Raw genomic sequence first — 225,465 nt, 5'->3', positions numbered from 1 at the left:
TTGGCACCGGGGTTCGTGCTCTGCGCTGCTGCCTGTGTCCCAGAGCTTGAGAGACATGGGCAGGGAGGGCTGAGACCACCGATACGAAAAAATCTCCCCAACAGCCCCCATGTTCTTGTGTATATACATATGCATTGCTGTACACATTCACAGTAGTGTTTATTGAGCGTCAACTATGTATCAGATACTGTACATTATTAATCCTAATGTGTATTTTTAAAAATCATCACCTTCCCAGGCAGGGATTATCATGCCCATGGTACTATTGAGGAAGGAGTTAACTGTAAGGAAATAGAAGCAGGATTGGAACTGTCTGTCTAGCTTCAGATGGAGCTTTCCCCATGGCTCAGAGACCCCAAAGGAGGGAGCAGGACATATAGAAGGAACACTGGTTGGCTATTTATTGGTATATTATTCACACATCATATACTTAACCCGTATAAAGTGCTCATTCAATGGCTTTTAGTATATTTACAGAGTTGTGCAACATCACCATAATCGATTTGAGAATATTTTAACCACTCCAAAAAGAAACTCCATTTGAGCTATCGCCTGAATCCTCTCAACTCCTCCAGCCCTACCCAACCACTAATCTTTGTCTCTACAGATTTACAGATTCTGGGCATTTAGTATAAATGGCATGTTTATGTGGTCTTTTGTGATTAGCTTCTTTCACTTAGCATAATGTCTTCAGGGTTTATCCATATTTTGCCTGTATCTACGTCATTTCTTTTTATGGCTGAATAATACTGCATTGTGTAGTATACCACATTTTGTTTACCCATTCATCAAAAAGTTGTTTCTAATTTTTGGCTATTATAAATAATGCTACTATGAATGTTCATGTACAAGTTTTTTGTGCAGACATATATTTTCATCTCTTTCATATATATACATATATATATATGTTAACTATCTTAAGCCATGTGAAGAATTGCCTGTTTTCCACAGTGGCTGCCCCATTTTACACTCCCACCAAAAATCGTATGAGGATTCATTCAGATTTCTCCACATCTTTGTTATTATCTGATTATAGCCATCTTAGTGGGTGTGAAGTAGTATCTTGTGGTTTTGATTTGCATATCATACCTAATGATATTGAGCATCTTGGCTTATTGACCATTTGTATATCTTTGGAGAAATGTCTATCCAAGTCCTTTGCCAATTTTTTTTTTAGATTTTATTTATTTGATAGAGAGAGAACATACAAGTAGGGGGAGTAGCAGAGGGAGAGGGAGAAGCAGGCTCTCTGCTGAGCCGGGAGCCTGATGCGGGGCTTGATCCCAGGAGCTGAAGGCAGACTCTCCACCGACTGAGCCACCCAGGCACCCCACCTTTGCCAATTTTTAATTAGGTTATGTGTCTTTTTATAAGAGTTCTGGTATTTATCAATATATTGTTGTAGGAAACATCTGCTATTTTTGTCTGCCACGATTCCTGTTTCTTAGAACTGACCCCTACTCCTTTTGGTCCTCCTGGGGCTGCCAATCATAGAATCCTTCCCACAGTGATTGCTTCAAGGATGAGTAAGTGGATTCAATTAGAACCAAGCAGAATCCTCCTCTGGGCATTTATCTATAAACTAAGAAACTCTTCTATTCTGAGGACCTAAAGATGTGCCCCAGATAGCCTATATCAGCCAAAGGAAGAGTTAAGGAAGGCCAAGAGTTTAAAGAAGCGAAGTCAGAAGGTGGAGAAGGAGAGAAGTCATGTGAATTAGAATATTGTGGCTAAGGCCATCTATCCCCCCCCTCCACTTGCCATTATGTAAGCCAGTGATTGTTTTTATTTTAAGCTAGTTTGATTTGGATTTTTTTTTTTTTTTAGTTTGAGAGAGAGTGAGCATGAGCATGGAGGGGGGTGGGGGGCAAGGGGGTACGGGGCGCATGGGGCGGCAGGTGCGGGGGAAGCAGACTCCCCTCTGAGCGGACAGCCAACTGGATCCCAGCACCCTGAGATCATAGCCTGGCTTAACCAACTGAGCCACCCAGGTGCCCCATGAGTTGGAGTCTTGCAACCTAATGACTTGGTCCAAACCTCTCAACAGGGGGAGCTCTCTCTCCAGAGAATGAGGTCACACTTCAGGTGAAAGAATTCTAACCTACATTTGGGGATTTAGCAACATTGGCTTCAGGAGTGGAGACCACAAATGGTTCCTGAGCAGCAGTGGGTAGGGGCAGGACCAGAATACGCATGTCAGAGAAAGGTGGTTCTTGACACTGTAAGGTGTGGTACTGGGAACAGCAGCTTGAGGGGTGTGGATTCCAAAGATTAGTGGGGAAAGGGTTAGTGGTGAGCACCAGCAGCAGTCACAACATGGCACTCAGTTGAGTCTTATTATCAGCAAGCAGCCTCTCCTTGGAATAAGGCTGAAGGGGTCCATAGTAGCCGCTGCAGAACAAAAAGTATTTTGAGCTGAAGGCAACTGAGAATAGGCATTTTTCCCCCTGAACTCCGCTGTCTGCCTAAATGCAGAGCCTCCCCAAAGAACTCAATTGTCATAGAAATTGTGTCTCTAAAAAAATACTCCTTTGCAACCTATTACCTCAATTGAGCATAAATCTCTCTTGATGAATTACCAAAGCTGCTTGTGATCTTATTCTAAGCCAATTGATTTTACAGTTGTTTACATTTACATTTGAGCCACAGTTGGCAGGGAAGAATACCTCAATTCGAAATTTAAATGACAATCACAAAGTGCTTGACCTTTCTTTCCTTCAGGCTCTGTGGGGCAGGGATTCCCACCAGATTCAAAGAAAGGCCACAGCCAAGCATGTGGCATTTCTAGTGAGAAGGGGTAGAGGCAGAAGCTTAGTCCTCACCCATAACCCTTTAGACATTGCGAGGCTTCAGGAAAATAACTAGCCAGCTCTTTTCCACAAAAGGGTTGGGGACTCCTCACTGAAAATACAAAGAAGAGGGGCGCCTGGGTGGCTCAGTAGGTTAAGCATCTGCTTTCGGCTCAGGTCATGATTCCGGAGTCCCGGGATCGGGATCAAGCCCCACATTGGACTCCCAGCTCAGCGGGGAGTCTGCTTTTCTCCCTGCCCTTCACCCCACTTGTGCTCTCTGGCTCTCGTTCTTGCTCTCTCTCAAATAAATAAATGAAATCTTAAAAAAAGAAAGAAAGAAAGATAATACAAAGAAGAGAAAATCTTTTGCTTGGTACTTACCGTTCCTGGATTCTCTGCTTCCACTGATTGTGTGTTCAGGCAGAAAATGGCTTTCCTGAAGCCAGGGGACCACGTGGGGGTTTCTCTCTGCCAAAGAAAGTAGTAGTGGAAGGACAGAAAGGGAATGATGTGACTGGGAAAGACAGCTGGAGGGCTCTTAGTCATAAAGGCAGTTGGTAGAATAATAACCATTTAGTGAGGAATAAGATCACCATTCAGAGGCCTGACATTAATTACAAGGAATGTTAACAACTGAGGCGAAAAACATGAATCTAGCATCCCCTTTCATTGAAGAAACAATGCTTTTCAAGGTTGAATAACTGTTAATATGTATTTGCATAATGACTTTCTTTTTATTCTCTAAATTGCCCCCAACTAATTGCTTTAGAATACCTGTACTATTTCTTGTGAGTGAACAAAGAGAGTAAGAAAGTCCAGTGGTAAAAAAATATAGTCAGAAAATGTTCTGTGATGTGAGGAACAGATTTGGGAGAAGCGGCCATTTAAAAAAAATTTTTTTTTTTTTAAAGATCCATTTATTCACCTGACACACACAAAGTCCAAGCAGGGGGACTGGGAGAGGGAGAAGCAGGCTCCCCGCTGAGCAAGGAGCGGAACGCGGGGCTCGATCCCAGGACCCCGGGATCACGACCCGGGCCGAAGGCAGACGCCCCAGAAGCGGCCATTTTTGTTGGAGGGAACTTGGGCATTTTCTGATTCCCATGACATGAGATTGGCATCATCCTAAGATTCTGCAACCAGATATTCTTCTATCTGCTTAAGTTACCTTAGCTCCTCTATAAGACACATTCACTCATGTAAGGGGAGTAGATCCTGGAAATGGTATAAAATGACTGAAGGCTAGGTGTGTGGGATCAGATCATGAAATACTCTCTGACACAAGATTCTGCCTTCATCTTGGATGAAAACATCTTTTCCCTCTCTTCCCCCCTCCATACTCCACAATAAAGGCTCCTGCCCGTATTTCCCCCCTGCTCGCTCTGGCTCCCAGTCTGCGCTGGTGCTTTCTTGTGTGGCCCCTATGGGGTGGCTTGCCCCACCTCTCAGGAACTGTGTGCAACATTGTCTTCCACTCCCACTTGTCTCCTGCTCTGTTAGCCTTCACCATACACGAATAACAATAAAACCTACATTTTAAAAGTACTGACTTGTTCTGTTGCTCAAACAGTTCTCGCTTTGGCCATGGGAACAGTTCTCTCTTTCGGGTTGTGTCTCCCGGGTCCCTTTCCAACAGGTTCCTTGTCTTCTTGTTTTCTGAGCACTCCCTTACCTTCTGGCACTACAAGATACTCCTGACTCATGGATTCCCTGCCCAGTGTCTAGAATGAGCCATTTCTCCAAGGAGCCCTGGTTTTGTTTTGTTTTTTTTAAACCGGAGAATGGTATTGTGATTGGGTTTTGTAAATAAAGTTTTATTGGAACATGGTCGTGCTTATTCATCTTCACACAGCCTGTGGCTGCTTTTACCTACAATAGCAGAGTTGAGTGGTTGCCGGAGGCTTGTATGGGCTGCAGAGCCCGAAATCTTTACTATCTGGTCGTTTACAGAAAGTTGCTGACCCCTTTTCTAGATGAAGGTGGTTGCTGTACTTATTTTTAGAAATACATGTAGAGGTTTTATGGAAGTCCAAAACATAGGATCTGATACTAGGAATCAACACTACATTTTCTCTCATGGTTTTTTGGCTTTTATTGTGCACTTCTCCATTGCTTTCCTTTCTATCAGGTGGTTCTCACTGCCTCTCTCTGTAGACTGCTAAATTGTCGGAAGAACCTTCACCTTCTAGCTAGGTTAGAAGGCAGGAGATATGTAATAAAGAAGAATCTATTTAGAGCTGGCACCATCCCCTAGGATGGTAAAGAGAGCCATATACACCTCTGGTCATGTGAGCTAGACCCAGGGAAAAGAAACTGGTTTTTTTTTCTTCCTCAGAGAGCCTGAGTGGCTCAGTTGGTTAAGCGTCTGCTTTCAGCTCAGGTCATGATCCCAGGGTCCTGGGGATCAAGCCCTCAGGGAGCCTGTGTCTCCCTCTCCCTCTGCCTGCCACTCCCCCCCCTTGCTTGTGTGCATGCTCTCTCTCTGTCAAATAAGTAAAATAAAAAGAAGCTATTCTTCTCAACACAATTACTCTTGCAACTTGCCAAAGAAGTACGATTTTCAGGAAGAATATCCTTCCCTTGTCTGTGATTAGACATTGTAGCTGAGAAAAAACTACTCTCCTTAGAGAGGTGTGCCTGGCTTGTTAGGTACATTTCTAAGGACGTCAAGTACATCAAACACTGGGGATGATCCTTACCCTCCCAGAAGTCAGCTGTGAGTAAGCAAAGTGCAACCTCTCACGTGCTCAAGTTTGCAAGTCCGCACAAAAGCCCGAGGGGAGGAATGTCCTCCGACAGGGAGGGCAGGGGTTTTCTGAGGGAGTGGGAAGGGCATGGGGGCACCTAATCTGGGGCTTCAAAGAGAGGCTATATTAGCTGGAGAGGGTTTGAAGAAGGACGGAGAGAGGAGACATATACATCAGATGCCCTCTTTTTGAAGACCTGGTCTGGAAGGCTCTCCCTGGTATGAAGGAGGATAAAGAATAAAGTCCAATACAGTTACAGCCTGACTCCTTGGTGTTGGTAGCCTATCCCTCACTCCTAGGACACTGTGTGTCTGGTCAGGGAAGATGGGGCAGCTAAGATTCCCAGGAAGGAACTATAAGTGCTCTCCAATGGCTTAGTGGGGCTCCAGCAGAGAGAGGACGAAAGACCCACCAGCAGCATGGGGCAGATGCTCCCAGTATCAGAGACAGCTGGACTGCCTTCCCCCTTAGGGCAGAAAAAGACAGATCTACACTGCTTTGCTCCCTGTTAAAAAGAAAACCACATGCGGTGACTGGGTGGCTCAGTCTGTTAAGTGTCTGCTTTTGGCTCAGATCACGATCTTGGGGTCCTGGGATCGAGCCCCGCATCGGGCTCCCAGCTCAACAAGGAGTCTGCTTCTCCCTCTGCCTCTGCTCCTTCCCCCACCCACCCTCATCTCTGTTCTCAATTTCTTTCTCATAAATAAATAAATAAATAGATAAATAGATGCTTAAAAGAAGAAGAAGAAGGGGCGCCTGGGTGGCTCAGTGGGTTATTTTAACTTTTTAGTATAAATATGTCTCATACACTGCCTGGGACATACTTATAAAAAAATGGTTGTTGTTATGGTTAATCTGAAATTCAGATTTAACTGTTCTTTATTCTATCTGGCAAACCTATGCCTGGCCTCCAGTCTACTTCATAAAATTTCACATCAGCCCCTAGAGTTATAAGAAACTTTTCTCTGCCTCTCCTGAGAGAGAGAAAGCAAAAGCCAGAGGGAGAAGGAAAGGTGAGAGGATTGGCCCAGTTCTCCCTTTTTGGGAAAAGCCCCGCACACCAGCTCATGCTAGGCCATTGGTCAGCATGCAGACAGCCCTGTCCTTTCTCTATTTCTGTTCTAACCTGTTGTGGCCATGGTGATGGGCTGCTGGGGGGTGTAAGGTTACACACAGTTTGTTTATGTAGATAGCAGGCAGTTAGGAATGTAATTATGGGGGCGCCTGGGTTGTTCAGTCGGTTAAGCATCTGCCTTCAGCTCAGGTCGTGATCCCAGGGTCCTGGGATGGAGTCCCCCATCAGGCTTCCTGTTCAGAAGGGATCCTGCTTCTCCCTCTCTCTCTGCCCCTTCCCCCACTCGTGCTCTCTCTCTCTCTCTCTGTCACTCACTCTCTCAAATAAATAAAATCTTAAAAATTAAAAAAAAAAAGGAATGTAGGGGCACCTGGGTGGCTCAGTTGGTTGGGCGACTGCCTTTGGCTCAGGTCATGATCCTGGAGTCCCAGGATCGGGTCCTGCATTGGGCTCCCTGCTCGGTGGGGAGTCTGCTTCTCCCTCTGACCCTCCCCCTTCCCGTGCTCTCTCTCTCTCTCTCATTCTCTCTCTCAAATAAATAAAATCTTTAAAAAATAAATAAACAAACAAATAAATAAATAAATAAATAAATAAATAAATAAATAAAAGAAGGAATGTAGTTATGTCTAGTGCATGTAAGTCTGAGATAGGCACCTCACTCCGGTCCTGCTCCTTGGCACCTTTTCTACCTCAGGCTGGAAGAGGCTCCTTTTCTAGTACCCCTTACCTCAACTCAGTGCTGGTCCTTCTCCTCCCTTAGTTTTGAGACTCTCGGATACTCAGGTATTTTGGCCCACTTCACTACTACTGACACCCACTCCTTGCTCTTATTAGGTCTATCTTCTTGCTTGCTCTCTTTGCTGCACAAAATTTGGTCACCATTCCTCTGTTCATCCAGATCATGTAAGATTCAACTAAAGTGCTTTAGTCCTGTGAAGTCTTTCCCACTCCAATCTGTACTGCTCTATCCAAACTCTCTAAGGTGTCCTGTATACTTTACCACCTCAAAAGTTTAATCGGCCTGTTTCTTTTGTGTGTGTGTTTGTGTGTGTTTCACTGAAGTATAATTGACATACAATATCCTATTAGTTTCAGGTGTACATCACAGTGATTTGATATTTTTATACATCCCCATGATTTTTTTTTAAGATTTATTCATTCATTTGAAAGGGGAGGGGCAGAGGAAGAGGGAGAGAGAGAGAGAATCCCAAGCAGACTCCCTGCTGGGTGCAGAGCCTGATGCTGGGCTGGATCCCAGGACCCTGAGACCACGACCTGAGCAGGAACTAAGAGCCAGGCGTCTAACCGACTGAGCCACCCAGGCAAAACCCTCATGATTTTTTTTTTAATTGCAAAGCAAAATCATAGCACTAAACATTTTTTAATCACACATAATGGCAACAATGCAAATGACTTAAAAAAATTGAGTAGCTTTCCAAATTTTATAATATTCACATATAGTTCATATGGCTGCTGGCTTTTGTGATCTGAGAAGTAAGGCCCCCTCTCATCTAGCTCCAGAGCAACAACCCAAGAGGGTGATTAATCCAGCTTGGAATACATGCCCACCACAGAGTGTCCCATTCCTTGGAACCAATGACTGAGGCTAGAGGAATGAGCTACTATGTTTGGCCAGATGTAGGTCACCCTGTGGCCACATGATTAGATACTGTGAATGACAGCTCCACCGAAATCCAAATCAGAGTTGGCAAGTGGACCAGAGAAGAATAATCTCCCAAAGAAAGGCAGTCAGCAATGGGCAGGCAAAAACAACAGCTGTCTGCAACAACCAAGATTCTCCTGAATTTTGGTAGAATGACCCAATCCCCTCAAATTTGGTCATCCTTTAGGGAACTGAAAACAAAGGTTTTGAAACTATTAAATTGAGGACTGAACTCTCATTACCAGGTAATGGTAAATGTTAGGCAAGACTCTAATTTGAATGACACTGATTTTACTTAATTATATCTTCTTTCATTTGAGTGTCCGAATGAACATTATAATAATCAGGTGGTATGAGGGCGCCTGGGTGGCTCAGTTGTTAAGCATCTGCCTTCGGCTCGGGTCATGGTCCCAGGGTCCTGGGATCGAGTCCCATATCGGGCTCTCTGCTCCGCAGGAAGCCTGCTTCTCCCTCTCCCACTCCCCCTTGCTTGTGTTCCCTCTCTCGCTGTGTCTCTCTCTGTCAAATAAATAAATAAAATCTTTAAAAAAAAAAAAATAATCAGGTGGTATGAAATGGCTAAGAGGGAATTATTGTTCTTCTTTTATTTTTCTTTATTTTTTTATTTTTTAAGATTTTATTTATTTATTTGCCAGGGAGAGAGCACGCACAAGCAGGGACAGCGGCAGGCAGAGGGAGAAGCAGGCTCCCCTCTGAGCGAGGAGCCCGATGCGGGACTCAATCCCAGGACCCTGGGTTCATGACCTGAGCCGAAGGCAGGCACTTAACCGACTGAGCCACCCAGGCATCCCTATTGTTCTTCTTTTAAAGAGGGGTGCACCGAGGCTTGAAAGGATGGAAAAAATATATAAAAAGCCTGTTTAAGGCAGAACCTGGCTCAGTCGGTTAAGCGTCTGCCTCAGAGTCTTGCATCAGGCTCCCTGCTCAGCAGGGAGTCTGCTTCCCCCTCTGCCCCTTCTCCCCATTCGTGCTCCCTCTTCCTCTCTCTCTCAAAAATAAACAAATATAATCTTAAAAAAAAAAAAAAAAGCCTGTCGGATGACATTCACTGGCCCATTGCCTGGAGTAGGTAAAGACTTTTTAGCCTTGTAACCTCCCCTCTCCACAAGGGAGGCTTCTAAAGCCCAAACTTTCGGTGGATTTTTTTTTTTAATTGGGAGATTATTTTAGCATATACAGTTTTATTTGTTTTATTTTCCCAGTGTTTTAAATGAAAAGCCTTCACATCCTTTCAGGAATAAGGCAGAAGGAATGTTGTTTAAACGGAATGAATACACCCACATAAGAAGGAATCAAAATTCTGCTTCCAAATCTAGATGGTAGGCCTCCCTGCCAACACTGTTTTGCTTTCTCACCAGCCATAAGTCTCCACTCATGTTTGTGTTTTTAAAGGTGCCTATTCTCATATTATGTAATTGCTGTTAGAGTATTACTACCCACATAAGAGGGAGATGAAATAAGATATTCTTTTTTGATTTCCTTTTGCCAGAAAGTTTCTGACTCATGGAGCAGTTAAAAAAAAAAAAAGTAGTCTTCTGAGCCTTATATCCAACTTCAGTGTTTCCCTGTAATGTATTCTTTGAAAAATTATTCACATTTTTTTAAAGATTTTTTATTTTATTTATTTATTTTTTTAAAGATTTTATTTATTTATTTGACAGAGAGAGACACAGTGAGAGAGGCAACACAAGCCGGGAGAGTGGGAGAGGGAGAAGCAGGCTCGCCGAGCGGGGAGCCTGATGCGGGGCTTGATCCCAGGACCCTGGGATCATGACCTGAGCCGAAGGCAGACACTTAACAATCAGCCACCCAGGTGCCCCAAATTATTCACATTTTTAATAGATAATATTTTAGTTAAAAAAAAAAGTGTTCAATGAAAAGTCTCATTCTCACCCCTTCCACTGTCCCCAGACCCAATAGTAACCACTTTTATCAGATGTATATTATGTGTACAGCTTTTTCATATAAATGTGAATATGAATGTGTATTTTTCTTTTACCCCATTTAAAACAAAAACAGTATTATACTAAATGTTGCTTTTTTTTTTTTTAACTTAACGCTGTATCTTAAAAATCTCTCATATTAGGGGAGCCTGGGTGACTCAGTTAAGTGGTGGCCTTTTGCTCAGGTCATGATCTCAGAGTTCTGGGATCCAGCCCTGCATCAGGCTCTGTGTTCAGCAGGGAGTCTGCTTCTCCCACCCCTTCTCCTTCTGCCCCTCTCCCTGCTCATGCTCTCCCTCAGATAAATAAAAAAATCTCAAAGAAAAAGATCTCTCATTATCATAGAGCTTTCATAAATAGAGAGCTTCTTCATTCTTTTTTACAGCTTCATAGTCTTCCACCAAGTGGCTATACCATATTTATTTAAGCAGTGCTCATTAATTAACATGTGGATTGCTTTTAATCTCAAACTCTTACAAACAATGCTGCAATTGTTAATCTTTTTTTTTTTTTTAAGATTTTATTTATTTATTTGACACAGAGAGAGAGGGAACACAAGCAGGGGGAATGGGAGAGGGAGAAGCAGGCTTCCCGCCGAGCAGGGAGCCCGATGTGGGGCTAGATCCCAGGACTCTGGGATCATGACCTGAGCCGAAGGCAGACCCCCAATGACTGAGCCACCCAGGAGCCCCTGCAATTGTTAATCTTATATGTAAGTCATTTGTTACAAGTACATATATTTCTGTAGGGTAAATCTCCAAAATGGGATTGCAAAGTTAAATGGTTAACACATTTGTCATTCTTACAGTGTTTTCTTAAAGCAGTACTACCCTTCTTCTCTTGGTGAATTTGTTCTTTCTCCGATACTCATTTTAAACATTAGCTACTCTGTGAAGACTTTCTGACCCCTTTCATGAAGACAGACATTCATTTCCAGCTTGGTGCTTTCACTGCCCATGTTTGTACCTCCGTTATAGTCCTTAGCCCTTTGTCCTGAGATTATTTATTGTTACAGCAGTTACCTTCACTGGTCTATGATGGTGAAAAACAGGAATGCTATAGATAAATATAGATATCTATACCTGTATTTTTTAAGTAGGCTCCACACCCAGCGTGGAGCCCAAGGTGGGGCTTAAACTCAAGAACCTCAGATCAAGACCTGAGCTGAGATCAAGAGTGGGAGGCTCAATCGACTGAGTCACTCAGGTGCCCCAGTATTTTTGTAACCCCAGAACCATGGACAGTGCCTTGTGTGCAATAGATGCTCCATACAGAGGGATGGATGGATGGATGGGTGGGTGGGTGGATGAATAAATGAATATGACCAAAGAAATTGCTATTACTAAAGTAAGTTCCCAAAAATTATGATCCTATGGAGAAGCTGGGGCAAATATCAGTGTGAAATACTAGTGTGTATTTTTATGCTTTAAGATTTGGCCTGGCTGGGACAGTTGACTGAAGGAGAAGTCCTGGGCTCACAGCGGAACACACTGCATTCAGATAAATAGTCAATAGCTGAGATGTGTACTGGTTAAAGCTCATATGGAGGCAAGCATCAGAAACTGATCTTCTATCACTTAAACAGAAATTAGATTCATTGTGCAAGCTCCCAAGAGAAGGCAAAGCTAAAAGGCCAAGTCTCAGGAAGGGTAGTCACATGTTTGGTCCTTCAGAAACAGGAAGAGCTTGTGGGCTTTTCTCCCAAACATTGCCAGGGTGACTCAGCTCCTACCATATTCTGTCTCTAAGTTCTCAGAGTTTGCAGGCAAGAACCTGTTAGGTTACCGCTCCCTTTCCTTGGATCATTTAGACGTAGCTTAAGGACAAGATGATGGCATGGTAACATAGACATGGCCTTTTGGGTAACCATGATGTTTTAGGCAGCCATTATAATTTTTGGCTGCAAGAGCAGCCAAGGTGACAAGGTAGTGGGCTTTCTATCAGATGTGTACAGCAAAATGATAAAGAGGCCAGGGACAAGTAGAAATCAGGTCAGTAGGGCCAGGAATCCAATAGGAGTACACACAGAAGTCCAGCCATCAAGACTTGGGCAGTAGGTCAGAATTAGACTGGCAGCCAAATATGGAGTTGGAGTCATCTGAGCACTTCTGGCCCCAGGTCAAGAGTGGTTCTGGGAACTAGAAGAGGATTGAGTTTGCCCTTGGGATATGAATGGGAAGCCAGTAAGAAGGATGTACAGACTGGAAACCAGGCTGGGCCTGGCATGCACCATTGCTCCATGCAGATCTCAGAACAGTTACCTAGGCATTTCTCTTCATTCATCAGCCAACTGACACTATGAAGGACAAGCCCAGCCTATCTTGATCCCAACAAAGTGTACCAACAACTTATGTATTTCATTGTCTCTCAACTATGGGGGCTTGTTGGGATTTTTTGTTCATGTTATTTGGCTTTGAATCCAACTTGCGTGCTAGTGTGACTAAGAAAAGGGAGGATACTAGTGTTCATTTGTGCCCCCTGTGTCCCAGACATAGTGACAGTGATCTCATATGCATTATTACATTTAAAAATATCCTCAAAATAGCCACTTGAGGGAAGAATTAGTCCTCTTTTTATAGATGAATTAACTTAGGCCAAGGAAGACAAGTTGTCTTTGTTTGAGCTGACATAACAAAATACCACAGAGGGGCGCCTGGGTGGCTCAGTCGCTTAAGCATCTGACTTCGGCTCACATCACGATCTCAGGGTCCTGGGATCGAGTCCCACATTGGGCTTTCTGCTCAGCGGGGAGTCTGCTTCTCCCTCTCCCTCTGTGCTCTCCCTCTCTCTCTCAAATAAATAAATGAAACTCTTTAAAAATATCACAGAATGGGTGACTTTTAAACCATAAGCATTTATTTCTCACAGCTCTAGAGGCTAGGAAGTCCAAGATCACGGCACCAGATTAGGTATCTAGTGAGGGTCCACTTCCTAGATAGTCATCTTTTCACTGTTAACTTCACGTGGCGGGAAAACTTTCCCTCTGAGGTCTCTTTCATAAGGTCACTAATCCCATTCATAAAGGCTTTGCTGCAACACCTAGTCCTTCCCAGGGCTCCCCCACCTAATACCATCACTTTGGGGGGCAGTTTCCAACATATGGGGGGTACGCAAACATTCAGACTATAGCAGAGGGCATAGTAACTTGAACAAAGTGTTCTCAGACCCAACGCTCATTTTTCCCTCTTCATAGCAACTTCTAGATTCTCTTAGGTCTCATCACATGCTCCTGGAGGCCTGTATTGATATGGACTATAAGGCCGCCATGATGTCATGGACTACAGAATGCACTTGGAGTCAGGAAACCTCAACTCTGAGCTCAGCTGTGTTATTAATTAAGTGGTGGCTTAGTTTACTCACCTATAAAGTGAGGAGATTGAATTAGCTTACGATGGAGGCCCTTTCATTGTTCTAAGAATGCCATCCCTCTGATTTCATAGCCTTTGAGGCCATTGCAAATCACTTTTGCTTTAGAGAACTTCAATTAGCTCTGTAGCTATGGTTTCACAAGATGATGCCACATTTTGTTGGCCTCTTTAAAGATTATGGTATTATTCTTGACCTTCTTTATTCCTTTGCTAATTTTTTTCACATGATGTATGATTCAATGGAGCAGAACTGAATACCAATCAGTATGGTCTGGCATTCTCAGGAAACTTTGAACTTAACCTACACAGTTGTTCCTTGAAAGGGAGGTGTATGCAAAATGACCTCCAAAGGCCAAAGGAGTTGGAAGACTGAAGAAAAGGGCTGACAAGAAATGGTTTATGTAGGGCACTTACATACAAAAGCAGGTCTTGGGCAGCTACAAGATGAGTAGTAGATCTCCAAAACCCTATCTCCTGTAAGAACTGCTATCTCCAGAGCGGATCAAGGATGCTATGCCCCGAAGGTGTACTTAAGGGTGTGGTTAAACAAAAAGAAAGAATGTGGAGGGCAGGACCTGTGCTCCAGAAGGTTCCAGGTCACAGAGCCATTGCCAATTTGTGTAACATGGGTGTTAGTCTGGTTCACGCGACAATTTCTCAGACATAAGGTATGTTGCTTTCTTTACTTTTTAGGATTGGCCCATAAAAGTTACTTTAAATCTTTCTCCCCTATTTTTAGTAGTGAATATCATTCTTCAAATTGAAATTCTTATTTAGAATTCCAAAATGTAAACCAAATGTAACTGGGTGTGAAAAAAGTTAACTACATCAACAGCAGAGAAAAGAAATCCTATTGGGAAAAAAGTGGTTTTTGTATTGGGAAAGACTTCTATGGGTAGAAAGTGTGGTTTAAACTTCTGTGCACTAGAAAAAGAACAGAAAATTTGGAGGTGGAGGGATTGATGAAAGAGAGTGGCGTAAGGGCTCAGTAACAGAGTCGTAGGCTGGGGCTCAAGGCCCCTGAAATTGACTGAAGGAATTTTTTAAGAGTGGAGTGTATCTAATATTCAGTTTTATAGTGTTAGTTTTCTGTGATGAAATCTGTATTCTAAGTGCCTGACATTAAGCTTTCTGATCATAATGTAAGTGCCTGACTTTATGCTTTTGACTGCTGAGGCATCCATTCCAAAGACGTCACTCTAGAATAAACATATTTCCAGCTTTGTCACAGCTATGAGCAAAACAACTAGGGAAGAAACTCTGTTGGCCCCACCCATGAAGTTTCCTATGAGAAAACCCTGGGTAGGGGCGCCTGGGTGGCTCAGACAGTTAAGCATCTGCTTTCAGCTCAGGTCATGATCCTGGGGTCCTGGGATCGAGAGCCTGCTTCTCCCTCTCCCTCTGTCTGCCGCTCTGCTTACTTGTGCTGTCTCTTTCTATCTCTGTCAAATAAATAAATAAAATCTTTAAAAATAAAGATAAGTAAATAAATAAAAAGAAAGCCCTGGGTAACCCAGATAACTGACCACTCAAGGGATCCAGCTTCTCCCTTCCTGCACCCTACTTTTTGCTCTTATGTTTCATTTATTTTTTATTTTTTTTAAAGATTTTATTTATTTATTTGACAAAGACATATGAGAGAGGGAACACAAGCAGGGGGAGTGGGAGAGGGAGAAGCAGGCTTCCCGCGGAGCAGGGAGCCCGATGTGGGGCTGGATCCCAGGACCCTGGCATCATGACCTGAGCTGAAGGCACACGCTTAATGACGGAGCCACCCAGGCGCCCCAGCTCTTATGTTTTAAATTCACCAATAGAGTGAATCTCAAAACTGTGGGCACCTCACCTTCCACCTTAATAAAGGCAGAGCCCCAGATCTTTGCTTGCCCCCCCACCCCCGTCTTGCTACCTGTGACCTCACTGTGGCCTTCAGACACACCATGTACCCTCTCAGATTTGTAATACATCTTGTTTCTCAAAGTTTCCTGATGGTTTTTTGCTTAGACGCATCTTGCAATCACAATAAGAACCACCAGGGCCAGTCCAGCCACAATATTGGCTCTGATAGGGAAATATCTGCTGGGGGTCACCACAAGTAGTATGGGCAATGGTGAATTCCCACGCATTCCTAGCAGATAGTGTCACTATCAACAGGGTGAGGCCAATAGAACAAAATCTTAAACAACTCTACAACTTCCCAACACACACACACCCTTGTATGAGTGGGGCTTTTGTCTGGTAGGTAGATGGGGGTAAAAAATAAGGAATAGAACTAAGTTCCACGTAAACTAAATTAATTTACTGGGAGCAGAAACAATCATTTATCAAGTGCTTCTAAGTCCCAGGCACTATATTTGGTAGATTTAGTCTTCTAGACAACCCTAGGAACTAGGTACTTTTGTTACCCAACGATCGATCATAGCCACTAACTCAGGAAACGAACGGGTTATTCCTGACGCACTGCTGTGGCCAACTGCTCCATCCAGGGGAAGTCCAAGGGGGCTGGACAAATCAAAAGCATAGCTCCTGGCTGAGTTTGCTGACACCATTGCCAAACAAACTTGGATAAACTCATTGCAAGAGAAGCCAATAACTCAAGAGATGAAGGTTTGGAAAGAGAAAGGGAGAGATTGATATTGGGTGCTGACAGCCAGGGGAGGTGGCAGGCTCAAGCCTTAACAACTGACCTCTCTGCTGGCAAGATGGACACCTAGAGTCCTTACAGGAAGCTATTTAGGGGTGTGTGTGCAAGAGAGCAAGCAGAGAGCAAGTGATCACAGGTGGGGGTTGGTATGTGTTTAGCACATGATGGGCAGGGAAAGGGGTGTGGAAAGGGGTGTGGTCTTCTAGGTATTCTGTTGCTATCAGGGCTTTTCTGGCCTGGGAGTTGGAATATTCCAGTCATTATAAAACATCTTCCTCAATGTCTCAAGAAAGTATGGTAAGAAATAACTGCTGGTGTCTATAGTTGAACAAGAGGGCTTGTTGACACTATTATTAATCTCTGTTTTAGAGATATTAAAAGTAAAGTCTAGGGGCACCCTCATGGCTCAGTGGGTTAAGCGACTGACTGACTCTTGAGTTTGGCTCGGGTCATGATCTCAGGGTCATGAGATCAAGCCCTGTGTCAGCCGCTGCACTCACCAGGGAGTCTGCTTGAGATTCTCTTCCTCTCCCTTTGCCCCGCCCACCCACAAGCTCACGTGTGCGCTCTCTCAAATATATAAGTCTTTAAAAACAACAACGACAACAACAACAACAAAAACTAAAGTCTAGAGAAAATTCATATCTTACACAAAGTTACCCAGGGAGCTAGTAGTGAAGGTAGGAGTTGAATTCAGATTTGCCTGATTCTACAGCCCATTTCTTACTCAGCCACTGTCCTATATGGCTGCTCATGTTGAATAGGAGTCTAATCACTGGGGTGACAACTTGGAACTAGGAGCAAGCTGTGCTTTCTCTTCTTTGTCTTCCTCCTGAATTTGTTTTAGTTTTGCTATTAAAAGATGTTATATTTAATAAACAAACAAACAAATAAACAAACCCCTAAATGTAAATGTAGCATTAACTTCTGCTGGTAATAATATGCAGTATTTATGTGTTATTACATAATTTACAGTCTGGAGGAGTAACTGGTTCTTTTTTTTTTTTTTTTTTAATTTTATTTATTTATTTGACAGAGAGAGAGGCAGCGAGAGAGGGAACACAAGCAAGGGGAGTGTGAGAGGGAGAAGCAGGCTTCCTGCGGAGCAGGGAGCCCGATGCGGGGCTCGATCCCAGGACCCTGGGATCATGACCTGAGCCGAAGGCAGACGCTTAACGACTGAGCCACCCAGGCGCCCCGGAGTAACTGGTTCTATACTTTCCCTTCCACCATAAACAATTCTAAGGTTGGGGGCGCCTGGTTGGCTCAGTCGGTTAAGCGGCTGCCTTTGGCTCAGGTCATGATCCCAGGGTCCTGGGATCGAGACCCGCATTGGGCTCCCTGCTCAACAGGAAGACTGCTTCTCCCTCTCCCACTCCCTCTGCTTGTGTTCCCTCTCTCACTGTGTCTCTCTCTGTCAAATAAATAAATAAAATCTTTTGAAAAAAAATAGGAAAAACTGAGAGCTTTTCCTCTATGGTCAGGAACAAGACAGGGATGTACATGGTCACCACTTTTATTCAACATAGAACTGGAAGTCCTAGCCACAGCAATCAGGCAAAAAAATGAAATAAAAGGCATCCAAATCAGCAAGGAAAAAACCAAACTTTCACTACTTGCAGATGAAATGATACCTTACGTAGAAAACCTGAAAGACTCCACCAAAAAACTACTAGAACTGATAAATGAATTCAGTTAAGTCATAGGATACAAAATCAACGTTCAGAAATCTGTTGCCTTTCTATACACTAATAATGAAGCAGCATAAAGAGAAATCGAGAAAAAAATCCCATGTACAATTGCACCAAAAATGATATGATACCTAGAAATAAACCTAACCAGGGGCGCCTGGGTGGCTCAGTCGTTAAACGTCTGCCTTCGGCTCAGGTCATGATCCTGGGGTCCTGGGATCGAGCCCCGCATCGGGTTCCCTGCTCCGCAGGAAGCCTGCTTCTCCCTCTCCCACTCCCCCTGCTTGTGTTCCTGCTCTCACTGTGTCTCTCTCTGTCAAATAAATAAAATCTTTAAAAAAAAAAAAAAAAGAAATAAACCTAACCAAAGAGGTGAAAGACTTGTACTCTGAAAACTTTAAAACACTGATGAAAGAAATTGAAGATGACACACACAAAGAAATGGAAAGACATTCCATGCTCTTGGATTGGAAGAATAAATATTGTTAAAATGTCTGTACTACCCAAAGCAATCTACACATTTAATGCAATCCCCATCAAAACACCACCAGCATTTTTCAGAGTTAAACAAACAATCCTAAAATTTGTATGGAACCACAAAAGACCCTGACTAGCCAAAGCAATCTTGAAAAAGAAAAGCAAAGCTGGAGGCATCACAGTATCACAATTCTGGACTTCAAGTTATATTACAAAGCTGTAGTAATCAAAACAGTATGGGACCAGCACAGAAATAGACACATAAATCAATAGAACAGAATAGAAAACCCAGAAATGAACCCTCAATAATATGGTCAATTAATCTTCAACAAAGCAGAAAGAATATCAAACAGGAAAAAGAATGTCTCTTCAATAAATGCTGTTGGGAAAACAGGACAGCAACATGCAAAAAAATGAAACTCTACCACTTTCTTACACCATTCACAAAAATAAATTCAAAATGGATGAAAGACAATAAAAATGCTAGAAGACAACACAGGCAGTAACCTCTTTGATTTCGGTCATTCTTTCTAGCTATGTCTCCTGAGGCAAGGGAAAGAAAAGCAAAAATAAGCTATTGGGACTTCATCAAAATAAAAAGCTTCCACAAGGTGAAGGAAACAATCAACAAAGCTAAAAGGCAACCTATGAAATGGGAGAAGATATTTGCAAATGACATATCTGATAAAGGGTTAGTATTTAAAATCTATAAAGAATGTATAAAACTCAACACCCAGATACTAAATAATCCGATTAAAAAATGGGCAGAAGACATGAACAGATATTTTTCCAAAGAAGACATCCAGATGGCCAACAGACACATGAAAAGATGCTCAACATCACCCATCATCAAGGAAATGCAAATCAGTGCTACAGTGAAATAGCACCTCACACCTGTCAGAATGGCTAAACTCAACAACACAAGAAATAACAGGTGTTGGCGAGGATGTGGAGAAAGGGGAACCGTTCTGCACTGTTGGTAGGAATGCAAACTGGTGCAGCCACTCTGGAAAACAGTATGGAGTTTCTTCAAAAAGTTAAAAATAGAACTTCCCTATGGTCCAGCAATTGCACTACTAGGTAGAATACAAAATATACAAAAGAATACAAAAACACTAACTCAAAGACATACACGCACCCTGATGTTTATAGCAGCATTATCTACAATAGCCATATTATGGAAACAGCCCCAAGTGTCCATTGACTGATGAATGGATAAAAAGGAGGTCGTATGTATATATATAATGGAATATTACTCAGCCATCAAAATGAATGAAATCTTGCCATTTGCAATGACGTGGATAGAGCTAGAGAGTATTATGCTAATCGAAATAAGTCAGTCAGAGAAAGACAAATACCATATGATTTTACTCATATGTGTAATTTAAGAAACAAAGCAAATGAGGAATGGAAAAAAAGAAAAGAAAGAGACAAACCAAGAAACAGACTCTTAACTATAGAGAACAAACTGAGGGTTACTGGAGGGAGGTGGGGGAGATGGGTGAAATAGGTGATGGGGATTAAGGAGGGCCCTTGCTGTGATGAGCACCAGCAGTTGTATGTAAGTGTTGAATCACTGTATTATACACCTGAAACTAATATTACACTGTATATTAACTAACTAGAGTTTAAATAAAAACTTTAAAAAAATCATAGAAGATTTGAACAGTGCTATCAACCAACTTGTCAATTAGCCTATTAGTCAATGACTTAATTGATATTTAGAGAACAATAACCCAACAACTACAAAGTACACATTCAAATGTACATGGAATGTTCACCAAGATAGACTTTATGTTGAGCCATAAGATATGTCTCCATAACAGATTGTTTTATGAGGCCAACTAAACCCTGGGAACAAAGCCTGACCAGATCATTATAAGAAGCCAAACCTACAGACCAATATCTCTCATGAAGAAAACAAAAACCTCAACTAAATATGAGGAAATTGAATCAAGAAACATACATAAGAGGAAAATACATCATTACCATGTGAAGCTTACGTAGAAATGGAAGGTTGGTTGGTTGAACATTCAAAAATCAATCAATATAATTTATTGCATTGACAGAATAAAGGGGAAAAAGTTATAGCATCTCAATTCATACAGAAAAAGCATATCACAGAATTCAACATCGATTTATGACAAGTTTCAGGTAGCTACAAAAAGAAGGGAATTCCCTTCATCTGATAAAGAACATTTACAAACAATTATCGCTGACTTTAACTTCATAGTAAAAGACTGAATGCTTTCCCCTTAAGGTTATGAACAAGGCAAGGATGCTGCTATGGAATGAATGCTTCTATTGAAACTCTACTCTCCAATGTGATGGTATTAAGCGGCGAGGTCTTTGGGAGGTAATTAGGATTAGATGAAGCCCTGAGGGTGGAGCCCTCATGTATGGGGCTAGTGTCCTTATAAAGAATCATGAGACCTTGCTTCCTCTTTTTCACCATGTGAGATACAAGAAGTCAGCCATCTGCAACCCAAAAGCGGGTTCTCACCAGAACTCAGCCGTGCTGAAACCATGATCTCAGACTTCCAGCCCCCAGAACTGTGAGAAATACATTTCTATTGCTGATAAGCAATTCAGTTTATGGTATTTTGGTATAGCAGCCCAAACTGACTAAGGCAGATGTCCACTCCTACCACCTTTTTTTTTCCTTATTATTTATTTATTTGAGTGTGCGCGTGCATGCACACACACACGCGCACACGTGCAGGAAGGGGGAGAGGGAGAGAATCTCAAGCAGACTTGCACTGAGCACAGACGCTGACAGGGGGCTCTAGCTCATGACCCTGAGTCATGACCTGAGCCAAAATCAAGAATCAGGCACTTAACTGAACCATCCAGGCGCCCACTCCTACCACTTCTATTCAATATTGTATTAGATGTCTTATCTAGTTTAATAAAGCAAGAAAAAGGAATATAAGGTGTAAAGACTGGAAAATAAGTAGTAAAAGTGCCACAAAGAACATGATTGTCTACATAGGAATTTCTAAGGAATCTTAGAAATAAATGAGTTGGCGAGATTGTAGGACACAAGATGAATAATAAAAAATAAACTATATTTCCACATATAGCAAAGAATAATTGGAAGTTAAAATTAAAAATCAATGATTTAAAGTATCATCAAAAAATATGAATTACTTACGGATGAATTTAATAAAATTAGACCTAAACACTGAAAACTACAAAACATTGCTAAGAGAAATTAAAGAAGACACATTTAGGAGATGTATACCTATTCAGAGATTGGCAGATTCAGTATTCTTAAAATGTTAATCCCACTTCCCCTCAAATTATCTGTAGATTGAATGAAATCCCTATGAAAATCCCAGCAGCTTTTTTGTAGAAAATAATTTTGTTCTCAAATATATGTGCAAATGCAAAAGACTTATGATAGCCAAAATAATCTTGAGAATGAAGGACAAAGTTGGAGGACTTGTACTTTCTGATTTTAAGTCCCAACAATACACCTGCAGTAATTAAGACAGTGTAATATTTGTATAATGATAGCAGTTGAATAGACTATCAAGTTCAGAAATAGACCCACACATATATGGTCATTGATCTTTAACGAAAGTGCCAAGGTCCAGTGCAGGAAAGGATAGTCTTAAAGGTGCTAGATGAACTTGAAAATATATACATATAAAAAAAGAACTTGACCTTTACACCATTCATAAAAAATTAACCTGAAATGCATCATAAATATAAACATTTTAAAATTATAAAATTCCTAGGTGAAAACAAGGGAGAAAATCTTTGCAGTGTTGGGTTAGGCAATGTTTTCTTAGGTAGAACACAAAAGCATGAACCCTAAAAAGAAAAGTTAATAAGCTGGATTTCATCAAAATGAAAAGCTTTTGCTCTTCCAAAGACACTGTTAAGAAAATTACGACAAGTCTCACAGAGAAAATATTTACGAAATGCACGTCTTATAAAAAAAACTTGTATATGGGTGTGCCTGGGTGGCTCAGTCGTTAAGCATCTGCCTTCGGCTCAGGTCATGATCCCGGGGTCCTGGGATTGAGCCCCGCATCAGGTTCCTTGCTCGGCAGCGAGTCTGCTTCTCCCTCTCCCACTCCCCCTGCTTGTGTTCCCTCTCTTGCTGTGTCTCTCTCTGTCAAATAAATAAATAAAATCTTAAAAAAAAAAAAAAACTTGTATATATATTTTACAATTCAACAATAAGTTAAGCAGTGCAATTAAAATGGGAAGAAATATTAGAACAGACATCTCGCTACTAAAAAAACTGGCAAATAAGTACATGGAAAGATGCTCAACATCATTATTCACTAGGGAAACACAAATTAAAACCATGATAAGATAACGCTACAGACCACTAGAATGATAAATTTCAATGAGTGATAATACTAATTTTTGGCATGTATATGAAGTGACTGCTACTCTGAAAAACAGTTGGACATTGAAAAAATAAAGTTAAAATACGCTTACCATGCATCCCAACAATCTCAATACTAAATATTTACCCAAGAGCTGTGAAACATTTGTCCACTCGAAGACTTATACCCAGATGTTCACAAGAGCTTTATTCAAAATAGCCCCAAACTAGAAATAATCCAAATGTCCACCAACTGATGAATGGATAAACAAATTGTGATAAAAAATATCACAGGGTGCCTGGATGGCTCAGTTGGTTAAGCAGCTTACTCTTTTTTTTTTTTTTAAGATTTTATTTATTTATTTGACAGAGAGAGAGAGAGATCACAAGTAGGCAGACAGGCAGCAGAGGGAGAGGGAGAAGCAGGCTCCCAGCTGAGCATGGAGCCTGATGCGGGGCTCGACCCCAGGATGCTGGGATCATGACCTGAGCCGATGGCAGACACTTAACTGACTGAGCCACCCAAGTATCCCAAGCATCTTATTCTTGATTTCGGCTCTGTCATGATCTTGGGGTCCTGGGATCAAGCCCTGTGTCAGACTCCCTGCTCAGCGGGGGTCTGCTTGTCTCCCTCTCCAATAAATAAATAAATCTTTAATTAAAAAAAATCACAAAACCCAGTTCCATTTCATGTAATGGGATATTACTCGTCAATAAGATGGAACAGACTGCCAATACAAGCAAAGACATTGATGGATCTCAACAGCATTATGCTGGTAAAAGAATTCCTATTTCTAAACCACTGTTGAAGAAAACAGATCAGTTGTTGCCTGGGCTTGGGGTGGGTGGGGTGGGAGTGACCGCAAACTGGCACGAGGGTGATGGAATGTTCTTTATCTTTTTTGGGGTCATGATTACAAGACTGTCTACGTTTGTCAAAACTTACCAAACTATACACTTAAAATGGGTGAGTTTTCTTGTATGTAAATTACATCTCAGTAAAACTAATTCGTAGGTTAAAAATACTGCCTTTACAGAAAGAAGTAGTCCTATTTCCTTTTTTTTTTAAAGTAGGCTCCATGCCTAATGTGCAGCTTGAACCCATGACCCTGAGATCAAGAGTCGCATGCTGAGCCAGCCAGTTAGCCCTATTTACTTATTTACTTACTATATCAAATAAAGCACTACACATTTTCTTAAAAAATAAAAAAGAAAGAAAGGAAGGAAGCAAGCAAGCTTCAATTTGTGTTTAATAATGCTCAGAGTGAAACTCTGTAAGGCTTACTAAAGAGACAGACTTAAAAAGAGACTGTTTAGATAGAGGGTTCTACGGGCCAACCGGCTGGTTTAACCACTATCACAATCGGTGTGTTATTATTCATACCCGGCAGTCAAGGTAAGGCTGCTTTTTGAAGTTAAGATATTGGAAGAGGGTTGCCAGTGATGAGTCACTCCACACTGGGAACAGTCCCGGGGAGCATTATTCTAAGTGGAACACAGGCTGGCCCTGGCGTGTTTCCTTAGCCGAGCGAAGAAGCCCAGATTCAGGTCCGCTAAAGCTCTGATCAGGAAAGAAGACCGTTTGTGATGAAAACCAATCTCTTTGCAAAGCCGAATTTTCCATTTCAGAATTTTCCAGAATGAAATAACTCTAGAATATGTTGTTCACACCCCTTGGGAGATACCCTTTAAAAATTATGTCTTCATGCATGAAAGAACTCTTACTCAGGGGAGAAGAAGAGCCGTTGTTCCTTAAAGGACTCCAAATAAAACATCCAGTGAGCTGAAAGCATGAGCCAGCTAATTAAGGAGGGCACATGGGATTTGGTTTCTTGAACCAGCTTGACGTAAAGCAATTCCCAGCGGAAACCTCAGATCTCAGAGCCAAGGTCAGCCGCTTGCAGTGTCCAAGCTAAATATACTGATGCCAACTTCAAGGATGAGAAAGAGGGGTAAAGGGCAAAACACATGATAACAAATAAAGAAGTACGTTTGCTGTTTCTAGAGACAACTTGGTACAGAAAGACCTTTTCAAGGCTTGAGTGAGTCACTTGACCACTCTGGGTCTCTCTCCCTCCTCTCAGTCATTCTCTTTGGTTAGATATTATCTGCTTCCATGAGCTATTATGGGGTGTAAAGAGAACGCACGTAGGGCATCTTAGCACAATGCCTGGCTCAGAGTAGCTCAATGAATAGTAAATATTATATGTAACAGGATGTGTGAGTATTTTCTGTGGTTCTCTACATAGGAGAGTGGTAGCTTCGCTAGGATTAATTCCTAGAGGGTTAGGAAAGAGTAAGCAACTTGTCATCAGCGGACGTGGAGGTGAGGCATCCCCGTGATGGGGGTGGATTGGTTATTTTGTTTGTTTACCTAGCTCCTTCATTGTCCCCAGGAGGCAGTCCCCTGGAGAACTCTAGTACTTGAGCTCTGTTGCTGGCTAGCTCCAGATGGGTTTGGCCAATGTGAAGCCCTGGCAGGAAATCAGAGACCAAGAGGGGGAAGTTCTAGGTGTTTCTTCCCTGCTGCCTCCCTGCACTGGTACTGTGCTATTGGCAGTGTGGGAATCCTTCCAGGACTACTCCACATAACCTCAGCTCTCTCGGGGCTCCAGTGCCGTTCCCTTGTCCTCTCACGCCTGGAGTGGTCACAGCTTGCCACCGTGACCTTATGCCTTCTGTGGCCCAGAGCCCAGCACACACCTCTCTCAGCAGGTCGTTTCTTAGAGTCTATTTGAACCATCTGGGGCAAATGCTATTTTCTGGAGTACCTTGACTTAATCAGAGGTGTCACAGAACTCCTAAAAGCACTCACTAGAGAAAGAGAAATACGTAATTGTCCAGCAGTTCCAAAGACTGCCAACTGGTTAAGCATAATGGTGCAAGGAATAATTTCCCTGCTCCCTAATAATTTTTCTGGAGACATTAGGGACACAGATAGTAAGATAGAGGTGGAATAGTAAAAGTAATAAAATATGTAAAAAATAAATAGTTTTTAAAAAATTGACCAGGGTACCTTGTATTATCTGAGAATAATTAGAAAAGCCACAGAACCCGCTTTAAGGGGAAGAGGAAAAATAGCCCCAACAAATATATTTACAAGGAGAGTAGAAGGTAGATTTACTTTCTTCTCCTGTACCGGGGCATGCTACTCAATAGAATGCTTACTTAGCTTCAGTGGTATCAGCATTAGTCACGGCTCTAGAAAGGCTTGTTCGCCTGGCGTAGGTCATGGAGGTGGAGCCCAGCTGAGATTTCAGCTGCACAACTGCTTAACTCCGGCCTTGTTACCAAATCATTAACCTTGTCACACCGGGATGGCAATGAACCTGTTCGTTTCCTTGTCTGGAAGATTCCAGTCGGATTATGACCAGACAGGTCTTTCCCTTCCCATTTCTTTGCCCTATATCTTTTAGAAGTGCCACACCGCGGACTTGCAGGTGTATAATATTTATACATTTGTGTGGTGCCATAGAACAAATCACCACAACTTCATTAGTTTAATTTTGGTCTGTACACTCTGGTAAGAAAGAAAAAAAGAAAGAAGAAAGAAAGAAAGAAAGAAAGAAAGAAAGAAAGAAAGAAAGAAAGAAAGAAAAGAAAGAAAGAAAAGAAAGAAAGAAAGAAAAGAAAGAAAGAAAGAAAAGAAAGAGAAAGAAAGAAAGAAAAAAAGAAACAAAAAGAAAGAAGGAAAGAAAGAAAGAAAGAAAGAAAGAAAGAAAGAAAGAAAGAAAGAAAGAAAGAAAGAAAAAGAGAGAAAGAAAGAAAGAAAGAAAGAAGATGAGTGTTATTCCTGCTTAGGTGGCTTGCAGAAATCAGTGATGGATTTGTGGGAAGGACATGGACCACAGGAGCATGACCTCGGGAAGGACTGGTGTCAGCCAAATCTAACTTCAAGTGGTGCCAGTATTTTATGCCACTTTCCAGGGGATGATACCTAGCTTTTGAGGCTCTGGAATTCAATTGTGAGGGCATCCAGATGTGTTTGGGTCTGGGAGCCTGACTCTGACCAAATCCATATATAAAAACCTAACATGCCTGTTTGTTAATTAACCAGTACATCTATAATTACCATGACCAAATAGTTGTGTTGCTAACCAACTCATTTTTGTCCTATTTGCAAAATCCACGTGGGAAGCCAGATTCCAGTCGGATTACTAGGGCGAGCACAGAATTAGCACAAGGGAAAGCAGTTGGATGACATGAATGGCTGATGTCATGTAGGTATGATAAAGAGCAGGAATCTGGCTGCATCAGGTTGTCTTGGTCCACGGGCTAGGGACTCGTTCTTACTGAGTGCAACACTTCCCCCTTCATTTTAGGCTTCTTCTCCTTTGCTTTTTTTTTTTTTATTACGTAAACTCTATGCCCAACGTGGGGCTCGAACTCATGACTCTGAGATCAAGAATCATACACTTTAAGGACTGAGCCAGTCAGGTGCCCCTGAGTCTCAGGCTTCCGGGCCAAGATGTATCTCTAAATGATTTGTGTCCTCTGCACCTCATATCAAAGGTTATTGTGGTTGGGTTTTTTTTTTCCCCCAGAGGTTATTGTTTTTTAATGGTCACACGTTGGACCTAATTCCAGCTCTAAAATCTGAAACTCTAAAAGCCCACTCGGACCACAAACCCCATCCTTCTAGCTCTTGCTCTTTCTACAACCCCTAACCCTCCCGCTCAGAGGAACTCTGAAATACCTTCATCCCTCTATCTACCTGTTCACATTTCCTTTCTTATCTCATCTGTCGCCTGATGGACTATCACTTTTGCGACTCTCTCACCAGGCAGCTCCCGGCTGGCGTCCTACTGTTCTTCCCCAGGAACCAAACCAGCACTGACCTCTTTGCTTCCTCACCTGGGCAGCAGAAGGAAAAACCAATCAGTAAGCAGATCAGAACCACTTTCAATTTATAATCTTCAATGATAACTTTACCCATCTTTTAACATATATATATATATATACACACACACATATATATATATTTTAACCTGGTGATGGTCAGCTCCCCTTCTATTTAGCAGTTAAAAAATTTCATCATTCTCCGCAAGGCCTCTAACTGACCCTTATAAAAAATAATAAAAGGAAACCTTGTTTAAATCGGAGTCAGGAGCCAGCAGGGGGAGCTCTCCCGCTCCACCACTCTTGGTGAGTTTGCAGACCCAACAGGAAGAGGGGTAGCCTGCAAATGGAAGCTACCTTACTGCTGCTTTACCATCCCAGCAGGACGAAGAAAGTCCCCCTCCTACTCCACCAACAGCCCAGCCAACCGGAGACCATCACACCTCAGCTAAGGAAAAGCCACCATACTTTGAACTCCCAGTTTACTCCTATGGACTTGTTTATAACAGCCTTCCCAGCGCCGCCCCCCTCCCCCCCCTTTCCTCTATAACATTGCCTTTGCTCTCTGGACTTACCTCTGAACAAGCTTGCTTGTCCAAGATTGCAGTTATCTGCTATTCCAAATAAACCTATTATTTAGTTTTTCTTTTTAATTTTTTTTTTTTTTTTAAAGTAGGTTCCACACCCAGTATGGTGTCCAACGCGGGGCTTGAACTCACAACCCTGAGATGAAGACCTGAACTGAGATCAAGACTCAGACACTTAACCAACTAAGACCCAGGTGCCCCCCGCCCCCGAAACCTATTTTTGCTGGCAAAATAACTGGCAGTTTTATTTTCAAGGTTAACATCCCAAGCTCCGCCTCCCTCAGTTATTCTTGCTTATCTAACAGCCATCTAATAGACACCCCGTGCGCTACCCAACACACAGTTAACTACAACCACATACTTTTTTTCCCTCATTTTTTTCCTCCTCTTTCAGAGGAGCAGTTGACTCTGCCTAACCCTAGCAACCTTCTTCTGCTAGCTCCTTCCCCTTAGCCTAAAATGTGCTCAGTTCCATTTTATCTTAAAAAATAAAGCCAAATCCCTTCATTAATTCTCCTTGTTTTCTACAGATGAACCCCTCTGTCCTTCCATTCACAGTTAAGCTCCTTAGTAGTCGACACTGATTATGTCTTCACCTTACTACCATCTGTCTCTTACCTCTAGCATTCCAGTGAAACAATTCTGGAAAATGTTATCAGTGGCTTTCTAGTTGGAAAGTTCAGTGGACTCTAATTTGAACTCAGTGCAGAAGTTACCATTGTTGGCCATCCTTCCATTAGGAAGCTTTTGCTATCCTTTGACTGAGCATCATAGGACCCCCTTCTGCTGAACAATCTCTCTCATTTCTATGAGTCTTGGAGGGAGGCAGAAGCTACATCCCACGTGGGGGAGCTAAAAACAGAGTCATCACCAGCCTCTTTTGTAGATAGGGCACCTCCCGTGACCCAGGCTTGGTCATTCTGATACATCTGCCCCAGACAATGAATCCATAGCTGAATCCATCCTTTGGTACAAAGAATATGGGGCATTGGACTTCCCTCTGAGAAGGGAGAACATGGCCACAGTCTTCAGTTTCTTCTTGTTCAGGCAATACAAGCAGTGTAGTCCTCTAAGACTACGACTGTGGTGGCCTCACCCAACCAATTCCGTGGTGTAATTTGTGGTTATGATTTTTTTTTTAAGATTTATTTATTTATTTAGATTTTATTTACTTTAGAGAGAGAGAGCACAAGTGGAAAGGGCAGAGGGAGAGGGAGAGCGAATCTCAAGCAGACTTAGCCGGGATTGCGGAGCCCCAATTGGGGCCCAATCCCATGACCCCGAGATCACGACCTGAGCTGAAACCAAGAGCCAGCCACTCAACCAAGTGATCCACCCAGGCACCCAAGATTTATTTATTTTATTTTATTAAGATTTTATTTATTTGTCAGAGAGAGAGAGAGCACAAGCAGAGGGAAAAGCGGGCTCCCCGCCGAGCAAGGAGCCCAATGTGGGACTTGATCACAGGACCTTGGGATCATGACCTGAGCCAAAAGCAGATGCTTAACCAACTGAGTCACCCAGGCATCCTTATTTATTTATTTTAGAGACACAGAGAGAGACAGAGATCATGTGAGCCAGGCGGGGCGGGGGGAAGAAGAGGGAGAGAGAACTTCGAGCAGACTCCCAGCCCAGTACGGGGCTTGATCCCACAACCCTGAGATTGTGACCTGAGTTGAAATCAAGAGTCAGAGGCTCAACAGACTGGGTCACCCAGGCACCCTTGTGGTTATGATTCTGATTGCATAGCCTCTGGGACCTTCAGGTAATTCAGAGAGCTATCCAGTAGCCTTACATGTTTTCCCCTTTTATGTTTAAATCAACCAGAGTTGGTTTCTGTGATTTGCAACTAAGAACTCTGACCAATACAACTTCATTTTTGAAATACCAGCTTTGTCCACCTTTGATGGGTGAATTCTCCACTCTCATTTCCTTCTTCCTCCAACCAGCAACCATTTTAATGTATTAACATGTATCTTTGTTGTTTATTTTTTAAAGATTTATTTATTTTTTTATTTGACAGAGAGAGACACAGCAAGAGAGGGAACACAAGCAGGGGGAGTGGGAGAGGGAGAAGCAGGCTTCCCGCCAAGCAGGGAGCCTGATGTGGGACTCGATCCCAGGACCCTGGGAACATGACCTGAGCCGAAGGTAGATGCTTAATGACTGAGCCACCCAGGCACCCTATTTATTTATTTTTAAAGTAAGTTCCATGCCCAGTGTGGGACTTGAACTCACGACCCTGAGATCAAGAGTCGCATGCTCTCCTGATTGAGCTCGCCAGGTGCCCTTAACATGTATCTTTGAACTTGAATGTATTCTCATATAATATGTGGTGTTTTTGTGTGCATATTTTTCAGTTCACATAAATGCTCTTTTACCAGAAACATTTTTCTTCTTTTAAAAAATTTTATTTATTTATTTATTTATTTATTTGAGAGGGAAAGAGAGAGAGAGGGAGAGCATAGAGGGAGAAGTAGATTCCCTCCTGAGCAGAGAGCCCTTATGTGGGGCTCGATCCCAGGACCCTGAGATCATAACCTGAGCTGAAGGCAGACGTTTAACTGACTGAGCCACCCAGGTGCCCCACCTTTTTCTTTTCTACCTTTATAAAAACTCAGCCCGTCCCAGGGTCCTGGGATCGAGCCCTGCATCAGGCTCCCTGCTTGGTGGGGAATCTGCTTCTCCCTCTCCCACTCCCCCTGCTTGTGTTCCCTCTCTTGCTGTCTCTCTCTCTGTCAAATAAATAAATTAAAAAAAAAATCTTTAAGAACTCAGCCCTAAGTTTTAAAAATCTGTGTTGTTGTTTATCTAGCATGTTGCCTTTAATTGCTGCATAGAGTGGTTTCCACTTCAGATCTAGGGTTTAAAATTTCTCTCTACCACATAAGCATTGTAATGAACATCTCTGTCCACATGGCCTCATGTCACCTTTGTGAGAATGTCTCTGGTGTAGTTTACCAGGAGTGGGATTGCTGGGACATAGGGAATATATTTATTAAATTTGATTAAGTACTACCATGTTACCTCCCAGAATGATCATAGGAGTCACCAGTGTAGGGGAGGGAAAAGTTTTCCTTCACCCTCTCAGGACTCCTGGCTGGGTCTGAAAAATAAATTGACAAAGACAAACGAACAGGAGAAAAGCATACACATTTTATTGGATTTTTACATGTACATGGGAGTCTTCACAGGGGAATGAAGATCCAAAGCAGTGACTAGAGCAGGAAGCTTTTATACCTGTTAGACAAATGAACAATTAATTTGTGAAGAATGGACAAGACAAAGGGGTTGGGGCTAGGAGGAGTAAGTCATGAAGAAATAACTGGAAGATAAGGGTTAGTTGCACAAGGTTTGTTTGTCCATATTTGTCAGCCCCAAATTCCCTGTCTCTGGTGATAAGAACGTCTTCCTTCTCCCGGTAGAGAGAAGGCAGCTTTCACATGGGAATTTCATTGATCTGTTTCAAGGGAGAAAGGTTCCCAATCTTCTCTATCCTGGCCCCCCAGTACTTTGTAATGTATACCTGCAATATTTGGGCACCATATTGGATTCACAGGCCCCTGGGCTTAGTGCATGGTTCCCATAATGCCTTTCCCTGAGTAACACGTCCTCTGCGCCTATACACCCTGGGAATGCCTTCTTGCCCTTTGAGCTCCAGATCAGATAACACCTCTCTCCATAAGCACAACTTCTTTAATTACCCCCAGGCAGAATAGGTCATCTCCTTTGTGGTTTCCACACCAATTTATTCTCATTCTAATAGCCCTGACCTTAAGATGTTATAATTTTTCTCTTAACATGTTTATTCTGTGTTGAAGGGAGGCTGCCTCATCAATAGGTTTATCCGGATCCTCATTAATTAGCACAGAGTCCAGCGCACAGTGGGTACTTGTGTTAGGGTGCTCCAGAGAAACAGAACCAATAAGAGAACTACATAGCTAACTAGATAGATAGCTGATAGACTTACTTTAAGGGATCGACTCAGATGATTGTGAGGACTGGCAGGTCTGAAATTCGTAGGCTGGAAATTCGGGTAACAGCGCTATTGCAGTCCTGAGTTTGAAATCCGCAGGGCAGGCCAGCAGGCTAGAAACTCAGGCAGTGTCCCTAGGTTGCAGTCTTGAGACAGAAACTGCTTCTTCAGGGAAATTCAGTCTTAGCTCTTAAGGCTCTCAAACTGATTGGATGAGGATTTATCAAGCTAATCTGCTTCACATAAAGCCAACTGATTATAAACATTAATCATATCCATAAATACCTTCACAGCAACATCTAGACAAGCCTCTGACCGTTGGGCACAGAGCCTTGCCAAGCTGACACATAAGGTTAACCATAAATGTAACCATCACAGTGCTCAATAAAGGTTGCAGAAATGAGTAGATGTCTAGTAAGTACTCCAGAAATTCAGAGAAGAGAATAATGGGCTTTAGCAGAGATTTCCAAACTTATGACCATCTTAACAAGTAGTAGAATAATCACATTTTGTTAATCGAGCAGGTAACCATGAGAACCCCAGAAAGAGAGAATTTGTGAATCAGACAAATCTAGGTACAGGAACGCATGCAGGATATCCATCCAATTACTTTTATTGTATGTGGCAAACAAGAATGCTTTGAGTAGTTCTTTGTTCATACTGAAACTGGCTAATTCAGAAGTGTAATTTTCAGGGTTTGATGAAGCTGGGAGGCCAGCAGGGCCCAGGAAGGAGCAGGACCGTGGGCCAGTGGGTTGGGGTTAAAGCGGTGGGAACAGCCACCTCTGTACAGAGCCTCCCTTTATAAAATGGTGTTTCCCAGGCTGGACTCTTACCTTCAAGTGACACAGGAGCAAGAGTGGAAAGATTCAGGGCTTTTTCAGGAAAAAAGTTTCCTTCTCTATAGAATAGACATTACTAATAATGACAAATATTAGATTGAGCCACATGAAATTATAACTACTCAACCATTTTTGGTTTACAGGAACGGCAATTTCTTTCATATGATTCAGCCAAATCAGTTGATATTAAGTGAGAAGTGGACGGGATGTAGGTAGTTATAGGTTATCAGTCACTGCTGGCTATCACCTTTCCCATCAGGTTTAGGCTTGGGCAGGAGGCTGAGGCTCTCCTGACCAGGAGGAGCCAAAGGCAGCCGTGGGGCTTTTAACTCAGCCCCGCCCCGCACTGGAAGGCACAGAAGCAGCTCCAGCTCTGGGATCCTGTTGGTAGAGCTGCCTCTTGGTTTTTTTTCCCCCAACCAATATCCTGGTTCAGTACACTGAGTATAAAGAATCTTAGAGGCTTGAAAAAACTGGGAGAGCATGGATAAATGAAATGGGGAGCTCATGGATAAAAGTCCTTATTTGCTCAGTAGTCCTCCCTAATCTGCTGTTGCTGAAGTAGAAGCAAAATTGACTGATTTTCCTACCATCATACCACTGTCTACACACATAGATGGAGAAATGCGAGGGATTGAAGTTATCAGGTCCGACAGTAGGAGGAAAAAATGAGAAGCAAAAGGGTGGGGAATTACCCTATTTAATCAGCTCCTCGATTATTCACATTGAAATTAAATTACTACTAATTGAATACATGGGTGAACATCTCATCTCATTCTTCTAACACCTCTCTTGGTGTTACCATCCCTTCTTTACAGAGGAGGAAGCTGAAGGGAGGAGAGCTAGACATTTCTCTAAAATGATCTCAAATAAAGTCAAGCATGACTTCCCACCGCTGTTTAAGAAAGCTGTGCAGGGTGGAGAGAGCTGGCTTTCAGCATGTTTCTTCTTTGGACTTAAAAAATTCTCTTGTGGGGTCTCCTGGTGGGCTCAGTCTGTGGAGTGTGAGAATCTTGATCTCAGGGCTGTAAATTCGAGCCCCGCATTGGGTTGTAGAGATTACTTAGAAATAAAATTTTTTTTCCCCAAAGATTTCATTTATTTATTTGAGAGAGAGAGAGAGAACACACACAACCAGGGGAAGAGGCAGAGGGAGAGGGAGAAGCAGACTCCCTGCTGAGCAGGGAGCCCCACACTGGGCTCGATCCCAGGACCCCAAGATCATGACCTGAGCTGAAGGCAGATGCTTAACCCACTGAGCCACCCAGGTGCTCCTAAAAATAAAATCTTTTTTTTTTTTTTAAAGATTTTATTTATTTATTTATTTGAGAGAGAGAGAGAGAAACAGCATGAGAGGGGATAGGGTCAGAGGGAGAAGCAGGCTCCCCGCCCAGCCGGGAGCCCGATGTGGGACTCGATCCCAGGACTCCCGGGTCACGACCTGAGCCGAAGGCAGTCGCCTAACCAACTGAGCCACCCAGGCGTCCCTAAAAATAAAATCTTAAAAAAAAAAATCTCTTGTAATAAAAAATGCCTGCCTAGGCCGTCTTAGAAAAGTCTTACAAAGGGGCGCCTGGGTGGCTCAGTCGTTAAGCGTCTGCCTTCGGCTCAGGTCATGATCCCAGGGTCCTGGGATCGAGCCCCGTATCGGGCTCCCTGCTCAGCAGGAAGCCTGCTTCTCTCTCTCCCACTCCCCCTGTTTGTGTTCCCTCTCTCGCTGTGTCTCTGTCAAATACATAAATAAAATCTTAAAAAAAAAAAAAGAAAAGTCTTACAAACTGTTCCATGTTGTCGAATGCTCAGTTTCTCCAGGATACTGTGTAAGAGCTACTTCAGAGACTGACTTTCTTACTGTAGTCACCACCTGTTTCTTCCAGTCTTAGACTTTTGAATTGTCTGATTTAGATTATTTAGATTATGTTCACAGTGTCTAAAACATTCGTTTTAACAAGTACGCAAAATGGGGGAAGGCAACTCTTTGGTGCTAAGGAGGTTAGAATCCAATGATCATGTTAGCGGTGTTGATAAGTTCCAGCAGCCGCACATCCGTTTTTCCATCCGGGAAGGAAATAATAGAAATGTTTAATAGTTTGAATTAGGTTTTTATAAGATAAATCTGAAAGGAAGACAGATTTTCCTGTGTTTAAAAAAAACAAAAAAGCCAAAAAAACCCCTGCACCTTATTCTTTTTATAGCACACACGTGGTCTCATTATGGAAACCTGAAATTACAGGAAAGTATAAGGAAGAAATAACAATTCACAATCCTTCCTCCATGAGAGAGCCACTGTGAATTTTAGTGTATGTTTCCCTTTAACCTGGAAAAGAGGTTTTTTTTTCAGATGTAAAAAGTCCTGCTGCAAAATAATTAGATGGTGAAGTGATTGCCCAAAACTCAAGACAGAAAGGTGAACAAACAGGCTAGGAAATTTTTTAATGCTTTCTGCCCTTGCTCTGACAGAATCATTTCTTAGTAACAGAAGACAATGTGGACTTTGAGATTGTCTCAAAATGCTTTCGGGCTCTCACAGATATAACCTTTCCACTAGAGTTACTACATTAACTAGCGATATTGGGCCAATGTCAACTTAGTCTGATCTTTTCAAATCAGGCTTTCTTCTGAATACTATAGTTCAGGTCCTGGTATTTGGAATTTCAGAGAGTTTTGATTTAAGTGCAACTGATTTCCATAAATGCTTCTCCTGGTGCAGACATTCTGGGAAAGAGAAAAGCAAATCAAAGATGACTTTACTTTGTAATTGAAGGGAGGCGTTCGGAAGTTGAAGAGAGGGGCGTAAGACCAGAGGATGGTGTGGTGCATGCACTCCTGCCTGGCTTTCTGCGGTGGGCTAAGCCGGGGGCAGGAAGAGCTGATTTGTTAGAGACTCCAGGGTCATGAGGCACGGTCTTCAGGGCCTAAGGCAGAGGATGGCACAGGGTGGGGGCAGAGGCCACGAGAAGGTTAGATTTGGGAGATAATGCATTTGGGGTTGGTTTCCGAGATCTCCCAAAGCTGCCACTTGCAGTGGCCGTGGGGGAGGTCCTCCGTGTGACCTAACACTCGGGGCTGTCCACAGGGGAAGACAGAAGAGAGGAAGGACCTGGAGCCAGCAGGTTGCTGCATGTGAGGCTTTCTTTTGAGGAGTCCCAGAAAATCAGAGAGGAGGGAGACGGAGGATTTTGCAAGGAAGGCTAGAGATCCGGCTGAGGAAAGAGTACACAGTCGGTAAGCAGGTATGCTCTGCATTTGGCTGCTGATACAAAGATCTGCAACAACAGAGCCGTCGACAATGTAGGCTAGAGTGCTGCATGGTGTCCTCCACGTCCTGGCTCCTTTCCAACTTCCTGCCCTACGTTCTGAACAAGAAGCACAAGGTTTTCATAGTTCCACGATGCAGCTGATTCCACTACATCGACTTTGAGGTAGGAAAGTGGAGGAAAGGTGTGTTAGTTTGCTAGGGCTACCCTAACAAAGTACCACAGACTTGGTTGCTTAAACAACAGACATTTAATTTTTGATTTATTTAATTTTTAAAGGTTTAATTTTTTGGGAGGGGGTAGAGGGAGAAGGAGAGTCAGAAGCAGATTTCGAGCTGAGCAGAAAGCCTGGGGGGGGGGGGGGGCTTGATCCCATGACCCCGAGATCATGACCTGAGCCAAAACCAAGAGTCAGACGCTTAACTGACTTTGCCACCTAGGCACCCCCCAAAATTTATTTTATCACAGCTGGAGGCCAGAAGTCAGAGATCAGGGTATGGGCAGGGTTAGTTTCTTCTGAGGCCTCTTTCCTTGGCTTATAGTTGACTGGCTTCTCCCTGTGTCCTCACATGGTCTTCCTTTTTTTTTTTTTTTTAAAGATTTTATTTATTTATTTGACAGAGAGAGAGAGAGATCACAAGTAGGCAGACAGGCAGGCAGAGGGAGAGGGAGAAGCAGGCTCCCTGCTGAGCACAGAGCCCGATGTGGGGCTCGATCCCAGGACCCTGCGATCATGACCTGAGCTGAAGGCAGATGCTTAACCATCTGAGCCACCCAGGCGTCCCTACGGTCTTCCCTTTTCATCCGTGTTTGTGTCCTAATGTCCTCTTCTTATAAAAACACCAGTCATATTGGATTAGGGGCCACCCTAATAATCCTTGGTTTAACTTAATTACCACTTTAAGACCCTATGCCCAAATACAGTCACTTTTAGGAACTAGGACTTTGACATATGAATGCGGGGATGGGGGTGGGGGGAGCCAAACACAACCCATAGCAAAGGGGGAAAAAAAAGGGTATGTCATGTCTCACCTGATCAGCCTTCTTTAATGGGCTTTCCCTGAAGCCCCAATCCACAATCCCTCACACCTCATTGGTCATCCTTGGTGAAGAAATGTAGTTTTCTATGGCTTGACCCGCTGCTGCCCTTACTAAACTTGGGTGTGGTTGGTGAAGAAGAAGGGGAAATGGGCATGTGAAGGACAAGCCAGACAAGAATACTGAAGTAAATGTGTCTTTATTCGTAGCTACAAACTAGGATGGTTTATGTCTTTGAAGAAGGTACATCTTTTGTGTGTGTGTGTGTGTGTGTGATTTTTAAAAAGATTTTATTTACTTATTTGAGAGAGAGAGAGCAAGAGAGAGAGAGCACGAGTGGGGGGTGAGGTGTGCAGAGGGGGAGAGGGAGAGGGAGCAGGAAGCCCGATGCGGGACTCAATCCCAGGCCCCTGGGATCATGACCTGAGCCAAAGGCAGACACTTAACCGACTGAGCCACCCAGGCGCCCACCCCTCCTTTTTTTTTTACTCCAAAGGGTTTATTGAGACAAGTTTCACATCCAAGTCCAGGGCAGAGAGGATGGGGGCTTATAAATAGGAATCTGGAAGTGGACCTGAGGACTCAGGGCGGAACCCAGAAAAGAGAGTGAAATAAATAGAGGAGGAGAGTGGAGGGCCAGGAGAGGAGACACAGACTATCAGACAGTGATAATGACATGGTGGGGGGCAGGGCTCCATTAACATCCCATTTATTTATACAGATATACAGAGAGTTGTGGGGGACCCCCTCTAACCTCCATGTCTCATGGTATTTAAAATAGCTATACCCTTTGACCTAGTACTTTTCTACTTAATTATTAATGTATTCTAAGAAAATAACTAGATCGGTTATTATCAAAAAGACAAAAAATCACAAGTATTGGTGAGGATGTAGAGAAAAGGGATCCCCCATACACTGTTGGTGGGAATGTAAATTGGTGCAGCCGCCATGGAAAACAGTATGGAGGTTCCTCAAAAAGTTAAAATAGAAATACAGTAAGATCTAGCAATTCTACTTCTGGGTTTTTATACAAAGAAAAGAAAAACACCAACTTGAAGAGATGTATACACCCTTATGTTCATTGCAGCATTATTTATAATACCAAGATATGGAAGCAACCTAAGTGCCATCAATAGATGAACCAATAAAGATGTGTGAAATATTACAATGGAATATTACCCAGCCATAAAAAAGAGTAAAATCTTGCCATTTGCCACAACATGGATGGGCCTAGAGGGTATGAAGCTAAGTGAAATGGGTCAGACAGAGAAAGACAAATACCATATGATTTCACTTACATGTGGAATCTAAAAAACAAAACAAATGAATAAACAAACAAAAAAACCCAAACAGACTCATAGATACAGGAAATGAACTATTGATTACCAGAGGGAAGAGAGTTAGGGGTGGACAAAATAGATGGAGGGGATTAAGAGGTACAAACTTCCAGTTATAACATGAATAAGTCATGGGGATGCAGTGTACAGCATAGGGAATATAGTCAATACTATTGTAATAACTTTGTATGGTGATAGATGGTGAATAGATTTATTGTGGGGGTCACTTTGCAATGTATAAAAATATCGAGTTACTATGATGGACACCTGAAACTAATAGGATATTGTATGTCAAATATACTTCAATAAAGACAAAAGAAAACAACTAGACAAGAGCAAAAGACATTCATGGAAATATTACTTATTGTAGTGAAAAACGGGAGATCACCTAAGTAATTATCAATAGAAGATTGGTGATATAAATGATGTTGTATCCACTGAAAAGCTATAGGTTTATATTTATTAACCCAGAAAGAGGGCCGTGATAAGCAGGCTACAAAACAGAATCCATGCTATTATTCCATTTAAAAAACAATGCATGTGAGCGTGTATACTTTGAGAGTATGCTTAGAAAAAAGGCTTGAAAGCCTAGAACAACAAAACATGAACAGTAATAAATTATTCATGGTAGAATTACAGAGCCAAGTTTCCATATTGTCTGCATTAAAAAATTAAAATATTTTACTTTATAATTAGAAAAAAAAAATTATTTCCTCTTTGTCAAAGGAAACAAGACTCTCGTCTACCATTCCCCACCCATCATCAAGTGGGGATTTGAAACCAGAAACCAGAAAATAATTATTTGGGCATCTTATTTATGCAAAAAAAAAGTAGTGTCATTCATATTAATGTTGCTAGTCCAGGTAGTTTAGCCTTTATAAGTATGAAATGTGTAACAATGAAAGAAAAAAATTGGAGAGGGTTGCAAGTTTTCATGGTGTGCAACAAAGATATGTGGAAAATAATGCAATGGTTCAGTGAGAGCTCACCTCAGAAAATGCTAGCAAAAAGAGACTCCCTGAAAGTAATTACTACAAATAGCTGGGCCAGGGAAACTCAACTCATTCCATAATGGGTCACAGAAAGGGAATTGGCATGACACCAAAACCAAGATACTAAAATTATGAAAGGCAAAAAATAGCAGCAAAACTAACCAGAGAAGATGCAACAAAAGATAATGTTGAAAATAGTCAAACATTTTGCTATGAATTTTTTTAAAATACAAGAAATCGCCTCTCTAAAAGAAGACCTAAAGCAGAAATATAAGAACTTATGAAGGAGCTGGAGGAGGAAAAGGAGGATGTGGCCAGAAAGCAGAGGAAAAGAAATTTGGGCTAGGGTTTATTCTAGAAATTTCAATATTGGAATATTTTAATATATTTCATTATATTAATTTGTGGAGAAATTTATATAATTATCTTCGTAGGTGCTGACAATATGTTTGACCAAATTAAAAAACTATGCTCAATAACAATATTGAATAAATAGATATTTCCTTAACATGGCAAAATGGATTGATCTCAGCTGAAAACCCAACATCATGCTCCATGGCAGAACTTAGAAACATTTCTAATAAAGTCAGGAACAAGATAAGGATGTGCATTATCACTACTGTTATGGAACAGGGTGCCAGAGAATTTAGCTAGTGCAGTTAGACAAGAGAAATAAATTAGAGATGTGAAAACTGGAAAAGAAAAAGTAAAACTATCACTGATTGTGGATGTTATGATTGTAAACATGGGAAACCCAGGATAATTGAAAAAGAAACTACCCAATAAAATAAGTTAGGTAAAAGCTTAGTAGCTTTACATATATATATATGTATATACGCTTAACTGACTGAGCCACCCAGGCGCCCCAGGGAGAGACAATCTTAAGCAGGCTCCACACCCAGCATGGAGTCTGATCTGGGCCCAATCTCGCAACCCTGAGTTCATGACTTGAGCTGAAATCAAGAGTCCAACCCTTCACCACCCGAGTGCCCTCAGGGATATAATATTTAAATGTGAAAAATAGGGGCGCCTGGGTGGCTCGTTAAGCGTCTGCCTTCAACTCAGGTCGTGATCCCAGGGTCCTGGGATCGAGCCCCGCATTGGGCTCCCTGCTCTGTGGGAAGCCTGCTTCTCCCTCTCCCACTCCCTCTGCTTGTGTTCCCCCTCTCCCTGTGTCTCTCTCTGTCAAATAAATAAATAAAATCTTTAAAAAAATAATAAATGTGAAAAATAAAACCATGAAAGTTCTAGAAGAAAACAGAAGGGAATCCTTTGAAACCTTGGTGTGAGAAAGGCCTTTTGACCTATGACTTGAAATCCAGAAGATTTCAAGAAAAGTTTCATAAATTGATTACATAAAGGCAAAGTTTACATGAAAATAAAAGCAAAAGCAAAAAAAAAAGTACATAAAATGAAAAGACAGACAACTGGGGAATAACATTTGCAACCTATATTGTAGATAATGGACTGGTGTCCCTAGTACATAAAGACCTGCTAGAAATCGAGAAGATGAAGACTAGTAACACAACAGAAGAAGGAGCAAAGAATGTGAACATCTTTCAGACTGGCAGAACACCCAGGGTCTGGTAACGTGTTCTATGGTGCAACTGTGTGGGAATGGCATTGTGATACAGCCTGGTGGGAGTTGTAAACTGGTACAGTGCCTACGGCGGGATTTGGTAACATCTACCAAAATGACCGACACATAGAGCCACCTACAGCCTTTGACCCAGCATTTCGACTTCTAGAAATTTATGCTACAGATATTCTTACCCATGGGAAAAAAGATGTTTGCACAAGGTTCATTATTGCAGCATTATTTGCTAAAGCAAAGAGTAGAAAACAGCCCAGGGGCACCTGGGTGGCTGTCATTAAGCGTCTGCCTTCGGCTCAGGTCGTGATCCCAGGGTCCTGGGATTGAGCCCCGCATCGGGCTCCCTGCTCTGTGGGAAGCCTGCTTCTCCCTCTCCCACTCCCCCTGCTTGTATTCCCTCTCTTGCTGTGTCTCTCTCTGTCAAATAAATAAATAAAATCTTAAAAATAAAAAAAAGAAAAGAAAACAGCCCAAAGTCTATCAGTGACAGATTGGCTAACCATACATACACACGTAGACACACACATAAAATAAGATGACATGTGAAAGTCATCAGGACGTTGTCTATGTGTTGATGTGCAAAGAGCCTTAAATTATTTTTCATATATTGTTTCATATATATTCAATATATTGTTTCATAAATATATTTAATATATTGTTTCATATATTATTTTTCATATATTTTTTCATATATTGTATATGAAAAAAGGTGGAGGATACCTTTTTGAGAAAAAAAGAAAAATAAGATCCATATTTATATTTGTATATGCATAAAGAGATTCTGGAGAGATACAAAGGAGATTAAGAAAAGTAATGACCTATGGACGGGAGGAACCTGGGCAGATGGGGATATGGGAAGGAGACTATGTGCCTTTTTATTTTACTTTGTAGTTTTTGAACCATGTGACTGTATAATCTATGCAGAAACAGAAATTTAGAAATGTCCATAGTTCAGAGAAATAGAACAAGTAAATTTCCTGTCACTGAATTTGAAGAATGAAAGGATAGATTGGCTGGCCACCTCTAAGAACTGCATTCGGTGACAATAAATATCCAAGCTTTTGGCATTCTGTAGAAACCATGTATGACACCTGATGTGATATAAAACTCCAGGATGTAATCTGACTTTGGCAATTGCTTTCCTTATAAAAAAAAATTATTTTTTTAAAAAGATTTTATTTATTTGTTTATTTGAGAGAGAGAGAGAGACTGAATGGGGGAGGAGCAGAGGAGGAGGGACAAGCAGATTCCACACTGAGTGCGGAGCCTGATGCGGGGCTCGATTCCACAACCCTGAGATCATGACCTGAGCCGAAATCAAGAGTCAGATGCTTAACGGACTGAGGCACCCAGGCACCCTCAAAAAAAAAAAAAAAAAATTAGTGTTTTTTGTGGAAGATGAGAGAATTTGTTGCTACTATGTATGAAAGTATGATATTGGCACAAAGATAGACAATTTGGCCAATAGAATGGAAAGTGAGCCTAGAAACAGATCTATTTTCATGAAAACCTGATGTGTCAGAGTTACTGTTATAGATCATTGAACTGTTCCATAAATGGTGCTCGAATAATTTGTTACGTATGTGGGAAAAATTAGATCCTCACTTCACACCACAAGCAGGTAAATTATAGAAGGATTGAAGATTTAATTGTTAAGTGCAAAGCTTTAGAAAATTTAGAAGTTAGCAGTGCCTGGGTGGTTCAAACGGTTAAGCATCTGCCCTCAGCTCAAGTCATGATCTCCAGGTCCTGGGACTGAGCCCCATATCTGGCTCCCTGCTTCTCCCTCTTCCTCTGCCTCTCTCCCCTGCTCGTTCTCTCTCTCAAATGAATAAATAAAATCTTTTTTTTAAAAAAAGAAAATTTAGAAGTTAATATAGGAGAATATATTAATGTCCATCAGGGTAGGAAAGGATTTCTTAGATGAGACACAATAAGCATAAAACATATAGGGAAAGACATTTTTGTTTGTTTGTTTAAGATTTTATTTATTTGTCAGAGACAGAGAGAAAGAGACAGCACAAGCAGGGGGAGCAGCAGAGGGAGAAGCAGGCTCCCCACCGAGCAAGGAGCCCGATGCGGGACTCGATCCCAGGACCCCTGTACCATGACCCGAGCTGAAGGCAGACACCCAACCAAATGAGCCACCCAGACGTCCCAGGGAAAGACTTCTGAAAGAACATTTTGAATATTTTTTAAAAGTTTTAATTTAAATTCCAGCTGGTTGGGGTGCCTGGTGGCTCAGTCCGTTAGGCATCTGCCTTCAGCTGCGGTCAGGATCCCAGAGTCCTGGGATCGAGTCCCACATTGGGCTCCCTGCTCAGTGGGGAGCCTGCTTCTCCCTCTCCCTCTGCTACTCTGCCTACTTGTGCTCTCTCTCTGTCAAATAAATAAATAAAATCTTAGAAAAAATTTAAAAAAAGGGGCGCCTGCGTGGCTCAGATGGTTAAGCATTTGCCTTCGGCTCAGGTCATGATCCCAGGGTCCTGGGATCGAGCCCCACATCAGGGTCCTGGGATTGAGCCCCACATCGGGCTCCTGGCTCAGCAAGGAGCCTGCTTCTCCCTCTCCCTCTGCCTCTCTCCCTGCTCATGCTTTCTCTCTCTCTTTCTCAGTATCTCTGTGTCTCAAATGAATAAATAAAATCTTAAAAAAAAAATTAAAAAAAAATTCCAGTTAGTTAATATATAGTGTAATATTTGTATATTTGTTTCAGGTGTACATATAGTGATTCAACACTTCTCTACAACATCCGGTGCTCATCAGGACAAGTACACTCCTTAATCCTGATCACCTATTTTACCCCTGACCCTCCCCTCTGGTAACGATCAGTTTTGAACGTTTTTTTGTTTTGTTTTGTTTTGTTTAAAGATTTTACTTATTTGACGAGAGAGAGAGTACAAGCAGGGGTAGTGGCAGGCAGAGGGAGAGGGAGAAGCAGGCTCCCGGAGCCCGATGTGGGGCTCGATCAAGGGACCCTGGGATCATGACCTGAGCCGAAGGCAGACGCTTAGATGTCTGAGCCACCCAGGCGCCCCAGTTTTGAATGTTTTGAATATTAAAGTGAAAACTTCTGGACAAAAAAGACCTCAAATATGAATGAAAAGATGTCACAAATAGAACAAAGATATTTACAACTCACACACAATTGAGAAAGTGATAATATCCAGAATACGTATTGAACTTCTAGAAATCAATTTAAAAAGGAAAAGAAATCCTATATAAAAATGGGCAAAGCATGTAAATAGGTGATTCCTAAAAGAGGAAGCAAGAGAAGCAAATGAATGTATGCAAAGATGACCAGCCTCAGTTGTAAACAGAAAAGTGCAAATTAAAACAAAACAAAACACACACACACACACAAAAACAACTGATACTGTTTCAGAGGCAACATTTTTAAAGAGGCAAAATTAGACAAAATTTTTATTTTTATTTATTTATTTATATTTTTTTAAAAGATTTTATTTATTTATTTGACAGAGAGACACAGCGAGAGAGGGAACACAAGCAGGGGGAGAGGGGGAGGGAGAAGCAGGCTTCCCGCCGAGCAGGGAGCCCGATGCGGGGCTCGACCCCAGGACCCCGGGATTATGACCTGAGCCAAAGGCAGACGCTTAACGACTGAGCCACCCAGGCGCCCCAGACAAAGTTTTTCAAGGTTGGTAACTTGCATTGGAACATTAAGTACTCTCACACAGTGCTCAGGCACATGTAAGTTTGTATGACCATTTTGGAGGGTAATTTGGCAATGTCTAGTGGAGTTGAAACTATTCATATCCCTCAACCCAAAAAAATCCATTTCTAGGTATGTGTCATCGAAAAAACTCTCCTTTCTGTGCTCAAGGAGACATGTGCATAAAAGTGCATTAAAGGGTTCCTTGTTAATCACAAAAACCTGGAAAGAATCTGTATACTCATTAACAGGAGAATGGATAAATCATAATACATTCATATAAAAGAATACTGAACAGTGATGAAATGAATGGCCTATAGCTACGTGTATCAACATGGATAAATATTTTTTTTAAAGATTTATTTATTTACTTGAGAGAGAGGGAGGGAAAGCAAGTGTGCAAATGCCAGCGCCGCAGGAGGGTCAGGGGGAAAGGGAGAGAGAGAATCTCCAGCAGACTCCCCACTGAGTGCTGAGCCCAACAAGGTGTTCGATCTCACAATCCTGAGATCATGACATGAGCCAAAATCAAGAGTCAGACACTTATCTGACTGAGCCATCCAGGCGCCCCAACGTGGCTAAATCTCAAAGCAATGTTATGAAAATCATGTACATGTGGCCCATGATACCATTTATATAAAGTTTAAAAGTTACAAAATAATACCAAATATTGTTTATGGATACATAAACTATAATAAATATAAACAAACAAACAAATAGTAAAAGAATACGAACCTGCCTCAGAAGTGCCTGGGTACAAACATCAAATTTATAATAGTAGTTACATTTTTAGTGGGAGTACCCAGGGGGCCTTAAAAATATCTGTAATATGTCATTTCTTAACAATATTTGAAGTACATATAGTATAAAGTAAAGATTTGATAAATCTGGGAGTTAGATCCACATATATGTTACATTATTCCCCACATTTTTTCTGTATGTTAGGAAGCCTCATAAATGGTAAGTACTTTTTTTTTTAAAGATTTTATTTATTTATTTGAGAGAGAGAGAATGAGAGAGAACACATGAGAGGGGATAGGGTCAGAGGGCAAAGCAGACTCTCTGCCGAGCAGGGAGCCCGATGCGGGACTCAATCCAGGGACTCCAGGATCATGACCTGAGCCGAAGGCAGTTGCTTAACCAACTGAGCCACCCAGGCGCCCAATGGTAAGTACATTTTTAAAAACTTTATAAAATGTCTTCCTTCTAACCCACTGTCCATGGAAATAATCGTTCCTTCCTTTTTTACCAATTGGGAGCCTCCCGAGCATAAGAACTGCTTGAACAGCAGTTCTTCCCACTGATTAATGTCTCATGAGTTGAACTCTTTTTTGTCCAAGGGGCTCCATACACTGTTTGCTTTGGTTGTATTAAATCACATGGGTGACTCTAGAAAGCATCCAATTTAGACCTGCTCCCCCCCCAACCCCACAATGCCCGATGCAGACCACTAGGGCCCCTTTATTTAAAACACTTGGAAAAACAAATACCACATTGATTGCCTTTGGTTTTGCAAAAATGACAGATGGTTAAAATCACTTTATTTATTTTTGAAATTTTTATTTAAATTCTAGTTCGTTAACTTACAGTGTAATAGTGGTTTCAGGAGTAGAATTCAGTGATTCATCACTTACATACAATGCCCAGTGCTCATCCTAACTAGCGCCCTCCTTAAAACCCATCACCCATTTCCCTCATCTCCCACCCGCCTCCCTCTGTCAACCCTGAGTTTGTTTTCTATTTTTAAGAGTCTCTATGGTTTATTTCCCTCTCTCTTTTATTCCCCCTCCCATATGTTCATCTGTTTTGTTTCTTAAATTCCATATGAGTGAAATCATATGGTATTTGTCTTTCTCCATCTGACTTATTTCATTTAGCATAATATATTTTAGTTCCGTCCACGTCGTTGCAAATGGCAAGTAAAGTGTCTTTTAAATGGTGGCACCATTGACCAATTTTTTTCCTTCCTAGTTAACAGCTATTCTGTAAGCGGGCCATTTCAACTCTGGCTGCCCTTGGATAGTTACCAAAAAAAGCCAAATCTAGTTCCAACCCAGAACAATTGAATCAGAATCTCTGAGATGGAGTCAGTTTTGGCCCTTTTTCTGTCCCCATAACAAACTCCTCCTTCTTGCTCTTCTCTTTCTTCTCATGGAGCTTAAGAAATAAAAGTTAAGGGGCGCCTGGGTGGCTCAGTCATTAAGCGTCTGCCTTCGGCTCAGGTCATGATCCCAGGGTCCTGGGATCGAGCCCCGCGTCGGGCTCCCTGCTCCGCGGGAAGCCTGCTTCTCCCTCTCCCACTCCCCCTGCTTGTGTTCCCTCTCTCGCTGTGTCTCTCTCTGTCAAATAAATAAAATCTTAAAAAAAAAAGTTAAAAAAAAAAGAAATAAAAGTTAATAATGCATCTGAAGTTCATTGTGTGGCTCCCTACTCCTACAGAGGTAACCACTATCCTGATTTCTTTTTTAACTTAGTAGATTTATATAAACCTTTTGATTTATGAGACTTGTTCTCCTTCTTGCCACCCTCCAACCACACTTATTAATGCTGCCAACCAAAGAACAGCTGTAAAGTTATTTCTTGTTTTGAGCAATGTCCATAAACAAATGATCATTGTAATCAGGAACTGTTGCTTCTACTACAACTTACTTACAAACTGATTTGCTATATGCAAATTCAACCCAGGCTAGAGTTGTTATTTTGTCCTTCATGGCTATTTTCGTCCCATAATACTATGTAGTAGGAATGAAATTGAATGAAGATATTTTGAAAGTAAAAAAAGGCTATTGAGAATTGTTGACATAGTCTGAAGTTTCCCAATTTAAGTTGTATCTCTGAAGAAATAATCTTCTAACATGGTTTATAAAAGCCAAGAAGGTGTGGTCACAGTGCGAGTGGGGCACTCCCTGGTTGCTCTGGGTTGTGCTAGAGCCTATGGTGAATGGACATGCATAATTGATATGAGTAATTGAGTTCCATGAGTAATTGATATTTGAATGAAGGAATACACAGTTCTGTGGGAAAGTAACTGCAAGACGCTTGACATTTTAACAGAAGACAATTAAGAATAAAAGCAAAAGTTTGTAGCCAACGTAAATGATTGAAAGAAAATAGGGAACTTCTTTTTAAAAGGGTGATGGGAAAGATGTCTATGACATTGTAGAAAGCCATTCTCTAAGGTTCAGGGTATTCAAATAGATGATTAATTATGAGAGTGAAAGGAATCAGAGTATGCCACCCCCAAGTATGCCATCTTTGCATATTTATTTTGAGCTGAAGACAGCTGAGAATCAATAGATGCAGAGAGAAGCTGTCTCAGAGCTTCCTTTGTCTGAGAACAGAAACTTCTGAGAAATGAGGATTGCCATAAATCCCCTCTCCTGGGGATGTTTTATGGCCATAAGAAGATAGAAAGTGGGCACTTAGATGGACCTGCACACACAAATCTTATTAAAATAACTCTTATCGTGGGGCACCTGGGTGGCTCAGTTGTTAAGTGTCTGCCTTCGGCTCAGGTCATGATCCCAGGGTCCTGGAATCAAGCCTCGCATCAGGCTCCCTGCTCAGCCAGGAGCCTACTTCTCCCTCTCCCACTCCTGCTGCTTGTGTTCCCTCTCTCGCTGTCTCTCTGTGTCAAATAAATAAAAAAATCTTAAAAAAATAAAATAAAATAACCCTTATCTTCCATTAGTTTCCCTGTATATTTACCTTTTCACAATTTACTGTCCCTAGAAGCAGTCATTTTTTTTGGTCTCTCTTTTTCAAAAATTTATTGCCCTTTGTTAAAATGGTATATAACTGGGGCGCCTGGGTGGCTCAGTCGTTAAGCATCTGCCTTCGGCTCAGGTCACGATCCCAGGGTCCTGGGATCGAGCCCCGCGTCGGGCTCTCTGCTCCGCGGGAAGCCTGCTTCTCCCTCTCCCACTCCCCCTGCTTGTGTTCCCTCTCTCGCTGTGTCTCTCTGTCAAATAAATAAATAAAATCTTAAAAAAAAAAAATGGTATATAACTATCTAGGGCTTTTTGCGGTTTTCATTGCATTCCATAAGACCCATCCCCACATGCATACATAATAAATCTTTTTCTTCTATTAACCTATTTTTTTCAGTCTAATTTGCAGGGCACCGTTTACTGAACCTAAAAGGAAGACGGAAAAGTTTTTTTTTCCTCCCCTACAAGAGTGAACACTAAATAATTATAATTTAAAATGAACCATAACAGCTAAATTTAAAGAAACTTTTTTTTTTTGGAAAAAAAACTTTGAGTGGGAAAATATTTCTCTGAAGATTTGGCCACTCACTTGAGGGATGAACAGAGTAGCCAAGAATATCGTTCTCTTATTCAATTAAATTTATTTATTTATTTATTTGAGCGAGAGAACACATGAGTAGGAGGAGGGGCAGAAGGGAGAGGAAGAGGCTATTAAGGGAGCCTCCTGCTGAGCAGGGAGCCCAACATGCGGCTCAATCCCAGGACCCTGGGATCATGACCTGAGCTGAAGGCAGACGCTTAACCGATTGAGCCACCCAGGCACCCTTCCTTCTCTTATTTTAAAGGAAGGTGGAAAAAAAGGGACTTTTGTTGTTGGTGCTGCTTTTTTTAATAGGAGGCAGTAAGCTTGGGCTTTCTGCCATGACCTGGAAAAAAATATAATGATGTCTGTGGCAGAACACTGTTCCAAATCCCCAAGTTGTCAAAATCATAGGCACAAACCTATGTTGAAGAGCTTCTGTGACAATTGAGAATTCATCCCCGTAGCACAAGTGATCCATCAGAACAGACCATCTTGTGTAATCAACCCACTGTTTTCATGTGTGAGTGATGTAATGTACCATGACATTACCGATAATGCAAAAAAAAAAAAAAAAAAAAAGCACTGTGGCATCCTGGGCTCATACTGTGGCTTCTCCGAAACTTTTTGGGCCCTTCCAGGATTTTCTAAAATCGGCTATGAGTGACTTTTGGCTTTATCCAAAATGAATAATCCTGAGGTTATGAAATAAAAGACAGAATCTGAAGAGAGTTACCTTGAAAAGAAATTATTATTAAAAGGGTAAGTGGACCAGTGATAACATTATGAGAAATGGTTCATTGTCTCCTAAAACAAACAATTTGGCTAATATTCACGGGACATTTATTGGTGTCTACTGTACACCACAAATCGCAAAGTTCTCGAAAAGGCAGACACTCATTTGGATGTCTCTTAACCACTAGTATGCGGCGAAACTGGTCTTGGGACTGATAGCTGTTCTGACGTGTGAGCCAGGACTAGATTCCTAACACATTGCCAGCACACTCACTGCTGAACCTTTATCCCCAGCGTGTTTTTTTTTTTAAAGATTTTATTTATTTATTTGACAGAGAGAGACACAGGAAGAGAGGGAACACAAGCAGGGGGAGTGGGAGAGGGAGAAGCAGGCTTCCCGCGGAGCAGGGAGCCCGACGCGGGGCTCGATCCCAGGACCCAGACGCCTAATGACTAAGCCACCCAGGCGCCCCTATCCCCAGTGTTTTTTGACAAACATTTCTGTCTATGCCAGCCAGCAGTGTATCTCTATCCCTGCCTCACCGGTTGACCTATTAGCAAGAAGTACAGTTACCTCAAGGGTATTTTTCTTTTCTTCACTTTACTTATCTGCATTTCCAGATTTTTCTATCATGCAAGACATTGCTTTTGTAATAAGAAACAAGGTCATTTTAATTTTAAAAACCTAATGAGAGAAGAGCAATGTTTAATCCGCTTGACAGTGATTTATAGGCATGAAAACAGCCTTGTGCCCCGTAGAAGAGCTGTGAAAGGCTCATCACTGAGCAGAGCACATGGTGTTTGTATCTGGGTTTACTTGTTTCCATAGTAGCAGCCAGGGCATCTGAGAACAGGTGGGTTGACTTCTCTGTTGAATATGCACCCATTCTCTTGTAAATTAAATTCTTGCCCTATTTGGCTCTATGGGACCAATGACAGGGAGAATTTGAACCAAATAAAGACTACCCAAAGAGCAAAATAATCAAAGCAAAAATACCCAAAAGTTTGTTTAAAAATCCCTCTGTAAATAATTACATATTCTACCCTCACATTTGTCTAAGTGAAAAGAGATACAAAATGTTATCATGGGTATTTCCCCAGAAGAGATGGTCTTATGGCTTCTTGTTCTTTATGTGTTTATGTAAGTAAGAAATGATCTACTAACACCTAGTGAGTTTTCTCTTGGTAAAATTTAAATGACACCTCAACACTTTTAGTAAGTTAATAGAACACTGGTTCACACTCAGCTTTTAGGGGTGTTCATGAGAGAAGGAAGCATGTGGAATTGGTTAAAGTAAATCTATTTAACTGGAATATGTTTATCTTTTGATTCTCTGCCTTTAGTGCTCATACCCCCAGGGCAACATAAACGTTTTTTTTCTTCATTCACTCAGCAACTAACCGGGAGCTTCCTAAATGCAAGATTACATGCCTGTTGAGTATAATAATGGAGTAAGCACTATATTCATTGTGCTTATAAATTTAAAGCAGGTCAGAAGGAATTTGACTCTGACTCGGTTTCCCAAATGGGTGACTAGCCAATTTAGGACTTTTCCTAATAAAATTAATCATGAACCTGTAACTTCATTTGTTAAAGGGTGTGAAACAATGTCAGCTTTTCGGGGACAACTCTACAATTTACCTTTCCTTTCTTCCTTCTATAGAAAAAGTGTCCTTTTATCTCCCTGTTCAAACCCAATCCCTGTACTTCTGGTCTCTTCATGGTAACCAGTTCAATGAGTTTTCATTGATATCCATCACACTTAATGTAATACATGCTATGTATTATATGCACTGGCTGGCGGGGGGGTTCAAAGACAAAGGCACACTCCGGCCCCAGCAGCTCGCACAGGTTTGGCAGGTGTGATGACAAATGTAAACTGGAAGTCAATGGAAGGAGTAGTCAGTTGGGAAGAAGGGATGTCGGGAAGGGTTCCTAGAAGAACACCGGGCTGCTGTAGATCAGGTTTTCGTATCTGATTTTTGTACTGATTTCAGGAGGGAGATATGAAACACTTCAAAATTAACACCCCTAAAACTGAACTCATTAACTTCCTCCCCAGATCCGTCCTCCTGTGTTTCCCCTCTGGGGACCCATCATCTCTTGTCACCTCCACACACCTAATCATCTGAGACAGAAACCTGGGCACCACCCTAGGTTCCCCTTTTTCCTCTTCCCTGACCTTCAGGAGCTGGAACCAGCCTGCTGGGATCACCCCGCGAGGGTGGCACTTTGGGCAGGCAGTGGATCTCCGCCCGTTCTCCTATGACGACAGAGCAAGGTGGAGAAAGAGATTCTGTCTAGAGAAGTCCAGTTTGCAGCTAGAAAAACAGGATTGAGCACTGAGGCGGAAGCCCAAGACAATAACGAAAACGGCAAACAAGGATCGGGGTTGGTGACTGGGTGGTTTGAAATCAAGGTAGTCTAGGAGGGAACAGTAGGCTGAGAAGAGTGGATCAGAAGTGAGATTTTTTAATGAGGGGGGTGGCACTCCGCTTTCCTTTCAAGTCGGGGTAAACCATATTACCGAGAGGTACAACAGCCTAAACGGAATCTCCATATCCTTAGTTATGATATTTAGAAGAAGCTCTGCACTGGTGATTGATCTATGAACACAAAAAGGTTGTCAGAATTGAGAATCATTAAAAAAAAAAAAAGACAAGCAGATTTTAAATACTTATTTAAGTTAAAACACTGATTTCTCAAATTTGTAATAGAGGTCCAAAACCTCCCCTTCGGATTTGAGTTTGCCATTGGAATTCCCATCCACTGTCTTGCTTGAACCATCCCCTTAATTTCTACCATTACAAAGTTCTATTAGACAGTGCTGGCTGTCATCCGAACTCCAAAATGTCACGCAAAGGCCCGGACCTTCTGTCAGTCTTTCATGCTCACCACAGGAGAGCTCATACCAATAGTACCGCTCACAGAAGTAACCCCCAGCAGCGGTTCATATGTCACTGCATTGCTACATGCTAGTCCCTCAGTGGAAAGCCATCTTCATCAAAGAGGGCCTGGTGATTTCTTCCCACTCAATCTTTTTTTTTTTTTTTAAGATTTTATTTATTTATTTGACAGAGAGAGAGAGCACACAAGAAGGGGGGGGAGCAGGAGAGGGAGAAGCAGACTTCCTGCTGAGCAGGGAGCTTAAAGTGGGGCTCGATCCCAGAACCCTGGGATCATAACAGGAGCCGAAGGCAGACGCTTAACTGACTGAGCCACCCAGGCGCCCCTTCCTACTCAATCCTTTATGATCAAACACAGTTGACAACCGTCCTTGTCTTTCCTGATTCTCCCTGGCATAAGATAGTTGCTCTGTTCTCTTTGTCCCGACAGCAGTGGGTACATATTCTATAAAAGCACTCTCCACATTCTCTCTTCTTTGATAGACTGGGTTCATGAAGCTGGGAACCACATATTACCCATCTTCATATTGCTAGTAGTGAACCCAACTCCTGGTACATAGTAAGTTCTTGATCAAATTTTATTGAGTAAATACTGTCTTACAACAGCTTTCTTTATTTTTTTTTAAAGATTTTATTTATTTATCTGAGAGAAAGCGAGAGAGAGAGTGTGGGCGTGTGCTGGTGGGGGAGGGGCAAAGGGAGAGGGAGAAGCAGACTCTCCGCTGAGCAGGGAGCCCAATGTGGGGCTTGATCCCAGGACCCTGGGATCATGACCTCAGCCAAAGGCAGATGCTTAACCGATTGAGCCACCCAGGCGCCCCCTTCCAGGTGATTCTTTTTGTGTCCAGGATGGCAAAGCACTGAGTTATATCCTGTTCACACCTTGTCATTATCCAGCTCAGATATGAGTTTTTTCTTAGTTAATTCCATCCAGAACATGATGGTGGAACATATCAACTGGCTCTTATTCCCAGAAAAGTTAGCTGCTTCACTGGTTTTTGTTTGCACAAGTAGCGGCAGTCAGAGAAAATGACAAAGGTGAGCATCTGTAGGCTTGGTATCTTTGATGATAGAAGAGTTACGGTCAAATTTGGGAAGAATTCTAGACTATCAGATTGACCATTGATAATAGATGTCCTACTACTTGCTCACCACTGCCTCAGACTCCAGGGAAAGCAGAAGCGTAGAGATGTGGTCTTTGCGCTCCAGGGAGAGAAGTGAAGGGGAGTGGACAGGTGGTGAAAAGGGTACTCCTGTGTTCCAGGCAGGACGCGAGGCACTTCCTATATGTCATCCTTGTCAGCCTCATGACAACCTGGCCAGTTAGATGAGGCTGTCATTGCTTTACATATATGAAAACTGACCCTCTTATTCTTTCTTCCACAAAATAGGCATATTGATTGTTTTTACCTCTTTTCTTGAAGATTAAATGAGTTAATACATTTTAAGCTTTTAGCATCACTGGAACATACTAAGCCCTCAATAAATGTGAGCAATTATTGTTATAGCTCGAGTTCCCCAAACTAGCAAGTGGCAAGAGAGATAAGACTAAACCCTAAGGCCATCTAATTCCGGAACTCATGTGCAGCCCAAGTGGGGATTTAAGAATAATGCCATGAAACTGCAGTATGAGGCTGTAGTAGATGCAGCACAGAACGAAGTGTCAAAGGCAGGGGGAGGAAAGAGCACGAGATCTGTGCATTTGTCCTCAGTGAAGGAAGCCATTGAGTGTGGGGCACGGGATGCGGGAGTAAAAGGTCTGGATTTTTGGGTGGTGGCTGCCGCTGGACTTTGGCTTTTAGTCCATGGAGAGCAAGGCAGCTTGGGCCGCACCCCAGCACCCTGCACCCCAGTGCCGAGGCCCACATGCAAGCCATCAAGTGTGTGGTGGTGGGAGCTATAGGTAAAACTTGCCTTGATCAACGACATAACCAATGCATTTTCTGCAGAATACATACCCACTGTCTTTGACAACGGTTCTGCCAATGTTATGGTAGGTGGAAAACCGGCAAATCTGGGCTTGTGGATATAGCTGGACAAGAAGATGATGACAGATTATGCCCCCATCCTATCCACAAACAGACGTAGTCTTTTTTTTTTTTTTTTTAAGATTTTATTTATTTATTTGAGAGCGTGAGAGAGAGAGCACAAGTCAGGGGAAGAGGGAGAGGGACACAAGCAGACTCCCCGCTGAGCAGGGAGCCTGACTGCAGGGCTCAATCCTAGGACCCTGGGATCATGACCTGAGCCGAAGGCAGACGCTTAACAGACTGAGCCACCCACGCGCCCTGACTGTGTTTAATTAATTTTTTTTAAATTCTCCTTTTTCTACAAATTATTTGAATTCGTTTATAAGGTATGTGCTCATAATGCAGGGGGGCACTTTGCACAGTTCCTGGTCAAGGTGAATCTCAATGAACCACAGCTAAATGGATGAATGGATCAACTCTAGGTCTCTTCAAACATCAGTGTTTGAAGCGGGTTTGTAGAAACATTGTATGGCCGACTGATGTGTTCTCTAGAACACAGGTATCTGTGTTACTGATTAAGGACAGCTGAAGGGAGTGCGGAGTGGTGAGGGGGAAGGACTTTCCAGGAGAAGGGGACAATTTGGGCAGAAGTTCCTAGGTTGGACGTGGTGGGTCTGAGTGGGTGAGGAGACTCAGCTGAGAGGTGTGAGCACCAGGAAGTGAGGTGAGATTACAGAGGCCCTTGAAGACTGAGTGGAGAAATGTAAATTTGGTGTTAGAGAGGGAAGTGTTGACGCTCCACTTGCTGACTTCCTGGCTATGGCCCCGACTCACATATTCACGAGAACTTCTTGTACTTCCAAAGCAATTTAAAGGACATATGTGCAGGAGGGGGGAAGAGGAGAGCCCAGGATGCGGGCCATGTTTGTTTTCTTCTGGGGAAGAGAGTAAAGTGTTCAGTGCAGTGTTCCCCTCTGACACAGTGTGTGCCTCTAAAGGGTATGATGAAAATTGTTAGTCATACCTTCCTTCTGTGAATTCATATTGTTGACAAGCCTTATGTCCTACCCCCAAGCTCCCCCCAAATCATGGGAACCCATGACTCTCTAATGGATGCCAGATCCAGGTGCCTGCCCTCAGGCAAAAAACAACTGAGCAATTGTAGGTTATTTTAAGCCAGCTACTGGGAAGAATTTCACTGTTCCACCAGGGAACTCGTTGCAACTTGTGACAAACTTCCACATTGGCCTGATTGTCCTTACCTTTATTTTATTTTTGGGGTGTAGGGGGTGAAGGCAGAGGGAGAGGGAGAGAGACTCTTTTTTGTTGTTTTTTTTTTAATTAAAGATTTCATTTATTGGGCTATTCGAGTCCCTCATCGGGCTCCCTGCTCGGTGGGGAGTCTGCTTCTCCCTCTGTGCCCCCCCCCCCCGGATCGTGCCCTCTCTCTCTCTCTCCCAAAAATAAATACATAAAATCTTTAAAAATCTTTATTTGACAGAGAGAGAGAGAAAGCACAAGCAGGGGGAGCGGCAGGCACGTGGGGCTCGAGCCCAGGACCCTGGGATCATGACCCAAGCCGAAGACAGACGCTTAACTGACTGAGCCACCCGGGTGCCCCGGGAGAGAGAATCTTTTTTTTTTTTTTGATTTTATTTACTTATTTATTTATTAGAGAGAGAGAGAGCACACATACCTGAGAGAGAGAGAGAGAGAGAGAGAGCAGGAGCAGGGGCAGAGGGAGAGGGAGAAGCAAACTTCCGGCTGAGCAGGGACCCCGATGTGGGGCTTGATCCCAGGATCCTGGGATCATGACCTGAGCCGGAGGCAGAGGCTTCACCGACTGAACCACCCAGGCGCCCCCCGGTAGAGAGAATCTTAAGCAAGCTCCCGGTCCAGCGCATAGCCTTGATCTCAAAACCCTGAGATCATGACCTGAGCTGAAATCAGGAGTTGACTGACTGAGCCACCCAGGTGCCCTGTCCTTACCTTCAAAATGGCATCCTTTGATTATAGTTTGTATTGCTCCAACTCCAGCTATTTCAAATTATTTATATAGTCTGTAGCCACATTAAGCACACATTTAGGGGAGGGTCCCCTGGGCTTTCCACCTCCCCCTTTTACCTCTTGGATTCTCATTAGTGTTCAAGAGCCTCGAGGTCAGGGACTGAGCTTCACTCTCCTTTCACCTCCCATGGCACCTGGCCACGATGCTGGCCACCATACTTGGCCTGGACTGTGTATGTAGGATGGGTCAGTGCTTCCCCTGGAAGTCTCACGGGGGGCTCAATTTCATTCAACACAGACAGAACATACTGCTTTGCCATTTATAATAAGCCTCTCTCTTTTTTTTAAATTTTATTTTTAAGTAATCTCTACCCGCAGTGTGGGGCTGGAACTCACAACTCCGATACCAAGAGTGGAGCACTCCACTCACTGAGCCAGCCATCGCTACCCCCCACCCCCGCCTTGCCCCAACTCTGTTTAGAGAGGGAGACTAAATGTGAGTTAGCAGCCAAATGCCTCATCCTGCAGGGTAATTGTTGTGCTTTTTCTTCTTTGTGAGAGATTGCTCAGAGCAATGCTTTTCCCAAACCATTCCGAATTCTACTCACAAAGCTGTATGGAAATCTAAGAACTGCAAAACGAATGAATGAGTGTGTAAGCTTGTGTGAGTCCTATGTATGTGTGTGTAGCAACCTATGTTCCCTGGCCAAGAGTTTGCGACTGTGCTGGTATTATGTGAGTGTGTAGGTCAGAGGGATGATCAAAACACCTCATTGAAAATATTCCTCTAGGGGTGCCTGGGTGGCTCAGTCGTTAAGCGTCTGCCTTCGGCTCAGGTCATGATCCCAGGGTCCTGGGATCGAGCCCCGCATCGGGCTCCCTGCTCAGCGGGAAGCCTGCTTCTCCCTCTCCCACTCCCCCTGTGTGTGTTCCCTCTCTCACTGTGTCTCTCTGTCAAATAAATAAATAAAACCTTTGAAAAAAAAATATTCTTCTAGCCATACTATGTTCATTCCAAGCCTTAATTAATGAGATAAATTGGAGTGTCACTAAACATTGTAAATAATATTCAGGGATTTATTATTTTTTTCTCTAAAGCCAGGTCGATTTATTTCTCATATCTTCAGGAAGAGTTCTTCTTGACAAGAAAACACAATGTGTCCCTTATTATGTTACCTTTGGTCAGTTTTTGTTATTCTAGTACAGGCAGTCTCTGCTTTTGTACATAACATGCACTTGGAAATGTGTTTGTAAGTTGAGTACCTGAAAGTCAAGTGAGAGACTCACATGCAATGAAGAGCATTCCACTCCCAGAGACCTACAATATATCAGGTGTATTCAGGGCCTTCTTTCCTTGCAAACAGGCAGGTGGGCACCTTGCCCTGGGGTGAGGGTAAGGGAAGCTGGAAGGTGAAAGGGGGTGCTGGGCTCAGTCAAGGAGTGCTAGATGGACAGCTCCAGGGTTCCAGATGGCAGGCACTGTGGGGTCTGTCATCCTTTTAGGTAAGGTAGGGACAGCAGTGTGACCATGATAAGACCTGGAAGAGGGGAGTCTATGCTGACCTGAATGGTGACACCATGAGTGAAGTCACACATCTTTCTCTGACACTTTGCCTATGACTGATGCTCTACAGTGACAGTAGCTTATAGGTGATGTCATCATTTGAGAACTTGAAATCGTCATCGGCCCGCTGAAGTAGGAAGACTACATCCAGGCAGATGTTTTAGCAGTATGAGTATATTAAAATCAAAGACAATCGGGGTGCCTGGGTGGCTCAGTCGGTTAAGCGTCTGTCTTCGGCTCAGGGGTCCTGGGATCGAGCCCCGCATCAGGCTTCCTGGGAGCCTGCTTCTCCCTCTCCCTCTGCCCCTCCCCCTGCTCGTGCTCGCTCTCTCTCTCTCGTTCACTCTTGCTCTCAAATAAATAAATAAAATCTTAAAAAAAAAATAAAATCGAAGACAATCGAAGGCTTCCATCTTAGTCTCTTTGGGCTGCTACAACCAAATACCACTATTAACTATTATTGGCCCTGTATGATCTCCCAGGAGTGTTCCTTCTAGTCACGGATGTGCTGATGATTAATTAGCTGAGGACTCAAGGGGGATCTTCTGCAGATTTCCAGATTTCTCTCTCTCTGCCACTCTCCCCTCTCCAGTGCTCTGCCCTGTGAACTCCTGCTACCTTCGCCTCCCTGGGATTTCACTCCTTTCCTCCAATCAGGGAGACTTGGGCTTTAACTAATTTCTGCCAGCCTAAGCTGCAGCCTGGAAACTCTTCCTGGGTAGTAGGGGTGGACAGTGATAGGACTTTATTTGGTTTGTTTCCTATCTCTCAGGGACTGCTATCCTGCACTGTTTGATGTACAATATCTGAAAAACACAGCTTCCACCCACAATTATTACACACATTATTTTCTACTCAGGCAGATGGATAGGCCTGAGCCTTGTTACTGTATCTTGTTGAGAAGTGGAAGTCACTTTGTTATTATCTTTGAGGTTGGTATAGATAACGGGACTGTTCCGCTGGAGCTGCAATGCGTGTGTATTTCCGTGTTTGTCGATGAATGTGTGTGACGAGGGGAAGTGATGGGGAAGGTCACAGGGGTTTCCTGTAAAAATGCATCTTCAAATGAATTTTTAAAGAGTGGTTTTCTTTTAAGATAAGAAAATAATATATGTCTAAGTAAATAATGTAAATACAGCACAGATAATATAAAGTGCAAGTTAAGTCTCTTGCCTGACTCATAATTCTATCATTCAGTTCCATCTTAAAAATAAGCCTCAGAATGAGTCACAGCTAAGAGTTTTTGGTATATTCCTACAAAGTTGTTTCTGAATGGCAATGGAGTGTTATGTTCTTGTGAAATAGAATTCAAGCATAGTATAGTATTTTTGACACAAATGATCATAAAAGATATGATTAAAAATTTTAATATTCTATCATTTCTTTAAGAACTAATATATTTAAAATATAATTTTAAGTTTTATCTTTTGAAATTTGTTTTGATTACAGATTTTAAGGAAAGGTGAATAAAGCTAGAGCATTTTCCAGGAGTGCTCTGTTAATATATTGATAAACTAAGATCTTTTTGGGGCGCCTGGGTGGCTTAGTTGTTAAGCATTTGCCCTCGGTTCAGGTCATGATCCCAGGGTCCTGGGATCGAGCCCCACATTGGGCTCCCTGCTCAGCGGGAAGCCTGCTTCTCCCTCTCCCTCTCCCCCTGCTTGTGTTCCCTCTCTTGCTATGTCTCTCTCTGTCAAATAAATAAAATCTTAAAAAAAACCCACTAAGATCTTTTTATTAATATATTAAAATAGTAAAATAGTAATAGGTGCGCATTTTACAATTTTTTAAAAGATTTTATTTTTAAGTAATGTATTTTTTTTTTAAGATTTTTTATTTATTTATTTGAGAGAGAGAGAATGAGAGAGCAAGCACATGAGAGGGGGGAGGGTCAGAGGGAGAAGCAGACTCCCTGCCGAGCAGGGAGCCCGATGAGGGACTCGATCCAGGGACTCCAGGATCATGACCTGAGCCGAAGGCAGTCGCTTAACCAACTGAGCCACCCAGGCGCCCAAGTAATGTATTTTTTTAATTTTTAATTTTTTTAAGATTTTATTTATTCATTTGACAGAGAGAGAGACAGTGAGAAAGGAAACACGAGCAGGGGGAGTGGGAGAGGGGGAAGCAGCCTTCCCACTGAGCAGGGAGCCCGATGCGGGGCTTGATCCAGGCCCCTGGGATCATGACCTGAGCTGAGGGCAGACGCTTAACACCTGAGCCACCCAAGCGCCCCTGATTTTTAATTTTTAAAAATTTTTAAGTAATTTCTACACCCAACGTGTGGCTTGATTTCATGACTCCAGGATCAAGCACTGCATGCTCTACCGACTGAGCCAGTGAGGCACCCCTCATTTTACAATTTTTGAAAAAGAACAGAGAACTATAAAGAAGAAAATAAGAATGATTTTCAATCCTATTACCCAGAGATGACTTGACCACTATAGTGATTTAATAATTCCTTTATTCATTAAATTAGTAGAAAACATCCTCACCTCTGAGAAAATTATAAGACACAGCACACAAGGATTATTTTGGCTGTCTGCAATATGTACCTAATAAGCATTTGCTCTTGTTTCTGTCTCTCTCTCCCCCTCATTGTCTTAAATGAATTACTGTTCTTTTTTTTTAAAGATTTTATTTATTTATTTGACAGAGAGAGACACAGCGAGAGAGGGAACACAAGCAGGAGGAGTGTGAGAGGGAGAAGCAGGCTTCCCGCTGAGCAGGGAGCCCGACGCGGGGCTCGATTCCAGGACCCTGGGAGCATGACCTGAGCCGAAGGCAGACACTTAATGACTGAGCCACCCAGGCGCCCCTGAATTACTGTTCTGATAAGGTACATGGGATGTTTGGTAAACATATGTTGACAAATGAATTAAGTAGGACAGTTGATTTCATTTATTAAGTATATTTGTTGAACAAAACAATTATAGTCCCTGCCTTCATGCTACGTTTACAGTCTCAGGAGTGACTAACATTAATCAAATAATTATATAAATAAATGTATACCTATAAACTGTGACAAATGCTCCAAAGGAAAAAGGGCACGACGGAGGTATAACAGGGACCTGATCAAGCTAGAGGGGCCGAGAGGGTTTTTCTGGAAAAGTGGCTTTGTCAGTTTAAGAGTCATAGTGACAAAGAATGGGGGAAGGAGTTTGTGGGTATAATGTATGCAAAGGCCCCAAGGCAGATGAATCTGGGAGAATAGGGAAGGCTCATGTGCTGAAGAACAGAGAGTGGGTTGGAATAGGTTTACAAATTAAAGAGAGACCAGAGTAGAGAGGCCACATTCAGGATGTGGGGTTTTAACCTAAGAAGTGGTGTGAAGCGGGGCACCTGAGTGGCTCAGTGAGTCATGAGATCAAGCCCCGCAAACAGCTCTGCTTGGGACTCTCCCTTTCTCTTCCTCTGCCCCCCCAACCCCCCTTCTCTCTCTCTCTCTCTCTCTCAAGTAAGTAAATAAATCTTAAAAAAAAAAAAAGAAGAAGTGGCATGAAGCCCTTGAAGGATTTTAAGAAAAGAGGCATTAAAATTAGATTTACGTTATGAGCATATCTTTGACTGCTTTGCAGAAAATGCTTGGAAGGAAGCAAAAATTAAAACAAGGAGACTGTTGAAGTAGAACAAGCAAGAGAGAACAGGGACTTTAACTGGCAGAGTAGTGGTTGAAATGGAGGTAAAAGTCATGGTAATGGGACAATGTGTGAAAGGGCAAGGGAAGCGTTAAGGATGGCATCTTAGCTTTTGGATTTCAAAGGTGGGGGCCAACAATGTATAAAAGGAATTATGCACCATAGCAAAATGGGATCTATTCCAGGCATGCAAAGCTGGTTCTATATTCAAAATCCATCAATGTAATCTACCATATCAATGAGCTAAAGAGAAAAAAATCATATGATCATATCAGCTGATATAAGAAAAGTATTTGATAACATCGAAAATCTATTCAGGGTGAAAAGTCTCAGCAAGTTAGTCATGAAGGGGAATTACCTCAACCTGATAAAAAGCATCTACAAAAAGCCTACAGCTAAGATCATATTTCATGGTGAAAGGCTGAACGCTTTCCCTCTAAGATTGGGAACAAATCAATATGTCAGCTTTCACCACTCTTATTCCACATAGTACTGGAAGTTCTGGCCACTGCTATAAGCAAGAAAAACAAATAAAAGGCATACAGGATAGAAAAGAAGAAATAAGCCTATTTCTATTTGCAGAAGACGTGATTGTCTATGTAGAAAATTCCAGGGACACCTGGGTGGCTTAGTCCATTAAGCTTTTGCCTTTGGCTCAGGTCATGATCCTGGGGTCCTGGGATCAAGTCCCATGTCGGGTTCCTTGCTCAGCAGGGAGCCTGCTTCTCCTTCTACCTGCCGCTCCCCCTGCTTGTCCTCTCTCTCTCTCTCTGACAAATGGATAAATAAAATCTTAAAAAAAAAAAAAAAATTCCAAGGATTCTACAAAAGACTCCTAGAACTAATAAATGAGTTCAACTAGGTCACAGGATACAAGATCAACACACAACACTCAGAGCATTTCTATATACTAAGAATGAAAATGCAGAAACCAAAATTAAAAATGCAAAACCATTTACAATTGCTCTAAAGAAAATGAAATACTTAGGTATACACTTACCAAAACATGTACAAGTTCTGTATGCTGAAAATTATAAAATATTGATTAAAAAAATGGAGAGACATACTGTGTTATGGATTGGAAGTGTCAACATGGTAAAGATGTCAATTCTTCTCAGATTGATCTATAGGGTTAATGCAATTCCTATCAAAATCCTAGCAAGCTTTTTGTCAGTAGAGATGAGGTTATCCCCAAAGTTGTGGAAAAGTATAGGCCCCCAAATAGGTAAAACATTCTTTTTTTTTTTTTTAAGATTTTATTTATTTATTTGACTGAGAGAGAGACACAGCGAGAGAGGGAACACAAGCAGGGGGAGTGGGAGAGGGACAAGCAGGCTTCCTGCTGAGCAGGGAGCCCGATGTGGGGCTTGATCCCAGGACCCTGGGACAATGACCTGAGCCGAAGGCAGACGCTTAACGACTGAGCCACCCAGGCGCCCCTAGGTAAATCATTCTTGACAAAAAGATTATGGAGGAGGATTCATTCTTCTTAAGGCTTACTGTATATCTGCAGTAATCAACACATTGTGGTTTTGGTGCAAACATAGACATACAAGTCAACACAACAAGACACAGAACCCAGAAACAGACCCACACAAATGATATTTGAGAAGGTGCAAAAGCAGGCGACTGGGTGGCTCAGTAAGTTCAGCATCTGCCTTCAGCTCAGGTTATGATCCCTGGGTCCTGGAATCGAGTCCCGCATTGAGTTCCCTGCTCAGTGGGGAGTCTGCTTCTTCCTCTACCTCTCCCCCCTGCTCGATCTTTCTCTCTCTCTCAAATAAATAAATAAAATTTAAAAGAAAAGGTGCAAAAGCAATTCAATGGAGGAAGGATAGCCTTTTCAAAAATGGGTTTGAAGCTATGGGACATCCAGAGCCAAAAAATGAAACTCTATCGAAACAAAAGTTGGTCTAATACAAAAATTAATTTAAAATGGGTCACGAACTTAAATGTAAAACTACAAAACTCTGGGAAAAAAATAGGAAAAAAGTTCATGATCTAAGACTAGACAGTTTTCTTAGATGATCCATGAAAGCAAAAACTGATCAATACAAATTTATCAACATGAAAAATTCTGTTTTGTGAACACCCATGTGAAGAGGGTGAAAAGACAGGCTATAGTATGGGAAAAACTATATACAAACTACATATCCAACGGAAGTCAGTATCTAGGATACTCTTAGAACCCAAGAGTAAAGATACAAACAACCCAATTAGGAAATGGGCAAAGGCATGAACAGACATTTCACCAAATACGATATATAGAGAGGGCAAATAGACCTATGAAAAGATGTTTAACATCACTAGCATTTGGAGGATGCAAGTAAACAGTACGGTGAGTGATGATTAGTGTTAAATAGCAAAAATTCAACTGAATACATTTTAGGGATCTAAATTAATTGATATACGAATCAGGCAATATCTCAACTCACAAATAAAAGGGACCTCCAAAGGGCTACAGAAAAGGACAGGTTTTTTAAAGGTAGAGACGGAGTGGAGAAAAGGAAATTACTAGCAAAGAAGCCATTGTTTTAGGCAAGGTCGCCCTTCTTTTTTTTTTTTTTTAAAGATTTTATTTATTTATTTGACTGAGAGAGAGACACAGCGAGAGAGGGAACACAAGCAGGGGGAGTGGGAGAGGGAGAAACAGGCTTCCCGCGGAGCAGGGAGCCCAATGCGGGGTTCGATCCCAGGACCCTGGGATCATGACCTGAGCTGAAGGCAGACGCTTAACGACTGAGCCACCCAGGTGCCCCACAAGGTTGCCCTTCTAAAGGGCCTCTCAGTATATTTCCTAGTGCTAACCAGGAAATTCCCAGGTTGACTGGTTAAAGGTTACATTCCTGGGGGGCTGAAACTGTAGTTAGGGTAGATGTTAAGTCTTGGTTTATTGACTTGGGTGGGGCCTTAACCTAAGGGACAACATTTTGGGCCTGTGGTTTTCTTTTTAAGGGTACATAGCTGTCAGAATGGCTGAAATAAAACATGGTAACACCACTCAAATCCTGGTGAGGGTTTGAAAAAACTGGGTCATGTATACATTACCTGTGGTAATGCAAAATGCCACAGCTGCTGTTTCTTATAAAACTACCATATGACCCAGTTTGCACTTGCGGGCCTGTAACCCAGAGAAATGATAACTTATGTTCATACAAAAACCTGTACATGAATGGTCATAGCAGCCTTATTTGTAATAGCCAAAACTGGAGGTCCTTCACCAGATGAATGGTTAAACAAACTGCAGTTCACATATTCCCTGGAATACTACTTAGCAACAATAGAAAAATCGATTCGTACATGCAAGAACTTGGATGAGTCATGAGAACATTATCCTGAGTGAAAAAAGCCAATCCTCCAAAATTACATACTGTATAATCCCATTCATCTAATATTTTTGAAATGACAAAATTTTAGAAATGGAGGACAGATCATTGGTTGTCTGGGGTTAGGGAAGAGGGTTGTGGGTGAGGGGGCATAGCAGGAAGGCAGGTGTAATTATCAAAGGGCAACACGAGGGATCTCTGTGGTGTGGGGACTGACTGCTCACAGCTGACTGTGGTGGTTGACCCACAAAACTACACATGTGACAACATTGTAGAGAACAAAATACATAGACATATGTGAGGACAAATGAAATTAGGAACATCTGAATAGGATCAGTGAATTCTACCAATGCCAATATCCTGGATGTGGCTCTATACTCTAGTGTTGTAAAACATTACCATTGAGGGAAACTGAGTAAAGTGCACACAGAATCTCTCAAAAAAAAAAAAAAAAAAAAAGGAGGGGGGTACGCCTGGGTGGCTCAGTCGGTTAAGCATCTGCCTTTGGCTCAGGTCATGATCCCAGGGTCTTGGGATCGAGCCTCGTATCCACCTCCCTGCTCAGTGGAGAGTCTGCTTCTCCCTCTCCCTCTGCCCCTCCCCCCACACTCATGTTCTCTCTCCTACACTCTGCTCTCTCTCACAAATAAATAAATAATCTTTAAAAAAAAAAAAAAGAGTGGATAGTGGGAGCATTACTGAAAAGAGCCATGGTCTGAGGCTATCAGAATGGTCTGAGTATATCAGACTAAACTCTAAAATTCTTATCACAGCATTTTGCACTTTAGGGTATGACCCGAACTTACATTTTTAGGCTGTCTTCCATGGCAAATTTAGGCAATCCCAGCATCTCAGCCCTTCTGAACTCCTTGCCATTTCCCAAAATGCTTAGAGCATTCCAGCATAATATGGGAAGGTGTATGGCTCAGGGCATTGGCCCCCCAACCTGACTATGTGTCAGAGTCTTACCCAGCCCAGTGTAGGGATCAGGATATTTGCTCAGGTCATGTAGTCGTCCATGAACTTCAAGTTCTCACCCTAAGTGTAGTAGCTTACCAAAGTATTTTTCACAACAAAGAATGTTCTCTCCTATCTGGTGCTAGTGATTAAGATAAAGAATATCACCCTTTTGCCTTCTTTAACTAGCTTTTCTCCTGCCTGGCATTTCCTGCCCCCAGCTCTGCCCCTACCTCTTCTACTTCTCTTAAAGCTACTTCCTTACTAGATTTCTTGTCCATTCAGCTGGATGGAATTGCTTCCTTCTTTGAAATCCCAGTGCCCTTTTGTCAGTAGGTTACACTCCCTGTGCAGTATCTTGGTTATTCATATACCAGTTTTATGTTTCCACTAGATTACTACGAACAATCTGGGGGCAGAGTTCATCATCCTTTAGTCCTTCACACTGCTGGGTGCTGTTGAGCCAGACATTGATAAAATGCACTCCAAGTCCTTGAGGTGCTCACAACCTGGTAAGAGTGATGGTTTTACCCATAAAGCCCCTTGTCTAGCTTCCATAAACTGTGAGGAGCCAAAGATCAGTGTCCCACTTCAATTTCTCCTGAGGCCCCAGTCACAGGAAGGGGTAGATTGAATCTGGGAGGCTTGTTTCTCTCCACACATTACTTTGTGTCTGTTACTGTTTCACTCAAGTTGCTGAAGCCAGAAACTCTCCAGAGGAACAGCCCACTTGGGAGAAGAGGTGTGGAACGTAAAATGGTTGATGTGGGAGTTTCATCCCATCTTCCAAGTGAGCCAGCCTCCAAGGCTTTGATACATGAAGCAAAAAGAAACAAACAAAAAAATGTAAACATGCACAATTATGGGCACACACACACACCTCAAGGACAGGACAGGAAAGAAAACCATATACAGTGTTGCACTTTCTTTTTCCTTTTAGATTTTGCATTTACTAACATGAATCATGTAAAAGTAATCCAAAGTCACAAAGTTTTGATTAACTTAAGAAGCCTACCACACACAGGCATGGCGGGTAAGGGGAGAGGTACATAGCTGAAAAGTCCTGTTTGAAACTTACAGTGCACTCAGAAGAAAGGTGGTCCTTTCATGGTAAGGCATATAGGTTTTATTGTTTTTTTTTAAGATTTATTTATTTTAGAGCAGGGAGAGGGGCAAAGGGAGAGGGTGAAAGGGAATCCTCAAGCAGACTCCCGGCTGAGTGTGGAGCTAGAAGCAGGGCTCTATCTCATGACCCTGAAATCATGACCTGAGCCAAAATCAAGAGGCAGATGCCTAACCAACTGAGCCACCCAGGCGCCCCGGGCATATAGGTCTTTATCTCATTATCAGTACCTTCTTCATAAAGTTCCTTAACTGGCTACATATTTCTAGAAAATTGCTGTATGGATTATATTAATGTCCATAGTGAGCATGTTATTTTTTTCCTCTTCTGTGTCAATTCACCCTTCTTTTGATAGCACTTCCTTGATTTCTCTGGGGGAAACTCCACTCCCCTGTTTTAGTCCATAAATATCTCCATTTCTCCACCCCCTGCCAGAATGAGGGCTCAGTAGACCATGTAGAGCAGCCAATCAGAATATTGTATTCCTCTGGTCACCATCACTGGTTCTGGGTATGTGGCGGGTATGTGACTCAATCTAGTCCAATTAGGGTGAATGCTAAGACTTGACAGACTATTGAGAAAATAATTCTTTATGGGGATGTTACTAAGAAAGAACAGTCTAATACTAGAACTCTTCGCAAAAAGGGGACACTTTGCCAGGATACATTGTTAACACACACACACACACACACACACACACACACACACACACACACACCCCAAAACAAAAACAAAAACAGAGCTGAGCTAGAAAGAGTAAGACTAAGTCCTTGAAACTAGCTTGAGCCTCTGTATCTAGCACATGCAGTGCTTACTCCATTCTTGGACTTTCAACTCATGTAGGTTAATAAATTTCCTATTTTGTTTAAGCTAGCCTCATTTTTTATCACTTTCAAGTAAATATATACAGAAATAATAACTTCAAAAAATAAATCGAAACTGTAGACATTCTTTTCCCATAAATAATTAGAACTTTTGGTGTCTGGTGGTCCATCATAAGGTTTTTCTTTCTTTTCTTTTCTTCTTCTTCTTCTTTTTTTTTTTTTGTAAGATTTTATTTATGGGGCCTCTGGGTGGCTCAGTCGGTTAAGTGTCTACCTTCTGCTCACGTCATGACCCCTTACTTCTACCTCTCCAACCAGCTTGTGCTCTCTCTTGCTATCTCTGTCTCTCTCTCAAAGAAATAGATAAAATCTTTTATTTGAAAGAGGGAGAGAGAAAGCATGGGGCGGGGAGGGGCAGAGGGAGAGGGAGAAGCAAACTCTCTGCTGAACAGGGAGCCTGATGTGGGGCTCCATCCCAGGTCCCTGGGATCACAACCTGAGCCAAAGGCAGATGCTTAACTGACTGAGCTACCCAGGTGCCCCTCATCATCAGGTTTGAGCAGTGGGAAATGTGGTGTCTTATATCAGTCAGGATACAGAGAGCTAGGTTGTTGGTAGATATTAATAACCCCTGAGTCCCCCAAATCTGAGTTGCTCACACTATGTGTCCATTGCAAAGTGGTGCAGGGCTCTGTCTGTGGTTACTCAGATGGACACATCAAAAGCTCATATCTAATTTTCTATATTTTGGCCCACTTGCTAGAGCTAGTCACATGGCCCCATTAACTGGAAGGTGACCAAGAAGCGGTCTCCCACATACCCCAAAGTAGACAAGATCTAGATATAATTTGTACTAGTAATTCTAGCACATGACCAGCCTTGTATTTTTTTAGATCATAACTTTGATAAGAGTTATTATAATATATATTATATATTATATATAATCTATATACTAGATATTATATACAATAATATATTATATATAATCTATGTACTAGATATTTTATGTAGATTATTTTTATACTCCTTAGAACATCTGCATGACTTATAATTGCTTTCATTTTCTATATGAAGAAATTGAAGTTTAGTTGTATTATGTGACTTGCTAAGAGTCACAAAGCAAGGGAGCTGAGATTCTTTTTGAACCCAGGTTGGAATCTGGCTGCTTACCCTGTGCCAAACTACCTCTGATGTGAAGGGTCCACTGATGAGCCAAGGAATTGGACCAAGCGAGATCAGCTAAAAATTCAAGATAGAAATGGCAAGATGCTACTACCCAGATTCTAGGTGGGTGGAGAGAAGAGGCATTACAAAGGTGAAATGACAGGACTTGGTGATTGATTAAATGTGGGATTGTGGGGAGGCGCCTGGGTGGCTCAGTCAGGTAAGCATCTGACTCTTGATTTCCACTCAGGTCATAATCTCAGTGTTGTGAGATCAAGCCCCGCAATCAGGCTCCACGCTGGGCATGGAGCCTGCTTAAGATCCTCCCTCTCCCTCTGCCAGTTCCCCACACTCTCTCCTTCTTTTAAAAAAAAAAAATGTGGGATTGTGGGGCAGTAATGGGTCAACAGCGACTCTTAAATGTTGCAGCAGTTTGACTGGGAGGCGTTTGACATGCCCTGAGAAGGTGGGAGGAGACGTCAAGCTGGCTGACAAAGCACAGGTTTGGAACTGGGGTGGAGGTCCCGCTGGAGATGCTGACTTGGGAATTCTACACTTAGATGACAGTTTACATGTGCAGTGGATAAGAACCTCCAGAGAGAAGACAGCATGGGATGAGAAAAGTGTCACGACAACTTTTGGGGTGGGGCCGGGGGAAAGTATGGGATCCTATAGTTCCCAGGGAAGAAAGAGAATGAGGAGTAAGGTATCATAAGGAGCAGAGTGCATCTACCAGGAGGTCTCAGCCCCTGTCTACATGGCAATATGGACATCATCAATAACAAATTCCCTCTTATGAGAGATGTTCATCTCTTCTGGTTAGAGCATGTTCTAACGAGAATTTTACCATTAGACATACTTTTTTTTTTCACAACCTGGATATTAATGAGCTCTGGTGTTCAGTTTTAATCTTTTGGGCTTTAAGAGTGGACATTCAACTAAAAAGATTAAAAACCATTTGGAAGCAGTGAATCTAAAACATAAATGAAAGAGAATATGCCATCTTTAGCATCACAGGAAAGATAAAACCGGGAGGAAGACAGCAATTAAGATAGTTTCAAAATGGGATTGAGGTGGTGCTTTGTAAACTCCAAAATTCTCAACGAGGCTGAAATCCTAGTTCCTCTTCCATTTTTTACCCTTTTCTTTGTTGGGTTTTCTTCAACGTTAACTGCTCTAGGAAGCCTTCCCCAGCTATAGCAAAACCAGTCCTCCTCAAGCTCCTTTGGTACTTTGAACTTACTTTTGGAGAATTTACAAGGTGTGTGTGCCCAGAGGCAGATTAACTGTTAATACCATGAAGCTAATGAGATTAAACTTCTGGATTCCTCACTTACTCAGGCTGCTGTGGGTGCTGGGAGTTGTTGGGAGTTGTAAGGTATTTCCAAGTGTGGAGGGAAGCCAGTTGCAACCAGGAACAATTTCTATGAAAGCATTTCTGATTAATTGCCCAAAGAGATGTCAGAAGACAGGGATCTGAATCTCCGTGCCTCTAGCACTTACAATTATTTACTTTCTCATTCTAAATACTCATACCTAATTTCATATTTCTAGTTTTGTACCCCCAATTCCTCTTTTGCTAAATCTTCAAACATTTCGGGCCCACAAAACATGGGTCTGCCCTGTATCATTTTTTATCATTCGTCAATAGTGAGTGAATTGTCCTGATTCAAGCCCCTTCTTGCACCTACAGCTTCAGCATGGTGCCTTGTTCAAGGTAAGCTACAATAGATGTTTGTTGAATGAAGAAATGTGGCAGAATAAATCATGAGTTAAGAAAGTCCCAGAATTTGGGAGACACAGTGTGGTCATGATTCCTAAGAAACATAACAGGGTATTAATGCACATGAATAGTCTGTGGTGGGGAAGAGGAGATCAGAAGAGGAAAAATTCTCAGGACTTTCAGTTTCATCTGGGGAAGTCAGGCCTAGTAGATGTAGCAGTTTTCTTTTCTAAGATTTTATTTATTTATTTATTTGTCAGAGAGAGAGAGAGAGCAAAAGCAGGGGGAGCGGCAGGCCAAGGGAGAAGCAGGCTCCCCGCTGAGCAAGGAGCCCGATGCGGGGCTCGATCCCGGGACCCTGGGATCATGACCTGAGCCGAAGGCAGACGCTTAACCGACTGAGCCACCCAGGCATCCTGGCAGTTTTCTTTTCTGTTTTTTTTTTTTTTTTTAAAGATTTCATTTATTTATTTGATAGAGACACAGCGAGAGAGGGAACACAATCAGGGGGAGTGGGAGAGAGAGAAGCAGGCCCCCCGCTGAGCAAGGAGCCCGATGTGGGGCTCGATCCCAGGACCCTGGGACCATGACCTGAGCCGAAGGCAGACGCTTAACGACTGAGCCACCCAGGCGCCCCTTCTTTTCTGTTTTAAATCTCAGTTGTTTCATATAGCAGATGCTTCAAAAATAATTCCTATGTACCTTCCCTCCACTGGCTGCAGAATGCTACACTAAGCATTCATAAAAAGGAGATTATAGTAGAGCTAGGCTCTCTAGTATAAAATTTTACACTCTTCATTCAAGATCAGGTTAGAGAGCTTTGCTTTAAGAATTTTATTTTTTTTATTTATTTTTATTTTTTTTGCTTTAAGAATTTTATGTGATAGGAGCTTAGATCAAGTTTTCTAGTTAAGGCAGCAGGACAAAGATTAAGATATTTTTAATTCTATTTTATATAAAGATATCTGAAAGATGGTGTCTATCAATTTTATGGGAGACAAAAAGCAGATAAAATTTCACTAAAACTGATTTTCTGCTCCAAAAGAATCCTTTAGTTTTAGTTTCTGTAACTGAGCATCTTCTCTCTTGTCTTCCAATTGAGCTTTGTTTTTATTTAGATTTTATTTTTTAAATTTTTAATTTTTTGCTGTTTTTATGTAGATTTTTAAAACTGACTAGTAAAATAAAGTGAGAACCACCCAGAAACATACATTTGAGTTGATTGTAGGTTAAACGCATTTCAGGTCTAGGTATACTTGGGTTAGAGACAAAACCTTATCAAAGAAAACAGAATAAAAATAAGACAAGAAAAAATTCTCCTACATTTACCTTCTTCACTGTTTCATCAACTTTTCACTGTCCATATTCAATTAATTGATAAAAGCATATCTCTGAGTGAATCCTTGTTGGCTTTGGCATGAAAAGTAGTCTATTAACTTGGAGTCTGTTTACTCAAAAAGCATATGATAATGTTACTTTTATTTTAGTTTAGGTGAAGAAAAGGAGGGAAAAAAGCCACTGAGGGTGGAAGTTTGGGAAAGTGAGGAGGAGGAGGAAAGATGAATCCTCTCTTCTCTGCCTTGAGAAAAATAAGAAGATCCCTAGAGCCTAAAATGGAGAAAACACTGCTTCTACCAAGTTCTGAGTGGGGACTAGTCTCCCAGATCCTGGATATAATATAGGACGACACTGATGCAGCATAGCCCAGTAAGGAGAGTGCAGTGGCCAAGGACTCTGGCACTGTTTCATTTCCAATCTTATCAGTAGGTGAGTGATTTGGGGCAAGCTGCCTCTTAAATTTGTTAGCATTCATCTCCAAGCAACAGAAAAATCCAAAGACTGCTTTAAACAAGACAGAGATTTTTTTCTTTAAGGTAAATCCAGACATAGGCAGTAGAGAGCTGATATGGTAGCATGGTCATCGGAAACCTAGGTTGTCTCTATTCTGCTAGTCCAACATCCTTAGTGTGCAAACTCACAGTACAAGAGAGTTGCTTGAGTTCCAGCGATTACGTCTATATTCCAGCAACTTGCAAGGAGGAAGGGGCAAAAGGTAAAGGCCAACTACCTTTTAAGGAATTTTTCAGAAGTACCCATACAATGCTAATGTGTACATATTATTGGATATATCTTAATATTAACATTGTCACAGTTGGAGAAAATGTGTCTGAGAAATGTAAATCTCTATTTTAGGTACTTATGCACAGCTAAAAACTGGACTTTCTCTTGCTAAGGAGGAAGGGGAGAATAGCTATAGGGGTCGTGACCACAGTCTCTACCACATGTCTTTAAGCTTCAGTTTCCTTATTTGTCAAGTGGGCATCAAAACAGAATCCACCACATACAGTATATCAGACAATGTAAGTGAAGTGCCTGGCACATTGTGCATGCTCACCAAATGTTAGCAGTTCATTGTGGAATATAAATATATAATCAAAACTGCAGATTGCCCCCCAGTATTAATTCCCAACTTCATCCTTTTATACAACCCTCTGAGTTTTGCCCAGCTAGAGACTACATCTCTCATTTTCTCTTGTATGTGACTCAATTATGGCTAATGAGAAGTGAGAACTGATGTGGACAGTTGTAGGGCATATACTTAGAAGGTTACTGTTTGCTCTCCACCTCTTCTGTTCCCATCCTGCAGGCTGAAATGTGTTTGATAGTGCCAGTCCGGCTTTGACTGTGGACTAGAGGGAAGAACAGAATAGAAGGAAGCTGGGTCCCTAAGTGACCTTGAGGATGTGTGTCTCTCGCACTTGCTGGACCACCTTCTAACCTTGACCTTTTGTCAGAAAGTAGCAAACCTTCTATACTATTTAATCTGCTGTAATTTTGCACTCTGCTAACGCTGTGGATGGGGCGCCTGGGTGGCTCTGTCAGTGAAGCATCTGACTCTTGGTTTCGGCTCAGCTCATGATCTCAGGGTCCTAAGATCGAGCCCTGTGTCGGAATCCGCGTGGAGTCTCGTTGTCTACCACCAAAAACAATGCCCATTATCATGCCACGGTGCAGGTGCCACCGCACCTGGTGTTGCTAATGCTAGTGACAGTGGATAGATACCGACCACCTCCACTAGGACTGTTGCTACAGCTGATTCTGGAAATGGCTTGTAGCAGCTCCCACGATCACTGCCCCTCTCCAAGATGGGTTCTGAAGGTTGCTGCTGGTTCATGTACAAGTTTCTAATTGAACGCCAGGGTTGTACACTTGTAATTGATAGCATCTTCGCTCCAGAGGTGGTTGGGAAAGCAAGTCACTGGCATTTTAGCTTTTTTAAGTAGGAGGTAAACTTTGCCTGATAGGTGGGGGTTCTCTGAACCCAGTCAGAGTTTTACATGCTGGCTAGCTAAAAACAATGACAGGTGTCTCCTCTAGTGGTTCATGCTTCCACCTGGTGATCTCCAAACAGCAGAACTTCATTATAGGATTAAAGATCAATCTTTGTATGCCCTTAAGTTTGTCATTCAGAGAAATGGTGATGGTGAGAAAAGGATATTTATTAAGTACAAGCTATAGCGACTCAGGGAGCTGTTGGGGGTTTAGCAGTGAATAAGGAATGAGCTCTGTCTTCTAAAACTCAGATTCCGGTACCTGAGGCAAAACTTACATAGGTGAGTTTAAAAATTTTTTGTATTGTAGTTTCAAATGGTGAAAATAGCTCTACAGTCAATCTGCATTGTTTGTGGATTTGGTATTTTTTTCCCCCAAGATTCTATTCATTTATTTCGGGGGGGGAGGGGGAGGGGAAAAGGGAGAGGGAGAGAATCTAAAATCTGGACAAAGAATGTTGAACTTTTTAGAAAAAGCCTACACAGGATTTTGTTGTTTCTTCCTAATACATTAACAAACCTAATAATAAGGAGGAAAGAAAAACTTTTAAAACAGGATCGCTCCAGTTTGTCTGCAGTTATGGGATTTAAAATATTCCTGTTCTATTGAGGTAAAAGCTGCAAACTTTGGTAAAGTTAGGAAAAAAAAATCAACAAATCATTCCAAAAAAAAAAAACCAAAACCAAAAAAAGAAAAAAAATAACAAAAAACAAAAACACAACCAAACCCTAAGTTACAGCTTTCTTGGTACATATACAGTAACTACAAAAAAATTTCATTAAAAAAAGTACTTAAATTCCCCTCTTATAATTCTCAGTTGGTGAGCTGACAATTCAATTGAAAGGATCCACAGAAATGATATCACCCCCAAACACTCACCCAGTATCAGGAAGAACTGGCTAACCCCAGTTTTAGAAATGAGCTGAGCAGGGAGCCTCGTGGGACTCGATTCCAGGACTCCGGGATCACGACCTGAGCCGAAGGCAGACGCCCAACCAACTGAGCCACCCAGGAGCCCTGTGGATTTGGTATTTTGATTCACCTACAGACTAAAATTTATTTCTAACCCCTAAACCAATACTCATGGTGCTTTTGAGGTCTCTCCTATGCTCTTTTGAACAAGCAGTACTATTCTGTTGCTTCCCTTATTGATGAACGAAATAGATTTTGAGCATGTGTTCATGGTATTTTGTATTAGAGTCAGGTTTTTAACTTTCTGACATTCTAAAATTAGAATTTTAGAATTTTAATGTTATGTGTTCTAAAGCATGACGTGCAAAGCGGTGGAACGTTTGAGTCATCCAATGCTCACGTTCCCAGGCGGCATCAGACAAGGCAATGCTCTGCCTTCTTGTTTCGTTCTCCTGTTGGAAACCCCTAGCCTTTTTGTAGTCCATTTAGTGCTGTGTATTTTTGTATTTTTGTGCTTTTTATTGCCGAATTTACTGCTTAAAATGGTCCCCAAACATCGTGCTGAAGTGCTGTCTAATTCCTAAGTGCAAGAAGACTGTTGTGCCTCCCAGAGAAAATACACGTGTGGATAAGCTTTGTTTAAGCATACATCATAGTGTTATTGGTCGTGAATCAAAACAATGAGCCAACAATGTATATTAAATAAATACATGTCTTTGGACAGAAACACATATAAAACACTGTTATGTATGCATCAGTTGACAAAAATGTGTGGCCAAAGCTTGCAGGAAAGGAACCCTGTATTTCTCCTAGGAGCCATGGTTCAGCATTTGCTAATTTGCTGTTTGTCAACTTTATCGAATCCAACTACCATGAATAATGGGGATGAATTGTGTTATCATTTTTTTCTAATTTTAAGACATACAAGTTCATTGTAAAATAATGTAAACAATAGAGGAATGCATGAAAAAGAAAGTAAAAAACACTGCGTCCTGCCACAGAGAAAACATGAATGTTACCATTTTGATAAAAAATGATTTCAAATATTTCTTTTTACATATACATATACATATACATGCATCATTTTATATAAATGTCATGATATGATTGTGATTCTCTAATTTCTTCATTCAACATGTAAATTATAATTTTAGAGTTTTCAGAAAGTTAAAAACAGGACTCATATATACATATGGAGAGCATGTGCTAAAAAAAATGTATCTAATTCATTAAAAAGAGAACCAGTAGGAGAGTAACACTGGTTCAGAGGCCAGTAAGAGAAACATATGTTTCTATAGCCATTGAAAGAAAGAATATAAAATGAGGTTGGTAAGTGGAAGCAACACTGCTTAAGGTACCACAGGATAGTAAAACCTTAACCTTTGGGGAAACCTTTTCTTTCTGGACAGAACTTGTTTGCAACAAGCTAATATTTAACTTTACAGAGTCTGGGGACAAATCATTAGTCAAATAAGTTGAATAAAGTCAAATAAAACTTACACAAAGCCTAATGCTTCTTTGGTAGTATTAAGAGACAATGCTGTAGTAAATACATTAAGTGAGAAAAATTATAATGCATTAAATATCGACCCCAACTGCCCTAAATTTCTTAAAATGTAATCAAAACACAATTAAACAAACAATTTTGTTAGGATGGAAAATGCTCCATCTCACGAAACAATCTAGTTGTAAACGATAATTGTTTAGCAGAAGGTCATGTCTCTGGATCAGCAACATCTTTGGGGCACAACCCTGTTGTTGACACTCAGTAGATGTTCCAAAAGCATCTAAATGAGATTCTGATATTCTACCAATTGTATTTGGAGTAGACTTTTTCCTGAAAAATACTTGGGGGATGTCAATATAATTGTTTTCTTATGTAAATGTTGAATGAAAATGTATTGAGAAATATGTGTGTTCTGATAAGTTTGGTTATTTATTTATTTTTAAAGATTTTATTTATTTATTTGAAAGAGAGAGTGTGAGTGAGAGAGAGAGCATGAGCAGGGGGAGAGGCAGAGGCAGAGGGAGAAGGAGGCTCCTCTGCTGAGCGGGCAGCCCGGCAAGAGTCTCCATCCCAGGACCCTGGAATCATGACCTGAGCTGAAGGCAGATGCTTAATTGACTGAGCCAGTCAGGCGCCCCTGATAAGCTTGGTTATTTAAAACTAAGAGATAGTCTACCAGAAAAGCAGTGGAGACATTTTGGCAGGGTATCTCTAGTGTATTCTGAAAATTCTTCTGTCCACCCCTCTGTTCTCTAACAGTTTCTCTCCCCAGAGGCAAACAGTGTTTTTTGTTTTTGTTTTGTTTTGTTTTTTTTAAGATTTTATTTATTTATTTGAGGGGGAGAGTAGGAGGGGTGGAGAGAGAGCACAAGCAGGGGGAGGGGCAGAGGGGCAGAAGGAGAAGCAGACTTCCCGCTGAGCAGGGAGCCTGATGCGGGGCTCAATTCCAGGACCCTGGGATCATGACCTGAGCTGAAGGCAGACGCTTAACCCGCTTAACCGGCTGAGCCACCCAGGAGCCCCCAGAGGCAAACAGTGTTACCTGTTTCTTCTGTATCCTTCTAGATTATTGTCTGCATATATGACTAATATGTATCTAGAAGATGCTGAACGTGATACTTCTTGTTGCCTTTCGGTTTGGGAAGCCCCAAAGGCCTATAAAACAGTGTGTGCCAAAGGCACAACACTTACAGGCAAGGCAGAGACTAGACCAACTCTGCAGCACATGCAAAGGGAGCAAGTTCCCAAATCTGCTCTGGGACCTTAGATTATTACCCACTTCAAGGTGATGCAAGAGAAGGCTAGGAATTCATTACCAGTCACTGGAGTAATAAGAGTAAAGCTGATTGGAGGAGAGGGTTGTTGTTTCCTGTGCAGTTCTCCCTCTACCCCACTCTGGCAGAAGAAAATAGGCAGCTGGGGACTGTGCCTTTTCTTCTATGCCAGCAAAGGAGTTTTCAATAGGACCACTCAGAAAACGTGGTAGGCATCCTTTGGAGCTTGGGGCATAAGCATTGGTATCTGCCTATGCTGGGGGAGGTCTAGGTGAAGCCTGGCTGGGGACTGAGCCGAAGGAAGGGCTTCACTGGGGGCAAGCTGGGCTTCTTCTTCTTCTTCTTCTTTTTTTTTTTTTTGAAGATTTTATATATTTATTTGACAGAGAGAGAGATCGCACAAGCGGGGGGAGGGGCAGAAGGAGAGGGAGAAGCAGGCTCCCCACTGACCAGGGAGCCGGACATGGGCTCGATTCCAGGACCCTGGGATCATGACTTGAGCCAAAGGCAGACATTTAACTGACTGAGCCACCCCAGCACCCCAAGCTGGGCATCTTCTGACCTTAGGGACAAGTGTGTATTTCTCAGACACCATTAGATGAGGCCTTCATGATAGAGCTGATGGTAGGTTGTCGTTAATGAGACCCTCAGACATTTTCCAAGAACACTGGAAGAGGTGAAGAGCCCCCCTCACCCCGACTGCATCCCCGAAAGAAGCATCTTTTGTCGGAAGCATTGGGGATGAGGAAAATTAAAACCCATACCTTCAGAAGTTTCCACAGAATCTGCAAAGGCCCCCTGTGAGAGAAAGGATCAACATTTGCAATCTCTCACACAAAGAGGGCACCTGACTAGTCAAGTAAGAATTTTTGTGCCCTTTATTCCTGTTATTCCAACCCTGGAGGGTCCCCCAATTTTAAATTTTTACTATTTTTATTTTTAATGGAAATGCATTTAAAATCTAATATTAAATTTTTACTATTTTTATTTTTAATGGAAATGCATTTAAAATCTAATATCATATAAATTGAAGGTGTACAACATATTAGTTTGATACATGTATATATTATCATATGATTGCCATTGTAGCAGTCAATAATTCACATTATATAATTATCATTCTTTTAGTGGTTGGAATAATTAAGTTCTAGTCTCTTAGCAAATTTGATGATTGTCATATAATATTGTTGTTTATATTCACTATACTGTGCATTAGATCTCTAGGACTTGCTTACCAGTTTGTACCCTCCAATATCTATCCAATGAGGGTCCCAAAACTGTAGCTAGTGACAGAGGTAGGGAGGAAGAGTGAGAAAGAGAAAAGAAACAAGCTGTTTTCTCCTTCCCCGCTGCAAAAGCTGGATACAGGGTGGGAGGAAGTTTTAAACTGAATGACATTTGGAGTTTTATGTTATTAGGCTGGACTGTACTCTAGCATATCTCTAAGTGATGTTACAAGCTATGGCACCTGCCTGATTCCACGCAGGAGCAGAAAATAACATAACCAGAAAGAAGGAGCAATGGGAGAAAGAATTAAATTGCTTCCTGCTTGTCTGTATCTTACTTTTCCTACTTGTCTTATATATGGGTCAGGACTGTGGATCTGAGAGCCTCACCCTGCTGGCCAGTGCCAGACTCAGGGGGGCAGGAAGTAGACACGGGGGCCCCAGGGAGCAGGGGAGGAAAGGCTATTGTTCTTTCCTGCTCTATTTGAGGGGCAGGCATCCAAATTCTTAGTTTTCCACTGGGGAATGGGTCTGCGCATCAGGTAACACAGGAGACTCAGAATAGAAGAAAACAACAACAACAGAATAGGAGAGGACAAAGAGCTCTGGCATCTGCAGAGAGTGGAAGAGAGAGGGTTTGGTGAAAACAGTGTCAGGAAAGAAAGCCTGGACCTCTGAAGTTCCTTCGTGCTGATATTGGTGCCCCTGCCTGTCCTGGCATCCGGCTCACATCTGTGGATCCTTTTTTTTTAGAGGGAGAGCAAGCACAGAGGGAGAGGGAGGAGCAGACTCCCTGCTGAGCAGGGAGCCCGATGTGGGGCTCGATCCCAGGACGCTGGGATCATGACCTGAGCTGGAGGCAGACGCTTAACTGACTGAGCCAGCCAGGCGCCCGTTGTTGTTCCTTTCTGTCTGTCTCTGGACCCAGAAGACAGCTGATCTCTGGCATCTGAGAGGTAGCACAGTGCAGCAAAGAGAGCCCTCTAGCCATCCGTATAGTACTCCGTGCCGCATCACTTGGCACAGTCTCTCTGGAGGGCAGTTTAGCCATAGCTAATAGAAGCCTTGCAATGTTTATACCTGTGTAAGAGTTAGGATGAGGGTCAACGTCACGTAACACCAAAACCCACAGTAGTTAGGACTTACACAAGATGTAAGTTTATTTCTCTTTTGTGTAAAATTCCAAGAGAATGTGGTCTAGAGCTGGTCCTTGCCTCAGCTCCAAGAAGGATTCAAGTTCTTTCCAGCAAAGCCATGAACCAGCATGAGACAAGCCACGTTCCAGGCAGCAGGATGGAGTGTAGCCAATGAAGGATGTTTCCAAGAAGAAAAAGGGGGAGAGTCACAGAACACCTGTGCCTAAGGAAGGGTCCTGAAAGCTGCCACATAACTGTCTTGCTCATACCTCATTGAGGAGACCTCAAGCACAGGGCCGTGCCCAGCTGTAAGGGACACTGGAAAAAACAATGGATTCCAGATGACTAAATATCTGACTAAAAATTTTGGCAGAAGAGTGAAAGAATATTGGGGAACAATTAACACTGTTCCGTGACTCACTTATTTCACTGACTAATATGTCTTGGATGCGATTCTGTATCAGTACTTAGAGTGCTTCCTTATTCTTATGTATTTTCTCTTTTAAGACTCAATAACACTTCATTATTTGGAAGTATCATGAAGTATGTACTAATCTCTGTTGATGGGTAGTTAGATCTCAAACTTATATTATTACAAATACTGTTGCAGCGAGTAACCTTGAACATAGGTAGTTTTTATTTTTTTTAAGATTTTATTTATTTATTTGACAGAGAAAGACACAGCAAGAGAGGGAACACAAGCAGGGGGAGAGGGAGAGGGAGAAGCAGGCTTCCCGCTGAGCAGGGAGCCCGATGCGGGACTCGATCCCAGGACGCTGGGATCATGACCTGAGCCGAAGGCAGATGTTTAACGACTGAGCCACCCAGGTGCCCCTGAACATAGGTAGTTCTGCATATATGTGAGTGTAACTGTAAGATAAATTCCCAGATGTGGGGTTGTTGGGATTTTGTAATTTTGGTAAATTATTGCCAACTTCTCCTCCCTAGAGTTGTAACCACGAGAGTCCCACTATCAGTAAAAACCCTTTCCAACACAGCATTTTATCAAACTTTTTGATCTTTGCCTATCTGATAGTTAATAAGCAATTTAAAAATTTTAAAGCAGTGTTACAATTCATTTTTTTCATATATCTTTGTGCTCTTGTCTGCTTGTCTCTAAAAGATAAGATCCTAGAGAGGAATTATTGAGTCCAAAGTTATACACAATTTTAAACTCTTGATCTTTGTGGCCAAACTTTTTAAGGAGGATGTGCTAATTTTGCCATTTGCAACCTACAATGCTTGAAAAGAGAAGAAGATAGTTTTTAGAATCAAGCATGCCAGAGTTTGAATTGGATTCTTTTAGATCCTCTGAAGAGGATTGAATTATGATTATTTAATGAAGTATAGTTGATACATAGGATTATACTTGTTTCAGGTGTACAACATAGCGATTCGACATTTATAGACATTATGAAGTGATCTCTACGGTCCCTTATTATTTTTTAATAGGTTAATTTGGTTGAACACAAGCATAAACACTCTTTCCTCATTGGTGAGTGGCTGCTGAAATTTCCTTTTTGTTCTTTTAAGCTTAGCTGGGTTGCTTGGAGTTGGCCTCACTTATGCATGGCTTGGGGGTCAGCCAGAGATTTGGGCAAGAGTTTATGCCCCCAGAACTTGGAGCTTTCCCCACTACCTCTTCCCTTCCCTGGGTATCTCTTCTCAACTTCCAGCTGCTCTGGTTGCCCCGTACTCTGTCCTTGCGTTCTTTGAATCAATTCAACTGCACAGACTGTCCTTTGGCTAATGCCTTAAGAAACAAGAAAGTCACAGAGTAAGTTAGTAAATTCTCTCTCTAGTGTGAGACCCCAACTGTCTTCAGAATTTACCTTCTTTGGGTCTCTCTTCAGGCAGGTTTTTTTGGGTCAAGAGTTGTTAGCTACAGGGGCGCCTGGGTGGCTCAGTCGGTTAAGCATCTGTCTTCAGCTCAGGTCATGATCTCAGGACCCTGGGATCGAGCCCCGCATCAGGCTTCCCACTCAGTGGGTGTCTGCTTCTCCCTCTGTCCATTCCCCCATTAGTGCTTGCACTCTCTCTCTCTCTGAAATAAATAAAATCTTAAAAAAAAAACCTTTTAGTAAAGGGCCCATCCCCACTCAGTAGTGACTTTGGGCAAGTCATCTGAGAGCCTCAGCGTTCTCATGTGTAATGGGAGCCCTGCCTACCTCACAGGGCTGTCATGAAAGTGCTTAGGAGACAAGAGAACAGTCCAGACATGCAGAAATAATACTGTGCTGACTCTCACCCTAGGTGCACTGTTGAGTGGGTCAGAGGCTCCCCGGTTGCACCCGAGGACCGTCACCCTGGAGCCTACTTTATTTTCTTATAATTTCTTTCTTTTTCCCTTCCTTCCTTCCTTCCTTCCTTCCTTCCTTCCTTCCTTCCTTCCTTCCTTCCTTCCTTCCTTCCTTCCTCTCTCTTTTTATTTATTTATTCATCTACTTGAAGTATAATTGACATATAATATCCCATTAGTTTCAGGTGTACATCATAGTGATTCGATATTTTTTAGACATTATGAAGTGATCCCCAGTGTAAGCCTAGTTACCATCTGTCTCCATACAAAGTTATTACAATATTATTGACTATATGAGCCTAACTTTCAATATTTAACTATGTTTCCAGATAAAGCTATCCATTGGGAAACCAATGGGGATTCCAAGTCAGCTGGAAACATCAAAAATAAGAGACAATATATAGGTACTACAAAGTATATCAAATAGCATAAATGATTTCACCTTACAAGGCTTTTTTTTTTCCTCTCAAGCACAATGGCTAGTTTGTGGGAGAAATTACTTGAGATACCTGGGAATTTGGGAATATGGAAAATTATCTACTTGGCTACTTCCATTCACCACCCACATGCCATCATAACTGTAAGTGAAGGAGTGCTTCTTTCTTTCTTTCTTTCCTTTTTTTTTTTTAAAGATTTTATTTATTTATTTGACAGAGAAAGAGAGAGAGAGTGAGAGAGCACAAGCAGGGGGAGGGGCAGATGGAGAAGCAGACTCCGGTAGGGCTCAATCCCAGAACTCCAGGATCATGACCTGAGCCAAAGGCAGATGCTTAACCAACTGAGCCACCCTACCCCAAGTGCTTCTTTCTTTTATTTTTTTAGAGAGAGAGAGAGTATACATGTGAGGGGGGTGGGGGGAGGGACAGAGGGAGAGGGAGAGAGAGAAGAATCCTAAGCAGACTCCCCGCTAAGTGCTGAGCCCAACGCCGGGTTGGATCTCATGACCCTGAGATCATGACTTGAGTTGAAATCAAGAGTTGGACGCTTAACCAACTGAGACATCCAGTTGCCCCTAGAAAGGCTTTTTTCAGTCCAACAATAAGCATCCCAGCATTTATATACTTTAACCCCTTATTCTATATTTGACATGTCCCCAAAGACATGAAAGAATTGAAGTGGATTGTTCAAAGGTCACAAATCCAGGTCTCAAGGAGCTAGGAGATGAGACTTTACTACTGGTGGTCTGATAATCTGCCTGGAAGTCAGGCTCACTTGGAACACTGAGGACCTACCTTTTTTTCGCATTGGTCAACCAGACAAAAATAAAAGTGTATGAAAATGAAGTGAAAGTAGTTTTATTGAATCACATGGAAAATAAAGATATATTCTTACCACTTAGATTTTATTGTTGTTGTTGGAAGAATATCAAGGAGAAAACTGTCACAGCCCTTCATTGAAATGGAATGTTCATGTCAGATCTTGTATGTTAGCAGCACAATAGCCCTTTTCTCGTTTCTCATCCTGAACTCTTGGTGAGCTCTATCTGGCAGGTAGGCTGCTTTTGCCCGGAGGACTCAAGGTGCTTGCCGTAATTCAGACTAGTGGTTCTCAAGGCATGGTTCTTGAATTAGCAGCCCCAGCAGCAGCCAACAGCCATAGCAGCAAACAAGTGGGCCTCATCCCGTGCCTACCTAATCGGAAACTGGGGGTTGGGCCAGTAACTGTGTTTTAACAAGCCTTCTAGATGATTCTGATGCATGCTCAAGTTTGAGAATCACTGCTTTTGAGACACTTGAGCTAATTATTACAGTGGTAAGTCAAAACTGATTTCAGAATATAGATGTTATGACCTGTAAGTCTGACGGAGAAGGTTTGTCTCTGTGACGCCTCTTATAGGTGAGCTTAGGAACTGACTTTTTTTTTTTTAAAAAAGATTATTTATTTATTTATTTGAGAGAGAGAGAGAGAGAGAGCATTAGAGGGGGGAGGGTCAGAGGGAGAAGCAGACTCCCTGCCGAGCAGGGAGCCCGATGTGGGACTCAATCCTGGGACTCCAGGATCCTGACCTGAGCTGAAGGCAGTCGCTTAACCAACTGAGCCACCCAGGCACCCAGGAACTGCTTTGATATAAACCCAAAGTGCCCAACCAGAAGTGTTGCAGATACTGGGCCTAAAAGAGGCTATGAGAATAGAATTGATGATGGTTAAAGACAATTATGGGTTTACTAAACCTATGCATGAAATACAATGGGAAGATCACTGAAAAAAGATGCTAGTATCCTTCAGAATGTGGAAAATATTTGGACTTGTAAGACAATATAAGACTCTAGCAATGTGAAGGGAAACTTGCCAGGGGCGCCTGGGGGGCTCAGTCAGTTAAGCATCTGCCTTGGGCTGGGGTTGTGATCCCAGGGTCCTGGGAATGAGCCCCGCATCGGGCTCCCTGCTCAGCAGGAAGTCTGCTTCTCCCTCCCCCACTGTTGCTCCCCTGCTTCTGCTCTCTCTCTCTCTCTCAAATAAATAAATAAAATCTTCAAACAACCACCACAACAAAAACATGCCAGAAAGAAGGCCCAATATTGCCCAGAGAAAGAGGACTTGCGGGAGGTATCCTCAGGAGAGAAGGTATTACAGGACTACTAAACGGCTCCAAGTCACCTCCTCCAATCCAACGCCTATCAGAAGCTATACATGCTTTAGCTGGGTGAGTGGGAAGGTATACGGGAACCCAGAACATCTAATAACACCTTGAATTAGATATGTATACCAAGTCTGTTTGCATATCACGGAAAATTCAGTATAATGGTGGGTTAAACAAGATAATAATTGATTTGTCATTCATGTGATATAAATGTAGGATTGGTAGTTAAGTACTTGTGAGGCAGCTGTGCTGTTATCAGGACTCCAGGTTCCTTTGTCTCTTTGATCCACTATACTAGTTCATGGTTTCCATTCTCAAGGTATTAATTCATGGTCCAATGGGATGGCAGGAGCTCCAGCCATCACATCTCCTCTAGGCTGTGAGAAGGAGGAGAGGCAGAAGGGAGAAGGACACATGCCTCTGTTGAGTCATTTCCCTTTAAGCAGCTTTCCTGGAAGTTAAATATAATATATTAAATATAATATATTTTCTTGGCTAGAATTTAATAATATCAGCCATTCCTAGTTGTAAGGAAGTCCTTGAAAATATAGTCCTTTAGCTGGGTACCGGGCTGCTTTATATAAAATCAGGTTCTGCTGTGCTTGGGCGGCTCAGGGGTTTTGTGTCTGCCTTTGGCTCAGGTCATGATCCCAGGGTCCTGGGATTGAGCCCCATGTGGAGACCCATGGGGAGCCCCACACTGAGCCCCACATCGGGATCCCTGCTCAGTGGGACGCCTGCTTCTCCCTCTCCCTCTGCAGCTCCCCATGCTTATGCTCTCTCTCTCTGTCAAATAAATAAAATCTTTAAAAAAAAAATCAGGTTCTCTTACTGATGGAACAAAGGGACACTGAACAGCAGGTGGCAATGAGCAGTCTCTGTCACAGATTCCATAGTTATTCTTGGTTTTAAATCTTCAACACTACTCTAGGCCTCATATTGCCAATTAGTCTTTATTTTGCTTTTCTCTTCTCTGGGTCTCACTTTCCTCATCTGAAAAAATGAGATTAATGTAATTTAAAGACATATAGGGGAAATAAATAGGAAGGTGACTGGAAAGATTTTATATATATATATAATTTATAAATATATATTTACATACAAATATGTATTTATAACAAAGAACTGATAAACTGGGCAAAATGAATGTTTACCCAGCTCCAAATGCCTAGAATAGGGATATTCTTAAGGGAGGATTTCAGCCTCCACCAAATGATGAGGTTTTTCCCCTAGCATTTAAGCTTCTCCCAGAGACATGAATTAATCCCTTTTAGGTCATTGAGGGAACTCTAAGTGCTTAGCTCTTGTATAATTTTGAAAAAAATGAGTTGGCATTAAAGACAGTTATCATGCCTTGCACATTATCCTAAGAAAAACAGTATGTACTTTTTGGACTTCATGTAACTTGCCATCTTTAATCTCCCTCATTATTATTGGTTTGCTCCTTTTTTTTTTTTTTTTTTTTTTTTACAGATTTTATTTATTTATTTGACAGAGAGAGACACAGCGAGAGAGGGAACACAAGCAGGGGGAGTGGGAGAGGGAGAAGCAGGCTTCCCGCGGAGCAGGGAGCCCGATGCGGGGCTCCATCCCAGGACCCTGGGATCATGACCTGAGCCGAAGGCAGACGCTTAATGACTGAGCCTCCCAGGCGCCCCAAGGGCACTGGGGTTTTATTAGAAACACAAAACACAGCGTTTTTTCCCTGATGGAGTTCACATTATAGTGTGTGTGAGGGGGTGTTGTTGTTGAGGGAGATAGCCCATGAACATGTAAACAAATGAACAAGATAGTTCAGATAGGAAAAAGTGCTATGAAGGCAGTAGGAGGACATGGAAGCATGTAAGTGGGAGGGAAAGGCTATGTTAGAGGGGAAAGTTCTTGAGGAGCTAAGATACGAATGTGAGACAAAGCCATTGACAAATGCATAATTTACAATGAGCACTTATTTCATGGATACAAGCATCTAAAAATTTTTGTTTCTAAATGGAAAACCATTCTCTCTCCCACTACGCAAATGATGAAGATGCAACTTTTATTTAAATGGAGTATCAACAAAAAGCCCTAGTCAGCTAAGGGTAACAGTTTCAGGAATACTAAAGATAAGAGGGTGAGTAGTATTAGAATTATTTTGAAATCCAAACAGATCCCAGTAGATGCGCTTTCAAAATTAAAGAAAAAATGAGGCACTCACTCTTGCTTAATTCCTATGTTAGTTACTTTGGGGAAATGAAATATTTGAGTAATTTCACTTCACTGTTAAGAGTACCTTGTCATGGGGCGCCTGGGTGGCTCAGTCGTTAAGCGTCTGCCTTCGGCTCAGGTCATGATCCCAGGGCCCTGGGATCGAGCCCCACATCGAGCCCCACATCGGGCTCCCCGCTCCGCGGGAGGCCTGCTTCTCCCTCTCCCACTCACCCTGCTTGTGTTCCCTCTCTCGCTGTGTCTCTCTCTGTCAAATAAATAAATAAAATCTTAAAAAAAAAAAAAAAAAGAGTACCTTATCAGCAAACTGGCAATGAATTCTGTTGCAAAAATGAATCCATTCTAATTGTTTTGTTTTTTTTTAAAGATTTTATTTATTTATTTGACAGAGAGAGACAGCGAGAGAGGGAACACAAGCAAGGGGAGTGGGAGAGGGAGAAGCAGGCTTCCTGCAGAGCAGGGAGCCAGATGCGGGGTTCGATGCGGGGCTCGATGCGGGGCTCGATGCGGGGCTCGATACGGGGCTCGATGCGGGGCTCGATACGGGGCTCGATGCGGGGCTCGATGCGGGGCTCGATACGGGGCTCGATGCGGGGCTTGATCCCAGGACCCTGGGATCACGACCTGAGCCGAAGGCAGACGCTTAACGACTGAGCCACCCAGGCGCCCCCTAATTGTTTTTTGAAAAAAGCTGTTTTATATTTGTGATTCATGATCTTGCAAAATCATACGTGTGCAGAGAAAGTCAGCATCTGCCAGGAGCAAAGCAAATTTGATTAGATGTTCCAGTGGCTAGAACATATATATTCAGTGTTTACAATTGGCTTCCTTAGAAATAGGAGTGTTGCTTACCTAGTGACATGAATTTAAGACATACAGAGCTTCAGATTTGATCCCTGATAAAAAAAACAAAAAAACAAAAAAAAAACCCTGCAGGACTTTATCTATAAGAAGAGATTCCTGAAAAATTAGACTTGATTCTCATTATAACATCATTATGCCACTAATTAGAGCCAATTCTTTTGTATCTCTTCAAAATTTGATATGAAATTTGTAAGACAATAACAAAGCATACATAAGAGGAAGAAGCCACCAATACGATGGTTTCACATCAAAAAGATGTGATATTAATTTAGGAAACAATGAACTTTAAAAAGCGGAATCATCTGTGAGTAATACAGAGTAGAATCTGGACCCAGGCAGGAAATCTAGCCTCAGAAAGTGAATCATAAACAGAAAAGGGAGTGGAGGGGAGGAGGAATGGAAATTTTCAGGGGTATTGGAATTAAAAGACCTTTAGTTCCCTTCTAGCCCCATTTATTTGCTTCTAAGAGCATCCAAAGAATGTGTTAACCAGTGAAAAAAAGGCCTTATTGAGATATTATGTAGATAACCAAAAAATTCACCCATAAGCATACAGTTCAATGATTTGTAGAAAATTCACAGAGTTATGTAACCATCACCCTATTTTTTCATGTTGTTTATGGGATAGGAACCACTTTATTTTTCTTTTATAAAGTTACATAATGATTTGTTAAAATCTTAGAGCAAGTTTCAAGGATGCAAAGAGGACTCATTGAAAATGTGTGTAATAGACATGTGTAGGCAGTTGGTTTACTGAAACAAGGAGAAAGAGAGGCAGAGTGGCTGGAGGCCAGACAGGACAATGGTTATCAGCCACCCCCTATAGTCAGTCTGCTGGAGTTCAGATTCAGGCATCCTTATTTGCTTTATAGCTGTCTGACCCCAAACAAGTTACTTGAACTCTCTGAGCCTCAGTTTACTGATAATAGTACCTATTTCATGGGATTATGAAGGATAAATGAGATAATATGTATGTGGTGCTCAGCATAGTCCTGACATATAGTAAGTACTCAATAAATATTAGCTATTTTTATAATTATCACTGGATGGCCATTAAATAGCCTTTCATGAGCTAGACACAAAGACCACATGCTCTCTGATTCAATTTATGTGAAATTCTAGAGAAGGCAAAACGATGGTGATAGAAAGTAGATCAGTGGTTGACAGAGGCAAGGGAGTGGGGGTAGGAAATTGATAGCAGAGGGGCACAGGGAGCTTTTTAGGGTGCTCTATATTATGATTGGGATGGTGTTTTTTAAACATTTGTCATGGAATTACACACTTAAACTTGGTGAATTTTATTGTGTGTAAAATAAAGTGGACAAAAAATACCCCAACCCTAAAAAACATAGCTTTTAACTTCCTAGTTAGATAGTTTAATTATTTTACATGTTAGAAGCACGAATAAATTTCTAGCGGAACCTGAGCGGCTCAGTCAGATAAAGGGGAGGGGGGGGACTCTGGATTTCAGCTTAGGTCGACATCGAGCCCCGCCCCCATCCCGCTGGGGGTGGAGCCTGCTTAAGATTCTCTGTCTCCCTTTCCCTCTGCCCCTCTCCCTCTCTCTCAAAAAAATTTTTAAAAAATTAAAAAAAAGAATAAATTTCTAAACTCAGTCCCTATTATGTGCAAGACACTGTTCTAGGTGCTGGGGATGCAGCCTTGAAGAGGACAGCATCTCTACCTTCATAGAGCTTACAGTTCAAGCACGAATTAGATACATATGTTTGGGGTTACACGAGGGGTCAGTGTGGGATGCTATGGGGACATAACCGTGACAGGGGAATGGGAGGAGGGGTAGAGGAGCTCCAAGTTGTATAAATATCTGTCCCGTGGATTTTCTTTAATTTTTCAAACATACACAGAAGCAAACACAGCGTACCTCTATCCGCCATGGTGTTTGGGAACGTGGCGTGACAGAGGTTTCTGGGTGACGGGTGATCCTGAGTGACCCAGGGTTGCCCTCTGGTCCCACTATCTGTGAGACGGGGTGTCCACCTGGCGAGGGAAGCGGACTGGCATTGGCCCAAGGACCAGGTAGATGCTTCCATCCGCCTCAGGGGTAGCGTGGTCTTGACCTTGATCTCAACCCGGCGTTCTCTCGGCTGCAGGCTAGCACTAGCCCTCAGCACAGCGCAGGAAGCGGATTCCCTCAAGTACTCTCCCAGAAGGTGGGCCAAACTACCGAAGTCCCAGTCTGCGAGATGACCCCGCCCGCGAGATGACCACGCCCACGATATGGCCCCGCCCACTGGTGGCCCCGCCCACACGGGAGTCCGAGGCTGATGCCGGCTCGGGGCGGAGACGCGTTGAGGGAACCTGGTTGGCTCTTCAGTTTGGGCCGCGTGGGGGGCGGGGCGAGGCCTGAGGGGGTGGGGCTTGCAGTCCTCCGGGCCGCTTGGCGCCCGCTGGGGAAATGGATGCTCTGCAGGTCCGCGGGCGCCGGGGGCGGGGAAAGTACTCGCTCGGCTGCGCGCTGGCCCCGCCCGGGACCCGGCCGGAGCGCGGGGCCGCCCCCTTCCTCCTTCGCTGGCGCTGGGCTGAGCCCCGAGCCGAGAAACGGAGTCGGCCCTGAGCTCCCTGTTTGGTTTTTGGGTGGCGGCAGCCTGAGGAGGAACATGGCGCTCGTAGGCAACGGAGCAGAGCTGGAGGCGGACGAGGTACTGGCTCGTGGGGGTGCGGGCATTGCCCCTGGAGTCCCGGAGGGATGAGCGAGCCCGGCAGGGACGGGCAAGGTCCCGCCCCCTGGTCCCCAGTCCGTGACTAGGCAACCTCCCGTCCGGAGGAAGGGGCAGGGGCTGCGGGTGGGGGCACCCGGCCTGGGAGGTCTGTCCGGACGCGAGCGTGGAGGGCGCTCGGAGCGGAGGCGCTGTGGAGGTTCTGGGCGCCGGCACCGTGGGGTCGTGGTGATAGAGGACACCACGTCGGGTCTGCGGGTGGATGGGTGCCAGCGCGCGGGAGCGCGGGACTCTGAGCTTCTTCAGGAGCGCTTGGGCTTTTTGAGGTCTGACCCTGAAGTCCCGACACTGGCCTTCTGGGGTTTGTGGAATATCATTTCTATGGAAGTTTCCAAGTGGCAGAACCGACAGGCTTACAGTTGGTGACAGGAGGGGGCTAGCCGGGGTGTGGGTGGGGGAGAAGGAGCCCGAGGCGTGTCTGCACGAGGGGGCAGGGTAGGGGCTGCCGAGGGGGCTGGAGGGCTAGAGGACCAGAGCAGCAGCCCAGGAATTGGTGCTTTCTCCTCCATCCATAGGGCACAGGCCTTTCCCATGCAGGTCCGCAGTGTCGGTGGTGGACTGGGGCGGGGGAAGGCGCTTCGAGAACTGACTCCGGCTTCCCGACTTCTCGACTGTATTTAAGTAATTAGTCACTTCTTCCTGCGGCCGGCGCGCGGGGGTCTGAGCACCCTAGGGCGCGCGCGCTGTACCTGTTGATTTATTGACTGTTCTTTCCAGCACTTAGGAGCTCCGGAGAGACGCTCCCTCTTGCGCTGGAAGTTGAGGCCGGCGGCAGGAGCGGCCAGCGGCAGGAGCAGCTCCCGCAGCACCCACAGTTGCTGCTGCTGCCATTTTACCTGACTTGAATTTTACAAGTCGCTGCCGGAGGAGGTTTAATTTCAAATGATGCAATAGTGGAAGATCTGGAGGAGGCGGGTTAAGATTCCTGTCCATCTCTTTAATGTTGGGAAACTCCTGACAACGAATACTGTGTTTTCAGTGTAGCCCTTAAAATCAAAGCGAAACAAAAACCAAACTACAGCTTCTTTACACGATTGACAGGCAAGAGGGCAAGCCAGGCTGTTTAAAACCTTCCTTACAGCCAGTCCCTTGCAGTGAGGACCCCCAAGACCACAAGCCAATGAACTAGAGCTTGCTAAGTTGCATCTTTTTATTGTTGAAACTTTTACACTACACGTAAAGGCGGATGATGAAATAGCGTATTTGTTGCGATTTTCATCCATGACAACCTTTCTTTATTTATAGCTTTAGATTGTCTTTTGGTATGACCTGGAGGCTTCTGTTTTTTTCTTTCCACCTGTCTTAGTTCTTTTCTGTAATCGAGGTAGTAAACCTTTCATCGTGCTTTGACTATACATACATTCCCTTCCTCAAAAGTTTTTATGGCTGTCTGTTGTATATTAAGTTAAGTATTCATATGTCTGACATCCAAGGCCCTCTACGGTATGATCTAAATATGATGTTCCAGCCCATCCCCAACTGCTTCCCTATGTATAATCAGTTAGTTTAATCCATGTTATACTGGTATTATAAATGAGGAAACAAGACTGGCAGTACCTAGTAAATGTGGATTGAAATTTTTGAATCCCTAGTCTGCTTGTCTAAAAAGATTTGGTACTCTTAGGGCTATATAATTGTCATGTCAGGGCATTGTTGAGAGAGAAACGGGATGCTATTAATAATTAACACTTGGACAAAAGGTGTAAACTGGGACTGTCCTGAGCATACTGAGACCTATAGCCACCATAGCCATACCCACTGTCTATAAGATGAACTGAAGTGTTGAGATGCATTAGCTAGGGAGGAGGACTCTAGGTCTGTGGAGGAAGTTAGGTTTTGAACAGCAGAGAGCTTGGCACACAGATTCTTGGTAAATACACATTTGTTGAATGAATGAATAAAAGCATAAATGATGTCACTTAATGACTTCTCAGTGTTTGCTCTATCTTTCATTTATTAAATTCAATAACTGCTAGGTTCCTGTTGCATGTAAGGTACTACATTGGTCCTAGGAGATGAGCAAAATACAAACAGAATTTTTTGCTCATGCCAAATTCTCTTTTGTCCCTCCATGGTACACCATTCCTATTGGTAGAAATTTTGCAAACATTTATTGAACATTTGCTCTGTGCTCAAACTTGGTAGGTGCCTTAGAAGGAGAAGACACAGTTTTAGCTCTCTAGGATTCTCTGGCTAGGTAGGGAGATAGGACATGTGTATAAGAACTCTGGAATAGGGGTGCCTGGGTGGCTCAGTCATTAAGCATCTGCCTTCAGCTCAGGTCATGATCCCAGGGTCCTGGGATCGAGCCCCACATCGGGCTCCCTGCTAGCCGGGAAGACTGCTTCTCCCTCTCCTCCCCCTGCTTGTGTTCCTGCTCTCGCTATCTCTGTCTCTGTCAAATATATAAAATCTTAAAAAAAAAAAAAAAAAGAACTCTGGAATAGAGCTCAAGGCAGGGTAAGCAAGTAGGAAGTACTGCATTGTGGACTGGGTACACTTGACTTCCTTGTAGAAAGTCCCTAATCCTGCAGTGGGCTGAAGTGCTATACCATGAGTGAATGAGACCCTGTTTGTCAGTTCTACTGGGCGTGTGAGGCTAAAATGGCTTATTTCAGCTGGGGAACTTTTTAAACACTTAATATACATTTGGTAGTCTGTGTGGCCATTATTTTATATTCTAGGGAAGTAAAAGGGACACAGCTGTGTAGTTGGAAAAGTAGTAGGCTAGGGATTAGATGAACTGGGCTCTTTGTCACTAATTTGTCCAGTAACCATTTATTCATTATGTGTGCAAACATCTGCCTGCAGATACAGCAATGAACCAGACTGATCAGGTGTCTGTCTTTAACTAGTGATTTCATTGAGCAAGTCTCTCATTCTCTTAGGGTTCTTTTAAGTTTCCTCATATGAAGAAGGAGAGGCTGGATGAGCCCTTAAGTGTTCTTCCAGTTCTAGAAGTCTAGAACCCTCCTCTTTGGGGGAGGCTCTGTTTTGGGAGAAGAGCTAATAATATGGTAATTTTCTTTCGAAGTTTCTAAGGAGATGATTGTAGTAGAGATGCTGTCATGACAGCTGGTGGATGGGGTGCTTTCCTGGGTGAACTGGTGTTTGTTGTTGTTGTTTCATTTTTGTTTTTTTCCTGTTTAGTTTCTAGGAGGATAAATGTGGGAACGTAGAGGTTAGGGCTTATGACCTCAAGGGTGGCAAAAGTTGTTTCTGGAGGGAGGCAGAAGCATCTTAGATATTGCAATGGTTTTGTAGCCCTTCAGAGCTTGGTCAAGAATATCTTATTAACATTAAAATTTCTCTCTTTGAGTTTTCTTGGGTATTATGTAAGCAATGTTGACATCAAGTTCTTGGGAGATATACAGGATGTATGCAAGGTCAATGCTATAAGCCTGTGGCAAATAGGTGGCTAGGATCGGAAGACTTTCTATCAGTTACTTGATCTTGAAGTCATCTCTTTCTGGGTGACCTCCTCATATGTGCAGGCTGCCCATTGGCTGCCTTGTGGATGTTGCTTCTGTTTGGCCCTGAGTGTTTTTGTGCATGACTTGGTATTTGAGAATTAAATAGGAATAGTTTATATTTTATTATTTAATCCTACTAAAGTTATTCAGTCCACCAATAGTTGTCAAGTACTGAAAAGAGAAGATATTGGTAGTATCTGAATGAATATCTAGCAGCTACTTAAGTTAAAAATTGTTTTCTCATATGAAACAAAATTAAGTTCACTAAAATTAACTTTTTTTTGGAGTTTATTTTTATTTATTTATCTAAGTAATTTCTACACCCTATGAGGGGTGTGAACTCACAACCCTGAGATCAAGGGTTGTGATGCTCTTCCAACTGAGCCAGCCAGGCACCCCAAAAAATAACTTAAAAAAATACAATTTTTTGGGGTGCTTGGGTGGCTCAGTCGTTAAGCATTTGCCTTCGGTTCAGGTCATGATCTCAGGGTCCTGGGATCGAGCCCTGCATTGGGCCCCCTGCTCCGCGGGAAGCCTGCTTCTCCCTCCCCCACTCCCTCTGCTTGTATTCCCTCTCTCGCTATCTCTCTCTCTGTCAAATAAATAAATAAAAAAAATCTTAAAAAAAAGAAAAAATTTTTTAAAGTAGGCTCCATGCCCGGCGTGGAGCCTGACGTGGGGAGCTGAGATCAAGAGTTGGACACTTAACTGAATGAGCCGCCTAGGCATCCCTAAAAAATAACTTTTTTTTTTAAAGATTTTATTTATTTGACAGAGAGAGACACAGCGAGAGAGGGAACACAAGCAGGGGGAGTGGGAGAGGGAGAAGCAGGCTTCCCGCCGAGCAGGGAGCCCGATGTGGGGCTCGATCCCAGGACCCTGGGATCATGACCTGAGTCGAAGGCAGACACTTAACGACTGAGCCACCCAGGCACCCCTAAAAAATAATTTTTAAGAAGATAATTTTTCAATTGTTTTACTTTTGCTGGAGAAATTGCAGTGTTGAATGTTTTTTAAAAATTTGGTTACATTGCTATTATTATGTAGAAATTGGAAATTTGCATGTGTAATATGGTATATTACATTAAAAGCTACTCAGCAAATAGTTATAAAGTTAAATATTAATAGCTTTAAAATTTTTATTTTTTATTTTTTTTAAAGATTTTATTTATTTATTTATTTTATTTTATTTTTTTAAGATTTTATTTATTTATTCATAAGAGACAGAGAGAGAGAGAGGCAGAGGGAGAAGCAGGCTCCCCGCTGAGCAGGGAGCCCGATGTGGGGCTCCATTCCAGGACCCTGGGATCATGACCTGAGCCGAAGGCAGATGCTTAACGACTGAGCCACCCAGGCGCCCAGCTTTAAAATTTTTAATTTGACTTAAAATATTTATTCAGTTATTCCAAATTCATTATTGAATAAAAAGAAGAAACTTTATACTTGTTCTTTTAATGTATAAAGCACACATATATATATATCTCTCAGTGCTTTTAAAATTTCATGGTGGCTGTGGTTAGGAAAAAATGTCTAATAGGGCTCCTTAAGAGGGCAATAATGAAAAAAGTTGAGAAACACTGAGTTGGAGAAAGAAATAGCTCATTTGGCAGATCCTTTCATGGTCTGCCTTTTTGGCCCAGGATTTTTATTTTTATTTTTTTTATTTTTATTTTTTTTAAAGATTTTATTTATTTATTTGAGAGAGAGAATGGGAGAGCGAGAGAGAGCACATGAGAGGGGGGAGGGTCAGAGGGAGAAGCAGACTTCCTGCTGAGCAGGGAGCCCGATGCGGGACTCGATCCGGAGACTCCAGGATCATGACCTGAGCCGAAGGCAGTCGCTTAACCAACTGAGCCACCCAGGCGCCCTTGGCCCAGGATTTTTAAAATTTTTTAATTTAAACTTTTATTTATTTTTTGGCTCAGGATTCTTTTTAGATCTAATTTTTTTTTAAAGATTTTATTTATTTGAGAGAGAGAGAGAGTGCAAGCGTGTGCGAGCGAGCACACACAAGCAGGGATGGGGTGGTGGGCGGGGGGCAGAGGGAGAGGAAAAGGGACAAGCAGATGCCCTGCTGAGCGTGGAGCCTGACTTGGGCTCAGTCCCAGGACCCTGAGATCATGACCTGAGCTGAAATCAAGAGTCAGACCTTTAACCGACTGAGCCATCCAGGAGCCCCAGATCTAATTCTAATTTAGAAAATTTATCCATTGGAATTTTAGATGAAGTTTAGATAAGATTGATTGCTATAATTTTTAAAATTTTTTTTAGAAGATTTTATTTATTTATTTGACAGAGAGAGAGTGAGTGAGAGAGAGAGCAAGAACAAGCAAGCACAAGGAGGGGGAGCAGCAGAGGGAGAGGGAGAAGCAGGCTTCCCGCGGAGCAGGGAGCCCGATGCGGGGCTCAATCCCAGGACCCTGGGATCATGAGCTGAGTCGAAGGCAGACACTTAACCGACTGAGCCACTCAGGTGCCCTGCTTGCTACAATTTTTTTAAGAATCAGATTTGTTCTTTCATTGCACCAGTGTTCACTGAGCACCTGAGAGGTGCTACCAGTCCATAGATGCTGGAAGTACACACTAAGTGCACACTAAGATAAGACCGCATTACTGCCCTTGAGGAACATACACTCTAGCAAAAGACACAGTTACACAAGTAACTAGTCTATCTTTGGGTCAAGGTAGAAAGCCATGTGATTTATCATCCATAGCACGGCAGTATGAGAGTAAATGGATGCTTTCCGTAATTACCCTAGGACAACAGGTGCAACACAGGGATGCCACCCTAGTTTAGGGGCTGGCAGGGCCTTTAAGGAGGAGATGATATTTGAATGGGGTCTTGAATGGTGAGCAAGCTTGTGCTGGGCAGAGCAAGTGGGATAAGGCGCAGGCTTGGTGGAAGTTGAGATGGGTGCGGATGAGAGCACACCTGGGTTCAGCAGGGCACACACTCAGCACGTGGGAGGGAGAGCTGGTGAGGGCTGAGACTGCAAAGTCCAGCTTGGATCATGTGGTGCAGCATCCGGAACATCATGCTAAGGAGTTTTTAGGAGTTAAATCTCCTAAAAAATGGGAGTCTGGGAGGTTTTTTAGCTAGGCAAGTGGGGTAAGGTTATTTATTTTAGGAAAATAAATGTGGTGAAGTTGATGCAGCCAGATTGTGGAGGTGGCAGCTGGAAGGGCGAGTGGCTGTTGCAACAGTTAATGTGGGCGGAGGTGAGAACTGAAGTGGAGCAGAGACCACAGGCTTCCAGAGAAGAGGCCAGATGTCAGGGAGAACCTGGAGGAGGAACGGGCTTGGCGACCTTTTCCCCAGTTTGAGGGTCAGTGGATGGGGAGAGGTGGGGAGCTGCTCAGTGATAATCCTGGGTTCCTTGTGTGGCTGGGCGGTCATGCTGTTAACACAGGAGGAGTGGGTGTAGAGGATGGGGGAGGACCTCACATAGAATATGCTCACCTTTGTGGCTCGCTGTGACTTTCCTTACCAAGGGGAGCATGAACCCTTTGTAAGGGCATGAGTTTGGGCCAGGTTAAGAAAGCGTGTTTGTAAATTGGTTCTGCAGGTTAGTGGGAGGAAAAAATAGCATCAGTTTATACCCTCAACCTCTCATTCCTGCTCAGGTTAACCAACAGGCAATTTTCCTGAAAGGTTCATTCTTGAGTCTCCTGAGACGCCATCTATACTTGGAATGCCACCTTCTCAGGGAAACTTGCCTTCATTTTCTCTTCTCCTTTACTTGGATACCCCTTTCCTTCCTTTCAAGTCCAGTAGCAGAGGTATGCTCTCTCTCGAGGCAGGTCTCAGATCTTCCTGGCATTAGCTGTTTGCCTTCTTACCTTGGTTCTGTGCCCAAGGGTCCTGTTACTGATTATCCACAGTGCGAATCTGATACTGTGAATTCTGTGAGGCTCACGGTTTCCACCTAACCATCTGTTGACATCTAGTCAACAACAGTGGCCTTCTCAGGTGGGTCTCCTGAAGTCACTATGTGCTCACTTTCCAGAAGATGTATACATGGACTGCCCGGGTGCTTGTGAGGCTTCCTGGGGAGAGCTTGCTGCTGGTCCCCGCCTGTGGCAGAACTCTCTTCTTCCACTCACATGCTTAGTGGGTATTGGTCATACACCCTCGCCGGTTGGCTGTATTGGTTGGGTCATCACACCTCTCTAAAGGGACTCCTCAAGTGTGGAATGCCTGGCAGTTCATAATGCCGTTACGCAACTTACACTCTTTATTTAAAGACTTTGGGTATGTAGTAAGTTCTTCTTTGCCGAGATCTGAGGACATGTCCCCTTAGTACTGCTGATATTATGCTGACATGTATATAGGGCCTACATATTTTTAAATATTTTAATGAAATAATACCAAATATATGTATTTGTTGGGTCTGATTGCAGCTAGTTTATAAGAATTATTCAGTCTAATGTGTTGGATATTATTGCATTAGGTGCTGTAGGGGCAAACACAGCTCCAGCTCTAAGTTATGACCTAGTGGGGAACGGGAGCAGGTGTAGACAAATAGACATAATACTCTGGGCTGAGAACCATAAAGGAGGGATACCAGGGTGCTTTGGGAACACAGAGGAGGGCACCTCATCCGAAGGAGGGGATTGGGTGTCAGGGATGGTTTCCTGGAGGAGGCCACTTCTTAGAAAATCTGGATCTTACAGGATGAATAGGGGTCGGCTGCATAGGAGAGAGTTGGGAACCAGGGGAACTCTTGAAGTGTGTCCCAGGGAGAAGCAACGGCAGGCATAATATAGAGAGGTGAGGGAGAGTTGGTGGTGTTCTGGGTGGCAGGGAACGAGTCTGGAAGGGTAGGAAGGGCCGTCTGAGTCTTCCATGCCAAATTGTGGAGCCCATTGTGTGCACTTAAGGGTTTAATCGAGGAGCGGTATGGAGAGATCAGCAGGTGGTTGGGGGGGTGCTCTCGCTGGCAGTGCATGAAGGCTGGTGAGAGGGAGACGGGACCTGAGGTGGGGAGGCAGGTAGTTTTCTGGGGTTTTGTTTTGTTTGTCCAGTGCCTGTTAGAGCCCACTGAAGGCCGACTGTATGCCAGGGTAACTAAGCAGCGGGATAACACGATGGGTAAGATACGGAGCAGGTACCTGGAGATACAGACACACGCACACAACTCTGACCTGAAATGGGGGAGAGTCTAGACAGGGTGTAAGCGCCCTGGCACTCCTAGGAAGAGGTGAGGACTTTTCACAGGGCAGTCATCAGGACATCATGGGGATGCTATGCCCCATACCCGCAAGTCAGCTGAGTTGGCTTCCTGACCAGATCTTTGTGTGACTTGGAGCTACCCAGCTGGGTGACTTAGAGCAAGTCCCTTAAGCCTTTTGGGCTTAGGTTTCCTCATAGGTAATGGGAAAGAGTTGACATTGACCATCTTTTTCTGAAGTTCTTTGGAACTTTGACATCTGTGATCTAGACGGTGGCTGTTGATCTGGATGGTGAGGGGTGGATTTCAGTAGGCAGCAGTGGAACGGATCACACCTTCATTCCTTCAAGCAGAGGGAGCAGCAGAGGAAACATGCTCGGGCATGGATGAAGCATGACGGAGGTGCTGCAGCAGAGGGTGAGTGGGAGCTGTGGGCCGAGGCAGGGGAGCCGTACTGTGTGTTGTAGCAGGTTCTGATAGACCTTCAGTGCTCAGCTAAGGAGCTTGGGTTTGGTTTTTTTCTCATTTCTTTTTTGACAGTGGGGAGACACATGTATCCTTCCATATTTGGGGAAGGTCTTTCCTTCTATTTTCTTCCCTCCCTTCTTCCCTCCCTCCCTTCCTTCTTTCTCTCTCTCTCCGCCTTCCGGTAAAGGAAGCAATGATGATTCTGCAGTTCTATCTTAGTTTCCCTTTCTCTTTTCCCAACTCATTCTTGAAATTTTAAACTAATGACTGTCAACTGCAGTGCAGTGGTTAAAGAGGCAGCCAAGTCAGACGTGCCTGAGTAATTCCATAGGCTTATGTTTCGTCACATAGATTCTTACAAAGTTCTGAGATGCAGAACCACATGACCCACCACTCTGGTGCACTCAGCAGGACCAGTCCAGGTTTCTCGGGGAGTCCCCTTAGTCCTTTTCTCCCTCTCTGCTTCCTTAGACTGCTCTGTTCCAGAGTTCTGGGGGTCCTGGTCTGTTTTCAACTCATGAGCCACAGTTCCTTCCATTCAGAACTAAAGGAAACAAACCTCAGATTCTCACATCACTTTTCAGGCCAAATGGGGTGTGATCTTTTCGAAAGGAAGTGGGCAAGACAGATGACCGAGTGGGAGATTCCTGAAGAGAGAGGGGTGGGGCCTGACTCCAAAACCTCTCCCAGAAGCACTCATGTGTCATCATCTGTGCGGAATCATCAATGGGGTGCTCATTGCCCAAGAGCAGCTACTCCCTATGCAGAGTAGTATTGAGCTTCTGAAGAGGGCCAGCTTCCCATTTGCTGTGTGACTGGGCATGCTGTTTAACCTGTCTGATGCTCTTCATTTATAAAATGGGGATAATGATACCTACCCTATAAGGTTGCTGATGAGGTTGAAATAAGAGTCTACTTGACAAAGCACTTGGCATATAGAATTACTCCAAAAATGGTAGTTCTCTTTTTCCATATGCTTTTACCTTAAGACCTTGCTGCCACTGTTCATTATTTATGGGTTTAATGAAGAATCTACCCAAATGTGTGTTCAAATATAGTTCTACCTTATTTTTGCAGCCAACTGAGAAGGAAATTCTGTGTAAGCCCATGTCCGAGAAACAGGAAGTGACTGGCCCAGGGTCACTCAACTCACTCAGGCACAGAATTGGCATTAGAAGCCAAGTGCTCTAACTCTACATTCAGTACCCTTCCCACTAGGTCAGAGAGTGGCAGACTTTGTCAGAAGGACAAATGCACTCTGCCCCCTTCCTGCCTGTTTTTGTAAATAAAGTTTTTTTGTTTTGTTTTGTTTTGTTTGTTTTTTTTTTAGAGGGAGAGAGTTTAAGAGAGAGAGAGAGAGAGAACGTGGAGGGGCAGAGGAAGAGGGAGAGAGAATCCTCAAGCAGACTCCCCACCGAGCACAGAGCCTGACTCAAGGCTCGATCCCACATCCCTGAGATCATGACCTGAGCCCAAATCAAGAGTCGGACACTTAACCAACTAAGCCACCCACGTGCCCCACAAATAAAGTTTTATTGGGACACAGCCATGCCTGATTGTTTAGGTGTTGCCTGTGACTGCTTTCACACTATAATCACAGAGTTGAATAGTTGGGACGCGGACTATATGGCCCAGATGGCCTAAATATAATTATCAGTTCTTTATGGAAAACGTTTGCTGACCCTTGTACTAGGTGATTTCAGGGGCTATGTGTAAGTTTATAATGTGTTGTAAGCCTTATGAATTAAATTTGCTTATTTCCTTAATACTCATATAGGCATCAAAAACTAGGAAAAAATATAAATCTGTTTGACGCATCCCATGAGGTGGTATGGTACAAGTTCTGGAGTTAGATGGACATGGGTTTGAAGCCCTGCTCCTCCATGTACAGCCTTGGATAAATTAAGCTTCAGTTTCATCTGTAAAATGAAGAGAATATAACCTACTTCCGTGGGTTGTTGTGGGGGTTAAAGCCCTATAAAGTGCTTAGCTTATGGGGTGCAAAGGTTGGCTCTTAGCTCTATTGTGGTGGAGACCGCGCATGCAGATGCTTGACATTGTTTTCCGAGCAGGGTAAGGAACTGGCTGTGTGAAGGTCGGCCCCTCCGGGCTCCAGCGCAACTCCCATCCAGCAGGTGGATCCCTTTAGGATAGAAGCAGTTAGCTCTCAGGTCAATCCCAAGACTCCAGCCGGGTCAATTCTGTGAGTTTATAGTCTTCACACTCTCCTGAGGAGGGATCAGAAACCACTTACCACAAAGGAGAGTGGTCAACAGGGGCTCGGTGCAGAACAGTGTTAATATTTGTCAGGGAGGCATTTGGCAGTCTCAGTTATATTTTGAAAATGGCATTTCCCCATCGACACATAAATGTTATGTAACCTTTGGTTCTTCCAAACATTTTGCTGTGCAGGATGGTCCCCCCTTTAACACTGGAGAATGTTGTAACAGTCTTTGCAGGCTTCTCATGTAGCACCTCGATGTTAGCAGGAGACTGTGACTTGTGTTCCGTTACTTAGTGTAAGAAGTTAAAAGGTAAAGGAGGTGACAGTGTGTGTGCGAGCACTCTTGGCCCTGGAGGGGGTTCTAGGGTTCTTGCTCAACCCCACGGCAATGTGCCATGCCAGACTGCTCTTCCTAAAATTCAAGTCCTGTTTAAAATCTGTTCACAGCTTCTCATTGCCTTTGAGGTATTATGCAGACACCTTAGCATGGTAATATAAGACCTTCCCTAGAACCTAGCTCACGGTTCTCACACTTTAGTGTGCATAGGTCCCCAGGTTAAGGGAGCGAGTGACTTGTTAAGATGCACATTCCGAGGCCCCCCCAGGCCCCCGAACCAGTCCTATTCAGTAGGTCTGGGGTGGCTCCCAGAAGCTTGCATTCCTAACGAGACTGACAGTGCTGAAGTGCTTGTAGCATCCCATGTACTCCCCAGCTCCCAAAAGGTCAGTCCCCGCTTTTAAGATGCTGTCCCTCACCTGGCCAGTTCCTCTTCACTGGTTAAGACCTGTGGGCACCTCTCCTCCTCCAACCTTTCTAGATATTCCCTCCTTCCCTCCCCTCCAGGTGCTCAATAACTATGTAGCATTCTTGGCTGCCAGGGATGGGACAGAACCGTCCCCTTGTTCCTAAGGGAAAGGGTGGTTCTTCTTTCCAGCGGAGAACAGAAAAGGAACTCCCTTCAGGGGTTTCTAACAAAGTGGTATTTTTATCTTAACCAGGAAGGAGAATTTGCCTCCACAGTCTATTGGCCTGATTTCAGTACACTTGAAAAACAAAACAGCTTTATTGAGGTGTAAATACATACCATAAAACTGACTCCTTTTAAGTGTACAATTCAGTGATTGTTACTAGATTTATAGAATTATGCACAAATCATCACAATTGAGTTTTTTTGAAATTGAGGTATAATTAACATAAACCTTTATATTCATTTTAGGTATACAACATAATGATTTGATAATTTGTATGTATTGTAGAATGATTGCCACAATGAGCCTAGTTAACATCTGTCACCATACATTAGTGACATTTTTTTCCTTGCGTTGAGAACCTTTAAGATCTACTCTCTTAGCAACTTTCAAATATGCAATATATTATTATTAGCCATAGTCACCATGGTGTACCTCACATCCCCAGGACTTATTTATTTTTTAACTGGAAGTTTGTACCTTTTGACTCCCTTCATCCATTTTGCCCCCCAATCCAATTTAAGAATATTTCTATCACCCCATAAAGATTCCTCGTACCCATTTGCTCTTATCTCAATACACTTTTAACATTTAAAATAATTGAACAATTTAAAATCACCAGAAGTAGATAAAATTTCTCAGGCAGAAATAAAAATGAGATGCCAGTATATAGGATAAGGATAATGCAAAAGTGTTAGGCATCAAAAAACAGGACTGGAGAACAGGATGCATTTTTTAAAAAAGATTTTATTTATTTATTTGAGGGAGAGAGAACAAGCTGGGGAGAGGGGCAGAAGCAGAGGGAGAAGCAGACTCCCCGCTGAGCAGGGAGCCCAACATGGGGCTCAGGGCTCCATCTCAGGGTTCTGGGATCATGACCTGGGCCAAAGGCAGATGCTTAACCAACTGAGCCACCCAGGCGCCCCTAACAGGGCACATTTTGGTCAGCACTTGACGTGGCTCTTACACTGTGACATCATCAGAAGAGAGGTTCGAGGGCTGCATGAATTACCCCTGTCCAAATGAAGAATTTGTGCTGTTTGCAGGAAAGCAGATGTGTAGTGTACATGGATAAAGTTTTTTCCCTATTTTCTAGTTCATTCCCCAAGGCAGATGCTATTTATGCAATACGTTTAACTCCTGCTAGAGGAATAAACAAGCAATTGCATTTCTAAGCCATTAAGCAGTTGAATAAAAGGGACTGTCCCCATAGCTGAAGTCTCAAGTGGGACAGAGAGTCAAATGAAATCAGCCTCTTTTTAGGTGTCCCTGAATTTCAGATTTGTGTGTCTCTTCTTAGGAAGGCATGTGAGAGGGTGCCTGGGTGGCTCAGTCGGTTAAGTGTCTGCCTTTGGCTCAGGTCATGATCCCAGGGTCCTGGATAGAGTCCCGCATCGGCTCCCTGCTCAGTGGGGAGTCTGCTTCTCCCTCTGTTACCCACCCACCCCCGCCGGCTCGGGCCCTCTCTCTCTTTCAAAAATAAATAAATAAAATCTTAAAAAAAAAAAAAAAGGAATGCATGTGAGAGAGAGGGGAAAGAATACAGGTGGGCTTGCAGGTTAGCAGACATCACCCGAGAGAGTTCTGCCAGTGACTGGCAGCGTGACCTTGGGCAAGTGACTTAATCTGATTCTCTGTGAGCTTCAGTTTCTCATCAGCAAATGGGGATTCTAATGCCCACCTCACAGAGGTGCTGGGTGGGGCCTTGGAGAAGTGGCTCAAGCCGGGTAACCAAGGGCAAGGCACTTGGAGCCATAGTTTCCTGCTCCCACAGTGGGGCTGAGCGAAATAACACATGCTGTCTGGTTGGGGTAGATAGGGAATGTTCACAAAATGAGGATGACTATAATTTATTCGTACACTTAATGCTCTTAGAAGCTTGAGCTGTTCACATTTCTAACAGTTTGCTAATTTAGTAATAATAGCATGTATGTGTGTGTGTGTGAGTGTGTGTGTGTGTGTGTGTGTGTGTGTGTGTGGTATTCCTTCCAACTTTTCCAAATGGAAAACATTGAGATCCATGGAATTCTTTTTCATCATACTTAAAGCACATCTACTCTAATTTCATAAATAGTTGAGATGACTTTACTAAGACACGAGGCTCCATAAATCAAAATAATCTAATTATATTTGGCATTTAAAAAAGTAAAGCTACTATCTTAGAAAGAATCATTTTCTTCTTCTAAAGGCTTACCTGTTTTTTACCTCCCTTTGTAGTTTGCAGAGGAGGAGGTTACATTTGAATTTAAGTAAGGGTCCCCCCTTTAGATATACACAAGCCCAGTCTCACTTGGGGTCTGCATGCCTGGGGAAGCAGTTTTCATGGGACAGGCCATTAGGCTCCCCTCAGGGACATGTGACATGCTTAAATGAACTCCTGTCCCTTTATTAAAGACCACAAAGCGTTCCATTTCAATTGTGGCAATGTGGAGACAGTTGTCCTTTCTGTAATTATTTCAAGAGCAAACACAAGGCTTTGGGGGAACAATTTAAAACGGCATTGTCCAACCAAACCAGCCCTCCCTCTGCCTCATCCACGATTCCCCATCTCTGTTCCCCTCACTTTCCCCTTCTTTTACTTCCACATTTCTGTCATCAGTTAGTCCTGTCAAATCTAGCTCCAGAACATGGCTCCTTACTGCAGGCTGGCTCCTTCTCTCTATCCACACCACCGTCTTCTCGTGCCCTCCCTTCTTGGACAGCATCCTAACTGGTCTGCCTGCTCCCTCTGCCTTCTGCAGCCCACTCCACTCTGCAGCCCTCATACTCATTCACAGACATTAATACGTGTTACCAACCTGCTTAAAACTTCCGTGGCTTTCTAGAATGTTTAGAATACAGTGCATGCTCCTTCCTGTGGTTTGTGTGGTCAGGCTTTTGCCTTCCTCTGGCTCACCTGCTGTTCTACCCACCCTAGCTTCCAGTAGATCTCCTGAACATGCCCCGTTCTTTCCCACCATGGTGCTCTTGCATGTTTCTCCAGCCTGGCAGGCTTCAACCAGCCCTTCACATGACCGGCTCCTTCTTACTTTCCATCCTCACTTTAAAGATCACGTTCCAAGTGCGGCTTTCCTGAGGTTCTGTCTTCAAAGCAGCCTTTTTCTTTCTCTATTACGCATCCTGAGTATTTCCTATTTGATATGATCACAGTCTGTATTATCTTGTTTATTTTCTTCTGTGTCATCTGTCTCCATCAGGTTTCAGCACCGGAAGCAGAAACTGCTGTGGGTCATTTAAGTAACATGAGTTTAAGAAGGGAAGTTTGTGTTTATAAACTGCGCAGAGGGGCTGAAGAAGCAGCTCTAGGCTGAGCCTCCAGGAATGACCTTCAGTCCCATCCAGAGCTGACTCACTAGGGGAGGTGCTCATACTCCTTGGCTGACGATTCTAGAGCTAAATGTTCATGGCACTTTGAAGTAGCTGTCATTCAGGGATCAAGAAGCCAGAATCCAGAAGCTTTGATTGCCACTGCTTTTTATACACAGGAAGCTGGAAAATGGACGCTGGAGCATTGCTTTTGAAACTATGTCAGCTTCTAGGATGCCTGGATAGCTCAGTTGGTTGAGTGTCCGACTCTTGATCTCAGGGTCGTGAGTTCAAGCCCTGCAATGGGCTGTGCACTGGATGTGGAGCCTACTAAAAAAAAAGGTGTATAAACTACCTCAGCTTCCTCACTTGTGTTTGACAGCAGAAAAGGTCAGAAAGGGGCGGGAAAATGCCCTCAGCCTTCTGGCTCCTGTACAGGTGTATCTTAGTTAGTACAGCTTAATTTTCACCCAGAGTCGCTTCCCTTCCTCTGTAGCTGCAAATCTACAAGGCTCTCAGCAGCTCCTGTCTGTAAAGTGTATTGAGGTTCCTCGAATGTCTGTTATGACCCAGGCAAAACTCTGTTACGATTGGTTTCTTCTGTTGTCTCTAACTGCTTCTCAGCCTCTTAATTTTTCTTTTTTTTAAAGATTTAAAAAAAATTTATTTATTCATTTGAGACAGAGAGAGAGAGAGAGAGAGCATGAGCAGGGGGAGAGGCAGAGGGAGAGGGAGAAGCAGGCTCTCTGCTGAGTCAGGAGCCGGATGAGGGACTCGATCCCAGGACCCTGGGATCATGACCTGAGCCGAAGGCAGACGCTTAACCATCTGAGCCACCCAGGCGCCCCGTCAGCCTGTTAATTTTGGCAGTTTTTTGGTTCTAGATTGGCTGCACATTTTTGCCAGTTTTCACTATAGATAGCTCTCTCTTAATTAAAAAATGATTTAAAGAGACCTTTAGAGTTTAGAGGTGTATTATTCTGATGTAAATGCCGAGGTTCTTTAGCTTCCCCTCCACGTATTTGGAGTAATGAGTAAACAGCTAAGAATTGGTAATGAAACAGCTTCAGGTGGCAGCAAATTAGGCAGACCTTTAATATTCTCATTGTAATAAAGTCCATTTTGTAATGTACATTGGTGTGTAAGTCAGTGGCTATATACCTCAGTTGTCATTAGGAGAATCAGAAAAATAACTGAATATTATGGCTAAAATTTAGATGTGCCCTAACCTTGTAAGATTCCTTAGCAAAACAGAATTCTTATTATAAGCAAGTTCTAAGTATTAGAATATGCTTGGAGGGGATAAAGAGTGAGAAGCTTAAAAGTTGCCTAGGCCAAATTTGGGACAATTTGAGCACAAAAATAATTAGGGGCAGTGATGTGTACAGTTCATTTTAAATAATAGGACTCCATGAGCCCATATTAATGATAACTAACTAGATAGATAAATGGGGGATATGGGAGGGCTTTCACTTTCAGTAAAAGGAGGGAGTGCTGGAGTTGGAAAATCAATCTGTAGCCATCATAGTAAAGATTGAGTCAGGCAGCTGTCACCATAGGTGCTGAATCTAGGGGTAAATAGATTTTACGTGGTAAAAAGACTACGTAGATATTCTCTAGGATATTTTGGTCTTTTTTTTTTTTTTAAGATTTATTTTAGAGAGAGAGAGCCAGCGCAAGCATGAGTGGGGGGAGGGACAGAGAGAGAGAGAGAATATCAGGCAGTCTCCTCCCCTGAGCCCAGAGCCCAATCCAGGGCTCAATCTCACAATCCTGAGAGATCATGACTTGAGCTGAAAACCAAGAGTTGAATGCTCAACCGACTGAGCCACCCAGGAGCCCCTATTTACATGGTCTTACACTGTCTCACCACAAACTCATTAATTGCAAGACAAAATAGTAACTGTGCGGTGGAGAAATCAAACACCTTGGCTGGGTGATCAAAATTAGTATCACCAGTGATGGCAGATGAACGAACATCTGTGCCTCTGGATATAAATGACCTGACAAGGACACAGTGTCCCTTCTGCAGTAGCCTAACCTGGATCTAATTGTGGGGAAACATCAGAGAAACTTTATCCTTTTATTTTTATTGTTTAAAAAAGATTTTATTTATTCGTTTGACACAGAGAGAGCACAAACAGGGGGAGCGGCAGAGGGAGAGGGGAGCCCGATGTGGGGCTCAATCCCAGGACCCTGGGATCTTGACCTGAGCAGACCCTTAACTGACTGAGCCACCCAGGGGCCCCTCAGAGAAACTTTAAATAAGGAAGATTCTATTTACAAAAAAAAAAAAAAAAGGAGAGGAGAGCTGTACTCCAAAAATAGCAATGTCATAGAAGACAAAGACTATGAGAATGTTCCAGATTAAAGGGGGTGAACGAGACATGACTGTTGGATAGACCCTGTACTGTAGGGGAAACATGCCAAAAAGGAAAATTGTTGGGTCAGTTGACAAAATTGGAATATGGACAGTAGTTTCAGGTAGTTAAATTTATTGAAGTGGGTAACTGTGTGGTGGTTACATAAGGATTATCCTTATTTTTAGGAGATACACCCTAAAGTATTTACAGGCAATGGGCCACAATATATGTAATTTACTCTCAAATGGTTCAGAAAAAACAGTAGCTAAGCTGCTAGGTAGAAAGGGAGAAGGGAGGTGGGAGGAGAGGGGAGGGAGAGTAGATTATAAAGCAAACAGGGCAAAGTGTAAATAATAGAGGAATCTGGATAAATGGCACACAGGTGTTCTTTTTACTATTCATATTCTGGTAACTTCTTTAAGTTTAAAATTATTTCTAAATAAAGAGTTTAAAAAAAAGTTATCTAGGGACTGAAAGTGCTGTTTATTTATCCTGGACATGGAGGCAATGGGTTATGAAACAAATTCAGCTAAAATGTCATATTACTTTACTGTGCAGGAGTTTTTTTCTAGGTATGTTGAAACTGCTTATCTTGAAGTAATACTTTAACCTTTTTCATATTGTTCTAATTGTTCATTCTTTTTTACATTATACAAATAATGCATAAAAGCATTCTTGTTACAAAAATCTAAATGATGCGGAAGTCAAAACGTGATCTTTCCTTTACCATTCCCTCCCTTCTCCTTCTCAGAAGAAATCAGCATTAGGGTTTTTATAAGTATATACTATACACCTTTCCTGGGATTAGGCTTTTCATTTAATATATCTTAGCGATATTTCCACTGTTTGCTTTATTCTTTATGTAATGACTGAAGGGAATTGGGTAATGTAACTGTACCATTATTTATTTACTATTTCTGTATACAAGATCATTTAGGTAGTTTCTAATTTTTTCCCGATATAATATGTTCCATAATAGATGGACCCTTGTGCATGTGTATAGATACTGTAATAGCATAGAATCCTAGAAGTAGTATTGCTGTGTTAATGTATATGTATTTAATTTTTAAAATAGATACTGTAAGGCTGACTTCTAAATAGACTGTAGCAAAGATATATGTTCACTTTCCAGCATCTCTGCCAAGTGTTGATATTATCAATCTTGTACATTTTTGTCAGTCATATGGACAAAATGCTACTACTTTTTAGGTGCATTTTTTTTTTCTTTTTTTTTTAAGTAGACTCCACACCCAGGATGGAGCCCAACGTGGGGCTTGAACTTAGGACCCTGAGCTCAAGATCTGAGCTGAGATCAAGAGTCGGGCACTTAGCCAGTCAACTGAGCCACCCAGGGGCCCCTTTTAGGTGCATATTTCCAAGTTTATTGGCTATTGGATTTCTTCTTCAGTGAACTGTATTTTCACACCCTTTATTGAGCTTTTTGGTTGTTTGTCTCTTTCTTATTGTCCTGTAAGAGTTCTTTATTTATTATGGATAGTAATTTTTTGTCTGGTAAATGTGCCTTAAATATTTTCTCCTAGCCATATGCTTGTTTTGGAAGTTTAAAAATTTCGGGTAGCCAAATCTTTCACTCTCTTCATTATGGTTTCTGGGTTTTTGTCTTAGAAAGATTGTTCCTATTTCCAGATTATAAAAAAATATTCTCGGGGCACCTGGGTGGCTCAGTCGTTAAGCGTCTGCCTCTGGCTCAGGTCATGATCCCAGGGTCCTGCGATCGAGCCCCGCATCGGGCTCCCTGCTTAGTGGGAGGCCTGCTTCTCCCTCTCCCACTCCCCCTGCTTGTGTTTCTTCTCTCCCTGTCTCTCTCTCTGTCAAATAAATAAAATTTTTAAAAAGAATATATTCTCCATACATTTATCTCTCGTGTGTGTGTGCGTGTGTGTATACTTAATCTATATCAAAATTTGTGTATGGGTTTAATTTTATTTTTGTCCCAACAGAAAACCAATAAACTTGGCATCATTTATTAAGTAATTTTTTCTTCTTTCTCCAATTGAAAAATGTAACTGAATCATAAAATAAATTCCTATATGTACAGGAATTTGTGTTTGTATTCTTTATTCTCTCTCTCTCTCTATATATATAATGTGGCACAGCAACATATATATATATATTCCTGTGCCAATTCCACAGCTTTAATTTGTCCAGGAAAATCCCGTTTTCCTTTAGAACTACTTATCAGGTTTCTTGGCATGATGGATAGGAGCCCAGTCTATGGAGTCAGGCCTGTGTATAAACTATTTATTAGCTCTGAGATGATAATTACACTTCTTTTAGAGCAATGCTATCTGGTTTATATGAGACAATATATTAAAAAGCAAAGCATAATGCTTGGTGTATAAACATGCTAAATATTTTATATATTCTCATGGTGACAGAGATTTGATGTGTTCAATAACAGTTTTGTACCTTATTAATCAGAATAGCCCAGGGGCGCCTGGGTGGCTCAGTCAGTTAAGCATCTGCCTTTGGCTCGGGTCATGATCCCCAGGGTCCTGGGATCGAGTCCTGCATCGGGCTCGCTGCTCAGCGGGGAGTCTGCTTCTCCCTCTCCCTCTGTCTCTAGCTTGTTCTCTCTCAAATAAATAAATAAAACCTTAAAAAAAAAAGAATAGCTATTACATTGACTTAAGTAACTGGTGTGTACATATATATACACATACGGATGAACAAAATTTCTATCTACAGTGATGCTTGAGGTGTAACCAAATGCATTTGTTCATTCCTGGATCCACTCATTTGTTTCTTTATTCTTTCATGTAGTAGTGTTGGTGCAGCTGCCATGTGTAGGCATTGTGCTTTCTTGGTGCTCTGGGTATGCCTCCTGGAACTCAGACACAGAACAAAATAACCATGTACCTAAGTCTGCAAGTGACATACATGGTGGGAGGAGAATTTGTATCTCCATAGCTCTGGTTGGGTTTGGTGAGGGTCATTTTGTCAAATGGCACAGTTTGTTGAATTTACAAAATTTGTCAGAAGCAGTTTTAAAGGTTTTTTTTTTAAGGATTTATTCATTTATTAATTTGCGAGAGAGTGAGCAAGAGAAGAGAGCACGAGGTGGGGGGGAAGAGGCAGAGGGAGAAGCAGATTGCCCGTGAGCAGGGAGCCCACGGGGTGGGGGTGGTTAGGAGGGTGGAGGGGCGGGTTTGGCACGGAGCTCGATCCCAGGACCCAGAGATCATGACCTGAGCCGAAGGCAGATGCTTAATCGACTGAGCCACCCAGGTGCCCAGTGTTAAAGGTTTTTTTTTTTTTTTTTAAAGATTTATTTATTTATTTATTTGACAGAGAGAGACACAGTGAGAGAGGGAACACAAGCAGGGGGAGTGGGAGAGGGAGAAACAGGCTTCCCGCTGAGCAGGGAGCCCAATGCGGGGCTTGATCCCAGGACCCTGGGATCATGACCCGAGCTGAAGGCAGATGCTTAACGACTGAGCCACCGAGGCGCCCCAGTGTTAAAGGTTTTAATGACAGTGAATAAAATCACAGATTCTGAAGTTGAACTTTGAATTCAAATCCCAGATCTGTCACTTAGATGCTTTGTGGCCTTGGGCAAGTTATTTAACCTCTCTGTGTCCATGTTCATCATTTGTAAAGTGGAGGTTAATACTAAGCCACTTCAGAGGGTTGTTCAGAAGAACAAATGAGTTAATACATGTAAAAGCGTTTAGAACAGTGCCTGGCACGTATGGAGTGTTGCAGAACTGACACCATTATCATACCCTTCTTACGATATCAGCATCCAGATTTTTAACACTTCATATGAAAATTTTTTATATTAGCTTTTTTCCAAATTCTTTTAAAAACCATCTTTATGGAGGTATAATTTGCATGCACTAAAATGCATCCATATTAAATGTACAAGTTAAATTTCATAATTGTGTATACCCATTTAACCACCGCTATAATTGAGATCTTGAACATTTGCCTCAGCCCCAAATGCATCTGCTCCATGGTACCCCTTTGCAGGTATTTCACATTCTTTTTTAATGCATTAGTTTTTTTTTTTTTTTAAAGATTTTATTTATTTGACAGAGAGAGACACAGCGAGAGAGGGAACACAAGCAGGGGGAGTGGGAGAGGGAGAAACAGGCTTCCCGCTGAGCAGGGAGCCCATGCGGGGCTCGATCCCAGGACCCTGGGATCATGACCTGAGCCGAAGGCAGATGCTTAACGACTGAGCCACCCAGGCGCCCCTTTAATGCATTAGTTTTACCAGATTTTTAGTTTTTGTCTTTTACATGTTTAGAATTTTAAATTCTTAAAATTTTTTTTGATGTATAACATATTCAATACTAATTATATGATCTACTCTACTAATTCCTTCTGGCAGCCTCTCCTTTCTGCTGGTTTTGAGTAAGTTTCCATATTTAATTGCTTCCTATTAAAGATTTTATTTATTTGAGAGAGAGAGCATGTGAGAGAGAGAGAGAGCGCACGAGCAGGAGGGAGGGGTGGAGGGAGAGGGAGAAGCAGACTTCCCACTGAGCAGGGAGCCCAATGCAGGACTTGATCCCAGGACCCTGGGATCATGACCTGAACTGAAGGTAGATGTTTAACCGACTGAGCACCCCAGGCACCCTTCAGTTGCTTCTTGTTAGAAACCAACATGTCAGCATTTCACTTATGATGGGATTGATACAGTTAATATCTTATAATATAAAGTTTATTTCTCTACATTATTCAAATGTGTAGGTAGGCATTTAGCTTCTTGCTAAAAATTTCTTTCTTTTTTTAAAAGATTTTATTTATTTATTTGTCAGATAGAGAGAGAGAGAGAGAGCAAGAGAGCACAAGCAGGGGGAGCGGCAGGCAGAGGGAGAAGCAGGCTCCCCACTGAGCAAGGAGTCCCATGCGGGACTCAGACCTAGGATGCTGGGATCATGACCTGAGCTGAAGGCAGATGCTTAACCGACTGAGCCACCCAGGCCCTGAAGGAGAATTTAGTCTTGAGAGAAATGAATAAGTTGGAGTCTTAGCCTTTTCTCCCTTAGAATGCCCCCAAAGCACAGATTACAGTTTTCAGCATCTCTGCTTTGCTAGTGCCTATAATTTTCATGAGGGTAGATACCCTGGGAGGCAAAGTACTGTCTGAGTGGTCCAATATTTGGACACATAACTTTTCTCTGCAGTATTAACAACAAAAGTAATAATTTAATGAGAGGTGACATTATTGAGTACTTATAGACCAGATACCAAGCTAAACCTTTCATACATCTTGTGTAATTCTTCAACCCCACAAGTTTGGTACTGTTGCTGTTCCCATTTTACAATGATGAATATGAATCTTAGAGACTCTTAAGTAACTTCCGCAAGGACACGCATAGTTAATAAATGATGGAGATGATGGTGGGACTCTACAGCCCCTGTTCTGAGCATTATTTCCCTCTTGAATTTAAAGCTTGAAGGCTGTGGGCTTTTGGTAAATAATCCCTATATTTTATAGATTTGTTCACATCTATTTCTTACTCTATCCTCAAAACATCCAGGGGAATAGGGAAGGAAATTTGATGTTTTATCCATTTGTGTAAGTATAAGCGAACTTTTTTGGTAAAAGGCCAGATAGTATTTTCAGCTTGGTAGATCATTTGGTCTCACTTGCAGCCACTAAACTGTGTAGTTGTAAAAGGAAAGCAGCCATAGACAATATGTAAATGATTGAGTGTGGTAGTGTTCCCATAAAACTTTATTTACAAAAATAGGCAACAGGGTGGATTTGGTGCCTGGGTTTGCTGTGGTGGACTGATCTCTTTGGGAACACCAGGACATATCAACCAGAGGGAGGTAGAACCAGGATTCTTAGTGCCAAGTGTGCCCTATCCACTCCCCAACTGTCCAAGCGGTAGTTGCCTTTAGGAGGGCAAGTCCCAACAATAATAGGGCAAGAACTAATGTTTTGTACTCAGTATTTGTTCTACGTGCTTTTCAGTATGTCCTTTAATCCATGGACAACCTACTGAGATGGGAAACTGAGGCACAGAGAAGGACAGTAGCTCCCCCAAGGTCACAGAGCTAGTGACTGGTGAAACTGGGATTGGAACCCACTTGAGCTCAAGTCTTCCTTCCTTATCTCTCTGAACTTTGGGTTTTCTCAATCTGAGGTCTCCTTTGAAGCTGTATTCTTCAGGAACTGCCTCTTCTGAGCACTCATATTAAGTGACAAAAATCGGTGGTCTATTTTTAAGGCATTTACTTTGGAGCGAGCTACCAAAGGGAATGCTAACTCTGCCATTTTTCTGTAATGGCTGGAAAATTTGAGGGTCCGGCAAGATGATGCAAGAGGTTTCATTTTGCTCATCCTTAGGCTGCACAGGAGACTTTCAGCTGTAGGAACACTTTATCTATTTATTTATTAAAAGATTTTATTTATTTATTTGACACAGAGAGAGGCAGCGAGAGAGGGAACACAAGCAGGGGGGCAGCAGAGGGAGAGAGAGAAGCAGGCTCCCTGCTGAGCAGAGAGCCCGATGCGGGACTCGATCCCAGGACCCTGGGATCATGACCTGAGCCGAAGGCAGATGCTTAATGACTGAGCCACCCAGGCGCCCCTGTAAGAACACTTTAATGATAACAGAAAAAATTGTTCATTAGTATTTGCTGTGCTAACACGGTGTTAGGTGCATTAAATACGTTATCTTGGTTAAACCTCACAATGCTATAAATTAAGTGGTATTAAAACAGCTGCACAGGTGGAGAAACTGAGGCACAGCTATGGGATACTGGATATTTTAATTAAATCTCTGAGTCTTGGTTTCTAATTTGGAAATAATAATAGAGTCACTATGAAGATTAAATGAGTTAATACATGTTAAGGATTGGCACTCAGTGGTGTTACCTGTTACTATTATTATGAGAACATAGTAGTAGTAGTAATAGTAGAGGTGAAAAGCTCACTTTTTATGATTGTGAATTAGAAAAAAGCATCCAAGAGTCCAGTATAGTGTCTGGATGTTGTTAAATGGACTTTGTAATTATTTATTCATAGGAAGAGGCTATAAGCTGTGTTTCTTTTTATTTTAAAATACCTCTACTAGTGATTTCAAAATTTCAAAAGTTTCAAAATTAAATTGTTTAAAATGTTAAAACTCAGCCTATTGGTTCTGTTTGTTGCTGTTTGTTTGTTTTGTGTAAAATTATTCCCTTGCAAAAATGGCACATCCTAGATATTGTTCTGTTTACAATAGATTAAGTAGGGTTGGCACCAGAGGACTGGAGTGCCTGACATGTTAAGTGGTTGGCGAGGTTCATTTTACCACCATAAAAATAGTAGCTGAGGACTATATGCAGGTGAGTAAAATAATTTAGTCATTTATGTTAAACAAATTCAGTAATACACAATTGTAAAAAACATTTTGCATATGTCCTCTTTTTTAAAAAAAGAGTTTACTTATTTTAGAGAGAGAGCACGCATGCATGTGCACACCGGTGAGGGGTGTGGCGGGGGGTTGGAGGGGCAGAGGAAGAGGGAGAGGGAGAATCTCAAGCAGACTCCCTGCTGAGTGCGGAGCCTGAGGTGGGGCTTGATCTCACCAGCCTGAGATCATGAGCTGAAATCAAGAGTCGTATGCTCAGCCCACTGAGCCACCCAGGCACCCCTGCATATGTACTCTTAATTACACACCAGACATCGCTATGCACATATTACATTTGTTATGTACCTATTCCTCTGTGAGATTATATCCAAAGCCATGTGTACTCTATTATATAATGGTAATTTACAGGATTTGTTCATTGTTAACCTTGACTATACACAATTTTCCTTTTAAATGCTTACCCTAGAGCTTAACCCCTGCCATAGCCACAACTCAGCTTCATATTTATAATGAAATGCAGAAAGAGAAATTCTTTCCCCCCTTTGTAAAGTTAACAGTTTCTCTTTTCTTTCTTTCTTTCTTTCTTTCTTTTTTTTTTTTGTACCACGCTCATCTATGTCTTAGGAACTAAAGCAACGCCATGCAAGTCAGCGGTTGTGAGAGTGACATCTGGTGGTTTCTTTTTAATTCTCGTGGTTTCTCTGTGCTTCAGTAGAAGTTCTCGGCAATTCCAGAGAATCATTGTGTGAGCTGCTTTGCTTGATACTTAACACACTAAGTAGCTTCTTCTTTTTTTTTTTTAAGATTTTATTTATTTGTTTGACAGAGAGAGAGAGCGAGAGAGCACAAGCAGGGGGAGCGGCAGGCAGAGGGAGAGGGAGAGGGAGAAGCAGTCTTCCCGCGGAGCAGGGAGCCTGACACGGGCCGATCCCAGGACCCTGGGATCATAACCTGAGCCTAAGGCAGGCGCTTAACTGACTGAGCCATCCAGGTGACCCCACACTAGGTAGCTTTTGAGGATCAAGTTAGTACCACTGATTTGGCTCAAACTCTGAAAAGCCCAGCATTCCTTCTAGATGCAGTCCTTCTGAATGCCAGCCTTCCCTGAGGGATTTTATTTTAGCATGTATAATGGACAAACAGCTGCTTTACTGGGGGGGATTTCTGTTTAGTTCGGAGAACTTAGGATTTTGAGTAAGGGATGATACCTGTGCCATCCTCTCTGCCTTACTCATGAGGAGGCTTGAACCCTGAGAGGTTGGGTGTGTTGGCCAAAGTTACATTGTTGGTCAAGGTCACTTTGCTCCCCTGTGAGCTGAGGTCCTGGGCTCTGTGCCCGTAAGTTATGTTTATCATGCTGGGTAATGCACTGACATTAAAGGATGTGAGGTGAAGGCATTTTAAGATGGGAGAATTAAAGGCAGTTAACATTTTTGAGCACCTATTTGCTATAAATATTCCCCCATTCAGTTTTTTTGTCTCTCTTCCAAAAGAGGATGCAGAATCTTTAGTGTGAAAGAGTTATCGAGGAAATCCAGTGAGGGATCCCAGGTCTGTCATATTTATGAGTCCACTGATTCATCCCATTTCTGAGCGCTTAGTATCCTATGGCATTGTATTTATTGATTCTGTTTTGAGTCAGACCTGTTGACATGCATTATCTCACTAGCATCCTTGCAACAATCCAGGGAGGTGGTTGGAATCCCCATTCTATAGGTGGGGAAGTGGAGCATTATAAGGGTGAGAACCCTCCAGAGTCAGGGGTAGAGCTGAGATTCCGACCCAGGCAGGTCTAAATATAACTTCCAGGCCTAAACCATTTTAATGCTTGAGTGAATCATTGAATAAAACCTCACTTGCCAACATGTAATGGTTGCTTAGTAAATATGTGCTCAATTTATTTTTGTGTTCAAAGTAATCCTTTCTATATCCCCAATTTTCACTATCAGATCTGTGATTTTTGGTAAATGTGAAACTTAAAACAGAACTTGTGGGGTAATATTAGAGTACTTTCCTGGCATGAGAGGAACTAGAGAACTATATTAATGCTGTACTTGGAGAGTGTGTGAAATTATTTTCAATCTCAAGTGATGAGCGTTTAAAATAAAAACTTTTTTTTAAAGATTTTATTTATTTACTTGTCAGAGAGAGAGAGAGAGCGCACAAGCAGGGGGAAGTGGCAGGCAGAGAGAGAAGCAGGCTCCCCGCTGAGCAAGGAGCCCGATATGGGGCTCGATCTCAGCACCCTGGGATCATGACCTGAGCAGAAGGCAGCTGCTTAACTGACTTAGCCACCTTCTAAGGCACAATTTTTTTTTCTTCTGGCAGCTGACTTACTATTTGTATTATTAGAATTTAAAAAAACTCTATTTTTTAAAAAAAGTTTATTTATTGGGGCGCCTGGGTGGCTCAGTCGTTAAGCGTCTGCCTTCGGCTCAGGTCATGATCCCAGGGTCCTGGGATCGAGCCCCACATCAGGCTCCCTGCTCGGCGGGAAGCCTGCTTCTCCCTCTCTCTCTCCCCCTGCTTGTGTTCCCTCTCTCTCGCTCTTTCTCTGTCAAATAAATAAGATCTTTAATAAACAAAAACAAACAAACAAAAAAGTTTATTTATTTAAGTAATCTCTACACCCAGCATGGGGCTCAAACTTAAGACCCTGAGATCAAGACTTGCATGCTCTTCCAACTGAGCCAGCCAGGTGCCCCTAAAAAACTCTATTTTTGAATAATGTTTGAAAACCTCCAGTTTTTTACTTTGTGTATCCCCTCAAAATCAGGTTTTACAAGCCTTCTGGGCAGATTCAGAAGGTGGACTATCATGTTTTTTTCTTTTTTATCTGCTACGTTTGAGAATTATGTTCATAGTCTGATCTTTTTAAACCTTGGGAGGGTCACATTTTGTTCACTACAAAGGCCAAGTGGGAACTCGGAATGTGAGTGTGTCTAGTGTATGGGCCCCAGTTCCTTTCCTTCCCTTTGATTAAGAGCCCTGTGGGTCAGTTAAGTTTTCACAGACAACTTGCTTTGATGTTAATCCTCTAATAGGAGTGTGAGTGGTGTTTGCACCCTTCCTACCCAGTAATGGGGATGCTGAAGCTGGGCTCTATATTTGGCTTCAGTGGGTTTCAGGGCCTCCCTCAAACAATATGAAATATAAAAAAAATGTAGCGTTGCATGTAAGACAGCTGGTGGTAACCCTTCGGATGCAGGTGGGGAGTTTATATGCTCCACAAGGCCATGGGCTCCTTCTTGAGCTTGATAAAAAGATTATAGAGAAATGGATGGCAGGTGTGAGCATAATGACTCCGGAGAGGTGAGCTCCGGGTGCATATATTTTTTAAAAAGTTCTTTGCCCAGTCTTTCTTCTGAAAGTCACTTCATGAGGGGCACCTGGGTGGCTCAGTTGGTTAAGTGACTGCCTTCGGCTCAGGTCATGATCCTGGAGTCCCGGGATCGAGTCCCGCATCGGGCTCCCTGCTCGGCGGGGAGTCTGCTTCTCCCTCTGACCCTCCCCCCTCTCATGCTCTCTCTCTCTGTCTCAATCTCTCTCTCAAATAAATAAAATCTTAAAAAAAAAATAAAAGTCACTTCATGGACATACAATAAAGATGTCTTTTAAATGAATTAACCCTGGTTTAGAAAAATCAATACTTTGTTGACGTTATAGTGGGGAATGATGTCACTTAAGTTTATATATTTCTCTCTTAACTAGCAATGTGCCCCTTCTTCTTATGTGTGAAAAGATTTACATCTAATATCTGAAAGATCCTCCTGGTATGTCACTGTGATAAACTATAACAGCTGATGTCAGTCTGGTTTCCCATTTTGAACATCTTTTTTAAAATTAAGTTACATTTTATTTTAATTCCATTACAGTTAACATACAGTGTTATATTAGGTGCACAATATAGGTGTACAATATAGTGGTTCAGCAACCATTTTGAACGTCTTGGTTCACCAGGGGTGAATGTCATGCAGAGGAATGTTTGCAGTCCTTAGGACCCCAACACCCATAGCTGTTAATCGCCACCCTAGTCCCCGGAGAGGTTTGGGCATCCTCTTCATGCCTCATGTCCTGGGAATGGTCCAGACGTGCCCCAGAGCCAGGGGTAGAATCTGTGACTTGTCAGGGTTCTTGGCAGCACTAGGGTTCTTTTAGTCCATGGTACCAAACATACAGCTTCATTGGTCAATAGAATGGAATGTTGGGTGAAAGCTCCAGGGAGGAGGGTCTGGGACTATGGGGTGGGGGTCTTGCACTGAGGAGGAAGGTGTCTACAGAGCCCCATCAAACCTTGTCATCCTAAAGAACAACAGTTCAATGAGAACATGGTAGCATCAGCTCCCAGACCCAGGAAGTCATCCATATGAGAGAGGGAAAAATGGAGGCGGAGGCAGAGGAGGAGGAGGAAGTAGAGGAGGAGGTAAGGGAGAAAGGAAGAGGCCTAGGGAAGTGATTCAGCCTTTTGGATTTGTGGTAGCTAGCTTTAATTTTCATCATGTTTCTTCCTACTTTTTTTTGGAGTAATATTTGCCACATAGTCCTTTTCATATTGCAAAATAAAATTCAGATGGAGAGGCTTGAAAAGTTGTAAATCCATTGGGTCTCTTTGGAAGTTAATACAGAGTATTCATTCATTCATTCATTCATTCATGAGAGAGTGTGCTTGTGCCTGTGTGGGGGGTGGAGGAGGGGCAGAGGGAGAGGGAGAGAGAGAATCCCAAGCAGTCTCCACGCTCAGTGCGGAGCCAAGGTGGGCCTCGATCTCATGACCCTGAGATCATGACCTGAGCTGCAATCAAGAGTCGGACACTTAACCAACTGAGCCACCCAGGTTCCTCAATACAGAGTATTTAAATTACTACTGGTAATAGCATATTTGTCATTTTTATTCTTTGCCGTGCCCCACTAGGGATTAACAGAATGTAAACCTTTTCATCAGTGGTATCTTAAGATTCTTAGATATTTGTTAAGAACTTAGGGTCACTTAAATGCACCTGCATGCATTTGTGCCACTCAGAATATGACAGATGTAACAAATTAAGATGAAAATTGCTTAAAAAGCCATATAGTTGATGCAGCACCCCCATCCCCCTTCCTCACTTCTGTGTCTCTTCCCATAACCAGGTCCTCTATCCATCTGGGGGCGGGGGGAGGTTTCAAGCTCCCCACCCAGCAGGAGCAGGCCCTGGAGTGCCAGCCTTGCATCCAGAAGGTCCTCCAGGGACTCTTTCACATACAGGGTTAGCCCATTTGCTAAATTGCAAAATAAAACCGCTCAAGGTAAGGACCTTTCCTCTTAAGACAAGGGTACTCAGCCAGCCAGTCAGCAATGATTATTTACTGCGTCTGTGAAGTGCAAAATACTATGCTGGGTTATAAAGTGGGTTCAAAAGGTGTACGATGGCCCTTGACTCCAGCCACGGAGTCAAGATAGGCTCTGGAAGAAGGTACCATTTTGAGGCAATGCATGATTAGGAGCCAGGTGTGGCTCAAATAAGCATTTGTTACACTATGCCCAAGGGTAGTCGCTCCTCAGGGTTGGCCCAGCGTGGGAATGGGGGAGGCAAATGCAGCAGCCTTCCAGGAAGAAACTAAACACAGGGGCTTTCCTATGAGCATGTCATATTTGTCAGCGGCATGGTCTTTCCTCTCTTACTGTCTTTCAACTGGAAGGACTCTGGATGCTTCTCTGATCGTATGTGTTTCAATTGGAGTTCACATGTTGAGCCTACCCAGGCCTGGGACATTTAAGGGAAACAGCTTGCGGTGATCACTGGGCAAATAAAAACCAGCAGTGGAGAAGCACTGGGAAGTTGGTGGTGAGTGGAGAAGCAAAGAGGCCATAGGTAGAGAAATCTAGTTATGCTCTGTGGACGATATATGCGGGTGTACGTAGTGCTGGGTGGGAGGCTGTTGACTAGCAGTCGGATCTAATGCCAGACCTAAGGGTCTTGATGGGAATCCACAGAGGAAGGGAGCTCCTGAGGCAGCGGCAGCAGAGGGATAGAATTTGAGCTGGGTGTCGAAACCTAGAGAAACAGAAGGAAAAGGAAGCCATTGGCCCCTGAGTATAAGCTGTGGGAGGTCTGAACAGAGGTCTCTGACTTCTGGTGTTTCTTCCCCCGGCAGAGTCCACATCAATTTTCACACAGATCTGGGAAACCATCGTATTTGCGGGTACCTAGGGAGAGAGTGTGTTGTTGCTGTTAATGTATAATTTCCACAAATTACAAATATAATTCCCATAAAGATACAAAATGAACATGTCAAAGTTTTATTTGACCCATCAGTGGAGGAAACCAGTGAGATGGTAAACTGATTCAAAGAGTATTTGAGGAACTGGGTATTTATAGGCTTAAAAAACAAGGATAGATTAAGATTGCTAGGTCATACGTACAACTGGGTAATGCCCTACAGGGTAATAAAACTGTAGTCTTTAAGGTTTTCCTGCCATTCAGAAATCTAGAAGGTAACATGTAACCTCACAGTGTCTGCGTTCTAATCAGATAGTAAATAGTCAAGTCAAACACAAGGATATTCTCCTAGAGAATGAGAGAATTGCTGGGAGGAATTGTTCAACAATGCTGCGGTATGACCGTGAGAAGACACTGTCCCCTCCTCTCGCCCCCTCCCCCCACCGCTCCTGCCCAGCTGCCTGAGTTCCAGGTTGTGCATAGTTTGGACATTAAAAAAAATAACTGGGAGTTGAAGATCTGAGATCGAATCCCAGTTCCTTCCCTTACCAGCTGTGTAGTATGGGTCAGGTAATTACCTATGATTTACCTGGATTTACTTGCTATGAATGGGGAGGAACAAGTGAGATAACTTTTGTAGAATTCCTGGCACGTGATAGGCGCTCGATCAATCTTAGTTCTTCTCTTTACCTTTCTTTTTTTTATATATATGTAAAATTTTATTTATTTATTATATATAGAGAGGGACAGTGCCTGTGAGCAAGGGGAGGGGGCAAAGGAGAGGGAGGGGGGAAGAATCTCAAGCAGACTCCTCAATGAATGGGAGCCTGGGGCTGGGCTGGATCCTGTGACCTTGAGATCACAACCTGAGCCAAAACCAAGAGCCAGATGCTCAATGGAGCCACCTGGGAGCCCCACCTTTCCTCTTTTTAAATGAAAAACATTTTTCACCTTTTGGCTGGCCTTCATAGATGAAGTTCTCTCTCTCTCTCTCTCTGTCCCTCTCTTTCTCATCTCTAGTTTATTAGAATAATATCCTAGAACTCTGGTAGATTTTCTCCATTCCTTTTTTTTTTTTTTTTTTAGATTTTATTTATTTATTTGAGACAGACAGAGAGAGAGAGCACAAGCAGGGGGTAGTTAGCAGAGGGAGAGGGAGAAGCAGACTCCCTGCCGAGCAGGAAGTTCGGTGCAGGGCATGATCCCAGGACTCAGATCATGACCTGAGCCAAAGGCAGCTGCTTAACTGACTGAGCCACTGAGGTGCCCCTCAATTGGTCATTTTTAATAGTGGCCAGAGAAGCATCTTTTTACTCTTGGCTTAGGTTCTTTTGCTTCAGGACTAGCTCATTTCTCTTCTACTAGTTGGTTTATGAGCTTCTGCTTTTGCTGCAGGAGAGTGCGATTAAGATTGAATTGCCCTTGAGTATACCTACCTCCCAATGTAGTAGATTAATGGGTCAGGGATCCTAAAGTCTGAACTTCTTTTTTTTTTTATTAAAAAACATTTTTTTAAGGTTTTTTTTTTTTTAAGATTTTATTTATTTATTTGACACAGAGAGAAAGAGAGAGAGAGTACAAGAAGGGGGAGCAGCAGGGAGAGGGAGAAGCAGGCTCCTACTGAGCGGAGAGCCTGACATGGGGCTTGATTCCAGGACCCTGGGATCATGACCTGAGCTGAAGAGAGACACTTAACTGACTGAGCCACCCAGGAGTCCCTTGAAGTCTGAACTTCTGCCACTACTTACCGTGTTGTTTCTTCTTAGTGTTTATACACTTTTTTTCTTTCCTGCCTAAATGTAGAGCTCCATGTAGTCTAAACATTGTTTAGTATCAATTGTCACACAAGGGAAAAGTTCTATAACCCTCTTTCCTCATTTCTGCATCATAGCTGGAAATGAGATGATGTAATCAGTGCCTTGATAGCCTGAGCTCAATTTACTCATTCATTAGGCAACATGTATTTATTGACCAACTACTCTGCCAAGCCTTGGTGATTTTTCTGTAGACATAATAAGTAAGAATCTGCTCTGATGGAGACAGACTGTAACCGAGTAAGTAAATAAGATGATTACAGATTTTGATAAATTTTATAAATGAAATAAATCAGATGATGAGAAACTTTAAGCTGCTATTCTTAGTAATTTTAATTGAGGTTATTAGAGACATTCTCTTTCTGAGTTGGAAATAGAAGGATGAGAATGGGTCAGCCACAGGAAGAGTTGAGCGGAGAGCATTCTAGGAAGGAGAGCATGATGAAGAGAGGTGTGGAATGAGTTTGGCTTGTTCAAGGAACAGAAAGAGAGACTTGCACACGAAATGGGGTGAGCCAGGGTGCAGGTCGGTGGAGAGGTGGTCAGAGGGTGGTAGAGCCATCTAGGGCTCTGTAGACCATGGGAAGGAGTTCGGGTTTTTTTTAAGTGCAATGGAAAGCTCATAAAGAGGCCTAGGACAGTGAAATGGCACCAGCTTATGAAAAGAAGAGAAAGAAAAGAATACAGCTGTGTGAAAACTCGGATGGAGGGTGTCAAGCGTGGGAGTGGGGAGACCAGTGAGTTCCTTGTGCTTGGGTATGGTGGTGGTGGCACAGATGTAGGGAGAAAGATGCTTTGAAGATTGGACTAGGTTATGGAGAGTCCCAAATATCTGAATGAGAGTGTGCATTTGATTTTTGCAGCTATGAGGGAGCTTTGTGTGTAGGTAAGTTTGTGAGTGGATGTATATTTGCAAGTGTGTGTGTGTGACTGTGAGTTTGAGTGGGTGTTAGTGTGTATCAGTGTGAGGTGTGTGTGTGTGTTTGTAAGTGCGTATGAGTGTGTGTGTGTGCGCACTTGAGTTTTTTCCTGCTGTAGCTTTTGAATGGGCAGGCCAGTGGCATGAAGGAAAGGGCTGCCTTTGTGGTAAAGATTAACTGGGACAAAGTTGGTGGCAGGAAGACTAGCCAGGACGTTAGTGGAGCTGGATGTGAAAGGAAGGGCTAGAGGATGCTAACTTGGCCATGGAGTAAGAGAAGACTAAATTGGGCAAATCCAGTTGTTGTTTTATTCTGTATCTGGATGAATGAGACTGAGAAGTGAAAAATAATTCCATTAAGGAAATCACACTCTTCAAATTAGCCCAGTGTGATTGCTAGTTTTATCTGTCTTAATTATTTTAAAAAAATTAAACCTCACTAAAATTCATTTGCTTGATTTCTCTGGAAGACAGCCCGTTAGTAAAAGTTGAGTGAATCTACTGCATCCCACCCAGATTGTCCCCTAACCCTCGCTCCTGCACTTATGTACATACTCATTTTCTCTACATTTGGAGTTCTTAATTCTTGAGAAACTCATTGTATTTTTTGTTCCCCTCTAGGACATCTTTGAAGATGCAATGGAAACCATCTCTATGTGAGTAGTAACATAATAAAATATAGTAAAGAAAAATTGCTGGTTCTCTTATATAAAATGTGTAAATATTTCTTCCTTACTTTTTGAGAGTTGTGACTACTGCCAAAAAGAAATCAGTTCTGTAATTCAAGAGTTAGGATGTGATAATGCTTAAGAAAGAATCTATCTAACGTTACTAGCAAATATATTTTTGAGTATTATTTCTTGTAACCTTAATTCAACTAAAAAGAAGAAATGTTTTCCAACAAATTTAATTTTATTTGTTTATACCCAACCCTATGACATCTTGTTCATGTGTTTTTACATGAGTAACCTCATATTGTGGAATTTCACTTTTGGTGTGCACTTAATTTTATTACAAGCATATCCTGTAAGTCTGCATAGTTTTTGTACTGATTTTACATGATACCCTATTAGATCAAGTGGAACACCACAATTATCCATTTCTCCTTTGTTAGACATTTAGGTTGTTAACCAGTTTAAAAACTTAAAACTAAGTAATGAGTATTTTCACGTATATAGCTTTGTCATGTTTTTTAATTATCTCCAAAGATTAACTTCATGGATGTAGGATTACTGGATTAAAAGGGATGGAGATTTTTATTGCTCTTTATACAATATTAAAAAAAAAAAAAAGATTTATTTATTTATTTTAGAGAGAGCCCGAGTGGGAGGGGCAGAGGGAGAGGGAGAGAGAATCCAAAGCAGACCCTGCGCTGAGTGCAGAGCCTGATGGGGTTTCGATCCCACTTGTAGATGGCTGCCATCTCTTAGGTCTTCACATGACAGACAGACAGACAAACAGAGGCCTCTTCATACAAAGGCACTAATCCCATCATGGGAGTCCCATTCTCAGGATGTCATCTAAACCTAATTTTCTCCCAAAGGCTTCATCTCCAAACACCATCACAGTGGAGGTTAGGGCCTCAACACATGAATTCTGGGGGACACAATTCAGTCCGTAACACTTTCAAAAGAGTTTTATCGGTTTATGTGGTTACCAGTACTGTGTAAGTGAAGTGGTTTAAAATGTAGAATCACGGGGCGCCCGGGTGGCTCAGTTGATTGAGCGTCTGACTCTTAGTTTCTACTCAGGTCTTGATCTCAGGTCTGTGATATCGAGTCCCACATCGGGCTGCACACTCAACAAGGAGACTACTTGAGATTCTTTCTCTCCCTCTCCCTCTGCCCCTCCCCCTGCTCACACTTGCTTTCTTTCTCTTTCTCTCTCAAATAAGTAAACAAATCTGTAAAGAAAATAAAATTTAGCATCACCACTGGGTGCTATTTGAAACGGTTTTGCTACTCAAGTAATAACTAATTGCTTAAGTTTTTAAAATTTTTCTTTATTACCATTGTTTACCACATTGTAGTTCCTTTTATATAAGTTCTAGTCTTACATGCTTAACTTTTACTCACTGTCTCTCTTACATACTTATGAACTTTAAAACTTTAATCTTTTGTTATATTTGCTTCAGATATTTTCCCTAATTGCTATTTTTCTTTATGTTAGTTACACATTTTTACGCTGTCCAAAAATTTTAATGTTTATATTGTTGAATGTTTGTTTATGTGAAAAAGAAAAGGTTGTGATTAGGACTAAAAAAAATAACCTCTTTATTTTGGAACAGTTTTAGATTTATAAAATTATTGTGAAGATAGTACAGAGAGTATTTGGAAATGGACTTGAATTAGTCATAAATGGATATTGCAAATTCTAGGGCAACCACCAATATAACTGATATGTAAGAAGGAGAGAAAATGAAATTATATAAAATACTCAATTAAAATCACAGAAGGCAGAAGGCAGACCAAAATAGGAACAAAGAACAAGGGCAAAAAATAGAAAACAGTAATAAATATGGTAGATGCTAATCCAGCCATATTAATAATCACTTTGAGTATCAGTGGTCTATACGTATCAATTAAGACAGAGATTGTCAGCATGGGTCAAAAACATGACCCAACTACTTGTTGTCTATGAGAAACGCACTTTAAATATAAAGACACATATAGATTAAAAGTAAATGGATGGAGAAAAATATACCATGCCAACTCTAATGAAAAGAAAGCAGGAGTAGCTATTAATTTCAGACAGAACAGACTTCAAAGTAAGGAAAGTTATCAGAGATAAAGAAGGGTATTACATAATGATAGAAGGATCAATTCTCCAGGAAGACATGACAGTTCTAATGTGTATGAGTCTAACAACAGAACATCAGAGTACATGAGGCAAAAACTAATAGATGACTCTGCTACCATAGTGGATGACTTCAACGCCCTTCTCAGAAATGGACAGATCCAGTTGGCAGAAATCAGTAAGGGCATAGTTGTACTAAAAACGAAAACTACCCAAACGAAAACCCCTGAACTTAACGTAACTGGATTTACTTTAGATCCCTATCTCCTGCCAACCCTAAAATTGCTAGCCTACTATTCCAACACCATTTGCTGTTTGTGAAAGAAAGAAAATTTATGTATGATGCTTCCTTTATCAAATAACAAATTCATTAAAATACTGGTGTTCTGTTTCTGGGCTTTCTGTTGTGTGCATTTCATCTGTGTGTCTGTGTCTGCATAAAAATTGCTCTTTGTTCAACTGTTTTAGGTGTTTCAATGTTAGTATGACTGGTTCTTAAAAGAACAGTGTCCCAACAATGACCCCTGTGATGGTGATGCTTTTGAATACTACTATCTAGCATTTTATTTTCCATTCATTGCCTCTTTCAGCCTCTCTTGGGCTGTATATATCCACCAGCATTTTCTTTTCTTCCTTTAATTTTTACTTCCCTGTCCTGCTCAGGTTAGCAAACCCAAAGTTTTACCCGTTCTAGAATTTATCTTGCTCTTTTAGATTTCTGGTGTGCATTATTTCTTGTGTCCCTGAAAACAGTTTCTTAAACAGTTTGTTTCCTTTTTAATGTTGCCAAAATGTCCTTGGGACATGTTCTTGTATGTAGCAACACATTATAGTAATATATCACCAGATATATTATGGTAATACATCACCTAAGAGAGAACCTCACCTTTTTGAAATAGAGTCCAAAGCCAGAATGGGTGGCCAAAGTAGATATTAGAGTTCATGCTCTAAAAATCTTGCCCTTTACCTGTAGTGGTGGGCTCCATCCAGAGTCTGTTTACAATTAATTTTGACCTGACTCTAATAAACTTTGCTTTTTGACATAATTTTGCTAGAGTTCTGGAAGGTATGGTGAGGGGGTAGCTTTAGAGGTCAGTTTGCTGATGGTGATAAAAAATGACAGTAAAAGAAGAAAGAAAATGTGACATACGGTCACAGCACTCCAAAGCATAGCCTCAGGGTTTTACTTTGCTTAGGTGGACACAACCAGATGCACCTTTCTAGAGAGACCAGCCCTCAGATTTGACAGGTTAACTTGCGATTCATGCCCAGTGTCCCATTTACTGGCTGGGAGGCATGGAATTAATTTCTCGGAGTCTCAGTTTCCTCATCCTTGCATAGATTTATGGGAAGATAAAATGAAATTTAATTTAAATGTGGTAATGGAGTAAAGCACATAGTAGGTGCTCAGTAAATATTGGTACCTTCCTATTCTCCCCACCCCCCAACCCCGATTGCTGTTCAGTCTCCAATGAGAAAATCATGTTCATAATTCTGTCTCTGAGACGTTGGAAAAAGGTTAAATTATATCTAATATATTCCATTTAAGAAGGTAGACACTTGTGTCATGTATATTAAGGAAATTTTAGAATGACCAGAAATGTTTTAAAATGACATTTTGAAAGTTAGTAGGATACATACTTCATTCACAGGAGACCTCACTTGGATGGTTCCTTTTATTTCCTCAACACAGAGTGTGGGTTTCTGTACTTAAGTCTCCTGTGTTACCCTTTTTGAAATTAAAAATACTGCAGAAGTAATCCATTATTCAGTCTTTTCCCTTTTACAAATTGTTTTCCCTGTGATTACAAATACATGTTAATTGTCAACAATTCTTTAGTTATTTTTTTGTGTGAACTTTTAGTCTGTCCTTATTTCAGTTTGTCAATATTTTTCTCTTGTTTCCTCTTAAATTTGTGATGCTGTGACATTCCTTTCATGACTCATTAGCTGCTAAGCTCAGAAGAGCCTTTTTCCTCATGCTGATTGAACCGCACATTTTGGTTTTATGTCTCTAGTGCCGGTAGTGATGCTTCAGCTTCTCTGTAGCAAGATATGGTCCCCATGCCAACCTGATGATTAATTTATTCCTGTGAATATTTTTGCCTGAATTTCTAATGAAAAGATGCAAGCTAACAGATGAGGGAGGCCTTAAATTGTTTCCACAAAAGAAAACTATTTTCTATTCTCTTTTCCTGCTTAATGGATTTACCACCGCAAACATAGATTTTCCTACTTCTGAATCTTTGTGGTAACCACTGTGTTATTTTAACTGACTATTTTGGGAAGTTGCTAGGTTTGCAAACTGCTAGATCATACAAACATCTCCGCCATTTAGAACTGAAGGGAAAAAAAGAGACTTTTTTTTTAATGGTTAGTGGCACATTGAATGGGTCCTTCATAAAAATTAAAATTGTTTGGGAACTTTCTGACCTGCTCGGCATAAGGAGATGACCTCTTTGGGAGGGACTCTAAATTAGACCCGTGTTAGCGATCTATAGAAATTTGCCAGAAGATTAGCGGTGCTTTAGTGTCTCGCTTCCTGATTTAACAATTCCCTGCTGGCGTTACTTCTTGGTTCTCTGATGACCAGTATCATCCTTTGCACAACTACCATCTCTGACAGTATAATGGTGGATATAAAGAGTCTGTTTATAAATTGACTGTGATATGACACTCAAAAATAAAATGTTTCAGGGGTTCCAAAAGAGAGCTAGGAGATAGGAGGCTGGCACTGGCTTTGGGTTTTGAGGGATACCAGAATTACCTGACCCCCCTGTGGACAAAGTGAAGATGGGTCACCGAGGATCCCTGGCCTCTGTCGAGTGGAGGGTGGAGATTAACCACTTGGAATCATTGTAACTTGGTAGTGGTGGTTGTTGTTGTTTTAAAGATTTTATTTATTTATTTGAGAGAGAGAGAGCATGAGAGGGGGAGAGGGACAGAATCTTCAAGCAGACCCTCCACTGAGCATGGAGCCCAACACAGGGCTCAATCTCAGGACCCATGAGATCATGACCTGAGCCAAAACCAAGAGCCAAACGCTCAACCCACGGAGCCACCCAGGTGCCCTCATGACTTGGTAGTGTTTTTGATTAATCTCTTTCTCATAAAAACCATAGGGGGCAATGGACCAAAAATCTAATGAACTGGAGGGCCCTGGTCGGGTACGAGTTAATTAAGATTTTCCTTTTTATTCAAAGACTGTTAGAACAGATGCAGGTTTAATATGTTCTCAGCAGTAATCTCTTATATTCCATAGCATCTTAGTAAGTTTTTGAATTTATCCTTACCTAGAAATGGGGATGTGTTGAATCGAGTCCTGAGGCAGTGTGAATGCAGTGGGGATGAATGTACTTATGTGCAAGAACTACTGTGAATTTATCTTTACCTCTAGAAATTGAAATAGACATTTTTAACCGAGTGGTAAGAAGCTTACGATGGAAATAAGAATATTTTGTAGCATAGCATTTCTTAGGGACTTTTCCCTTTTTCCTTCTTTACACCTTCTCTTTTGAACTATAAATGGTAGATTACAATGAGATAAAGCTTTTAAGGCCATTTTGTTTTCTTATTAGGTTAGATCAACTAATTATGATCGACTAGTTTGCTCTGTTTTAAGGTTATTTGGGGTGAAAGTCAGTGAATGCTAATTGGAAAACATCTAGTTAATGTTTTTCTTCATAGTGGTGAAATTATAAATAGTAACTCCAGGCAGATTTGGATTTACTTTCATTTTTCTCTGATTTTGTTTGGCTCAACTCTCCCCTCTTAGGCAATACAATTATTGCCCAAATCTGGAGAGGATCTCCTCCCCCAACCCACCTGCCTTTTCTCAACCACGTTGACAATTATTTTATTAGATCAAAGATGGCATTTAAATTAAAAAAAATATTTTTTTTGAGAGAGAGAGCATGCAAGCAGGGGAGGATGGGTGGAGGAAGAGGGAGAGAGAGAACATTAAGCAGGCTGTATGCTCAGTGGAGCCCCACTGAGGGCTCCAGCTCAGGACCGTGAGATCATCATCTGAGCCAAAATCAAGAGTCGGATGCTTAACTGACTGAGCCACCCAGGTGCCCCTCAATGGCATTTATGTCATTATCTTATATACCACTAAGGAAAAAAAAAAGAATTTTATAGGAGAGCTTGCATAAGGGAAAGAAAAATAAAACTGTCATGCAGGAGGACATGGTAAGGGAACTTGTGTATTTCAATCTTGGTACTGGGTAGGGAGGGAAAGGAAAAACCTTTCATGAGATTCTCTGCCCTGGTCATTTCTTTTTAAACAGCCCTATTGCAATGCTAACTTATATCCCATAAAATTCCCATTTTAAGTGTACAATTCAATTAAGTGTAGCATATTTGCAGAATTACATAGCCATCACTATAATCTATTTCTAAAGCACTTTATATAACCTGAAATACACACCTTGTGCCCTTTTACTGTCACTTCCCATTCCTGTCCCCACCCCCTAGGCAATCACTAATCTAATTTCTGTCTCTAGATTTGTCTCTATAGACGTTTCATATACACAATATGTGTTCTTTTGTATTTGGCTTCCGAAATTCATTCATGTTGTACCATGTGTCAGTACTTCATTCTTTTTTATGGCTGAATAATATTCAAATGTATGGATACACCACATTTTGTTTATCTATTCACAAGTTGATGGATGTTCAAATTGTTTTCAGTTTTTGGCTACTGTAAATAATGCTGCTGGGAATAATTGTGTACAAGTCTTTTGTGGACATATGTTTGCAATTCTCTGGCATACGTGTTCAGGAATGGAATTGATGGGTCCTATGTTTACCTTTTTAACGCTCTTAAGAATTTGGATAACAAGCTGGTTTGTGGTCTGAATATTAGTTATCAGTGTGGCCCAAACAACCTCAAGCAAGTAATTTAATTTTAAGTGGATCAGGTTGGTGGTGCCCTCAGGTAACTGGCAGAAGCAAATGTAGATCCTCTCCATAAGAACTTTGATCTAGGCCAGTCAAAGTTCCTGTCAATTTTAAGATGCATCCTGGTTTCAGGGATACTACATGATGAAAAATTGTGTGTCAGAGTTAATGAATACAATACATGGAAATAAAGTTCCCTAAAAAAGCCCAGACTGAGCAGGATCCCTAGTCTTTCACCTGTATTGTCACTACTTGAATTGCTCTTCTTTGCATTTTCTTTTGTACTTTTAGGTGTCCTTTAATGGTCTGTTATTGTACTGGGAAATTCCAGAATGAGAAGTTCTTCGTGTAAGGCTATTGGGGGACAGAGTGTATATGTACATTTTGAGTTAAGGTACACATATTCTAAAAATGCTCTCTTTCACCCACTATGAGGAGGACTGACAGGATTTCATAGCTTAAAGGAAAGCTCCTTAGTGCCTCTTTGGTCCAATTGTCTCTTGTTACCAAGGAGGCCCAGTGGAAGAAGTGGTGTTACTGGTGGCAAAATGAATGGCTGGTGAACCCCTATGAGTAGGGCCTTTGCCACTGTGGTTGCCTTTTCTGCAGACTCAGGAGCCTCTCTGACCGTCATTCAACCCCACCTAGCAATGCCCAGGTTGTGTCTTAAAGCCAGAGGGACCCTGCTCCCGGTGCTGAGTTCCTCACCTCCTCCATTTAGTGCCCTTCTACGCATGGCAACTGCTCTTTTCTGCTCTGTCTGGGGCTATTTCCATAGTTGTAATGGGAAATCGGTCCAGTCATTGCTTATGTGATCACTCACTTGGATGTTTCCAGACACCTTTATGTACATGTTACAGACGGAACTCGTGATATTCACCAGCCTTCATCGTCTGAAACCTTGTCCTCTGCGGGGCTTCCCCATCTTCACTCACTCGCTCAAGCCAGATACTTGGGAGACATCTTTGGTTCCTTCTCTTTCCCCTAACTTCCATGATACCAAGTCTGATGATGTCTACCTCCAGAATTTATTTCCCATCTGTTCACTTTTCACTCTCTCTCCTTTGTTTCATTAGCTCAAGGCAGTCTCAGGTTTGCCTGAATTACTTTAAGAGCCGCCTAACGTGTTTTCTTGCTTCCTTTGTTCTCTGTCCTCCCACCTTCCCAACGGCACCCCACTCAGTCTCCACACAGCAGCCAAAGTTATCTTATTTTTAAAAGAATTGAATATGAAAAATTTCAAACATGTACAAAAAGCAGAGCGGATAGGAAACTGAACTCGCCTGTGCTCATCACTCACCTTCAACAATTGTGAACCCAAGGCCAATTTTATTTCAACTATAATCCACCCCTGGGTTATTTGGAATCGTATTCTAGACATTATAATTTCTTTTTCTTTCTTTTTTTTTTTCTGGTGCAAAATGGTGGTTTATTAAAGCATGGGGACAGGACCCGTGGGCAGAAAGAGCTGCTGCATTGTACTTTATTTCTACCTTTAAATATCTCAGTATGTGCTTCCTAAAAACAAAGATGTTCTCTTACAGAATTACCTGTAAGAGATTGTCAGGAAATTAACATTTACATAGATAACAGAACTATTATCTAATCTATATGTCTTCTATGGTATCATTTAGTACACAAATATAAAAGTTAGGTCTCTTTTTAAAAGCATCATGAGGGGTGCCTGGGTGGCTCAGTCGTTAAGCGTCTGCCTTTGGCTCAGGTCATGATCCCAGGGTCCTGGGATCGAGCCCCACATCGGGCTCCCTGCTCCGCGGGAAGCCTGCTTCTCCCTCTCCCACTCCCCCTGCTTGTGTTCCCTCTCTCGCTGTATCTCTCTCTGTCAAATAAATAAATAAAATCTTTAAAAAAAAAATAAGTAAAAGCATCATGAGACTGTTATCACACCTAAAAAAATTAACAATAGTCATCAAAGATACTATCAGTGTTCATATTTCCCCGGTTGTCCCCTAATTTATTTTTTAACAGCATGTTTGTTTGAATTAGGACAGAGTGATCCTTTTAGAAATGAATTTGCATGATGTGACTTCCTTACTTAGCATCCGTCCATGAGTTTATGTGTGTCTCTGAGGATGAAGCCCCCAATCTACCAGGTCCACAAGGCTTGAGGTGCTCAGGCCCCCACATACAGGTGGAAACCTGGTCCAGGGCACCCCCCACTCTCATTTACTGCTCTCCAGCCACATGCCTCCTTCAGGGTTTTGACTGAGCAAGCCCTTTGCTGGCCTAGATTTGAGCTGGTGTCTCAGACTAGCATGACTTCCTCCCACTCCTCCCGGGTCTTCTACTTGAGTATCACCTGTCAGCTTGAATACCTTCCTACCTTTCTTAATGACTCCTAAATGGGTTACTCCTCCCCCGCTTCCCTATCCTGTCATCCTGTTTGTTTTTCTCATTTCATTTGTCATTTTGCAGTTAATTGTTGCTTGCTTTTGACCATCTGTTCTTTTGTTCTCTAAGTTCCAGGAGGGTGGGACTGGTCTGTTCTGCTCATCATGGTGTGCCCTGCGCCCACGCACCGGGCTCGGCATATAGTAAATGCTCAATTTGTATGTGTCAAAGTAATGAATTTATTGAATTAATGTACTAGTCAGAAAATGTAGATGAGTACTCAAAGTGGACTGCAAGGATTTTCAGTGCATTAAAAAAATCCAGGCATCATTTATTGAGAATTTACTAAGTACAGGGCACAGTGATAATGTCTGTGATCGTTCAGAGAGAGAGTGAGTTAAAAGAGCTTTTGGGGTGTGTATTTTTTTTTTTTTAATGATGATTGAGTTGCAGCTGGTTCGTTACTCAACCCAAATACATACATAATTAGGTAATGTCCAATTGTTTGGGCGTAGTAAACACTATCCAGGATTATTGGTGTCTCCTTTGCCATTTCTCAACTGGGGGCTGACGCTCTTTCTATCTGAGGAGTATGTAAACAAGCTGTCAGAATCCTCAGGGAGACAGTGAGCTAGACTGCCTTTTGTTAACTTTCTACCATCTTTATCTGCCTTGTTTTGATACCTTCATCCATCTCGATAAAAATAGCAACCTAAAGTGACTAATAAAACCCCTCAAAAGCAGATACTTGAGAACTTTGCCTTTTTTTTTTTTTTTTTAAATATTTTATTTATTTATTTGACAGAGAGACAGCGAGAGGGAACACAAGCAGGGGGAGTGGGAGAGGGAGAAGCAGGCTTCCCGCCGAGCAGAGAGCCCGATGCGGGGCTCGATCCCAGGACCCTGGGACCATGACCTGAGCCGAAGGCAGATGCTTAACAACTGAGCCACCCAGGTGCCCCAGAACTTTGCCTTTTGAAATGTGTCAAACATCTCCACTGCTTATGTTTGGAAAATTAATCTCTCTCTCTGGTTCTCCCTTTCTTCCCTTCTCACTGTCCCCCTTTTGTGTCATTGTGTTTGTAGAACATTATGGGTAGAGCCCCTGAAAGGGGGAGTAATATTTGCATTGGGTACATTTGTGTATAATGTGTAGTTCAGTATCATGTGTCTTATACATTTAATAAATAATCTGAAGACTTAGCCTAATCTAAAGGACTCTGATGTTGCTTAAAACTGAAGAGGTATTTGGGGCACCTGGGTGGCCCAGATGGTTAAGCCTCGGACTCTTGGTTTCAGCTCAGGTTGTGATCTCAGGGTCATGACCTCAGGGTCGTGAGATTGAGACCCACATCGAGTCCGCATTCAGCACGAGTCTACTTGAGATTCTCTCTCCCTCTCCCTCAGTCCCTCCCGCTTGTGCACTCTTGCATGCTCTCTCTCTCTAAAATAAATAAATAAATCTTAAAAAAACCAAACCCCAAACCTGAAGAGGTATTTGGGGATTTGTGTATGACATTTATTATTGTGTAAAGTAATTTCTGTGTTATTTATTTATTTTTTTTATTGTCCAGAGTGCTAGGAGTATTTTTTTATTACCTGTAAGCAGAATGTTGTAACTAGAACTCAAAACTGTTAAAGCTCCATGTAACTCTGATGAATTAACATTTTTATAAGTATAGGCATAGTTTTAGTCTCCCCTGTAGGCATTATAGTTATGAGCTTTTGGTTTCTATTTTTGGCAGTAAAAGTTTTCTGCAGGGGTAGCTTGACTTTGCTTTTATGCAGCTTTAAAAAAAAACTGTGTGTGTGGGTGTATGAAGTTCTATGTGTCAGATCCCCATTGATTTAAGAGATTCTTTGCCATTTAAAAAGTTCACCTGCAATCTAAAAGAAATTATACCAATAATATATTGGTTTGCTTTGATTAAAATAATTTTGTGTACTTACTACAAGGAAATTAATTCCATGATCAGCTGTTTAAAGCATATGTATTTTGAAAGAACATTCTCAACGTCTCAGTACAATTTTATCGTTTAGATACATAGGTGGATCCTATATTTTCAGTAGAACTTAGTCACTAAAATAGTATAAGGATACCTTTTTAGACAGCTCAGTGTAAGTAAAAAAATTATTTTGTAACATACGTCTTTAACCTATGAAAGAATTTATTTGCATTTTAAAAAATTTCAAAGTATAAAGCAGATGTAATATACATACTAATTAATTAATGTATAATGTCATATTGGGAGCACTGCTGTTTTTATAAAACCACTATTCCTCCCAATTATAAGAAATTTTGATATAACTATTTTCATGCTGCCTCAAAATGGCTACCTCATGATATAAAAACATTTAAAAAAAAATATTTTATTTATTTATTTGACAGAGACACAGCGAGAGAGGGAACACAAGCAGGGGGAGTGGGAGAGGGAGAAGCAGGCTTCCTGCTGAACAGCAAGCCCGATGCAGAGTTCGATCCCGGGACCCTGGGATCATGACCTGAGCCGAAGGCAGACACTTAACGACTGAGCCACCCAGATGCCCCTAAAAACACTTTTTAAAAAAGTAAAAAAGAAAAGAAGACATTTAGTTAAATCTAATGAATATTTAGAAATAAGAGTAACTGTTATCCTTGACTGTTTCCCCATTTTCCCATTTCTGAGATCTACCTCATCAGACCAGGGATAAGGTGAGCTTGCCTGTTTTGTATAGTTTAACAAATGTTTGCCAAACTCGTTCTCTCCATGAGGCACTCGGTTAGTTTGAGGGGACAGACTTGACATAGGGAATATGGGTATGGGTGGGGGTCTCCAGGAAGTTTCCAGTCTCCCTCCCGGACATTTATTCTCTGTCCAAGTTTTGGTGTTGATGCTAGTCCAGGGCCTGAAGTGTGGAGGGACATGGGTATGGGGATGTATAACCTTACATGGTTCTTAGTAATAAAGAAAAAAAGTTGGAGATTTTGTTTTTTAAATATTAAAAGCAAGTGAAGGTGAGGAATTCTGTATTCTTTGGGTTGAAAAGTATGTTTTAAGCCTGACACCCAATAGGAAAAAAGAGTGATAGTTTTGATCAATAAACCAAGTCAATAGAGAATTGACTGGGAAAATATTTTGGGCATATATGAAAGAGGGTTAATCCCCAAAAGCAAATCAAGAAAGAGAACACTGATGGAAAAATTGTCCAAGGGATATATGCAAATAACTGAAAAAGAAGAAATACAGATCTTTAAGGGTACTGTATTCATTTTGTATAATTGTTGTAACAAATTACTATAAAATTGGTAGTTTGAAAAATAAAAATTTATTCTCTCAGAGTTCTGGAGGTCAGAAGTCTGACATGCTTTTCACTGAATCAAAACCAAGGTGTCGCCAGAACTATGCTCCTTTGAGAGATTCCAGGGGAGAATCCATTTTATTGCCTATTCCCAGCCTCTGTGGCTGCATTTCTTGTATTCCTTGGCTCATGGCCCTTCCCCCAACTTCAAAGTCAGCAGCATAGTATTTTCAAATTGCTCTGCTTCCACCATCACAGCATCTTCTTCTTCTTCTTCTTTTCTTTTTTAACAGCTTTTATTTTGATTTTTAAATATTTTTAGAGAGAGAGAGCATGAGCGACAGGGATTGATGGGGGGAGGGCAGGGGGAGAGGAGAGAGAGAGTCCCAAACAGGCTCCACGCTCAAAGTGGAGCCCGAGGTGGGGCTCGATCTCACCACCGAGAGTTCATGACCTGAGCTGAAACCAAGAGTTGGACGCTTAACCGACTGAGCCACCCAGGCACCCTGGTCACAACATCTTCTGGCTTCTGTGTCAGATATCTCTCTGCCTCCCTCTTAAAAGGATACTTGTGATTGCATTTAGAGCACACTCAGATAATCCAGGATAATCTCCGCATCTCAAGATCCTTAGTTTTATTACACCTGCAAAGTCTCTTTTCTCATATAAGGTAACATTGACAGGTTTTAGGGATTAGGACCTGGACATCTTTGGGGACTGTTATTGAGTTTAACACAGCTAAAAATATCATGTATGGTCGAACAAGACACACATACACACAATTATTTTGTTTGGGATTGGTTATCTGAACATGGTAGGATTTTAGGGTATTTATCATTTCAAAAAAGCCCCTTATATCTTTTTGCATTGCCTACATTTTTATGGGATATGTTTTACTAATGATCAGAAAAAATAAAGTTAATTTCAACTTGGGAAAGAGAATGTTTTTAAAAAATAGACTTTATTTTTTGAACAGTTTTAGATTTACAGGAAGGTCAAGAGGATAGTACAAAGGGTTTCCATATACCCTACGCCTAGTTTCCCCCATTATTAACATCTTACATTAGTAGCATAATTTATTATAATGAATGAAGCAATGTTAATATGTTATGACCAACTAAAATACATACTTTATTCAGATTTACTTAGTTTTTCCCTAATTGGCTGTGATGGTTCTCAGGCTTTTCTTTCTTTTTGATGACCTTGATAGTTTTGAGGAGTACTAGTCAGACACTTTGTAGGATGCCCTGCATTGGAATTTGTCTGGTGCTTTTCTCATGGTAAGACTGGGGTTATGGGTTTTGGGAAGGGAGACCAGAGGGATAAAGTGCCATTATTATCATGTCATTTCAAGAGTACCTGCTGCCAACGTGATTTATCACTATTGATGTTGACCTCGATCACCTGGAATATCTACATAACTTATTTGGATGTGTGGTGTTTTATTTTTTCCTTAGAATGCATCATTATGGTCATGTCAGATTCATGTCAAATTGTCATATTTCTTCCAACATTCTCAAAGGAGTCTTTTAGCCTTTATGAGATTCTGAGCATGGCTAAGTTAATTTTACATTGAAGATTTCTTTCCTTTTGTTTTTTAGATTTTATTTATTCATTTCAGAGAAAGAGAAAGAGCACAAGTGGGGGGAGGGGCAGAAGGAGAGGGAGAAGCAGACTCCCCGCTGAGCAGGGAGCCCAACGCGGGGCTTGATCCCAGGACCCTGAGATCCTGACCTGAGCCGAAGGCAGACGCTTAACTGACTGAGCCACCCAGGCGCCTTTGTACTAATAATTTTGTAGTTGGGCTTGCCATTCCTTGAGAAACCTTGACCTTCACAAGACCAGGTCTCTTACATATTTCTAAAGTGTCTTATAGTTTTCCTTTGAACTGTAGGACCTATCATATATGCTATCATTTGCTGAATATCTGGCTTTCCTGCCGGACTGAGAGCTCCAAGAAGCAGGGACCATGTGTGTTCTGCTCACTACTGTGTCCCCTGTGCCCAGCACACAGTAGGTGCACAACTATATGTTGACTGACTGACACTGCATATGCTAACTCTTTGGAGCACTTGTAGAAATGGGTCACATGTATGGGTAAATAATCATAACATAAAGCCATGTGGAAAAGGTAGTATACAACATGTAAAATAATAGTATTAAAGAAAACTGTATATATATACAGTTTCCATATATATGGAGGAAAAAGACTAGAAATAGATATTATAAAATACTAACACTTGTTGTCTCTGGGTTATGAGATTACGGCTGTAATTATTTCTTCTTTGTTTTCCATTTCTCTTCAGGGAGTTTATTATTTTATAATCCGGAAATGTTAGACTACCTTACCTGATACTTTTATAATCAGATAAAATGGTGAGCCCCAACATAAAAATGGTTCAGTTCTTTTTTTTTTTTTTTTGACAGAGACACAGCTAGAGAGGGAACACAAGCAGGGGGAGTGGGAGAGGGAGAAGCAGGTTTCCCGCTGAGCAGAGAGCCCGATGTGGGGCTCGATCCCAGGACCCTGGGATCATGACCTGAGCCGAAGGCAGACGCTTAACGACTGAGCCATCCAGGCGCCCCAAAAATGGTTCAGTTCTAATATGTGGAAGAGCACTTAAGGCAAGACAAGAAAGCTGCAAAGTCACTGACCATCTCTAAGCCTACTTTTTTTTTTAGTTTCATCAAAACCAGCTCAAATATTGTTTATCTAATGTTAAGTTTAAAGTGCCATTTAGAGCTATATTTGGTGTGACTGTCATGTCATATGTGTATTTCACTTTGCTAATTTAAATTTAAATTTTGTGCATTTAACCTGTTAGATTAAAAACCTCAGAGAACTTGATTTTCCCTTATTTTAAAGAAGTCCCTGGGATATAAAAGTTAACTCTCACCTAGGAATATCTGCCTGTTCTTACATTTTCCTTAAAATGAAAAAGAAGTGATTTCATTCCTCAGTTGGCCCTCTTTAGATGAAGACGAATCCTTGGATTGGGTGAAAAATCACTAAGAGACCTTGGAGAATTGCTAAATCCAGGCCATTTGTGTTTGTCTTGCCTGTTTCCCTAGGATAATTAAACAGTGATGGATCAGAATTAGGCTGCAGCAGGGATGGTGGGGGGGGGGGGGGGAGCGAACTCCCGGCATCCCTTCCCGCAGAAGCGTCAGCCACGGCAATGAGTGTGGCTGCCACTTTAACTGACATGTCTTAAATTCTGCTCTGCGAAGCTCTCTCTGGGATGCTGTCCGCAGCCTCGGCAACTTCTCTTCTTATGCCCTTCAATTGAGAGTCTCACTGGAGACCAAGACATAAAACAGAAACCGAGGATTTTTGTTGGCCTTTACATTGAGGACTGTCTTCTTCTTTCTGTTTGCCTTAAAAAATCTGGTAGAAGAGAGGGAAAGGCATCTCCACAGTGAGCTAGACTCATTCCTCCAAAGTTACAGCTGCTCTAAATCTGTGAGTATGTTGCATTTTTAAAGCTGTTCCTAGGGGTCTGATTGCAACGTTCTGTTTAGATCTGTGAGGATTTAATTTAAGGAAAACCATGAACATTTTAAAAATAGGAGTTGAATCGCATTGGAGACCTGCAGGTTTTGTTTGTGGACATTGTCTTTATTAAAGGCTTCATGTCAAGCAGGCCAGGGCTCTCCCCACCCCCCTCCCCCCCTTTTTTGGGCTTCCTGAGGGTGAGTGCTGAGATGGGAGAAAATCGTAAATCTTGCTGCTGCAGAGGATGTGGTCTTCTGGGGATGCCATGGCTGGCTGGCTTACTGCTGCTGCAAGGTGTACATGGGACTGCAGAACAATGGAAGGGGGATGACAGCCCACTGTGCAGTCACTTCGTTCGTCTTATGGCCCTTGCTGGCTTCGTTATAGGGTGTTGTTTTGTTAGGGTGATTAAAACCGTAAGGCAAGATTAAGTACGCTGGCACGTTCTCAGAATACCTGGGGTTTGTAGTCCTAGACTTTACCTCTCACCGGGAAGCCCTGCATTGGCTTCTCCCCGTGTCTTTGTAGCAGATTACAGGGGGTGGGAATTACTAAAAAGTGACCTTTGCATGACCACCCGTTTTTTAATTGTGCATTTGAATTGGTGCCATTTTTTTCTGATGACGTAGATTCTTTAGCCTAAACATCTGTCCTTAGTCACTGTGTCCTACTTTCCCCCTTTGGAATTCACTGGAGGCTAGAACTGTATCCTTGCTGAATTATTATGGAATCAATTTTGAACATTTTGTTAAGTTTTGGTTCCCATCAAAACCCCCATATGTTCTTGATTTCTCTTGGTTATATGAAAAGTCTTATGATTTCAGTGATTCATATCATTTGGTTACGGATCTCATTCCTTTATCTTAAAAATCACATTAGCTAAAGCAATTCCTAAAAGTTGGTTTATTCAGAGATCAGTAGTCAAAATACTTTTAAACAACAACTAGTAACAGTCATCTTTGTAGCTGTAGAATATATTTGACTGAGGGGGACATATTATATGAGCTTTGTGGGTATCAGTATTTTGGTTGATTTCCTGCAGTGTGAAAGAAATCAAGGATTTTAAAAAAGAAACTCTACCACCCAGAGATCAAACATTTGCTGTTTTTATTTTTAAACATTTTGTTAGACCTAAACGTAGGAACTTTGAATTTAATTAGGAAGGGTTCCTAAAAATAGGAAATTCTGCCTTACCTAGACTTGTAAGGAACTTACATGTATTCATTTGTTCATTCAATAAAGGTTTATATTTTATATTTGTTGCAAAGCTCTTGCCAGGCTCTGGGGGTATGATGCTGAACAAGATATTATATGTGCCCTCGTGGAGCAGATATTTTTAGCAGGTGAGGAGAGCATTCAAAACTGCCTCATTATTTCGTTACAACTGTGGTAATTTTTCAACTGTGGAAGTGTAGATAGTCTGCGGCCAGACATGTACAGAGCATCACAGATCCTTGCAACTAATTCTGTCCCAGGTCTTCTGAAGCAACAGATCCTTGGTATACTTGAGCTGGAAAGAGATTGTGAAAATAATTTGATTAGTTCAACAAGTATGTGACAGGCACTGTATTAAGTGCTGGTTTCAGATCAGTAAATAAGAAATGGTCCCCGCTTTGGAGGAGCTTACAGTCTAGTGGGAGGGGAAGGGAAATTGGTTATGCTAGTATGTTTTAGTATCTTACTGATTCATTAATTCAATAAATATTTACTGAGTGCCTGCTGTGATGTTGGGCACTGTTATGGGAACTGTGCTGGGCACCGGGGATGGGGTGGAGAATACGGCAGAGACACCCTGCCGGCTGGAAACTCGTAAGGGCCACAGTGGAGAAATGATAGGGTGCCATGAGGAATAACCCAGGCCAGGCCGAGGACTTCCCTGTCGTTTACTGAGCATCTGCAGTGGGCCAGCCATAGTGGGTATTGTGCCTACATTAATCTTCCCTTTGATCCTGTAAACGACTTAACTATCTCTGTTGTAACAAGCACGTAAACCAAGGTACAGAGAGGTGAAATTGCTGAAGGTCACACGGGAAGTGAGTGGAGGAATTAGAACTTGATCCCAGGTGTGACTTGATTTCCAATCTCTGCCCATTCTGGTGGTCTCCAGACCCGGTTGCTCACCAGTGACCTGAGTTCCAGAGGGAGAACAGTGTTTATTACAGGCTTCCCTGGTGACTGTGGGCAACTAAGTTTAAGAACCCTTCTTCTGGGGCGCCTGGGTGGCTCAGTCGTTAAGCGTCTGCCTTCGGCTCAGGTCATGATCTCAGGGTCCTGGGATCGAGCCCTGCATCAGGCTCCCTGTTCAGCGGGAAGCCTGCTTCTCCCTCTCCCACTCCCCCTGCTTGTGTTCCCTCTCTCGCTGTGTCTCTCTCTGTCAAATAAATAAATAAAAAATCTTAAAAACAAAAACAAAAACAAAAAAACCCTCTTCTACTACTCCTTTAGTTTACAGACAGCTAGAGAGCGAGGACAGAGGTCACACGAGTTAAAATGGGGCCAGTAACCAGATTTCCTAGCCGCCGTTTATTTTATTCGAGTGTATTAGAAGATACTAAGAAACCAAAAGCAGAATTAAAAGCAGAGAACAGACCCAAACCAACCATCCAAGTAAAACAAAACAAAGCAAAAATAACAGCAAGAGCCTGAACTTGTAAAGGTGTCTGGCTGGCCTTGGCTTTGAAGAAGAGTCCCCGGCGACCTGGCCTGCCTTCCCCACAGCCTGAGTCAGAAGTCGGCCTGTGCCGCCTGGCGGTTACTTGTGAGTGAACACTTACGATTTTTGTTGCTGTTATTGTTTTTTAAACAGAGAAAGTATCTTGGCTTATTTATTTATTTTTTTTAAAAGCCTGTTTTTTTTTTTTTTAAAGGTTTTATTTATTTATTCGACAGAGAGAGACACAGCTAGAGAGGGAACACAAGCAGGGGGAGTGGGAGAGGGAGAAGCAGGCTTCCCGCGGAGCAGGGAGCCCGATGCGGGGCTCGATCCCAGGACCCTGGGATCATGACCTGAGCCGAAGGCAGTCGCCCAACGACTGAGCCACCCAGGCGCCCGTATCTTGTCTTATTAATAGTCATTCAGGCACTTAGAATTTATTGGGGCATACAGATAGGAAACTCTGTTGTTAGTAAAAAAAAAAAAAGGACACTGTCATTGGGATGTAGTGGGATAAATGCGGTGGTGTGGAGAAGGTCGGGTTCTGTGGGAGCAAAGATGAGGGGTGCCTCACCCAACCTGGGGTGGTGGGCAGGAGTCTGGGCAGAGGCTGACCTGAGACGGCTTTCTGAAAGAGACGATGTCTGAATTGAGGCAGATACTGCTAGATACGGGATATGATCAATCGGGTATAGCAGGAGGGTTTATTAAGTACAAAGGCCCTGAGATATGAGAGACCATTGTAGGAGAGGCCAAACTTTCTCCTCTACCCTCTTAAATGTATTTCCTGGGCCCTGCAAATTAAATGGACAAAAGACAGATTAGCAGGAGGGAAAAAAAAAAGTTTAATGGCATACACACACGGGAGTTCACCAAAAAATGTACCTTAAGGAGGTGGTTAGAATTTGGGGCTTATATACTTTTTTTTTTTTTTAAGAGAGGGAGAGAGGAGGGGCAGAGGGGGAATCTTAATCAGGCCCCACACCCAGCATAGAGCCCGATGCGGGGCTCGATCTCACAATCCTGAGATCATGACCTGAACCAAAATCAAGAGTTGGCCACTTAACTGACTGAGCCACCCAGGTGCCCTGTTTGTGTACTATCCTAACGACGTATGATGAAGTGTGGAGAAGAGGCTAGGCCAAAGAAGGGGTTTTAGGCTTCTGGATGAGCATTAAATTGTAGGAAGATGACTAGGAAATGTGTGGTAAGTAAGGATTGTTGAGTAAGATTTGTTACGTAGATAAGAGTCCTCTCAGGTGGTAAGATTTATCCCTGAAGTAATTCTCTTCCTTGTGTGGGAAAGGGAAACACCTTTACAAAAGGAAATTTATGCCCTGCTTTTAGGCCAGGATGGGGAGGGTGAGAGCTAATTGCTTCAGCTCAAAACAGTCTTTATGTCAAAGTGACATCTTTTGGGGTGACGTACTCTGATCCCCTTCACCATGTTCCCTTCAGGGTTTAACAAGAAGCTTGGGAGTCCTGCAGTTCTAGTGAGGATGGGCTGGTCAGAGGGAGACAGATGTCACGGGTGTCTTGCCAAGGAGCTGTGGCAGGGCGGTGAGAGGCCACTGAAGTGTTTTCATTGTGAGGATTGCATGAGCTTGTGTTTAGACAGGATGACCTGGACACAGTGTGGAGACTGGGGTGGCGGGTGGGGAAGAGTGTGCCTCAGTCCTATATGATACCTCACTTCTGGTTCTAATACTCTGCCCAAAGTTATTGATAATTTAGGGCTTAATGGACTTTATGGCATAGGCTGAGAATTTAACATATGCGTGTATGTATGTACCTATGTATGTATGCACATATATACACACAAAGAGATAAATATCAATCAATGTTTGTATTGAAAATATGTTTGATTTCCAATGCAGTGACAGACTTCTCATTTGATTAATAGAAAGCTTGAGGCCTGTCATGAAGTAGGAGATTTTGAGGTCCTCTGTGGTTTCCTTTTTTGCTGTGTCATCCGTTAAAGATTTTCATATCTTAGTGGGGAAGAAATGAACTAGAATCTTTAAAAAATGTCTATTTCAGCCCCAGTACCCATGGTGAGTCTTTTTTCAATGAAAACTGTGCTAATTGGTCCCTCCTATTTTATAGATGAGGAAGATGAGGTGCCCCTTGAAAAGCTGTTGTATTGTGTCCCTTAGCCATAGGTGGATTGGGGTATAGACAGCCCTCTCCTCATTTTATTTATTTATTTTTTTAATAAAGCCACAATATACTCCTGCATACATGTGTCATGAAAAATGATTTTTTTTGTGGGGGGGGGGCCTTATACCCAGAGATCTTCCTAACATTTTGCACTTGCTTTCCACTTAAAAAAAAAAAAAAGATTTCATTTATTTATTTACTAGAGAGCGAGAGAGTGGTGGGGGTGGGGGAGAAGCAGAGGGAGAGGGACAAGCAGACTCCATGAGAGCACGAAGACCCCCTACGGGGCTTAATTCCATGACCCTGAGATCATGACCTGAGCTGAAATCAAGAGTCAGACGCTCAACCGACTGAGCCACCCAGGGACCCCATGCTTTCCACTTTTTTTTTTTAAATGATTTTTATTTGTTTATTTGACAGAGAGAGACACAGCGAGAGAGGGAGCACAAGCAGCGGGAGAGGGAGAGGGAGAAGCAGGCTTCCCGCAGAGCAGGGAGCCCGATGTGGGGCTCGATCCCAGGACTGTGGGATCATGACCTGACCCGAAGGCAGACGCTTAATGACTGAGCCACCCAGGCGCCCCTGCTTTCCACTTTTTAACACCACATTTACACTTACGTATTTGGCTCATTTTTTAAGTAATCTCTACATCCAGTGTGGGGCTCGAACTTACAAGATTATGTGGGTATTGGTTTGACAGGAACTTTATGCATGATTTACTTTTCTTTTGATATTTCATCATCAGTCCACAGGTGTGAAAAGTCTTTAGTGACCATTCAAGTAGTATGAATGGATTTCTTTGGTGATTGTTTTTGTATTGGTGGGTTATAGCATATCTTATTTCACGCCCTTATAGATGACTCTATTTTAGAAAGTGGGGAAGTATGGGAACAAGACTCAGATTTCTCTTGTGCTTTGGGATTATATAGTCATTGTCTTCCTGGGTACTGGGTGGGGCAGAATTTGAACCTTTCTGTGATCCCGCAAACAGAATCCTAATACATAGGACTCATATGTGCCATCCCCTCCTTAATGTTAGCTTAGGTGTTTTTGTTTTTTTTGTTTTTTAAAGCAATAGCATCCCTGTATACCAAAACCATTTTATGTGCCTGCTTGATAGCACAGGCTGAATATAACATATTCACGGGTATTTTCCATCTACATACATGATATAAAATGTAAGGTATTGAGAATGTATTTGGCACAAGGGTGCTAATATAGAATTAATACAAATGTCATTTCTTCATCAAAAACTCATTGAGCATCTCTGTGCTAAGACAGAGAATTCCTGTCCGTAAAAAGCTCATCATCTACCTCCCACAACTGAAAGTAAAGCAATAATCATACTATGATGAGTTTTAAATTATGACCTAAGAACCCAGAGAGGAAACACATTATGTAGCCTGAAAAAAGAAATGACTTCTAGGTAGCCTTTATTTTTTTCTCTCCTTCATGGATTGTGAGCCAAATGAAAGGAAAACTTTTTTCCAGCATTGCTTTTTAAAAATTTCTCTTTTGGCTACTCTTTGTTGTAGTTTGTAATGTTTGAGAAGAAATGATAAGCCCCTTCCTCCCCGCCCCCCACTGAAAACCTGCCTTTACTCTGCATCTTGAAAATACCTGCATTCCTCCTTTGAGGGACAGACTGAAACCGGCCAAATGCTGCCTAAGTAGCCCCCACCCCCAGGGCTGCAGGAAACACCCAGCTGCCGAGAAGCAGGAACGCAGTGTTCTGTCGAATGGGAAGTTCTTGGCCCCGATCACTTAACTTTTTAAACAACATCAGCACCGCATTTATGTGGTATTTCAGCCCCAAAAGTGATTTTACAAAATGGAGCGCATTTCCTCCTCATAACTTCCGTGCAGGGTAGACGGGGCAGGTATTGTTAGCCCTCCTCTGGCTCTTTGTCTTATGCCTTTTTTTTTTGCTCCCAGTTTCTTTTTATTGTGGTAAGATACACCTAACATAAACTCTACAGTCTTCGCCACTTTTCAGTGTACAGTTCACTGGTGTGCAGAACATTCCCACTGTTGTGTCACCCTCACCGCTGTCCATCCACCGAACTCTTTCATCTGGGAAAGCAGAAACTCTGAACTCATTAGGCAATAACTTCCCATGGCCCTCTCTCCCCAGCCCCTGGCCACCACCTCTCTGCTCTCTATGCTTTGTAGCCCTTCTCTGTTTTTACACATGAGGACACTGCGATCCCGAGCGGTGAGCGAAGGGTCCAGCGTGTCGCTGTTTGCAAGTGACCGGCACACCGGGGACAGAAACCCGGCAGGGTGATTGGTAGACTAGGTACCAGCTTTCTGTTAGAAATAAGAAAACCCTCCAATAGGGAAGGGATTTTTTTTTTTTTTTATTAAAAAACCAGCAAAATGAAATAGGAGCTGCCTATGTATCTCTTGCCAATCTGACATTCCATTGTTGTTTGTTTGAAATACTGTGAAGGAGTACAGTTTGCTTTGCTTAAGGAAAGAATTTGAAAAGATACAGGCCCTGGTTTTAGTTTCCAGCTCTGTCTGATTTGCTCTGTCTGCGGGCAAGAGACACAGCATCTGTTGGGGCAGTTTTTTTTTTTTTTTTCCCTGAAGAAACAGTCCTGCTGTCCGTTTTCTTAGTGAGTAGGGTCTGAGGCATGTTTTATATTTTACATGAAAATGAACTTCTGTAATTTTCAACTGTTCTTACTTTGCTCTGGAACTCTCATCCCCAATGAGGACAGAAGAAAACATTAATTGTCAGTAAAAGATCCCATCATCTGTTCACATTTCAAATAGTCTCTTTTAGAGTGACGCAGGTTTCCTTGGGGGGAGTGGGAGAGATAAGTGCCCAGTCAAGTAAAAATTTAAACTCTGCATCAGGCCTATATTTTCCTTCTCAAATGCTCCCCCTGTCCCTCTCTCCCAGTAGTACCTGGGTGCGGGAAGAAGTTCCATGGAGATAGAGCCCTACTCTGGGAATTGCCCTCTGGTTGACAGCCCCATCTACTTGTTTTTGATTAACTTCTGTCGTCGCTGTCTCTGTCACCAAAGCTCCTGCGATGGCTGGATCTGTTGGTATGCCCATGACCCCAAGGGCTTGGCGTTCCCCACTGGCATTGGCTGGTCCATGGGTGCCGGAGGTCCATGGCCACTCTCATATGCCTTTTGCTCCAGGGTCATCCAAGTTGTCTTTTAAAAACACCTTATTTTGCAATAATTTCAAACTGAGAAAAAGAGTATGAGGATAAGAGAACTTTTGCATATCGCTAATCCATTTTTAACATTTTGCCACATTTGTTTTATTATTCTTTCTCTGTATGCACATTATTTTATGTCTTTCTGAGTCATTTGGGAGTAGGATGCAGTCCAGAGAAGGTAGTCTAGAAGGGGGCATTGGAATCTTCCTCAAGTGAGCAAGGGAGGGAATATTTGTTCTTTCCTTTTATCTGCTTTCCTCCAACTCTCCTTTTTCCTGAGTTAAGCTTCTCCACTCTCTTGAACTCTTCCTTCTACTAAACTGGCTTTGAGTCCTTTCTATCCCTGGCTGTTGGCTCCTAGTTGCATTTCCAATTGTTAGTGCTCTTAGAACAGTGTGGTTCTCAGGCCAGGTGCGTTGTCGAGCAGATGGGAGTACTGCTGACTTCCACTCGCTCCTTTATCTGTTTATTCAGGCAATCAGGGTCTCCACATGTGTGGCAGGTCTGCCTGGGGACACTTGGCAGACAGCTTGATGACATGCATGCAAGCTTCGGGTTGAACTTTTTTTTTTTAAAGATTCATTTATTTATTTTAGCGGGAGAGAGAGAGAGCGAGAGCGAGCACGTGCGCACTAGGCAGCAGGGGGAGAGGCAGAGGGAGAGGGAGAGAGACTCCTCAAGCCGACTCCCTGCTGAGCATGGAGTCCTAAAGGGCCTTGATCCCAGGACCCTGAGATGATGACCTGAGCCGAAGTCAAGATTTGGACGCTCAACCAACTGAGCCACACAGGTGCCCCTAGTTGGACTTTTGATCCAGATTTAGGAACTTATAAGCAGGATAAAAAAAGATGTGACTTGTGGCTGAGTCAGTTAAGCATCTGCCCTCGGCTCAGGTCATGGTCCTAGGGTCCTGGGATCGAGCCCCACATTGGGTTCCCTGCTCAGCGGGGAGTCTGCTTCTCCCTCTCCCCCTGCTTCCCCCTCCCCAGCTCATGCTCTCTCTCTCGCTCTCTTTCTCAAATAAATAAATACAATCTTAAAAAAAAAAAAAGAAGATGTGACTTAGCAACATGGTGGTAAAAAGTTATAAGTTACTTAAAATCTATAATTTATTCTCAGATATCATCTTTGAGATCATGAACTGTATGACTTTATGTATCTGACACCTGATCTAGTGCCTGCAATGTGGTGCTCTAGATGTTTGTGAGTGAAAATTAAACTTTAATTGACTAAATTGAACCTTTCATTTGGTGCATTACTTTTTTAGACTGTGGTACATTCCCTGCTACCTTTTCTAGCTTTATATATTTGTTTATGCTGAGTTAGTTCCCTTGTTTTTTATCTTAATCCCAATTTCTAATAAAAATGTAAAGTGAGGGTAAAAGGAAGTACCTTTCCATTGAATCCATCTACTTTAACGGACCTTCACTTTCCATCTCTCGTATAAGCATATAGCTCGTTGATGTGCACACGGGCCCTGTGTACTGCATTTTTCAGATCCGCCAAAGATGGAAATGGGGCTAGTATCAGGAACCCATGATAGTGTCTACTGATTTCAGCCTGTGAGAGCCAGTTCCTTTCAATAAAGGAATAAACCCATTTTTAGCAAATAGGTAGATACCTTAAAAATCAGGTATATATCATAAGTGTATATATAAAATAACAAGTTTGAAAACAATTTAGGAATATATTATTACAGGTATTTTAAGTTCAAAATGTAAAATAGCTTGGAAGTGTGTTGTCAGGTAGGAAACAGAAAAGATCAAATTAGAAAAACTGCAACATTGAAGTACTGACTTTTTCAAAGTAGTGAAAATTTGGAAGAGTTCGATAAGGTCTAAAATTACATTAGAAACACATTGGGCAGTGATGTGTTCTAACTTCCTCACATGGAAAGGACTAAAAATAATATACTGTTCTTGCATTTTTTCCAGAGAACTATTGTAAGCTGTGTGTGATAGTAGAGGGGGTGATCAGAGGGTGTTTCCTTAAATTAATATTTGAATGTCCCCTTCATGAATTTGAACTTAAATTCCTCAAAATATATACTTTTCCCCCAATTATTAAAAATAGTGCATGATCATTTTCAAAACTTCGAAAAAACATCGAAAAGCACAAAGAATATAAAAATCACCCAAGCCCTACAGATAATATGAAAGGAAGTTTACAGTTTTGATTGTAATAAGCCTAAGCATGGACTATATAGGGGCAGGTTAGGTAGTTTATAAATTCATTAGTATCTGACTTAATAGAATAATTATATCCTTTGTTGGTCCTTGTCCTTGGTTTTTTCCAGCTTTGTAGATCCTCCCTATAAAGGAACAGGACTTGAGTGGAGAGAAAATGGTGGCATTCCTTGGCTTTGATTCTGTAGCACCAGTGACAGGCTGGGGTTGAGGTTGGCAGTGCAGTGTCTTTGGGGGTACCTGTTGATTTCTGGGCCGTTTTTGCTTTACCAGCTGCAGCAGCCACACCTCCCCTCTTCTTTGATCACAGGCTGTGAGAATGGCTATTTGAAGGAATCATCCATTGTAACGTGGAAACCTGGTTGTGGTGTCCACTGGAGTCTTGTGTTTATAACTCCAGTGGACACCATCTAGACTGTAGATTATATAAATGGTGCCTCCTAGAGCATAACAGTTGGCCTGTTTACTTTCATTCCTTTTCTCCCCAAAAGAGAGATATTAACTTTGATGAAAAAGCTTAAAGGATACTAAGTGTCTTTTTATTAATTTTTGAAATTTCATTTCGTTTTTTCCTTCTTTTTAAAATGGGCTAGCGGAGCACCTGGGTGGCTCAGTTGGTTAAGTGTCTGCCTTCGGCTCAGGTCATGATCTCAGGGTCCTGGGATCAAGCCCAGCATCAGGCTCCCTGCTCAGTGGGGAAGTCTGCTTCTCCCTCTCACTCTGCCTCTGTGCTCTTTCTCTCTCAAACAAATAAATAAAATCTTAAAAAAAAAAATGGGCTAGCCTTGGGGCACCTGGGTGGCTCAGTTGGTTAAGTATCCCAGAGTCCTGGGATCAAGCCCCACGTCAGGCTCCCTGATCAGCGCAGAATTTGCTTCTCCCTCTCCCTCTGCCCCTCCCTCACTCATGCACGCACATGCTCTCTCTCAAATAAATAAATAAAATCTTTTAAAAAAATGGGTTAGCTTTTATTTCATTGTTCAGGAACATAGCACATTGTGTTGGATTTATTGGGGAAATTAAATTTGAATTGATTCTGCTAATTATGATTTGAATTAGAGGAAAAAGTATTAAAAGATAGCTGTAAGCTTTTCATTTGAAAATAGTTTTACCTAGTGATTAAAAATTAGAGCAGTATGAAACTCAATAATAAAAAGACAAATAGCCCATTTAAAAAATGGCCAAAGAACCTAATAGACATTTCTCCAACGAAGGTATACAAATGGTCCTTAAGTACCTAAAAAGATGCTCAACATCATTAGACATTAGGCAAATGCAGGTCAAAACCACAAGGAGATACCATCACTCCCACTAAGATGGACAATAATAAGCATTGGTCAAGATTTGGAGAAATTGGAATGCTCCTACATTGCTGGTAAGAATGTAAAATCACATAGCCACTTGGAAAAATGTCTGGCAGTTTTTTGAAATGTCAAATATAAACTTACATATGATTCAGCAATTATCTTCCTAGGTATATGCCCAAGAAAAATGAAATATATTTCTACACAAGAACTTGTACATGAATGTTAATAGCAGCATTATTCAAAATACCTAAAAAGTGGGGGGCACCTGGGTGGCTTAGTTGGTTGTGTGTCCGACTGTTGATTTTGGTTCAGGTTATGATCTCAGGTCATGGGATTGAGCCCCGCATCCGGCTCTGTGCTTGGCAGGGAGTCTGCTTGACATTCTTTCTCTCTCCCTCTGCCCCTGCCCCCACTCTTGCACACAAGTGCTCTCTCTCCCTCTCTCTCTAAAATAAATAGATCTTTAAAAAAAATACCCCAAAAGTGGAAATAACACATATATCCATCAACTAATAAAATGATAAACAAAATGTGTTCTATCCAGACACTGGAATATTATTTGGCAATAAAAAGGAATGAAGTACTGCTACATCATCAACATGTATCTTGAAGACGTTATGCTAAGTGAAAAAGCAAGTCATGGAAGACCATATATTGTATAAGTCCATTAATATGAAATGTCCAGGCTAGAGAAAATCTGTAGATACTGAAAGCAGATTAGTGGTTGCCTAAAACTAGAGGTGGAGGGGGAAATGCAGAGTGAGTGCTAATGGATAGATGCAGTGTTTCTTTTGGGTGACAAAATTTTGTAAAGTCAGACTGTGATGATAGGGGCACCTGGGTGGCTCAGTCAGTTAGGCATTTGACTCTTGGTTACCGCTCATGATCTCAGGGTTGTTGGATCAAGCTGGTGCTCAGTAGGGAGTCTGCTTGAGATTCTCTCCCTCTTTCTCCTCCGTGCTCCTCCCCCAACTCTCTCTCTCAAATAAATAAATAAATAAAATCTTAGATTGTGGTGATAGTTGAACACCTCTAAGAATAGACCAAAAGCCCCTGATTATATACTTTAAATGGGTGAATTGTATGGTCTGTGAATTATAGCTCAATAAAGCTGTTTAAAAACTTAAAAAAAAAAAAAAAAAGCATAAAATCATGGCAAAAGAAGGACAGGGGCACCTGGGTGGCTCAGTTGGTTGAGTGACTGCCTTTGGCTCAGGTCATGATCCTGAAGTCCCGGGATCGAGTCCCACATCGGGCTCCCTGCTTGGTGGGGAGTCTGCTTCTCCCTCTGACCCTCACCCCTCTCATTCTTTCTCTCTCTGTCATTCTCTCTCTCTCAAAAATAAATAAAATTTAAAAAAAAGGACAAATTTTCCAACATAATTGAAGATACTGAAATACGATGTATTGTTTTTCTTATCCTCTATTAACCCAATAACAGTATTTTTCACTAGCCAGAAATCCATTCCTTCTAACTTATGAATATAACATCTAGGTTATGCTCAGGAGTAGAACAGTCAAGTTATTCTGTTCAGTTAAATTTTTAATAATTGTGCTTACTTTGGTGGTATAGATTCTAAAACTGAAGCAGTCTAAGGAGCATTTAGCATGGAGGATATCTGAACCTCAGTGCAGTGTTCCATATATTAGAAACATTTATTGAAGGAAATAAGATAAGACCTGAATAAATGTGTGTATAGATGTGAAAATGTAGTATTGTAGAGATAGTGTTAAAAAACAAAATTCAGTCTATGGCCATACCACCCTGAATGCGCCCCATCTCGTCTGATCTCGGAAGCTAAGCAGGGTCAGACCTGGTTAGTCCTTGGATGGGAGACCGCCTGGGAATACCAGGTGCTGTAGGCTAAAAAATCCAAAACAAAACAAAACAAAAACAAAATTCAGCCTAGTAAATTTGAAGATCTCATTGGCTTTATTAAACAATTCATGAATTGGGCAGCATCCCATCTAACAAGTAGAGAGGAGCTCTGAGGAGTTGTACAAAATGGAAGGATTTTATAGGAAGAAGGGTGGGTCAAGAAAGTTGTTAGCAAAAGGAAACGATTGTTCCAGGCAAGGTCGCTTTCCCTTAAGGAGGAAGAGTAGCAGGTCTTACCATGCAGAGTACCTCACCTTCCTTTGGGGAATGGAAAGGGCCCCTGTGGCCACTCATTGCAGACTCATTGGCCCAGATAAGGAAAATTCCTGACTGACTGGGTAAGACTACTTTTCTGGGGGAGGTTGAAACTAGAATCAGATTAGTTATTAAACCCCAGTTTGGGACTCGCCTAGGAGACACCATTTCCTTTTTTTTTTTCCATTTTATTTTCATTCTAGCTGCTCAGTGGCTGGAGCTGCTGGGTTCCTGGTATTAAAAAGATGCCAACAGAGGTAGCTGTGTCTCGCCCAGGGGCCAGGCCCACTCTGAATACACGCCCCCAAATAAGGGGCAGGTAACATTATGTTAGAGTAACTATGATAAAGGAACTCAATTTGTTGAGAAGAAAAGATTCAGGATAAATTAAACATATAATGGAGGAAACTAGAATATGTCACCCCATGATTTGACCTAAAAATCATTTTGAGCTGAAGGCAATCAAGAAGCAGTAAACACTGGAAAAGCTCCCCCTTTCCTGCCTAAAGGCCAGAAACAAATTCTCCTTTTACTGGAGAAAGACATTTGTATCAGCTTAGACAATCTGCAAACCTTTTTAAAGTAACCCTTGTCTTCCTAGTTACTTATTCTTCATTTACTGTTCCAAGCCCCAACCCCTTTGTCTTGCCAATTCTTCACAAATATAAAAGCTTCCTGCTTCTTTGGGGTCTTCGTTCTCTTGTGAAGGCTCCCATGTACAGGACGAATTCAGTAAAATTTATATGCTTTTCTCCTGTTAATCTGTCTTTGTCCATTTTATTTTCAGGCCCAGCCAGGGACTCTAAGAGGGTCAAGGAAAACTTTTTCCTTCCTTACAATAATATTCCATTTTAATAAAGTATAGAAATACATGTATAGATTTACTTGGGAAAAGATCTGGGAGGATATTTATATGCAGGATACAATGTTGTCTTTGGGTGGAGAGCTGTGGGGGTGATTTAATTTCTTTTTTTGTGTACTAGAATAAACAAAGTAAGTTTATTTTATTGGTGCTGTATTTCAGAAATGTTCACCATGTAACAGTACATAGATTTTTGTTATTTGATTTATAAAATTGATTGGACATGGAGGTGAGATGTACTAAATAATTGAAGGGCTTATGTTGTATACTTGAATTTATGTGGACTTTTCCTGTAAGACAAAGAAATAAAAACCTCATTCTGGTTTTTTGTTTTTTTTATTAATAGGTTTTCTCGCACAGATATGGCAACAAGCAGCCGTCCCTTTGCATCCTTTGATACAAAACGGGCCTCTGGACGGCTCGGATCGTCTAATGTGAGCAGGTCAGGAAGAGGGTGCGAGTGTTTTCGGGACAACAGGGGAGAGCAGTCCAACCCTTTGGTGAATTGTAATGTTGATGTTAAAACAGGGCTTTGTATTTTACTGACTGGCGAAATAGGCAGGTGTAGTGTCCATTTTACAAATTAGGGAAGGAGAGACAGAGCTGCTAAGGGACATGTGAATGGGTGGCGCTGTTACATAAAAAGAAAACTAAATTCAACATTTGGGGCACAACTCATTGGAGTCTTTTTTATCTTAAAATTTTTTAAATCATTGATTTCATTTATAAAATAATATAACCACATTGCCAAGCATCCACCATAAATATGACCTCTTAAACTGTATTCATTCTCATCTTTTTCCTGGGCATGTGCTTTTATCTGTTATGGATGCAGCCATAGGGTTTTCACTGAATGTTGTAGTATGATTATTTTTCTACTTACATTCTTCTTGTAACCTTGGCTTAAGAGCATTTTAAGAAACATTGATGGTAGAAAATTCAGGAAATATAGAAAAGCACAAAGGAGAGATAAAAATGTATATTACCATCACTGAAACTTTGTGTGTGTGTGTGTGTGTGTGTGTGTGTATCCTTTCTTTTTCTCTTCATATATAGAGCAAGTCTTTTTTTTTTTTTTTTATTGATTGGGATCACATTCGATATACTATTTAGTAACCTGCTTTTTAAAAATTTTATTATTATTTTTTGCCCTGCCCCTCCACCTTATTTTTTGTGCCTGTTTTTAAAAGTTAATGTATCATGACATTTTTCCTTTCCATTAATATTTTTGGTAATAATCACATTTGCTAAGTAATATTCCTTTCCTGCCCATTCTAGAATTAATATAATGAGTTCTTTTCGAACATATATGTTGTTCCTTTATCAGAGATTAAAGGCAACTCTGTGAAAGCTATGTTTTAGTACCATGAGAAAGGGCTTTTTATCTATCCTTATAGGGTTATTAAACTTTAAGTTATACGGCAGATCTGTAGCATTTGAGATTTTGCATTTGAAATTTCAGCTACTTGTAAGTGTGTTTATAACACTCATGAATTTGGCAGTTTGCCTTAGGACTCAGCTCTCACAGTACAACAAAGGGGTGCAATAATTTGAGGATCGATGACTGGAGATGAAGCTGAAAATAACTCCTAAGGATTTTAAGGCATTTATTTTTCACATTACGATTTCATTCCATATGTCACTGCTTATGGAAATCTGAGCTTTCTTTAGAAATATGAGTCTCTCCCTCAGGGTTAACCTCTAACTCATCTGATAGTTTCCTAAGTAACTACTGCATCAACATTTATAGATCTTCTTAGATTTACGGTGGGCTTACATCCCCAATGAGCCCATCGTGAATTGAAAATGCCTTTAATAGCCCTAACCTATTGAACATCATAGCTTAGCCTCACCTACCTTGAATGTGCTCAGAACACTTAACATTAGCCTGCAGTTGGGCAAAATCATCAGAACCCATTTCTGGTAGAAGAGTAACTGAAGTGGGATTTTGTTTTCATGTTTGAAGGAATGAATTTAGAGAGGTTGGGGGCATGGAAATTTGACTTTAAGCTCTTTTAAATAAATCATCATACTGCTTATTTACTTACTGAAATATTTTCCTATTAAAAGTTGTTACACAGGGGCGCCTGGGTGGTTTAGTTGGTTAAGCATCCGACTCTTGATCTTAGCTCAGGTCTTGATCTCAGGGTCCTGAGTTCCAGCCCTGTGTCAGGCTCCATGCTGGGCATGGAGCTTATTTTTTAAAAAAATAAAAAGTTACACAAAACATTTTGTAGAAGGCTCTAATTTTATTTTATTTTATTATGATTAATTAGTTTGTTTATTTTGGTGGGTGGGAAGGGCAGAGGCAGAGGGAGAGCGAGAATCTTAAGCAGGCTCCACGCCCGACACAGGGCTCGATCTCACAACTCTGAGATCATGACCTGAGCTGAAATCAAGTTAGTCACCCTGAGGGCCCTAATTTTAAAGAGCAAAATTTCCATCAATCATAAATAACAGATAAGTTTTAATAAAGGGTAAAATCATAATGATTATACAGATGTAAAAATAAACACATTTTAAAGATTTTATTTAACTCATTAATCAGTGAGGGAACTAGGCAGATTTTATAATTGATTCAAAGGAGAAATCGAAACAGCACAAATTTATATGGAGTAAAAGAATGTTGAAATTAATGTTCAAAGTCAGTAAAACTAGCTTCTTGTACAGTGAAGGAGGTAATTGAACCTCTACTAGTCAGGGATATAATTTGCATATCTATAGACCATTATTTTGCATCACTATCAGTTAAAATTTACAGAGTTGCAATTCAACACTAAAAATACAAAACCGATTAAAAAATGGGTGGAGGACCTGAATAGACATGCAGATGGCCAACAGACACATGAAAAGATGCTCAACCTCACTAATCATTGGAGAAATGCAAATCAAAACCACAGTGAGATACCAATTATATCTGTCAGAATGCCTAAAAAAAAAAAAAAAAGCCATAACAAATGTTGGCCAGGATGTGGAGAAAAGGGAGCCCTTGTGCATTATTGGTGGGAATGTAAACTGGTGCGGCTGCTGTGGAAAACCGTATGGAAGTTCCTCAAAAAGGTAAACATAGAAATACCATATGATCCATTTTCACTACTGGGTATTTACCCAAAGAAAACGAAAACACTAATTCAAAAAGATAGATGCACCGCATGTTTATTGCACATTATTTACAATAGCCAAGATACGGAACATACGGACAGCCAAGTGTCCAGCTGTAGATACATGGACAAGGAAGATGTGGTGTATATGTACAATGGAATATCACTCAGCCGTAAAAAAGAATGATACCTTGCCGTTTGCAACAGCATAGATGGACCTAGAGGGTATAATGTTAAGTGAAATAAGTCAGACTGAGAAAGACAAATACCATGTGATTTCACTTACGTGTGGAATCTAAAAAACAAAACAAATGGATAAACAAACAAAATGCAGAATCAGACCCATAAATATGGAAAACAAACTGATGGCTGCTAGAGGGAAGGGGGGGTGGGTGGATGGGCAAAATGGGTGAAGGAGAGTGGGAGATACAGGCTTCCACTTAGGTAATAAATAAGTCGTGGGAATAAAAAGCACAGCATAGGGAATATAGTCCATGATATTAGAAAAGCATTGTATGGTGACAGATGGTAGCTACATTTGTGGCGACAATAGCGTAACTATAGAGAAGTTGAATCACTGTTGTACACCTGAAACTTATGAAACATTGTGTGTCCACTATACTCTAATTTAAAAAGAGAACACAGTTTTCAGAGTTGCAAGTCAGTTCCCTACAATCAAAAAGCAATCCGAAGGGGTCTCTTCTACAGTATAGAGAATCATGCATAGTTTTCCGCTGACGCACATTTTTTCCCCCTACATGATCGAACTAAAACGCAATAACTTTCCCTCTCCTGTGAGTAAAGGTAGTTCCCATGCTTGTGGTCTTTGTGCCCGCTATGAGCCTTGTTTGTCAGTTTCTTCCATCCTCACAACAGCTTCATGAAGTAGGCAGTGGTGGTGTTCCCATTTTACAGATGAGCAAGTCAGGCTTCAGAAAGTTAAAGACATTGCTACTAAGTGGTAGAGTTAGAACTCCGGCCTTTCTGTCTCCAAAGTGTGCGTGAACACACACGTGCAGCAACGTGCTAATAGTAAAAGCTATAGAAATTCTGTGTATTTTTTCTTGGTCTTTAGGTCAACATCAAACAAGGTGGATCTCAAGTGTGGCCTAGAAGAATGTGCGGTGGCATTGAACTTATTTCTAAGTAACAAATTTACAGATGCCTTAGAATTGCTTCGACCGTGGTAATTAACTGTATTTCTTTCAGATAAAATATGTTTTTTTCAGATGTTTCTGATGATTCTTTCTTTGATGTCATGATTGTCAGTTAATTTATCTGCATTTCCACCTGAATATTTCTAAGCTAATTTGGTTGAGACCCCCTACTGTTGGTCAGTTTTAATATCCAGTTAAGAAATCTGTCTTTTCAAATTTAATCAGTAGAAAGTTTCTGATTCTTTCTCATATTTTAATTTCTGTTTGTGTTCAAATATTGTCATTGTATGTAGTTTTGTAGAGCTTCCTTTTGCTTTCTTCAGTGAAATGTTTTTATGGATATGCCTCTAAAGCTTAAATATCATTGGAAAAAGTTTCCTTTGAAATGGGGTAAAAAGAACTAGACTATGCTAATCTCAAATGGTAAAAAGAAATTTAAAATAATAAAAAATGTTATTAGGACTCCCTATTTATGTGATAAACAAGTTAAGCAGTTTAATTTCAGCTAATAATACCTGTTCATTTTTCAAATGTGGCAGCAACACCGGGCCCAGCCCTGACACTAGGCGTCACCTTGACCACAGTCCGCAGCTCTACAGTGTGCCTGGAGCTTGACAGGAATAATCTTACGTTGTGCCTTCAAACACAGTCACTTGCTTGGGTGAAGCTTAGACCTTATATAACAGTTTTTTAGAAGGTTACTTGGGCACAATAGTGGGAATCTTATTTCTTTGGTCAGTAGGGTATGTGATTTTGACCATAGACTTTCAGTCTTACTACACTCATGGTGGTGAGCATTGCATAATGTATAGAATTGCCGAATCACTATGTCATACACCCGAAATGTATGTCAACTGCACACCACAATTAAAAAAAAAATTACATTACCTCCTGAGAAGCTGCTGTGGTGATTCTATTTTGATGTAGAGGAGCTGTGATCAATGAGTATTTCAGAGGTTAGGAACAGATGATAAAGTAGATGGTACAGCCCACAGCTGAAGGAAATTGTCCAGCGTCGTCTTCAACGCTTGTCTGCCCTGCCTGTCTCCTGCCTCATTTCCCTCTGTCCTTGCCAGTCCCTCAGACTTCTTTCTCTCTCCATCTTCTGTCTCTACTTCTCTGTCTTCCTCTCTCAACCTGCCTGCCTGTCTCCTTTGTGTTTTTATTTACGCAGGTCTCCTTTTTTCTCTGTCTCAGACACCCAGCTGGTCATAACATGGAATGAAAAGAAGTGATTATTTTATTTGGTCAAATTTTATATTCTCTGACCTTTATGCAAGTTTCACTGTTAAACATATGTTTTTCCCACTTGAATCGTTCTCCTCTTGGAGCTTTTGGTTTAAAATGTGAGGTTTAAAACCACAATAAATGATTAACTTTAGGCTGATCTTAACTCCTTGCAGGGTTTTTTTGAACAGCTAGTGACCTCACTAGTCAGGACAAACTGCGAATTACCAAAGGATGTTTAGACTATTTCCATGGGGGAAAAGAATGATGTGGCCAGCATTTGTTTTGCATAGCCGTGGGCTGTTGTGCATTATATTTGAATTAAAAACAAAATCATGCATTAATATTTTAAATCTTATAACAGATTGACCTAATGAGAAGTTTTGAGAAAGAAATGGTGAGGTTTTCACAGCCCGAAAGTCTGGGATGTGCCATACTTTAAGACTAATTAATGCCCTTAAGAATCCAAGCAATTCTCAGGGCGCCTGGGTGGCTCAGTTGGTGAAGACTCTGCCTTCAGCTCAGGTCATGATCCCAGAGTCCTAGGATCAAGCCCATGTCGGGCTCCCTGCTCGGTGGGGAGTCTGCTTCTCCCTCTGCCCCTCACCCCCCTCGTGCTCTCTCTCTCTCTCAAATAAGTAAATAAAATCTTAAAAAGAGAAAAAATCCAAGCAATTCTCAACTGATAATTTAGTAATTGGAATTGTCAAGAACTTTAATAAGGAATTGTAGATAATGGGATTAGATTAGATATGAGGTCTAAAATGTACTTTGCCTGGGCCCATTGTGGCTGACCTAATTTATTGCAAAAATCTTGCTTTTCTTTGGCCTCTGGCTGGGAATGGAAAGGAGCTTTTTTTTTTTTTTTTAAATGAGTATCTGAAAATACATCAAAATCTCTCTGTCACAAAATGCATTTCCAGTGGCCTTTATTTTAGTACTTATATCAGAGCTAAAGATAGTAAGTATATTGCCTGGTGTTCAACTGGGAAAAATTGGTTTGCTTTGAAATGTTTTCAAGGAAAAGAATCCGCAGGCTGCCCCCTTGTGCTGAAACAGGGCAAAACAATTGTCGGCTTCTGCTTTAACCTGGAACATTCTGTGCTGCCTCTGTAGGCTTAATTTGGAAAGTCCTTAATACTTGAGTTTTTTAGGACATGCCTTTCTCAGTCTATATTATTTCAATGATCATGGTGTAGGAGTAAAAGTTATCACTATCAAAGTCACGATATGCATTTACTAGGATTTCTCCTGATTAGTATCAGACAAGACGTGCATGCTTTTAAGTTGAGTTGGGTTGTATTAATTCCCTGTGTTTTGCCCCCAGGGCTAAGGAGAGTATGTACCATGCCTTGGGCTACAGTACTATTGTGGTGTTGCAGGCGGTCATGACCTTCGAGCAACAGGACATCCAAAACGGCATTTCTGCCATGAAGGACGCATTACAAACCTGCCAAAAGTATGAACTGAGTAATTAAATACTTGAGATACAACTACAAACCTTTATGTCTGTGTGACAAAGTGAGTGTGGTTTGCCTGATGGAGAGAGCTCTGTTTGAAGTTCGCCCCAATTGTAGTAAGGGGCTTGTACTTCAAAGCTTCCTAGCCTCACATAGTTCTATGTAATAGAGTTAAAATTTCCTGTTAGGAATTATAGTTGATTCTTGTTTGGCCAAACACTTGGCATCTATACCTCCACCTTTTTCTTTTTCCTTTCTTTTCTTTCCCTCTCTCCCTCCCTCCCTCCCTCCCTCCCTTCCTTCCTTTCTTACTTCCCTCCCTCCTCCCTTCTTCCTTCCCTCCTTCTTTCCTTCCTTCCTTCCTTCCTTCCTTCCTTCCTTCCTTCCTTCCTTCCTTCCTTCCTTCCTTCCTTCCTTCCTTCCTTCCGTAGTTTGAGCCACAGAGAAGAACTGAGGGAGATGTCTGTGGGGTCAGCAGCATGCATCTCTCAAGGGTCTCCCTGGGGTGGAGGATTTCAGCTACTGCCTGCCACACGAGGCCAAGCAAGGAACACTCTTCTTTTATGTGGGAGATGCTGCCTATTCAGAAGGGAGAGCTGTATTTGTCTAAAAGGACATATTTGAACACTTCTGGTTGGTGAAAATGAGACGGATTTTCAGTTTTATTTTAATCTTTGCTCTGTGTGTACAGCAAGACCCCAGCAACAGCTGTTAACTAGCATTGGTGAAGTTTAACATGAAACTATGTATCCTCATGTAATTATGTTGCAACCCTACAAAGGAAGAGAGTTTCTCAATGCTGCCCTCTAAGTGATTCTTAACCTGTGGATGCCTCTTACCCCAGAAATATTGATTTCAGCCGTACAGATAAGGGCAGGTGCTTGGCAGGGTTAGCTGCCATTCGTTGTTTCGTGTGGGTTTGTCCACACGTGTCCAGTAAGCACGGATGGAGTGCCCACAGGATGCCAGCCCAGTGCTGGGCGCTGGGTGTGCGGTGTTGAAAAGGGTGGTCTCTGCGCTACAGACTTCAGGGTTTAGAGTTCTCCTCGGTAACTCTTTGCTGTGACTGTGACAAAAATGAATGTCAAAGGAAAATGAGCCTGGCCTGATTTATTGTCATTTTTTCTTTCTATTTCCCATCTCCCCTTCTGCTTATTCTCCACAGATACAGGAAAAAATGCACGGTTGTAGAATCTTTCTCAAGTCTTCTTTCTAGAGGATCACTGGAACAGCTGACTGAAGGTAAGACTCATTTAAAGATGAAGTTTTTCCTGTCTTTGAAAATTAAAACATGATCATACTCATAAAATTCAGTACTTAAGTGTAGAATAAAAAGGAAATGGAAAATCTTTTTCTCTTTCCCATCATACTCACCCTGCAGAAGTAATCACTGGCAATAGTTGGGTTAATGGCCCAGGATTCCCCACGTAGCAGAGCGGGATTCAAAGCTGATCTGCCTATCTGTAAGCCACAGTTCTTTCCACTGTACCCCACACTTTCTCTGATAGGCTTGTAGAAAAGGGAACAAAATGTTCACATATGGATGAGGGAAATGTTGAATCATTCCTATGTAGACATCTTGAAAGTAGATGGTGCTGCGTTCTTATCTTTTTATAATGTTTTTGTACATGGCTCTTTAGAAAATCTGGAATAATTTACTTATTTACTTATTACTAACTATTAAAAAAGAAAACAAACTGAGTTTGTTCTATTAGAATGTCCATAACCCAGAAAATCTGGAGTAATTTACTTATTTGCTTATTCCTAATTATTAAAAAAGAAAACAAACAATGAGATACTGCTGCACACATATTAGAATGTCCATAATCTAAAATACCGACAACACCAAATGTTGGCAAAGATGTAGAGTAAAAGGAACTCTTATTCATGGCTGGTGGGAATGCAAAATTGTACAGCTACTTTGGGAGATAGTTTGGCAATTTCTTACAAAACTAAACATACTTTGACCATAAATCCAGCAATCAGTCTCCTTAATATTTACCCAAAGGAGCTGAAAACTTATGTCTGCATGTGGATGTTTACAGCAGCTTTATTTATAATTGCCAAAACTTGTAAGCAACCAAGATATCCTTCAATAGGTGAATGGATAAATAAACTGTGGTACATCCCGACAAATGGAATATTATTTAGTGCTAAAAAGAAATGAACTCTCAAGCCATGAAAAGACATGGAGTGACTTTAAGTGTATATTACTGAGTGAAAGACACCAATCTGAAAAGGTGTCATGCTGTATGATTCCAAGCATATGACATTCTGGAAAGAGCAAAACTGTGGGGACGGTGACAAGATCAGTGGTTGCCGAGGGATGGGGTGTAGGGATGAATAGGTGGAGCACAGAGGATTTTTAGGATAGTGGAAAAACTTTGTATGATATCATAATGATGGATACATGTCTTTATACATTTGTCCACACCCAGAGAACGTACATCACCAAGAAGGAACTGTAACATAAACTATGGATGTGGGGTGATTATGTGTCAACAGAAGTTCATCAGTTCATCGGGGGGGGTTAAGCATGCATGGGGCAAGGGATACACGGGCAATTTCTGTACCTTCTCCTCAATTTTGCTGCCAACCTAAAACTGCCTTAAAAATAGTCTTAATTAGAAAACAGTAAACATAAAATTAGCTTGTGACAATAGCATATTCTGAAAAACAGGTTTATTTAGACTTTTACATCCAAAGGCATGCTTAGCTAACATTTTAGCGCAGGGTGAAGCTATTTCCTTCAGTAGACTAAGGAATTTATAATTAAGAGATGTTCTGGTAAGGTACCTATTCAAAAATGCCAAATGGTTAATTTTGAGAACTGGGGAACTGTCCAATATAAATCAACCAGAGTGAAGGAATACGACTTTTATAAATTAAGTTGCATTTTATTTCTAATGAGTTTGGCTGTCACTGCAATCCAAACAGACTTTGTGTTCAAGGGTGCATGTCAAAACATTGTAGCTTTAGTATGTGATTTGTTTTTCCTCTTGGTAATTTTCATTTACATCCTTGAGTGGCTGGTTGTCTGCAGGAGTCAGTATATTTAATTAAACTTTTTGTGGGTTTAACATGGAACACACCCTTTCTTCTCTCGGGGCTGGCATATTGCCCTGAATGGTTTTCTAATTTCCTTTAAAAGCAGATGTGTAAATGCAGTACTTAGGATGTGAAAGGGATTTAACATGAAGGATGCTTACATATGGTATACAGAGTTCAAATTTTCTTGCCGTTTATCTCTGCCTTCTTGTCACGTCCTTCAGCTGCTCTGCGGTGTGTCCATCTTTAACTTAACCCTGATGCAGCCATTCCTTCTGCTCAGACCTCTGCACAGACTCAGAAGGACCAAGACCCTGGCTGGTGACGGCCGCCAGGATGTGCACAGGCCCTGACTCCGCAAGGCTGGCCCCCTCTGTAGGCAGGCCGCTGAAGGCCCTGACTCCGCAAGGCTGGCCCCACCTGTAGGCAGGCCGCTGAAGGCCCTGACTCCGCAAGGCTGGCCCCCTCTGTAGGCAGGCCGCTGAAGGCCCTGACTCCGCAAGGCTGACCCCACCTGTAGGCAGGCCGCTGAAGGCCCTGACTCCGCAAGGCTGGCCCCCTCTGTAGGCAGGCCGCTGAAGGCCCTGACTCCGCAAGGCTGACCCCACCTGTAGGCAGGCCGCTGAAGGCCCTGACTCCACAAGGCTGGCCCCCTCTGTAGGCAGGCCGCTGAAGGCCCTGACTCCGCAAGGCTGGCCCCACCTGTAGGCAGGCCGCTGAAGGCCCTGACTCCGCAAGGCTGGCCCCCTCTGTAGGCAGGCCGCTGAAGGCCCTGACTCCGCAAGGCTGACCCCACCTGTAGGCAGGCCGCTGAAGGCCCTGACTCCACAAGGCTGGCCCCCTCTGTAGGCAGGCCGCTGAAGGCCCTGACTCCGCAAGGCTGGCCCCACCTGTAGGCAGGCCGCTGAAGGCCCTGACTCCGCAAGGCTGGCCCCCTCTGTAGGCAGGCCGCTGAAGGCCCTGACTCCGCAAGGCTGACCCCACCTGTAGGCAGGTCGCTGAAGGCCCTGACTCCGCAAGGCTGACCCCCTCTGTAGGCAGGCCGCTGAAGGCCCTGATTCCGCAAGGCTGACCCCCTCTGTAGGCAGGTCGCTGAAGGCCCTGACTCCGCAAGGCTGACCCCACCTGTAGGCAGGCCGCTGAAGGCCCTGACTCTGCAAGGCTGGCCCCACCTGTAGGCAGGCCGCTGAAGGATCTTCACCGCCTAGTTGCTTCTTTGTAAATTCAGCCTTTGGCATATGAGCGTGGTAGTGATTGGAACCAGTTTGTGAGAACCAGCCTGTTGTGTGTCGGATGGTAGGGATAGGGGATGGGGTCTGTGTGTGTGAGTGCAAGAAATACAGCGCTAGTCCTTATCCACTTTGACCCAACAGCATTCTCACAAACACAGAAGGACCCTATTTTTCAGCTACTTACTTCACATAAAAATGTCCTGTTTTCTGAGCTTTACCAAAAAGCCCAACGTGGACCAAGGGCAGTAATCGTACTGAAAGTAGCTAACAAAAATCCAGTGCTTATTCTCCACAGTGAGCTCTGTGCAGCACGTCATTTGATTCTTTAGCTGTGAAGTGAAGACGTTACTAGCTGGACTTTATAAATGAGGTGGCCAGCAGCAGAGAGAGGTGGATACAACATGGCAGAACCTTGCCTCCAACCCAGGCTGTTAAATCCCCCAAGCTCATTTACTTAAATAAAATGCCAGTTTGCATCCCGTGGATAAAACAGGAATCTGCTGATTTTATTTATGCAAAAATGCAAAGGTTTCCCTCCCTCCCCAATCTCTGCAAGTGTAAGGTATTGTTTAGAAAGACAGGCCATGTGTTTTGGGGCATTCCATATGTCCCTGGGATATACATAGCTTTACAGAGTCCCTTTTGTGAGTGCCTTGTTCCTGTGCTAGATAGCTCAGTGATCAAAATAGCCTGAAATTGTGCTAGTGTGAGCTCTTTTTATATCATGTCTTCTATGTATGAGGAGTCATGCCTTGGGCGTGCTGGTCCATACTTGTTCACAGACCTCAGAGAATTGCTGCTTTCTCTTTAAGTTAATGGGGTGTCTAATCATTGCCATGATTATCATACCTTCATATTTTAGAAGCTAGAATTCATAAATTTAAGATAGTTTTTTCAATCTCTATAACTGTGTTAAACTTACGTGTTACTGTTAAGTTAAAAAATATTTTTTTAAGTACTTTTAAATTTTGGTTTCCTCTTGTGAGCTGAGTTTAGGTCTCTGGCGCTAAGCACCTGACTCTTTGCAGTTATATTTGAATGGGGCCAAAGATGACTTCCTTAAATCCTTTTACACATTCTAGGGAAATCTTGCTGAGGGACAGAGAACCAAGGTCATCATTCTGCTTTTATGGAAGTACCAAAGCAACCTAGATTTTTGTGTCTCTCTTGGGTTCTTTGAGCTACGAGCCTTTCCTGAACATCTCAGAGCAATTACTGTGGACATAGGATTTTCCTTAATGTAATTTTATTTGTTTTTAATAGAGGAAATGCATGCCGAAATCTGTTATGCCGAGTGTCTCCTACAGAAAGCAGCACTCACGTTTGTGCAGGTAATAAATGTTTGGCTTCGAATCAGTATGCCGGGGAAGCCTGCCAGTACTACACAGAAAAAATGGGGCTCATTCTATGTCAGTGCTTCAGTTCTTTTGACTTAGACTTGTAATGGAAGATACTTGTTGTTCTGATAAACTTTGACTGAAAAATGACCCCAGGGAGCTTTGTTCCTACTCAAATGCACTTGGAGTCTGTTCCAAATTTCAGTCTATTGGGAACCACTGTCTTATAAAGGAACTGTTTTGCAACTACTGCACCGAATTTCTGGATGCTTCTCTGTATGAGAAGTGTGGGATTATCCCTCTTTGCATTTGCTAATGGTAGAGGGCCATAGGCCCGGGCCAAAGAGGCAGTTTCATCCTTGGCCATTCCCTTCTTACACCAGATGCTTCAGCAAAGCTCAGGTATGCATGCTTGAGTGCCAGGCTTTTCATATATACTTCAAATTTTATTTTTGCCCCTCTTTCTATTCTCATGCCCCTTTCTTGCTTTTATTTCTTCCTTTGGAAGAGCAGATTTAAAAAGTCATTAAACCAAGCCATGAATACCTTTCTTTAAGGGACATTTTAATTTTACCTCTAGGAACTGTTACAAGCAGTGCCTTGCCTAACATTGTATCTTCCAATCCTTCTAAAAAACATGCATTTTAACATCATGGCCCCATGGGTGGCGGTGATGGATACATTGGGGGTAGAGGTAGGGTCAGGATTGTAAGGGAGCAGAAATGCAATTGTAAAATTGAAAATCTTCCTCAATCACAATGTTTTACATTGTATTAAGAGTTGCTTTCCTTTTTTTTTTTTTTTTTTTTCCTGGATATTGACTTCTTAGGTTGGATTCTGGTTTAGTAAAATTGAACCAATCTGGTCTATGACCCTGTTTCCTAAAACCCTATGTATTATGAAGTCTGGTTGAAAACCTCATTCTTACTGCCTCAGGAAACATAATGCTAGTCATGGAGGCCCTCCAGTTTTTCTGATGTGTTTTCCAAACGGGGATTTGACAATCAAATCTGGGATTTAAAGTCTTATTTTGTATGTGGGGACTTGTAATTAAACATCTGGGAGATATCCAAGACTCCTCCCTCTTCCTCATGCCTCCATATCCAATTTAATGCTCATGTTTCTTTTACCTTGTGGAGATTTAGCAGTGCCATCTCTTCCTTCTTGAGTGTTCTCATGGGGGTGTTTATCAGCTCTTCTCTAGAGGGCACAGCGACCTAGTGACCCTCTGGCTCTATTTCTCTTAACCTCCAGCTCATTGTCCATTGTGCAGCTGAGCGCCCTCTCAGGGATGAGACTGTCACCTTGTCATTGCTCTGCTTTAGCTTTGAGTCGCTCTCACGGACTATGGCAGTGGTCCCGTATCAGAATATCAGCAAGGGGGGGGAGGCTTTTTCAAACTAAACTGGTATCTTCTCCCACATTCCCTCCTCCCCTCTTACCCCACGGGAAGAGGTAGCTTTCTTACTCCTTCGTTCTGTCTTTGTGGGAGCTTCTGTGGCAGCGCTGACTTTCGTAAGCACAGATGGCCAAGCATGCCATGATCGTTAATGCTTCCTTGCCTTTCCTTCCGCTTGAGTATTCCCTGGCTCGCAAGGTTCGCATCTGCTTTGCCTTCCTTCATCTGGCCACTTCCTAATCATTTTTTGTGCCTTAAGCCCCGATGCTTCCAGGAAGCTTCTGTGGACCTCTCCATGTCACCCCCTCCCCTGCTCTGAGCTCTCCTGACCTCCTGTGCATATCTCCTTCTGTGTGCATGACTCCAGCCCTTAGCGCCTTGTATTGCTTTTGTCTGATGTTGCATTCAGATGCCTGGTGTAAAATAGGCATTTGGTAAATATTTGGTGAATCATGAAACGAAATATTATTATTTGAGGCAGATTTTAATGTGATTTTGGAAATTCTTTCCTGGCCAATCTTGAAACTTGTGTAATCATAAGATTCCTTAAATAAGAAGATAAACATTTAAGTTGTGTAGTGAATTTTGTATTTATTGATTCTTAGAATAATTTAAATGGTAAAGATTTAATACTTCATGAAATTTGTAAGCTAAAGTAAATTTTCCTCTTGCTTTAGAAGGATGCTGAAGTGCACAGGAAATAAATACCAGAGCATCTCTCCATCATCAATAGACTAGAAAAATATTCTCCTTGGAAATATGAAATATGGGACTGTCTCCATTAACACTGTTAGATTAACTTCTTTTAAGCAGGTTTTGATATAATTTCTTAAGAGATTCTCTTGGAATCCTAGAATGCTGACCCTGAAAATGATATTCATTTAGGCCCTCTGCCTCAACTTTGTGGTTGATGACCATCGGGCAAAGAAAAGTGAAATGATTTTTTTTTTTCTCCAAAACAAAACTGCATATTGTGACAATCAGTTTAGAATCCAGATCAATAATTTTTGTTCTAGAAATGTATATGAGTGAAATTTACAGTGTTAAATAGACTGAATGCTAAACTACCCTGCACAAGAAGAACCATCATCCCATTTGCTGGAGTGTGATGGACTGGAAAGTCCTTAGAGCATATCCTTAAATTACCCATTTTAGATTCTGTTGAACCCAGAAGAAAATTGCGCATTAGATGATGTTTATCACAGTAGATTTGGACTAACGTATTTGGCCACTAAGTGGGTTACTTCCTTAATTACTTGCTTGAAGTAATGCAAAGATTTTTAAAATGTGTTCTTTTTATTGCCATCTAAGTTGGAAGGAAAATTACAGAAAAGCATTTCAAATGTAAAGCAAGAAGAATGTTTTAATTTAAAAATGATGTCCTCAAAAGATAGTGTTTTGTTCTAATCACACAAATATATAACTGTACAGTGTAAGAATCTTTTGCTAAGTGATCTAATTATTTAACTGAATTGTTTTCAGGATGAAAATATGATCAACTTCATCAAAGGTGGACTCAAAATTAGGACAAGTTACCAAATATATAAGTAAGTTAAAAATTAAGATGTTGTTTTTAAATGATTCTTGTATTCTGTCCAGTTTGTACTTCAAAATTCTCATGAAGTATGACTAGGTTTTATTTGCTGTTGGTAAAAATGCACTTGATTTTTTGGCTTACTGTGTATGTATTCAGTGCTATAGGACAACAGAATTTAAGTTTAAATGCAATCTTGAAAAAAATAGCTGAAAAAAAGCTACTGACATAATTTCTAATTACATAATCTTAGTTTCTTTCTCCTAAAATCAATTTATATATTTAAAACTATAGGTATGTCTTTGGTCCAGACTCTAGAGCAGTACTGCTCGATAGAATTTTCTGCAGTGATTCAAAGGTGGACCATAGTGTTGTCCGTATCTTCTATATCCTTATTGATTTTTATCTAGTTGCTCTATCATTTGCTCACAGAGTTCAAAATCTCCAACTTTGATTCTGGGATCCCCCATTTCTCTCTCTTTAGTTCTGTCAGTGTTTGCATTGTATATTTAGAGCCTCTGTTATTAGGTTTATATATATTTTAATTATTTTATCTTCCTAATGAATTAACCTTTTTATCATTATGAAATGTCTCTACTTAACTCTTATAATAAATATTTGTCTTGAAGTCTGTTTTGTCTGATATTAATATAGCTACTCATGCGTTTTTATAATTAGTGTTAAGTGTAGCATGACATATGTTCTTATACTTTAAACCTATCTTTGTTTTTATATTTTAATTGCAGTTCTTATAGATGCATATAGTTGGGTCTTGCTTTTTTATTCAGTATAACAAATGATATGTTTGCACTTGTGGCTACCATTTTTCTTGTTCTCTTGCCTCATTTAGTTTTCTCACTTCTTTTTTGCCTTTTATTGCATTACTAAAATTTAAAAAATTTTATATATATATATATATACATATATTCCAATGTAATCAATCACTCTATTGTTTTCTAAGCTTACCTCTTTAATTTTTTTAAAGGTCACTCTAGTGATTATAATATCCTTCTTAACTTACCACAGTCAACTTAGAGTTAATATTGTACTATTGCCCATAAAATGTAAGAACTTTGTGAAAATATAGTTTCATTGACCACTTGTCTTTTATACTATTCTTATGATAGTACACTTACATATATTATAAGCCCCACAATGCAGTGTCAGATTTTTTTCATAAAGACTTATTTATTTGAGAGAGAGCGAGAGCATGTGTGGTGCGCCCAAGCATGTGGGGAGGGGCAGAGGGAGAGAATCTTCAAGCAGACTCCCCCCGAGCACAGAGCCCAACTTGGGGCTCAGTCTCATGACCCATGAGATCACTACCTGAGCCAAAACCAAGAGTCGGACACTTGACCAACTGAACCACCCAGTCGCCACAATAGGACTGTGGCTTTCTGTATCAGTTCTAGGCATCCCACGTTGAGTGGATTCGAGAGTACTTTCAGCTGATTAGCCATGTAAATGTAAAGTCCGTGTGAGAGATGTTCCCATCTTTCAAAGTTCAGCTCTTCTCCAGTTTCTTACTACTTTTTGTTTTCACTTTCCAGTGCCTGAAAATGCATTTTAAATATATATTTAAATTCCAAAGTTCTAATTGTTATCTGTGGGAAGGTTAATCTAATATAAGCTAGTATGTGTGTCATTATTAGAAGCAGATCCCCATTAGTGAGAGCAGAACCAAGATTTAGTATTTTTTTTTTTAAGATTTTATTTATTTATTTGAGACAGAGAGAATGAGAGAGAGAGAGAGAGAGCACATGAGAGGGGGGAGGGTCAGAGGGGGAAGCAGGCTCCCTGCTTGGGACTCGATCCAGGGACTCCAGGATCATAACCTGAGCCGAAGGCAGTCGCTTAACCAACTGAGCCACCCAGGTGCCCCAAGATTTAGTATTTTAAGAGATAGTTTTACCCAAAGTGATTTCATAAAATTATATTCCATTCAAAATCATGGAGGTAGGGGGGAGTTTTGGGAAATTGACCAATTGTTTTTAGTTTTCCTCTTGAAATACTTTTTTTTTTTTTTAAGTTTTTTTTTTTTTCTTTTTCTTTTATTTGACAGAGAGAGAGAGAGAGCGCACACACAAGCAGAGGGTGCAGGAGAGGGAGAAGCAGGCTCCCTGCTGAGCAAGGAGCCCAATGCAGGGCTCAATCCCAGGACCCTGGGATCATGACCTGAGCCGAAGGCAGACGCTTAACTGGCTGAGCCACCCAGGTGCCCCTCTTGAAATACTTTTTAGATGCTTTGGATGCCTGGGTGGCTTAGTCGGTTAAGTATCTGCCTTCAGCTCTGGTCGTGATCCCAGGGTGCTGGGATCGAGTCCAGCATTGGGCTCCCTGCTCCATGGCAAACCTGCTTCTCCCTCTGCCTCTGCTTCCCTCTCTCTCTCTCTCTCTCTCCCTCTCTCTCTGTCTCTCATGAATAAATAAATAAAATCTTTGAGAAAAAAAAGAAATACTTTTAGATGATATAAAAGGATGTTAAAGAGCTAATTGCTTTTCTAGTCATCAAAACTTAAAAACTGGAATGAATTCAAGTAGTCTTAAAATGGCACAAACCTATCAGTGTGTGCACGCATGTACTTTTGTACATACAGACAGACATTTACTTGGGAATTAAAAATATGTGAAATTCCTATGTATACATAGGTCTCTTTCAAAATAGTGGGAAAAAATGGATACTTTTTGGGAAAATTGGTTCTTCATTCTGGAAAAAGAAAGCATGAAAATAAATTCCATGTATATTTAATATTAAAATTTTTTTTAAGGGCGCCTGGGTAGCTCAGTTGGTTAAGCGACTGCCTTCAGCTCGGGTCATGATCCTGGAGTCCCAGGATCGAGTCCCACATCAGGCTCCCTGCTCAGCAGAGAGTCTGCTTCTCCCTCTGACCCTCCCCCCCCTCATGCTCTCTCTCTCATTCTCTCTTTCTCATTTATTTATGTGAGAGAGAGAGAGCACACGTGAGCAGGAGGGGTAGAGGGAGGAGGAGAGAGAGAGAGAATCTCCAGCAGACTGTGCTGAGCGGAGCCCAACACAGGGCTCAGTCTCACAACCCTGAGATCATGACCTGAGTTGAAACCAGGAGTTGGATGCTTAACTGACTGAGCCACCCAGGCTTCTCTAATATTAAAATATTTTTCAAAGGGTAGTAGTGAAAACATAAGGAAAATATTTTTTATAGTCTAAAGCACAAAAGCCTTTAAACTTTTATTTAAAATTTTTTCACTTTGAAATAACTTCAGGATTTTTACAAAGAATTTTTATATATTCTTCATCCAGAGTCACAAATGTTAACATCTTATAGAACCACAGTAATAATTATTAAAACCAAGAAACTAACATTGATACGGTATTATCAATTACTCCACTGATTTTACTCTGATTTCTCTAATTGTCCCACTAATGTCCTTTTTCTGGCCCAGAATTGAATCCAGGGTTGGGGATGTTATGTTTAGTTGTTATGTTTCTTCACTCTTTTTAAATCTGGAAGCGTCCCTCACTCAGTCTTTCTTTATTTTTATAATCTTGACATTTTTGAAGTATACTGGGCAGTTACTTTGTAGAATGTCTCTCAGTGGGGACCAATCTAATGTTTCTTCGTGATTACATCCAGATTTTGCATCTATGGCAAGAATACCATACAAGTGATATTGTGTCTTTCCATAGTGTATCGTATCAGTAGATACATGGTGTCAATTTCAGAAGCCTTTTTGAGTGTGACATAAAATCAGGATCCGTAAAAGACTGACTTGACCAAATAAACATTTCAGTTTTCGTCAGGGCGAAATATACCATAATAAAAAATACAAATGGAAATGTGATACAAATGATTCAGGGAAAATGACAGTGTGAGGAGCTCATAAGTTGGTGGGAATCTAAATTGATAGAGTTTTCCTGAAGGATGTTCAGACAGTATGTATCAAAATTAAGAAAGTGTATCACCTTTGATCTCAGAAGTCCCTTTTCTAGGAATTTATCCTAAGGATAGTTGTGATAGATTAACTATAATTACAGTACTTGATGTAGGAAAAGTACTTGATGAATGTACAAGCACACTTTTAGCAACATTGTTTATAATATGGAAAATTTGGAAACAATGTACATATTTAACAATGGAATTTGGTTAAATAAATTATTCCATAGAATAAGATAATATGCACTTGTTAAAAATAAGGTAGCTCTCATGCATTTTCATGGAAAAATCATCAATATAACTTATAGGACAGTATATACTATATGATCCCATTTGTGGTTTTTAAAGATTGGATTCTTACTAAAACATAAAACCACCTAGAAGGTTATGTACCAGGCTGTTAACAGTGACCATCTCTCTGTGGGATAGTCATGCAGGGGCACTTAACGCTGTCTCCATGTTATTTGAAAATTTTGTAACAATCATCTATTATCAGAAAATAGAACATTTATCACCCAGCCACCCCATCCCTCCCATCCCCCCACCACTCCAGCAACCCTCAGTTTGTTTCCTGAGATTAAGAATTCCTCATATCGGTGAGGTCATATTGAATCACAGACCTGTACCTCTGAAACAAATAATACATTATATGTTAAAAAAAAAAAAAAAGAAGAAGAAGATAGCAGGAGGGGAAGAATTAAGGGGGGGAAATCGGAGGGGGAGACGAACCATGAGAGACTATGGACTCTGAGAAACAAACTGAGGGTTCTAGAGGGGACGGGGGTGGGAGGATGGGTTAGCCTGGTGATGGGTATTAAAGAGGGCATGTTCTGCATGGAGCACCGGGTGTTATACGCAAACAATGAATCATGGAACACGACATCAAAAACAAATGATGTAATGTATGGTGATTAACATAACATAATAATAAAAAAATAGAGCATTTATATTTTGATTAAAAAAGAAAAGAATTCTGAAAATCATTTCTACCTCCTGCCATCCTATTGATATTTTCATGTTTGCATTCTTAATGCATGCATATGAGCATATATAATTATCTTTTTATGTAATAAAATCATATACTTCATGTCATTTTGAAATTTCCTTTTTCACTTCATGTCACAAAAATTTAGGTCATTAAATGTTTTTAGTTGATCATGGATTTTAATGGCTACATAGCATTCTATTATGTCGGTATGCCACACGTGTGTATGTATAAATACATGCACTCATGTGACTCTCTTCTTAATTTCCCATTGTTGCCTATTTAGTTTGTTTATACATTTTCATTATAAATAGTAATACAGTATCTCTCCTTACAGGTAAGTTTTGTGTTTATCCATGCTAGTTCCTTAGAATAAAATTGGATTTATTGGGTCAAAAGTACACCAGTGTTTAAGATTTTTGATATATATTGCAAAATTATTCTGAAAAATAATTGGGTTGGCAAACTTTTTCTTAAAGGGCTAGATGGTAAATATGTTTGGCCTGTGGGTCATAAGATCTCTGTTGCAACTACTCAACTCTATGTGGAGTATAAATAGCCATAGACAATAAATGAATGAATGAGCATGCTTATGTCCCCATAGTTTGCCAATCTCCATACTATAACTACCTTTTACCAAAGTAGATGAATATGTCTATTTGTTCTTTCCTTTGACAGCACTGGTTTTCCATTAAAAAAATGAAAATAATGCTTTATTGGGACGCCTGGGTGGCTCAGTCGGTTAAGCGTCTGCCTTCGGCTCAGGTCATGATCCCAGGGTCCTGGGATCGAGTCCCACATCGGGCTCCTTGCTCAGCAAGGAGCCTGCTTCTCCCTCTGCCTGCCTCTGTCTCTCTCTCTCTCTCTGATAAATAAATAAAATCTTAAAAATATATATATATATTTTAAAATAATGCTTTATTATCACAAAAGTGGCATATATATTTAGGAATGTAGGTGAGCAGCTATTAACATACACACTCCATATTCTTTTCACACAGTGATAATGGCTGCTAAACCTTAGTATGTATTATTTCAGAATATTTTCTATCCAAATCTAAAGATATATGTACTTTTTAATGTGCATTCTCTTTTGTAACCTGCTTTTTTTCAGTTAATGTTCTTTACTTTTCCATGTCAATAAATCTTCATTTCATGTAATACTCAGTCTATCTTCACGTTCTCCTGGTTGGCCCCAAATTTCTCTTACTGCTGGTATGTCTATACCAGGATGCAACACAAGACTGTCTCCTGCATCCCCTGTTTATGTCCATTTCATATCTTTTATTCTAGAACAGTCTCTATATTCATGATGGTTGTTGAAAAGCCTAAGCCAGTTGTCCTGCAGAATATCCCATGGATTTGTTTGATGGCTTTCTTGAGTTTTCATTTAGCTTGTTCTTTGTCTTAGTTAGTTCAAGCTGCCGTAACAGAATACTACAGACAGGGTGGCTTAAAGAACAGAATTTTATTTTCTCACTGTTCCTGAGGTTGGAAGTCTAAGATCAGGGTATCAGCATGATCAGCTTCTGGAGAGAGCTCTCTTTCAGGCTTGCAGACAGATAACTACCTTCTCACTTAGCCCTTATAGGGCCAAGAGAGAGAGATTCTCTCTCTCTTTCTCTTCTGAGGTCAACCATCTTTTCAGATTAGGACCCTACCCTTAATTACCTCCTAAAAATCCCTATCTTCATATATCTGCACACTGGGGCTTAGAGCTTCAACATATGAATTTGGAGGGGGGCATAATTAATTCAGTCCATAGCATTCTTCTAGCGCCTAATATTTCCTATAAGCTGGCAATTAGATCTGTAGGCTTACTGGATTCAGGTTAAATAAATTTGGCTAGAATACATCATAAATGAAGTTGTACGCTTTATAATTATATTACAAAAGGTGATACATAATATCTGGTTATTTCTTACTGCCTTTAAAATATATATTTGTCAATTTGGTAAGCAATTCCTGTTTGTTACCAAGTTTTATATCTTTGTCATTGTTTTAATTTGCATTTCTCTGATTAAGTATTTGCCTTTTGAAGACGTGAAGGGAAGGGGGGAAATGCACAGAAAAGAAATTAAAATGAGAAATCAGAAAGATTTGCTTGGATGGAATAGGAAAAAGAAAGACAAATGGTGCAGTTTGATGGAATTTGCTGTCTCTTTCAGTCTTTCCTACTTGCAAGCTCTAATTTATTTGGTCTATTTGAGATCATGGCCATCCCACTGAAATTCACATCTTTTTGGCAGTAGCTCCTCAGATACTTTGTGGAAGGTAGGGTTGCTCAAGCGTGCACAGCAACCAAGAGACGGAGCACTCCTGGGAAGTCTTCTATGAGACTTTGCTAGAAAGCTGTGAGGTCACAGCCCTGTGGTCCTGGGGCTCTGGAGTCCTGCATGCTGATGTTCGAACCCTGTCTCGTTGCAGCCCAGAAAGACTGGTCCTGATAAACCGGGCAGAAATGGGTGTGTCAGTTTTTCCTTAATGACTATTACCCGAGTCGCCTTTAAGGTTAAACTCAGCACAGCCGCCTCCATTGAAAAATCCTCTAGCATTTTGGCTAATGACATTTATCTTACAGCGTGTCATTGTGAAATTTGACTTCACATTAATTTTCAGAGCCATAGTAAAACTTATGCAATAACTTTTTTCTTCAATCCAGAGAATGTCTTTCTATCCTGCATGTAATTCAGAAGAACAAAGTTGAACAGCAGTTCTTCTATGAGTTTGAAGGGGGTGTCAAGCTTGGAATAGGTGCCTTTAACTTGGTAAGTAAATAATTGTAAAGCTGCCAGAAGCTTTTTTAAAAGAACCTAAGGTTTCCAGTGCCTTCTCTACTGTGTGTGAACCTCTACCTGGGTTTGGTTGACAAGTCGCTAGAGAGGGATCAGTTTTTTTTGTGTTGTGACCCAGTGGTGACTTTGGCCAGTGTGCGTTGTAAAGTTCTGCACATGCTCAGAGTAGGTTTGGATTGTACAAGAGGGGAAGCATGCAGCACTCTGAATGGACTAGCAACATATTTGGTAATAAGGAGCTCGGAATCCGGTTCCATTTCCACATCAGAAATATTGTTGCTTTAGCAATGGAGGCTCTGGAATTGAAAATGGGTGAGGCAGTAGCCATATTGCTTGAGGCATGGTTTTGATGCTGTGAGGGAGACGAAGAGTTTGAGTAGATATTTGTCAAATGTAATATGTTATTTAAAGATTTTGAAATTTATTAAGGTTTGACTGGAATTAATGAGAAAATGCAGTGATGAAGGGAATAATATACACGAGTGTGTCCATCACCGTGGCCACTTAGTTCACGAGCCCAGTTGGTCAATGGTAGGGGTGGCTGGGGAAAGAGGCTGGCTGGCTGTTAGAACAGGTCATCGTATTCACTCGATTATTCAAATCCTCCTCTCCTGAGGTCAGGCTTTGGTGAACATTCATATTGGACACACAAATATCTTCATGTTTTTTGCTCATTCAGAGAGGTCTGTGCTCTTCCCTAGACTTCCTTGTCATTAATATTCCAATGATATTCCTTCCAAATCCCTGACCATCCAGCCAAACCATTGGCTCCAGCCGATGAATCCGTATAGAATCACACACGTGGCCATTTCTCCTTCCAAGCAAAGTGAACAAGCAGGTGACTGTTCTTGCGCTGGCTGGATTTCCCCTCCCCGCTGCTCCCCAGGGATTCTAGAAAGCAACTGTAGTGCCATGCTGTTCACTTTTGGGTGATGCCTGCATAGTATGCAGAATTCAATAGACTTGCTTTCTGGAAAAGGATGTTAAAGGAGATCTTGTTTGGAAGTGGGCACAGAGGGATTGCCTTCTCAGCGCTTAATAACTGCACATAGGAGGACCAAGTATTCTCTAGAGTGTCCTGAAAAGGCTATGGTTTTTGTTGTTGTTGTTGTGTGTTTTGTTTTTTAATTTTTTAGGTTCATTGTCTTAGCTAAATGAAATTAAGTCACAAGTAATGATTACCGTATGTGCAATATGTGATGATTGAGATAGGTATAGTGGTTTAAACTTTGTTCTAATATTTCATATTACCGAATTATTAAAACTTTAAGTTGTTTGAGGTTAATATTTATCTGTAGATAGATACACTAACAAATATACTTCTTTTTTTCTTCTTGCAGATGCTCTCCCTTTTACCAGCACGGATTATCAGACTACTAGAATTTATAGGATTTTCAGGAAACAGGGTACACATTTAATTTTATCTTGATTTTGACAGGAAAGATAAAACATTATTTACTGAATAAAGGGCAATGCAGCACATCCTCATAACCAGCATGACAATTATTGACAATTTGTTTGCAGGACAGTAAAAAGTCATTGGGGTCTTGATAGTACTTTTCAGGAGCTGAGATGGTTTTGCTATTGAAAGCTAAACATTTTTATATTTGTTACCTAAGTTCTGGGATTAAAAATTATGTTTTACTAACATTGCTACTTGCTGGACTTTAGTACTCTTGTGTGGTTAAAATATGCTTCCTTAACCTTTTAGCAACCCCAGAGTGTTCTGTAAAACCAGGAAATTAAGCTAGATTTCCATGTCTCACGTTTTTTGTTTCACCTGGATCAAGTATAGTTATAGTATTTTGGGTTTCTTTGCACTTTTATAAGTTTCGTGATAAAACTAAGCAAGGAAATTTTGTTTTTCATGAGTCTCATTCATTATATTTCTGTGTGGTTGTTTTTGTAATGTATAACATTAATTAAACCTAACACTCAATATGCTATTACCAGGGTTGCCTTATTGCAAAAGCTGTCCCTGTTAGTGAAGAGGGCAGGTTTTGAGAACTATATGAGGACAAGTATAAGAAGCTGTTATTTCTCCCCCCAGACAGGTCCTGTGCTTTTCTGTTTTCTGTGCTTCTGCTATTCTCTATTTTGGATGTCCTCCCTAGCCAACAGCCTCCCAAATAAGTTCTCTTGAGAGCCTCTCCATCCATTAGGTTTGAGATAAATGTCAGCTATTCCTCAAACTCTCCCTTATTCTCTCCCAGTGAGGCTCAAGTATTCCTGACTCAGAATCATTTATCTTTCCTATGGCACTCACCATATTCTAATACAACCGTGTGTTCATGTAGTGTCTTCTTACCTATTTGATGGAAAGATCTTTGAAGACAAAACTGTATTTGTTCATGACTAATAGGAGGGCATGTGATGTAATGAGCACTGGGTATTATATAAGACTGATGAATCACAGGCCTGTACCTCTGAAACCAATAAAACATTATATGTTAATTAATTGAATTTAAATAAAAAAATGTTTAAAAAAGACCCTGTATTTGTTCATACCCACCATAATGCCTTGCACTTAGATCCTCAACATGTTTTAATAAATTAATATTTTTATCAGAGAAATACAACATTTCTATGAAATGAGCACTGCCTTTGTCCTCTCCGTAGAATCACATAATATGAAAGAATTTGTGAGATTATCTTATGCCAGTTTAAAATGTAAACTTTGTGGGGTGCCTGGTGGCTCAGTGGTTGGGCTTCTGCCTTCGGCTCGGGTCATGATCCCAGGGTCCTGCGATCGAGCCCCGCATCGGGCTCCCTGCTCAGTGGGAAGCCTGCTTCTCCCTCTCCCACTCCCCCTGCTTGTGTCCCCTCTCTGGCTGTGTCTCTCTCTGTCAAATAAATAAATAAAATCTTTAAAAAATAAATAAATAAAATGTAAACTTTGTTTCTGGTCAGGCATTGCCCCTATTCTAAGCTCTTGAAAAATAAACCCCACCTTCTTGGAGGGTGGAGACACAGGAACTCGGCCTCTGTAGTATCTGAATGTGATTTTTCAATCATGTTTTCTCCTTCTGAAATGCATTTGCTTCCCACAGGAGTTGGGCCTCCTGCAGTTACAGGAAGGTGCATCCGGAAGAAGCATGAGGTCTCCACTATGCTGCTTAACTATACTAGCTTTTCATACTTACATCTCCCTCATCCTTGGTAAGGACTGGATTACGTTTTATGTCATTGAAAATAGATTACCTTTCGTCTGAGTAAGTAAAAAATTTAGATTGTACCCTCGAAACCAACATAACATTGTTTGTTATATTTCAATTAAAACAATTAGAAAAAAATCACTAAGAGCTAGTAGTCTGTATCTGTTTACTTTTTTTTCTTTTTTGAGTAAAGATGAAAAATAGTGACATTTGTCATAGTAACATTTGGCAGAGGGGGTGGAGGGTTTCTTTCCCTGAATATTTTGTATCTGTTCTCCGCTAAAAACATTCTGTAAAATTTGTTTAAGTTGATCTGTTTTAGCATGTTCATATTAGATTTCTTTTTGAGTAGAAAATTAAATTTTTGGCTAAGTTAAGTTAATATTGCTTTTAAAACCAGAAAGCCCAATTAGGACTCAACGATAACTCCTTCCATTCTTAAGAATTAGTCGGTCCTAGAGCTTTCTTAAACTAAAGTCATGGGTGGGACTTGTCTTGCCAAATTAACAGTTCTTATCTTTTCCATGAATAGGTGTTTGCTATATTTTACTGAAATGTGGAGAAATACTGTGTATTTATATAAGACGGATTCTGATTATCAGGATTTCTAGGTCAAAGATGTTTGCATTTTGATAAATTTAGCCAAATTGACCTTCTAACTAAGGTTATTCCATTTAAACTCCTATAAAGATAATGAGAATACTTGTTTCCAACGCACTTTGGCAACTCTGCACATTATCTGTTGTATTTTTGCCCATGTCATAGCCAAAATATGATAATCTAATCTAAGTATCTACCCTGTTGTGAAGACTGAGGCTTTTCCTGTTAAATTTCTAGGTACAGGAGAAGTGAATGTTGTGGAAGCAGAGAGTCTCCTTGCACCCTTCCTCCAGCAGTTTCCAAACGTATGCTTAGAATTTCAAGTACATGTTTCAGCCATAACCAGTCAGGCGGGGCTGACCACTGATCAGTCTCTCTGCTTCCTTTCTCCCCAGGGCTCCCTCATGTTGTTTTATCATGCCCGGATAGAGCTGCTGAAAGGGAATGTGGAAGAGGTAATTTATCTTGGGGGGAGTAATTTGGAGAGTTGTCTGTAAGGTGGAGTTGTGTCACACTCATTCAACATAAGTAAATTCAGCGGTATGCACTAGACAGAAGTAAAGACAACATACGTTATTAAAACGCCCCAGTTTAATTTTGTGTATGCATTTCTATATGTAGATTACTGAATACAGTCTATACTTACACATTAAGTATGTGAGGCAGCTTGGAGTAGAATATACAAAATACAAGTGGGCACCTTTAAGGGAATACAGGTTCTGTATTGCATATTGATTTTGAAATCTAGCCCCTGAATGAGATATAGCCACACTGTATTGCACATACTCCTCAGCAGAGGAAATCCTTCACTAATTCTCTTGAGGAAGACGACTGTGGAGCTTTTCCTATAAGTATACTCACAAATAGTTGTCTTCTACACAAATGAGGTCAAACATATGTACTTTTCTTTGATTTGGTTTTTTTTTTTTTTTTCTACTTACAATACATCTTGGATTTCTTTCCAGGTCAGTATATCTAAATCTCCTTCATTCTTTTTGATGGCTGGATTTCATTCCATGAGATGGGTATATGATACTTAGTAAAGCAGCCCACTATTGATAGACATTTGGCTACTATATATAGTGTTGTTGTAAACATCATCATGTGTATATTTCTGTGCACAGGTGTATTTATATAAGACAGATTCTGATTATCAGGATTTCTAGGTCAAAGATGTTTGCATTTTGATAAATTTAGCCAAATTGACCTTCTAACTAAGGTTATTCCATTTAAACTCCTATAAAGATATGAGAATACTTGTTTCCAACGCACTTTGGCAACTCTGCACATTATCTGTTGTATTTTTGCCCATGTCATAGCCAAAATATGATAATCTAATTTTTAAAAAGATTTTATTTATTTATTTTAGGGAGAGAGAGAGCGAGCATGTACATACTCGCTCAAGAGCGGCGCGGGGAGGCAGAGTGGGAGGGAGAGGGACAAGCAGACTCTGTGCTGTGCTTGGAGCCCGACGTGGGGCTTGATCTCAGGATACTGAGATCATGACCTGAGCCAAAACCGAAAGTCAGATGTTCGACTGACTGAGCCAGGTGCCCCAAAAATCTAATTTTCAAGTTTATATTTTTCAGTTTACAGATTTCTTTGTGTGTATGTTTGTCACTTGTATATCTTTTTCTCTGATTACCTAGTCATATCTTTGACAATTTCCCCATTGAGTTGTCTTTTTTTAAAGGATTTTATTAAATTGTTGTATGATAAGGGTTAATTTTGGCCAGTTGTGGATGTAGTGATATCTTCTCCCAGTCTGCCTTTAACTTTGTTTAAGGTGTATTTTAACTTCTAGGAGTTCTGACTTTTATTTTCAGTCCTTTGGTAAAGGACTTCTGCATTTTATATCTTCCTTGGGAAGGAACTTCACTACTCCCACATATAAAGTCTCACAGCCCCCTCACGAAGCTAAATCAAGAGGCAGAACTTAATTGTATAATTGCATGTAGGGAAAGGAACATACATCATCACATTGAGTGGTTTAATGAGCGATGCTTTTGTTCTTTTTGTACAAAGTGATTTATGTATTTTTCCATTAGGTTATTATCTCCTTGTGTAATATCTGGATGATCAGCTTTATGCAATTGACTTATAGGCACAAGAGATATTTCGAAAATGCATTTCAGTTCAAGAAGAATGGAAACAGTTTCACCATCTCTGTTACTGGGAGCTGATGTGGATTTATGTATTCCAACAAAACTGGATGGAGGCATATTATTATTCCGATCTGCTCTGCAAAGAAAGTAAATGGTCCAAGGTAAAGTGCTATGCTTTCGTTACTGTTATCTGTTTGCTAGTAAGTGTCCAGGATGATTTTTCTTTAAGACTGTTCAGAAGTATGACATCAATACTACCTTCTCCACTTAGGGATTCATCAAAGGAGGAAATAGGCATTAAGTACCTACTGCTTATAAGCACTGTCCTTAGCACTACATGCTTTAAAGGCCATCCAAACAGTCCTTTTTAACAAAGAGGTTTTACCTCTGAGTCTGACATGCACTTACATTTAAAAGTTACTCAGTATCAACAGTCTTGATAATTTTTCTGTAGATTTTATGATGCCCTGATGACAAGGCTTTTCATAATAATTAAAATTAATTCTGATCTATTTGTGAGAAGTTGGGAGAAATGAGATGATTTCTTATTCATTCTGTGTACTTTCTTGCCCATAAATGCTACAGTTGTATAATAGGAAAATGGTCAAAATTAACTGAAAAGTGTTATTCTAAATAGGAATAGGCAGTAAAAGACTTCATTTCCTTTTATTTCTTTGGTGCCTTTTAAATGTTACATCTGGACAGTTTGTAGGTCATTCCCGACTTGCAAGATAGAAATGTCATGGACCTAGAGATGCCCTATAACTAGCTGCTTCTCTCCTTTTCCTCAAGGCAACATATGTGTTCTTGAAAGCTGCAATTTTGAGTATGCTTCCAGAGGAGGATGTAGTAACAACTAAAGAGGATATAGTAACTTTATTCAGGTAAGCAAGGCACTATTGCTCTAACAGAGATCCTGGATACATCTTCCTTTTCTAAGTGTTCTCCCAGACTTTACCTTCATATCTTCTTTAATTTCTATTCATTCGATGCAGGAACTCTTAAAAACCACATTCAGAGAAGGTCTGTCGTGAACAAATCTGTTTAACTTTGTTTAGATCAGTGTCCATCCATCATCTGTAACCTTGTTTTTGAGCACCTGCTGTGTGAAGGATACCGTGTTAGGTGTTGAATAAACAGGCATGGCTCCTGTCCTTGTGGAGTTTATAATCTTGTAGTGGAACCAGACGTCGGTGAAATTATTACACAAATAATTACAAAATTATAATACATGAGTAATTTTTTTCCTTACTACTTTTCTTGCCATTCCTTCTCAGTATCTTTGTAGGCTCATCCTGTTTTATCCAGGTTTTAAATGTTGATGTCTTAGAGCCTCAACCTTAGGAAATCTCAGCCAGGCGAAGTTTAAGTCCCTTGTTCAGACCTCCTCACTGAGCTCTCAACCCATATAGCCAGCTCCCATTTGTCACCTTTCCTTGGATATGTGAAACCATTTTATTTGTTTATTTATGTATTTAATTTTTTTTTTTAAAGATTTTATTTATTTATTTGACAGAGAGAGACACAGCAAGAGAGGGAACAGAAGCAGGGGGAGTGGGAGAGGGAGAAGCAGCCTTTCTGCTTAGCAGGGAGCTCGATGCGGGGCTCGATCCCAGGACCCTGGGATCATGACCTGAGCTGAAGGCAGACACTTAACGACTGAGCCATCCAGGCACCCCTTTTTAATTAATTAATTAATTTATTTATAAAAGGTTTTATTTATTTATTTATTTTAGAGAGGGCAGGGGAGGGGCAGAGGGTGAGGGAGAGAGTCCCAAGCAGATGTGGAGCTTGATCCCAAGACCATGAGATTATGACCTGAGCCAAAACCAAGAGTTGGATGCTTAACCAACTGCGCCACCCAGGCGCCCCAAGAACATTTTAAACTTACCATGTTCAGTCTTCCTGAGCAAACCTGGTATTCTTTCCTCTTTTGGTGATTGGGACCACAGTTAGCAAGCCAGAAACTGATAATACTCGCATTGCCAACACTACCCACTGTGCCCCCCTGTCCCCAATGGGAGGAGGGGTATGTATATGCACGCAGAGGCAGTAATGGTCGAGATGGTATCTGAAGGTGGAGTAGGAGCTGCTGAGGCAGCAGGGAGTTGTGGTGGTATAGTTTCAGACCAAGGAACAGCATGTGAGATGAGCCTGTTGCAGGAAGGAGCACTGCACATTAAAGAACTAAAAGGTGATATTTGATAGGACACCATCTACATTTAATGTACGGTTGACCCTTGAACAACATGAGTTTGAACTGTGTCGGTCTACTTACACGTGGATTTTCTTGATCAGTACAGTACTGAAAATGTATTTTCTCATCCTTATGATTTTCTTAATAGCATTTTCTTTTCTTTAGCCTACTTTATTGTATTGTAAGAGTATGGTATTTAGTACATACAACATACAATATAGTGTTAATCAACTGTTTATGTTATCAGTAAGGCTTCTGGTCAACAGTAGGCTGTTAGCAGTTAAATTTGAGGGGAGTCAAAAGCTATATGTGGATTTTTAATTGTGGGGGGGGTTGGTGCCTTTAATCCCCATGTTGTTCAAGGGTCAGCTGTTTATAGGTCAAAAGAAAAGAAAGGTCAGGGGTGACTCAGAATATGTCTCAGAGAACACAGTCTTCCATTTATAAATAAGACAGAGTGACAAGGATCATTGGTAACCCTAGCAGGGGCTGATAAGGTCATCGAGTAGAGGTGGGAGTCAGACTGGAGGTGGCTGAAGAAAAGAAATGCAGAGTTGAGCATAAATGCATCCCTGGATAATCCTGACTACGACGGGGAGGGGAGAGAGAGAATGGTAGTTGGAGGGAGATGTCATGTCAGAAAATGTTTTAATGGGAGAGTTGTGAGCATTCTCAAGAACCACTGGGAAGGATCCAGTTGAAGAAAAGTTACACTTAGAAGCAAGAAATGGGACAATTGATATTTGTAAGTGTCCAGAAAGGGCAGGAGGAGTTAGAATCCAAAGCACTGATGGCACAGTTGGTTTTATCCAGGAGGACGACCAGGTCCTCTGTTGTATCAGAAGGGCAGAAGTCCAGAATAGGGGCAGAGGCAGGCAAGCTTATGAGCTGTAGTATGAGAGGGAGAGCTCTGCATCTCCTAGCTTGTGTTTTTCTTTGCAAAATAGGAGGCAGGGTCCTCTATTGAGAATGAAAGAGAAGGGAGCGGGCTGCAGGTGTGAGGGGGGATGGTGAATGTTTGAAATCATTGTTGCAGAGAGTGGGATGGTGGAGTTATGAGAGAAACACTGTAGGAGGAATGGCTGGTAGCACAAGGGCCCATTTGAGGTCGGTGCTGATTAATTTACAGTGATTTTACAGTCTGCTCGCAGTGCAGGTGCAGGGAAAATGAACACGGAGCCTCATCCAGGGTTGGGTTTTTGCCAGATGAGCATAGCAACTAGGCAGTGGACGAGGGAGTTTAGGACTGAGGCTAGAGCATGTAGCAGTAAAGATCAGGGCCATCTGAGCAGGAATATGGAGGCACAGTGAGAGAGGGAGATTGCAGATAGGGAGAAGGTTGAAGGGCAAGTAGACTGACACAGTCGTACTATAACAGCCAAGTAAGAATGAAGAGAATGGTATTCAGAGTGGTATGCTTGAATTTGTGCTTTGAGGTAGAAAAGTCACAGGTGCCGAAGTGTGGTCTAAGATAGGTCTGCAGGGATGGGAGGCTGTGGTAGAGGGGAGAAGCTGACCACTGAAGATGACCACTCCGTTCAGGAACGGAGAAACTCTGCTACATTCTTCAAACATAAATAATGACAAAACCTTTTACATGGAATCCTGCATTCGGTGCCTATGTTATGAGAAATAATATCTTAGCTGGACCCTCAAGACTTGTCAAGGCAAATCTGAAGATACGACCAAGACCACTTTTTCACCTTCTCTTTAAAAGCTCTTTTTAGGGCGCCTGGGTGGCTCAGTTGGTTAAGCGACTGCCTTCGGCTCAGGTCATGATCCTGGAGTCCCTGGATCGAGTCCCGCATCGGGCTCCCTGCTCGGCAGGGAGCCTGCTTCTCCCTCTGACCCTCCCCCCTCTCATGTGCTCTCTCTCTCTCATTCTCTCTGTCTCAAATAAATAAATAAAATCTTTAAAAAAATAAAATAAAATAAAAGCTCTTTTTGAAAAAAGGACCATGTTACTAACTATAGAATCAACATCAGTGGAACCCATGGTAGGATTCATGCCACGTCTTACTGGTAAAATGCATGTCATGTTTCACACAAACAACGGATGGAATGGAATGGAATATTAAAATATGTTGAAATCTTTTAAATCTCCCTCTGTTTCTTCCACTTTAGAGTAAGTTTTCTCCATATCCAGACAATTTCTGTGAAACATGTAACCAGTCCTATTTTCAGGAGAAAGCTTGAGGTCTGCTATATGATAGCATCTAATTTGTTGGGATAATGAGAGGAGAGTCACCCAGTGAATGTTTTTTTCATACTGACTCTGCAGTCTTCAAACCACACGATTTCCTGTCCAAAGCATGTTTTCTCTGATCCTCAACCCCCACTTCACATTTCCACTGCTTCTTCCACTGACGTTACTGAACATCAAATCATGGGCATTCTGCTTTAAAATTCATATCCCCAAATCATGCCCAGAAAGAACCAAACACAATCTTGTCCTCTTATTGGAGTATTTTTTCTCTTGTTTCATCTTACTTTTTCTTTCAGTGATGTAATTGGATCACTGAACTTTGTCTCAGCAACCTGTTTGATGCACTTACAAATCTGTGTGTAAGAAAATGCTGTGGGAATATAAAGTGTCTCCGTCCTACTCTCATTTTTATGTGCTTGTGAATTTCACAATTGGGATTTCTTAGGCTTTTAAGAGGAAGTTTGTAATCATGGTGCATGTCTTTAGCTGATTATTTTCAAAATAACCTATGTTTGGGAAACTTCTTATCTAAGTATGTATTAATTGATAGCTATGTTTTGAAGCACATTACCTTATAGATCTGTGTCCTAGGAAAAAGACAGGAATAAGTAGGAATAGATAGGAATACGAAATGTACCATATACCCTTTTCCCTCTCTCTGAGTATCCACGTATAAGTAAATACTTTGGACTCTTTTCCTGCTTACTTATGGAAATTGCCAATTTTTATTTTAATTTTATTTTTTAAAATGTTTTAATTTAAATTCAATTTAATTAACATATACTGTATTATTAGTTTCAGAGGTAGAACCCAGTGCTCATTACTTCAAGGGCCCTCCTTAATGCCCATCACCCAATTACCCCATCCCCCCACCCACCTCCCCTCCAGTGATCCTGTTTGTTTCCTATAATTAAGAGTCTCTTATGGTTTACCTCCCTCTCTGTTTTCATCTTATTTTACTTTTCTTTCCCTTCCCCTCTATTCATCTGTTTGTTTCTTAAATTCCACATATGAGTGAAATCATATGGAATTTTCTTTGACTGGCTTATTTTGCTTAGCACAATGCTATATGATAGCATCCAATTTGTTGGGATAATGAGAGGAGAGTCACCCAGTGAATGTTTTTTTCATACTGACTCTGCAGTCTTCAAACCACATGATTTCCTGTCCAAAGCATGTTTTCTCTGATCCTCAACCCCCACTTCACATTTCCACTGCTTCTTCCACCCTCTAGTTCCATCTACATCGTGGCAAATGGCATGATTTCATTCTTTTTGATGGCTGAGTAGTATTCCATTGTATATATATATACCACATCTTCTTTACCTATTCATCTGTCGATGGACATCTGGGCTCTTTCCATATTTGGCTATTGTGGACATTGCTGCTACAAACATTGGGGTGCATTGCCAATTTTATATCTAGATTTCCTTGATTGTGTTTGATAAATTAAGACATTAGCTAAGTTAACTAGAGAGAATTATGTGTCAGTTGGTGGTTCTCACATTTGAGCACACATCTAAATCAGCTGGAGGACTCATAAGAATCCAGATTGCTGGGCCCAGCTCTAGAGTCACTGAAATTAGGTCACTCCACCACTGGGGTGGAGTCTGAAAATTTGCAGTTTTTAAAAAAAAATTTTAAATATTTTATGTAGGGACGCCTGGGTGGCTCAGTCGGTCAAGCGTCTGCCTTCAGCTCAGGTCATTCGAGTCCCGCGTCAGGGCTCCTTGCTCAGCGGGGAGCCTGCTTCTCCCTCTCCCTCTGCCTGCCGCTCCCCCTGCTTGTGCTCTCTCTCTCTCTGACAAGTAAATAAAATCTTTTTAAAAAAAAAGATTTTTTGTATTTATTTGAGAGAGAGAGAGAGAGAGAGCACACACAAGCCAGGGAAGAGGCAGAGAGAGAGGGAGAAGCAGACTCCCCGCTGAGCAGGGAGCCCGATGTGGGGCTTGATCCCAGGACCCTGGGATCATGACCCGAGCTGAAAGCAGATGCTTAACTGACTGAACCACCCAGGCACCCTGAAAATTTGCGTTTAGAACACATCTCCAGATGATGCTGATGCTGCTGGAGCATGCTGGGGCACAGTGTGAAAACTGCAGGTATCAATTACATATGTGTTCTAATGACCTTTTGCTGGGGCTGGGGTTGGGCTCTTCACAGACAGGTGGATAGTTTGAAGCAGAGAATTGCAGGGAAATCTATCCCTACTGAGAAGTTTGCTGTAAGGAAGTCTCGTCGTTACTCTGCCTCGTTGCCTGCACCCGTGAAGCTCATCGTGCCTGCCCTGGTATCTGTCTTTATTTTATTTAGTGTTTGTGTTTTAGAAATTATCTATTCACAACAGCAGGAAGCACACCTGTGAAGTTTAGCTGTTTGCTGTGAAGTTTAGCTCAACTAAACGCCATTGTAAGGGTGTTTGTAAGGTGAACACTTATGAATTATTAATAATCATAAAAATTATAGCTAATGTTTTTGACTACTTGATATGTTCTAGACATTATGATATTCAAAAAATCTATCGTCTAATATTTTTTGAAAGGCTATTTTAAAAAATACATAATTTAATTCTTACAGTAACTCTATGGGAGTACTTTCTCTCTGTAGCCCCATTTTACAGATAAGGAAATTCAGGCAGAGAGGTGAGTTGGCTTAATTAAAGTTGAGTTGAATTCCAATGCAAGCCACTTAGATGATTTCACCTTTTCTAGTAGCTGTATTAAAAATTAAAATGTCAAAAAGTGTAAAAAATTAAAGGAAACATGAAAATAATTTTAAGAATATATTTTGTTTAACTCAGTATATGTAAAATGTTTGTTTGAACATGTAACCAGTAGAAACTTAATGAGATATTTCACATTCCTTTCTGTTGTACTAATTATTTGAAATCTAGCGTGTATTTTACTCATAGAGCATATCTCAGTTTGCACTAGCCACATTTCCGGTGCTCAAGTGCCCTAAGTGGCTGGTGGCCGCTGCATTCAACAGTGTGGTGCTGGAGCTCTCTTTCTTTCTGTCTTTTTTTTTTAATTTAGATTTATTTATTTAATAGAGAGCATGAGCAGGAGGGGCAGAGGGAGAGGAAGAGAAAATCTCAAGCTGACTCCATGCTCAGTGTAGAGCCCAATGCGGGGCTTGATCTCACGACCCTGAGATCTCACCTGAGCCGAAACCAAGAGTGGGCACTTACCCGACTGCGCCACCCAGGTGCCCCTGGAGCTCACATTCTTAATCATTATGCTGTTTAGAGTAGACTTCATGAAAAGCATAATTTCCACTTAAATTTTTTTTAACGAATACTTCTTTTTTTTTTTTTTAGATTTTTTTTTTTTTTTTATTTAACAGAGATAGCACAAGTAGGCAGAGCGGCAGATAGAGGGAGAGCGAGAAGCAGGCTCTCCGCTGAGCAGGGAGCCCAACGCGGGGCTCGATCCCAGTACCCTGGGATCATGACCTGAGCCGAAGGCAGCTGCTTAACCAACTGAGCCACCCAGGCGCCCCTTTAATGAATACTTCTTTAAAAGTACTGAATATATCAAATTATTCTGGCCCTTTGGGGCTTTAGTTTTGCGTAGGTAGTCAGCACAGGAAAACCATTAAATGCAAGCTGAAGTCTGCAGTCCTCCTTTGGAGTTTCTTGATTTTTTTCTTTTTTTTTTAATATTCCAGAGTTTATTCAGTGATTCCCCTTTGACAGTTTAGTTTCCAGTTTTTACTATTACTAACATGTTACAATGAATATTCTTTTATATTTTTTTTTTGGTGCATGGTCATATAATTCTCTGGAAAGACTTCTAGAAATGGAATTCCTGGTTGAAGGGTATATGCACTTATTATTTTGACGTTGCCAAATTGCCCTCCAGAAAGGCTCTACTGGTTTAAATGTCTACCAACAGTGTTTCGCTGTTTTAATTTACATTTCCCTGTTGGTACGGTTGAGCATCTTTTCATGTGCTTATTATTTTTATTTCTTCTCTTGTGAATTGTTCATATACTAACGTAATTTTTCATTAGGTTGTTTGTTGTTTTGTCATTGACTTGTAGGAGCTCTTTATATATTCTGTGAGAAAGAAAACTGCAGCCTCTAACAGGTGTCAGATAGGAGCTAACCTATACCTAGGTCCAGGTGTTCTCTACTTAAGATCAACAGTCTCAGAGAGCACCACCATCAGAGCAGGTTATTCTGTGCCTGTGATGGAATGAGACAAAAATAGCACTCTGTCATCAAATCTGAGCACAGATAAAAACAGGACACCATGCAAATCACAAAAATGACCAAACATCCCCCTTTTCCAGCTAACATGGGAGCCTATTGCTGTTTCACCAATTACAGCTTTTAGATCTGTTCCTGATGATTGATTTCTATCAAGTGATTTGCACTGGGAAATTTTTTGTGTCACAGAACTTCCGTGAAAATTTTCTAAAGCATAATAGCCCTTTCTGTGCCCTAGAACTTAGATGCTGGTGTGTACATAACTATATCTTACTTTGATCACTAAGGGTCTTCAGGAAGGGTAACTCACAGCACTTCTTTCTACAGGCTTAAAGGTGTAGAATTGGTTTGAATTTGTGGTTAACTAGGAATTTCACCAAAATGTTATTTTTCATAGAATCTCAGATGTGAGCTTGCCTTCTCCTGATAAAATAGTCTATCGATAAAAACAAAATTTAAAGATCATCAGTTAATTATTCCATTAATTATTGAACCGAGTTCTTACACCATTAGCAATAAGAAACTGTTAGATGTAAAGAAAAAAAAAATTAGAGTGTTGTGATCTTCGTTTTCAGTGCCATAGAGTAGAGATGACTTTGCTGCCACTTGAATGTATTTTCCTCATTTCCACTACTTCCCTGTAAGGAGCTGTTCAAACAATATCTTTATCGTATTTTAAAATTCATTTATCTCGAAGAAGATACTAATTACCCTGCTTATTTCATACCCTTAAAAATATGAATGTACTACCAGGAAAGTTAGAAAAATATTTTCAAGCAAAAGCATATTTGCTTTTGGTCCAAAATATTTCTCATCTGTTAGCCTATGAGATGTAATTTGCAATGAGAAATCATTAGTTTACATTTTCAGGGGCTGTCATTCAGCCATATGGCCTTTAGATGAATGCATTTCCTGCATGTTGATCACTGGACTGTCACATGTTTTTAATGGGATAAAAGAACCATTAAAATATTTTCTATGTTCGTTTCCAGTGAAGTCCTTGGAATATGTAAACAATTGGCAGATATTTTAAAAATGTTTCCCTTTACTTAAAAGTAACAACAAAACTTTGTATCGAATACAATTGTTCATAGTGTCAGTTAAAAATATTCTATTTATTTCTGTGTTTGTAAACTGTTATCTTCCAAAAGGATCGAATACCGGTAGTAGATGCGTAAATGAATGAGTAATAAATTTTTCAGTAAAAATGTAATATACTGTATATACTGAATTACTTCATAGTATAAAAGGCAAAAGGCATATAATAAAATGAGAAAAGGGGAAATTATATTCAGTACACTCCAAATAAGGAAAGCTAAGGCAAGTGATCTCTGAATGTTGTCTTGAGATCTGTAGCAACCAAGAGAGTAGTTTCGTTGTTGTAAAGGACATTGAATGACCTCACATAATTGCAAATGGCTTTTCATTCTTCCTCATTAGGAAATGATGTATGTCTGGAATGGTTTTCCAATAGTGAGCAAGAGAAGAGACCTTTCCGAAAATCTGTTGGTCACTGTCGAAAAGGCTGAGGCTGCTTTACAAAATGAAAGTAAGTATGAAAAGTAAAAGCCTGGAAATCTTTTTTATTACCACTCTCCTGCCCTTTCCCTGTGCATATCGGCCCGTGTTCATTTGTGTGCGTCACAAGAACAAAGCACTTGGGCCGCAAGGGTCTGGGTGATTGTAATCAGAGGAAGGGAGGAATGACACATGCTGCAATGTGGACGAGCCTTGGGGACACAAGGCTACGTGAAAGATGCCGGTTGCAGAAGACAGCATATTGCATGGTTCCATTTATATGAGATATTGAGAATAGGTAAATCTATAAAGACTGAAAGTAGACTAGTGGTTTTATAACTAGGGATGGAGGAACTGGGGCGTGTGTGTGATAGCTTTTAACGGGTATGGCATTTCTTTTTGGAGTGATGAAAATGTTCTAAGACCGTGGTATTGGTTGTACAGCTCTGTAACATACTCAAAACCAGCGGACTGTGTACTTCCGGTGGGTGAATTGTATGGTATGTGAATTATATCTGAATAAGTTTGTCACTGAAAAAGATGAACAATCAGTCGAGTTTTAGAGTGCATTTCTGGTTTTTAGTTTGTGACTCTTCCCATGCCTCCTTTTGCTCGGTAATGACTATTATGTTTTTGCAGACACAGAAGATTGTTTTCCAGTTCAAATTTTATCACAGTTTAATTTTTGTACTCATTACTGTTGGTTGTCCTAGAGGCCTCTCTCCAGTTGACTGGGAGCTCCGGTTCCTGGAAGCAGCTGGTATAGTAGAAGGAAAATCAGGCCATCTGGGCTTACAGTCCCAGCCCTGCAGCTCTCAGACTCTGGGAAACATGCCTCATCATTCTGGGCCTCTGGTTTCTTGTAAAATGGGATAATGACACCCAAAAATACACAGATAATCTCCAAAGTTTTCTTGCTCTGACATTGTCTACTTCTCTAGCTTAAATAGAGGATCTATCTTTTGATAAATGATGCTATAAATGATAGTCTTTGTAATCCTTATCAACCTTGCAATCATTCAGGTTTTATCCTTTGGAATGTTCTAACTACGGAAGTAAAATGAAAACTTCATGGTGACAAACATGGCAAAGGGCATAGAAGTTCAGGAAAAGGCAGGGAAAATTATAACAGTTAACTCCTATTTCTTAACTGGAAAAAGATGGGCATTGATGGAGTGGCTAGCCCCATACTCAATATATTCTCCCCATGGGAAATTAATTATTGAACATAGCTCCAGGGATGAGGACCTCATTTGGATCATTTTTGTATTTGGAGCTATCGAATGAGGCTGAAATGTTAAATGAGATTCTTCTTTATAGTTATTGTTAAAAAATTAAACACATAATTATGATTGATAGATGTAGGTGAAAAAAGTTACGCATATTTTTACTACTACAACACAATTAATTTAGAGTATTTGTTTGTTCCATCCTAGCCTTATTTTTATAGTTATAATCATAGTGTACCTGGACACATATTATACTGCTTTTTTTTTCACTTAATATATCAAACTTTTTTAAATTGAAGTATAATTGACATATAACGTTATATTAGTTTCATGTGTATACCATAATGATTCAGTATTTGTGGACTCTCTAATGATCAGCACAATAAGTCTAGTTAACGTACATTACTATACATATTACAATTTTTTTTCTTGTGTTAGAACTTTTAAGATCTGCTCTCTTAGCAACTTTCAAATATGTAGTACAGTATTATTAACTATAGTCACCATGCTGTACATTATATCCCCATGATTTATTTTATAATGGGAAGTTTATACTTTTGACTCTCTTTACTCGTTTCTCCTACCTCCCATGCCCCACCCCCGGCAACCACCAATTTATGAGCTTGCTTTTTTGTTTTCTTTTGTTTGTTTTAGATTTCACATAAGTGAGATCGTATGGTATTTGTCTTTCTCTGTCTGACTTATTTCATTACTTAGCATAATGCCCTCAAGGTCAATCCATGTTGTTGCAGAATGGCAAGATTTTATTTTTTTATGGCTGAATAATATTCCGTGGTATGTATATACTACATTTTCTTTATCCATTCATCCACTATGGCTTCCATATCTCGGCTATTGTAAATAATGCTGTAATGAACATGAGGGTGCACATACTTTTTGAGTTGGTGTTTTCATTTTCTTTGGATAAATACCTAGAAGTGGAATTGCTAGATCATATGGTAGTTCTATTTTTATCATAGACTTTTAAATTGTTGTTAAATGGCTCTTACAATAATTTCAAAAGCTTCACAGCACTCCATGGAATTAATGTATCATAATTTAATCAACTCTTTCAATATTGTTGGGCATTTAGGCTGCTTTCCATATTTAAAATAATTCTAGTTTTAGATTGCCATCAATAAGGAGAAGAAATATAAAAGAATGAAAGGGGAATCAGTGGCCTTAATTGCTAATAAGGTCAAGGTTTCAGGCAGGATAGCTGAAGAAGTCAGTAGAACAAAAAGCAGTGATGTTCTGAGGCCACAGACCAGCACCCCTGCCCCCCAATTCTCCCAAATAACCATTCTGCGAATATAAACTGGTAATCACAGGGAGATCAGGTAAATGGAATATTCTACTTTACTATTAAAAAAAAGTCACCTGCAAAGGTCCTCTATTGATGGAGGGTGAGTAATGTCAGTCTCCCATATTAAAGGCAGCATTTTTATAAAAGAACTGTGGTTCCCTTTCTCTCCTTTTTCCTCCCCCTTACAGAAAAGTATTAAACTTCAGCCCCTATGAGCTGGGGCTTAGGTACGGTAGCCAAAATATTGAAGTATTTATCTTCATGGACTGATAATTCTCTGTGATCTCTGGGCACCAGGGAAACAAGTGGATGAAAAGGTTCAAGAAACTGAAATCAAAAAGAGAAATCTAAAGTTTGTATTATTTAACAGAGAACCAAAGGAGTGTATGTATAAGAACAAACTTAACAGTCTCATTATATGGACATTTTAGACTTTCTTTGTATGTTCTAGATGTTCCATTAATAATATATTATCTACATAGTTTCTATATATAGAGTTGCATTAAGCTTCTTTACTATTCTTTTTACAATTATATCTTGTTAATTTTCAAAAATTATTTTATTTTATTTATTTTTATTTTTATCTCATGACCGTGAGATCAAGACCTGAGCTGATGAGATCAGGAGTCAGATGCTTAACGACTGAGCCACCCAGGTGCCTCTCTTTTTAATTTTTAATTGTAGTACACAAAATTTGCCATGTGCCCCATTTTTAACTGTACAGTTCAGTAATGCTTTGTTCACATAGTTGTGCAACCAGTCCCTAGGACTTTTCCATACCCATTAAAAATAGCTCTCCATTTCCCTTTCCCCACTGCCTCTGGCAACCACAGTTACACTTTTTGTTACTATGAATTTGACTATGTTAGGTTGCTCATATGAGTGGAATCCTACATTATTTGTCCTTTTGGGACTGGCTTATTTCACTTTGCATAATGGCGCCTCAGAGAATGGGGTCCCTGGGTGGCTCAGTCGGTTAAGCGTCTGCCTTTGGCTCAGGCCTTGATCCCGGGGTCCTGGGATCGAGCTCCCCATGTCGGGCTATCTGCTCAGTGGGGAGTTTCCTTCTCCCTCTCCATCTGCCTCTCCCCCTGCTTGTGCTCTCCCTCTCTCTCTGTGTGTCAAATAAATAAAATCTTAAAAAAAAAATGGCCTCAGGGTATATCCATGTTGTAGCATGTGTGAGAATTTCCCTCTTTAAGGCTGCATAATATTCCACTGAATGTATATATCACATTTTGCTTTTCCATTTATCCACTGTTGCACATTGAGTTGCTTCCACTTTTTGGCTATTGCAAATAATACTTCTATGTAAAATTTTTTTGAGATTGTTTTCAATTCTTTTATTTATTTTTAAAGATTTTATTTATTTATTTGAAAGAGAGAGAGAGGGAATACAAGTGGGGGGAGGGGTAGAGGGAGAAGCAGGCTACCCGCCGAGCAGGGAACCCGACGCAGGGCTCCATCTCAGGACCCTGGGATCATGACCCGAGCCTAAGGCAGACGCTTAACTGACTGAGCCACCCAGGTGCTCCGCTTTCAGTTCTTTTAGGTATATCCCCAGAAGTAGAATTGCTGGATCATGTGGCATTTCTATTTTAAATTTTTTGAGGAACTGTCATACTGTTTTCTGTAATGGCTGTACCATTTTACATTCCCTCCAGCAGTTCACAAGGTTCTAATTTCTCTATATCCTCACTAGTATTTTTAATATCCTGGGTTTTTTTTTTTTTTTTTTTGGTACTAGCCATTCTAATGGATGTGAAATGATCTTTACTATTTTCCTTCAAAAAAGGAAAAATATTTCAGTTTGATTTGAGTGTAAAGTCAACATGAAGTTACATCATTTTGAATTTTAGATGAAATGAAACTCCATGAAAGTTCACCTTAAAAAATGAGATTTCACAAAATGCACCTTTGTAATATCCATTTGGGCTTTTAAACAAATTTTAGTGTTCATTTTTGTTCAACTAATTGGGCTACATTTTATTAACTTGCTCATTTGAACACTCTTAGATTTTCCATACTAGATATAGAATTGTGATAGGCTGAGAAAACATTGTTCCTGCCAGTAGGAGAATTATCTATGATTAAAACCCACATATCCACAAACCAAATGGGAAAATGGATATGTTTTTAATAAGTGGATATGTAAAAACTGGGAGGTGAAGGAAAACCTCTTTTTTTTTTATTTTTTATTTTTTTATTTTTATTTTTTTAAAGATTTTATTTATTTATTTGAGACAGAGAGAATGAGAGAGAGAGAGAGAGCACATGAGAGGGGTGAGGGTCATAGGGAGAAGCAGGCTCCCTGCCAAGCAGGGAGCCCGATGCGGGACTCGATCCAGGGACTCCAGGATCATGACCTGAGCCGAAGGCAGTCGCTTAACCAACTGAGCCACCCAGGCGCCCGAAAACCTCTTTTTTTTTAATGAAAACATTTGTAGAGTATTCCCCCCACCCCGGAAAAGTGGACCATCTTGTTCTTTGTGTTTTTTTTTTTTTTTTGACAGAGAGAGAGATGGCAAGAGCAGGAACACAAGCAGGGGGAGTGGGAGAGGGAGAAGCAGGCTTCCCGCCGAGCAGGGAGCCCGATGTGGGGGCTCGATCCCAGGACTCTGGGAACATGACCTGAGCTGAAGGCAGACGCTTAATGACTGAACCACCCAGGCACCCCTCTTTGTGTTTTTTCTACAAATGTAAGGGCTTTGGCTCAGTTGAATAAATTCTGACATTTGAATGTCTATCCTTTGTAGTATAGACTAATATTTACCACCAGAGAGCGGGGCCTTTTTATATTAAGAAGTCCTGAGGGACCATTGGATTGTTCTCTATTTGAGCAGGATCTTCAGCCTTTACCTCAAAGTTTATTTTGTCCCATTATTGGTTGGGGGAAAAATGTAAAGGAGTAATATATGTATCTGACTAAGTATGTACAGTGCAATAGAGGCTTGAAAAACCAGACTGCTCTCTCCATTCATTCCTTGTTTTTTTAATGATCTATTGAGATGATCGGCTTAGAGATGTTTAAGGAGGGCTGGGGAAAGCTCAGACAGATGCACTGTACTTTGTACAATTCTGTTTTTGTATGTGTTCCCTCTGGGTAAAAAAAAAATAATAAAAGTTTTCTTTCCTAAAGATTTTGTACACAAAATTTATGATAATCTCTTCCAGGTCCATTATTTTATGCAGGAAAATTACCAGAGTTCCGTCTCTGCTCCCTCGCTCCCCTCAGTAATGGCCTTTTAGTAATTAAGCTCTTATCTTTCAGAGCAAGGGGAAAAAAAAATCCAAAACTGAAAAAATGAAGTGAAGTTGTAAACCCGAGGTGACTCCAGCCTCCACCCCCTTTCTCCCCAGTATTGGGAATTGCATGTGTTTGCTTTTCCCCTTGGCAGGTGTCTCTAAAGTAAAGAGGGTGGAAGATACAGTTGGTGTTTTACTCTGACAGTGTGATTATGAAAGGCCCGTTCGGGATACAAAGGGAAGGATACAGTTTAATAAGTGAAGAACACTTGGTGTAATATGCCTGGAGTCAGTGTCTGCCACTAATTCCATTAGTGTTCCATTTGAAATCTAACTAAACTCAACATGGAGCCGGAAGTTGGTACAGTAGTTCTTCTCTGACTCTCTGTTGCAGTTAATTTGCTTTGTGAAATTATATAGCAAACATAATCAGGGTTACATAAAAGGGGAAATGCTACTTTACGGCTTTTCACTTTCTAAATCTGTTTTTGAATTTTTCCTTTGGTGCATTTCAGCTAGTTTCTAAAAAGTTCAGTGTGGATATTTTTGTAGTTTGGGCTTCAAACTTTCTTTTTCCTCAGCCCACCCTCTGTTTTATTAAGTTAAGCAGATCTTTTTTTTTTTTTTTAATTTTTTATTGTTATGTTAATCACCATACATTACATCATTAGTTTTTGAGTTAGATCATTTATATTGAGTTCCAACAAGAATACATCATTGACAGCATCATTAGTTTTTGATGTAGTGTTCCATGATTCATTGTTTGTGCATAACACCCAGTGCTCCATGCAGAACGTGCCCTCTTTAATACCCATCACCAGGCTAACCCATCCTCCCACCCCCCCTCCCCTCTAGAACCCTCAGTTTGTTTTTCAGAGTCCATCGTCTCTCATGGTTCGTCTCCCCCTCCGATTTCCCCCCCTTCATTCTTCCCCTCCTGCTATCTTCTTCTTTTTTTTTTTTTTCTTAACATATATTGCATTATTTGTTTCAGAGGTACAGATCTGTGATTCAACAGTCTTGCACAATTCACAGCAAGTTAAGCAGATCTTTTGTGATGAAAATGTGCTTTGGCAGCATTGTTGTATAATCTTCTTGGAATGTAAAATGGAAATTGTGTGTTGAAATGTTCATCTGTGAACTCACCCATGAGGTTGAGAATCATGATAAAGCATTCAGGTTTTAAGGGAAAATAATCATCTGACAGAGAGTACTCTGTGGTCTGAGGAAATAATAGTTTTGCTAAGGTTTGGAGGAAGGTGGTATCTTCGGACCCATTTTCCATATCCTTAACTTATGATCTAATAAAAGCTAAGTGCAGCTTTAGTGGTACTTTAATTTTCCATAGTTTTATGTCGGTTCCTCAGCAAAACCATCATGCACTGAGCACCAGAATTTCATGCTAAGACAAACTGTCATAAAATGCTAATACAGAACTCAATAGAATGCACAAAAATGATACTAAAAACTAGCATCCAGTTTGGACCCTAAGGGTTTTGTTCTAGGCCTGGAAAGATATTGCTTCTTATATATGTATTTCAGTGAGCATCCATGATTAGAAACATATAGATATGTTTGTGTGTGTGTGTGTGTGTGTGTGTGGCCGAGGGGGTGGGGGGGAGCTGAAAAATGGTCCTTAAGTAATAGGAATATCAACTTGATGTTGATATCTGTGATTCTTCTTGGTGAATGAACTATCAGAGCTTGGAAGTGAGAGGTGAATATCAGCTGTTTTTAGCGCCTAGAAGTAAAGTGACCTCCTTCCAGTTGGTTAAGTAGCATCATTAACCTCCCATAAACAAGCAGTTTACGAACTCAAAACACCAGCATGTGTTAATGGTGATTTCTGAGGTTTGTACTGAAAGCAGGGGAGTCTCAATATGAGGACTCCCAGGCCTCAGTGGTTCGGTTTACTCCCTGTCCCACCCCCTGTATTGTCACAGCCGGAAATGTATAAATTATCAGTCTGTCTTGGGAACGACTAAGTTGCAGTCACTTGAGAAAGCTCCCCAATTCAAAAGTGTTAGATGTGAAATGTCTACCTTTGTCAGGTTGGTGTCACACGAGATATGGTTCCTTTTGTTTAATATTCTACAGCCTTGGGCTGTAGAAGGCGAAGAGTCATTTTCAAAAGGGAAAACGTGGTGAAAGAAAACCCTTTATGTTAGCCTCAAGCACTTGCACGTTCGTGAGGGTTTTGGGTAACTTGCATGTACTTGGGAACCGTTTTGTCTGATTTTATGACAGAATTTCCCCCCAAAAGAACAAAACCTGGGAGAATTGATAAGTTGTTAACAGAATGGTCTGGAGAGGGTATTCTACTTCCTGAATTTTTAATGGGTAGGAAGCCATCTGCTTCTCCATATGGAAGTGTTATCCTCCCCTGCGTGAAGCCAGCAGGGTTAGAAATCAGAGCCACAGGGGGAGGCAGCCTTCTTGCTCCTCACTGCTTGACCTTTTGTAGAATTAATACAGCTCTTACTTTATTTAGAGTTCAGAGTTCCTATTGTACAGCTAAGGCCACCTAACTCAGAGAATGAGCACTGAGCACCTGAAGAAAGATTTTCAAGTGGATAGATGTTCAAGTTCTATTTCAATAAAATGGTGTATTAAGGTAGTAAGCTGCCTCTTCTTTTAATTTAAAATATTTTCATTGTGTTTTATTAAGTGAAGCATAACAAATGCTAGAAATATTTTCCTTACTTTTCAGTGATCCCCCCAAAACCTCGTAGCTATTCGTTCTCCCTCTTCCTTGGGGTTTTATTTATTTATTTAATTAATTTATTTTATTTTTTATTTTTCCTTGGGATGTTAAAAAGTGGTTTTCCTTTTGTGTGTGCTTTCTGTTTGTTTGGCTTTAGACATAAGCGACTACTCTGTGGACGACGACTGCTTAGTGAAGCTGCTGAAGGGCTGCTGCCTGAAGAACCTACAGCGGCCCCTGCAGGCCGAACTGTGCTTCAATCACGTCATCCAAAGGTACAGACAAACCGGGAGGCCGAGCGGAGTGCGGATTGCGGTTTCCAGGGAATTGCTGGGAGAGAGTGACGTGCTCTCCCGCTGCGAGTGTTCGCTGTTACCAGGAAGAGAATCCAGTAGTGCTCTCTTTGTCCTTTGAGACTAGACTTGGAGCCTAAGTAGGACATGGCTTTATGCATTTCTACTTGGTGTTGAAGGGGAACACTAAGTTCCATGAAAACTAAACACTAGCTTAGGTGAGAATGTCAGAGGACTGGTGAGGACTGGTGTCCTTATAAAGAGGAAAGGGACCATGTCTTTTTCCCAAATAAGTAATCTACTGTTTTTAGTAAACATGTTAAAGAAGTAGCCATTGATAAAAAAAAAAAAAAATTAAAAAAAAAAGTATCCATTGAATTCAATTTTACTGGTGTTTCTGGAAGGATCAAAAGGGTGACCCATTTGAGCTATGTGTTACGTTTATCGAATCTACAGTGAATTGTTTGCTCATGTGTTTTGTAATTTTGGATCGTGAGCTCCCCTTCAGTGGGGTTTTATCTCGAGACACCTATGAGGCTAGGATGGAAGAAGAGTCTCTAAAGTGATTTTGATTTTATTTCTGCCAGGTGCCCCCAAAACTTTTTCAGCCCAGGCCCACTTTCATGTTAATGTCATTGCCTAGAGGTTCTTGGATCCTTTGGGCCACGTAAACTTGAATTGCAAATTCATGTGAGGACAAGCCTATTGGTTATTAATTTCCCATGGAATGTGTTTTTTCCTTCCAACCTGGATGCAGGCCGAGGAGCCAAGTGCCCGTGGCTTCCTCCTCTGCCAGTGAGTGGGTTTTTCCAATCTGCCCTTTCTCTGATGGAGAATGGCCCCAGCTTTATATAGAGGTCTCAGGCTCTGCTCTTCTGTGGACTCAAGGCCTCATCTGCGTGGACACTGAGATATAAAGCCCTGGTTGATTAAGGCTGAAACAGATCCCAGGACTACTTTGACATCATCCACACACTTAGAGTTCTGGCTTTGTTTTGTGTTCAGTTTGAGAGTTTTTCTTACGTTCTTGTGAGCTTAGTTATGCATTTGGAAGGGCATTACTTATATATATATATTTTTTATTGCTTCTTGATGTTTTATGGTCAGATTTCATAATATTGCTGAAAACAGAAGTGTCGACCACTTATTTATTGACTTTTTTTTTAGCCTTATAGGACTTAACAATATAAGGTAATACAGTGTTTTTATTTCATAGCCTTGTGCTCGCTTCGGCAGCACATATACTAAAATATTTCTTAGCCTTATAAGACTTAACAATATAAAGTAATACAGTGTTCTTATTTCTAAATGGAGTCATTTGCTGAACACATTCATTTTTTAGGAGGATGACTTTGTCCTTTCCAGGGTTAATCTTTGAAGATCTGCATGCATTCATCTTCCTAAGGGTCGTAAACAATGCTCAGTACTGGATTTAGATCAAAGAATAAAATAAAAGATGAATATATTCAAAACAAACTATTTATTGCCATCGTTTATTAGATTCCTTGATTGTATAATGACAGTTCTCTCTGGTAATAGGCTTAGTGCTGCACCTGTTTTCTGAGGAATGGGGAAAGTACATACATTGAAAAAGAATGATTTGTTTCTTGTTCTGTTAAGACTTAATCACTTTTCTTTCACTCTTTTAGTGAAAAGCTACTGAAGTATGATCACTATCTAGTGCCCTTTACTCTGTTTGAGCTGGCCTTTTTGTACAAAAGCCAAGGGGAAATTGACAAGGCCATAAAGACCCTAGAAACTGCAAGGTAAGTGACGATGGCAGCTTTTCCTGCTTGCTGTGGAGTCAGGAACATGGACACTCGTGTAACCACAGCAGTAATATTGTATACTTAGAAGTTAAAACATGAATGAAAAATGAGTAATAATGTTATGCTCATGACTTTTGCTGTAGTTGTGCTATTTCCAGCCTTTTTAATGCCTGGCCCTATGACTGTTTACAAGTGTTGTGATTGTGGGCATCTCTATGCCAGACTTCTAAGCTATTCTCTTCTGGATTGGGGTTGGCAGATGTTTTCTGTAAAGGGCCAGATAGTAAGTGTATTTGGTTTTACAGTATAAGGTCTCATTGCAACTTCTAATTGTATTGAAGCAGCCACAGAAGACAGCTTGTAAATAAATGGGTATATCTGGATTTGGCCATTATTTGGGTCACAGTTTGCTGACCCTTGGTGTCTTCAACCATATCTCTCGTTTCCCTGAAGGGCCGCTGATTGGAAGAAGCCCTCTGGATCTTTCCCTGGCTCTCTTTTCTTTCTGTCTACTGTGGTAATTTCAAAGCATTTTCATTTCTGCTAGACAATGGCTCTCAGACTTGTGATCACGGCTCATTTAAAACCCTGTGGTCTGTTTGCCTTGAATACTTCTTACAGGAGAAAGAATGACATAATAGCTTTAAGCCATAAATAGCTTAGTGATTCATTGGTTTGTTCATTTACTCAAATTCAGCGAGTATTCACTGAGCACTTATTATGTGCCAGACACTAGTAAAGGCTCTAGACAGACATCTATACATAAACAGGCAACGTTTCCTCTTGCTTAGTTAGAGGGAGATGTTGAATAAGCCAACAAGTAGGAAAACCAGCAATGGTATATGCTTTGCTGAGATTTATAGTATGATATGGAGTCCCTGGGTATTACCTTAAATTGAGTTGAGTCTGGAAGGTTTCCTTGCGGAGATGATATTGTAGTTGAGATTTGCATATTTAAAGCCAGTCTTGAGAAGATCAGTCACCAAAAGACTGGGTGGGGAGCATTCCTGGCTGAAGCCACAGCTAGGAAACCTATAAACTGGCAGTTGAGCCACTAGATAGTACATGATGCTCTTTACTGAAATGGGGTATGCTTAGAAGAGCAGGTTCCAGGAAAGGAAAAAACATACTTCTGTTTAGGACCGTGGGATTTTGAGGTGCTCGTTGGGTGTCCATGTGGAGACGGACAAAATATACAAGCATGGAGTTCAGTGGAAACATTAAGGCTGAATGTAGAGATTTCAAAGTCACCTGCACAGAGACAGTGATATTTAAAGCCATGATACTTGAAGTGATTCTGGGAAAATAATATAACTAGAGAGAAAGGTTCAGCACAGAGCCTTGGGATATGCCATCATTTTAGACATGAAACAATAAGATTAAGAAGAAGTGGCCAGTGAGTTAGGAGGACATCCGGGAAAGCCAAGTGAACAAAGTGTTTCAAAGAGAAGCGAGTGGTCATTTGTGAGGATGGCTGCTGAGAGGTCAAGCAAGGTGAGTCCAGAGAAGTGGCTGCTGAACCTGGCAGCATGAAGATCATCAGTGACTTTGACCTGTGAGGGGAGAAAATGGAGTCAGCTACTTCAGGCAACTTTTCAGGATGTTTTCCTGTGAATAAAGCCTAGTAATGGGAAAGAAGCTTTGGGGGCATCACGGAACCGAGAGAGGGTGCTGCTGCTGCTAATTTTTTTAAAGGGTGATATTAGGGGCGCCTGGGGGACTCAGTCAGTTGGGCATCTGCCTTCGGCTCAGGTCATGATCCCTGGGTCCTGGGATGGAGCCCCGCATCGGGCTCCCTGCTCCGCGGGGAGCCTGCTTCTCCCTCTCCCTCTGCTGTTCCCCCTGCTTGTGCTCTCTCTCTCTCTCTCTCCAAATAAATAAAAATCTTTAAAAAAAAATAAAGGGTGATATCAGAGTGAGTCACTTTTAAAGCTAATTTTGTTGAGAGTGAGAATGACTCATATTTCAGCTGACATGTATGTATCTTCAAATCTAGCTATTGGAAAATTAGGGACTCTCATTACTATTGTTTGCAGTATTCATTGTTTGGACCTACTTGGTGTTACCTAAGCAATGCACAATAAGACAAATTTATAATGATGAAAATAAAAGATTGGTAATACACTACTAAAAAGGAAGACCACCAGTGATCAAAAGTCACCACTAACTCAAGCCAGTGCTAATGAAGCCACCGTAAACAGACTTCCCAATATTTTCAAGACTTTCAATTGTCTGCATTTTCCCTTATTCTGTTGGAGCTTCTCAAAGTTGCCAAAATTAGTGGCCAGGCATTTAGGAAAATACTCAATTACATCCTCTGGTAACCCGTATTGTGAATAGTAACCCTTATCAAGGTTACCAGTGAGCAGCTCTTAGCCCTCTCTAAAATGAAGGGCTGTAGAAGGACAGTATTGCCATGCAAAGGAGTTACAGTTCACCCACGGGCCAAGGTGGTATGTGAAAGCAGGAGCCCAAAGTCAAAGCCATTCTGCTGTGCCGATTCTTAACAATTCTAGCAGACGGAAGTGAACACGGATGAGCTAAGTAAACATTTTAACTAATCTGCGGATTTCTATGGCCCCTTCTGACATTGTCCCACAACTGTTGGCCAAACGATTGATATTTGCCTGTGAGAATTGGAGTAAGTAATTTTGGTATCACCACATAATCCTGATTTCTTTGTTGTAGTTGTTTCATGAGGGTTTCAGTGTGATTTCTCTGGGGGGGGGGGTGGTGATTGATAATGTTCACGTGAAGCTGCCTTAAAATTCCTGGTTTAGAGAAGGAAGTCAACTATTTAGGAATAGTTCACAAAATTTGTTAAACCCTCTTCATAAGCTTCTGGCTGTGTTTGTGAATGGCTTGGTCATTAAATAGGAACTTGCTACTCAAAGTATGACTTTCAAATCACTGCCAGGAAGCTTCTAGAAATAGAGAATATTGCCATCCTCCTTCGCTCACAGGATTGGAATCTACATTTTAACAAGATCTGCTGTTAATGCATATTCACGTTTGGAAGCAAATAAGGAATGAAGATGAGAAGAAGGGGAGGTGGTGATGTTTCCCTTGGATACAAAGGGATTTTGACATTACAATTTCATTGTTATTTTCTTTAGAAACAACTACAAAGATTACTCCATGGAGTCCAGGCTACACTTCCGAATTCAGGCAGCTCTTCACCTCTGGAAAAAAACTTCCTCCGATTGATCAGAACACGAAGGATGGAGTTTCCCCTCAGTTAGCACTGACATATGCTCTAGATTAGGCCTTGTATTAAAGTGGAAAAGTGATCTTGTGAATGAGAGACAAAAAACTAATTTTATTGTCAATATTTTTTATCATCTGTATTGTTTACTGTTGGTCTGCATAAATGTTTTTTTTTCCTATGAAACGATGTTCAATGTTCAGTACTGTCTAGAAAATTCTTATATTTTGCCTCTCCAAAAAGAATTTCATATTAGATTTGAATTGGAGAGTAAAGAAGTCTTTTAAAGGACTCAAAGGTACAATAAAGTCTGATTAGATTATTTATTTTTTTAATGTGGAAATTTATGTTTTAGTAGCAAAGGGCTGATAAGTTGAGCCATTTTTAGATTTGTTGGTCAGAGATATTTTGTTGCCTAGTATTTAAATTTAAGAGGGGAAATAAAAATCACTTACATTCAAAATAGATTAACAATAACCTGAAGTCTCCTGAACAAGACAGGCAGTGGGTGTGAATAGGGATAGGATAGTGTCCTTAATGGGTTGAAGGGAACTGTATCTAGAAAAGATGGTGAAATATTAGGTTTTGGGGTTTTTTTATTCTTCATGTAAGTTAAAGGTGGTGACATTTTTGAGCGACTATCCTTATTTTGAATGTACTTAAATCTATTATAATAACAAAATTCAAAAAACTCTGTCTAAACGGAAGAAAAAGTCATATTTTAGAAATTATCCTCAACCTTAGCCATGAGAGTCTAAAATACATACGTTGATTATTTTTTCTATAGGAAGCAAAGTTCCTGCTGCTTTAAATGGTATGTAAAATATCAATAATTTTTATACTCATGATGTTGGTGAGTAAGATCTAATTTTCTAATCTGTCTAGCACTGTGATGGTTCCTTGTAAATATCTGGACCACGCTTTGTCCTTTATCTGGGAAACACAATCAGGGCAGAATGTGGGGCAGAGCCTGGCTCTGGTACTGCTTAGCAGTCACTGGGGTGACCTCTAGGGAGCCCCCTGCTCTCTGCATCAGCATATTTTCCTCATCTGTGAAATGGAAAAAGAACAGATGAATTTTCAAGGTCTCTTTTGGTTTTATAACTGTGAGTCTGTGTATTAGGCATTTTCAGCAAACAGTGTCAAACTGTTTAACTCAAGCTGTTAGCACAAAGTGCGTGTCTTATTCTACAATCATCTCTGTCTACCCCCACTCCGCCCCCCATATGTTGGGGTTAATGACAGGGTTGCATCCAGGGCGAGGAAAAATAATTCATGGATCCATAAATCAGGGTGTGGTCCTATTTCTGTTCTATTTTGAAGAGTAACTTATCATGGAAACCTCTGTAGTTTAACAGAACATCCCCAGATTGGGATCTGGAGCCCACCTGTGCTAGTCAGTAGTTCCTTGATGTGGATGGAGTACGTCCTTCATTCTTTCTGTGACTCCCATTTCCCCGGGGGGGGGGGGGGGGCGAAAGCAACACAACTGCTTGGTGCTCGTGGCGGCTCAATTAGATGATGCGTAGGATAGCTTTTGGTAAACTGTGAAAGTCTATATGAATATATGAGTTGCCGTAATAATTATGGTTTTTATGCACTGATTACAATACCAACACAAAAATATTGGCTGAGTTTGTGGCCTCTGCTGTAAAATGAAGGAAGTGCAGAAATTCAAACACCTTTAAATTTATTCATGTGTTTGTCACTGACAATAACGCAGATTATGAATTTGCTCCTTGCTGTTCATTCCCTGCTATGCGAGTCTGCACCCGGCAGGTATTTTGGTCTCGTTTTCTTTAAGGTGCTAATTCTTGACCAATACTGAAGATACGTTTCCAGTGGAAGATGATTAATACAACTTGAGTCAGAGAACTAGCCCTTCAGAGAGCATGGTGGGAGCTCTCACTATGTGCTATTAATATGAATTACGTAGCTTTATTTTAGGTCCAGGCGAGAGGAAATAAAATGAACTGTTATTACAATATCAGCAGTGGAAATATGTTTAATAATTATTTTGTATACAACTTGAGAAATAGTTTATAAATTCCATAGAAGAGCTTTGGTAGCATTACTTTTTTAAAGTATAAATACACCCACGTTGTTTTTGTGAGAAGCTGCAGGTCAGAGCGAAAGTCAGTAAAAACTTATCTTTCTGGTATAATTTGAGAACTATATGAGCTATTGCGGTTATTTTTATTTTATTTTAACTCTGCATTACCAAACAAATATAAAAGAAATTCCTGTATCTCATTAAAATTTGTCTTTTATTTTTTCTTCTATTGTTTTTATTTTTACTTCCTCTTCTTCTTATTTAAGTTCAATTAACCAACATATAGAACATCATTAGCTTCAGATGTAGTTCAGTAATTTATCAGTTGCATATAACACCCAGTGCTCATCACCTTAATGCCCATCACCCAGTTACCCCATCCCCTCACCCACCTCCCCTCCAGCAACCCTCAGTTTCTTTCCCATAGTTAAGAGCCTCTCATGGTTTGTCTCCCTCTCTGATTTCTTCCCATTCGTTTTTCCCTCCCTTCCCCTGTGATCCTGTGCGCTGTTTCTATCATTCCTCATGTGAGTGAAACCATACGATAATTGTCTTTCTTTGATTGTCCTATTCTTTTTATAGTTACCTGATAATATGGATAATCTATCCATTGACTGTTTAATTGTTGTAATATCATAAACACTACAAATATTTATCTGTTTCCTGGCCTGTTCCTGATACCCTGGTGGCACCAGTTTCATGTGGCATCAGCTAATATTGCATTTTTGGAGTTACTTTGGATTCAGGGTGCTTTGTGAAGAATGAGTGCTGAAGTGACAACATTTTATCTAATGTTTGGAGGGGCATATGTGATGGGTTTGGGCTGCCAATGTGTCTGACAGTTTGTGCAATTTGTGTAGTTTTTGGTATAATTTTCTTTTTTTTTTTTTTAAATGGAGAGCCAGGGTTTTGATTAGTGCTGTACAAATTTTAAGACTGAAGCAGAGGTTCTGCTTTGTAGGATCAGTGACAAGAAGGGCATTATTGATACTTAATGGAAGATTAACTACATCAACTCCTATATGGACATATATTTGAATGTTTCTGTGCTTCTCCTGGATACAAGAAAGTCTCAGGATACATAGGAAAAGGAAGTTCATTGATTCTGTTTCCTCTCCAAGTGGGTAGAAGCTGTAGGGAGGTGAACTTCAAATTAATCAGTGTCAAGGAATATTTTTAATCATGGAAGCAATCTAACAGTATAACTATCTGGCAAAGTAGGCAGGTTAGCAGAGCTATGTGACTGTCATTCCTACCTGGCCTGGGAACTTAGAGTTGAACTTTGAGGTCACTCTATGAGTCTTTGATAAGGGCTTCATATCAGTGGGATGTATATAAAGAAGGTTTCCCCCCTTTTGAAGACAAGTGAGTATTTCTTCTTTTGACACTACTGGAAACACAGTTACATTGTGATAGGCACTAATAGTCCCTATGGTCATTATGATTCTACTTCTCATCCTTCCTTTAAAGTGACTGAAAATAATAATTGAAAAGGTCTTTGTGACTAACTGGAAAAATTTTTGAATTACTCTGATTAATTCTTCATTGACTTTTCTTTTTACGTATTTCTGTTTTTCTCTTATTCTCTCCTTCTTTATAAATCATAAATTCAAATGCATTTAGTTAAAATGAGTTAATGAAGACTCTAGTGATTATATAGATGCCCTAAGATTTTGTGATTCATAGGGCCTGGAATGGGTCTTGGGAAATTATCTCCTCCCCTCTGCCCACCCCGCCAGCCTCTGGATGGTGTTGTTTCCCCTCAGTCCTACTCTGTCCACTATGGTGGCCACTGGCCCCATGGGACTCTTGAGCCCTTGAAATGAGGCCAGTGGCCTGTGTTGGAATGATGCCAAGTGTCAGGGAGTGCTCATTTATATGTGCTGCAGTTCTGTTTAAAGAAAAGGCCTCCCAAAAGCATGCTTCCTGAAGTTCTGGCTTTTACTTGCTGTCTACTATGATCACCCAATCACCATAGGTGTATTTTCAATTCTGGTTCAAATATGTATCTGTGAGGTTTGCTTTTTCTGAAGTTCAAGTGCCCATGAACTTTCATTTCATCATTTTATTCTGCAGATGATCAAGGTCACCTTTGATCCTTCTCCACTCTCCCAGAGCTCCTCAGATATTAGACTGAGACTTATTTTTAACATTATTATTTTAATCTGATTTTACAAACATTCCTCGCTTTTTCAGATGCAACAGCACAAACTATTAGAGTTGTAGAATGACTCACCTTTGAGATATTAGTAGGTTTTATGATTAAAATAATATATATATATATATATATATATATATATATATATATATATTTTTTTTTTTTTTTTTTCCCTTTAAGTAGGCTCCACACCCAGTGTGGGGCCCAACGTGGGGCTTGAACTCATGACCTGAGATCAAGACCTGAGCTGAAATCAAGAGCTGGATGCTTAATTGACTGAGCCACCTAGGCACCCCTAAAATAATATTTTCTAAGGTTAACATTATTCTGAAAAATTTGGTGTCCAATATTGAAACATTATTAATGTTTCAACATTGACAGCTATGCCAATATGACTATTTAAGGAATATTAGGCCTTAGCTACCCACTTATAATTTGGCAGATAGTTTATTTAAAGTTATATATTTTAAGCCTTTTGGTGCCTATTACTAGTATTTTTATTGTGTATGATATACTTAAGTGATATGTATTCATGTAATTGACATATTTTTAATCTCTGTAGACATGTCTAGATCAGATAGGTAGGTAGATAGAAAATAGCTTATAAATATGAAATGGACAATGTTTTATCCTGCTCTTTCAGAAAGAGTGGTGGATTTTCTCCAGATTGTCTCCCCTCCTGCAGACCAGTTATTTATATATTTTTCTTTATGTATTTGATTGCTTGTTTGAAACCCTGTTCCCACTTCCCATTGTTGATAGCTTTGTCTTTTTTATATCTGCTGTTAGATTTCATTACTTCAGATTGTTGAACTTGAAATGTAAGGAAGGACACATCAGAATTTATCATGAGGGAGAATACCTTCTCTGCTGAGCAGTTGCTATCTGATTTTGATGGCGTGGAAGTCCATTCCAATCTGTTTATGACTTGAAAACTGCAGAAAGAAATGTTGCAAGGACTAGTTAGTGGATTCAGAAGGCTGAGCAGGTTCTTGGCCTGATCCATCCCAAAGGGCTGGGTGGATCTAGCTTTGGTGGAAGTCTAACCCCCATTCTGTCCAGTTTATAAATGTATCAGACAGTAATACTGTAACCCGACCTTGCATGGAAAAATCCAGCAGCTGCCTCACTGTATTTAATAAAGAATGCATACAGATGCCTACATCAGGTATTTAATAGGAAATCTCAAGGTACTTTGAAGTATAATGCTAAGCTTTATAAAGTAAAACTTGTATGTTAATACACAATACACCTTGTATGTTAATTCAGTAGTTCTTAGAAACACACAGTTTAAGTGATGAATGTAAGGGATGCTGGCATATCCCGGTGGGAGCTTTGGTTTTATTGCTACTTAATATTTTTGAGTAAATTTGTTTTAATTATTGGTAGTCTCTTGGACACTATTTAGGAAAAAAAAAGTTGGTCTCAGTGTAACAGAACTGATAGCCAGAGAAATTGGATACAATGAACATGTTAAAGAATATTGCTTATTATTTCAGTTTTAAAGGAATTCTGTTATTTTGAAGTGCTGGAAAGTCTTCCTCAATTTGAAGGGATGACACTCCCTGCTTGGGAAATCATACAGACATTTTAATTCATTCTTGTCTTTATTGGAACCAAGTATCCAGGTTAGTAAATGAGTTTAAACAATTTTCATTAATTATTTCACTTTTTACCTGAAACGATTTTATTCTTCATAGTAGACAGTTGCTTTCTAAACAGTGATTTGTTTTTTAAGGAAATACTTTACATGAAAAGACAGATTACAGTAAACATAAATCTTAGGCTATTGATTTAATAGCTGAAGAAAACAGTACCGTTGGGTACTTTGATTTGCAAAAGGAGAACACATGTGTTCCACTGAGATGTGCTGTCCAGAAAAATGACTTCATTCTGAACCAGTGCGTCACATTCCCATGTTGTCTAAGGGGAAAATTTTATAAGTAGGTAGTTTATTATTTATTCTTTTTTTCCCTTGGCTAACTGTTAACATCCCAACACCCGAATGAATACCAGCTGAGGCATTTATATGCTAGTGTTTTAAATATTTATTTGCAAATATTCATAGAACTCTTGAATTTTTTGATGCAAGTTGCTAAATCAGATGTAAAGGTAAAATATATATTTAATAAGTGAGAAGTATTATTTTATTACTGAAATTTATTTCTAAAGCAAATTTATTTTGTAGGTATTTCACTTGGGAAATTTTGCTTTGCCTTAAAACACAAACAAAATAAACCTGTCTTGTGATCTGCTTACCTAAAAACCCTTAATGTTACCTTGCCATGTAGGTGGATTTTGAAATTCTTTGAAAATCTGTATTTTTCACTTTCATTTGGATTAAACAAAAATAGTTAGAGGTCCTAGACTTTGTAAATCAGTGTGTGGTTTCCTGTTGAATCATCAAAGCTACCTGTATGTACTTTATAATTCAATGTTTTATTAATAAAAACTGCCAACGTTTTCTGTCCCTCTTTCTCATCTCATTACACTTGAACTTAGTTTCCTGTCTTTTCCATTCCCAGTGGTCACGGTTTTACAGAGCAAGACATTTTTAGAAATTGAAGATGTGTGAGTTTTATGTAAGATGAATGTGTTAGTAGCATCCATCTGCTGATCAAATAGGCATTGGATCTGGTACCAGAAAGTGAAATAGAGTGTAACTATAAAAGCATTTTATCAATGTAAGTCAGGAAGAAAGAAGAAAACTGTGAACTTCTGATATTTTTAATATGAAAACTGTGTTCCCAATGAGTATTTGCTTGCTGCCTTTGTGTTAATGTTATCACCTATGATTTGTAAGCTAATGCTGATATGACATCCACATTTTCAACATGAAGACAACAGTTCCTGTAGCATATTTTTAACATTAAGACATTTTTGAAAACAGATGTCATCTTAGAAGTTGTATTTTTTAAGTGCAAATAAATCATCCCAACTTGAAAGTCAACATGCTTTATTTTTCATTCTTCAGTATTACAGAATACTCTGCATTATTAGATGCATGCTTAAGTTGCCAGGTATTCTCAGAATTCTATATTCTCATATTGCTACAACTCCTTTACCTACAATGTGCAATTGAATTGTTATATTGTTATTTAAGTAAATTCCACTTGATGAAATTAGTCTTATTATGGTTGGTCTACACCAACACAACATCTCTTTTGCTGGCTTCTAATTGTAGTGTGATGGACACTTAACTTTTTGTTTCTTGGTAAGACTTTTTAAAACCTTTTCAGGCAAATGTGAAGGCCTCTATGCCATGTTCTTGACTGAGCATCAGGCATAAAGAGATAAATGGGATGGCACAGTTGTCTTGAGGGAAGATTACCTTCTCTTTCATCTTTTTATAATCTATTTCATAGTTTAGAGGTTTAGATTAGGTGCTAATATGTTCAGTTTAAGGAGGAATCTTTAGCATTCAGTGTAACACAGTGGAAAAAAAATTGGCTTGCTGATTTTGCAAGGTTAGTAGTGTCAGGGAATCAGGAGGTCTGTATTTTTTTTTTTTAATTTTTTTATTGTTATGTTAATCCTCATACATTACATCATTAGTTTTAGGAGGTCTGTATTTGAGGGTGGACTTGTGATCCTGTTCCCCAGCAACTTCACTTCTCTGAACTTTGCCTAACCCCTCTGTAGAATGGGGACAATTTCCCTACCTCATTCAACTGCAGGGAAGATCAAACAAGGAGATACGTAAGAACCACCAACGGGTAACCTGGCGTAAGATGCTTTCTTCTACTCCCTTGCACGAGTTAGGGTAAGCTAACATCTGTCACAAAGCAGGTGTTCCTGCCAGTGGGTGACTTTTCATGTTGTGATTCAGTAACCCAAGTTCTGTGTGGCTCTGCTGTCTTCAGTTCATGGCTGCTAAGGTCACTCTGTCCTTTTGCATCAAGCTGCCAAAGGGGGAAAAGCATGGAGGGTTGTGTGAAGGAGGTGGTGCATGTCATCTGTTCACATTCCATTGGCTAGAGCTCAGTCAACTTGCTTCACCTCATGATGAAATAGGCAGAGGATTGTAGTCTGTGGGCTCAGGTGCCCTAATTCTTTACTCATTTTTAAATTTCATTGCCTCTTTATTGTTCAGTGGTAGGATTTCTTTATTTATCCCGGATACTAGACCTTTGTCAGATACAGGCCTACCTTGTTTTGTTGTGCTTCGCTTTATTGTGCTTCACACATACTAGGTTTTTTACTAATTGAAGGTTTGTGGCAACCCTGCATTGCATAAGTCATTTTTCCAACACTATTTGCTCACTTTGTGTCTTTGTGTCACATTTTGGTAACTCTCTCATTTCAAACTTTTTCATTATTATTGTTTGTCATGGTGACCTATAATCCGCAATCTTTATTGTTACTATTGTCATTGTTTTGGGGTGCCACCATCCCACCCATATAAGATAACAAACTTAATAAATGTTGTGTGTGCTCTGTTAGCTCCACCTACTGGCCGTTCACATCTCTTTCCCTCTCCTCAGGCCTCACTATTACCTGGTACACAATAATGTTGAAATGAGGCCAGTTAATAACCCTACAATAGCTTTTAGGTGTTCAAGTAAAAGGGGGAGTCACACATCTCTCACTTTAAATCAAAAGCTAGAAAAGATTAAGCTTAGTGAGGAAGGCATGTCAAAAGCCGAGCTAGGCTGGAAGCTAGGCCCCTTGTGCCAAACAGCCAAGTTGTGAATGCAGAGGAGAAGTTTTTGAAGGAAATTAAAAGTACAACTCCAGTGAACACACAAATGATAAAATGAAATAGCCCTACTGCTGAGATGGAGAAGGTTTCAGTGGTCTGGATAGAAGATCAAGCCAGCCACAACATTCCCTTCTGCCAAAGCCTAATCCAGAGCAAGGCCTTAACTCTCTTCAATTCTGTGAAAGCTGAGAGAGGTGAGGGAGCTGCGAAGGAAAGTTGGAAGCTGGCAGTGGTTGGGTCATGAGGTCATGAGGTTGAAGGGAAGAAGCCGTCTCCATGACATAAAAGTTCAAAATGAAGCAGCAAGTGCTGATGTAGAAACTGCAGCAAGTTCTCCAGAAGGTCTGGCTGAGATCATTCATGAAGGTGGCTCCATGAAACAATAGATTTTTCAGTATAGATGAAACAGCCTTCTATCGGAGGAAGATGCCATCTAGGACTTTCATAGCTGGATGGAAGTCAATGCCTGGCTTCAAAGTTTCAAAGGACAGACTGACTCTTTTATTAGGGCTAATGCAGCTGATGACTTTACATTGAAGCCAGTGCTCATTTACCATTCTGAAAATCCTAAGGCCCTTAAGAATTATGCTAAATCTACTCTGCCTGTGCTCTGTAAATGGAACAACAAAGTCATGAGACACATGGCAGCACATCTGTTCATAACATGGTTTGCTGAATATTGTCAGCCCACTGTTGAGACCTGCTGCTCAGAAAAAAAGATTCCTTTCAAAATATTACTGCTCATTAACAGTCCAACTGGTCACCCAAGAGCTCTGATGGAGAGGTACAGTGGGATTCATGTTGTTTTTGTGTCTGCTACTATAGCATCCACTCTGCAGCCTAGAGATCAAGGAGTCATTTTGACTTTCAAATCTTACTATTTAAGAGATACATTTTGTAAAAAGGTTGTAGGTGCCATAGATAGTGATTTCTCTGATGGGTCTGGGAAAGTAAATTGAAAACCTAGGAAGGAGTTACCATTCTAAATGCCATTAAGAGCATTCGTGATTCATGGAAAGAGATCAAAATGGCAACATGAGCAAGAGTTTGGAAGAAGTGGATTCCAACTCTCATGGATGAATTTGAGGGGCTCAAGGTTTCAGAGGAGGGAGTAACTGCAGATACGGTAGAAATAGCAAGGGAACTCGAATAATTAGAAGTGGGGCCTGAAGATGTGACTGAATTGATGCATTTTTATGATAATCTTTTTAAGAGAGAGATGGGGGGCACTGGAGGGGCAGAGGGGGAGGGAGAGAGAGAATCTTTTTTTTTTTTTTAAAGATTTTATTTATTTATTTGACAGAGAGAGACACAGCAAGAGAGGGAACACAAGCAGAGGGAGTGGGAGAGAGAGAAGCAGGCTTCCCTCCGAGCAGGGAGCCCGATGTGGGGCTCGATCCCAGGACCCTGGGATACTGACCCGAGCCGAAGGCAGACACTTAACGACTGAGCCACCTAGGCGCCCCAAGAGAGAGAATCTTAAGCAGCCTCCACGCCCAGCATGTGAGCCTGATGCAGGGCTCGATCTCACAACCCTGAGATCATGACCTGAGCTGAAGTTAAGAGTCGGAGGCTTAACTGACTGAGCCATCCAAGTGCCCCTAAGGATAAAATTTTAATGGCTGAGGAGCTGCTTTCTATGGCTGAGCAAAGAAAGTGGTTTCTTGAGATGGAATCTACTTCTGGTGAAGATGCTGTGAAGATTGTTAAAATGACAAGAAAGGACTTAGAATATTGCATGAACTTGGTGAGGCGCAGCAAGGTTTGAGAGGATTGTCTCCAATTTTGAAAGAAGTTCTACTGTGACTAAAATGCTATCAAACAGCATTGCGGGGCATCTGGGTGGCTCAGTTGTTAAGTGTCTGCCTTCGGCTCAGGTCATGATCCCAGGGTCCTGGGATGGAGCCCCACATCGGGCTCCCTGCTCGGCGGGGAGCCTGCTTCTCCCTCTGCCTCTTCCTTCTGCTCCCCAGCTTGTGCGTGCGCTCACTCACTCTCTTCTCTCTCTCTGTCAAATAAATAAAACCTTAAAAAAAAACAACAACAGATCGCATGCTACAGAGAGATTGTTCATGAAAGGAAGAGTCAATCCATGAGGTCAACTTCATTGTTGTCTTATTTGAAGAAACTGCCACAGCCTCCCCAACCGTCAGCAACCATCACTCTGATCAGTCAGCCGCATCAACGTTGAGGCAAGACCCTCCACCAGCAAAAAGATTACAGCTCTGAAAGCTCAGAGGATGGTTAGCATTTTTCAGCAATCAAGTATTTTTTAATTAAGGTATGTACATTGCGTTTTTTAGACATAATGCTATTGCACACATACTAGATAAAAGTACTTTTATATGCCCTGGGAACCAAAAAATTCATTTGACTTGCCTTATTGCAGTGGTCTGGAACTGAATCTGCAAGATCTGCAAGGTCTGCCCGTATATGATTTACAGGTATTTTCTCCCATTCTAGGAGTTGTCTCTTCATTTTTTGGATACTGTCTCTGACACACATCTGAGGGGCAGTTTATCTTTTTTTTTTGGCTGCTTGTGATTTTGGTGTCCTATCTAAGAAACCATCGCCTAACTCAAGGTCATACAGACTCACTCCTATGTGTTCTTCTGGGCATTTTTTATAATTGTAACTCTTACATTTAGGTCTTTGATCCATTTTGAGTTGATTTTTGTGTATGATGTGAAGTCGAGGTTCACCTTCATCCTTTTGCGTGTGAGCATCCAGTGATCCCCTCACCATTTGTTCAAAAGCACACTGGTTTTTATAGCTTTCACCCAGATCGTTCACATTCATCATTTCCATTCATGTTTCGTTGTTCTAAGCATGTCATGTGGTTACGCCCAGCTTCAAGGGGACAGGGAAGTACATTTCTACCACATGTGTCCATAGTTTTAAATTTACATGTTACATTTCCAGCCACACGAGATGACTGGCTTTTTCAGTGTAAGTTCCAAGTCTTTGTGAGGGGAAGGAGGATTATTGGTCTAGCTTGGGAGAGGTTCTGACTCTCCCCTCAGATAACTGTGACCAGGGGAACAGGCTCATTTGGAACAAACGGGGCTGCTGAAAGTTTATCCCTATTGACTGATGAGTGGGATCCTTAAGGGGAAGGGATCATGATGAAGTTAGACTTCCTTGACTTTGTCTATCTCAAATATTGTCTGTGAGTTTGAATCTAATCCCAGTTTAGGTTATTTGAAAACTGATCTACAAGAATCTGTTCCCCGATTGTACTTTTTTTTGGCAAATAATTTATTGAGTTCCTGCTATTCCCTTTAGTCACTGTTCCAGGCACTTGGGGAATATTAGTGAATAAAACAGATTTCTGCCTTCATGGAGATTATATTCTAGTGCGATGAGGCAAACAAACAGTAAATGTGATAACTAAGTTATATAATATGGGGGTTGACAATTTAAAGCCTACAGGCCCACTGTCTGTTTTTGTAAATAAATTGTTACTAGAACATGGCCGCGCCCGTTCATGTATGTATTACCCGTGGTGGCTCTGCCACCACAATGGCAGACTTCAGTAGAGATCTCCCTTGACTTACAATGGGATTACACCCAATAAACCCATTTTAAGTGGAAAATACCCTAAGTCAAAAATGCATTTAATACACCTAACCTGCCAAACATCATAGCTTAGCCTAGCCCACCTTAAACATGCTAGGGACACTTGCATTAGCCTACAGTTGGACAGAATCATCTAACACAAAGCCCGTTTTATAATACAATATTGAACATCTCATGTCATGCATACTGAAAACAGAAAACAGAGCGGCTGTATGGGTACCAACGGTTGTGAGTTATCGGTTGTTGACCCGCCTGATCATGTGGCTGGCCGGGCGCTGCGGCTCACTGTCACTTCCCAGCATCACGGGAGAGTATCATCCTGCATTATCGCTAGCCTGGGGAGAGATCAAAATTCAAAATTCCAAGTACAGTTTGTAGTGAAGGCGCATCGCTTTCGCACCATTGTGAACTAAAAAAATTGTAAATCGAACTGTTGTTAAGTTGAGGACCATCTGTAGTTGCAGGAGAGACCTTTAATTCCCACAGACTTAAAATATTTATTATCTGGCCTTCAAGAAAACGTTCACTGACCCTCTATATAGTATGTAGAAGGTGATACGTGCAGTGAAGAAAAGAAAAAAAATAGAGCCAAGTAAAGGGAACGGGGAATGTTGAGGAAGGAAGGAGGGTCAGTTGCGACTTGAAATGAGATGGTTAGAGCCGGCCCCATTGAGAAGGTGAAATTAGAGCAAAGACTTGGCAAAGAGGAAGGAGCTAACTAGGTATCTGGGGGAAGGGTATTTCAGGCAGAAAACAAAAGCGGTGGAAAGGCTTTAAGAAAGGGGTGTGTCAAATTCACTCAGAGGACAGTGAGCAGACAGTGTGGCTGAGCCAAAGTGAGTGCGGGGATGACAGTAGACGATGGGTCGGGCGGGTGTCCAGGACTGTGTAGGGGCTGAGATTCTCCTCTATTTTGCAAGCTAACAAATGTAGCCGGCACAGTGTTGTGGGTTCTGGCAGAAGGCATGAGACTCCTGAGTCAGAGAACAAAACCCTTATTATTCGTGGCACAACAAGAAGCATGACAGCAGCATATTTCCATCAGTTCCCCTTGCTTCCAAGTCCCAGGGAGGTAATGTGAGGTCCCCAGGTGGAGGCGACATACCCGAGTCTCTTACAATGGACTGCAAGCAAACCTGCCTACCCTTTGCGTGGAGGGAGACATGATCTTTGTCACACTGAAGAGCAAGCAAACTGCTCTCAGCTCTGGGAGGAGATGATATATTTTCCAAAGCTGCTTGCTATCCAAACATTTTTGAAAAGATTGTCTGGAACAAAGTGTTTCTTCTTGCAAGATATGCAGAAAAGCAAGAGACCCATGGGGAATTGTCTCCCACTGGTAGGTTTTATAAGGTACCTTCATGAGGAAATGAGGCCATTTAAAGAACTTTGGCTTTTATCCTGACTGAAATGAGGGGCCACTGCAGGGTTTTTGGCAAAGGACTGCTGTGAGCTGACTTATGATTTGAAAAGATTACTCTGGCTGCCATTTTGAGAATAGGGTGAGGTGGATAAGGGCAGAAACAGAGAGACGGGGGGTCATTGCAGTGATGCAGACAAGAGGTAGTGGTGGCTCAGCCGCAACAACTTCTTTTTTTTTTAAAGATTTTATTTATTTGACAGAGAGAGAGACAGCGAGAGCAGGAACACAAGCAGGGGGAGTGGGAGAGGGAGAAGCAGGCTTCCCGCTGAGCAAGGAGCCTGATGTGGGGCTCGATCCCGGGACCCTGGGATCATGACCTGAGCTGAAGGCAGACGCTTAACGACTGAGCCATCCAGGCGCCCCAGCCACAGCAACTTCTTGCAAAGGCAAGGGAAACAAAAGCAAAAATGAACTATTGGGACTTCATCAGGATAAAAAACTTTTGCACAGGAAAGGAAACAATCAACGAAACTAAAAGGCGACCTACGGAATGGGGGAAGATATTCGCAAATGACATATCAGATAAAGGCCTAGTATCCAAAATCTGTAAAGAACTTATCAAACTCAACACCCAAAACCCAAAAAATCCAGTCAAGAAATGGACAGAAGACATGAACAGACATTTCTCCAAAGGAGACATACAAATGACTAACAGACACATGAAAAAATGCTCACCATTACATGGCATCAGGGAAATACAAATCAAAACCACCTTACACCAGTCAGAATGGCTAAAATTAACAACTCAGGAAACAACAGATGTTGGCAAGGATGCGGAGAAAGGGGAACCCTTTTGCACTGTTGGTGGGAATGCAAGCTGGTGTAGCCACTCTGGAAAACAGTATGGAGGTTCCTCAAAAAGTTAAAAATAGAGCTGCTCTATGACCCAGTAATTGCACTACTAGGTATTTATCCAAAGGATACAAACATAGTCATTTGAAGGGGCACCTGCACCTCAGTGTTTATAGCAGCAATGTCCATAATAGCCAAACTATGGAAAGAGCCCAGATGTCCATTGACAGATGAATGGATAAAGAAGATGTGGTGTGTATACACACACACACACACACACACACACACACACACACTGGAATATTACTCAGCCATCAATAAGAATGAAATCTTATCATTTGCAATGACATGGATGGAACTAGAGGGTATTATGCTAAGCCAAATAAGTCAGTCATAGAAAGACACCATATGATTTCACTCATGGGGCATTTAAGAAACAAAACTGATGAACATAGGGGAAGCGAGGGAAAAATAAGATGAAAACAGGGGCGCCTGGGTGGCTCAGTCATTAAGCGTCTGCCTTCGGCTCAGGTCATGATCCCGGGGTCCTGTGATCGAGCCCCGCATCGGGCTCCCTGCTCGGAGGGAAGCCTGCTTCTCCCTCTCCCGCTCCCCCTGCTTGTGTTCCCTCTCTCGCTGTGTCTCTCTCTGTCAAATAAATAAATAAAATCTTAAAAAAAAAAAAAAAGATGAAAACAGGGAAGCAAACCATGAGAGACTTTTTTTTTTTTTAAAGATTTTATTTATTTATTTGAGAGAGAGAATGAGAGACAGAGAGCATGAGAGGGAGGAGGGTCAGAGGGAGAAGCAGACTCCCTGCCGAGCAGGGAGCCCGATGCGGGACTCGATCCCGGGACTCCAGGATCATGACCTGAGCCGAAGGCAGTTGCTTAACCAACTGAGCCACCCAGGCGCCCGCCATGAGAGACTCTTAACTATACGAAAGAAACTGAGGGTTGCTGGAGGGGAGGTGGTGGGGGGATGGGGTAACTGGGTGATGGGCATTAAGGAGGGCATGTGATGTAATGAGCACTGGGTGTTATATGCAAGTGATGAATCACTAAATTCTACCCCT

The 225,465-nt window shown here is 41.3% G+C and overlaps 1 protein-coding gene and 1 pseudogene across 4 annotated transcripts; both read left to right on the top strand.

Annotated features, from left to right (window-relative positions):
• The first annotated feature begins 90,855 nt into the window (after nt 1-90,855).
• On the top strand, nt 90,856-216,844 carry TTC39B (tetratricopeptide repeat domain 39B). Of its 4 annotated transcripts, none has more exons than XM_078061212.1 (21): nt 91,006-91,120; nt 100,196-100,259; nt 126,061-126,095; nt 157,095-157,190; nt 160,925-161,035; nt 163,561-163,692; nt 164,859-164,935; nt 169,237-169,304; nt 172,192-172,256; nt 179,805-179,910; nt 181,278-181,343; nt 182,988-183,096; nt 183,930-183,997; nt 184,088-184,147; nt 185,797-185,958; nt 186,590-186,681; nt 192,364-192,490; nt 195,854-195,962; nt 204,574-204,691; nt 206,359-206,475; nt 209,595-216,844. In XM_078061212.1, exons 2-21 carry the CDS (start codon nt 100,236-100,238, stop codon nt 209,683-209,685), a joined length of 1,833 nt encoding a protein of 610 aa, XP_077917338.1. In that variant the 5' UTR covers nt 91,006-91,120; nt 100,196-100,235; the 3' UTR covers nt 209,686-216,844. The 4 variants fall into 4 exon arrangements, with proteins under 4 accessions (XP_035929320.1, XP_077917338.1, XP_077917337.1 ...); XM_078061211.1 differs by having other exon boundaries at nt 91,020-91,120; nt 100,083-100,259; XM_036073427.2 differs by lacking the exon at nt 100,196-100,259 and having other exon boundaries at nt 90,856-91,120.
• LOC118523691 (5S ribosomal RNA) lies at nt 155,500-155,618 on the top strand (annotated as a pseudogene).
• Nucleotides 216,845-225,465: the final 8,621 nt, after the last annotated feature.

This window comes from Halichoerus grypus, chromosome 14 (assembly GCF_964656455.1).
Source record: "Halichoerus grypus chromosome 14, mHalGry1.hap1.1, whole genome shotgun sequence".
Taxonomy (NCBI): Eukaryota; Metazoa; Chordata; class Mammalia; order Carnivora; family Phocidae; genus Halichoerus; species Halichoerus grypus.
Note: the sequence above shows the minus strand (reverse complement) of the source record. Positions and strands in the feature narration are given on the sequence as shown.

Coding starts and splice junctions, on each gene's coding strand:
- TTC39B (XM_036073427.2), top strand. CDS start 90,881: ATGCTCTGCAGGTCCGCGGGCGCCGGGGGCGGGGAAAGTACTCGCTCG. Junction 157,191..160,924: donor GGATCGTCTAATGTGAGCAG/GTCAGGAAGAGG, acceptor CTTGGTCTTTAG/GTCAACATCAAACAAGGTGG. Junction 163,693..164,858: donor GCATTACAAACCTGCCAAAA/GTATGAACTGAG, acceptor TATTCTCCACAG/ATACAGGAAAAAATGCACGG.